We start from the raw sequence: 223,216 nt of genomic DNA, 5'->3' as shown, positions 1-223,216 counted from the left end.
AAGATGTCAGCAGAGACCACTGTTCTGTGTGAATCCTGGTGAAGTACAGAAAGTCTCCAGTCAGAGCATGCTGAGCTCTGTGGAGTTTGCAATAGCTGAGCTGTAAAGCTGCACCCACTGAGCAAACCAGCAGTGCTGAGGCAAAGGGGAGACTCTCCTGAGCATGGTTGTACTAATTCTAGGGAGGGTTTGACTCTCCAGTACAAAGCCAGAGCATTCACTCTGACCTTTTTGGTCTCATAGGCCAACTCCAGTTAACAGCTTCAGTCTACCTTGACAGAAAGTAGGAACAAATGTACTTCATGGCCACCAGAAAGCAACCTGAGACCAACCAGGTCTAAGGAGATGGGCAGGCACTGTGTGCCCTGCTGTGATCACCTCAGGGGTGGCTTCTGGGCAGATTCTGGCTTTGCTGACCAGGAAGGCATGGGCACAGCATGTCCTGTTCAGTCCCCAACCTGCCACACTTCGTGATTTAGAAGAAGATTATGAATTATTTGTGTAATGTAATTGTATGGGAACCTCTGAGTACCAGCCTGAAGCACTGATTGAGCTCCTGGGGGAAGGATGGAGTCAGCCCTGGGAGCACAGGTGAAGGCAATTCAGCTGTGTAACTAGAAGGGGTGGAACCTGGCTGCAGCTCTCTTAGACCCCATTTAAGGGCTGACTGCCATTAAGGAAGGTTCTTTTTCTGGAGCTCCCTCCTTGGCTGGAGCTTTTCCCTGTAAACCTGGAGTCTTCTGATGTGGGTGAGTAATATTCTTCCTTTATAGCACCTTTTTGTTGTGCTGGTCTTTCTGTCATTGCACTTTTGTTGTTATGCCTTTCCCATTATATTACCTGTCCAGTTGTTACAGTAATACATTGTCGGTTGGAACTGTAGGCTTTAGGTCAGTGATCAACAAATGGAGCTATTTGAACTGAAGCAAGTAGTTTCTCTTTGGAAGTCACGGAAGCAGGTACAGAGACATCCTAGATGCCCTGCAGCATCTGGCTCCAGAACATACCCAGGTTGTGGTTACATGCCTGTATTGATTTCACCAGCATCTTCTCTAAAGCTTCTGAATATGTGAAGTTTTCCTGTTTCCAAGGATTTCTGTCACTGTTCTGACACTGTCAATGTGTCCAATTACCTGTGAGTTTGCAGTACTGGAGCAGTCAGTCTCCTCATCTCAGTAATGAATTTGGGGAAAATAAGCAAAGCACTGTATCAAGCATTAATTTCATTGTAAGTAGAAACTTGATGAGATCACTTGTATTGAAATACACGCAGTCCTTTCCAAAATGCTTTATCTTCCCAGCATTGTTAATTTTGTTTAAGGCTTATTTGACTGTTCAAAACAATACTTTTATTTCTGTTCAGATGGGATTTCAGGGAAGTTCAGGAACTGAACAAATATTCAGGAGCAGAAAATACTCTTTATTGCCATTGTGCCAGATATTGCAGGAAGTCAGAATGAGGAATTTAGGAAAGCCATGGAAATGAGAATTGCTTTAATTCAATAATGGGTTCACTGGCTTTCTAATTAGGTTGAACTGTATATTGTAGCTCCATAAGTATCTTATAAATCTACCACATGCAACACAGGTACATCAGAAACATCTTGTAAACTATCAAATAGATCCACAGGAATTAAAAATTATTTCTTAATTCTTCTGTGTCTTTTTCAAATATTTCCCGGCTCAAAGATGTCATTTTATTTAGTCTTACACAATTCAAAAGCACTGCAAAACATCTGTAAAAACATTCACTAAGAACTCGGATGATAGGTTACTATTACAACTTCTGACTTACATTATATTAAGAGTCATATTACATTAAGTAACTTCACCAGCACCAAAACATTGAAGTATTACATTTTACGGAACTCACTTAAGCATGTGGAATTTTTACTTTAAAGGATTTTCCCTTAGTCTTCTTAGAGAGCTGATTTAGTCAGCTTTGACTGAGTAGCCTGAGCATCAGATAGATGTGGGCTGGCTGTGGTCTTTTGTTAAAACATTCAGAGAAGCAGCTGTAGCTTTCTCCTGCTGCCATGACACTGCCCTTAAGAGCTTCACAGCTGTAGTCACTGCTGTCTGGAGGATAACTGGTATGATGAAGTCATTCACAGTTTCTAGGCCTTCAATTTTTATTTTTTATTATTATTCTCTTTCACAGCACCAAAGCTCAGTTTTAGGAAATGATGAATTTCTTTGTTTTCAGCCTAAAAGTAGTGATTTTTGAATAGATAACGTGAAGCTGTGTTTTTCCTTTGTCAACACACAGAGCTGGCATAAAATAGGCTTCTGGGGTTTTCCAGTTCCTCAAGCTGTCACCTTTTTGTGTGTTGTCACGAAGAACTCACTATGATAGTAGAAGAGAGGGACTAGCAACCTCAGGGAGATACTAGGGAGGAGGAAGATTCTGTGTGGAAGGTGTACACAGATTGGATGTCCTCACCATGCCCTAACTCTGGAGATGAGTACTGAATTTCTCCATATACTCTGAAGTTCTTATTGTGGACTTTTACATTTGATTTTACTCTGAACTACAAAGCCACATTAAATCTGCAGTGTTAATTGTGTACATGTAGCACCCACACTTGGTACCTGGTATGTAAGCATCACATATAATGTGTGGTAGAGGCTGCTAATGCGACTGGAATCCTAGCATATGTATCAGGAGTCTCTGAAGGGAAATAAAGAGCAAAGTGGACCATGCAGGCTGTCCTACATTGTGTTTAGGGATAGCAGAAAGAAGAGAAAGTAAAAAAATTGTCTTTCTAAATAATGTATATTGATGCTGCATGAGCTGCCAGCTGGAATTGTTTCAGAAACATTGATAGTGCAGCATGTGTACTTCTAAAGTCATAAAGGTTTCCTTATTGATGATACTAGTAATGTGTAACTGATTTATCAGAATCTTTGTATTTTGTAGACAATACTGAGGAGAAGAGTTTATGGCAGCTGGCAAGTTAGTCAATCAGTCTTGCCACTTTTATTCCCCCTAGTGACCACACTGACCAAGGAATCCACACTTCAGAGTTTTCTGTTGTTGCAATGATACCTGCTGTTCATAACTCCTGTTCACGCTGCCGTTTCAGGCCAACAACTCTTGCTGCCAGGAGAAACACAGCCCCAGTGATCACTTCTGCGACAAAAGAGATCCAGACCAGTGCCAGAGACCAGCCAAACCTGATGTCGATTTCTACCAGGACATCCTTACTCCTCAGGAGGCAGACAGCTTCTTCAAAGGCAGCAGCTGAATATGCAATGTAGACACCAATCCCGGTAAGTGTAACCAGAGCTGAGTAAGAAAAACATGTTCAGACAATCACAATTCACTACAGAAAGTAAAAATCCTTATGTAACTCTCTGGGCATCCTTGCCATACCTTCTTATCTGCTCAGGGCAGATTAAGTTAGATCGAGTTAAAATTGTTCTTTGGGGAGGGGTGAGAGGAAAATGAACTGTCAGGTCCTGACAGAATAAATACAAAATGGTTGAACAGCAGTGTGTTATTCTGAAAGCAAAGGCTTGCTCAACATTTTTCTCCAGAAGGTAAAGTGATGTTTTCCAGATATAATCTCTTATTATTTAAATCCATTAAGCCAAGAGTTTGATATACTACCTCCAAAAAGGAAAAGCAGACCCGTCATTAGAAGCAGTAGATATGCCCTGGCAAGAATACTGATAAATCCAGTCATAGCTCCAAAAATCATCAGTATCAGGCTGAGAGGCATCAGGATGACAAATGTCCCATGCATGTCTGAAGAAGAAATGAAGAGTGTTAGAATTGTAATGTTTTACTATCGTGTCTCTTGATGCATTAATAATTACTGAGTGCAGATCCCCCACTCAGCATCCAAGCCTTGTTCTGTGCATTCAAAACAAGAAGCTGAACCATTTCTGTGGCTTTCAGTTTAAACAGGCAGGGCACAGTATGGAGAAGAAGGTATCATAGGATGAGCCCTCCATGGTATGTGATTCTGAGACCATGATGATAAAGAGTATGTCAATGCAGGTGTGTTTAAGCAGTAAGACTCTACTGAGACACTAAGCCCAGCTGGAAAGCAGGTGGTGTGCTGAGTATCTGTTAGTCACTTGCGACCTTAAGAAGTCATGCTGGCTATCTGAATTATAAGTATCACAGTGAGTGGTATTGTTCTGTTTGGGTGATGGAGCCTAACCAACACTTTGGTTAAATGCCTTCTGTCTATCATATACCCTCTGCCAAACTGATCTACCAAATTGTTGACCTTTTCCATTGTTGTAGCTGAACAACAAGTACAGGTACATTTTCCCATCCAGCTTTGATTCTACAACTGTCATTGTTTTCTACAGCAGCTTCACTAAGTACATTAACCTATGCTGGTTGCTTCCTCTTGTTAATTTTTTTACATTAGTCCTTATTGATCCCTGTAATATCTTAATAGCTGTGTAAACAGAGGGTTGTTGTGTATTTTTTCATATCGTGCTGTTTTCTCCACCATAGACCATCTTTGTCTCACCATTCTTTCTCACACAATCTGTCTATATTATTCAATCCAATGTTTTCTGGAATAACAAAAACAAGTGCTCAGCTTCTGGTCTTATTTCTTAGTAGAGTTTGAGCACAGTAAAGACCAAAGTTACTCAGAGTGGAAAACTTGCATTAGCCTGTGCTTCATCATTTCCCATCTGTCCCTCACCAATCACAGCTGCTGCTATCAAACCTGAGGGCAGTAGCACTAATGGCATTCCTTCGCCTTCCTGTCTGCAGTGGGATTTTTGACTACTGCAGCTAGAACTGTAACCTTGGATAGGACAAGTGCAGTGAAGAAGACTATTCAGAGCACTTACTTTTGAGCCAAAAGGAGAACGAATCCATACCAGAGTATTATCCTGGGGAGAGTCATAAAGTACATTAATGATCTGTGACGCTGCATAGAGTGGCAGAGTAACTGATTTTTTTTTTATTTTGCCATCTGAAGCAAAAATATCTTTTAGGGGTATCTCGGTTGAAACCCACAAACCCCATGAATCACCTGCAGCTCATTAAAAATCAAATATTTAACGGGCTGCATTTGGTTAAACAGGACTTGTGTCACCTTCCAGTGTTCCAGTTCAGTACCTAATACTCATTTGTGCTGCTTCTATGCAATCTGCAACTGCCTGTGAAACTTATTCTAAAATGCTGCCATGGAAACCACTCAGGAATTTGAATTCATGCTGTCTGGCATATGATATTATACTATTATATTCCTTGATTAGAGGGAGGGAATTAGTTTATAGGAGGACATGACTTAAAATATCTTTACTGTATTTCTGCTTTCAGTAATCATGTGTGGAAGAAGATCAAACATAAATTTTGAGGTCAAACATGTTGTTGTGTTTTTAGGTTGCCTTGGAATACGCGGGTTGGTTTTGTATTACGTGCAAAGCTTCATTCTGATAAAATTGGTTGTCAGGGGGGAAAAAAACCCCAAGCATTTTGCACAGGAAAAGGCCTGCACGCTTTCTGTAGAGCAACATTCACTTTTTCCACTTCCATTTCTCAGTAGTGCCTGAGTTCCCTGTTGGTAGAGACCAAAAGATCCAATGCTGTAAAGTAGGCAAACGTTTAAAAACCATTCCACTTCTATGGACTGAAAATACTTTAATTGCTCGATCCTTCTTGTAGTTTTACTCTTGCTAGCTGAAGCTGTGACCAAATGTCTGCAAGAGTGACATCTGCAGAGTGTATCCATATCTGTGAGTTGGGCAGATGCTTCTAAATTACAATCCAGTGCAGTTGTTGATGAGTAGTGTCATGGTTTTGTAATAACGGGTCTCTGGAATGAACTACAGAAACTGACTGGTATCAAAGCTGACCAGTTGCAGGTCCAGCAGTGTTGTTACCATCTCCTGTTAATATGCTGGAGCTCCACTGCTTCAAACTAACTTTGGATTTGTTTGCACAGCTTGTGATAGAAAGCAATAGTCATTACATTACATCAGAAATATCCCAAATGACAGCAGCTCAGAAGACCTTAATTAAAGACCTGTTTATCTTCCTCAGCAGTAACTAAATAGCCAGTCAGAAAGCACTGCATGGAAAGCTACAGTTCAACAGAGTGCTGGCAGTAGCACAGCCAGCAGGGCTGCTCTGGAAAGGTTTGGCAGGGCTCAGATTGAACAGCATGCTTAGAAGGCCTAACAACTATCTCTGTGAATAGGGAGAAGAGTGGGTGCAGCTGGTTGGTGACTGCAGGTCCATGCGCTGTGAGGAAATCCAGTCTTGTTTTACTATTTTCTTAAATTAATTTTGTTGAGGAAGAAACTGAGGCAGCTGTTACACCAGGGGTACTCAGTGACTGCCTCTACAGCAGGGATTGCTTTCCTGCCAGCTTCCCTGCCAGAAGCACTAACTTATCTGCAGCCTCATGGGTCTGAGTAAGTTAATGACTATAAAAAATACACTGGGGACAATATTTCAGCAGCTGTGGACAGGCAGCTGTATGCTCCAGAATTGATTTTTACAAGAAGAGCATTTCCTTTCAGTGGAGTGTAAGTGGAAACTTCAGCCCATGTTTGTGAAGAGGTGCCCGGAAGCACAATAGGCTTTTTGGTTTCTGCCCAAAATGGACAGGCTTCCATTACATTGAATTTGCAGAGCAGAAAAAGGAAATGAAAGTTACATTATGAAAGCTTAGTAGCATTTCCCTCAAATATATCTTTTCACAATACTTCATGAGACTGTACAGAGCTGTATGAAAATACACACCTGTGGTAGAAAAGCATTTTATAAATGCAGAAAAGCGAGTGGTAGGTAGTCTGTCATATCTTCTTTAAACAGTGGCTGGTGTTCCAAACAAATACATAATCATCCTATAAAGTAAACAGTAGTTCAAAAGCATTTTTATACACTGTGGGTGAGAGGGTGTATGTCATGTGTTCAGCTGAAGGGAGTGGTGAGGAAAGAACTGGAAGTTTAATGTACAGGAGAAGAAATGCTTGTGTCTGGACTATGAAAGAAACAGCTCAGAGGTGCTCCAGTGATGTGAAAGTACATTGCACCCTCAGGGTTAACAAGACCTGGGCTGATTGCCTCAGTAATGCTGCTGGTAGCACGGAACTTTAATTTGAATGCCCAATTTTTCTATTTTGTCTGGAGTTCTATTTGAAGCACGCAATAAGGCTACTAGGAAACTGCTGGAGATGAATAGGAGAGATTGGAAATGTGGAGGGAGAGAACACGAAGGCTTTTCATTCTCTAACGAGGGGTTTGTCCTCTGTCAGCGACCAGCACTTCTATTTCACTTAGACCCAGCTCTCTGCACGCAGGTACAGACTCTCTCCCATCTTTTTGGCACTCGTGTCTATTAAAGTCATGCCAGAAAGAGTATAGGAACACTGAAAAAAGCAGAGCAAGATTACTGATGAGAGACTTAAGTGCCTGCACTAGGAGACAGTGCTTTAAAGCTTTTTGGGAATAACAGGCAAGGTTAGCAGAGCTGCTAAAATTCAGTCTGCCAATCAAGCAGTGAGAAAAGTGAGTGTACATCTGGGCAGAATGAGATTAATTGAAACACGTAAGCATTGTTCACACTGACATCCACAAATGAGCATAGAAAATAATACAAGTTTTTAAACTAATTGATGAAGGCAGCGCAGTTAGCTGGATTGTCTTACATAGCAACACATGAAGAAACTGCCTGAATTACCCTTATTACACTGGGTGCTGGAATTGTCCTATGAAAGTCTAATTAAAAATTTGTTGTCAATTGTGGTTTGCTCAGATCTGCCTAAATACAATTCAGGGACCACAGTCAGAAAACACTTCAAGAAAGAAATGCAAGGCTGAAGTGGAACATAAATACCAAACCAGATGGCACCTTCAGAAATGTGTGTGTTTCCTAGAAGTACAGCTGCTGTTGCTGTGCAGCTGTGGTCTCATCACACTGGAGCTGCATTGAAGCTCTGCACCTAAAATATCAGAGTTCACTTTGTTGGGTATTCTAATCAAACCTAATAGGTTTGTTTAGTTAAAGTGTCCTATTTACTCATTTTTAGACAGACTATGCCTGTTTATAATAAAGCATGTGAGTATCTTTGCAGGCTTGCAGGCTCTGCGTATAAACAGCGTTTGATGTGAGAGACAAAATCTCTCTGAGGCTCTGAAGAGTCTGTACATGCACTTATGGATCCAATTTTTTCACATATCCCCTATTTTCTTACCCTGCCTGACTACCAAAGAGGTGTCCTTTGTTTCCAAGCTGATGTCATTTTTAGAATAAAAGCTCTGGAATAGTTTTGATTCTGTTTTAGCAGAATTCAGTTTTTGCTGAAGAGCTGTAATCTAAAACCTCTTTATGTGAGAGGAATACAGATGCAGCATTTACAAACATAAACATAATGTTGTCTTAACGTTTTAGGCAACTTCTGACTTCACTGGTTGAGGTGCCCGTACGTAAATGTGATTGGTGTGGTTAGGTTTAATCAATTCATTGTTAGCTTTGAACTCCTCAAAGGATTCAGTAGTGCAGGAGACAATCAGTGTCAGTTATCTTCATGGTTTTTATCATCATCATGCAGCTAAGGCCCTCTGCTTTAAGGAAGGAAGGTGAAAGAAATGGCAGCTTTCTATTTTCAAGTATAGAGATGGTCTGTGCTGATAGGCTCCAACCTGTCACTGTGTTGGTGATGATGCTGCTTATTCCTACTTGAACTTCCCAGCAACACAACTGCATTGCATCAGTACCCCTGGGCTCGCTTTGCCATTGTTGCTGCATCAGTACATTCTGGTACTGACAAACCTAAAGATAAAGAGCATCAGGTGTGCAGATATAAATTTTAATTAACTTTTTGAGCACGATGTTCTTCACAGAGCTGTAATGCTTCTTTTAGTTATTGTTTCCTTAAATTCCTGTACCATAATACTTTTTCAGAGGGAGGGATCCCAATGACAAGGTAGAGAAGTGGCTGAATTAAATGTTAAATGTCTTACGTGGGAATCTTCAACATTCCTGCCTTTTGCTTATAACAACCCTGAGCTCTCCCAGGCAGGAAGTTGCTCTCATGGCAGAAACTGGCTGACCCTGACATCAAGCAGAGGGTTCTGCCAACAGCAATCCCTCTTAAAGTCCACATGCAGTGACAGTACAGTGCAGATCTCAGAGCCCCTCTGAAGCAGTGCTGGGAGCATGTGTGTGGACCAGAGAGGTGGGCAGGGTGTGGGGAAGAAGAGGAATAACACAGCAGTTACTCACATAAGAGCTGTCGGTGTGAGTCGGTGATGTTTGAGTTCTCATGCCAGAAGGGGTTGATCAAAGGGTAGCACTTGCTCCTAACTGATATAGAAGGGGGGGGGAAATAGGAAGAATGTTAAGCTAAAGATTATTATTGTTATACATAAACAATAATGCAATAAACACATAATAATATCTGTTCCTGTGATTTAGGGATACAAAGTGAGCACTGTGTGGTGTTGCGGATACTCTTTCCATCATCAGCAATCACTTGAACGGCTCTAACCCCACCGGACTTCCGCCCCTTAATTTCCCCTGTGCCAGATGAAATCTGATCTCTTCCCTTCTAACTGTTTAACGCTTATTCAATTGGTCTGAATTAAAAGTTAATGCCGAAGTACTTTGCGAGAGCAGAAAACTCGCTCTGCTCGTACCCAGTAGCAGGAGTCAGGCACTGAGCATCCTCCATGGATGGAGGGAGAGCCGGGTGGGGTGGGCAGCCCCTGGCTACGGACAGCAGAGAGGACAGCAACAGCACGGTAAGGGACCCGCTCCCACCGCCCCCCGCCACCCCACTCACGCCGGCAGGTTCGCCAGAGCCCTGAGTGCGAGCTGAGCGCGGCAGTGCCATTGGCGGCCGTCTCCAGGCGGGAGGCATCGATGATGTACCAGAAGTCCGTCGCGATGGCCACCACGAGGAAAACAAAGCTGGAGGCTCCCACCAGAGCCACGAGCAGCGACAAGACGCTCAGGCTCACCCTCATGCTGGACCGCGGTAGGAGATGCACGCTGATGGGAAGGGCGGTGCGGGATGAAGCGATGCCCGCAGGCAGCAGCGCAGCTCCCGGGCGGTTCGCATGGGCGCTCCATAGGGAGTCTCATTCTGTTTGCTTGCTCAGATCTCATCCCAGGCTCCCCAGGGGAACGCTAAGTAACGCCCAGTCATTACACAGTCATTGTCTGTTCTCTTCTGGAGAAGAAAAATGCTACAATCAGAATGTGAATGTTTCCGATAAACAAGCACAAAATAGTTAATGAAAAAGCAGTCAGTGTGGGTTCAGCTCTGCATTGCTGTCGGTGCCTTTAATTCGGTTTTCTTGCTGGTGAGACAAGCTTCCCCTGGGAAAAAAGTGGATATTCAGTAAGTATAGAGACACAGAAGCCAACAGCTGCACTTGCCCTTTTAAGTTATAGTTCATTTACTCCTCTCGTGAACTTTTCAACCTCAGTGCTTTAGGAATTTTCAACCTGCTGGCCAGGTGTCGTGTGCTTGGATAGCAAAACAAAGTTCTCCACTGATGATTCATCTACATCAACAGCCTTTTTATTCATCCCAAGTTCAAAGCACTTTGCATAGCAGCGGATGCTAATCATAGTTTCCATTATTGCAGAAACACACGGTGCATTCAGAGCATTGCAATCAGATTTCACCTCAGCTTATTGCTCTCACTTTTCATTCTGATTTAATGTGTCTGTAATAAAAAGAGCAGAATAACCTGAGCATCCAAGGGCACTGCGCTTAGGGCATTAGGCTCGAAACAATTAGTTCTAATTTAGTTCCCTGCTGTATGCAAAGAATACTAAGTCGCTTTGGTAAAGCAGTTTAAACAGAGGCACTTGGTGCTGCCTGGACATGTGATTCCTAAAGGCTGTAACACTTTTGAGTGGAAGGGTAATCACTATCAGCCAGATCACAAATGGATTGGGAGGATAAATGGATGCCCCGTCCTTGGAAGTGTTCAAGACCAGGTTGGATGGGGCCCTGGGCAACCTGATCTAGTAAATGTGTATGTTTGGTGGCCCTGCCAGGCAGGGGGGTTGGAACTACATGATCCTTGAGGTCCCTTCCAACCCGGGTCATTCTGTGATTCTGTGATAAATATCTGTCGGTGTTGTAAGATATTAATTCAGTATGGTAATGTATGGCGATAGATATCAAAGTATTAAAAGAATGCATACATGTGTGCCCATAGCAGCACCTGCTCTGCGCTCAACAAGAGCAGCAATCTGCCTGCACACACATAAAATATGTGAAAAACAAGATATTAAGCTGCTTTTTATTGTTACACTTAGTTCCTTGATGATCTCCTGTGGCCTTTCTGATAGCTGCTCTTTTAATCTGAAACCAAGAAAGATCTTTTTTCCTTTGTCTATATCATTATAATGTGACCCAGAGCTATTGTTTTAAACCCCCGTCTTTATTACTGTTACAAAATAGATTGCTGTCGTGAGATTTTGGGCATAGGGAAAGGGTCAGTAAACACATTAGAGCAGCCACCGCAGGCTCTTCAGCTTCCATGCTACCTGTTCCAAAGCATCGGATCAGAACGTACTTTGAATTGAATATAATCAGCAACCAGAGTTTGGAGTATCTTTCAACAAAATGCAGTTATTTTAAGGTCTGATTGCAAAGCCAAGACTGTGAATGGGGAAATTAATCCTAAAGCTTATGAGTGTGCACTGTACTGTGGGCAGTTTACAGGGGGCGTTATTCACACAGGCGGCCCTTGAGGCCGGGGCCGCTCTGAGGGACGGATGGGCGGGACGGGCGCGTCAGCCGCGCGCCGGAAGGGGCTGCGGGCTCCAAGATGGCGGCTGTGTGTGTGTGAGGGGCCGCTCCGAGCTGTGCCTCTGGGTCAGTGCGTGTGAGGCGTAGCGTTGTCCTCACGGCTGCGGTGCCCTCGTGTTTAAAACGCCTTTCTCAGGATGTTCGGGGGAATAAATGTGGCTTTTTTTGTGTGTGTGTGTGTGTGTCTGTAGGGGAAATTTTTGTCTGCGCCTTGGAGCCGCGGGCACGGGGCAGCGAGGAAGGTTGTTTGTTTTTGGGGAGAAAAATAGAGAACTCCTGGTGGGTGTGTGAGAGGAGCCAATTTATCTTCGGGAGGAGCCAGTATTAATACAAAATATATGGAACTAAGCTGCATTCATGGCGTTGGTTTCTGAGGGAGCCTGTGCCCAGGCTGTGCTCTGCCCTCACCCACTGCAGGGCTGTGTCTGGGTGTTCTCTGCTTTGTCACGGGATGGTTGGTTGCTTTTAACACAAATTAATGAGCAGTGTGCCTTCCTGGAGCATGTACTGTCCGGGTTGAACTGTAACTGTAGGAGCATTGTAAAAGGGAGCTCTGAAGCACTGTAGCTTAGTTGGTGTAACCTGGTTCCTCACCACAGGGTAGTGTTACCAAGCTGAAAGCTGTCTGTGTTTGCTTGTAGGTTGGAGACCCCTACACACAACCCGGTATCTCATCAGGGCACGGTGGAGCTTATGTGACTGAGGCCTCGGTCTCTGCACCCTGAGGTCGTGCTGAGCAGTCTCCATGGTGGCTGTGCTTCACAACGGGCTGCCTGGTGACGGCAGCTGTCCCCATAGGTGTCCCTCTCACTGACGTACCATGGGAGACATCACGGAGAAGGAAATGGATAGTGGCACGTTCAAAAGCAACGCCGTCCTTTCTGATGTGCACTTGCACTGTCCCAACAAAAGTCATCTCATGGTACGACTGAATGCAGTTGGACAGCCAGGTAATGCATGTTTAGACCGATGGAGCTGTGTTTTAATTGCACTCTAATGTATTTGTATCGTCTTAACCCTCCTTTGTGGTCTGGGAAGGGGTGGATCTAATTATGACCTCAATCAGGCCAAAATCAGGTAATTAATGCTGTGGTACATTGTCATACTGCTTAGCATTCATTTGCTGTGACTCGACACAACCTTTCAACACAATAATATAACGATGTGTTTTATATAATCTGAATGTCCATAGTCTTAAAAAATAAACAAATTTCCCATACCAGGGCTGGATTGTAGTATGACAGCTTTTACTCTAAAAAATCCAGCAGTGGTCTGCCACCATACACTTCGGTATGTGAAATGCATATCAAATGTCATGCAAGTGATGTTTGCATATAGATTCTGTTCTTCCCTAGCATTGATCTTTAACTTTACCCTCCTCCCATTCCTTGTTCTTGCAGTGTTCCTGTCATGTTTCAAACTCCTTTGGAACACAGATGATCAGGCCTCTGAGAAATACAGGAGAGAAACTACAACTGAAAGAGAACACCAGTACGGACGTGGAGATGAACTACCTAACGAGGACGGGATGAATCTGAAATGTGAAAAAGAATTGAATACTGAAGGAATAGAAGCTCTGCTGGATGAGGATGGAGACTTGGAAGTGGTCAGGAGGCCTCAAAGTGCCAGTGACTCAGAGGCAGAGGATCTTATGAGGGATAGAGTATATCCTGTAATTCTGATGAAAGGAAAAGAAAATGCTTTTGAAGATGAAGAACAAGAATGTACTTACAGCAGTGTTATTAAAATAGGTAAATATTAGGCTTACGTTCAAGGAGAAATTGAATAAATAGGTGCTCAAGTAAAACAAAAGAAAACTGAGTTGGTCTTTTAATTGAAAGAGAACTTGGTAAGTTAAAGTAGATAATAAACCATAATAATACTGTGATATTGTTAAGTGCTTTAAAAGCAGTTTTTCTTCAAAAGTGGACATTTGGATATCGTGGAGAAATGGTTTTCCTTAATTAGAATTGGGTTTTCACCATTATCCAGCATTACTGTGTAGAATTAATAGTGCTCAGTTCTAGATTTAAAAGGGAAGCATTAGGTGACTTTTCAAATTTACTATTATGGAACTTGATTTGAACCATGTTTGAAATAGTACTCTCTTCCATTTTCACAGAGCATACTATGGCAACCCCCTTAGAAGATGCTGGCAAACAAGTATGTATTGTGCCTTCTGTTGTCTTGCTGTTTGTGTGTTTTGCTTTGGAATTTGTCTGGTTTAACTGCTACTCTTCTCCAAAGGTCTGGCGTGCAGCCTTTCTTCTTGCTGATTATATTCTGTTTAAACGGGACGTGTTCAGGAATTGCACAGTGCTTGAGCTTGGAGGCGGTACTGGAATTGCAAGCATCATCATGGGAATGGTTGCCAAAAGAGTTTATTGCACAGGTAAGGCAGTTATTTTTAATGAAAAATCTTCATGAAGTTTTACAAAGCAGTATTTCAACCTGGGATTTTCATCATCATCTGCTCTTTTTTTTTAGTTGTTACTTTGTTATCAGTGCATATGGAATCTTGTTGTTCATTGAAAAATGGCAAGCGCTTTCGTGACATTGAAAAAGCAGTAATAATTTCAGGTGCAAGAGTTTTAAAAACCAAATACTTTTCTAGATTAAAACTGGTAGAATGGCAATCTAACTCCTTTTATCGAGGATAACATGGAGCTTAGGAATGAAAGAAAGAAGCAAGATGGGTGCGATGGAAGCAGTCATGAGGGAAGGGAATTGCTCTGAATTTTACTTCAGTTTGGGAGAAGTTGAGATCAATGGTCTGAGAGGTCAGAGGAATGTACAGCACATGTGAAATATTCTCATATTGAATGTTGTCATTATTTTCTTCCAGACGTTGGTGAAGATCTTTTGGCCATGTGTGAACAAAATGTTGCATTAAACAAACACCTGATGGAGCCAGGGGGTAAGTGCTGTACAGGCTGTGTTTGTACAATTGCTTGTCTATGGATTTCTGTAGAACTAAACAGCATAAGTCATCGTCGATCTGGCTGGCATGTTTACTGGTAAGTTAAACTTCTGTTTTGGTTAAGTGACTCATTTAGAAAGATGCTAAAAGTGTGTACTTGTTTCAAAATGGGACTTGCAGGTGACATGTAGAAGAGAAGATATTTCTGATGATGAGGTTCGTCTTATTCTCCTTTTGGCAGTGGATGACTGGTTTTGTAAATGATGTCCAGTCTTATTTGTTTCGTGTATCCTCTTAGTATATTTCATCACATGTTTCAGTACTGGCTGAAAGATCATTTGTGACTGTTGGGATCTTTCTACACCCACAGGAGGAGAAATTAAAGTAAAAGAACTGGACTGGCTGAAAGATGAGTTCTGCACTGGTACGTAGTTGTTTTTGTAGTTGGGTTTAAGAATCCTGCTTTGTTTTTTAGGTTTTCTTATCAGTTGAATGGTAGTAGTGCGACGTAATCATTCAAAAAGTAGAACAACTATTTGAGAAAGTAAAATCATCATTACACTTTCAAAGCCTTTCTTGGGACTTAGAGGTTTATTGAAAATACTTGATACTGCCAGATGAACAGGTGTGATGGTTTTCAGATATCAAAGAAAGCTTCTAAATTTTAGAAAGCATCAAAATTTGTGTGAAAATGCATTTGCCTTCTAACTGAATCTGTACTCTTGCTGCAGGATAATAATTGGTAGTAAATTCTTATGTCAAGGAAAACTTCCTCGTGCCATCAGCTGTGAACAAACTGCATGAGAGAGAAAGCAAAAGCAAAGGACTGAAGGGAACTTCAGAGAGCAAATAGGGGGAATTTCCCTTCACTGAGTTGCTCTGCTTACTGAGTAGCTGATTGCTGTGGGAATTAAAATACTTGTTTTAATCAAACATTTGAGTCAGTTAAAGGTGTACACCAAAGCCATCTTCTTTTGTTACAGATCCAGAAACTCCCTATAGCTGGTCTGAAGAAGAGATTGCAGATTTGCATGACAACTGTACTGTGATAATGGCAGCTGATGGTAGGAAAATATAACCAGCAAGCAGATCTTTAAGATTTCTTTTTGTAAAGAGCAGCAGTGGATACTGTCACTGGGTCGGTTGTAGCCATTATATATGTAATACCATGGGGGTTTAGGTAAAATAATGATTTGTTTGATTATAATTATTGAATTAAGGCTACTTGTTGTTTAAAGCCTGGGATTTAAGTAAATGCTACGCTTACCTGTAAACATACCATATGCTCTTAATGTTCTTCCCACAGTGTTCTATGATGATGACCTGACAGATGCCTTATTCAGAACGCTGTATAGAATCACACATAACTTGAAACATTCTTGCACAGTTTTCCTAGCCATAGAAAAAAGGCAAGTATTACTAACACCCTAACATAAGAAAGACTAGAATCTTATGTTCTTTCCTTTCCTTGAAAGAAAGCCCTGATGTGCCTGAAGGCCCAGTTCTGATTATCATTGGTTGATGAAAGGCTGCTGTGAATGCCCAGTACAAGCATTTGTTAAACTTGTTTCATTTTTATTAGCTCAGAATTAGACCTCCAGAAAAGTGTGGCTTTTGTAATCTTATTTTAATGATGCATTAGGTAACCTTTGAGCAAATCAAGATTAATGGGTGGCCATTGTAATGTTTTGTCAGAGATTACAGAATACTTGCTGTGTTTTTGAGGTCCTGTGCTTATGGAGCAGAGTGAAAGAGCTTAGAATGAGAAAATACATTTCCTAGCTTGCATCCCCCATCGTAATTGCTTTGTGTTTTCTTTCAAGGAGTTCAGTATGTCAGCAGTAGCTATTCATGTCATTTGGTGCAAAGTGTTTGTCCCAGAAACAAAGCCAGTGATTTTGTTGAGGCAAAATGTACTAAAATCAATGGAAAGGCTCATCCAAGTCTTACTGGCTTTTTGATAGGACGAGACCTCGGGTAGGACAAGCTTTCTGGGGGCAACATGGGTTATTTTTTTTTAACTATGGAAGTGAATTACTCTAAAAAGACTTAAGTTTCCCATTAGCTGAGGAGAGTTACAGAGCTGTTCAACATGCAGGTGTAGAAAAAAAGGTTTTAACTTAAATAATGTCTTTGCCAGACTGAATTTCACTTTAAGACACATGGATGTTACGTGTGAAGCCTACAGTCATTTTAGAAGTACTCTAAATGATTTGGAGAACCTTCATGATGGAAAAATGAAATACAGCGTGGAACCCATTAAGGCTGATTTCTGCCAGTTTCTCATTTATGAACGGATTGAGCAGTTGGTAAGTGGCATTCATTAAAATAAATGGAATATGTTGGGCCAGCGGTGTGAAATTAGTTTTCAGCTGTGTACTTAACATGAAGTAGGAACAGAAGAACAAATGTTACGCTCTTATTTATTTCCATTTAGCTTTTCTTTGTATTAAAATGATTCCTGGCAGTGCTCGTATAGCCCACAATAGGCATAACGTGCCCTTTTCTATCACAGAGCAATTCAGTGGCTTAAATTGTTTCTTAACCTTTGAGGAAATGAGTGCGATCTCCGGTACTTTGTAAAATGACAATTTTTGATTGACTGGAAAATGGACCAATATCATCTTTTCTTTGAACATAAAAAAGCTTCCATTTTATTGTTTTCATGTTACCTTAACCCTGATGCAGGAATTAATGTTCTAGTATCTATGGAGAAGTCAACGAGTAGTAAATTTCTGGTATTTAGAGATGTATCAGATACATTATTGCAATTACATTCCAAGCACTCATAGTTTCCTCTGTTTTTTTTCCAGCTGTCTGCTCTTACGAGTATGATGCAGGGCAGCTAATGGCTTGTTGGCTTCTGTAGCAATACAGATAAAGGGACCTTTGGGGAGAACTTGCAAGTCTTGTACCAGCTTCTGAGTCTGTATCACGTAGCCAACATACTGCCTTGTGTAGTGCAGTCTGTGTGCATGGTGTGGTTATGGGGTCTGCAGCAGTTTCATGGGATTAATTTGCTTTTCTTAGTGCTGACACCTTCAGGAATAAGTGTGTGTGCAAGTTGAGCTTTATTGTAATAAAAACCTATTGATCTGAGATAATAACTATATGAATTTTTCCTCTCCTATAGGAATTGTGGAAGATTGTTGCTGGTCAGCTAACGTGACAGGGACATAGGAAAATAGAAGATGTTAATCTAAGAATAATGTTTTTGTGGGGATGCTTTATTGAAGAATTTCCTTTTAGAACTGAGTTCTCAGAAAGTGATTCCCTGCAGGTTTGTTTCACCTCTGCAAGTCTCGATTTTTTTTGGCTCTTAGAATGTGGTTTCTTTGCTTCTGTTACGAAACTGGTTAATGTTGATGTTCAGAGGATGTGCTGCCTGAGCAGCTGTGGCAGTGATGCAATACTGCATGCTCTCTGGGACTGCTGACTTAAGCTTTAGTTTCTATCAAGGAGCTATTTCACTTTGATCCATATGGCCAATTTGCAGGTGTCACACATGTTCCTTTTTAGTTTTTGAACTTGGAATAGTTTTCTCTGTCTTATCAAAGTTGCACATTATTTGTATTTATGGACAACTGTGAAACAATCTATGGGACAAGACCTGTTTGTCATTCATGGGCTTCCATTTAAGCAATCTGTTTATGAAACTTAGCTCTTCATTTTGGGTTTGTCTTCCCTGAATCATTTTAGCTTAGTGCAACTAATTCTAAGCTGTTCAGTGCTTGCCAGGTTGAGGATGGGAGGGGAAGCGACATACTTAAAATATTGAAGTTCTCAGTGTGTACATGTGAGGCTGGGAAGGTGACCCAGAATGTCTTGCCCCTGCAAATAGGGCTTTCAGTGCCTTAGCTTTTACATTAAAGTATGATGTATTTATCAATTCTCTTCTGTTCTATTAATGAAACCAAAAATCGTGGTTTTTATACTCATTACAAAGTCTGTGTGTACTATAGTGTTGATGTTTCTATCACCATATGTGCGCTGCCACTGATGTTCTTGTTCCTGCTGGATTCCTCAGCATTGTGAGAATGTCATGGTGAAATGTCCCAGCCTGGGACTCGTGGGAGTGTGTTCGTCACATTAGAAGCATCTGGTTGTCTTTATGAAAGTCTGTTTTTTTGTTTGAGTTTGGTCCTTTTAGGTCACTTATTTCATAATGCAGGAGCATGAAGGTATATTTTGCATGAAGATACATTTTTCTCTGTTTTTCACGTTGCTTAATGAGATGAAAGGTCAGTAGAGAAAGGTGACGGCTTTTCCCTGTGAGTATAACCAAAGTAAAAATCCCATTATACCGTCTTTTTTGCAGTGCTGGGCCTGTTGCCCCTCTGTTATTGTACCAAACCACGAGCGGTATCGCAGTTGTGCTATGTGCTGTGCGGGTGCTGCCCGCAGTGTTGATGCGGTGACGCTCCGTCCCGGCGCGTTGCCCAGCCCGTCACCGAGCTCCGCCCGCAGCCACGAGGCCGCGCCTCCCCGTGCCGCGGGGCCGAGTCGGAGCCGCGCTCCTCCGTTGTCGGAGCGGAGCGGCGGCGGCGGAGGGAGGAGAGAGCGGGGCCCGGTGCGCTGCGGGAGGAGGAAGAGCGGCCCCGAGGGTGGCGGTGAGCGGCGGGGCCGGGGCGGGCACTATGCGGGCACTATGCGGGCACTGCGCACCTGAGCGCGGCGGATGCGGCTGCGGGAGGGAACGTGCCCTCGGCCTTTGCGGCAGTGATCGTCCTCTGTGCGTAGCGTTGTGAATGATGTGCAAAGACACCGGGCTGCGGTGGGGGACTGGGGGGAAGGATGGTTCTGAGTAATTCTGTAATAAGTAATGGACGTTTCGGGCTCACCGCGGCTGACCTGTGCCCCGCGGTCCAAAGGCAATGGCCGAGAGCACCCAGCTGGGTTCGGGCAGTGCGGGATGGAGGTGGGAGAGGGTGAGCGCCTGGGAGCCCTGCGATAAGGAAATTGTCTTCTGAATCCGTTACGGTCGGGTTATCGTCTTGTAAATTGCATCTAAGGCACTTTTTGCAGCCTTAGCTGCATCTCATCTCGCTGCAAGTCAGCTGCTCCTCGGAGCTGAGCTGCGGGATGTGCTGCAGGCGCCGGCTCCTTCCAGCTGTGTGAGGTGCTCCAGCAGCTCTACGTTGTGCTCTGATATGGGCCCTGAGCTCAGCTCTTCGTAACTGCCGGGCAGCCCCAAGGGGAGGATGGAGGGAACTGGCTGGGCAGGTGAAGAGTTGTGGGCCTTACAGCAGCACCTGTGATTTCAGGTACAGATTGAGATTGCCTTCCTGTCTTGACCAAATGGAAACAGCTTGTGGATTTGTTCTTACACACTGCATGTTGTCACTCTGCACCCTTTTGCTCCAACCAGCTTTAGGAGCAGTACCTGAGCTTTGTGAGAGTTTCCTACCAAAACCAACTGAATTACGTCTGTCCCCTGTTTCTGTATTTCATGATCTGTTGTATCTAATCACAGTCCTGTTTCCTGAAGTGACGGCTGTGGGCCAGGAAAACAGGGATGATCTTTTCTTTGCCAGATGGCATTTGTGCCAAAATAACAGGGTTATGGGAGGTTTTCCAAAGCATTTAAAGTGTGTAAAATGGAATTGTCTTAAGTGGGCCCTGGAAATTCAGCAGAAGGGTCAGGTGAGAACCTACCAAGGATGTATTGCCTTGGCAGGTGGCAGAGGAGGTTGCCTCTTGTTGTCCAGTGGGTATGCTGCTGTTGTAGCTGTCCAGCTGTAATTGTGAGATCAAATCAGCTTCTAATTGATGTCCTCAATGTGCCTCAACTCCAGAGTCTGGCACATTTTTGGGTAGGTTACATCCCTAAAAAGATCTGGGCTAACAAAGACTGAGCTGGCATTCCTGGAGCAGTTCTTACCTGGCACCTGCTCAGATACATCAGCAGAATGGGATGTAGTCAGGAGAGTATCGCTGGGACACGGCCTTCAGAGCAGGGGATTCCTTAGCTGCCGTTAGTTGCTGTTGCAGAAATAGGCTGCTCAAGCTTCCCTGGTTCATAGAGCTCCTGCTCTGCCCTGACTCCCTAATGAGGTTTTTCTCTGAGTCAGCAGAGAGGGTTGGATTCAGGTTCCTGGCTCCAAACCCATTCTCCACTCTCTGCTGCCAGTGCAGATTTAGAGCTGCATCTGCTGTGTGAGTGTGGGTGCTGGGGTCACGGTGAGCATCTCCATTTCATTTCATTTCATTTCATCTCTGCAGCTGTTGGGTAGAAGATCTGCTCTTGTGGAAAGGTGATGGAAGGGGCCATGGGGCGCTGTGCTCCTGGCTGGTATCTCAGGTGGGATGCTGGTGTTGCCAGCATGGATTCTCACCAGGTTTTCTTTTCTAGTTGCTTTTTTTTGTTTGTTCAGAGAGTTTCTCTTATTTTTCTCTTCCTTCCCCCTGTGACCTTGGATTCACTACTCGTTTCTCACAGAACAAAACAACGGGTGTCAGGAGAAGAAATAAATTAGTCATGATGTTTTCATAACTTTCCATTTCTTATGCTTGGCTTTTTTCGATATCCAGCTTCCACCTGTGAGCCTCCTGGCAGGCAGAGCACAAGGCAGCACGTTTCTTGAGGAAGTCTGTACCCGGTGCTGGAGGCTCTCACGCTGTTTGTGCCTTTAATTTTGGTATGAATTAATCTCTTTTCACCTCCCCTTCCTACCCAACCACTGAACAGCCCTGCAGGTGTTCTCAGACAAGCTGCACCTCCTGCCCTTCCAGCTCTGCTCTTTCTGAATGAAGCAATGTGAGCACAGAGGCCTGCAAAGACCCTAATGGGAGCAGAGGGAGCAAGAAAAAATAAGTTCGTGAGGAAAGGGAACAAAACCAGCCCTCATTTGCATAGCATCAAGTTCAGTGTTGATTAATCACTTGGAACATCACAGCTGAGTGCCAATTCTGAGTTCTGTTTTAGCAAAGGAGAGTGGATGTGGAGATTCTTGGCAGCACCCCCTGATGGCAAACACAACTGCAATCAGCTCCTGTGTTTTGAATTGGTCTGAAAATAATACAAGGATGTGAATAAGTGATGCAAATAACAGTAGTTAACTATTTTAAACAAGTTTGGTGTCATTCATTAGCAGCAATATTTTTTGTCTTAATAATGCATCCTCTGAACCCAGTCTGCCAGGCTCTATTCATGTCGGATGCCAGTAATGGGAACCAGCCATCCTGCTCTTTGTCATCTCTCTGTCTGCTGCTCGTGTGGATGGCACGTGTTCCCCAGGTGCTCAGCTGGCACCAGTCGCGTGATGTGCACCAGAAATATAAAATGAGAGGGAATTAATTTGTACTGAAGCATCTCGAGCAGCTCGCTGTGTAAATGTAATGATGAGAACGGTGCCTCGCTGGGAATTAGAGAATACTGCAGGTTAAAAAGCTACTTAGAAATCTAGCTGCTCTTGCGTGACTGGTCAGTGCTATGGACAGACTGGAGGCCATGACTTCTGAGTGGCTGCTGATCTCCTGGCTGCACTGACTGCAGTGCTCCCAGGCAGCAGGCACAGGGATGCATTTACCTCCGTGCTTAGTGTTACTTTCCACCCGTGTGTGTGTTCATCCCAGCACTGGTGTAAAGCAAACCTTGTTGGTTTCACTCCGTGGCTGTTGCTGCAATGCAGCTTCTTGAGAAGGGAGATAGGATTATACAAGCAGGGTGTGCTGGTGGAGGTAAGAAAGTGGAGGATAAGCAAGTTTCTATCTCAGAAAAGGTGGTTTCCCAAATCCATAGAAGTTGCCTTCTTTTCACACTGTTGGCATATCTGCAATTCCAGTATGCTCCATTTAGTCAGGTTGGATGCATTACATTGCAGAAATCCAAACAGCAACCCACTGAGGTGCAGGACAGCAACCCACCAATCACACCTGGTGCTGGTTGTCCTGTCGTGCCGTGCCCTCTGCATTGTGAGGCTGATAACTGCTATTTCTGGATACTGAGTTTTTCTCAGGTGTTGGAGCCGTGTGTGCTGCTTTAAGTGCTTTGTTTTTCCTTAACAGTTGTAGCAGATCTTTCTCAAGTGTGAGGCAGTGACGGAGGAAGGTTGTGGAGTTGCTTTGGGGGGAATTTGCCATCATTTGCATCATTCAGCAGCTCATCCTGCGTGCTAACTCTGTGCTTTTACTTTGTCTGGTGGACCAGTTCAGCCTGAGTCTGATTCCCACTTTGCCTCGCATCATCATTTTACTTCTCCGAAATTGTGCATGGCATTCATGCATATAAATCTGTATCACAGTGGAAAAGCAGTTTTGAGCAACATTTCTGCTAAAGCAGAAGATTCTTTTCTAACAATAGAAAACTGTAATGATTCTTCCTTGGAAAAGTGCGTATCAGTGCACATTGCACAGTTACGGTGGGTGGTTGGCAGTGTCCTTTCCAATGAGGAACAGTTTGAATAGATCTTGTAACCAACATTCTCTTGATTAAATCAGATGGAAGTCAGTGGCTTTCTTGTAGCAATCCACAATTCTGTGCACTGTGCAGGTTTTAGACATCTCAAGTAATGGTTCGTGGTTGCAATTGCTGGAAACCACTGACCTAGGAGTGCTGGGGGCTCCAGCCTTCACTGTGCAGCAGGACCAGCATGAGTGGCTGCCACCCCATCTGTGCACCCGGCCTCTCAGGGATGGGCTGTGCTGTGAATCATGGGCTGCAAGCAGCCATGGAGCACTTGGCTGTGAGCTCTGTCTGTTGAGCACAGCCCAGAGAGGCACCCTGAGGAGCTGTGGTGCTGATCATTCACCACGTAAGTGCTAATAAACTGCAGATGTGGTGAATTTCCTTTGAGTACTACCTATTGTATGTGGGCTGTAGTACCTGTCACTTTCCTCAGCCACCTCCCCTCGGCTTTGCAGCGTGTCCCTGTGCTCCCATCTGTCTGAGTGGACTTGCTGTGCTGGCTGTGACAGATGAGCTGGTTAGCAGGTTCGCTTTAGAAGCAGTTTGTTTTGCTGTTTGGCACTCAGCAAGGGCTGGTTTCAGTATGTCAGTGTTAGGTATGGTGGCAGAGCATGGGGTAACTGGTAAGCTTAAAAAAGCAGCCTGTATAGGTAAGTGGTAACAGGTTTTAAGTAATGAAGTAGGGGAGGGCTCAGCTTCAGTCTTTTAGTTCACACCCACAGCTTTTTACTTGTGTTGTCTGTCTTATAAAAGGCTCCATGTAGCCGAGGAGGGGAGCAGCAGCACGGCCATCCTGTCTGCCCCCACATGAGTGCAGTGCAGACCCGCATTGCTAGTAGGCTCTGTGAATGGCTGGGATCACGGCTGCTCCCAGTGCACATCCCAGTTTTCACTCACATGCCCAGGCCTCATCCCTGCAGTGTGCTGTGCATCTGCTGAGCCAAGGCCTGGACTGTGGCCTTGTTTTGTTCCATGCATCACTGTCAGCTGTGGGCAGATCCAGCCCAGCAGAGCCCTGTGCTGAGACACGGAATCGCCTGACAGCTGTGGGGTCCGGAGCCCCCATGATGAGCAGTGCAGCATGGCATGGGCCAGGGACACGGCTGAGCTGCTTTAATACCCTGATTACTGAAGTGCAATAGTCACCATCTCGCTCACAACAATTACAGATTTCTGCTGTGATTTTCACCCATCGGTTGCCACAGCAACAGTGCAGCAGCTCGGCTGTCACATAGATTTAAAACCGAAGCGGCTCAGCCTTTCCTTGTGCTCTGGCACATCTCCTCTGTGCCCCCAGTGCCATGGCAACCCGGCAGGGTGCCCCATATCTCCCCTTTCCTCCCTCTCCCCCCACCCTCGCACCACAGCCACCCAGCGGGGCCCCAGCCTGCAGGGATGCTGCGGCACTGGGGCTGCTTTTGTTCCCTGTTAATGTCAGCATGGCTTGTACTTTCCATCTCAAGGAGGTGGTGTGGCAGTGCCCGCTGGCTTTTGTGCTCCCTGCGTCTGAGGGAAACAAGCGGAGGTTATTTAGTGGTAGTTGTGTTGCCTGGCGTTATCCTGGGGATGTTTGCAAACTGGAGCAAAACGAAGGGTTTTAAAGAGCAAATCTGTTTTTCAGCTTCCGCGGTTCTGGAAATGTGAGGGGCCGTTTCAAGCTGTGCTGCAGTCTGGCTCCATCTCGGGAAGCTGTTTGCAGAATCCCGTGGAGAAGCATTCAGACAGAGTCAGGCGGGCGCAGCTGCGCGGCAGAGCTGTGGGGGTGCAGCAGCAGCGAGGTGGGCCGAGTGCTCTCTGGAACTTACAGCATCCCCTGGTGCACTCAGGGCCCCTCGGGTGATGCCTGTCCCTGCTGCCCACCTTAAAGCAAAGGGAAGAGCTGCTTCCTGAGCTGGCAAGCTGGCTGCTGTGAGTTGGTAAGCGAGTATCTAAGTGCCTTTGGTGTGTGCTGTGCGGCAGGGCTTAATGCGGGATGAGGTTGGTGCCCCGCACACAGCGCTGGTTTGTCTGCATGCAGGCGTGTGTTATGTTCTAAGTGTTGTGCTGCCTTGTGCTTGTTTTGCTGGGTCCCTTGTGAAGGAACCTTCCCGTGTCTGTCTCTTGCTCTGTGTTCATCTGAAGCTGCGGTCACCTTGAGGAGCCGGAGCGCTGGCTCCCGGTTTGGGCATCCTGCTCACTGTGCTGCAGGCTTCCTCCCAGTCAGCAACTGTACGGCCTCAGAGAGCAGAATAAATGGTGCTTTGCAAGTGCTGTCCATTGGATGCTGTTGTTGTGACCTTGAGGAGGCTGAGGTGGGATGCTGAACAGTAAAACCTCAGAAGGGATATTGCCAGGTTTCCTTGGGGGAAGCTGCACCTTGGGGTAATTTGTGGATTTTTCCACAGCTACAGAATGCTTGTGGAACAACTTACCTGCAGAGCTCAGCTGGATCATAATGGACTTGGTTAACCCTGTGAGAACCAGGCTGTGTTTTGGTTGAGGAGATGTCAGGAGGTTAACGTGGGTTTGTTTGTCTTGTTGTCGCCTTCATTTAGAATGATGCATTCAGAGTACTGAGCTTGAATAGAGCTCCTATGGGCAGCTCACAGGTGAAGATACCCTGAAATAAAGCGTGTGTTTTACTGTGGGAAGTGATAAAGGATGAAAAACTGAAAGTGAAGCTAACATTAACAATTGGGCTCATGTTAACTTATTCATGCTCAGTTTTACACTTGCACACCAACTTCTAACGCTGAGTTTGTGGCAGTTCTGTAGGTGTGTTCAGCTGTGGCTCTGCCGAGTGCTTTCAAGATCCAGTTTCTGCTTTTCCTGGGTCAATGTTATGGGTGCTGTAGGTGCAGTCCCTCAGGTGCTGCAGTAGCACCTACAGCAAAGATGAGCTGCTGGAAGCTTTGGTGGGTCACCTGTGTCCTCATGTGTCACAGTGGCAGCTTTTCCACCTAGTTTCATTCATTGGAGTACAGACTCAGGGTTCTTCTGTTGGTCCAGTGTTTGTTGGAGAGAAAACAAGGCGAGACAAGGGCAGAAAGGTTTTAAGAAGCGTGTCAACATCCGACCACCACACTTAGAAGCCATCTGAGGAGGAGAACCCGAGTACATAAGGACAGAACTTAATGTGGGTGAGTTTGCTGGAGGATCTTCAGGCTCCCATTGTAGCTTCTGTGCTGAGTCAGCTGTGACCAAGTGCTGGTCTGATTACATCTGTATTGCAGTGTCACAACATTAAGGCACTGTACCTTCAGTCTGTAGGCACAGCATTATTGCCTCTTGTGTTGCATTTTGCTCTGGGCTCTCGCTGCTGTTTTCAGAACAGGCTGCTGTCAGTGTCAGTGCTGGCCGAGTGCGATGAGAAAAAGTAGCCGTGCTACCTTATAAGCCTGTAATAAGCCTATTTGTTAGGGAGGACTTGTTCTGCCCTGTGCAATATTTACTGCTTTGTCAAAAGGTGAAAGACAAAACCAGCCTTCACGTTTCAGATCCCAGCAGCAGTGGGAGTGTTTGATCCTGTTGGTGTCAATAAATAAATAAGCAACCATGAATAACAGACACTTGAGTTTTACTTGTAACTATGACAACTGTGTCCTTGACGACTTAAGTACAATCACGGGGTTTCCAATTACATCCTGTTCTACACAAAAGCTGCCGACGTTATTAAAGGAATAAATGGCAAAGGCAACTGTGTCAGCTCGTGGGCTGACGTTCACCCGTTTTGGTGGTCGATGCACACATCCACTGCCTGGTTTAGTTGGCGGTGCTGCTCAGTGGAAGATGCCTTGGCAGGCTGTGCTCTGCAAGGCCACAACTACCAGCCATTGGAAGGAGGCATCTTGGTGGTGGCATCCTGGGCTGCTGTAGGTCAATGTGGGCCAGGCTTTGGAGGACAGGGCTGTGGGCCCATTGAATGGACATAAAGAATGGTGGGATGAGCACAGCGCTGTGTGCTGCGCTTCCAGAAGTTGGGGGTTTCAGCTCGGTTCTGTGCTTAGCCTATATAGGCACTGCACAGAAGGTTAATGCTGGCCTTGTATGGGCACTAGATGTGAGTTTTCATGTAATTACTTCTGAAGAGGACTTTCCGTGAGGATTTTGGGTAGCCTTAGCTCTAGTTATGAGGAATGCCTGGTGACAGTCTAACAAACCTCTCTTGTAAATGCTGTTGGAAGCTAGTGCAAAAAAATTCAATGAAATATGTCCCAAGAAAAACCTCTTAAAATTAAAGGACCTGTTGTACTCACTGCATGAACTTTGGCTTCCATTACTCCGAAGGAGTTGTTGAACTCAGCTCTGCTTCTGGGACCAAATGAATCACAGTTCAATAGAACAACATGCTGGCAGGCTTCTTCATTTGTTTTACTTTTTACCTTACTGGTTACTGCATTAAAATGACTAAAGCAGTATGTCAGGATTTGTCACATCACCCCATACTGTCAGTAATACAGATAACGTGAAATCCTTCAGCTTGTTCCTGCTTTGATCCGTGAGAAGAAGCAGACCTTCCCTTGAAGGACGGCAGTGATTGCAGTGCAGTTTTCAAGCAGCAAATGCTGCACACATGAAATCTTTGTACGTAGCTATGCACTGTCAGTCAAATGCAGACCTAAGGAAAGACTTTATTACATTTAAAGGGTGGCAAACCAAACTGTGCTGCTTCCACCTCAGCCGTACTCTGTGAAACTGCAGATTTGTACCTTCAGATCCTCTGGGATGTCCTGAAGGGGAGTATATGAGTAAGGTACTTATCCCATCTCTGACTTGGCATACAGCAGTTCCAGCTTGTGTGATGGGGCCCATGATTCTTTCTTATTAGTTCCCTTGTCCTGACCCTGTTATCTGAGCTTTCCAGCTTGCCTCTATTACACTGGAGTCTGATTCTTTTCCAGAAAAGCTGCCTGAAGAGCCGTGATATGCAGATGGGGAGTGTTATGGATGTTAGGAAGTAGAAATGAGTTCACAGGAGATCAATAGCACAGAAGACTGGATGCTAATGCTCTATCCTGTCATGGGTCTTTGTAGCAGCAGCTGGACTTGCTGTCCTGCAAAGCCAAGGGAATTCCCTTTTAATTCAAAGGAAAGCAAACCTTGCTTGATTTTTCACAGAAATGGTGAATCCAAGCAAACAGGACAAGCAAATAGTTTGAGATGGCTCAATTTCCCAACAATTAATACATAACACGATGATTCCTTCAGCACTGTATGTATTAGAAAAGTCAAGTGAAGGGAAGCAAAGAAGGAATCAGTTTGTCTTTGCCTTCCTGTTCCTCCTCAGCTACATATTGAGAAGACTTTGTGGGGTAATTGCAGTGTGCAGCTCATGCTGCTGTTTCTAAACCACCTAATTGTTCCTGGTTAAATGGGTTTGGAGCAGCTGAGAGACAGCTGAAGGTGCCCCTATGAATTTAAAACAGGCTTCTGTGTCTGTGGCATGAACTGGAAGACGGAGAAACAAACGTGCAGTGCTGACTTGTAATCCCTGCCTCGAAATGTCCGTCTTTCCCCTCTTGCTTTTGCATTTATGCTGAGGATGTTTCAGGGACAGGTTTTGCAAGCTGCAGTCTGAAGCACAGCTGTCATGCTGCATTAGCTGCCCTGCTAGCAAGTGAGTGTTGTACAGCGTCCTGCTTTCTATATTCTGGTGCCTGAATCGAGCTCTCTGAGCTTATTAATTTCTTGGATTTCTTGGTTCCTCATTAATTTCTTGGATTTTTCCTGAGGTTCCCCCTACTGCTTGTTAACCCACGGAGGTGCTTTGTCTTCATATGCCTGCAATAAGCTGCTGCCAAGCAACTGTTGTCACTCCTGGTAACTCCTTTTGTCTGTCAGAAATAATCACTCAGTACAGAACTTTAGGAGCTGCTATTTAAAAACAAAACAAAATGCATCCAATTAGCATTAAATAAATCAGTTTATCCTTGTTTCATGTGCTCAGAGCTTCCTCTGTAAGCATGTTTCTTACTGAAAGAATGCAACTTTGTGTCTTAATCTGTATTTGCCACTGCCTGTGTATGTTCTGCACAGGGTATGTGCAGGAGGGATGTCTGTAACATGCATTCCAAGCAGCTTTTGTGCACAGCCATCACTAACCCGGTGCTAAAACACACTGATTTCTTTTAGCTCCCGAACTCTGCATCTGCTGCTGGCAGTGCTGGAGCGAGCAAACCCGGTAGGAATTGATCAAGAGATGGATTATGAAGGCAAAAATCAATTGCTTGTTATGATAACCAAATAAGGTGCGATTAGACACATGTACCGGTCATATCAGCTGATCTTCTGTGAGAATTTGTGTGTTTAATGGAGATGGAAAAGAAGTTGAATTTAGTTGTGCTCAGATGTGGTGTTACGTGATTCATTCTGACTCCGGTCTGGGAAATGGTGAAACTTTTTATGTAACAGCTGCCACTGGAAATTAGGGCTGAGCTGCTTTTTTTTCAAACCTCCTGCAATAACCTTTTCTTATGAGTGCTGCAGAAGGACAAGACCAAAATGCTGGTTTGAGCCTGTGTTGGTATTGCAGCTCAAGCACTAAAGGTCCTTAGATAAAAGGTAAATAAGAAACGGTGGTTTTGGAGCAGACATGAAGGAGATGATCATCATTATGGAGAAAGCAGGGAGTCATTTGTGGCAGTGACCCATGGCACATGGCCATGAAGGGGGCTGGAACGATGTGGTGCTTTCTGTGGTTGAGCCTTCTGCCTGGGTACGTTCACGCTGCTCTGGGTGCTGGCTCAGGTTGGCTTTTATCAGTGTCCTGAGGACAATTACATCTCACAGAGCAAAGTTACAGAGGGAATAGTCGCTTTGCAGAGTGTAAAGCAGGCAGATAGCACTGAGCAGAGGACGTCGGGGTGGTTAATCATTGTGAGAGTTGTGGAGTTGATGGGCCCTTCAGTGGCTTTTTCTGCTGTGGTGATTTCACTGACTCAGGCTTACCTTTGGTTTGCATTGGAGAATGACAAGGAGATAAGAAACGTGAGGTCTGGGGCTCATTCTTTGATCGTTGATAATGCACAGATTAGCACAACTGAAGAAAGAAGCTCGGCACCAAAACACTAAGGAAGCCATTAACACATCCTGCTTTATGGAGAAGTTCCTGTTGTCTGCCCAAATATCCCATTCCTTCTACATCTCTGACCAAACGCCTTACAGAGCTGACTCAGCTTTTTCTCTGCTGTGCACCAACATTGTGCAAGTGTTTGTTCACCTTGGTGGATTTCAAAATATATTGAAATGGAAATTGAACTCAGAGCAAGCTGCAGGGATCCAGGTGCTGTGTCACCTTTTTACTCCTTGGCTCAGTTGAAGTTGGGAGGTACAGATTTGCTCTAGGAGTCCTTGGCTTGAACAGGACATAGCATTGGGCTCAGCTCAGCATCCTGACACCAAAAGAAGCTGAGGTGAGCAACGCTGTGGCTACATCAGTAGGGACGTGAATAAAGGTTTTTCATTCTTTTGTTCTTTTATTTTTTTCCAGAACATCGGCATCAAGATTGAGCCTTTTTGAGTAAAGAACATCCAAAATGGCGGCAATGCTGCTCAGTCGACAGCTGAGCTGTTGTCTGCAACAGAACTCCAGGCTGCTCGTGTTTGGTAAGTGATCATTGTGGTTGTTGGTTTGTATTTGGTTTTGCTAGTGGAGAAAATCCCATTGAACGTCGCTGAGGTTTGTCCAGTGGTGCATCTTTAAACCTCGAATGCTGTTCTGCATCTTGGATAACGATGCCGTTGTACAGCAGCGGCCTGCAGGGATGCTGGGTTGTTTTCTGTGGTTTTTAAGTTTGCAAACTGAAGAACTCATTGACTTAGCATGTTTACAATGCAAATTATTAACTGAAACAAAGTTCTCCAGCCCCCACAGGGGCTGCTTTTTGGTACCCTGTGTGGTACTGGGATGCAAATATCAAAATCACTCTTATTCCAGTTCATGTTACATAGTGTGACTGTGGCTGATTTCTCTTATGGGGAGGTTCTGCATGGTGGGCACAAAGAGGCGGCCCTCACTGGGCTGTGTGCTTCTGCCTGCACTCAGCTGCACTGTGAAATGAGCACTGAGCCCGTAACATCAGGCACTTTTCTCTTAGGGATGTGATGATGTGTTCTTGCCTGGCCCATGCTTGTAGTTCAGCGTGTGTATATCAAGCCCCTGTGATCTCTGTGAAACAGGTGTTCAGAGTTCTGGCTCATGCTGTAAAAGTGCAGATTTCTGTTGGTCTTTTTGGAGAAAGCATAGAGCTTTAATTCAGTTTATGCTCTGCTATGCTGAGTGCAGTATGGCTGAATGGCTTTTTGTATGACCGAGTTTCTTCGCTCATCCCACCCTCCTGCTGTGCCTGCGAGCTCCTTTTGCCACTGCCAAACACAAAACCCTTCACTTGCTCAGAAACCCTAGATTTAGTTAGTTTTCTTCTAAATAAAACACTTGGAGGAGCAGCTGACCTTTGGTTGGGAGCACCAAGTTTGGTCTTTCAACTATTGGAAAGGTCCCAGGTCAGTGTTTCAGGACTGGATGCCCTTTTATTTCTGGGAGTGACGCACTGAGCTGTGCAAGAGCAGTGATCGTTTGGTCAATAGTGCAAACGGAAAGTGCTTGCAGCAAGCAGGCCTCTATGAGCCACCTTTGAGCTAATCTGTCACCTCACTGTGCGTGCTGCACATTGCTGTGTTCCTCCCAGTGTCTTGCATGCTGCCATGGTGCTTCCCAACCCAGATCCAGGTTCAGTTTCCTACTGATTAGCCAAAGGGATTGAATTCATCTTTGAAGAGTGAACTGCACAGCACACCAGAGGTCAGTCATCTGCCCTAAGGTGCATCAGTTTGCATTAGTGCATGCCCATGTTCCCTGACCTGTTCTTAAAGGCACCCAGCAGCACAGCTTCTGCAGCTTCCAGTTTAGTCAGTTTGGGGTTCAGCTGTGTTGAGGGGAGGCAGCTGTTCCTACTCTTTCTTATGGGAGCTTCCACTTCTGCACAGCCTGTTAGATACCAGTTTTTGGTCTTCAGAGAACCCTTTTCCCCTTAAAAATTCCCAGAGTGCATGTGGGAGTACCGAAATGCAGTGGAACAGCTTCTGATCTTACAGCGTAAGCAGTCTGTAAATAGCAGTCTCAGTTTTCACAATATTATGCAACAGTTATGTTCACTTCCCAAACACCTCCAGCTACCCTGGGCTTTTGCCATTCCATTTCAAGACCTGGTAGTAACAGATTCTACTTGCAGCACCTAAAATAGGATTTGGAGGAAATCACAGTCCTCCTACTTTTGGCTGTCAGGGCCTCCATGCTTCAAATTTCTGTCTGGAAGATGGTTTGGTAGACACTGCGGGGTAGAAATTAAAGACACATGGGATATTTCTGTGCTCACAGAGGGCTGTGTGCTGGGGCACATGCAGTGCCCGTCATCGGGGCTGGGGGACATTTGCTCTGTGCTTTAGCACAGATGAGAGCTGCGGTCACATCATTTGGTCCCATTCTTACACTGAGTTGATAGAACAGGAGGAACCTTTCTTCCATTGCACTTTTATCACAGAGCTCAGCAGGAGGTCGGTGGGTTGAGCTGGTCCATTGGTTCAACAGCATAATTAATAAAATAAATGCTGGTTAATACAGGAGAAGTAGAAGCATTCAGTGTTGATACGCTGCTGTCTCCCATAGCGGATGGAGCCTGGAGCACGTGGGTCACTTGGGTCTCTTTTCCCCTTGGAGCCTCTGCAGGCTGTTTGCTCTTTCTGTATCTTCATTGGCTGTATCTGCAGCAGCTCTCTTTTCTGGCGGAACAGTTGCCATGCAGTCTCCAATTTACATGAAAGCTAAACAGAGTGACACAAAAATGAAGTGGTGTTGCTGTAATGAAACCTATTAATAGCTTGCAGAGAAGCAGTGACGCATCTCGGATACAGCACATGGAATTAAAGCTGAGGAGATTTTTCTTTGCAGACCAAGTTTTCCCCAGATGAGCAGCTTTCCAAGGGCTGGGACTTCTCAGATTAACTTTCTCCAAACCAGGTTTGCATAGTGCACCTCTCTGCTGGTGGAACGGAGCTGAGGGCCGCACGTGGCCTTCACAAATTGCTCCGGGTTAACCTGTCTGTCATGGACTGAAGGCTGTGCATCATCCTTCAGGTGATGATCTGGCGTGTAGGTGATCCCCCTAAGTGAAGCTTATTAAGATTAATTTGTCTTTGGTGCTGCACTGGCTAAAGGCTTGCAGGTGCTTTGTGGGCACCTGGCTGAAGGTCCTGAGTCTATACCTCCTCAGTTGCAGATGCACAGTGATCCTCCAACCCCCTTAAAGCAATGTCTCTGTATTCAGTAGGGATCCACCAGAACCCAAGAGTTGCTCCTTGACACTTAATAACTGCCTCTGCTTGGTGCCATGGGTATCCCCAGCTCTGTTTGCTTGGTGTTGTAATGAAGGCACGTGGGCTCTGTCCCTTGCAGTAGGATTTGCCTCTGTTTCTCTGCCCTGTCGTCTCACTTCATTGTTGTGGGGGTTTTTTAAAGCTACCTCACTGGCATTAGTTTTATTTCACGCTTGTCAAGGAGATGAGATATTTGGTTCCCTTCAGACAGCAGGATGTAATTGGTCTCATCCGTCAAGTGTTTGCATTCAGGTAAGGTTTGGATATTTATTCTGAAGGAGAACACAGAAATTATGGTCTGCACTCAGGTTTTCATTATCTCCTACAGGACACAGATATATCAGTCAAGCTGCAGCTAAAATTGATGTGGATTTTGATTATGATGGACCTCTAATGAAGACAGAAGTTCCCGGACCACGATCTCGGGTGAGTTCTCAAAGCATGGCAGCTTATATGTTTCTTTAGCTGTGTTTAACTTACAGATTGTATTCCAAACTTTAATTCTGCTATGGATAAAAATCACATTACAACAGTCTGTGCCTCTTTTATCAAAATGCTGCCAGTGAGAAACCAGGAAGGGGGAAACCGTGTTGTGCATTGCCCCTCTCTGAGTGAGAGCTGTATTTCTCTGGAACTCAGCTGCCGGCTTCTCATCTGAAGTAACTGAGAGCCAAAGAGCATTTGCTGAAGGGTCTCTGCTTGGTGTGCACCTTTGGCTCCCTGCGAGCATGACCCAGCTGACTTGTGATGTAAAATAAAAAGTTTCAGTTTGTGGGGCGGTTCTTCCCTGTCAGAGTCAGTATTTGAGCAGGAGTTGTTAAATCAGCAGAAGAAAAGCAAACAAGCATGAGAGTTAAGGGCACTTAGAGATGCCTCCTTGCATCTCTTGCCTGGTAAGTAGATGAGATTGCAAGCTTTGCTCATAGTTTATGTGGTCATATAAAAGAAAGATGTTCTTCCAGGCTGGTTGTGGCTCTGGGCAGCCTGTTTTAGTGGTAGGCGACCCTGCACACTTATGTGTCAGTAATGACATTCCTGAGGCTGATCTATTTTGTTTTGTTTTCTACAGGAATTAATGAAGCAGCTGAATGGAATTCAGGTAATTGGTCACATTCTGTGAGTTCAGTACAGCTGTTAATACTGTGATTTCACAACTTGGTTCAAAATCGGTTTTGTATGTTGAGTTCTATGCAAAAAAAGAAAAAACCCAAACCAAAAGCAGTGTTGGCTTGGAATGCCAAATATATTATGTGTGCTGCATGTGTATGAGTGCATAAAATCTGTTTTGTGTTTTGAGTGCTGTAGTGTTGTTTTGCTAATATCACAATATCTCTTTAACAATTCCTCTTTATAAAAATGGCTTTGCCATTAATCCCCATGGAACAGGTATAATCTGTCCTTCTATTTATTATCATTATCAGATTTTGCTATTGCTTCCTCCACGCTGCTGCTGCTTCAAGCTTTCGTTGTTTATTGCTTTTTTTTTCTTTAAGAATGCCGAAGCTGTGCACTTCTTCTGCAATTACGAAGAGAGCCGAGGGAACTACCTCGTGGATGTGGATGGCAATCGCATGCTGGATCTCTACTCTCAGATTTCATCCATCCCAATAGGTAGGAAACAGCTCTGCCAAAAGTTTTGCTTTGTCCTTACGCTTTTGTTCTCTCAGCTGCTACCAAACAAGCTGGTTAATTAACAGCAACCCAACAAAAGGCTGACATAATTTATGCTTCATTGTACTCGGTATGTCACACCGCTGTGCATTGTGCAGTGCTTTTTGAACAGCTGGGGAAGCGGGGTTAAAAACGCAGCCCTTGTGGCTCAATTGAAGCACAGGGCGGTATCTGGAAGAAGCTCTAATCCTAATTTGTATGTGCCATTCCATGGTTAAGGATTTGTCTGCTTGGGTTTGGATACCTTGTGATTCTGTAATAGTATGTTACATTTTTAAACACTAATATAACAAAGAAATTAACACATGTTCTGCACTTGAGATGCACATGTTCTGCACATTTCTTTCATGAGAGATCTGAAAAGAGGAGTGGGCCGTGTGGACTCCAGTGGGGTGGAACAAAACCAGTCACTGAACCTGGGGTGCTGAGTTAAAGCAAAGCAGGTAGTTTGCGGCCCCAGCTGAAGGGCTGCAGCGTCAGCAGCTGTTCGGTCGGCTCGTTGCTGGTCTGTGCTTCCTCTCGGTTGCTTAAAAATCTATTTCTGCAGAAGCAAAAAGAGCAGAACTGCTGTGGTCATGTACAAAGTAGATGTTGTGCTGAGTGTAGAAACAGCAATGACTCGAAACCATCCTTGCAGGCCTCCCTGTTGGGAAACAGTATTCAGTGATGTTCAGGTCATTACCACATTTTTTACATTAGACATTGAAACTGCAGCATGTTTTCAGTCATTCCAATCTTCTCTGCTTTCATGTAGCACCCCAAGAAGAGTTCTGGGTTAATCTCACATTTAAATGCTCAAAGCTTATTTTTATCAACGCAGTTTCTACGTATTTTTCCCCATTAGTGACTGCACTGAGATAATTTTGTCAGCACTGATGTGGAAACAGGGATGTAATGAAGAGGCACTATGTTTGTATGGCTGTCCTCATCTAACTTAAATGGAGTTGGAATTTAGGTGGCTAGGAAAGGAACTGCAAGTCCTGACTCGGACCCCAGAAGAAAATCTTGCTGAGGATTGTGGGTGAGCTGATGTTCTCAGATGAAGGTGCTTGTAGTCATCAGCGCTTATCTCTGCACGTACACTCAGTAGGATCTTTCATGAATCAGTCAGAGCTCCCCGAGATTTAATAACGATCTGCTGCAGCAGGATGTAATTACCAGCAGAAGGTGAGAGGTAATAAGCGCCTGTGCGGAGAGATAAGAGGTATAAAAAATCTGCAGGCAGAGATGTTCTGGACTGTTTGTGTTTTAAAACACTTCTGTTTTTCTTAAACCACACAGTTTTGAGGAGATTGAGACACGTTTTCCTTTTAAACCTGTGTGTTATGTGTGTGTAACAGAGTTAGAAACACCCTGAAGCCAAATGCCTGGAGGGATTCTATTGACATGTTTACTTGCACGCCCCCTGCAATACTAAATGAAGTAATCCATTTTTTATTGATGGTGAGGCCTGTTCTTGTTCTTGGACATTCTCAGAGGTGCAGTTTGGTGTTGCTGGCAGCAGCCTGGGTTCATTTCTTAGGCTTTCTCCATCTCTTTCTTTCAGCAGTTTTTATCCCGTTGCAAACAGACGCATTTGTGAGCCTGGAGGACGTGTTCTTTTCTGCCACGCTGATGGAGACAGGCAGAGTGATGGAGCAGGTGCCCTTCTCTTAGAGCCAGCTCTGTCACTGCTGATAGGAAAGTGCTGGATAGTGGATTCATAAAGCTATAAACCATTGTGCTGCTCTTGGCAATGAAACAAGCTCCTGTCTGCCGTCTTAGCCCGGGAGCTGTCTGACTTTGTCTGCAATAGTTACATAATAATTACTTAACCATTCCGATTTTCCAGCATTAGATTTATTAATATAAACCCACGCAGCAGTTCAGCACCTTTCTATGCATTCCTGCTCCTTCAGAAAGGCAGGGTTTAAGGATTCTTTCTTGCTGTGCCTTGGCACAGGGAATGCTGGAGGAGGCAGACAGAGCTGCAGGGCACAAAGTGAGGGGAAAGGAAGGCGTCATCTTGTGTGGATGGAAGAAGATGGGTTACGGGTGACGGAAGATTTGTGTTACATAACAAAAGATACAAAGGTCTTTGCATTCTTCATGCTAACTTAGCACCTTTTCAAGCAGTATCAGAGTTAATGGTTAAGCTTGCAAGGCACTGGTGGTTGATTCATAACAGGGGTCATTGAGATTTCCTAAGCTGCTCTCCAAGGTGCCCAGGGCTGCAGCCACAGCTTCAGCTCAGCCCTGTCTGTCTCTCAACCTCAGTTCTTCCCACAGCAGCTGATGCAATGCAGGTTTAGTTGCCTGTGTCCAAATAGCCACTTGTATCATCTTCATAATAATTTTAACAGATACCTCACAGGACGATGTGCAGCTGAAAAACAGTCTGGATATTCCTTGTTTTGAACTAAAATATTCAAGATGGAATTTATAATTGATTTGTTAATGCAGTAGCCGAAGGCTCCACTGCACAGGCGGGATTATAAGGGCTGTTGTCATTCAATTAGAATGGGGAAATTGGGGGCATGATTTGCTTTTGTAATAACATCAGAGCAGGCTGACTTCTTGAGCAGTAGGGAAGATGAGGTTTCCAGCTGTTTCTGCAGGAGAATATAAAAGATGATGGTAAGTCTGTGGTGTTGACATTTCAGACATAAAAATTGGGTTTAAAACACAGTTTTCTGTGCTGAATACTTCTACACCTGGTCCATTGGTTTACCTGTGAGCAAGCAAATGAACCCATGTAGCATCAGGGGGTATAAATTAAGCACTTTTGTCTTGTTAACTCTGAAGCCTCCTTAATACTTTAATTTTTTTAGGTAAAAAGGACAAGCTGTTGCATCTTTGTCCAGCAAAAAGTGTGTTAAAGGAGACAGGGAGATGAGAAAACTGGTCAGGAGAGAGCATGCAGTGCAGCACTTCTCAGCAAGATTGACAGCATCTGGCATAGAAAGGCCATGTGGTAGCAACTGTGATGTTCAACTGTCTCTTCGTCTCTTCTTGTGTTGGGTTTATGTGCTAAAATACACTGTGCTGTTGCTTGACACCAAGTTTGTAAAAGAGGAGAACTGTCCTACTTAAAAGAAGTTGGATCGTCGATAGTTGAAGCACGCACACAATGAACAGAATTTAAGTCTGAATAAGGTTATTCTCTGGGTCACTCCACATTAGTTTACATCAACCAGATACAACTTTTCTTTCTCTTTTTCGTTAGGTTACAGCCATCCATCTCTGATAAAGCTTCTCCAGCAGCCACAGAACCTGGTAAGTGAATTCCAGTCTACGTGAGGGCATCCTCTCCCTCCTTGTGTCCGTCTTCTCCAGTTCCTCTTAGGCTGATATGATAATTTGTGTGGGTTTGTTTGGTTTAATTTTACCTCTTTACTTAACGACAGGGTTGGTGTTTTTGTGGAGAGATGTTGCTTTTGTTTGTCTGTAATGCTCCATCTACCCTCTTTATAGCCGGCTATAAAGAACTAAATATGCATCCATTCATTTGAGACCACAGCAGCTTGATATCAGTGTTATGTTTCTCTTGGTACTGAGCATCTCATTAATAACAAAAGAGAAATAGACTTTTCTGCTTAATGGCTAATGTTGTCAATGGACTGTGACAACCCGTAATCAAATTCATGACAGATTTATGGTCTCATATCTCTTAATTTTATATGAGAATTGCCTTCTAAGTTGAGACAAAAAGTCAAGTGAGAGTTCTCATATGTACCAAACAAAAACTTGGTGGTTGTCTGCCACTAAAGGCATTACTTGGATTTTTTAAGCCCGAGTCTGTTGAAGCAAATACTGGTTTGGAAGTGGTGCACTTGTATGAATTACCGAGTCCTGGCTCACACTTTGTTGTACCTGATGTGACTTTTGGTTATCTCAGAGTTCTGTTGAAGTGTTCTATGTGTACTGGGGCTGTTCAGCTCAGGGGGATCTCATCCATGTCTATAAACACCTGAAGGGAGGTGCTGGGGCAGAGGGAACCTGAGGTGCCTCCAGCCTTGCTGTGATTTTACAGTGTGACCATTCACACCTCTTACTGTAGCCCACAAGTACCTGTAGTGAGAAAAGACAGAAGGCAGAAAACTGTACAAGCTTAGGATGTAGCCTGTTCCCTCTTGGAAACCCATAAAGACTTGAGTCACCAAAGCTCAGCTGTGTGAGCGCTCTGTTAGGTGAGGTCACACTGCAACCATTGGGACTATTTCAGCAGCCGTGGCAACTGATTTAGGTCAGAACTTAATCAGGAAACAAAAAGGAGAAAAAATGTGAGAAAACTGATGCTGACAAGCTAGAAATCTTCTATTGCAGTGCACAGTGAAGAAGGTACCTAAAATTCAGAGTAAGGCAGTGGGAAAGGTGACTGTGCAAACAAAAGGCACCAGAACAAGAAATATTTAACTGGAATGTTTCCAGCGCAAATCAGCAGGCTTCATAGAGCATAATGTGGTTAAAAAGCATCTTCACCAGATGTTTGGATATATCACAGTCGATGTTCTAGAGTTTAATTTAACGCATTCCTCTGATGATTGATGCAAAGCAGCTTCTCACCGATCTCCTTGTTGCATTGCCCACCACTGCCCAGTAAGAATAAAAGCACAAATTTCTGGCTGTTATTTGTGATAAGAATTAAATGTAACTGCCTACATATCAACATGATATTTTTCACGTAATAGCAAAAGCTAACAGTTTCTCTTCCTTTGTTTTTTAGAGCACTTTTATCAACAGACCTGCCCTTGGGATTTTACCTCCAGAGAACTTTTCAGAAAGGCTGAAGGAATCTTTGTTATCAGTAAGTCTGAGATGGCTGCGATGAGTTCCTCCAGTCTGTGTTTAAGGGAGCTGTGGGGTTTTCCTATTGAGCTCTATGGGTGAGCGGTTTGTCTGCCTGCTGGAGGGAAGCTCTTTCAAGAGACCAGAACCAGCAAGTGACAAAATGGAACCTTTTTCCCCAGGCTTCAGGGCGACGTGCTGCTCTCTGCACAGATAGTGCCTCTTTCAATGTGGATTCAAGAACTGATGACTGATTTTCATTTACTTCACTGTGCTTTCATAAGAGGCATAAGTGGAGTGTGTTGAGCCTCTTCAGCAGCACTAAGAGTCGGCTTTCCTCATCCCAGGCATGGCTGGTTTCCCCTTACACTGAAACTAATGGTATTACATTCAATTTCCACTATAGCTGTGCTCAGTATTTTGAAGTGATTCTCCCTTTATATTGACAGGTGGCTCCCAAGGGTCTGTCACAGGTGATGACCATGGCTTGTGGATCCTGCTCGAATGAGAATGCATTTAAGTTAATATTTATGTGGTACAGAGTGAGTAAAATATTAATACTGTTTCTGTTATGCAGTTTTGGATGTAGAAATCTGTATTTATTCATCAACATAACTGCTGTTACAAAGCAAAGTAAGGGTCAGAGGCTCTCCAGGTGTGATGTTGTTTATATTCTCCTTAATGTAGCTTCTTTCGTTATTGAAAAGCCTTTATCTGAGCTTTCAGTTTCTATTGATATAATTTCAGTGAGCGGACAGACTGGCTTTGCCTATCATCTGTACATTATTAGAACCAACATCTTAAACTGACATTCACCTAAGATAGTTGGTCTTACAAAGTGCACACTGCAGTCATAGGAACCAAAGTCTTCCCTGCCTCTAGTTTGAAATAACAGAATTGGTAACTTCTAACTGGGCTACAGATTCACTGATTACAACTAAAGGAAAACTGCTGGTGGTTGTTTTTGTTTATTTGCAGAACAAGGAGAGGGGCCGTAATAATGTCACGAAAGAGGAACTGGAATCATGCATGATTAACCAGGTAACATTGTAAGGTTTTTTATCATTTTTATCATTTAACCATACATGGGCACATGGTGCACAAGTAGTTGCCATTTGTACCAGAATAAGCTGATTGCATTGAATGCTCTGCCAATGTGCCAATGTAACTATGTTTGGCTACTGCCTGGGGTGAAGGCTGTGGGCTGGCTGTGGGGCAGCAGCTCAGCTCTGGCACCACTCTGACCTCTATGCTTTGCTTCCAGCCCCCCGGCTGTCCTGACTACGCCATGCTCTCCTTCATGGGTGGCTTCCACGGAAGGACCTTTGGTAAGAAATGCCCTGCCCTGTCCTGTGCCTCCTCCCTGACCCTGCAGTGAGCTGAGAGACTGCAGAGAGGCTGCTCTGAGACAGGCAGTGCCAGCAGAGCAGAAGCAGGCCTCTGTGGGCCTTACAAGTCCCACCAGTACTGAAACTATCCTCAAGTGACAGTGGGATTTAATCTCAAGTCTTCTGAATATGAAGATCCCTTATTTTAGAATCCAGGGTTTCCTACATGTCGCAGCAATCTAGCTCCTTGAGTGAAATTGCCACAATACAAATGTGATGACACTCATGGTTAACGTTTTACATTGGCTCAGTCCCAGCCACAAACTCATTAACTACCAGGGCCGTAATTCAGAGCTCCATGGCTGGTTTTCTTGCACTGGGTGGAACCCATCTGCTCGGCACTGCTGTTCAGTGACAGAGGTCCTCCTGTCCTTCTGGAACAGTGCATATGGAAACAAATGCTTAGAGGCACTCTGCCTTGGGTAAATCCTATTACTCAGTATTTCAGGAAAGGAAAACATGGAGCAATTTAGAAAGTCCTGACGTCAGGCAATTTTTCACCTCTTGTAGCTTTTTTCCTGTACGGTTCCTTGTCAGATATCACTAATTCTTGGTTTTTTGGGCTTAGGTTGCTTAGCTACAACTCACACTAAAGCAATTCACAAACTGGACATCCCCTCACTGGACTGGCCTATTGCTCCATTTCCAAGACTAAAGTATCCTCTGGAAGACTTTGTGAAAGAGAATCAACAGGAAGAAGCCCGTTGTTTAGAAGAGGTAACCAATTCACTGGCAGCTTTCTGTTAATTTTGTTTGGAAATGATGGTGTCAGCAGGTTCAGTTGCTTTTCATTAAAGGAATGTTTTTGGGGATTGGAACAGCATGTGATTAAAACAGCATTCACTATTGTTTACAGTTAGCAGTTTGGCCCTGCTTTGCAGAAGAGCAGCCAGTCTGCAAAACGCCTGCAGGTACCCAACGATGGGATTCCTTATTGGGCTTCCTGGGATCCGGGCTCTGTTTTCAAGGCACTGTTTTTAAGAGACTGCTGTGATGTGCCATGTGGAATAGAAACAGACTGGGACATTGACTAGAAGTGACTGTCAAGGAGTGTGCTGAGTGCTGCATGGAGCACAGCAGTGTGGCATGGATGGCTGTGAAGAGCTGGGCTGAAGGGGCTGCTCGTTTAAACCTGCAGAACTTCAGGGGAAACTGAAAGCATAGCAAGAAATTGAAAGCATAGCAAATTGCTGCCCTGCAACAATAGCTCATTCAGGGGGGAAGTGGGATGTGAAAAACCAGTCCACAAACTTCAGCCATTATTTAAAAGAAAAAAAGCTGAATGCTCTCTTGAAAGTCTTTGAAGTTGCTTACTGGCACTCTTGGGAAAGAACTGCTTTGTACAGCCTACATAGGTTGTGGGCCCTGGAAGCTGTGAAGGGATATTTCAAGTACAACTGACACTAGTAATCCCAACGACTGGCACTGTGAGGTTAATTAAAACTCCTCCATAAGCCCCTTATCAGCAACAGGATTTCTGTAGTGCTTCATCAGATGAACTTAAAAGCATATGAAGTGAATAGAAAATGCAAATGTAAAAGATTGCTTTCATTCGTACATCAGGTGAGATTTGTTCTGTGCTGTTTCTTTTAAATCTGAGGTGGAATGACAGCAACAGCACAGCAAACTATAGTGGTTTCAGTGATACTTTCAGCTGAAATTTGCTGTACTTACACTGTGCAGAATTACACAACTTGGATACAGTTTGGTTCAGGTTGTGGTTTGAACTTCACCAACATGGACAAACAAGGAGGCAGTGTTAAATCGCAGGTACTTACAGATTTCATGTAGTTCCTGCCACCTTTATAGCCAGGAATGGCTATGAGAAGTTGAAGTGCTGGTGCTGAGCCTTAATCTTTCTGGGAATAAATATGAGGCGGCCACGAGAAGGAAATGTAACATGAATTGATTTGCAGGTGGAAGATCTGATTGTCAAGTACAGGAAAAAGAAGAAGATTGTGGCTGGAATCATTATAGAACCAATACAGTCGGAGGGTGGGGACAACCACGCCTCAGATGACTTCTTTAGAAAGCTACGAGATATTGCCAGAAAGGTAATCACATGTTTCACTGCTCACACATTGGTAGGTAAACGTGTATTATTTGTTCCCATCTCCAGGGGCCTTCCTCTCCCTGCAATGTCACAAGCCTCTTTATTAGCAGCTGAGCTACTTACATACATGTATCAATACAAACAACTCCCATTGTCAGCACAGTGTTGTCTCTTACACTGCACACACAGTTGGTGGACTCCTCAGTCCAATTTGTTGAGGAGTTCAAACAACTTTAGAACAGGCGGTTTGGGTAATTTTTGGCTGGCACACTTGTGTTTCTGCTCTTGTTGAAGTTAAAAACAAATCAAATCCAGGGGTAAATGCAGATGTTCCATGAAAACAAGGACAAAGATGGATGCCTTCATCACTGGAACACAGCAGCTGGGTATTTAGTAGCACTGGCCTTCAGTAAGACCTACTTGATGCTTTTTGTTCCCCTCAGACATCTATTGGACAAACTTTAACATGTGCTTACAGAGAATAGCTGAATAACCCAGTACACAGTGAGTTGAAAGTCTGATTAGGAAATATGACAACATTGGTCTTGGGTTGAAGACAAGAGATTTGGAGCAGTGAAGGTAGAGGAAGGACATAATGTAATTGGCTCGTATTTACTTGTTCATCAAGGGAGGTACTTTTATTCTGGAAATGCTGACTCCTGTTCTGTGCTCTTCTCTCACATCTCCAGCACGGCTGTGCCTTCCTGGTGGATGAGGTGCAGACGGGAGGTGGCTGCACAGGAAAATTCTGGGCACACGAGCACTGGGGCCTGGATGATCCAGCTGATGTGGTGACATTCAGTAAGAAGATGATGACAGGAGGATTTTTCCACAAAGAGGAGTTCAGGCCAAATGCTGTAAGACTTCCAGTGAAACTTTGTGCTAATCGACAAGAGCCTTTACGAGCACCTGTGATATCTGTGGAAGAGGCGAGCTTCCCTTGGTGCTGCAGGTTCCAGATGGAGCTGCTGTCCCACAGACACTTGCTTTGTGCTTATAGGAGACATCTTTACTTTCACTCTATTTCTCTGATTGCTGTCGGTCACTCACACTGCTGGTGGGAGGGAGTGGAGAACTGGGTTCAGCCTAATGACCTGCCCTTCTTACAAAAGGTGCCACAAACCCACACCTTTTTCTGCAGGGCTTGGCATTTTCTGAGCCTGTATGCTCTTACCAAGACTTACTCTTCGCAGTAATGCCACTTTTAATAAATGAACAAACTAAATTAACAGAAGGTAAAGTTTGAACACCAAACCCATACAGACAATGCAGATTTCAGCATAATCTGCAGCCTTGTTTCTTTGACATGACAAAGCAGCAAAAAAAAATGTGCTAAAATGGCGTAAAGTAGTAGCTCCTTGTTTATGCCAAGCAGGGCAGCTTAGTGCAGACAGATGAGATTAGTGCATGCTTTTTCACATACCACATGTGATCAATGTGCTGGTTTTCTTTATTATAGTGACTTGCCTGTTAACTTATTGCACAACTCTCTTTCCACCCTTTCCGAAAGCCCTATCGGATTTTTAACACCTGGCTTGGAGATCCATCCAAGAACCTTCTGCTTGCTGAAGTCATTAGGGTTATTAAAAGAGAAGATCTTCTCAACAACGCAGCCCATGCAGGAAAAACACTATTGACTGGGCTACTGGATTTACAGGTAAGCATTTCTAAGGCTTATTACAAATAAGGAGAAATTTGCTGATCAGTTTCAAATACTTGGACTGAGGAACTCCAGCTGGGCAGCAGACTGTGATGGTAGTTTAGCGGTTCATTGACTTCAGTGTAAGTCTGAATAAACATGTCCTGTTTTGAACTCAAGTAAACTTTCCTTTAATGACTTACTTAAGAATATAGTTTTTATATAGCTAAATCCAAAATGGTGAACTCCGAATTATGTGAAGCTGTGATGCTGTGTTTTTGGTTCTCAGAGAAATACAAGGTTGGTAAGACAGTGATATTTACAGTTGCTGCTAAGCAGCGTGGTACAGAGCTGGAGGAGCTGGGAGGGAACAGAATGAGGGGGGATATTCCATTATTCCATACCACAAGACATTGTGTGGATGAGTTTTGAAGGGAGCGGGAGTTCATCTCTCTCTTCTGCTGCTTGTGGGGCATCGGTCAGGGGTTGGTTGTGTGAGATACCCGGCTTGTTTGCAAGCTCCAGTCCACCAGAACAGGAGGCAGCAGGTTTTCCATGCTGCACAGTGCTTGGCAGAACCTGCCTCCTGGTGTCCTTAGTGACAGCAGCTGCCGTGCATAAATCCTTCCTGCTCTTTGCAGGCTCGCTACCCCCATCTTATCAGCAGAGTGAGAGGAAGAGGAACGTTCTGTTCGTTTGACACTCCAAATGATGCAACCAGGAACAAGTTAATCACAATAGCGAGAAACAAAGGTAAGAAAGTTTATGCGTGGATTAAGTTTTAAATGACAAGCAACGGGATATGTGTCATGCTCTGATTTTTTTCTTTACCTGGTGCACCAGGGCTGTGATTAGAGGCGAGGTACATTCAGCTCAATGGTTCAGATTTTCATGGTCCACAACCTTTTCAAAAAGTGATGGATTTAAAGATTAACAAAAAACATTTGGAGTGATGCAGCACTGCCAGCACTGAGATAGTTAACATTTTTGTCATTGTAAACAAAGTTGTTTAAAAACAAAAGTGTACAGAAGCCTGTTAGTTCTGTGATGGAGGCACTTAACCCAGAGTACTGCAGCTTTCCAGTAGTGGTTTTGTGCTCTGTACTGGAGTACACGTGTTTCACACAATGGATCTCCGAGTGTTGTTTTGAGCTGCTGTGAAGCCTGAGGCCTCTGCACCACTGATGACGTGCTGTGTGGCTGCAGGACTAGCAGTGATCGGAGGGGGGAAGCTCTTACTGACCCTCCTGCATTTACTGGGCAGTGATGACTGAAGGGGCTGTTCTCCTCGCAGGTGTTGTGCTGGGAGGCTGTGGTGACAGATCGATCCGTTTCCGTCCAACGCTGATCTTCAAGGACCACCACGCACACCTCTTTCTGAACATTTTCAGCGATATCTTGGCAAACTTCAAGTAAAAAGCAGTTCTCTCACATGGAACAACTAACTGATTATGAAAGTAGTTTGCATTAATTCATGTCTTCTCCACTTACAAGATAAGTGTAAAGTCATAAACTGAGGTTTGTGTTCTGTCTGTAATCCTGCCCATGGCAAGCAGCTCCATGCAAAATGGCACAGGCAGAGCACTGGTACTGCTCACCAGCAGGTACACGCAGCGCTCCTACGCTGCGCCTATAGAGGCTGTGGCCCTCCATCTTTGGGCCATGTGAACTGCAGAGCCCTCCCTATACCTATGGCCCTGACTGCCTGACTTGTCTAAATAGGCCCTGGTACATCTTCACTGGTAATCCCAGCAGTTTTACTTGTGTCCAGAAGCAGCAACAAGTATGGCCTAACACTTAAATGCACAAACAAATGCCTGACATGCAGAAAGAGCCATTCTCTGATGGCAGATAGAATAAAAGGCATTTCAAGGAAAGTTTTGCTTTCCACCACTGCCAAGTCCAGTATTTTACAGAATAATTGCCAGCTTTATTCCCCTAAGCACTGGTCTGCCACAGCACGTGGCTCACAGCACTGCTCTGCTCAGCCATTAGCCTGTATGTCCTGCTGCAGAGGCACAATGCACAGCTGAGCAGAACTGAAGAACTTCTGTCCTTGCCCTGGAGGTTTAAACTTTCGCCTTCTCTTACGATCAGATCTGCACAGAGAAAGCCATACTGAAATGGTTCTGAATTGACAAAGCTTAGAGAATCGTGCAAAGCACATTATTTCCACCTCCATCAGTGACCTTATATTTAGGATTATTTTGCCCCAAACTCACTGTAACAGCCATTAGTTTCAGGTATTATAAGTTCTACATTACAGCTTGACTGTTTAGTGAAACTACAGCAGAATTGCTTGATCTCAGCCACTGTGTGACATGAGAGACGCTGCTGTGTGCACTCACAGTAGCAGTGCATAGTCCCAATTGCACACTGCATAGTCCCAGCTGCACACTGCAATGCAACGTATTTCTGTTGTAAGAGTTTACAGAGGTCTTCTGGAAAGCCACAGAATCAGAACAAATGTCCACACTCGGCTGTGTTGTAGTTGTTCTGGACATCTCTTTACTGTGAACTCTTTGCTATTTGCTTCAGGCTGACTTGAATTCATTCCGGTGCCTCTTTCCATTTGTTTTCATGGCCAGCAGGCACCTGGTTTTTCCTTACTGAGCTGAAGTTGTTTATGTTAAGCACCAAAAAGGAGGGACCACATCTGACACTACAGTCACACTATTAGCAAGTTTTTAATTATACAGTACAGACAGAGCAGTTTAAGGACTTATACATGCTTAAAAGAGCTACCAAACTGTGAAAGGTTTCTTACCTTCTTGGTAAGTTTTAATCATGGTTTTCCCATTTTATTTATTGAGTTTATTGGACTCAAGAAAACACACTTCTATTAGCTTAAAAATAACGGGATTTCTATAAACCTCTCTGCAGAACCCAGAATTTCGGTACCAGCTGGTCAGAACCTGAGCAGGTTTTTGAACGGAGGTTGTTGGTGTTCAACAAAGCCTCGTTGTCATCACTGTCCTATTATCACCAAGAGGAAAGTCAGACTGAGAACTGCATTTGACTGCATTCTGGGAAGTAGGTAGTTCAACATATCAGTGCAGTAGTTTTAGTGTCCTAGCAAGTCAAGTCTTGTACTTTTCCAGAGGCAAAGGTCCAGTACTTTGAAGTCTTACCACACCTTCACTTTTATGATGAATACTCTAGATGTTTTTATAATTTTTACTGACACTCAGTAACTGTATAATTGTGTACAACATGCTGATGAGATCATGTTAGAGAATACATAGGAAGCACTGCAGCTGAAGCGTATGAAGTTAATATTGTTTACAACATACTGTGGACAGTGCCAAATAAATGTTTAAGCCAATACTTAACTACACTTCATGGTGTAACCAGTAACTGTACACAGATCATAAAACAAACAATGACATCTCGTGTAATCAGTATTCTTAAATAAAATATTTATAATTCAACTGCCCCAAGGCTCTTTATTTTACCCCTAGCACGTGCCTAGGCTGAATCATTAGTGCATATATTAACTACATTCCCATGAAGAGATGCCTCCACAACCCATACCAGACCACTTCAGTCAGCTGGGATTCTGCTCCCACAGCATTTAAGCCAAGGAACATTTTTATTTTCTTTTTGATATTGCTGCACAACTCGCTATCAGCCAAAACTGAGATGAAGACCCCAATCAGGAGACATTCAACATGAGTGGGCAGTACATCGGGGTTATTGTTTGCATTGTAACAGCAATTGTACCTACCTGATCTGCTGATCCACTGAGATGGATTTTAGTAGGCTGGAGTGTAGTAGTGCTGTCATTCAGGCTGGAAACGATCTCAGAAGTCATCAAATCCAACTGTTTAGCACTGCATGTGTTGAGTCTTTTCAGTACCTCAGCTTTGCCCGGGACAGCCTGCCATAGTGCTTCAAAAAGACTTATTATAATACCCTTAAAATTACCCTTAAACAGCTTAAACTTGAGGCTTTTTCCTCATCCTATCAATCACTATTACCTGGGAGAAGAGACTGAGCCCTGCCTTGTTAAAGCCTCCTTTGAGGTAACTAACTGTAGAGAGTAATGAAGTCCCCAGGCCTCCTTTCCCCTGTGCCAAACAATCCCGGTTCTCTCATCTGCTGCTCCCAAAGGTTTGTACTGCCCCTCACAGCCCTGCTCCCCCTCTATAGACACACAGATGTGATCAAGCTGCATTTGTTCCTAGATTTAAATCCTGATTTCTGCTGAGGTTTTGGCTTTGGCAAAGGAGGAATCAATAATACAGCAGAGCACCTCCTCTGCCCTTTACAGACACAGGGGGTGAGGTGATGAGCTCCACACACACAGGGGTGGCTGTGATCAGCTCTACCAGTTCAACACAACACAAGCTACACCTGTTACACTTCTCAGCTGTAATTCAACACAGCTTTTATCTGTTTTACCTTTTCTCCCCTTGTTTTAGGGTCAGGGCAGTGGGTGGGTATTTGCCAAGGGTGCTGTAGATGTTAGAGAGCCCAAATCAACACACAGATCAAGCAGGACAGAGCAGCTGGACCACAGCTACATGGTGATCTATGGTGGTAAACAGAAGGTTGGTGACTTCAGTCTCAGATTATTTTTTAGCGATATTTACTGTTTTTGCAACTCAAGTGTTACAGCAGTGATTAAATGTCATTCACACATACATACAAACAACCCCCCCCCCCCAGCATGAACATACGCGGAGAAGAACAAATAGTTCCAAATTTCAACATAATGACTGTTAAAATCCGAACTGAGAAAGGGCTCCCTGTCATTCATAGCACCACAAATGAGGAATGCTACGTTCTACCTTTATTTCAATGGGAAATGATTTAACACTGAAGGCTCCTGGAGGGGCTTTAACCACCCAGACATCAGCTGTGCAGCAGCACTTGGGTTCTGTTTGCACCCACACAGCCACCAGCCCTGTGTACTCAGAGCTATCGTTTCTTTAACACTGATTTTATGATTGTCAGGAAGCCTTTTCACCATTATAACTACTAATTACTGCTCATAAATCCATGGGCCAGTGCTCTGACTGTATGGGAGCACTTGAATTTCACTAAGTTTCCCAGCTAACCTAAACCTTGCTGAAGGTGAACCTGAAATGAGGATGCTCTGACACTCACTTTGAAAGCTTGGGTTTTTTTTTTACCCAAAGCCTCCAAAGCTGAAACATTGCAGGGCAGCACCTCGCTGCCTCTATGGCTGTGTGACACTGCACACACTGACTGCATCCAAAAGGAGCACTCCTGCTCACCCCAGAACTGCAACACTTACTTACTTACCCAGAGGACTGTTGGATACTGTTACACTGAACACACAGCCCAGCAGACGTGGCAAAAATGACAGAAGTGTATCAGTTCGATAAACGAATTGCACGTTGTGCAAGAATCCACACAAGGAACAATACAACAAGAGGCATCAGCTGCCGCTGAATCACTGCAGCTCTCCAAATATCTGCATAAACTTCTGTCTGTCCACGATCTGTCCGTATTTAATAGTGAAATACAAGATCTCTGTGCTGTTGTACCTTCTGAACCGGAGCAGCAGCTCTCCCCTGGCATCCCCGACCTCATCCAAAGTCATCACCGTCTCCAGGGGGCAGCAGATGTCGTTGCGCCTCCCCCAGAACGTCATGTGGGACACTTTGACGGTTCTTCCGCTTTCACTTAAGTAAATCAACCCGATAATCCGTCTGAAAAAGTAACTCATCCCGTACAGCATCACAGCGGCAAAGACAGCGATGCCGGCCGTGTACAGCAGCACGGCCTGGGGCAGCTGCTGCTGTAGGTGCAGGTAACACACGGGCGGCAGCACCAGCAGCGTCGTTGCGGTCTGAAGCAGCTTCAGCCTCGACAGCAGCCGGCAGTATTTAATACCCGGGAACCTGTACACCACGCGGAACTCTTCGCTTTTACCTCCTCCAACCTGCGGGATGGCAGCGACAGGAGCGGCCCTGCCAGGCAGGGGGGTTGGAACTACATGATCCTTGAGGTCCCTTCCAACCCGGCTCATTGTGTGATTCTGTGTGATTCTGTGAGACCAACGGCGCAGGAACCGAGACGGCAAACGGTCACCGAGAAAGCCGTGGATTCTCCCGTTGTGTGCCCAGGGCGGCCCGGCGGCCTCCTCCTTCCACACCGTCCTGCAGGGCTCCCCATGCAGCCACCTCCCCATGGCCGACAACGCGCGGCCGCTCCTCACGCAGCACAGCCGGACCTGCGGGCACACTGAGGTGAACAACGAGGCCTAAAGCCGCGGGCCGGGCCCTGAGCAAGCCGAGCAATCCCCGCACCACCACAACTCACCATCGCCATGAGGCCGCCGATCCGGGAGCGCTGCCACGCCGCCGTCTCACAGCACCGCCCCCTTCCCGGCTGGCCCCGCTGCTCACAGCCGCGATGGCGCCGGCGGAGCGAGCCGTGCTGTGTCTGTTCGATGTGGACGGGACCCTCACTGCGCCGCGGCAGGTGAGTGGAGAACGGCGGGGGGAGATCAGGGCTGAGGCGGGGCGGGATGAGGGGCCTGGAGCGGTCAATGGGGCAGCGCCTGAGCACGGGGCTGTATGGGCTGCACACACGGCTGGGCACGGGTCTGTATGGGCTGAACACGGAGCTGTATGGGCTGGGCACGGGGATGTCACGGCTCTGGGTAATGCTGACCCCGATTGCACTGTTTGATTTTCGACCGTAGAAAATCACGGCGGAGATGGCGGAGTTTCTGCAGAGGTTGCGTCAGAAGGTGAAGGTGGGCGTTGTCGGGGGTTCAGACTTTGAGAAGATCAAGGAGCAGCTCGGTGATGACGGTACGGGATGGGGTTGTGCCCGGGGTTACCGAGTCCTTCTTCCCGTTGGGATCTCACTCGTTCTAACCCGTGTAACTCACGTTTGAACACACGGGCGGTTCCTGTCACCACCTTCCTCCTGTTTGTTTGCAGTGGTTGAGAAGTTTGACTACGTGTTTCCAGAGAACGGGCTCGTGGCTTACAAAGATGGGAAGTTCTTCAGCAAGCAGGTAGGGGCAAAAAGGTGGGAACCTCTAGTTACATCAATGCAGAGTTCCTTATTGAAAGGCCACTGCTCTGTGCCAGCAACCACAGCTGATTATCCAACAGCTGTGTTCTCCTGTTAAACTGTTTCAAGGATCTCCAGTTGTGGAGCTTGGGTTAATTAATGGTATTGATCTTGTTTAGAACATTCAGGGTCACCTGGGTGAGGAGGTGCTCCAAGACCTCATCAACTACTGCCTGAGTTACATTGCAAAGATTAAACTGCCAAAGAAAAGGTATGTGCATAGGATGCATCTCAAGTCAGCATCTAAGAGTGCTGGGCTTCAATGTGCAAAGCAGACACCTCAGGTAAAGGGGTCCCACTGTCTTTAAACAAAGCCTCATTGCTACATTCAGTATCTTAAACGTTGTTTCATCTGTTTTCTGCCTTGTTAATTAATTCTCTTTCAGGGGCACTTTTATTGAATTCCGCAATGGGATGTTAAACGTGTCCCCCATTGGAAGAAGCTGTAGCCAGGAAGAACGAATTGAGTTCTATGAACTTGATAAGGTGAGTGGGTGTTTTTAGTTATTATGTTTCTATTGCTGGATTAACACAGTGCAGCTGATCCCTTTTGTTTCTTTGTTTTTCTTACACAGAAGGAGCATATAAGAGAAAAATTTGTAGCTGATTTACGAAGAGAATTTGCAGGAAAAGGCCTCACATTTTCTATAGGTATCACATCTGAAATAATCTCATTTGAAACACCATTTCATTTAAATCAGATCCTCCCCCTGCAAAACAACCTAACACAAAAAACCTAACACAAAACACTGTAACACGAAAGTACAGCAGCAATAGCACAGCATCAAGGTCCTAAACATGCTCAAACACAACAGCCATGGGCACAGAAACAAAGGAACGCAGCTGCTTACCTTCAGAAGGCCTCAGCTGCACAGGGATCTCCAGCAAGATGCTCTCACCTCCACTATTGACCCTTAAATGAGGTCTGGGAAGGGGTGGATCCTGGCTCCAGCCCTTCCATCACTCATTGCCTGCACCTGAGTGCCCCTGGGCACTTCTTACCAGGTGTTCAATCAATGCTTCAGGCCACAACTCAGCATTCGCTCTACTAAAAGTCATACTCCATTTTGTTCTTCCTCACTTCTGACAAATGTGTTCTATTTAACAAAGCTTTCTTGGTTCGTGTCTCTTGTAGGAGGCCAGATAAGCTTTGACGTATTCCCAGATGGCTGGGACAAGAGGTACTGCTTAGGAATCATTGCAGAAGATGGATACAAGACTGTTTATTTCTTTGGAGATAAGACTATGCCAGTGAGTATATTGTTTTGGGAACGTGTTTCAGGGCTGCTATTTTGAACTGCAAGTACTGTCAGTTCCTGTCAGCTACATTATGCCTGACAAGAACTGAATTTAGAATAGACACACACACATATATATATATAGCTATATATATATGAGTTACTATCTCTTAGAAATTAAGAAAAACAAAAATAGGGTGTCTGAAACTTCAAACAGATTTTGCCTGCAAATTCTGCTCGGTTATGCTGTTTGTTTTTACATTTACAAAAAGGATGCCAGGCTACTGCATTAGTTAATGCTAATGCATTTAACTGAGTTAAATAACATTAAAGAAACTTTCCTCTGCTTTTTACCTTTTCAGGGTGGGAATGATTATGAAATTTTCACAGACTCCAGAACCGAAGGCCACAGCGTTACGTCCCCGCAGGATACAAGAAGAATCTGTGAAGAGCTGTTTTTTTAATTAAAAGACTTTCTTTTAGACTTCTCACTTACAAAATGGTTAAAACAGCTTAATAGTTCAAACCATCCTCATTCTGTATCGTTTTTATAATTGGTGATAAATACTATGTGCTTTGAGGGTGAAAAGTGAAGGGTTTTAAATGAAGAGAACCCTGGTGACTAACCAGGTTAGGTTATTAACAGGTTAATAGAGCAGAGCTCATTTAGGACCATCCTTTCACGGTTTCTATTAACAGAAGTACTTTTTGGTTAGTTGTGGTTTTGTTCTTTTTGTTTGTTTGTTTAAAGTCATCAGCCCAAACAACTTTATTATGTCTCCTGTGTTTCCCTGTGGATCATTACTTTGAGGACGGTAATTAATTTCAATTAGAAAAGCAGGCATTTCTGGCCAGGTTAACCCACAGAACTTGATTCCTCAAGTCTTTGTGTTTTAAGTCACAGGAGCTACTGGAAAATAAAGGGGTGATACTGTTACACTGATGCACTCTTTTAGATACACCTGAGAATATGTTTTGTAAATCTGTGCAGGGAAAAATGACCTTGTTTTTCCTCTTGTTTTTCCTTCTTTCCCTCTCTTTAAACTAACCAGTAAAATTTCATCGCTAATTAATTCCATTGCACTCCCTCCTCATCCCTCCCCATTAATCTGCCTGTTGTTGATTTATGGCCTTAATGTTGGCCTGCAAGGCATTTATGCCTTGTTTCGGTTTTGAAGCTGCTATTTAAAATGGAAATTTTGAAGGCTTTTTAAAAACATACATAAACAACCTTATTTGCTGTGAAGAATTTTAAGACTCCGGAGTAAAAGATACATTTTACTATTTATTTTTTGTAATGACCTTGCTCATGTTCGTGCACAAGCAGCAGGTGTGGAGCCTGCCATTATTGGGAGGGCTGGGCCACCTGATGCTGATTACCTCCTCAGCACAGCCTGCACTGCCAATACATGGCACAGTTAATGGGCCCTATACTTTCTGCAGACTATTTTAAATCCACAGTGAAAAGAAAATGAAACCCAATATTAAAATAACTTGAGTGCAGCAACAAAATTCAATCTTGTCACTTACTACACAATTCCTGGTAAGAATAAGAATATGGGTGGGATTTTTTAGCGCTATAATAAATGATATATGTTTATATATATTTATATTATGTAATTGAAGCATGCCAATCAGAGTAACTGCTAATCCTACTTCTCCTATCTGGCATTTGGAAATGATTCTCTTCTGGGAATGGTTTAGTTTGGAAAAAGAGAATAAAAATCTCATCATGAAAAAATTCTCGTCGGTTATTTTGGCAAATAAATTATTTTAAGCAGACCTGCTGTGTGCTTCCTGTGTGTACAACAAAGTTCCTTAATTTAATTCTTCCCATTTCAGGTTTGCATGATTTTTAACAGGTTCAAAAGGGGAAAAAAGAGAAACATTTAGCTCAAAAGAGGTGGTGGATGCTGTGATGCTCTCATCCAAAAGTTCTAGCCTAACCCACTTCACACATGCGTATTTCCATAATATAATTCAGCCTCAACCATTTTAATGAAAGAAGATGCTGGACCAGACCCATTACTATTATGACAAACATCTCTAAAGAGATGGTATTGTATACTCTGGTATTGTATATCATCTTAACAGTATGCATATGCAGACACCTGCACTCTCTGTTTAACACTAAAGAACTTCAACACAGATCATGTAGAGATCAGACTGAAGACATATTACAGCGTTATAATGGCTGTATTTATTGTAAAGAAAGCAATATGCAATACTCCACAAACCAGATAGTGTTAAACCCACCATTACTTAGTCATGGTTAAAAACAGAAAGCCGCTGCAGGCAGGTCATTACAGCACTCTACAGTGTAATACAGCTTAAAAGTAAAACAAGCCATCACGGCAGTTACTGACCTTCATACAGCTGAGCTCTCCCCAGGTCAGACCTTGGAACAGATCTCTGCTGTGAAAGAGTCCTGAGACATTTCGTGACAACGAGTGCCTCTCTTGGAAAAACTGCAAACAGGCAACTGAAGTTACACCACGTCACGTAGCTAACAGAAGAGTATCATGCAATCTTTTTCTATTTTTATTCTTTTTTTTTTTATGTGCAAAGTCAATAAAAATCCACTGTTAGGAAAGAAAAGAGAAAAAAAATGCTTCATTTGAAAAAAGGTATGGAAGGCAAACGGGAAAATCATAGTCACATTATTTCAACTATAAGCAATCTTGAAGGCAGAGCCAGGGTGGCCAGAGCACATCCCGTCAAGAAAGTCTTCTAAAAAACACAGCTGTAGAATCTACTTCACCCAGAGGTGAGTCTAGTAAGTAACTCACAGTACTTCAGTATTCAGTGAGCTCAGCAGCACCTAACTTGCTTTTCAGAAGTTATTTCGCCTGCCTGCCAGTGAAACACCACAGCAGACATTTATCAGCTCTATGCAGTCAAGAAGGCAGTCTCAATTCAGACACAGCCAGAGGTTCTGAAGCTACTTTACAGCTTTTCTACCACTTACCTTGAAGCGATTTTTAATTTTTGTTGATTTTTTTAAAGTAATACTGGCCTATAAAATCTGTTGCTAATCAACCATCAAGGCACAAAAGTAAATACATGAACAATCCAGGTTTTTTTTGTTTGTTTTAGAAAAAACATACAATATTCCACACATATGCAGACATGGTTGCAAATGCTGCACCTGAAGCCCATCAGAGCATAACCACCAGATGGAGATTTTCCACCGTGCAGCAGCTGCTCTGCTTGCAAGCTTTCTTCCGCAAGGAAAACAAACTGCAGCACGAAGCAGCTTGTTCGCTCTCATGTCAAGGCAGTGAGGCACCGCTGCCAGCACTAAGTGTACACTGACACCTGCAGAAGCACAGCTCAAGGGACCACAGTGATCAAGCACCCACGGGGCCTTACACCTGTGTATCTGCCATAGCTGGCTGTGCTGCAAGGGCTCTCCTTCAAGGCTCCCCGAGTCCCCTGAGGGACTGGAATTGGTTCAAAATAAAGGAAAAAAAAAAAAAGAAAAGAAAAGAAATCCAACCTCTCAAAGCACACAAACTACATCTCTTTAAAACACATTCCTGTAAACACGTTAATAAAGACATTTTTCATTTCATTAGCATCTGGATTGCTTTTTTTTTTTTTTTTTTCCTCCTTTGTTAAATCAGGCCTACTGTAAATATGATAATTTTGGCCTACTTCTGCTTTTATTGACAATGCAGTGTTTCCTCCCGCACCATTTGCAGACTATTCTTAGGTCAGGTTCCCTGATGGCAGGCGCTGAGCAGTGACCCACGCAGACAGCATCCCCCAGGCAACTTCAGGAGCTGATGACGTGCCCCGACCAGGTTTCATGCTTGGTTCCTGGGGCCAGGTGGGTAATGACCACCTCCACGGCCTGCAGCTTCTCGTTCTTTGGTGGGATGGTGCACACCTTGTAGGTGACCTCGTCCCCTGACACAGGAACGTACTCGCCTTCGATGCTGTGGAATGAAAGATTCAGATCATCATAAATCACATTCTTCCTTTAGTCTCATTTTCTATCATAACAAATATCTCAATACGTGTAAGGAAATTTTGGGTGGTCTTTTGTTTTGTTTCAAATAAACAAAAACACCACCACAACAGCAGCCAAAGCTGAGGCTGATTTCAGGTGTCTCACAGCAAAATCCAGTGAGATCACTACAAACAATACCAGCCTAAAGAACAGAAAAGCCATTACCTACAACCCCTAAAACGACTTAAAGTCAGCTGAGCCCCACATAGGACAGCTCTGTTGTGATCCCTGCACCTTTCCCCACATTCCTAAAGCCTCTTCCCTGCTGGTGCACTAGAGGGCAGAGCTGGCACTGCTTGCTACTTTGCTTTGGAACTCTATTTGAATTGCACAACTGGATTCACTACGACTCCACCATAACACTCAAGTTTGCCTGTGGTATTTAAAATATTACTTGAAGGGTTTTTAAAAATATATACGGAGCCAGAAGCTTTAAAATCACTTGCTATGGGGGGAAAAGGTGGAGGAGAAAAAAGTCAGTGGTTCTGATGTGTTACAACAACGCATCTCTCCTCCAGCACCTGACTCCCACAGGTCACACACTCGCTCCTACCTGCCCACTACCAGCGATGCTGAGCGATGCTGGAGGATTCCCACCCTGCAGCTGTTACTGTGATATGACTGTGAGTCTTATCTGGGAACAGTGGGAAAGCAATAAGGGCTGGCACCCTTTGTCCAGAGCAATGTGCTGATGAGACAGAGCTGCAAAGAGTAACAGCCTTCCTCACTTTGTGTACAAGGTCAGAGCTTTTTAATAAAAAATCCCAGCATGTGCCAGTGAAGATGTGCAGAGATGCCTTCTGAGCCACGTTTTCATAATTCTTTGACAGGACGTTACTTCACAAGCCCACACTGAGGTCTCCCTCCCCTTCTTTGACAATTCAGGCTTTAGATTTAATTTTGTTCAGATATTTATCAGCAGATACAATTTGCAGTGAGAGCAGGACAGGAGAACAGATACACAATTCTAAAGTCTACCAGTGCCCTGATTTGCATCACTGGCTCATGTACTTTTTTGGAGGGTTCAGAAGGAGGGGAAATAAACTCCTTTCTGGACAGTTGTGCTTGTTTTGCCTTCCCTGACAGCATGCTCACACCAGCCAGGAATTTTACCTTACAAATGCACTGCATGAACCCCAGACTTCAGCGGTGCCTACTGTGTCCTCTCTCTTTATCTTTAATATTTTTCTTCCTCAGCTTCTGCTCCCTTGACTCATGCATCAGAACCAATGCTGGAGAGCTGGTGCTGGCAGGCAGCAGCTTAGCAGAAGCAGTCTGTGATACAGGGCAGGCAGGCAGGCATGTACAGTAGAAGCAAAAACTGACCCAGCAATCATATCTTCTCCCATGGGAAGTTAAGGAAAAAAAAACAAGCTATTGTTCACTGTCTGATCCTATCAATGCAATATTGAAAATGCTCCCATATCTAAATACACATCTATAGTCTGTTACAAGGAGTTAAAGGCATTCCTGTTGCTTGAAACATATTCTTTAAACCCTATCACCCATACACCAGAACCAAGAGGGAATGTCCTAAGATGAACTCTTCAGGGTGGTGCTTGGGAAAGTGGCAGTAAATTGCAAGCAGAAAAAAAAAAAATATTTACAGAAAAGCCAAGCTAAATCCTTCTTGATCAGTCCTGACAGCCTTCCCTGCCCATACACGCTGATCCTACTGACCTTGACTTACTTCAGAAGTCCCCAGATGACCTGTTGTCAGCCCAGCCCTGTATCATACTGAGAGTACTGCTCTGGAGCTCCCACCTCTAGACTCTTGCTCTTATTTATAGCCTTCAACGAGTTTGAGGTTTCATGGATTTGAGGTTTCTTTGGGTGTGAAAAATTTGCACATCCAGTATTTACAATCCTCTTGGGAGCAGAGATTCACTCACCTGATCCTGATAAAGCAACACCCTTGTTGCCACATGGCCCTTGTGTATGTTTTCTCAAATACTGACCACCACAAATGAGGAAAAGACCAGTAAAGCACAGTTTGCACAGTAGAGCAAGATATATCTTCATTCCCATTGCAGCTTGCTTGAAGTCCTGGCAGGGCCTTCTGAGAGAGCTTCAGCCATACACGAAGTCAAGGACTATCCACCCCCCCACTGCTCATTAGTGCAGCTTAAGTACACATCAAGTGTTAGAAGACAAGCTTGATGGGAAGCAAGCTTACACCACGTTGTACTAATTGGTACCTGAAAAGCTAGTGTTGAGGTCAGCAACCTGAAGACAGGCTTGCAAGAACTACAGAAACACTCAAGGGATGAGGAGCCAACACAAAGCAGACAAGCCTCCCCAGCCCTCCCTGCTGCAGTGTGCACGCAAACAGATGAGCAAGCCATCAGTCTCAAAAGATCAAGGACTTGTTATCTGAGCTAAGAAACACATAGCTACAACACAACCTGTGCAGCACAGCAGTCCAACCTGAGCAAGATATTAGCTTTCAGTGGAATACATCACCACACAGCCATCACCCATATGAAGAAATACCAGCCTATGAAAAACACAGCGAGTGGAAGCGTTTTCCAACTCAGATGGAATGAGCACTGACAATACAAGCCAAAGCAGAAAGTCTACATTTACTCAAGTACAGCTGAGCCACTGGAACAAATTCTAATGAAAAGTGTTTCTTCATTTGGCCTCAAGCACCAGGAGCAGCCACAGGCAGGGTTTCAGCAAGGTGAGGCACAACAGCTACTTGAAGCTGGAAATAAAGAGGCACCTCCTCTTAGCACTGTGGCCGCCCACTCCACAACACCAAGCGTCACCTTTGATTCCAGCACAGAGGATGAACGTGCACAGCAAGCAGCAAGCTCAGAAGTCACCACTTTACAGGAAGCAAACAATAGGGATGCCCTGCCCAGGAAAGGATCTTAAGTTGGGCTAAAAGGATTTTTTAATGAACAGGAACATGCTCTTGGAGAGCTCCTGTAAAACAGGAAGAGACTCAGCAACAAAAACACTTGAATCTATGAAGAGCATTTAGGACGTGTGGTTGAAGTAAAAGGACAGCAGGCTTCTGCTACCTCCTGAAGCAAAGACAAGCTCACACACAAAGGCAGATGCTGTTTCAGGAACTTAAAAGCAATTATGCATTATTTGAATCTGAAGTGAGGAATGAGTAAAGCTCAAATGCTAAAAATGATGTGGAATTTGTTGGGATGAGTTTGGCTTAAAATTGAAATATGAATATACATATCAGAATGGGTTCTGGTAAAAAGGCAGTAACCAGTGCACCTGCAACACAAGTGGTGCTGGCTTTTTCTCCCTGAGAATAAGAAAAAGGACCCATAAGAACTTTTCTCAACTAGGAAGCACTTCTTACAGGACCAAACATCACCATGACAGCATCAGTTCCTTTCTTGGTTTCTTAGCTTATTTGAACTGACATAAAGCCTCATTCATTCCCAACAGTACTTTCCCTCATCTTCCTGTTTGTCATACTCTTTTTTGGCTGGACCTGATGAAGACTAATATCGTCCTTCCTGAAGTTATGTGAGAAGGCTGTGACCACACAAACCACTCACATTTCACCCTCTGCTTTCAGCCACTAAACCTGTCTCCCACAGATCAGATATTCTTTTCACCCCTGCAGCTTTCTGACTGTCAGTCATTCTTGGTGCCTACCTAATACGAGATTATGAACCCACTGTCCTCTGGATTTTCATATAAACTGGGGACAAAGGTCTTACTTCACAGCCCAATCACATCCACTTGAGAATGGCATAGCAGCTTTTTGCCTACCAAATGCTGCTTCTGGAGACAGTAGTACTGGATATATGCATATTTGCTCCATTATCAGCATCACTAAGCAAGGCTTATAAACAAACAGCATCCAGCTTGTGCAATATTTTTTGGTGGTGTCAAGAAAGAACAGTATAATGGCACCTGAAAGGTGATGAGATGGCTGAGCTGCAGGCTGATCCCCCATCAGGAAGCAATTGCCTTAAGTGCTGCAAGGTAAATGAGCTGGAGGAGATCAGAGAAAGTAAACAGATCTTGGAAGACAGTCTGTCTGCAGCAGCCACTCTATACAAAATTTACCTGGATAATTTGCTACAGGAAGTTAAATATAGACTTTTAAAAACTATTTTTACTCTAGCTATACATTAAATGTTGATCTAAAGTAGAGGTGGAGACCTTCACTGTTTTTAAAGAGATCTGTATGCACATTCCTATTCAAGCGAATGGATATACATATATATAAATATATAAAATCTCCATCCAGAAACTTTAACACTCTTTGATATACTAAGCTAAAAATAGGAAATGTTTTCTTGGTGTCAGTGTCAGAATGAGACAATAGAGTGAGTTCTAGCTTATCCAGCAACTCCCATTTCCCAGCCCAGTCTCAGCCTGATATGGTGGAACATTTTATTTGCACTATTTTTAGGGAGCTGGGAGGTTATAAGGAAATTACCTAAATAAGGGCTGTTCTAGCTCTTCCTCCTCGCAGCTGCTATTCATATTCCAGGGCTCTAGTTAAACCTCTGGGGACAAAGACTAAGCCAAATGGAAATATTCCTGAACCAGAGTTTTCAGTTAATTCTGAGCTTTGTTAGTCAACAATCCTGATAGTTCCTACAGACCGATGGGCTGTGTTACCTTGAGAGCTCCTTAAAGCTCATTTAACTCTTGAGTATACCTCCCTGTAAACTCGCACCTTCACTAAACAACAGGACTCAGCACAGTAATGAACTATCCTGAGTTTCTAATCTTGAATGCGTTCCGATGCAGTGTCAGCTGAGATCAGCAATGCTAGCAGTGTCTTTATGGAGATGGTTGGCAGGCAAACCAGTAGCAAGAGTCACCCACCAGTCACAGTCCTAGCTGGAAAAGACAAGTTTGAATGAGGCCCAAGCACAGAAGAAATCGCAGCTGTAAACAGCCAAGATCTCTGCTATGAGACTGCCCTAGTCTCTGGGGGCTGTGGCCTGGTCCTCCCACAGCGAGGAAGGAAGCTGTTCTTTTCTTCAAGTGCACCAGATGCATCACGCTCTTGCTCAGGTATCCAGAGATCTCCTGTCATAGTTCTGAAATCCACACTTGAGAACCATTATTCCTCCATACCTGCTCTGGTCAGTTCAACACTATGCAGCTCACTAAGAGGAAGAAAGTGATGATCACAAGAGGCAGAGCTTTCCAAAGACTTCCACCCGGGCAAGATAAAGTGCCTCAAATATTTTGAAGGGAATCAGAAAGTACAGATTTTGGCTTCCCAACAGCCCCAGAAACTGCACAAGTGCAAGATCTCTTCTGGGACACAAAGGTGCTATGAGTCAAAGCCCTGGGAGAAGTGTAGCATCATCTCTACAAGGCCATCATCAAGCATGGGGTCAGGAAACCAGTCTGATGGACACCCCATAGGCCTGTCTGCATTGCAGCATTTTCCTTTTCAGAGCCAAATAAGAAAATAAGAAATGCGGTTGCGTGTGAACTTTTACAACCACAATGACTTGTTCAGTACTGTTTTTAGGATGGATTGACTGGCTGGAAGAAAGGATAAAAGTGGCACATCACATCTAGGGTATACTCACTTAACTAGAGCATATAGTCAGCGCAGAGTCAAAGCACTCTGGAAGTGTACAGGATCAATACAGAAAGTAGCACAGCCCACAAGAAGGGACTCCTGTGAAACGGGGCCTCTTGCACAAACCACTAAAATCACAACAGCCAAAAAAAGACCTTTGTAGTGTCATATAGGACTTGAGCATAGGAGATACTTTGGCTAAACAGCCAAACAGTAAAACATCACTGGAGTTTGAATTACAGCTGTTCAGAGGGCAACTGAGGGCAGAAGCAGTTTGTGTACCCTGAACAGACCATCATGGAAGAATGCCAGCATGCTCATTCTCAAAGGAGATGCGCTAAATGCATGGGCAGAAAAGATAGCTGAGGGCACCTGAGTTAATTTGGTAAGGCTTTTATTGACTTACCACTGGGCAACCACTCCAAAGAAAAATGAGGGTTACGTAGCTTCAACACTGTAAGCAACAGCTAGACTAAACACTGATAACTAAACAGATAAGTAATAGATGGAGAACAGTAATCCTAACACAGGCCAGTTTCAACCCCCATGCTGGTCAACAACCCCCATCTAGAAACAAATATAAATTTGTCTATTAAAACTTGGAGATCACTCAAACAATAAATAAAGAAGACAGCCAGAGTGATCTGGATCCCTTGGCAAGCAGAGCCTATTCAAATCAAAAGTGCTGCAGTGCAACAAAATATGAAGTCATGTATCTGGGAGCCAGGAATGCAAGCCCTGCTGCCAGAAGATGACAGACTGCATCTGGGATTGCACCAAACTCTGATGCTGCAGAGGATGCAGAGGTCAGAGCAGATAAGCAACTCAGCAAGAGACTAGAGACAAGAAGGGCTAATGCGATTATGGGACGTATAGGAAGAGAAGCAGCAGGAGTATGGAAGGAGATTCTTATCCCTCCATAGTGAAAATATCCACACAGATGTATTTTCTCCCAACCCCCCCCCCCCCCTTTTTTTAAGTAATATTTAAAGGCTGCAGCACACTTAGAAAAGAAACTGGAAAGACTGTTTTAGACTGGAGGAAAAAAAAAAAAATTACAGACTTGAAAAGCTCGATTCATTTGATTTATCAAAAGGTATATTCAGATGTGACAGATCTTCATGAGTTCAAGGGAAAAACACATAGTTACTAATGAACCCCCTAACAGAGAAAACTTTAACCATGAACTGATTGAGACTGAAGCTACACAGATGACTTTTCTAAACAGTAAAGGTAATTAACCTTTATTAAAATAACGATTTAAGCAGCGCAAGGAAAAAAGAATGAGTTTTCAGTGGTGGAAAACTTTAATTTAAAGCCTGATATTGCCTAGATGATTTGTTTCACATAAAATGCAAGCTCCTGGGTTGAAGAAAAACAGCTTATTCTAATAGACTTGACAGAATGATCTACTAGTTCTCAACAGATTTATAGTAATACTGGCAGAGGTAAATTATTGTCTTCTTTTTCTGTAACATGTGCATAACTGCTTTGCACTAAGGGTGACAGGCCATAAGCTGTTCTTAGAACGTGATATATCAAAAGCATTAAGTCACCAAGAAAAACTGAGACTCCAGCTTCCTCAGCAGCAACTTACTCAGAAATGTGTACGAAGATGTCAGGCCCTCCATCTGCAGGGGAAATGAAGCCATGGCCTTTAGAGCGGCAGAAACACTTACAGACGCCTTTGTAGATGGGACCCTCTGATGCTCTCACAGTTCTGGGAAATAAAAGCACAAAAAGCAGTTCACTGCTGAGCACGGATGCAGAAGGTTCAGCTGCAGCACTTCATGCATATGAGCACAATGGTCCAAATAACCCATTCACTACACAGCGAGTATATTCCTCAGCAGCAACTACTTAATAGCACCAATCTGGTCTTAAAGAGAGGGAAATACTTCCAACTTTCTTTATCCAAACAGAGTGCAGAAAACTACAAGCAATTTAGACTAATAAAATTCTAATCCCATGAGATTTTAGGGGATAAAGATAACAAGATAACAGTAAAAGACCAAAGCGCTTTCCAGATACAACAAACCCAACCTCCCATCACCTAAGAGAGGGTCTGATCAATCTGCCCAAACACAATCACTTGGCTGTCCCTACTAAGTGCAGTTTTCTCAGTACTCACGCTGAATACGTCCTGGTGCGCCGTGTGGGCAGTGGGCTGGGGATGAGGTACCCCCTCATGGGAGATGGGGAGCGATCTCTTGTCCTGCGGTTTTCAGGCAGATGAAGAGAACTGGATGAGTGCAGAGAGGAGGGGGACTGCTCCGAAGTAGATGCAGCAGGCTCAGAAGACATTCCTGATGCCAGAGAAAAACCTAGAGAGAGAGAAGGAGATCTGACTAAACCACAAATGGAAATTTTCATACAAAAGTCACGAATTCTTCAGCTTATGATTTTGTAAGAATATGACTCATTTCCTGTCGACGTACATATGGACACAGTTTAACCAAAATCTCCTGCTGTTTCATAGAATTGCTTGAGTCTGAAGGGACCTTTAAAGGTCATTTAGTCCAACTCTCCTGCAAGGAACAGGGACACCTACAGTTCAATTAGGCTGCCCACAGCCTGGTCCAGCCTGGCCTTGAATGTTTCTGGGGATGGGGCACACATCACCCCTTTGGGCAGCCTGTGCCAGTGCTTCACCACCTGATCACAAAGAACTTTTTTCTTATACCCCACTGAAATCTCCCCTCCTTTAGTTTGAAACCATTTCCCCTTGCCCTATCACAGCAGATCCTGCTGAAGAAAACCTTTTCCCTTCCTTCATACGCCCCCATTCAGCTACTGAAAGGCTACACTCAGGTCTCCCTGGAGCCTTCTCTTCACCAGCACTCACATGCCCTGTTATGCAATGCTGTGCTCAATCCTTTTGTTCTCCAGCTTGCATTGACAGCGGGGTTGCCGCAACCCAGGTGCAAGGCCTTATATTTGGCTCTGTTGCACCTCATGGTGCACCTCTCTTGGACACACTGCTTGAGCCTGTCTAGGTCTCTCTGCATAGCATCCCATTCCTTGGGTGTATCAAACACACAACACAGGTTGGTGTCTCTTAGCTTGCTGATGGTGTATTCAGTCCCTCTTCATGTAGCTGATGAGGATATTGAAGAGTACTGGTCTCACTACTCTGAATATGAATTTGCAACCAGTTCCTTGTCTGTCAAACAGTTCACCCATCAAATCTATATCTTTCCAGTCTGGAGAGCAGAGTATTGTAGGAAACCACGTCAAAGGCCTTATTACTAAAGTCTAGACAGATGACATCAGTGGATCTTCCCTTGTCCATTGATGCAGTTATACCATCACAGAAGGTCACTAGGCTGGTCTGGCAGGACTTGCTTTTGATAAAGTCATGCTGGTTATCCCATATCACTTTCCTCTCTTCCATAAGACTTTAGAGAGATTGCAGGAGAATCTGTCCCATGATTCTCCCCAGTATAGTCAGTAGTCCCCTGAGTCATCCTTTCTACCCTTCTAAGAAACTCAGTGAGTTCAATCTCTTTTGTACAAAGTTGACATCCTTTGAACTGCACAAGGCAGATTCATCGAAAGCAAATCAGCTCGGCTATTAGCACCTCTGCTAGAACTTACAATATCTTCAACTAAAACAGAAGATGAAAATCACGAGTGCTCCTTAATTCACTTCAGGCAGAGTCATACAGTTTACTCTGTCAAGGAAGGGAACATGTGGCTGACTCTGGCCTGCAGACACCACAGTGTGCTTCAGTGGATCCAAACCTGCTGCAAAACTCCTGCAACAATTCTGTGTTTGCATTCAGACTCACTGCAGCCAGAGTCAGATCTGCTCTCGTTCACATCCTACAGCAGAGGAGCCCACCTCAGCAAACCAACAGTGACACATGGCTCATCAAACAACAAGAAAAATCCTCAAGGAATCTATAAGAGAGGGAATGATGAGAAACTGCAGCACTCCTGCACAGCTTGCAGGTACACAAAGGGACAGATGGAAGAGAAATAAATCAGCACAGCTCTGGTGTGCAAACTCCCTTCTATCAGAAAGGACAGAACAAGTAATACAAAAATAACCAATAATTTGGTATGTTCTTAAATAAGAAAATCTAAAAATATCTGGATGAGTTAGCAAAATGTGTGGTGATATAGGGCAAGAAAATATCACAAATAGAAATGCTGTCTTTAGGTCCAAGACTCATCTGAAATCTCATCTTCCTTTTGCACTGTCCTTTCTACAGCCAAGCTCTCCAGCCCATGAATTATGGAGATCCCTCACACATCTGAGATGCAGCCTTCCTGTCAATGACAAACTTTCATTATTCCTTCCTGAAACTAATGACTAAAATTAAAAAGGTCTTTTAAGAATGAAGTCACAGGGGAACAAAGGCATTTGTGTTTAATTGTTCAGGGTACCGAGAAAGTAAAAGTGGATAGTCGTGTTTGTGCACCAGCTTAAGCTTTTCACCCTCCTCTTAAGTAGAACAGAGATGGAAACAAAAACACGGCTTTAAATTGTCCAAATATGGATGGCAGTTGCAATCCACCAGCTAATGCCCTGCCCAGCATTATAGACAACACTCAGCTAAGACACAAATAACAACAAAGGAATGTGATTTTCCAAACCTTCTTCAAAGAAGCCTGCTGCAGTGACCCCTATGAGGAAGCCTCAGATTTGGGAAGGCCTCTGCTTTGGGTAACCTGCTTTCAAGGAGTGCATGTTTTAAACTGGCAGGGCTACAACTCTAATAGGTCACAGAGGGGAAAAAAAAAAGAAGCGCTACATGATTAAAATTTAAACGATTTTAAATGATTAAAACCTCATTCTGATAACTCAGCATTTGACTCCGGCTTTTGCACAATTGAAAATGCAGCTTTCACAGAAACACACGCTTTTTCTCCTCTAAATATAAACCACCAGGTGACAAGCGAAGCGCAGAGCTCTGCACTCATCTGCAGCAGCAAAACCAAGCACAAAGCACTGCCCATCCCCATCCTGACATGAGGGCAGAGAGGTGGAATTTTCTCTCTTTTTCTTTAACACGCAGACAAGCCACAGAAATATTTACAACAAAACAGTGCTAAATGGATTTAGAAAAGTGCTAATTTAGGTTATTGTTCCCATTTAGATTATTTTTGTGTCTCCAGATAGAGAGTAAAACGTGGTGTGGAACACACAGTACCACTGAACTGCACAAATGCCCTTTTTGTTCACTGTCCACAAGCAAACAGCCTGGTACCTTCTGTCACACCAGCCCAGAAATGACAGGAACTCTGCAGGGGCAGATGCACGGAGACCATCCGCCCAATAGAGAGCAGAGCTCAGAGCGGGGCAGAGGCCTGAGCACCCACAGGAAGCCTGCAGCCTTACCAACGCGACCGGCTATATAATGGTGATGCTGCTCATACATAGATTCACTTGACAGCACTCTTCCTGGAGGAGCACAAGTGCCAGCCCCACTTCTTTGCTCCACTTAACACAAGGGAGCATCAGGATGACTTTATCCAGTCTGACACCAGTAGCCACAACTATCTGCCTAGGTCAGAGTGAAATACAAGGTGAGCACATGGGGTTACTTACCTCAACATCTTTCCAACATCCCATAACAGAAAGCATAAACAAATGCCAAATGTGGCACAGTGATATTTAATAACACACTAGGGCCTTTGCTAAACCCTTCCCAAGCCCTTTAGCACCATAGTATCCTATGGCAAAAAGTCCCAAAGCTTAACTGACACTGAAAAAAAAGTCTCCATTTTAATTGACAGTGACTATAAAGACATTAAGAAAGGACACAGTTCAGAACACAGAGAACAGCAAATAAGATAAGAAAAGGAAAGGGAAGGGCATAATATACAACAGACAAAGGAAGGGCAGCATTAGCTCACAGGAGCACACAGAGAAGAGGACAGGCTTATTCATAAATCAAGCCTTAAATTTTCCACTAGAGGTGACACAAATGGGAGAGAGACAGAAGGGGGGGGTTGGGGGAGGGAGGGCAACAAGCTTCTTTCTGTTCTTTTCTCTGCTTTTACATTTCTGACTACAAAAGAAAAACCTCGTGTCTTTTTAAAACACACCTTAGGATTCCTAAATTACTCCTCTGACTTCACACTTGAATGGCTGCAATTACTTTTCCTTAGACAATAAACTCTAACAGAATCAAATAGTAGTAAAAATTCAGCTTGTTGATGAGTTGGGTGGTTTTGTGCGGACCAAGAGCCAGATTCATCTATTCAGCACTTTATGTTTTGCAGCAAAGAATCACTACTGCTCACACACCAGAACCCTACTCCCATCATCGCACCATTAGCCAGGACTGGGAACTTTGTTCTTGGATAACAGAGGCAACATTCAACATGTATCAACTTATTCTTGCTAAATAGGCTTAAATCATACCCAGCTAATATTATTCCCCAGACGAAGCACAATATGTGAATGAACAGGGAACAAACTGTCCCTTCCAGCGCTTGCTCTCGAGCTCCACAATCTTCCTCTAGTGCATTTGCAAGCCTGAAGCTTTGTTCCTGCCATTACTTCCATGCCAGAGCATCCGATGAGAGTTTGTTCCAGCAATTACGTCATTTTGGCAGAAAATATTTATGCTAAAATATGTGTAACCTCTCTTAAAGTCTCCAAGTCATTTAGCATTCACCTACAAGGCAAACAGACTTACACAACGTCACGCAATTGCAAGGAACATAAACCCTAAGGTACTTTGGGGAAGTACAGAACCCCAACCACAGTCATGGGTATGTTTGTTCGTGTGCACTTGTGAGATCTCCAGGCTACTAAAATCCCCTGAAATATTTATGTGGCTCAAGTGTTTCTCAGAACAATTAGTTCACTGTGTTTTTTTCCTGATCAACATTCTAGTAGAGGACAGATCACATTAGAAAGGCCTACAATCGTGGAAGTTTGAGTCTCACTGCTCTGCAACACATCATTATAATGTGATTTATTGGAATTTCTTAGGGAAAAAAAAAAAGCAAGTCCTGTGTATGAGACACAAGGGTGAAAGAAATCTTAGTTTCTGCTGACCAGAAATGAAATGTTCTCAATTTCCATTAAATTCCTTCCCTATGCTGACCCACATATTCCTACGTGTGTCCTATTTCCAAGGCTCATGCTATATATGTATAAGCTTATAGATCACTGGCCCACTTCACAGTTGCATTTCTATTTTTCTTCCCTCTGCTGGATTTCTCAACCCAACTTACAGTATAGCTCCCCACACCAGATACAAGCTTCTCCTCATCCAAAAGCCCTGGCCAGCAAGGCTTGCAGCAGCAGGGGATGCTCAGCCCTTGTACCCAGCACAACTCTGACAGAAACAAGAGAACAGGAATTTATGCCAAAAAGAATTAATTCCAAGTGCAGGACTCTATTTCAGCATCTACACAAGAAGTAAAATAATCTCAAAAGTGTCCAGCATAGAGCCCTGCCTCAGGGAATTCGGGTGCCACGTGATTTAACTGCTGTCAGCTCCTTTCCTATAGAGTTGAACAGAAGTGCTCTCTCAAACCACGAGAAGGAAGACAGGGATTTGTATTTCTCAGGAAAAGCTTCTGCAATCTCAACAGTTCCCATCTCTGCAGCCTTCCTTTGGATGCTCTCTTTCATAGTTTTATGTCCTTCTTACATTGTGGTGCCCAAGCTGCATGCAGTGTGTGCCAAACAGAGGAGGATCCTTTGCACACCTGGCTGCAGTGCTGGGGCACCCCAGGGTAGAGCTGTACCTTTCACTATCAGGGAACAACGGTGACTCACACAACTTGCCACCAACCATATGTGGTCCACAGTGTTGACAAACAGGTTGTCTCTATATGGTGTAAACAGATCAGTGTTAGCAGGAGCAGTCATACAGCTGAGGCACACACCCACCGCACACAACTTCCCAAACTGCTTCAGGAACAACAGCCACTTCAACAACCCTTCAGAAACCAGACATCAAACAAATTCTGTCACATTCCTTCCACCAGCAGTTTGGGAAACAGATTCCTAGAGGGAAAGAAAATAGAAAAATCTCTTTCGTCTCAAATCCATCTTACAATACCAGCAGCCCAGTAGGTCTACTGCAGGTAATGTATCATTCTTATCTGAGTGATGAGAAAATGGACCTACATAAGTTTGATTGCTTTCAGTCCAATTACCACACATGCAAGAACTAGTTTTTCTTGCTCAGCACATTCGCTCTCTGTGCTCAGTTAAATGGCAACAGGAATGGCATTGTTTTACTGCCCAGGAAATCGCAGAGCCAGCAGAGCCACATGTGTGAGGCTGGATTTCATGTCTACTTACACATCAACAAAACTATTTACCGTGCCCTGATTTCGAGAGCCCCAGCTCAAGCAATGCACTGGAAACGTACAGAACAGGCCAGAGCTGTCCAGAACCAGAGATGCCACAAGTGTTATTTATGCCTGCTGAGTTAATGCTAAACAAAATAAAGCAAGGAAGCAATCGAGAGATACTTTCCAGGGAAGGTAAAAATAATAATCAATAAAATAATCAACTGATAGAGGGGAAATAAACAAATCTTGAGGCATGTAGGTTCCATTCAGGTTTGAAACTGGTGTAAACTAATGATTTTACTATTTATATCAGTTTTATTTTCTGATAACACTGATATATAAAACTTACAGAAAGTACACATTTAATAGGAAATCGTACTAGACACTGTACTACAGCAGTTACAGCCAGGACAGCTGTGCAATCCCTTTGGTTCTTGTTTTACTCCTTTGGGAAGACTTCCAGGAGAAGAGTCAGAGGGGCGGAAGGGTGGGAGAGTCAACATGTGAAAGCACAGGATGCCGTACAGCAGCCCCACAACCCTGGGGTGCGGCCGGCAGCATCTGTGCCACGGCTCTGCCAGATGCAGCTCCGGGTCCTGCAGCCAGTTTCCTTCCTAGAAGCAAAAGGAAACTGCTGCTGTGGGTTAAAGACAATGCATCTTATCTTGTGAACCTTATAGAAATCTTTGTCTTGTGGTAAGAAAAAATTAAATTAAGGGAGAAAAAGAAATAATCAGAAGAGAAGGGAGCCGCATGGATTCACATGGAGATAAAAATTACCCAAAATCTTTGCACTTCACATACAAGAGACCAGCTTTTTGGAGCTCCCCAAAGTCCCTGAAGCAGGGAGAAGCAGCCCCTCTGCACAGAAACAAAGTGTATGCCCATACAAGTAATGACACTGCTTTAAAAACAAAAAAAAACCCACATCTATTAAAATAAAGTAATAGGTATAAATTCTGTAAACAGGAAATGCTTTTTCTCTCCCCCCCCCCCCCCCCTCTCCCCCCTTTTTTTTTTCCTTTAAGTAGTTCCATTTCCTCTTTCAAGTAATTGTGAAGAAGTTACAATCATGGCTGTGGTTTATTCTAATCAAGTAGGTGACATGACTGAAAACAAGCAAACGCCTTTGACCAGCTTTCTCCAGTTGTATCATGAAGAGAAAGTCATCAAACCACCACCAAAAAGCAGGAGCTCATAAAACATTATCTTCCCTAACACTCGAGTGCCTTGGTCAACATAAACAAACCAAACGTGAGTACTAACATAAAACCAAAATTCCTCCCAAACCAGAAGGCAAGATTTAATGATTATTTCCCAGACAATGTCTAGACAGCCCGTAAAATGGCAAGGGGCAAATAAACCTGAGAAAAGCGATGCTCCTTGGGAAGGTTTTAAGAGCCAGAGGATTCAAGGGTAAAACCACCACTCAGAACACAGACATCCCAGCTCCTTGCCCCAGGCAGCGCTGTGAGGACAAAGAGAGCATCAGAGATGCTGGGTCTGCTGTGAGCCTCCCTGCTCCTTACTTTGGTTGTCAATGGAGTGAACAGTGTTTAGAGAGCAAAGGCTCACAGTGAGCCCTGCTGCCACCACCCAGCAAGGAAGCACCCACCATACAATCCTTGTGTTTCACAGCTGTGAAACACCCAATCCAGTTTTGCTTCCTACCTCAGTTTTATGGCAGCCCCCAGTGCTTGTAAGCCTGCAAGTTCCCACTGTGAGCCATACCAGTGGACTTTGCTCTTCTTGTTGGGATCAGCTTTAGCTCTTAATACTCTGCCACTTCCAAAGTCATATGCTGCCCATGAGGCATAGCAAAAGATCAGCACTGTTTAATATTCAAGTGAAACTGCTGGGTCAAGGTTCTCTGTTTTCCTCTATCTTACATGCAGTGATCTGATCAGATCAGGCACAGAGCCATGGGGGAAGGACAATGGCCATGCAGCACGCACAGCCTTGCATGCTTTTTCCAGAGCACTGTAATAGAGCCCTTCTCCATCGCACTGTTCTCAGTGGAAAGCCACTCCTGGGTGTAACCGCTGGTTAATTTGTTCTCTCAGTGCCTTTACCCCTCCATTATCCCATCACCTTTCAAGGCAGGATGCAGTTCAGAGCCATCTTCTAGGTGAAATGCTCCATCACAGGGCACCAAGCAGAATTACTGCCCCAGCAACCCCACAGGGACTCAAAGGCCACACTTAAATGTCCTGTCCTTGAAACATGGTAGTATTTAAACATCATTCAAGGCCACACCTCCAGCTCCTCCCTGGAGAAACACAGAGTTCAAGACAAGTGTCAGATAGGACCAAGGAACCCAACACACTGCGGATAATGGATCAAAAACTTCAATAGACATAAGGAAATGAACTTATTCATCCACTAAATTGCATTAATAAATGCAGCAACCTCACAGTGCAAGGGTCATTAGCCCCCAGAAACTCAATCACTGGTTACAAAGGATACATCAGATTATCCTGTTATTTATCTTCATCTTAAACTGACCCAATGAGAAAAGCAGCTGCATAACTGCCTCAAGCCAGCAGCAACCAACCAGCCAGCAAACCTCTGAGATCAGACAGCAGGACTGCAGCCAGACAGTAAAAATGTACCATCAGAGGAACCGCTCAAATGAAAACTGATAGAGCGGAAGCCGGGCTTTCCAGGCTGTTAAAGCCCCCTCCACCAGCATGAAGTCAGGGCAGAACCCACCCCCCACTTACCCATAAGCTCTATGGTCAAACCAAAGAAGCTGCAGCTTGACTTGCATGGTGTTTTACAGCTTCCCTGGGGCACAACAAACAAGCATCGTTTTAATGCATTCCACGTGGCCCACAAATACCAGAAATGGAAGTAAGTGCCTTTATGCACCACAAGGAGAAAGAACACATCATCTCAGTCCCTCTCCCAGATGCACCTTGCAGCTGACACCCAAGCTCAGACAGTGCTTTGAGACGTGACAGAGCAGCTCCACCTCTTCATCTTCTGTTCCTTATATTTCCCCCCCTCTCCTCTTGCTACCCAACTGCTTGGGGGGATAAAGCCAAGTTTTCCAAGTGACCACGCTCACACTTGTTTACAAAAAGCTCTGCTCCACGTTAAGAGGCAGATGTGTGTTCTGAGGAAGAGGTGACTGCAAGAAGCAGTGCTGCAGCAGGGAGAGTTGCACACCGCTGTGTGCAGCACTGTCTCCGTAACCTGGGTTGTACCACATCCTATAGCCACACATCTGTTGTGATTAATGAAAACAGGCACAGCAAAGACCTGAACTCAGTGCCTACCTAGCAAAGGTTGGCTCAAAGGAACAGAATTATAGAAGTGAAAGAGCAGAAAGCAGCACGAGGCTACGGCTGCTTCACTTGGCTCTGAACCCCCCCCCACAGCCCCCAGAGACAGCGCAGCCAAACAGCGAGAGCGGAAACAAGCAGCTCAGAGCAGAGGAAATTGAGATAGCTGATCTGTGGAGGGGGCTGCCTTGGATATGAGGAAGAGACAATATTAGACCAAGACAGAAGGAAGAAAAACAACTGTCTCTACCTGCCCTGGGAGAAAACAGAAAGCAGTTCGGCAGATTAATGCTTCCTATTTTTCATTTTAGCTGAGCTACGCCAAGGAACAACACATCACACAGACCTAAATCACCACTCTGCATCTCTCGTTTCTCTCCAGTGTTTCAGCAGTTCCGTTTTGTTTAGTTTCCACCACAACCTGTTGCAAAAAGCAGGATTTGAAAGTGACTAACAGCGTTCACTCCTTCATGTTTTCAGAATTTACCATCACTCCCTGCTCAGTCTATCCCATAGGCAATTACCCAGTAGAAACTTCAGCAGAAGGAAATAAAACCAGTGACAGCCCCCACCTTGGAGCCCCCAGCCATAGCCAGCCTGATTGTTGGTCAGTTTCTCATTGTTCACTTACATTCCCAAGCACAAACGCTGCTGCACTCTCATACCAGTTGTTACACTTCAGTGCTAACTTGCCCAGTGTTGTTTTGTCCCTTTAATCCCCTCTCAAAGATTACATCTGCCAGGTCCTCCAACAACAAGCACCTCTGCCCCCACAACTCCCCCCTTCATCTCTCCAGCACTCACAGCTCAGTGACACGTGCCCCAGGACCGTATTTAGCACCAAGAGCAACCTCAGCCTACAAATAACCCAACACCACCATTCATTCAGACAGCCCCATGTCACACAGTGTAACACAACGACACCAGTGGTTTGCTATAATGCTGCCTAACTAGCATTAGATGTATTCATATTTATGATGCGTGCAATCCCTCTAGCACACAAAGATTGGCTTTGCTAGGCATGCACCTCTACCCAAACAGCAACAGCCAAAAAAAAGACAACAGAATTCTGCATAACCCAGCTTCATCGGGTTGCTTTCAAGTTATTTGCATGCAGATACTTCTGTGTATACAAATAAAGGAGGATGTTGCTGTTGGAAATAACTATAGCCATGGGAAAGCTACAGCAGCAGATGCTCAGGGCAGTGCAGAGGGTACAGGTGGCCAGAAGCTGGTGCACAGATCACACTTCCCAGAAGTAGTTCTTGCAGCTCCAGCCAAAGCAGCATCACAAACAAACTCCAAATCCCCTCCCTTAGAAGCCGAATTCAGAAGCACGGATCCAAAACTTCAACCTGGAGACTTCTCACGAAGAGCAAACAGTAACACGCACGTACACCCCGCGTGCAAACACCACGAAATAAGGGCTGTATCCAGCCTCAGCGAGAGGAGGAGCTGCAGCTCAACTCAGTGCCTGCAGCACAGCCGGGCCGGGAGAAGTTCGGCAGGGCCCTCATTGCACCCAGCGCTGCTGGAGCTCGTTCCTCCCAGCGGAAAAAAGCCCTCACTTTTGCACGCTTTGCCTTCCTTGAGACCTATAAAATAACACCTCTGACTGTAACAACGGCACATCCCCAGTTGTTAAACGTAAAAAAAAAAAACCAAAAACAAACAAAACCACAACGAATCGCACGCATATAAAGAAAGAAGTAAGGAACGAGCTTTAAGTAAAGCCAACCCATCTGCACGGGGAAGGCGAGGCTGAGCCGGGCCCCTCTCCGGCTCTACCGCAGAGCCCCGCAGGAACCCGAGCAGCAGCAACACGAGCAGCAGCAACATGAGCACCAAACCCCCGGCCCGCAGCGCCCACCCGATGCCGAAGCCCCCTCGGATCGCCCAACTCTCACCTCGCACTGAACACTCAGCTCAGCTCGGCCAGCAGACAGGCGGCGCTGGCTCAGCCCGGCGGCAGAGCGCTATAAGGCGGTGGGAGGGTCCAGCCGCTCCGCCCCGAGCTTTGATCCGAGTGGGATGTGGCGTGCACTGCTCTGTTCGGAGCGGTGTGAGCAGCTGCGTGCTCTTCTTCTCGCTTTCTTTGCTCTTTCCAGCGTATCTTTCCAAGAGGATACGTGCAAAGCACCTGGTAGCACGGGTGAAGTTTCCTCGTGGGAATAGCCAAAGAGGAGAACGTGCTCGGCCTTCAGCTTGTTCATCAAACTATAAAATGGCAGTAGTAAGCTGGAAGAAGAAGAAAAGCTGAATGAGCTGTGTTAAATCTAAAGGCGGCTCTAGAGAGACCTGGGATCTTTCAGAGTAAAGGTGGTTTGCGACAAGGTTGGTGATGGATTTTTTTACCAGTGCTTGTGACAGGACAAGAAGCAAGAGTTCTAAACTGAAAAAGAATTGATTCAGATTGGATATAAGGAAGAATATTTCACTGTGGATGGTGAGATCCTGGCACTGCTGCCCAGAGCTGTGTGCACCATCCTGGAGATGTAAGATAAACAGTTAAGGGACTGATAACCTCTCTTGTTTAAAATATTAATTATAAAGCTCGTAAAATGTCAAAAATTGAAGACTTTACTGTTTTCCCTGTGTCACCAAAATGACTTCTTTATAAGTGGAAGAGTATGAAGGGAAAACACTACATAAGTGAGCACGGCTCAGAGCAATTCCTCCAGTCGCACAGGCTGGGATTACACCTGTGCTTTCCTCAAAGGTCATGAGTTGCCTCTCTTCCTCAGTCTCTCTTCTTCCCAATCACATGTGCACAACGTATGGAAAACATGCAATAATACATGTCCACAGTCACAAGGTTGGTTTTCAATACTCCGTATGAGTATGTGTGCACGTATTGTGGTCAGGAAATGAGATTTTGCCTGCTGCTTTTTTCACCAACTGCTGGAGACAAGAGGTTCCAGCATCTCTAGATTCAGACTGTCTCCCTCCCCCTTCCCACAGGACAATTAATAATGACCAGTTAATCATTTTCAGCACATGTACCTACCTTGTTCTCTCTGTCCTTGGCTGTGGTGTGGTTGGCTCCTTCTCCAGGACATGGGCAGGGCTGGGAATCCTCTCTGAGGCACCACTGTCAGTGTGGTTTTGCAAGGCACAGCTGGTAGGACAGGAGGTGGCAGAGACACAGGGTTCTTCTGCCTCTCCCCCTTCCTGCCAACTGATCCTCTGCTTACTGAGACATGGCTCCGGGCTGTTGCACAGACAAGAGCAGTCTCATCAGCAATCCTAATGGGAAAAAAAAGAAAAAACAGAAGGATTTCTGGATAGAATAGCAACACTGTACCACTTTTCATTCATTTGATGTATTCAGACTGCAATTACTTATGAAATTTAAGACAAGGAAATGAGTGTGTAGGGGGGAAATGTATCAGATAATGTGATTCATTAAGTACAGGTGGGTGAAATACATTCATGTACAGCAGCAAGGATGATGTAGCTTGAAGAGGTCTTCAGCAATTAGATGGGTGCAGGTACTTGACATAGGGTGAATACTGGACACTGCTATTAGAAAAGCATGGGTTAATTTACAACAGCTTCCTGCACCACTGAGGATTCCCAGTTCCTGCTTCTGGACCAATTTTTGGAACTATTTCATCTACAAGAGCAAAAAGCAGAATAGGCTGAACATGAATGAACCATGCCTGGAAATAAGAAGCAGGTCCTTAATGATAAGAGCAATCAAATTGCAGAGAATAGGAGGAAAAATACCCTTAAGATGTGGCACACAAAATACGCCTCAGTTCAGCGTGCTCTGTTGTGCTTTACATTCTCACATCCAGCTGCAATGCTGACTGGAAACTGCAACACCAATATGCCAAACTGAAGTATGTGATTCACCTTTCACTGGAAGTTGTTTACTATACAACTGGATAGAGTCATCCTGTTTCATAAGATCAATTTTTTCATAGCCAGTCTCTGACAAGTTATTGTGCGCTCTCACTGTCTTAATCATCTGTAACTTTGAATCGTGCTTGAGATGACTTCTATTCAGATTGCAAAGTGTAGGAAATGAGGACATCATTGTTATTCTCAGATAAATCATTGCACCAGGGACAGAGAAACAAAATGTTCTCAAAACATAAATCTCCTTAGGATCCAGAATTCAGGTAACACTAATTACAACACAAATAACCCTCAAATAATGAAAACAAAGGCCTCAACTGCCATAACTTTACAGTTAGAGAAGCATTAGCATGACTTCCTCAATGAGAACTCAGCCAAACATCTTTCTAGCTTTCCTTCAGGAGGAGGATTTAGTCCTCAGACTTAGTTATTATAATATCCAGAGCATTTTTAATAGTAGGATGAGAAATGAGTCCCATACCCTCACAGCCACATGTGGGACACTGTGTCACGGACAAGGAGTAAGTTAGCTGGCAAGTAAGTTAGTTCTGAGCTGTAGTCAGGTATCACTTAATTGGCCAGAGGAAGAGCTGGCCACTGGCAGGCTTATCTTCTTATGGTTATCATTCCTTTCCTTGTACTAAATTATTGTCAGTCTCTTCCACCCATGATTTGCATGCAGGTGAAATTCTGTCAACCTTATTAAAAAGGAAGAGACTCCATGCCAATGCAGGAGTTGTTAGTGAACAGGTCCATCTAGTCTCTGTACATTGATATTTTCCTCTTGCTTAGCTTCTTTTCAGGTTCTGCTCCTTCTAAATACAGATTATGTTTGCCATATGCAGCAGAATCCTATAATTAATGAAATGAGACAGAAATTCCTCAGCTGCCCAGTATTTTAGGGTCAGGCAGGTCATCTCTTCGTTGGTCCAGTGGCAGTCACCTAATATTCATGTCTCATATCTGTTCTTTCAGATCTCTTATCTTCATAGAATGTCACTATAGACACTAAAATACCACACATTTCTGGTATATAGCACTGAATTAGGAACTTTTTACACTACAAAACATAAAAGTGTCTGCTGTTCAACAGATTTCCAACTTTAAGTTGGAACAGGATCAAATAGACTCATATTTTACTAGTGCTGAAAGATGTGATGAACAAAAGATGACTGTTTTTTAACTTCGACTAATATAACACATGTATCATATTGCATTATCTGCAGCTATTTAAATACATTTATTTTACCACACATTGGATGACAATATTCATCATTCATAGTGATGAATAACGACGATAATGAAAATGCAATACAAAATGATGCCATACTGATACCTAATTACAGAAGGAAAGAAAAAGGAGGAAAAAAAGATGGAAGCTGGGCTCTGTCCAAATTAATGCATAGCAAAATGTAGTGAAAAAACTTTCCATTGGAAGATCAGAAAATGTGTTACAGGCAGATCACCTCACGTGACAGTTGTGTTATCTATGAGGTGGCTAAATCACAGTGAGTTCAGTGGTGAGTTCAGGCAACCAGGTGCAGAGGGAGGAAGAAGTCTGCAGCAACACGCAGGTGATTGAGATTTGGTTACAAATTCAGAACAGGTGAAGTTTTAGAGAAATGTGACAATGAAAAGTTCTACACGAAAGAGTTTAAATGATAATAGTTCTGTTATTAGCGAGAGACAGTCATTACTTTGAGTGTTGTCTCTTATATGAAGTGTCTTGATCTTTCCATCATCCATTGCAGAGGTATTTCAATCTTTGTGTTGTAAATAAAGGGTAAAAGAAACCATTTGGCTCTTACTCTGACATGAAAAGAGATTCGTCAGTGATGTAAATCCCACTTGCTTTGTCCCTCTTGACAGACTAGTAAAGAACAATATCATGTATTAAAATGCAATAGTACATAATTAATATAAATAATAGAATAGGGAAGAAATATAAGTAATGCTTGGCCAGGTGATGGCCTTTCAGAAAATCTCATTTCAGCTCTCGGTCCTATGATCTGCCACATAAACCCTACAAATATTGCTCTCCTGGGCCATAGGAAGTAGCATTTTCTGGGACTTGAGCACTAGTTCAAATATGTCACTAGGTAACAAAATGATGATTGTTGTCTAAAGATCACCCTCTCAATAAAGTGACTGTCCAGAAGGTGACCTTTGAAATCCATTTTGCAAAATCACCTTGAGATCTTCTCTCTAACCTGAATGCCATCTTCAGAACGTTCTCTTTTCCCAGTCCATCTGTTCTATGTAGAACCCAAACTGCAGAGAGGTCACATCTATGTTTAAACTTCACATCCTACAAAGAGCTCTGTTCAGCATCATCGGATTCTGTCATAGCTAACATTAAACTGGTATAAATAACTTTACATCCCTAGGGCTGAGGTTACTACTTCTTTCAGAAAACAACTAGCTCTTATGAGCTGTGTGACTTGACTGGGCAGCAAGATTCTTCCAAAACACTATTGCAGCAAATTCAACAATCTGTCCAGCAAGAAAAAACTACAACAGTTGGAATTATTTTCTTGGGGGGTGGGGGGGAAGCAACAAGGTAAAATTCCCATAGTATGAGAACTTTTAAGTGAAAGAAAACAGACAGAAAAACATGTGATGGAGAAATCAGCACAGAACTCCAATATCCTGGTGTCTATAGAGAGTTCTCTGTACTCATGTACCCAGAAGTTTGTAGCAGAAACTGCATTTATCATCCAAGTAACAAGAAATGATTTCCTGTATTTATGACCATTATGATATATGGCTTAGAATATCTGTGTTTATTTTGGGCATCAATCCCATTAGCATTCTCTCTCCCACACCAGGGAAAGACAAATGCATTCTTCCAACTACATTTCTTAATGTATGATTACTTGTTCTAGTCTACAAGATATAAGCAACAAAACATTCCTTGCTTGCATCTTTATCTTAATTCTCTCTTAAAATACACTAGATATAGAATCTCATGTACACATTATCTCAAGTCCTTTGAAAACTAACAAGTCATCTCTGGCCAAACAAGGGTGTTTTCACAAGCAAGCAGACCTGCCACTCTTGAAAGCCTGCCAGGTTTCAATAGTTGATCATCAGACATGGCCTTCATCCACCACATCAATTCTTTTTTTAGACACAACTCAGAACAGCCTCAGAAAGTGCAGTCAGACAGTGCTGCAAACCTGCAGATGCTTCTCACACCAAACAGCAATTAACTATACTTGCTAGGAAATAAATGGGCAAAACTCTCCAGCCTGTTCCATTAAAAGAATGCTGAAGCCACAGGAAGCGTAGATTGCTTTGAGATAAACTGACTTTCATAACGAGTTCTCTTTACACCTTCCATGGTGGTGGCATCTTACTCTTTCTTGGTAAGTAGCGGACTGGTGTTAAGTTCTACATATGAAGAACAACATCTATTTAAAAGGCAACTTCTTACAGACCTGGCATGTACAAACCATGCAGTGGATACACATAAAAGTACACACAGGTTTTGAGTTTGGCCACAGGTTTTGGAATCGGTCACATTACAGAGACTGCATGGGCTGATGTAATATAAAAAGTAAGTGACAGTCTTAAGTCACCTCTTGAACTTAGGTACTTTCAGCCAAATGTTCCTCCTCTGATTAGGATTCCTGACCCTCCCTCTTTTCAAGAGCTAAATATCTATCCCATTTCTTTCTGCAAAACAATAACCCAAGGAGGGTGGTGCTTTTCCCCTGAAAGCACAGGATACTGATGCTGAATGTGAGAACTTTCAAGTGAGGGGATTCCCAGGGGAGATGAGGCTGTTTATTTTTCAGTGCTTCCCTCTCCGCTGGTCTCTGTTGACTCAAACAGGCTGCACAAGTCACCCAAAGAGTGTCTCGAGTGCAGGATTCTATTCATCTGGGAAATTCCCTTCATCAACAGATGATATTCTAATTCTTTTCACACGGTATTAATAAAATTACTTCACTTTTGGCAAGGGGAACTGCAACGGCAGAGGGCTTTATGACAGAAGACCACTCAGATCCAGAAGAGTGGTACATGCAAGACATAGGCTCAAATCCATTCAAGTAGGAGAACAGAACAAAGCCCACTTCTCCCATATCCCTGGCAAAGTGTCGAGTTCTATGACATCTTTCAATGCAGAGAATAGACCCCCAGAAATTATTTTGCTCTCACTGAAGACAACTATAAAATTTCTGTAGTCTCCCACTGGGATCCCAGCAATGCTCATAATACGTTCAACAGCTAGAGGAAAAAAAAAGTGAGGATGGCAAAGTTAACAGATAACAGTGCTCTCCTCCCTTGCATTTCTCCTGTGGGCCCCATGGATACAAGTTTAACCATGATAGCACATTAGCACAGCTTTCCTTTGGGCTCAGAGTTTTATACTCTACATTTGACACTTAGATCATGATGCAAATATGCATATCTGAACAACAAAAGGGATTTATTATGTGGTGACGCAAAAGGCATCAAAAATACAGTTTGAGAGTAAGGAAGAACTTTGGTTTGCAGAAATAGGAGAATGTTCTATACAAGGATTAAAAAACCCTCTCTTACAACAAGAGTAACAGGATTGATCTGGCTTGTCACCCCACTCAATAAACAGTGGTGCTGCAGGTTTTGTAAATCCAGCTTGCTCTTACAAAAGAAGATTGTTTATACTTTCCACAACCTCTGCAGGCTGTTTTTATGGCATTTTGTACTTTTCAACTGCAGAACAGAACAGAGATTGGGAAAAAATGTAGCTGTGTTTTATTTTAAAATGCTCTGCAATAAAGAGTATTGTGCTGCCCTTTTGGTTAAGTCCAGGACAGCAACAACTATACACACACACACAGAGTCATAACTATTATCCTTTTCCTTTTTTGTGTCCTAGTAAAGTTTTATCTCAACCCACAAATTTTCAGCCTGTTCCAAGTCTATTAGATGAATATACACTGAGAGTGCCCCACAGTCATTACTGGAGAAAGGATCTAGAACAGTGAAGGTGCTACAGCTCTTCCAGGAAACTAATCTGTTTCTTTAATTAGTGCTGGCTAATGTCAGTACTTACTATGTTGCTCTGTGTGACCTTCTTTCTGCAGAAGCTACTGTAGCACCAATGCAATACCAATGCAATGTTTTGCAGCAGGGTGGGCTGGTTAGTTATTCTCAGCACTGATGAAACAGAAAAGCCCTTGTGATGACATTAAACATACTACACTTCCCAGCAATGACTACAAACTCCATCATCAACAAAAGGAAATACTTTCCAACCCTTTTGTTTCAAACAGATAAAGCAAACAGGAAATAGCTACCTTGCAGCCAATCTTTTTCTATCCATTTCACTACTTCCTGCCTATATCTATTTCAGGAGAGAACTGCTCAAGAAAAGTGCTTCTTTAAAGGTTCAGCTTCTGCTTACAAAGGCAGCTGGAGCCCTCAGGATCTCACCAGCCTCTGTCCTGGCTTCTCCCACCTCCTATCCCCATGGTGGGAGAAGGAGCAGAAGCAGCAGGAAGATTAAAAAAGGAGTGTTTGTAACATCATGGCAGCTGACAAGGAAAAGGCAAGATAAGGATGCCTTCTTTCATCAGAGTTTTCTACACTTAATTCTCCTTCTACCAGTCAGAATTCTGTTCTATTCTTATACTTTCCCACTGAATATATATATATATATATATATATATATATATATATATATATATATATATATATATATATATATATATATATAAAAAAGTATATATGTGTGTGTGTGTATATATATTTTTTCAGTGGGAAAGTATAAGAATACATTGTTTGAATTATTTTTTTTAACATAAATCTCATCCATTTCTCACTCTTACAGCCACATAGCTTTCCTCATGCTTTTAACTCCTTTAATCTAGAAATACCTTATGAGAATCTGGAAAGGATTTCACAATTTCACAAGGATTTCACCTTGCGTTCCATGGCACAGATTGATGCAGATTTTCCATCCTCTTAAACTAAAGGTGTACTTTACCCAGGGAAGTTACTATTACAGTTCTGCTGTTATTCTGTCATTATTTTGAGGCCTTCTGTAGTCAACATCCCTGTAACAACTGAACATTCACCCTGCCACTGCTGCACACCATGTTCCTGCCTTCTGGAAGATTGAAAACCTCACTAGCAGAGCATGAATTTTTGGTTTTAAAACCATACCTATCCCATGGCTCCACACTTCACTGAGAAACTGCTCATGTGAGCTCTCCCTCAAGGGCTCCATTTACAGTAAAAACAATTAAGGCTAAACACATTATCTATTGTACAACCATCATCAGAAATTGCCTTTTGCTTTTAGCTTTCTCTTTGTGTATACTGTGTTCTGGACACAAGCCATCCCTCACTGATCAGATGCTGCACATCTGCCCCTTAAAACCCTTTTAAAGTGGCAGACAGTATTAGGTGCTGCAGGCTCAAAACGACAGTACAATGTCAATACTCAAAAAAATCTCCAAAAATGTTTAAATCCTGTTGCAAACTTAAGCCAGAAGATCTGTACCACTACTGCTGCAGCTGGCTGGCTCAGAAGGAGCACATGACAGTGGTATGGGGTTCTGTAGCAATCAGAAAGATCACTGTGATAGAATGGTGATACAGGAGGTGTAACAACAGAAGAACTTGTGGGATGGAAAGGCATTAAAAAAGAAAAGGGCTCACCCTTCTCTGAAGATGGAGGCTCACAGGAAAACTCCACAAGGGAGAGATCTCCAACCAGAGGTCCTTCCCCAGCAGCATCCAGCCCTTAAATGAGGCCTAAGGGAGGTGCAGCCAGGCTCCACCCCTTCTGGTCACTCAGGTGAGTTGCCTTCACCTGTGCTCCCAGGTCTGACTGGGTCCTTTCACAAGGTGCTCAATCAGTGCTTCAGGCTGGGACTCAACAGTTCCCATACAGGTTCCCAACAATGAAGAAAACAATCTTTGTGTTTTCTTATTTTCTTCTGTATCGGAACAGTTTTTATAATCATTGTGTGACTTTGTCAGGAATGCATGTGAAAGGCCAATGACAACATTCCCTGGCTTCAGGGTATCCAAATCTCAACTCTCCAGCCACAGATCTCCTGATCACCTGTGTGATCACCTACATTATTACTGAAATACCAAGAAATTCATTTCTAAACAATAAAAAGGGAAATCTTGCAGTAGGTTGGTTGGATGTACTCACTTTCTTTCTGCCCTCCACACACTGCTTTACCCTGAGACAAAGCCCCATGCTGCACCCCAATGCAGGAACACCATTTGTTTAGAGCGAAACAGTGAGCTGATGAGACTGAGCAGAACGTGGCTGATCACCCCATGCAGAAGTGTTGATGAAGTAACATCTGGGTCTTTCTCTGTTGTCATTCATGCCATTTGGGCTTTGTTAATTCTGCTGATGAATGATGTTGCAACAATCCAGAGACAGGCTGCAATGGCAGATGGGAAAGTATCAATCAGCTGAAACTGAGGAGAAAAAAGATGAAAACTAGTAGTATTTCTGAGGTTCTCAATGCATTGGCCTATCTTACTGCTAGTCAGAAATATCTGAAAAGCAACAGGACATCATGGACAGCAATGAAATCCTCGTACAAAGAATGCACAGCAGACGTATGTCAGCAGCATGTCACCTTTGATGGAGCACAGACAAATAACAGATCTCTTCTAGTAGGAACAGATTTTGCCACTTCTGCTAACAACCCTTATTTGCACACAGATGCAAAGTAGAGAGCAGAGAGATTCTTGATATATCTCTATGTAAAAATATATTGACTATTTAGTACCTAGTTCCCAAGTAAAATACGAGCTGTCTGTATACACACTGGGGCTATGACGCAGGCATTTCCTTCCTGCCTGAATCACAAAAGGACCGCAGACAGGTGGTGGCAGTGGGACTGGGCTGCTCAGCAGTGACTCAAAGCCAAGGAGCCCATCTCAGGGCTCTGTTTCATCTCAAACAAATCCTAACCAACTGCACAGCACAACTCACTCCAGCTGACTCCTGTCACAGCTGTTCTCTATATCTTCTTTTTTCGTCCAAACATAACAGAAAATGACATTTCAGCACTTCAGAGGCTGCAAAACTTTGGCGTAACTGCAGAACTGAAATACTCCATCTCTCAGTGGCACAAAGATGCCTTTCTCTAATGCTGCCTCTTACCAATGCTCACGCAACCCAATTAGTTTTGGTTCTGCAATGCAGGCGATATCTCCATCTGCTGGGGCTAACATCTTAGAGGACCTTCAACAGAAGAGCACAGCTAAGAGCACAATGACTCTTTCTTCAGTTTACTTCTTGCCTTCTCTTTCAGTTTCTACACATTTATACACACACATTCACACACACAGCCAGCCAGCACCATCCCCAGTCTCCAGGCTTATTGGACTACCTGGCCTAGTTGACTTTTAAGGATGCCTGAATTCTTGGCCTGGGGTGGTGGCTTTCAATTACTTCATTGTCACCAAACAAAAGGAAGGTTGAACAGCTTTCTCAGCCAGTCAGAACAATTTCCTGTATTTAAGAGAACACCCAGGCAGCTATAAGCTATGCACAGGTAGAATTCCTTTCTTTCCATACCATTTCACTTGACCACGGTGATGACATTTAGCAACCTCTCCAGAGTATGTGCCTGCTTTTTCATGTCACACTACCTACAGAATAACGACTGCATTACAGAGGGTAGGATTTCAGCAGTTAAGCAGGACTGAAACTAGAAATAGCAGGAAATTGCTTTAAACTACTCCACCAAGCACAAATGACTTTTAAATTCAGTCACACACCAGTATAAGGATGTGTTTTCCCAGCCTGACAGGAGAACATTAAGAAAGTTCTACAGTACAATAAGTACCTTAACAACCATCCTACTTACAGCTCATTTCGGGATAATTCACTCTCTGATCTCCTGTACTGCTTCTGCAGACCTTTAACTCCCTGCAAGTCATTCTTGGCACAGCTCTGTATTTCTCACAGCCTGAGAAATACCTGGACATTACTGGACAGTGGCTTTGGGAAACTGTTTCAGGCAGAGGAGTAATTTCCTCTAAGGTGAGCTATCATGTCTCTTGTTTCCATCAAGGAAAGCACTGCATGTAAAGTAAGACAGGATCATTTTAATTAGTTAGGACTTGATAGCCCAAGCTGCTGCACAAGGCTGAAGAATAGGGTCATCCCAATGTGAGAGGGCTCTGGGATCAAATCCAAAAATAACTTTAAAGGTGCCTAAATAATAAAGGATCATGAGAGACCATCGATTCTGACCTCAACTTGAGCTAAAGAAGAACAAAACAACAAAACCCCTACACAGAGCTTTGAACGGGCTATTTTGAATTCAGTGATGGAAAGGATTCATAGCTTTCAAATGGTAGTTATTATGTAGCATGCAATAGGACATACAAGATTAAGGACTTTGTAACTGACCACTGCTTTCTATCCTTATATTAATGATGGAATTGTTGATAAAAGATCTAAGTAGATATCTCTGGCTTTTTTTTCTTTTATTTTTAAATTTAGTCCTCACGAATTATTCTGTAAAATCACTAAGGTGGCATTTCAGCATAGCACATAAGAACATAATTAAACCTGAGGCTTCTGAAAGTGAGAAGACAATACGTACATTGTTCTGTCACTCAGCGAATCAGAGAGCTCTGGACCAACACTGACTACAGGTGGCAGCACCCAGTAAACCAGCTGCAGGGCGAGCTGAACCCACACGAGTGGCACCATAGAAACATCAGGGTTCTGAAGCCTCTTCCTACACCGACAGTGCTTTGATATCTGTACAATTTCAGCCTGAATTTCCATTTTGATACAATACTGATTTCAATAATTAATGTATTACTAATCTGTACTTTAGCTTTCAACTGTTGCAGCTTTGCTTTTTACATATTACTGTCATATTCTCTTTTACTTGTGCGTGGAGCTGTGGCACTGAGAGACATAGATCAGTGGGTATGGAAGGGATGATTTGACACATGGACATGATGATCTTAGAGGTCTTTTCCAACGTTAATGATCCTGGTCTATAATTCTAAACGCTTTCAGTGCTTCTCAGTCAAATCTCCTAAACAAGAGAAGCTCCTTCAGCTGTCTGAGTCAAATACAACAAATAGGTGGGTAATTTATTCAGTTCTCTTCAGTTTATATTTTCCCTACTCAGTTCAGGAGAATCTGGCTTCACTGTCCCCAGTCTCTGGTCTTGATCAGAAAGAAACTGCCTGCTTCCATTTCTCTTAACACAAAATCTCATAATAGCTATCTATGCTATGGCCATTAGGTGCTCCAGCTGCAAGTATGTTCCCAGGAAGTGCCTTACTCCACTCTGGGACCAACGTTAATTACTTACCCAGCTAATTAGGTGACTCAAGATCCCCTGGAAGAACCCCCATCAATGTGGGCATGAGTCCTGGCAGCACCCACCTGACTCCTCCTTGATATGAGGACATGAGCGCCCTCTTCTGAGAGGCAGCAGACAATGGGACTCCATGTATTTGTGCCTTCGATGTTCTTTTAATCTGTGGTACCCAATACATTTGCAGTGACCTTCTCTTGTATGGCAGGATCCTTTGCTGGAGCCATAGGAAGCCACCTGTAAAATACTTTCATTGCACTCAACTAGTCTGCAGCCTTGACTCAGCAGTCTTTGCAAAAAGAACAGGTATTTTTGGCCTATTTAAAGCATGCTCAATCACCTTTTAAACTTCAATATTTAAAATAAGGAGTTCTAAGGACAACTTAGTTATTCACTCCTCTGACCGTGCCAAAGTCTGTAATTAGACAATTATTCAGTCATTCAACCACATACTCTTTCTTACAGCAGAAACATCCCTGGCCTGCGACACAGCTCTATCATTCATCTCCTTCCAGCACCTCACTGCTGACATTGATCACTTGGTTATGGATTCTTATAACTAACTTTCAAAAATGCCCCTAAGGGCAAATAGTCCAGCCTCATTCCTTCTGGGATCAGTATGATGGTCCACAAGGCAGCTTCACTGCATGCAGCACACAGACAGAAATTCTGCAGACTCCCGTCCATCTTACTGAAAAGAAAGAAAGTGAATAAACTCAAGCAGAGAATTTTACAACTCTTGGACATGCCAAGCATATCCCAATTGTATAACCACTAATGTGAGCACTGCAGTCATGTCAGCAAAATAAGTTCCGTCTTCTCTGCAGGAAATTTCTCTATTCTGTGCTTTTTCCATTTTAGGAGTCTATTTCTTTGCTGTCCGGGGTCTAGCAGTGATTAAGGTGTAATAATCACCAGGAGAAGCAATTTAATTCTTACAGAAGGATTTCTCTGCTGCAGCTCTTCCTGCCTTGGCCCATTACTCCCAGGCATGACGTGGTAAATTCACAGTTCCCAACCAACTTCCAGAAATCCTGTCCAGGTTGGAAGCAGAAATATTACTGTTGGTAGCAGGGGTGAATGAGTTTTTGGATGGGATTTATTTACAAAGCACATGTGGATTTTTCAGGTTCCTGTATGGTATGTGGCTGTTTCCATTTTATACATCTTATTTTAACAGGAAAATTACTGGAAAAAACCCACATATAATTTGTCACCTTGCACATAACTTCATCTGGAAATGACTGCATATATGTGGTTTCTGCTTTGTTTTGAGCTATGTGCAGCGTGTCACTCAAACATTTACTTCACATATTATAGCAACACATCTCTAGATCCTATCTGAAAAGAACGATGTTTCATATCTGAGTCACCATTATCCATCTTGTGTAATGAATGTTCTAAGAGATATGCTGGATTCAGGCACCAAACAGGACAGGTAGGTTCCTAGTAATTAGGCTGTATGCTCACCAATAGTAAATCGGCATTTTAATCGGGAAAGGAATATTTTTCTATCTGTGCTATGGTTACAAAATGTAATAGCAGCAATGTTCACAGGCACTGAGGTTTCTTGAATCACAAAATACTGTCAGCTCCACAATCCATTGACTGCAAATATATATTTCCTGCCATATACAGGTCTTCGTTTGTGTAACTGGTTCAGCCTTTTCTCCAAGCCAATAGCCAGCTGCTTTGTTAGGAAAAGACCTTCATTCATTATTAATTCTCTGGTGTTAGAGAAACTATATAAAGTATGTGTTGTCTTTGGGAAGTCCTAGATTGAACCATGTTTTTGTCACATCCTAAGAGACATTTCTGCCCACAGGGGTAGATCCTGAACACAAACACAGCAAGAGAAAAAACAATTGTGAATCAAAGAACACACAAACTATCGAGAAGGGAACAAAAGGAAGAACACAACTCACAGCTTCATCCACCTGCAACATGGGGAGCACAGTATAAGCACTGTACAGTATATGATACACTGCACAGTATAAGCAGTTGGTTGAGGCCCTTCTAAAGTCAGTGGATACAGAAAATGCCACTGTGTCTCACTCTGCTCTCATGCACGACCTGAGCAAGGCCTGAACAAAACAAGACAGCTGCCCTACCCTAGCAAAGGTTCAGTGCAACCGGTGTGTGCTCTATCCTGCATGTGCCCCTGGGATGCTCTCAGCCCTGGGTGAGATGTTCCACTGGGGCAACTTCCCTATTGCAATGCCTTACACACCTGAGATGGGCTCAGTACCAGAAGTGCTCTGGCTCCACCAGCAGCTCTGCAGGGTGAGGTTTCGCAGCAGTACAGTGATCCCTCTGATCTTAACTGCATGCTAACAAGCTCTACAGTCAGATCTAGGGTAATCGACTGCACACATTAAAAACAATCTTGAATTCAATTGTCCCATCACATGAAAGACTGCGAGCAAAAATGAGGGTGGGGGAGAAATCCAAATGAATGTCAGTGTAGCTCCTACACACAACAACATGGAACAATCCTTTGTGATGATAGGGAAAGCAATCAGTTCTGATGGACTCACTTATAATGACTATTACATCCTTGTTTTCCCCTGATAGCATACAGGATATTCAGGCGATTGACATACTTATTCAGGAGACTGATACAATCTTTCTCTTCGCTAAGTATTACACTCTTAGAATAAACAGTGCAATTAAGATTGCAAAATAAATCCAACAACACGCAGGTAAACAAAGGTTCGATATCACTCACTTCCCCCACAGACTGAAGAACCATCAGGAGATCATTGGGTGCCCACAGCAGCCAGGGAGGCAGACATGGCATGAAGAAAACAGCATCTCTGTGTCCTCCCATCCCACCTGCAATAAAGGCTGGAAATCTGAGAACACAGAAGCCAAGAGTTACTTGGAAGAGGAGAAATGGATCCATCTTTAGAGTGAGTGCCTGGCTCCCTAGGAGCTGAAACAGCATCAGGTTCTTTCATAAGCATCAGCTCAACAGCATGTTAAGCATTAAAGTTGTCTTAAATATTTCAGCACTTCAGCCATCCTACACGGTTGTAAGAATTTCTTGTGCATGAGCATTTCTGGAAGCACTCAGGGTTTCATTACCTTTTTTCCCCTCTAGTCTTCAGGGGTGAAAAAAAGGGCAAGGAAAGACACCCCACCCCAGAGAAATGAGCCCCTTCTCCACACAGCGTGTCCTTCTTAGAGGTGGAGTCTCCCACTGCAATGTGCAGACACTGAGAAGCAAGGAGTGAAAGATTTCAGGGCCAGCGATTACCATCTTCACAACAAACATGAAGAATGTATGTAATTACTAAGCTAACATTTGTATATGCAAACAAGAGTGGAACTGTAGCTGAATCTAAACTCTGTGCCCTCCAAAACACAATACGTTCAGAGAAAAAGCATCTTATTTAAAATATGTGGTTTCCCAATATCCTGCCACACAAGTTTGAATTTGATAACCGACTACAGCCACCCTAAAACCAAGTCTTTTGACTGTATCTGAAGTAACTGGTGACTGAAAACTTTATGCCAGTGTCTGTATCTTACACGAACAGTGAGTTGTTAATGGCTGCATCTGCATGGCACAGAAAGCACAGAGACATGTAAGGGGAGAGTCTGCACCAGGTCAGCCCTGGCTAAGAGCCCAGGTCCTGCCCTCCCGTACAATAAGGGAAGAAATACATCAGTGTTCTCAGATCCTACCTGTCATATTGGGACAACACTCACTTGGCAGTGATCAGCAGCTGTGGTGAGAAGTACAGGATGGCGGGCAGCAGTGTGCACAGACATGTGGTCACCTGAGTGTCTGCAGACAGGGTGCTCTGACCTTGGCAAATGACCTTCTGAGTGGAAGTAAAGCAGCTATGGCTCCCCAAGTATGAACATCTCAGTAATTCTTCCATCCAGGTGCACTACAGGACTGCTGAGTGCAATGGCTTCTCCTCAACAGGAGCCCGTTTGCAGCACTCCCAGCAGCCAGAGCACAACATACCACTTTACTCTGGAGATTTGTACTACCACTTCAAGTCAGGCTGTTTGCTTGACCTCTGGACAAAACCTCCTCAAAGAAAGGGCTGCAGCAGGGCAGGAAACCCTGACCTCTAATGGTCAGGAATGCACAATGATCAGCAAAACTGTTTTGCAACTAAGATACAATTGAGAAACTGGCAACAGGTGAACGAAGAACAGAGTGGAGCACTGAGCACTCCAGGTTTTCATGCTCCTTGACTCACTGGGTCTTGGAAAGTCTTGGAAACTGAGATTTTGTTGGTAATGGACAATTTGCTGTTAATGGCCAATGTTCGTGTGGAAGCACATCACCTGCCTCTCTCAGCTGGACCCAAAGGACTACGTACAGCACTCTTGCTCTTCACTGTCAAGAACAATTTTCAGCTCTACCTGTGAGCTGTGATCTACATTTAACCACCACCAGAACAATGGCAGATTCCCCCGATGAGCTTTGTCTCTAGGCTAATTCAAAACACAAAGGGATGGCAGACATTAACCTTGGCTAATCCTATTATATTTGCATTTCAAGTCTTTGCTCTTTCACAGGTTCCCTGTGCAACGTCAAGCACGTTATCCATTCCTTCATTCTCTTCATGTAAAAGGAATAACAGGTCAGCAATAGTATTATTGCACAATTTAATTTGAATGCAGGCATTAAAATGCTGCTTTATTGAAATGGAAATGCTCAGAGGAGATGTATTATTTTGACATCTTCTTAAGGAAGGGTTCTCTGGTCTTTGTCACTGAAGAAGAAAGATCAATTCCATGGGCATGACTAAAAATTGCAAAAATGGAGATGTCTGTACTTAACAGGAAGACATACATGAGGTTAAATGTCAAAGGATATAGCTGTAGTGGATGCCTGCAATAGCTACTGAAAGGATGCTGAAGAAGCTGAAATCCGGCAATATATTAAATTAATTTTCCCCAGGTTGAGTCTGTTTTACTTATGACTTCATGTCTTTACCTCAGCCCTCAAGCATTTCCATATTACTTCTTCCCATTGACACACTGAGAAGGGAAAGGTGGCTGGGTGGGGGTCTGGTGGCCAGTCAGGGTCACCCCACCACTGAGATAAAGCGCTGCTTTCACAAAAAGCCAAGTTCAGCCACAAACCCAGTCACCAAGACCACAGCTGCAGCATCAATGGCTATTACCCTGCACATACACATTTGCTGATCTAAGCATCAAGACTTTATCAGTCAGAAACTGAAAATAATCTCTGACACCAAGAACACAACGTCAGAGTCCCAGATTCAACAGCACCAATGGCTTTTTAAGTCCCTGTGATGGTTAGGGATATAAATGCGATGGGTTAGGTCATACACTTCGCTCCATCGCCCCCAAGTTATTCCCAAGCTTCTTCTAGTTGTCTGCATCTAGGTTTCAGGATAGCATGAAGTAAAATTTATGTGATATTAGAAAACTACCTGGGAAATACTCCAGTGCAAGCCTGTCACACCACATTCCTGTGGCACAGCAGGTGTGAGCTGTAGGCTGTGATAATTATACACCAGCTACTAACCTGACTTGCTGGCTTCTTCAGCCAGATACATTATTGAGGCACATTGGCAAGTCATGTCACTGGTCGTGTGTGCTGCTTCCTTTCCTAGACACAGCTGCATTGGAAAGACGTGGATGAACTGATCAACTTTTAAAGCATTTCTGCTCCCAGAACTTGCCAGAGTTACCTAAAGGTAAGAGCTTTCTGATTACTCTGAATCAATACTATTCCTTATGAAATACCGACAGGGATATGGCGAGGACTGAGACAGACAGGGAGCTCAGGGAGTGTGACAGCTGTGGCTCTTGGCTGAAAAGTTAACTCTGTGATTGAATTGTCAGGCTTTCCCAATCTGGAAATCTGGAGGCAAAGATTGTTTTTAGGGTACTTTGCTTATTTCCTAGAACAGACCAAAGATGGAAAACAGGAAAACAATCTTATAAGGTAAAGATGAGAACAATAATAAGAACAGAAAGTCAAATGGATGCACCATCAGAAAGGGCTTATGTCACACACAGCAGGGCACACACCTGCTTTCCTCAAATTAACGTTATCCATAATAACTTTGGAAGAGTTGTCAGACCAGGTCCAGATGCTACATGACACGTTATTTATGCTGTCTTATCAGTTTTCGGTGGAAGGACAAGCTATGGCCATCATTTTTTTTGGTTATAAATGAAATGCCAGCTACCCGTGCTTTAGTGCTGTCAGTATTGAATGTAAATCCATAAAAGAATCTAATGAAAAGATGCAATATAATCAAATGTTAAGGTAACAATGAAGTGCTGAAAGCAATTGTGTAAGCTGCCCTCAGCTCAGACATCTAGAAGGAAATATGAAAAACGGTGTCAATGGAGGACAAAGAAAGAATCTAAACGTGGCATATACTCTATACTCTGTTGCTTGCTCAAATTTTAAGACAAGCCACAGCCAAATTTGGACGACGTCACTGCAGAATGGTCACAGCGCCTTCTTGATACAACGTCTCTGTATGTAAAACAAAGAGTAATTAATTTGCTCATCGTCACTGTTGTGGAACAGGATCTGAAACCGTCCTTTATTTCACCTCAGCCCAGGTTAATGCATGGAACACCGGACAGCACTTCCTTTTCGTGGTTAACACTCTATTTTTGAAACAGTAATTAGGGAGGGAGAAGTTTTAATGCAATCTCGTGGCCCAATTCTCCTCGTCCTTCAGAACAGAGGCCCTTTAAATGTGAGTGAAGCTGACCTGTGAAGGCAAGGCATTATGCTTCAAACAGCAAATTAAGGAGCAGGTATTAAGGGATATATCTGGTTTACATCAAAGGTTCAGACAGAAATCAGTGACAGAGCTTATTTAGTATTTTAATTAGTAGTTTGGACAGAAATGTGGGAGTGGCAAAAAAACGTATGAATGAAGACATGTCGGGAAGCAGAAAATCTGTTGCACAGAGTGAGAAAACTGAGAGAACTGCTGTGACAATTCCTACCCACTGCACTGCTCAGCAGTACGCTCAGAGAATAATACTGGGAAATGCAGCTACAGCTGGGAGCTCCTCAGTACAAAGTGACATCAGAGGACAAAGAAACACAGCGTAGTGCTGTGAGCAACAGGAACAGAAGGTGTACTAGATTACAGAGTACAACTCCCTTGATGAAGGAACAACCCAACTAAGTCTGACTGGGATAGGACTAGAAAATGCCAGCAGCTGTGTGGGTCCATGTAGGCCAGGCCGAGCTGCTATTTGCACACCCAAGTATGCAGCTGCCTGCTCAGGGCCAGCAGCAGAAGGTGCCAAGCACCCTTCATTGAGTTCACAGGCAAGATGCCTACTTCAGGCACTGAATACTTCTCTATGTCCAACTTTTAATCTGCTGCCTGCTGTCCTGTTTTGAGTTTCTATTTTAGAAACACGAATAAACATACCTGGATGCTGCTCCGCAGTTCTTTGTTTATCTGTGCTATTCCTTCCTGAACATCTGAACAGCCTCAGCACACTGCAAATGTTCCCATAAGCAACAAACTGGGGGCTGATGAGAAAAGACCTCTCCACTGAGGAATTCAGCATTTCATCGCTGACTGAAAATGAGAAATAACTGCTTCAGAAAAAAAAACCGATGCACTCAATGTTATACAAGCCACAGATGTAACTGCAAGCCAGAAATGGGATTTTATGGTCACTCCTTACAATAGTAGGAATCAAAACTGTTTCATAAAAGCGGGTGGAAGGGCTGAATGCCCACAGAACACATTGAACTAATGATGGCAGGACAACAAGAGCACATTACATTGTAACCATCATCACAGACCATCAGATCACTGCTACACCTCCAAACATCCATGAAATCTGCAGAGCCATTCCTGAAGTATTTTAATATTCCAGAACAGAAAACTTCTGAAGGAATTACACTGCAAATACCGGAATCACAGAATGATCCCTTACAAATTCTGCATCCCATTTAGTTCTGGCCCTGAACTGGCTCTTACTGAAGTCAATGTCAAATCACACTCTGGCATAAGCTGAAGCTGGAAGAGACATCCAGTATTTTCCTCATGCAACCACTGCTTCCTGTCCTGCCTAAGATTCTGGATGCCATCACATCCACAACCACCTCCCAGGAGCAGCACCACTACAGCTGGAATAGAGGCAGGCCAGCATCACTAATGGCTCCTGGAAGCATTTTGGAAACCTCATTTGGAGGCTGCAGCTCCAACAATGAACCTTCTTGCTAAAAAAGCCTCCCTTAAATACAAAAGGGATTAGAAAATCTTGACCAGTCTTCACCAAAGCGCCACATCATGTTTTTTATCAGGCCAATCCACTGCTGACAAAGAACTGCAACAGAACAGACACAGGAAGAGCTACCTGGGCTCCAATACAGGCACATCTGCTGAATCCCATCTGCCTCCTCTCATAGAATCATAGAATCTCAATGGAGAGGAATTTGTACTGCAGTGAACTACAGCTCCTCAAGTCAAACTGTAAACACATCATCAGCACAGGCTGATACTTACAAAGCAAACATGTACAGCACTCACACAGTGATATTTCTGAATCAGTCTGCAGTACTTCCCAGTTCTGCTGAGCTGCACCCAGACTGAAGCAGACACGAATCCCATGGGGCTCTCCAGTCTCACAGATGCTTCCATCTCACTGCCACGCTGTCACTTTAGAAGAAGTGCTTGTAGGAAAAGCATATTCCTCTCAAAATTGAAATCAAACTGCAAAGAACACTTTAGAAAGACGAAACGATGACTGGCTTGTGACATGTTGGTGAGTGCTGGGGAGCAAAGCCCTGCCGTGGAATTCTGCAGTTCAGCAGCTTTGCTTGGCTCAATGAATGCCACTCTGCACACCTGAACTGAGAGCTGGAGTGAACGCAGAGGAGGAGGATGGTAACTGCTGTTGCCTGTCCTCCCCTAGGACACGTCCTTCCTAAAACAGAAAGACCTTGCACCTTCATTCTCTGAATGGGTTCTTTATGTACACACCTCAAGGTGTGATTTTTTTTTCCTCTATTTTATAGTTTTAAAATACACTGAACTTAAAGCATGTTTTATTTCCCAGTGCAAACTGATCCCGCCCATATGCAGAAGAGACTGAGACAACAGAGAAAGCACAGACTTGTTTCTGCATCCCTGTAACTGTTCCTGCCTGCAAGTCAAGTAGTTTGTAATTGCTTGAGACGACCTTGAAAGCTATAGATAAACCCAGCCCCCATGTCAGGAGTGCACAGGGCTCTGCTCTGCCCTGGATGAGAGCCGTCTTCGCTCACTGTGACTGCAGACAGGACAACTTGCATCACCTCCTTTGGCATCTAGTGTGGGCCAACTGCACGCTGCTGGTTTCTGGAAGGGAGCTCATAGGACACTTTCCACTCTTCAGGAACCGCTGCCTGACAGTTCTTGCCTTGTTCTCCCTCAGCGCTCCTAACACTGTAACACTCTCCTACATCTCCAGCAGATTATCCCCTCTGAGAAAGGTTCTAGCTCTAAGCCATGGCAATAACACCAGATGTAGGTGTTCACAGTCCCAGAGTGCTCTCAGACATCACAGGTACAGCAGCAACTGAGCTGAGAGCACTCGCTAAACAAAAGGGCCTACTGAGCTGTGGAAAACCCTCCAGGAAACCCTATTCCTGGAACTCCAGACGCACAGCACTCAGGCCCAGAGGCTGCCCAAGCCCTGTGCCTTCTGGCAGGAGGGGAGAAGCAGCTCCTGCAACAGCTGGGGATCACAGAATGCCTCGAGCTGGAAAGGACTTGCAAGGATCAAATCCCGCTCCTGGCTCACATCCTCTGGGGCAGCTGCTCAATCCCAACATGCAGCACTGTTAGAACAGCAAATAAAAGGCTGAAAGCAACCCAAATCCAGGGCAGCAGCCTATGGTCCACAGCTTCAGTGCTCCACGGCTCAAGCAAGACCCAGCACAAATGAGGACTCCCACACCATTCCTGGCTCATGCTGCTGATTCACTGAAGTCACTGGCTTTTCTTCTGCACCTCCTGCCCTGTACACTTACCTGGTGCTATTACATTAACACCTCACTGGGTGGAGCAGGGATTAGTCAGTGTTTGCTTGCATTCAGCTGTTAACTTGCAATGAGCTCGCTATGTTAACCATTATTATTATTATTCCCTCCTTTTGCCTGGGCTTACAGTCACTGGATGAAATTCAAAATCCCTTTCCTCTTGTTCCTGTTTTACAATGAGTGAGATTAATTCAGCAGAAACGTCACCAGAAATGACAACACCCAGTATTTAGCATGTACTGTGTAAGTACCAGGTTAACAATAAGCTAAAAAACCTGAAGACACTCTTAATACATTTGTCCACTGATGCTCGTCCCAAAGAAACAGACCACGGTCATCAACACTGTCTAACACCCATTTGTCTATTATCATAGTTACTATTGAGATATTCTTCTCTACAGTTCATTACCCTTCCTTGGCTCTCATTGCTCTGGTTTGCTATGAAGAGACAGGCACAATTAACACTTGAGGTAAAAACCTCTCCTGCAAAACCCATTTAGAAGGAAGCCTTCTAAGTGACCTGAACTTCAATGCCTTACCCAGGATGTCTTTACTCGCAGCTTTCCTTGTGTCTTCTCACTGGGATTCTCATAAAGCTTCACCAACGCCCTATTAACACATCCAACATTTCCAGCCTTTTAGTTTCTTTACACCGAGCACGCTGAAATACACATTTCACCACTGCCTAAATAATCCATATCTTAGCCATCTTCTCCAACTTCTTCAGTCATAACAAGGCCTATGCTTCATCTCTGTTTTTTTTTTCCCTCTATGCCATCCCCCTTACTACCTTTGCTATTAATTCTGCTACTAGAGGGACATTTAACCAGGTTTGGATGACAAGAGAGGAGAAATAGCTTTAAACTAAGAGAATGATGAAGCTGGTGAAGCACTGGAACAGGCTGCTCAGAGTGGTGGATGCCCCAGCACTGGATGTGTTTGAGGTTATGTAGGACAGGGCTCTGGGCAATCTGATGTCGCTGCCCATGGCAGGGGTTGGTCTCAATGGGCTTTAAGGTCCTTTTGAACCCAAACTGTGATTCTATCTTTGGTTCCTTTCCTCCCCCAAATCACCCTTCCTTGCTGACCTGCATGTAAAGCCATAACTTTCTTCTGCAAAGCGATTCCTACTGTTAACATTAATTTATCAAATCATTAATCAGCCAGTTAATAGTGGATCAAAGGATAGCTAAGAGTAATTAACACCATTCTATTCACAGTAATACAACACGTATCTCCAGCTGTATCCTCTTCCTCCCACTCTCCTGGACTGTGAAGAACAGTGTCTACTAACACCTGCAACACACACATACTTTGCAGCCTGGTCCTCAAGCCTCAGGTAGCACAGTCATAGATAATAATGATATTGACCAACAAACGCCCGTCATGCCAATGATGAGACAATAGTTTCACAGTACAAGACTGGTCATGGTGATGATGATGATGAAGTTGCACAATAACCTGCTGAAAGATCCAAATTGCCACGGGTTGCACAGTTGCATGCTGTGATTTAATGACACACGAAGGGTTTTTTGGCAGGTGGTTGCATGTGCAACCTTCCCCCTCTTGATTATTCTGACAGTCCACAGAAAAGAAAACCACATTAACTTTTCTGTAAGGGTAACACTCGCAGACACAAATGTGAGCGCTCCAAACACCATGCTTGCTGGTAAATGCTGTCAGCTTTCCAATGCAAAGAAAGATTCTATTTTCTGCTTCTCCTCATCTGCCTCACCTGGAACTGTAACAGTAACTGACTGTACTGCGGTTCATAAAACAGCCGGAATAAGAGAACTGCCAGCTTTCCTCTAAGTGGAATCTGAGTGTAAGAACTAGGAGTTATAGGAGGCATTGACAGGTACAGGGGACTGAGAGCCACTGACTGTAGATGTTATTTTGTGCTACTTTTGGCAGGTGAACTCCAGAGATGGCTAGTGAGAAGGGACGCACAGAAATCCCCATGGTTATGTATGAAGCACGTCAAGAACCCTCTGCGCCTGAGTACTGCAGCCAAGGGGGTAAGCAGCCTTTGCTGAGTGTGGATGGAAAGAGCTTCTGGGTGGCTGTGTGGCAAACAATGGTCATTTTCTGGAGCATAACTCAAGCAGCTCATAAAAGGCCCAACTTGGCCTTAACACCAGGGGCTCAGAATGTGCCTGTGCCAGCATATAAAACCCAGGGCTGGGACCTGCCATCTGCTTTTCCAGAGGACTGGCCCTTTCCCTCGTACTCCTGCCCAGAGCTGCCCTCCCTCCTTAGCTGAGTAAATGTAGCACCTGGGCCCTTCCCCATTCACCCCGTGGGGGCTGGCACAGCTGAAGGGCTGGCAGCTCCACTCAGTGACTGCTGTGCAGCTGGGTCGGCTTTTGCTTTGACACCAGGCATTGCTCCCACACCTACACAAGTATCTCACAATGCTCCTTTGTCTTCTGCCTGCTGGAGCTCACACTCATTGAAAGACATGAGATGTCAGCCTTCCTGCTATTGAGGAAACTGACAGGGCTGGAGAAGCAACCAGAATGGAGGTCAGAAGGTGCAGTACAGAGTAGCTAAACTTCACATGTCACAGAGCGCTTTACCCTGACCAGATCTTTCCACACACATTTTTCTTTACAAAGACCTCCCAGGCCTCATTCTAAGCTCCTCAAGGAACTCACGCAAGGCTGGGGACAGAACACCTCACTTGTGAGCTATTGGACACCTGACACATCTAACACTGAGGTGTGCAGATGGCCACAAGGAAGCAGCTCCTTTCCAGGAACACACCAAGCCATAACACACCAATCACAGGAAACCTATTACTGCTGGCTGCCTGAATGGTTTTAAATGCTCATTCATTTCATTTAACACTCAGTCTGAGCATCCTTAGCAACAGAACTGAAAATGCTTGAGGTGACTCAGTCACCAGCTCCCCAGCTCCTTACCCTCAACAGGAGGAAAAAAATTCTTTGTCTGCAGACCAGAAGGTACCATGAAATAAATTCCTTGGCTTGAAGCTGGGGGGAAAAAAAGAAAAATCAGACTAGAAAAAAAATGTTCCAAACATTATTAGTAAGGGTGGTAACCACTGGAAGGACCCAGTTAGAGGTACTGCAGACCTTCAGCCCAACCTTCTGGAAAGTGAGCTGACCACTGTTATATCTTACTGTCCTTCTTCCCTTAGGGGGCTACGAATATCCTGCTCCCCCACCTTACTCCTACCGAGAAACAGCCACCGTCGAGCCGCCCGGTAAGTGCCAGGGAACTACATTTCTGACAACGTTCATAATTCTACTGCTAAGAGCAACAGAACGCTGCTGGTTCTAAAGTCAACAAATGTGGAGTTTTCTTTAAGACGCTCTCAGTGCTACCACCAGGCAGCAGACACTGCCTGACTGTGGAGTTCCCCAGTGGCAGCTCCCAGTGCATGTCCTTATGAGTAGATATCATGAGTTCAGTCAATAACAGTATCACAGGTTGGTCATTTCAGGAACCTACATTATATAACTAAAAATTGATGGCTTGTAAAAGGTTTCTCATCTTTTTTGCTCGTTTCCTCTTAAACTCAACTCAGTCTACCTGGTGTCTCAGCCTCCGATCATCGTAGCTGGAATCTTCTCAAGCAGACCAACATCCACAATATGTCCTAACTGCCGCCAGCACATCACCACACAGGTCACCTACAGGTTGGGCAAACTGTCCTACCTCCTGTGCACCAGCCTGTGCATGGTTGGGTAAGTTTTTCCATATACAGCGCAGATTCCTCACAGCAGAAGGTTACAAATGTAGGTCCAATACAATTTAAACTATAGTTAATGCATGTGTAGACAGGTTGCCCTTCTTCCCTGCTTCCTAAGAAGTCAGTCTGTGATCATGGCTGCCAGACATTTAACCAACTATGTTATTACTCCTTGTAAGACAAGTAAAAATCAGTACAACATTACCATAGTACCATAATTTAGAATTGGGTTCTGAATCACAGAATTGTAGGGGTTGGAAGGGACCTCAAGAGATCATTGAGTCCAACCTGCAAATAAATAAAGAATAAGACGACCACGCAAGATGTTAGTAATGAAGACAAATACCTGGGAGGAAAATTTAAATATTAAAGAATCTCAGAAAGAAGTGGATTCATGAAGAGATATGGCAGATGGAATAAAAACAGATGGAGCCAACAGAAAGAAAAGTTAGTAACTCATTCAACACACACCCATCTCCTCTTTATCTACAGGTGCTGCTTTGGATGTTGCTTTGTACCTCTCTTTGTGAGGATCTTCAAGGACGCAGACCATTACTGCCCGTACTGCCAATTTCATATTTACAGATATAAAAGACTATAGGGACAGTCAACACAGCCAGATGCTGTCAAGTCTGTTTCCAAATGGCGTAAGATTCCACGTGAAGAACTACTGACGGGAAACACTGGAGCAGGCTTTGGTTCTGCTTTGATTCTGCAGCTCCCTCACCTCATCCACCTGGAATTTGCCCTCACAGCCAGTGAGAGCTCCAGCACTACCTGCCATTGCCCAGGCAGACACAGCATTACCTGCCATTGCACTGCAGCCCACCACAGCAGCTGTTGGAGCAGCACTGCCTTCTCTGCACTAAACCCCGTCAGGGTTTTGCTTCTCTCTGCTCTTCCTTGAACGTGACCTGCCCCTGCAGGGCTGTGGGTGGCACAGGGCAAGCTGATTATTTATTGATGAAATGCTAAGTTATGAAACCCTCGTTACTGTGTTACATATGAGATAAGAAAATAAACGCGTTCTCGTTAACAATGCAGACAAAGCAGTGTTGTGTCCGTGACGCCCTGCATCCCCAGGGGAAGATGCATGCCAGGACAGCAGCCTACGTTATCAAACCAGCAGAATGAGCACAAAAGCCACCTGATATTATCAGATGGACTTGTTTTATTCAGTTTTTTGGGCGATTTAAGCTGCCATAAGCACATGGTGGGCAGGGGACCCTGCAGCCCGTCTGGAGGAGCAGGGCCGTGCCCAGCGCACCTGTGGAAAGAGGCCGAGCTCAGCTGCTCACAAGCCAAGCTTCCGACTTGTGTCTTTTGCGAAGTAATATACGACTTACCCCTGCAGCTTTCATATAAAATCATCACAAACTCCAACTTTCAACACTAAAACAGCCGATTTTCCCCGTCTGGTGTCCTCTCTCCCGATTACTGACCTGAAGGGATCCGCAGCCCGCCCTGCACACAGCGCCCCATGGCGGCACAGGGCGGGCCGGGCAGGACGCCATGAGGAGCCGCGGAGCCGCCCGGCTGGGATCCGGCTCCAGCGGGGCTTTAAGTGCCCTAAGAAAACAAAGAAACCCAATGGCCATTACCAAAAAAAAAAACCCCAAGCCCACACTTGCTGCCTCTATTTGCCTTAACGCCTACAGCGCAGAAATGTGGATACCATCCCTGCCAACTGCCAGCGGGTGGCACTGGTACCCGCGATGTGGACGATCTGCAGAGCTACTCTGCCATTAGGAAAGCTTAAGTTTGTAGAATACAGAAGAAATCAGTGCCAGGGTTGGTATTCCTCACCGGGCAGACATCGTTACTTGCCTGGAGCTCGGGTGGCCATAGCTGAAGTAACCTGTGCAGTGTTCAGACACAGCTGTTTTCTGGGCTGCCCAGCATCAATGGTTCTGTCCTCAGGTGACCCAGCCCGCTTAATCACTTTGATCTAATGAGAATTAACACCCCGATGATAAAATCCACCAGCTCATTTAAAGGCAGGGAACAAACACCACCAGCTGCTCACACTGAACCAGGACACTGCCTGCCTCAACATTGCAGTCACCGAATTAGTTCCTCTAAGAAAAACAGGAAAAGTGAAAAACCTACAAACTCACCCAACTGCTCCACATTTACCTTCTGGCCAGCTCTACTTATGGCAACGAATGTCACTCTCGACACAATTTAGCTGAACTTTGCAAAATCCATCTTCATTTACTCCAAACCATCCTGATTTCTGAACAAACCATTTGCTTTTGCTTCGAAAAGCTTTTCCAAAATGAACCAACAAAGACACAAACAAGGGGTTTACCCTGATCTATTTTATTTACAATACATACAGATCCTACAAAGGAGAAAATAAAATAATAAGGATTTCTCACAAAGGATATTAAATAGCAAAACCACAGCGCAGCTCAGACCTACGTGCTGATGGCATAAAGGCCATAAAGGAGGTCCAAGCATCAGGCCTGGGATGAGATACCGCACCTGAGAGAGCCTCTGTTCTTCTCTTCACAGCTGTGTTTCCCTATTTGAATAATAAGGTACATGTGCTCCAAGAAACATTAAAAAAAACCTTCAGTTATTGAAAACAGAACACGGGGAATTGCCTTAATGTATCATCCCGAAACTGACGTGGGAACAGCATCAATACTGAAGCTTGTTGAAACCTGTCATTGAAAAACTAGAAGACATCCAAAATTCACTTTCCTAGCAGTATTTTCTTCTGAAATTGCAGTTTCTGAAGATATTTCCTATAAGCTGCCAGCATCCCAGAAATTTAACCTAGAACGCAGTAACATTCCGATAGAAGCTCCGTTTTATCGCTGTCTGCTTAGGGCTCACTACTGTTGATCTGAATATTTCATTCTACAGAAAAATTTGGAATTGATGCATTTTACAACAGAAAAAAATACGTATGTACCAAAACCACACCTTGAAATGTAACTTAAAAATACTTGCTGTTGTTTTCAGTGATCAGCAGCACCCATAAACGCACAAGAGCCATCACATACACACAGCCCCATGCACAAGTTTAATGTCAGGTTGGAGCAAGGAAATCCTAGAAGTTGGCTCTGGTTATGAAGACGGGGAATGCTTTACAGTGGAAACCTATCATTCTATTAAGAGACCTTACCTTTAGAGGCTGCAGATTTAACTTCACACCATTTATGCTGTTAGATTTGAGGATCTGGATGACAGACGTTTGTACAGGCAGAGTCAAACTACCACAAAGACTACTACAAGCTTTACAAATGAACTAGTAAAATATTTTCTTCCCTTTATCTTATTTATCCGTGGCTCCTTCTTGGCAAACCCTTCCATTCATTAAGCTCAGACGTAACTAACCTGAGAGGTAAAAGAAAAACCCACAGATTTCCCCCCCAACCTCCAAAATAATCAATATGAGGGTTCTACAACTGTCAACACCAAAGAGAGAAAACACACCTTTTGGAAAAGTGCATCAAAGGAGCCATTTCCCAGAGCTCTACGGGCAGACAAATCTTCTTCAACGTCCACGTCATCACTCACCGAAGAAAAATTTTATAGAAAATTTTATTCAACATACAACATTTTCCAGCAAAAAAAGGCAATATACAGGAAGAGTTGTTGTACACTGCAGCTACAGAAACAAAATAAAATACTGGAAAAGAATGTAAAGGTAAGTGTGAATTGCTGATTCTATCTTTACTGCACTCAAAACTAGACACGCGGCTGGCATTAGCTCCGAAATAAAAGGAAGCGGTCTGGGGACTGAAAGAAAACTACACACAATGAATATCAACATCAGTGAAATTCACTTGCAGACTCACCCAACAAAATTATCCTCCAAGTGTTAAATTGTACATGTTCATTCATTAAATATACAATTTCATTTTTTCTTTTTTTTTTTTCCTCCTTTTTTATACAAAGTCAACAGCTTACTAAACACTAGTGAGCATGCCCCTCTGTGCTAAAAGGCTAGTTCTTGTGTTTTCCCCATCTCTTCCCACGTTAACTAAATCAATGATATTTATAATCCTTTCCCTTCCTTTTGCCAACACTGAGTGTCATCCCATCTGCCAGAAGATGGCGTAATAAATCGCAACTTGTATTCAACAATGGTTGAAATTTTCATAAAAAGACCCAAATATCTCATTATAGGAGTCAGGGCATCCACTTGGCAAAACGGGATGCGAAGTAGTGACTAAATTAAAAGAAAACTAGTTTATTAAAAAAGATCCTATGCAGCTGGAGGAGACAAAAATCCCAAATAAGTGCCAACAATGTACACAATGAAGTAGAGATTGCTATTTATTGATGATGTGAGTTTTTTGCATTTACAAATGCACAAAAATGTCATTTAAAGTATAACTGAAGGAAATAAATCTGATGTGAGTCTAAACATAAGACTTACTAGCTGCAGTGATGGTGAACACCATACCAGGAAAGGCAGCCAGCCAGCTTATGCCATCTATAAACGTACTACAGACAAATATTTTGCCAATGTCAATTGTTCTACTAAACTCTTCCCTCATTATGCTGACAATTGCCTTGCATTACGTTTACCATAAAATAACTCTCATTGGCATCCAAGCTTTATAAAAACACCTTCATTTTGCTCAAAAAGGGCAGTCAATAGATACAGAGAAGCCAAACTGAACAGCCTCAACAAAATAAAATTAACATCAGCAGCAAATCCTCTTGCTGAAGACTTCAGATATAGTGCACGTGTACCAAAGTTCTACAGTTGTTAAAAAGGTGCACACACACACTTATTTTGTCCCTTGCCTCGACAATCTGGTTTATTAAGTCAGTTATGGATTTTAATAGCTTTTTCAAGGTAAGTGTAGCGACTTCTCTTTGGGGCTTTATTGAAATGGTCAAGCCCTAGCCACGGCCTTGGATGAGACATGTTGCCTAGAAAAAAAAGAGAAAAAAAATGAAGTTGTAAGACTAAGTTTCAAAGTTTCATTTACACAAACTACTCATATGTGCCCTGTTCAGTTTGCTAGCAGCTGTACAGCACAATTGAGGACTGAAATAACAGTCCTTAGTCTACAGACAACAGGGCTGCTCTCCTGACCACTGCTTTCATTCCATTATTATGCTCTACAACTGTTTCTGCTCCAGATAGCTGGTTTCCCTCTTCAGTCACAGGAGTTAACGGCAGTGTAACTAAAGCTGATGTAAAAGCTTGCTGTTGTAACTTATGGCCAATCACAGTACCAACTTTCACAGAATTGCTGGGGCTGTTTGAAACAGAAAGGCATCATCCAAATGTCATTCAATACAGCAAATACTGGTGGTTAAGTGGTTGATGCTTTAAGTTATCCTTATCACCTGGCTTAAGCAGGACTATTCTTCAAATGCATGCAAAACGTGAATCAGTAGTTAATTATCCACTGTCCCACTGCACAGATATTCCAAGTTTTGGCAAGTCCCCTCATACTCACACAGCCATGAGCCCTAAGCCTGGCTGCTTACATACCATCATGAGATGGCTTTTTGTTGGGTTCATACAAACTACTCACTAGGGATAGGTCTCTGTGCATATTGAAATAAATGGGACAGTTACTGGATTTCTTCACAACTGTTAATATACCCAGAACACAATGTGAGAAAAATGAGAGCAAACCTGGCCCCAACACAACCTGCCAACAAAAACCAGAGCCCACCATTGTTAGAAAAATAGAATTCTGGAGAACAAATTGTCCTCAACCTCACTGCTACCAGACAGAGCAGCTCACAAAGAGAGTCAGCTAAGCTAAGAGGAAAAGGCTTTAACGAATTCAAGGCCTTCAACAGAGCCCTGACTGCAAGCTCAAAAATGCCATTTCCAAATAAAACTCCCAAAACTACAGTGGAACTCCTGACCAATTAACCTGGTATCTGCTACATGTAAATTCCTTAGATAACAGAGCTTTAAATATCTGTCAAGTAAATAAGACGGTAGACCACCTCCACATACAAGTTCAGAACACAGCTGCTTTTGTAGCTTGGTGAGTCATGTCTAAAGGATCTAAAAAGCATCCTATTCACATATGTAACATTTTTGTTGGATTCTTCAGACTCATTATAGGAATTAAGAAAAAAGAAATGTCTTTGAGGAATATCTCTTTGTAGTGCACTTAAAATAAGGAGCTTATGAGGAGGCACTTTAGTATCTTTCAAGAATACTATGAGCACCTACTTCACTAACAATGTGAGAATGAAATGTAGGATCAGGTGGGCAATACAGACATGGTGCAAGTGACATAACTCTCTCCTGTAAAGTATGTCATGTGGAAACAGACCCATTTGGTCACTCAAATGCAAACTTTTAACATGCAAGCAAACAGACTATGCAGTAGTTTCTATGTCTATAGAGTATGTATTCTTAAGACTAAGAGTTAAGTGTACAAGTATACACAAATACCTGCTTAGTTACTATATAATATGCATGAAGTAAAAATAACTACTGTGTTCCTTCATTCTGATGAGGTTCATGGTAACTGCACTATAGTGACTGGCAATTTCTGCAGGTCAAAACAACAGGTTGTTAAAGAACTCACCAGGTTGGGGCTCAAAATCTTTCAAGTTCACTTCATACTCATCTTCATTGAGATACTGGTGTCGTCCCATCATTACAATTGCAAATTTAAACTATGAAAAGGAAGAAAACTGTTAAAGTACTGTATTAAAATAAAGCCTCCAAGTCTAGTTTCACAGTCTAACACACAGTTGGTCACAAACTGCATTCTACTGAGGTCAATCCTGTGTAAGACCTTCATCCACTACTAGGACAGCAGGATAAAATCAACAGCTGGGAAATCATGAGAATGCATCTGGAATACTGTGTCCAGGTTCAGGTTCCCCAATCAAACTGGCAACTATAACTGCAGATAGTCCAGCCAAAGGCCCAATAAGACACACAGCAGGCTGGAGTGCAAGGTATACAAGCAGCTGTGGAAAATGTGTTTATTTAGCCCAAAAAAAGGCTACTGGACACCTGGTTGTCAGTTAATGGACAGGTGACACAGTGAAGACCAAAGCACTTACCCCCACAAAGCACAGCTAAAGGACATGGGGTAATTATCACGTGCTGCAAAAATGATGAATTCTGATCTCATGTAAGAAAAGAAATCTTTTCTTGACAGCAGTAAAGCTCTAAAATAAGCTGCCCAGAATGTGGTAGAATTCCTTTTCTTGGCAGTTTTAAAACTACAGCTAGTTAAAATCCTTAGCAACCTGATTTAAACCAAGTTACCTCTGGTTTAAGCAGGAAACTGAAGTTGTGACCTGTTGAGCTTTGGTACCACCTGAACTCTTCTAGGTTACTCTGCTGTTTTGCAGAGTATCTCTTCCATACAGAAGTACCACTCCTACACATTGCACTTAATTATTCTCAGAATGGACATTAAAGTTAATAACTGTTTTACTGATCAACATCCACACTTCAATCTACTGCTTTCCAGTTTCTTAAAACAATACGATGGACTCAGCAGTCAGCAATAAAACTCACTGCTAAATCGTGCTAAAACTCACGTGCTAAATCCACTGCTAAATTACCTTTTCAAATTCTTTTTCCTGTATGTCCAGCATTGTCTGAATCCGCTTCATGACCTCTCTGAAGTGCTCGCCCTGATGATTACAACAAGATTTTTAATACACACAAATAGGAAACAAAAGGGCTGTTAGTATTTCCTAATCTGGGCTACATCAGAACGCTCTGTCCATGGCTTAGACGCCTTTGTCAGCAAGCATACATTGGAATTCCTAATACAGTATTAGCAGTAGGATTTTAAGTTGTTGGGGTTGTGTTTTGTTTTGTTGATTCACTTTTAAAACAAAACAAAACAAAAAATCAAATCTTACATTTACAACATTTCAAGTCTGATGTGGAAGAGCTACAAAGCTTCACTGAAAAACTAAACAATTTTTATATGCAATGAACTAAAACAAGTGATTTAACCCCAAAAGTGCACAAACACAGAACTTTTATACAGGATTTTGGCTACAGATTTTTACGTTAATCAATTTTACCATAAGAAATCATTAAAGGTACTATATTATAGGGAGGGAGAAAAGGGAGGCTTATGTACCTGGTGTATCCTCAGCAAGAACGGAATTCCGAATGTCCCAAAAACCTCCTTGTGGAAATGTGCCACTGTGATTAGCATCTCATTTTCTTTATCTATATCTACCTGGTCCAGAGGAATTTCCTATATCCAGACACATAATTATGACTGCAATTAGCTAAAGCTAACTGCATTGTTAACGATGCAAAACAAGTCAATTTAAAAGAATTAAAATAAGCAACGTCTCAGCCTCCCCACCCCCAGTAAGGCATCCCCCTGTCACAACAGCACTGCAGCTTCCCATACTCAGTACAACACTCTTGGTTTGCCAAGAAAAGAAGAAAAGGAAACAGTCTTCCAGAATATAATGCTGCATATGAAAGTGGGTTCTCAGCTTAAAAATTTAAACCATGAGCCCCCAAACATCCCTTGGAATCACTGCTGAGAAGGCAGATGCCCCATGGCCAGGCCACTGCCATCTGTTCAGATATCATTATAAACACACATCAAAACGTAACTAATGGGACTATGCCAGGGTGCCAGAAGAAACAAAGGAAAAACTTTGTGAATATCACCTTTACAAACACACCTGCATCATGTATTCTAGCTTGCTGCGAGTGCCGTGGTGTTAGAAAAACCAGCACCCAGGAAAAGATAATAACTACTTGAAAGACTTTCCTCATTCAAAGGCAAATTTTAAAGCAGCGTTTACCTCTATTCGAAACGTTCGACTTGTTGCGGGTGACAAACACTCTAGGAGCTCATCTTCCTGATGGACGCCGATTATTTTGTAGCTTACAATTTCTAGCAGCCTTAAAAACAAATTAAAAGAAAAAAAGGCTTAAAAAAGAAGAAAAAGGAGGAGGAATCCTTCTTCAATTTTACTGGTCCAAGAGTTTTCAATCGTTTATAAAGTCATTTTAAAGAAAACGACCTCACTTTTCGCTCCTGAGAAGCGAACACTTGAATTGGAAACATCATTAAATTCTGAGGTAATTGATGAATCTTCGTCATCTCAACAACACAACTTAATGAAATACAAGATGAATAATGACATAAGGTTCATACTTTTATTTAATATGAACTCTCTTAGAGTGAATCTTGAAACCTGTTAACACAGCATCAGCCTCCATTTGGTAACAGCTTCCATAACATTTTGAATTCTAAGGATAACTTCCTGCACAGAATCCACATTATCACAAAAGAAATCCAAGCTCCTACCTTAATTTCCCTGAACCTTTTTCAGAGAGCTCTACAACTTTTTTACATTCGTCTAGCAGGTCCCGCACACACCCGTGCTTATCCGGATATACTGTTATTTCCTGTGGGATATTTAGAACAGAAAAGTGATCAGTAAAACCTGAAACTGTTGTCAAAGCACAGAATACAGTAGACTCTTCATCAAAATCCATCTTCAAAAAATGAAAATTACTGAAGTGAACACCGACTTCGTCTTCTAAATGTGTTAAGAACCGGCACAGGTTTTGTATAAGGCACGGCTCTGTTTTACTGTGCTGCTCTTTCAGCACGTGAACAGCACCACAATCACAGCATTATCAACTTAGACTAAAGAAGTAAGAACGAATAAGAGTAACAGGCAGCCTCACTCACCTCTTCCCTAAATTGGCTATTTAGCCATATGCATTTAAAACTTCTTCTGTTTTCAAAATCGGTTATTTTCATTTTGAGCTTAAAGAAGAAAAGAGAAACACTTTAGGCATACTTTGTATAGGGCAGATGGCATTTTATTTTTTTTACCCACACCAACAAAAACAAAAGACTCTTACCTGTTGATAGTAAAGCTTTTTAGGTTGCCTAGGCTTGAAGAACTGCAGAAGATCTCTTAAAGTACCTTCATAATTGTGCCTAAGGGGATTACCAGGGCCGTCCCTATAACTACGAAAGAAAAATGAAAGCCCTAAATATCTCTCCAGAAACAACAAACTGAAGTACCAAGAAAGCTTTTATTCCTGGCTACCAGTTCCACATAATTGCTAACACAGCTAAGCAGCATTATATTTGGTGCATTAATGATATTTTAAAGAACAGGTATGGGCTGGGAACAGAAATACCAGTCACTGAGTGCCTCAGCTCTCTTCGATATTGAGAAGTTCACCTTTAATCCTGCAGTAGCAGACCTACATTCCTCTGAAACAACCACAGCAGCACTGGAGTCACATGCTTTTGATTGTGAAAGCTTAATTTGTGGAATCAAAGGACACAGCACAGTTCCAGAGTGACCACAGCATTGTAAACTATACAGAGCTGTCCAGATCAGGACAGGCACGGTGAAGAAGGCAGGTACCTGCAGGTTAATAAAGAGCCCTCTGCAATCTGTGTGCATATAACTATAGTGACAAATTCTGTTTTCTATGGATTGAAATCCAGTTTTACACAACTGTGCCAGAACAGCACTTGAACAGAAACATTCCGTTTAGAAGCCACGTGAGACCACAGTAGTTCTATTTTGTTGGGCCAGGATGGAATTAACTTTCTTCATCTGCAGACTTCCAACAAATAAACAGTAAAAATAAAAGTCAGAGTAAACTCCAGCACATAATGTTATAACAGCAGCAAAAATCCTGCTTTTATCTACACCTAGTCTCTTCCATTCCAGAAATCTACATTCACTGAAGTGGCATCTCCATTAGTTTAATAATTCAAGCCATACAGTAAGGCACTGAAACAATTAATGGCTTCAAAAATTCTGTTATATCAGGGATCCTTCAACATGCTTCTGTCTCTTAATTTTACTTACTCTTATAGAATGTGTGATTCACGGAGTCTCCAGTGTCAGCCACTGTAGCGGTCACTAAACTGTCTTGGCAACTTGCTGCACTAACACTTTATTGGTAAATAAATGGTTTACAACCTGAAAGAAGCTACAAATTAACTGCAGCCTACCTATTTAATTGGGCAAAGTATTTTAAAGGGTACTTTAGACACAGAAAAACCACACACAGAAGAAAAACTGTCTTACCCTTGAGACTTGAAAAATTGTAATAGCATTGGATCTGTGTTAAGTCTTTGTGCAACTGTCTTTGCAACCTGCAAATAAAACCGTGGGTAAGTTCTGCATTCTTTTCAATTATGGCATCACACTACAATCATACAAGAGAGTTAACACACACAGTGGTTAAAAGTTAAGGCTGAAAGGGACCTCTGGAGGTCATCTGGTCCAATTCCAATCATTCACTGTAGTACTTCAGGAATATTATGCTATAAAAATTCTGTGAGATACAAGCTCTGTGTTCACTTCTAAAAGGCTGAAGAAACTCCACATATGTAACTTCTGAAGCAAGATTTTCAAGAAAATAAGAAGAAATTTCTCTCTTATTACAATAAACTACAGTCACCAAAAGGCCAAAAAATCCACAACAATAGCTTAACTCTTACTTTATAGTTATAGTATTACTCAAGAAATAAGCAAAAAACTCCCAAGGTTCTTCAATTCGCTCAAAGCACATCAGTTTTCTGGGTGGTATCACCACATTATCCCTATCAGTATTTAAAGCTGCAGCTTCACAGGAAGAATGGGAATCATCTGCCTGCTTTCCCTTGTCAAAAGGAGTTTTAAAGAACTTACACTTTAACATAAAAATGAAACAAGTGAGGCACCCAGAAGCAGACACTGAGGAAGGATGGAATTGATCTCTGTTCTTCTCTATACATTCAGGTGCTCAAAGATCCTGCTTTTCGTGACAGTAAAATTTGATCTGTTTTCACATACAACACACGTAAAACTCTGACAAAAGCAGGTGCAGGAGAATTGGAGGGAGCCAGACCTAATAATCGGGCTCCAGACAGACCAGTCCAACTTTGCTTATTTTAAAAGCTATTAGAACTGCTCCACTGTCCAATTTTCTTCTTTTAAAAAGCCTTGCAATCACAATTATGAACACAACAAATTTGGTCTGTTATTGCTATTGAGTCTTAGACAGACTGTGCAGCAAAAGCAGTAGTTTGGTCCACAACATTAATATTGTTGATAAACCACGAGGAAAACAGGTATCATCAGCATCCCAAGGTATTTTTCTATTGACAGCTAAATAAATTGGTCAAGTTTTACACGTCGTTTAGAAAGCAAACCCATCATTTCATTAGAACATCAATTTCTAGAGCAGAATGGTATGTAAAGAATTCTGCTGTCAAATAACTTGTAATTAATAACAACTAATAGTTTTAAGCAATGGTGACTTTCCTAGTTTTTTCCCATTACCACAATGGAAGTAACAAATAAAAACCTATCTGCTCTCTTATAAAAAACATTTATTACCCCTTTGTGAACTAATGCAGAAGTCACTTTCAGCACAAAGAAATAAACGTAGGGAAAAAAATAGGATACATGCCTGAAAGTAATTCATCCTATTGGATAAAGTAACAACAAAACCAGGGTCGTTGGGGATGGTTTTATCACAGAAAATGACATCCACACGATGATAGAGGTCTCTGAAGTATTCCTTAGCTGTTGGCAGCTCACTGTTATCGTTTTCTGGGTCATCCCTACAAGAGTAGACAAACGACAGTGCCATTACATATTATGCTGTTACACATACACGTAGCTAGGGCTCTTAAAAACAGGTTCTACAATAAGTCAGTGACAGTTGAGAAACACAAAAAGAAAGTTAAGAAACCTTTTTAAAGAGCCGCCACTTGTACACAGTGGAACTAGCACAGTCAGTAGTGACTCACACCCTTGAATACTCCTGTGCAGTTCAAGAGCAAATGCACTTGCACACTGTGCTTGACCATTTGGTAATCTGGCAACAGGCTGACTCCACTTGTTTCACTGCAGCATTCCAGCAGTGCTCTTCCCTCCCTCTCCACCCTGGCACATCAGTGCATGTCTTCACTAACGCTGCCAAACTTTCCTTACACCGCTGTGTTAATCGCTTTGCACAGAGGCCAGCACTCCTTGAACCACAGAAGCAAAACCACCTGCACAGATGCTGGTTTGGGTCACTACTGACTGGTACCCCTATCTTCTCAGCAGAGAAATAGCACCAGGGTACAAGCTGTGCACTTACCCAGAAGTCAGCAGCCAGCCAAAGGTGCATAACACCAACTGGGTCAACAGGGAATGCGAGTTCCAAGGCATGACATGAGAAATACATTCATCTCACATAATCTGGGGTAAGAGTGCTGAAGATAGACTAGCTGGCTTCCACCCACTGTCAAGCCCATGGAGAGAAACAGAGCAACACAGTTGGGTGTGACCATCAGGAGTGAGAGCATAGAAATGCTGATTTATAGCCCTGACAAGCTTACAAAAGATCCCTTTAATGGATATAAGGAGCAGGAGTTCTCCTTTCGTCTTGGAGAAAACTCTGGTTGAAGCACCAGTACACCTATGAGTTGCATACGCTCAGACAAACTGGGAGAATCACCACAGACCAATGTGGAGCGTAATGTGAGCACACATAAAAGGAAAAAGGGAAAGCAGTTTAGTTCTAAGGTGAAAGGAGCTCCAAGTCAAGAGCTCATATGGTAGTAATGGTACAGAGCCCAAGCCCTGAATTGCTGGTAAGCTCTTCTCTGTCTGAGTTATGGTAGCTTCAAGTAAAAAGCTGCAGAACTCAGATGTGTTGCTGAACCAGACTCTTCAGTAAAAGCAAGACGTCTTTTAATATTTATGAGTGTTAGTTTTCTAAACTAGGATGAATTTCCTTAAATGATGTGATGTGGTAATTAAAAAACAACTACCTATCTTCCTGGAATGATCAAATGAGAACTGCTGAGAATATGTTTACTGCTGGAAAACTATACCTTGCCCCTGTTAAAGCATTAAATTAAAGGAAGTTCTGCTTTCAAAGTGAACTATGTGATTTAATTGTAGCAATAAATTGGCCCTTTAAAATACATACTTCTGAAACACTATGATGTCACCATCCATGAGTTCATCAAGAGCTTTATCGAGAGACACATCATAGTCTTGAATCCTTTCTGTTAAATTGGGTTTAACTTCCTGCAAAAAAGAACAAGAATCACATGGAATAAACAAGAGACAACAGAGAAAGTCACAATATTGAACTTAATCAAATAAGGTAACTTGTATCTTCTATCTACAGAAAGAATTCTGTATGTACAAACACATATTTTAGATAAATATAACCTTAGCTAACATTCAAATGCACTTCATTGTTACTGGTAAAACTGATTTTACCAATACTTCACCTTAAAAACTAACTTCTGTTAAAATCCTGAAGTATTTTATCATTTTGCATTATCCAATTCTTACAAGAATTCAGAGATTAACTTTCTACTGATGCAGCTTCCAGAAAGATGGGAGAATACCAATTAAGGTTACTAATTTTAGCAGCACAGTATCTCCCATATTGAGCTTTACATCTCAACCTTGGTTATTATTTCTTTTTACATCTCAAACTTAGTTATTTTTTCTTGTAATTATGACATATTGGAATGTTATCACACAATAATTCATCCTTAAAGGAAACTCACTACTGGCATGGTAATTACAGTTTTTACAATAAACAAGTCTATCAATCCAAACCTCATAGAGGATAAGGTTAGTTTCTTGTGGAAATCCTGCTCTCTCACACATAACTGGAAGCAAGTCACCTATTGGAAAAGAAAAGGAGTGTGAAACATGTTGTACTGCTTGCAAGACCCATCCGCAAAAGAACGGTAAATCTATTTCTTCTACTTTCTACTTTTAAAATGCCTTCCTAAGGAATGAAGCCTTCAATGTTAAAGCTTCCCATATTGAGAACCCGGAGAGAGCCTTTAAGGTTTCCTTCCACTTCATCTGAACAAACATGTAAGGCCATCCAATATCAAAGAGGTTAAATAACACTGTTCTTTCTCTAGAACAGCATTTTCACCTCTTTCTGAAAAATTCACATGGCTAAAATGGAAACACAGCAAGTATGTACGAATCAAGAGAATGAAATATCTTAAATGAAAAGGTATTATATCTCAGTGGCCACGTGCTGAATTCCTTCAGTGGACTCATAAAAACTAAAGCCCACAGCCAAATCAAACCAAGCAAGTTCTCCTCAGGCTACCACCATGAAAAGTCGTACAAGAGTGTTTTAAATGCAACAGCAGAAGTTCGTTCTGCAAAACAATCCAAAATACAAGGGAAAAAACAGGGAGCGATACCACGTCACAAAACTGCACAGCAAGTTTGAAATAGCTGTTCATAGAATCACAAGGTTGGAAAGGACCTACAAGATCACCCAGTCCAACCACCCTCCCATCACCACTGCTACCACAGTGTTCATGTTCAGAACCATCTGGTGAATGCTGTAAATCTGTAACAAAAAGTTAACTGGCAGCCAGCGCTGTGTTAAGGAGATGCCTTGTAGAAAGTTTCTCTGACTATTTAATCAGGAAAAAAATAACCTACCAGAGGGCCTGTGCAGGCATTAGGAGAAATCAGTTTCATTCTGTGGCCTACCTTGATTTCAATAAAATATCTAATATTAAAAGTAAAGCAGATATATAATCTAATAGTCTCTATGTGTTATAACTTACGTATTTTACAGGATATAGGTGTGTAGATATGTCCACAATAATTCAAACTCCGAGTTTTCGGATCATACATCTTCAGAAACAACATTACATCATCTAGAAATCAAGACACAACATTTAGTTTTAAATAAGGCTTATTTGACCATGTCTGGAGAAAAATCACTTAGATACTTTTCCTTAAGCTGTAAAAATAATTTCTTCCTTTATTCATTTGATTAATATCATTAAAACATCCTTAAATACTGATTTTATATAAGCCTGCATATATTCATAGAAAATAAATTATTCAGTTATTCCAGTAACATTTCAAACATGCCTTCCACTTCAGGAGAAATGAGGGCAAAAAGTGCATAAGAAAAACTAATCCCAGCGCTGTAGCTTGATGAGTACATCACTGATATCATTGAATAACAGGAGCGTACAGTATTTCTTGAGATATATCCAAAGAATTTTGCATTTACTCAAGATTTAGCACATAAGCTTACGATCTTTATCAAACTTGGGTAACGTTGCTCCAGTAGCAGCCATCTCTGGATCTACTGTTTCCAAAAATATTGTCCATGGGTTTTCATTGTCACTGAGCTCAATCATCTAAATGGAAGACGTGGAAGAAGAAAACAAGTCTCAGGGGAATATAGAATGAAATGGCTATAGATATTATTGAACTTTTTGTCAGATACAAAACTTTTTGACATGCTCTCTGTGTGGGAGAGAGGTTTTTTTTCTTTTAGCTGGGCTGATGACAGCAAGTTTGTGAAGTTTATTAAGAGAAATAATGCCAGATAAGGAATATAAAATTTTAATGAAGCAAAAGAATTGCATTTTTCTTAAAGCTGACCTCTCCCTTTTTCATTTGAAAATACACCTACAGTTATCACTATTAATTCATGGAAATTAACTCTGGAAAAACACAGGACTACTTGTACTATTTAGGCACAATATTTTACATTGCAAGCGATACATTTCATTAAATCCATCGTTTCTGCCCAAATAGAACAAGACTCAAGAAGATATTTATACCCAAAACCTAACATAAGAATTATGATGATGAAATTATAGAAATTATGACTCTCTTTCATGGAAAGAATTACACACTTCAGCTCTCCTTCCCTCCAAATCAGTCCACTACATTTCAAAGATTAGAATCCACAGAATAGCTCGGGATGGTAAGGACCTTAAGGATCACCTAGTTTTAGTCCTCTGCAATATAAAACTTTACCAGACGGAGGACAAATTGAAACCCTTAAAAAACTGATGTCACAAAGTTAGATTCTGAAATCCAACTGAGAATCACAGATGACATACAGAAGTAATGTTCTTTATCAGTGAATACTTACTGTTTTATTGCCATCTGCTTCATTATCTAACATTGCAGGTCTTTTTGTTCCATTACTTCTAGCTTGCATTGGCCATAATCTGATCTGATCCTGGGGAAATCCCTAAAATTAAAGTTGTGACAGGAAACAAAAAAGATTAAGATGCTTTCTGAACCCAAACAGAACTTGCATTTTAAAAGGAATGAAAGAAGATAATGACTAAGCTGAACACATTACACTAAAACAAACACATACGGTCAGCTACAGAAAGCTTACCATTGTTTGAGAGAGGTTTTGAACAAATTCTGTCAGCGTGGAGTTTTTTAATACTTTGAAAACGGTGTATTTCACTTTCTCTTCATCATACATGTCATTGCCTTGGTGGCCGCAGAACTGATCCTCTGCTACTATCTGAAAATTTACATTTAAAGGTTACTGCTTACATTAACTCAGCTCCACAATACAGAACCATCTTATGACCGTTTCCTATGCGGTGTCATTGGCTCTCTGGATGGTATCACACTGCTCGCTGTTTTCACAAGGAAAATTGCTAACTATATAGACTACAATGAGATCTAGTGAGTCAAGTCAATAATAAACATAAAGCAAATCCTACAAATGAACAAGACACCAGCAGCACTTCGATCCCAATCTTGGAAAAGTACTCCAACAACACTGGCACTTTTAAAAAGCCTGAAAAAAGCAGCATACTCTGTGTATGCAAGGACGACACTTCCTGCACCTGCTGCAGCTGTTAACTGACAGACACAAGGTACAACTCTGCCAATGGTTCCACTGCAAATAGCCCTCGTGTAAACACAGTATTGAGTGAGCTTAACTTCACCAGCATCGCCACTTATGAACTCCAGCAAGAAAATGCAAAGAAATATGGAAGCAAACAGAAAATGGATTTTATTTTCTTTTGCCAGATGGGCTCTGGAAAGAGCCATAAACAGGGTTCCTTAAGGCAATTCATAACAATTTAGTCCATCTGGCTTTTCCAAAAAGATAATTGCAAATATAAGCACTCTCTCCTTCTGCTTCTACTCGATGAGCTCAGTCTGGCAGATGTCCAGCCTTGCTGCCTATGGCTAGATGCATTCTAATTTTAGACAATAATTCCTGAAGGAGATAGAAGTGCAGTGGCAGGGCAGTCCTTTCAAATAACCTCGTCCTTCTCCTTTCACTTGAACTTACTATTTTTCAATGCAAGCAACTTCCTTGGCTTCTAGAGAAAGCAGAAATGCCCATAACATGCTTTGATTTCCCAGCACAGCAGTGTTTCATTAATACTCAGTGCATACATAAACATACTTAGAAGCACTGAAATTATCATCTCCGTGAAAACATTACTTCCAAGCTTATTCAAAAGCTGAAAATTAAGGCTTGTCTTGGGTGCTCAATATTCTGCATTTCAATGGGAAGGCAGCTGCTTGATCAGTTTCAAAAGCTGACCTGCACTTGCATGTAGAGGTGAGCTTCCTGCCTCTCCTTCCTCTTCTGAGCCTCTATTCTTTTCTCTTCTTGTAGCCTTTCCACAAGTTGTTGGGGAATATCATGGTCCGTGACAGGCTGCAAGACTTCACCTACAAAGGTTTTATGATATCATTTCAAAATTCACATCAAACGGGGTTTTCATACACACTTGACTTCATCTGACTTGAAGTCAAAACCAGACTTTTTCATCTTTTAATTAAAACATGATTTGATATCGTTGTGTTTTGGCAAAAGTAGTGTTTTCTATCTTGAGCCAAAATATACTACTTCCATGAAATAAATAATATAGATTTCAGAATTAAATATTCATTTCAGGCTTAAAAAATATATATATTTACCACTATTCGGCTGTTTTTAATACACACAGATCTACATATTTATAATAGATTAGATATAGTCTTTGTTTTTTAAGACACTAATTTTCCACCCTACAAAACAATTAAGGCTAAAACACTCTGCTGACACAGCCTTGCCTTACTGTGCTAATACAAGACAGCAGAGGATTAGAACACCCTTCCTATAAGCAAGGGAAATGATGGAAATGATAGAATATATAAAGTTCAATTATAACTCATGGAACCTCTTGCCACCAATTCCTAAGTAAAGCACAGCCCTAGGTGGCAGTACACCTATCTAACTTGGAACAACGCAGAGTATACATACTTAATTTTGATTCCCTGATGTAAACCAACATGTAGGCATTAGTGCAGTGCCGTACAGACAAGTCGTCGTCATGGCCTCCATAGTTGTGTTCAATTGCTTCTTCCTTTGTACATCTTGATACGACGTCGTCATCAAATTTACACCACTGGAGAAAATTTTATATGAATGTAATTTTACACACAAAAAACACTTTCTTGGGTGACAAATAAATCCTATTCACAGTATATCTACGGCTCTTTCAAGTAACCTGAATTTGTCTTCAAGCAGCAGGAGGTAAGAAAAAATCTAGTTCAGTCTAATTGGTGCTACCTGCTACAGCTACAGCATTATGGAGACCAGATGAAGCAAACCTTAAGTGATGCATGTGAACAATTTGCACTGGATACTGAACGTTTTTAGTCTGATAATTATACAAATAATTCACCTTATGACTCTTCCTCGAGTATTTAACGTTGCTGCATGAAGCCCAGATAACTGACCTTATTTTTACAAACAATACAGAGCAATGGTTCAATGTGCAAATAATGGTAATCTCTTGTAATTTTAAAGTAGATTACAGGAAATTCTAAATAAAACAAATAAAAGCAATTCAGAGTGAAAGACACATAGCAAGAAATTCACAGTAAAACCTGACTATTCCTTTTCCTGTGAACATTTATGCAGAAATCCATTGAGCTCAAGGGAAGAGGCACCTGACCCATAAACATCTCATCTGATCAAGTCACCTGAACCTGCAGCAGTCCGACATGCAAAAATGCTGAATTTTTGAGTCACAGAAAGATTCAGTTTTGCTTCAGCATAAAGTCAGTCTAAAGAAATGTGGGATGAAATTTGCTGCTACAGAAATTCAACACACATACACAAGACTGAAGGGATCAAACATCAACTGCAAAGAATTGTCCATCACGAAAACATCAAGCATTTATTCACAAAACACAAATAGCTTTAGCTGCTTTTCAATACTTACTTTTCCATCACCCTTTGGATTTAAGTAAACAACATAATGTCCACCATGGTTATCTCCACTGTGTACTAAAACAGCATGAAGAATGTAATTTGCAGGATCTTTAGGATCTGTTTTTTGCAAAAATTCATCTAGTGGCAACTGTTCAGGAAACTCAAACCTAATTTTCAAAGAGAATTAAGACAGGTTTAGTTGTACTTAAAAAGATGCATGCTATCAAGAATAGCACCAGTATTTAAGCCAAAGGAGATTTACAAATATATCAACAGGTCCAAATTCTACATCAAGAAAAATTTCCCCAAAAACTTACCTATCGTTTATCTTGATGTTTTGATCAGTCTGAGGATCATACATAAATCTCATGAGCTGTAGATGTAGTACTGGTGGCAGCGTTAGGAACTTCACACCCTTCTCTGCCTCCTACATATTGTAAAGGAAACAGAGGGTTGGAATTGCAAGATTTAAAATACTTGTCTGCTGCAGACACTTTCCTATGGACTTCTGTTTTATAAGCTTGACACAATGATTTGCAAAGAAGCTTTTGCTCCAGTTCTGAACCACCTTAATGCTGCACCTTCTTCCCTGAGTTACTCCAGCAGCATCACTAACCAAGAAATCGCTTCATTAAAATTGAAAGCACATGTGAATATCTCAGAACAAGCAAATCATGTATAAATGAAATTCAAAAAAATACTGAGGCAAAAACTAATTTCTGATCAGTCAGGAATTTCATGTCCACTGTACCCTGCCAAGAGATACTTGGCTACCAAACGCTACTTCCTGAACACCTAAGAATATACAGAACATTACTGACAAGATCTGCTATATGGAGGCTGCAAAAATAAGACCTGGGTGGGAGGGAAGAACTTCTCCTTCCTACAGTGGAAGCAACGAAGTACAACTGAAAAGCTTAGGAACGTGCACATAGATAAATGGTTAAAATTGCATAGGTTCATACGATGTTCTTAATGGTGACAGAAAAATGACCTCTTGACGTAACTTTTAGAACTATGCCGCTTTTTCAGCAGGCAAATAGGATGGTCTTAAATGAATTCTCAGAAGAGAAGAGGCTTATCATGAAAATCATCCTTGCCACTACAACAGTTCTAAATACAAAAGCAACATTAACTGCTGATTGGACTGTTTTTAAATCTAAAAGCAATTAAGAAGAACTACATAAATGCTTGCTTAAAGAGAAAAATGAACAAGATCAGTTGATACAATCTCAAGTCATTGCATCAGTAGCAAAAAAAAATTCACTTATATTTTATCAAGGACACAGAAATAAATTTTAAAATCAAAGAATAAAAATACCTGCAAGCCATGCTCTCCTGCATCGTACTTGTTATCACCATCCAACTGCTCCACTGCAACATAGTCAATGAAGGACTCAAAAACTAAATGAAAAAGATTGGCAAATAGTAGGGAAAGAGGAAGAAAAATATAAGTTTACTTGAGCCTGAAGGCTTAAAGTATCCATCAAATAACATTAAGACATCAGAGATTGTATTTGAATATTTGTCTTTATTGCTATATTGTTTAAGAACATCAAGAAACACACCAAAATTGTAGAGGCAAAAATAGGAATTCCAACAGATTTTAAAACCAGAGTTACAACTGTCTGCCAAATCTCCTGTTCTCACTCTGCAGCTGCTAAGAATCAAGCCAGACGATTTTGTCTGCTAGAGTCTTACACATTCTTTTCTATGCTTTGTATGCCAAACACTTGGTAAAGTGATGACAAGGGACCACTCCTAGGATGCTCTGGTTAGTTTGTTCTTGTTATCTGCTTGTTGCTATGGTCAAGCCTGAATAAAAATCTATTTCCCACAACTTAATCTCCATATATAGATTATAACCTATTGTGAAAACACTACTGATACAAAGATAGCACTGTAAACAATTTTATTACAACACTAAAACTCCTACAATTCAGTGTTTTAACAAAATTTCTCAGAGAATTAATTAGGTGGGAAGGAGCAAGGAGGGGAAATGGGAGAAGGGATGAAGGGCTGAAAATAAAAAACATTTCCTCTGAAATTCAATCAAGTGCTGAGGAACAACAAAAGAATTTGAAATCTGCAGGTATCAAACTCAATGGTAAAAAACAGCCCAACATGTTGAGGTATTTCATTGCTGCATATTTCAATGTATTACTTACTATTTTTCTTTCCCTTTATACTTAGCTGGATATCATAATAATCTTCTATTCGTTCGGATCGATAGTCTACATGTTTGCATTGGATATAAGACTGTAAACAAAAATAAACAAGAGAGAGTTTCAATGTATGTAAAACAACAGAGTTAATATTTAAAAATCTCAACAGATTAAAGACATACCACCATCTTTCCTCTGAACAATTTGGGAATAGTGCCTTCTACACACGTGCCTTTCATTTTATTTTCCACGTTATCGAGCAGCTGAAAGAAAAATCAAGTTTCTTTTACACAAGATAAACATGCACAGTGTCTGATTCACTCATCACATACGAATGACTGTTTCACTAATCAAAACATTAAGCTACTTCCATTAAAGTTTTAGCCTATTCTCACCAGCACCTCCTTTAATCCTCTAAATCCTCCTCTTTCCTCTGGAAAATACTCTGAGGACCATCCTTTGAGTCTGAAAAACCTCACAGGTGTAATGATGCACCTGTATCTTCTAAACTACATTCCTCTCTATAGCAATTTATAGACCACACATACACTCCATTTATTTTCAGCCTTCCCCATCCTTTACAAAATCCTCACCCTCAAAAGGCCGCAATGAATCAAATTCTTAAAAAATAATAAATAAATCAAGGCAAAAATCTCTGAAGTCTTATTGACTTGATTTAAACTAATTAGTGTCAGTATTACTAGGAACGTTACTAATTTGTATTACGTTGGCTGCTCCAAAATGTATTTTATGATGTTGGCCCACAACATCAGAGGCAGATGTTGGGACGTCAGTAGTGGTTGAACCTTCCCACCAATATCCTGTTACATCTTATTGCTGTGTGACAGATGGCAACAGAGAGGCACTGTGACAGTGGTGTCTGACACTGAAGAACGTCTGAAGCAAAGGTGCACCACACAGAAAAAAATTACAGCCAGTGATATTCACTGACACCTGTTGAATGTTTATGGAGACCAAACAGAGGATGTGAGCACAGGGCATCAGTGGGTGCTGCATTACAGCAGCAGCAACAGTGGGTCACCTCCAGTGGGGCAGATTTTTATGAGCGTGGCATGTAGGCTCTCGTTCATTGCTGACAGAAATGCACAGCTAACAGTGGTGACTACATTGAAAAATTATGTTTTGTAGCTGAGGATGTACTCTATCAAAAGTGTTATACTTTTTGAACTGATTGTAATGTCCATGGAAATAAATAGGAGGCATTACTTTTGGAGCAACATACATATACACACAGTATCAAGACACGTCAGCAAGAAACAGCAAAATCTTACCACTCGACATAACTCCTGGACATCGTGTTGCATGAAGCTGTCTAAAGTTTCCCACCTTTGCAAGAGAAATCAATACAAAATTACTATATCATCAAGAAAATGTACAGCTCAGAAGACACTTCCATGATTTTTCTTCAGAAATCAATGATGTGACACATAGCAAAACACGTGGACTCTAAGATACTGCCCTGCACCCACCTCCTTTCTGCAGTCCTGGGGACAGGCAGTGGTAAAGCAGCCTAAGCCATGGGAAGAGCCCAGGGTCAGGCTCGTGCTAGCAGAACGCTTCCAGTTTAAAACCTATTCTCAGTTCATGTCAAAAAACGCTTAAGAAAAGGCCTGGGAGCAATTTAGTGCTGTCAGAATAGTTTCCTCAACATACTTCTCGCTGCCTCCGCACTGAGTGCCCTTCATGTGTAGTTAAGTCGTGTTCAAGGCAAATTTATGCACACCAAAAGCAAATGGATTTATAAGAAATAGTGACTCCTTTGTGCTCATCTGAGCAGTTAATCTTGGATGCACAGTAACTCCAAGGACACATCCACGTTATTGAACGTGTCCACACCACCTGTGCTGTACATCTGCAAACAGTTGTGTGAATGGTGCAGGTACAACATGGGCTTCAATGGCCTCCTCAGTGGCCAAGGTGCACACTGCAGCAAGGCTGCTAGGGCTCCTGCCTTAAGTAAAAGGGAAGAAATATAAAGGGAAGAAATATAAAGGAGCTGTTTTCAGTTTCACCACAACGTGCTCTCTCACAGAAACTCTTAAGAAGGATTCTTGAGTTTTGGACTCCAATAACTCTTCTTCCAACAGTCATCGTTTCCATTATACCAAGTAAACTATATTTACTATGAATTTCCATGTGAGCCAATGGTTCAACCCCACGCTCTTCAAGCCAGAAGCAGAGGGGCAGTCAGGAGCAATACTAACCTTACTTTCCCCTCCCACTCTCAGTGATTCATCAGCACCCTTACACTGAAATATGCTACTCCCAAAAGCAGGATGAAATAGCTGTGTGGGGGTCCCCACTTGAACAAGATCACTGAACTAATCCACTGGATAATTAGGAATAGAAAATAACTTCCTGAATCTGTAAGGCTTTAAGCACTTGACAACTTAAAGGACAAAAAAAATTGAAGAGACGGTTACATCCTAATACAAGGATTTTAAAAGAAGACTTTCTGAGAACAGCATCAGTTCCTTCTAAAGAAGCCAAGCTTATTTACATTATTCCTCAGAAAGTCACAGGACCCAATAAAAAACTAAGCTCTACACAGCACACAGCAAGGCCTCACCATGGTACAACCTTCCCTTTGATTTAAAGGAAGGAGAAAAAGAAAAGCAGATCTTCAACCACATTCAAAATATCCTCCCCAAGAACCAAACCAGGCAGGAGCACATTTTCCAAAGGTTGCTCTCAGCTACAAAATTAAGCTCATAAAACAGCCCCAGGAAAGATCTCTTTGTGCTACTGAAGATGACACAGTTAAGATGTTAATTCAAGGTGAAGTATTTACAATATCAGCAAATCCTTTTAGTGTAACAGGATAGCGGGAGTGCTGATAAACTAAATGTACCAGTAGGAAGAGGATGCCCTCAGACAGAGCACTGAGGTTACCAACTTCATTTTAAAACTACCCCAAAAAAGTGCAAAGAAAAGAAGGACAGAAAGGCACAAAGAATTTGATTTAAATAAAACCTTTTCAAAGAAATACTACATGAAACCTACAATAGCCCCAAAATAGCTGAAATTTCCAAAACTTACCCAAAAGATTTTGTTAATTTTTTAGTTCCAACTGGTTTGTCACTATGTTGCAGCTCATAAAACACTCTTTGCAATGCTAAAGGAACACTTTTGGATGAATCATCTCCTTCAGTGGGCATCATGTACACAGCCTGAAAAAGTATTGAGTTCAATTAGTATCAAAGGAAAAAATTCATTCCTCAAATCATTTAATGCACATTTTCCTCTTCAGTGACTTCATACAACTCATTTAATCATCACTCCAAAAGAACGTGAAATAAAATCGTTTAAAAACACGAATTGTCTAAAATCATCTTATTAGAGCACAGCGGTTACAAAGATCTGAACAACTGATTCTGTTCATGGTAATGTTACCTAAATAGTTCCACCTATGAAAGTAAATACACTCCAGCATTCAGAGCACATGGACAATGTCTCATGCCTATGTCTACACAATCATCACAGTAGAATCTGATGTACTGGATGGCACTAAAGGATTTTGGAAATAAGATGAGTTTTGTGCTTTAGCTCAGCTCTGTGTGACTGTCATCACTGGGGGGAAAGAACAGCAGCATGTGAAAGCATAAGGGGCATCAGGAAAGTGAAAGCAGGGGGTCTAGGAGGAGCAGGAGGATGCCAAAGGCAGCCCTGAGATTCTCTGATATATTAATTCCTACTCAACAGCATCACTGCCTGGCAAACAGAGTCAACAGCTTCATCAAATCAATCCACTAATTAAACCACAAATGGCAGGCGTTAGGAGAGCTCAAGCAGGTAGGAAAATGAGATTTGTTTATGCAATCTTATGTCAATATGTCTATGGAGAAGTAACAGCAAAGAAAAGGTATTTACAGGGAAATGCTCACTTAAAAATTCTGAATGTAAAAAGAAAGCAGAGACAACTTTGAAAGGGGATAATAGGTGAAAAATAAAGATATTAAGTATTATAGGAGAAAACATCCTGTTAAACAGAATATATATATATAAACACACGCATATATGCTATCAGCTGATCCTCTATTTTCATTATCCTAATGCAGAGTTACAGTTAACTATGCTGATCTGGGCAAATTCCAATTTAAACATCAATAACTAAAATTATCCCTTTGATTTTACAAGAGTTCTTTTTTGCTTGCAAACACTAACATCAAGATGAGTCAGCAACTTGCAGAAGCAACTTAACCTCTCCCTAGCCCCTGGTTTATGAGCCCTTTTATGAGCTGGTCTTCAGTGGCCAGTTTGGGAATGAGTAGTATTTGAACAACCACGTTTCGAGTCTTCTGAATCTGATCAGCCTCTGCTCATTGTTTTCAGTATCTTGTAAATGCTCCTTAAGAAGCAAATATTGAGCAGGCTGCTAAGCTCTAGTAAATGGGATATGAAAGTCACATAAAGAAAAAAACATTCCAATATAACCTGTGCTGATACATTTTCCAAAGATATTTTTGTATTTACTTGTGAATAATACACATTCAAATGCTAAACATCCTTCATGACAGACCCAGTTTATATTACAGAAGGCTAAAATTCAGTCTAGTGGATCTCAATGTAGCCATCTCCTTTTAACATATATAAATACGAGATCAGAATATAACAACAATTAAACCAAATCAGGTCCTTTGCATTTAGTTCTTACTTGGTTTCCTCATGTGTCATCCCGATGACTAAACCCATTCCTGCATCTCTCAAATAATAATCAAATAATTGCTTAAAATTTGTTTTTAATGACTACATTCCAGACACTGTTGAAGAAAACACCCATTTTATTTCTTCTGAAGTTCCAATGAATTATTAACATCCAGCATGTAGTCTTTCTTTGGTTGCGTAGGTGAGTACGACCAAAACACTCTCAAAATGCAACGTGTTTCTCCATCCTAAAACAAATCACCCTTCAAACAATCCTTCACAAACCTCCCTTCTCATGCTGTGCCCTCCCAAACTCTGCAAACTCCTTCTCAAGATCAAGGAGTTTTGATCACTTGAAAAAAGCAGGATCTTTAGCACTTGGGAAACTCCTCCAGGAAACAAACACAGAAGAATGACAGGGACACAGACAGGCAATGACTAAAAGCACCAGACAGAAATAAGAGAAAATAGTTATGGGCAGAAGAATGAAGCCTGAAGACACTTCTCAAAGTCAAGACAATTACTTAAGAAAGAAGAGACTGTGCATTAAATATGAGGGTAAGGCAAAATATATTAGCTAAATTAAGGAGAGTCAGATCAGGAAGGAATGTATTGCATCAACACATTGGTGATTTTAGCATAGCTATAAACACTCTACAGCGTGCTCACAAAACAGAGGGAATTGTTCAAGACAACCAGCAAAGAACTGTACAACTGCCCGGATGAAGCAACAGAGACTGACAGGCTGCAGGCACCAATGATGGACATAGGAAGTAACAGAGCAAACTCTGAGAGCAGCCCTGGACTCTCCACCCAGGAAGCCAACTGTCCTTTGCCAGCAGCATTCATTTGCCAGTCACAAATATATGCTCTGAAGAGCAGCTTCCTTTGCTTTATTCCCTAGCACCAAAGCCACCTAGTTGCTAATGAAGAGATGTTTCATTTCAGGTAGCTGAGAACCCTCCACCTGCTGTTTGGAAACAAAGCACAGAAAAGATCTCTGCATTAATCCTCTCCCACGCTTCAGAGGTTTGACTTCCCATAGGTATATGCTTCCCCCTGCTATTGGGTGTGCTTTCCCAGCTGCATTCCTTACAGCAACTGCTCTGTTAACAAAGCAACGAATAACAGGAGAAATAAAATTGTTATTGCTAAGTAGGGAGCTGCAGTTCCTGGCTAGTAAATTAAGTTCTTTCCTTTGGTCACTATCCAGATATTAACGATCCCTAAGAGCTGGTCTGAATTTGGGGCCTGGGGAAGGAGTGCAGGAGAATGCCTGAAAAGATCAGTTCAGTTGAAACAAATCTGTATCACAAAAAGAATTTCTTCTTCACAGCAGATTACGTCATGGTACATATTGATTTACTGACTACCAGACATTCTTGAAAGGAACTACTCAATTGGATTAGATGTAGCAATTATAGAAACACATCTTTCTTTCAAAAGCAATGTGAAGATGTCCAAAAACATAAAAGTCACAAATATTATCAGCGCTGAGCAAAAGCCAGGCATTAAAACAAATAATAAACTGAATGTGAAAGCTACACCTCTTGCTAAAAAGGAGCAGAGGCACCAGGTAAAGCAAATCAAGTATATTTTTGTTGTGTGTGGCACTGGTAAGATCTCGGTTACAGGCTGCTGGAGCTCAACATGATTTTTTTACAACACTTCAGAGTAAACAGCACAATGCAAGGGAAAAAACTCAACAGGAACACTCGCAGGTCACTGTGATACTAATAATAATGACAAGGGAAAATGATATAACAAAAGGAAAGCTTTGGAGAAGATTAAACTCAATGGAATAACCTTGTACACATGAATAAAGCAGAAGTCGAAAGACTTAACTGTCACTAAGGGAGATATAATAACCACAAATAGCAAGAACACTGACATTAAAAACTCAGGGAGAGGTTGTAAACTACTAAAAGCAAAGACAGCAGATCAAGAATTAAGAATGACAAAAGAGCCTTCACAAAATTAAGGAATGCTAATCACCATGAGTGGTGTAAATGAATGAAGCAGGCAGGATCAACAGGAGACACCAACAAGACAAGCAGTGTCAATGTGTACTCATAACCTCCCATATACTTATTTTCCCATTTTCCACATTCCAATATGAAGACATCATTTATGTTTTTAACCCATTAAGGCTACTGTGCACTATTTAAAGTTCTCATGCGATCTATCACCTTTCATCCTGCTTTTCACTGATATTAAGCCCACACGTCAAAATTCTATTCTTTCCAGCACAGAAATACCATCTGTAGTAAATTAAAAACCATACGAACAAAGCAAATATAGAAGTTGTTTGAACTACTGAAGTTATGATATTTCCATTGCTACAAATACACAAGGCACAATATCAAATAATTCAACCACATAACATGAATTAAAAACCAAAACAAATGGCCATACTTAATTTTCACTATGTTTATGGGTTGAGAAGTCACAACTCATTTTTCCATTTTTGTTGCAGGAAAATTCCCTCAGACCTATGAGAAGTGACATCAGTCCTTTTTTCCTTTCCCACTACAGTCAGTGGATATTTTATGCTTAGTGTTGCTAAAAAACATCCCTCAACACAGGTTTTTCACCAGGTATCCTATCTATTTTCACAAACCCAAAAGCCTACACTCATCAAAGTGGAAATGGAACCTTCCTTTCCTTTTCCTCAAGTATGATGTGCATTGCCACATAAATTACAACTTCCGTAAGAGGATGAAGGAGGCCAAAGGACAGACAGGTCTGTTTTCAAGCACTTCTACATACAGCAATCTCTTTTCTTTTCCCCCACATGCTAATTACCTTTCGCAGTTGATTTGTGAAAAATAAAGTCTGTAACAAACTGTTCATGTAACAAGTTGCTCCCTGGTTCTTTAAGCCAACGTATCCCGTGTGCTTCTTTGAATCCCACCTACAAAAGATTAAAATCAATCAATTAAGGTTGAAATTAAGACAGAAGCGCTAGATTTGCAGAGCTATTAAATCACAAACCAATTGGACAAAAGTAAAAGGTTCACAAACACTGTGCTGAATAACGCTCACTGAAGTATAACCTTGAGGCAAATCTCTATGTGAATAACAAAAAGTTTTCACTGGGAAAATTCATTAATTAAAGGTGACTAAATAAGAACATCTACTGAGCTACAACTATTACTAACAAAATACCTGAACTATTTTAAGTAATGTAAAAACAGTAGAATCAAGAATCAATTATTTTGGATCAAAGGTACTTACGCCACTCCATGGGGAGCATCTGCTTGAACATAGACTTCAAAAGTAACTTTGTCTTCTTCTATAAAGCCCTTTTCAGGATCAGTAACTTCCTATAGAAAACAAATGACACAGGAACATGAAAACTGCGAAACTTCTGTATCTTACAACACCACAGCGAAGCAACCAGTTAGACATCACTTAACTTCCAAGTGAAATGAAATAATATGAAATAATAAACCATCTCTTGCCTGCCTTTCCTGACATCCTTCACCTGGGGATGGAGAGCTCTTGTACACTAAGAAAAGCTTCCTTAAAAATCCTCCAGCTCTGTTCCCTCATCCTTGTGGACAGTTTCCCAGGGGCTTTTTAACTGCCTCCCTGAAGAAATGGAATTTTGCTTTCCTAACATTTAGTGCTCTCTGACCCACAGCCCTGAGTGTGTGAGCTACCCCATTACATGGTCACTACAGCCCAGGCAGCCTCCATCACTGATGTCAAACAAGTCACTCACTCTGGTGAGCACCAGGTCCAGTACTGCATTCCCCCTGTGGGGCTGTCTATTACTTGGCTCAAGAAGTTACCCTCGGTGCACACCAGGAGCCTCCTGGATTGCCTACAGCTCACTGTGCCACTTTTCCTGCAGATGTCAGGGTGATCAAAGTCCTCCAGACAAACAAAAGCCTGCAATTGCAACACCTTCTGAGGCCTGAGGAGGAAGGTTTAATCAACAGGCTCCCCTTCATCAAGTGGAATATTTAAGTCAAAATAAAACCAATCTACAATAAGGACAAGAATTTGCAGGAAACTGAAAATAAATCTTCAGCAATGATAGGAAAAAAAAAAAAAAAAGCAGCTTAACACACATTTCCACAGGTATTTCAGGTACCAGAAGGATAAGTTCAAAACTGCTCCTATCCAGTTATCGATTAATAGAAGTCCAATTACTTACACTCCAGGCCATAAAGTTGGAAAAGCCCCAGTCATTTTCCTTATGAAAGAACAAGTGACTAATACGACGACTGAATGATTTTTCATCATCTTTGTAGTTTATTATCTTGAGAACTGCTTGTGCATGACAAGACCATGACCTACAAATACAGAAGAAGCACATGAAATCATTCAAATAGCAGCTTTTTATAGTCACTAGAAACACTCTTGATAGGGCTTTTTGGTACCTTACTTTTACACATAGGTTTCTCTTTTTCTTATTCGATGTTAAGGTTTGATTAATCATTTGAGGGTATGAAACACTGAGGCCTTCTGAAGTCACATTATAAATCTGAATTCAGCTGGAATAGAGGTTCTCCTTGGGCAGTGTTATTAAGAAAGGACTGCTGGTGAATCGCAGATGACAACAGTTTATGGTTCTACTTCTAATCTACTTTGGTGCCAACATATATGCCAGATGAAGGGGTCTTGGTGTCTCTAGACTGGGATAACTCAGTCTCTAACTAAGGAAAGGAGGAGGTTGTTCTGCCTTCCCCAATTCTCCAGATTATCTGCTTTCTTAGCATCTGGTTCAATACTTTTGAAGATCACATTACACTTTTTCCTGTGACTATGTGGGAACCACTTCTCACAGGAACTGGTGACACATCTTTCTTCCTCACCTTTTGCACCGAGCATTCACATTTTAGGTTACAAAAACCACAGGAAAGAACAACTGTTTTTCAGAATGAATTGCAAACAGTCAGATTTGATGCAAGAATGAAGCTACCATGCTGGAAGGGATACCAGTGAGGCACCTGCTCCTTAACTGGATAAAGTACATTAACTCTCCAGAAGTTTGAATTTATCCTTTTAATTTATAGTATTATTTACTGAGGGTCAAATGTGGTCAAATTTGTTTTGCATACAGGAATCTGAGAACACATCTGAGTCCTTATTACAGCTGCTGAGCAATGAACTCAGTCTAAGGACTATATCAATACAGTTCCCTGCCTCAGCTGCAGAGAATGACCCACTCCTGGCTCCTCGCAGGACAGGATCTATGGCTCAGCAGGGCTGTTAAAGCTCCAGTAGCTCTTCTGCTTGAAATGAACTCAGAACTCCTCATATGCTAAGACAGCTGTCAAAGATTCCCTTCAGTACTCAGACTGGAACATATCTAAATTCTATCACCACCTTGCTGAAAGAATTACTCCTATGTTTTACAACTTGGAAGGGTCAGGATGAAAAGAAGACTAAACACCTTGCAAGAATTCCTTCCTCTCAAAGAAAACTGGATAAAGTAGGTGCTTTCAGATGCCTACACTTTTTACAATACAGTTCCAATAGTATCAAACAAAGACTCCAATAATAATTAAAGGGGTCTTACGTGGAATCAGATTCTGCATTGCATTGGAGGAAGAATCCTACGCTTTTTTGGTGAGGTCTGTCCGGGTAGAGTCGTGGCATGACCATGATCTTCCATGGCAAATTCCGTACAAAGCAGGGAGGGCTGAGAACTGACTCACTCAATCTGTTGAAGCGTTCGACTGTGAACTGAAAGGTAGCCTCTGATCGCCAACTTGTATCTGTAAAATATAGATGTACATGCAGAGAGCGTCTGATAAATCTGACGTATTGTCCCCCAAAACAATTCCTGCAACATCAACTTGTTTGATACAGTGAGGTGCTGGAAGCAACCAAAACAAAGCAAAACAAGATCCACAGCGTCATTTACCTCCCACACAACTGAAGTTTCATTTTTTTTGTTTTGAAGAGCACACTAATAGCATTCGGGAAGACAGAGCACTGGAATCCACTCCTTTTGGACAACTTCTTAATAATTTAAGGATTTTCGCAATCTGTCCAACTGACTCAATACCAAGTCACTGCCTAGTTACTGTTTTCTACTTGCGAAGTGTCTTTTCAGAACAAATCAACCTCCTTTCATCTTCTATCAGACAGCTGAAGAATTACTGTAGAGTCCTGTGTTCTTGTATGCAAAAGCTTTAGAGATTTTTAGCGGTCTAAAACAAAGCTAAATGAGCCAGTCTTCAACACTGCTTATGTTGACACACTGAAACTAATTCTGCCTTCTTTCCACATCTTCAGTTCTTTGCATGACACAGTCTGCTCCACTGCTACTGTATGGAGCTGTAACAGCACGCTGGGAGCTGCTGCAGCTTCAGGAAGGCACAAGTCCAGACTCTCCTTCCTGCAATACACCTTATGTTGTACATAGGGATTAATAGCTCACAGCTCATCTGAACAATGGCATGGGGCAAGATGTAACAGAGGTGCCCAACACACTCTCCTACATTTGTTTTTTTTCTATTTCTCTCCCTCCATGTCTCCATCTGAAGACCTGCATAGCACAGCCAGGTTTGTTCCTGGGTACTGAGAAGTCCAAGCAGTGCAGGGCATGCAGCCCTGGGCACATCATTTGTTGTGATGCTGAACACAAGAGCACTGGGGTGCAGGGACAAGGCAGGAGCTGGGCCACAAAGTGATGCAGCAAAGCACATACAGCAAGTGCTGCATTTCTGTACATGCAGAGCAAACTTTCACTGTACGCTCTCCATGGCCCAAAGATGATGTTGAATTATTAGTTTGTTTTTTAAACCAGGCAAGTCTTGGTTGCTACCTTATTTAAGAAACCAAATTATTTTAATTACAATGTGCAACAGTGCCAAGATTATACACTCCACACAGCAAACTAGAATTTTTGTCAACAACCAGAGGAGCTTTAACAGAATTCCTTCTTTACCCCTGCAAAGCAGCTTTCTTTTCAGCAGCTATCCTGCTGCTGATTTTGACTTTGGCAACACAATTGGCCATATTTGTGTAGGGCAGGACAGACATAAGCTTTCCTAATCAGCTCTTAAAAGTAACTACTACAACAGAAGCTGGCCAGCCCCTCTGCTTGATCCCTCCTTCACAGCTGTAATAATTATCACAATGCTCATTGCTGCCAGCTTCCCTTGGTCTTTCCCATTGCTGAGGTTTATTTTCTCCTGTTCCCTCACTGCAAGTGCAGCTAAACCAGCAGTTTCTCACCTACTCATCGCTCGCTTCCCACCCACCTCAGCCTGCTGACAGAACCGAGGCAGCTGCACTTCTGAGAGCAAAGGAGTGCCACACTTTCAAGCTTATTTGCAGACAAGGACAATCTTTATCAGTTACCAATTTAACTGTCTTACATCACATGCATCTCAAAACAGCTGGAAAACACTTCCCTGTTCACAGCCCAGTAACTCAGGGCTTACCTTAAGCATCCAAAAGCAAGCAGACCAAGTTTGCTTTCTGTCTCCTTTAATGCAGCGTTCAGAGCACTCCAGCACACGGACACTGCCCCACTACCAGCTCAGGCAGCATCTGCAGATACTTCTGAGCAAGCTGGCCTGTAATTCATCTTCTTTTCAGGAAAGCCTGTGCCTGAGACCTTGGCAGGGAAGGGCTCTTCTCAGCACAGAACTTCAGTAATAACTAGAAACTATTTCACAAAAATGCAGCCTCACAGCAAAGGTCAGCCCTGAAATAGAAGTTTCTCTAAAAATACAAACACAGTCCCTAGAAACAACAACCTTCCCTTCCTTCCAGAAAGCCCATGCTTTAAACAAGTGCAATTGATTAAAACAAGAATGGTATTTAAATAAAACCAAGTTTAAATAGTAAAGTCTGATGAATACTCCAAGCACATAAATTAAGTAAAACCTTCCTTTGCCATCGTACTGACAACTTCTAATACAAGGCTACAATTGGCAGCAGGATAAATTTGCAGTGACTGGCAAGGTAGGTTTCCATAAATCACTGACATACACAGTGCTAAACATAAGGCTGGAAGAGCAGATCCAGTTAACCCTGCCTGCTGAAGTTCCATGCTATGGATCCTATCTCCTAGATGGAAAAGATTTTCTCACTGATGACACTGATGTCACACTTAACACCAGGACACAACAAAGACTCTCCAAATTTCAGATCCAAATGCAGCACACGATCCATCTTAAAAATCAGATTTCTTTTTTCCCTTAGTAGATGTTGCTAACTTTAAAGTACACTGAAGTTATTAAAATATTTTGAACCTGAACTATTAATAGCAGAACTGGCTGAATATTCTATGGGTATTTTTAAACTGATCCAAAAACAGCATATGCAACACTAGCACGTGGCTTGCACTGGCACTGCTGAAGCCCTGCTAGCCACTAATTCTTAATGGAAACAAGGCAGCAGTGGGAAACTGCAAAGCAGTGAGTTGCTTTTGTAAGGGACCTCCTGTTTGACCTATAACTTTAGAGGGAATTTACCTTAGGTGCTGCTTGGAATACTGAGCAAATCTGATCACAGCCTTGTTTTTATTGTTTTTAATTATATTTGCAAAACTGCTATTTCATTTCACAAACTTTAGTTCATTGAGCCCTATTCTGCACAAATCACAGCACGTTCCCTCTGCTGGTTCTTTTTAATTGCCAGCACATCACATAGACCAACAGCAGCCCCTGAAGAACACAGCCCCATCTCAAGTCCCGCCAGTGGAGTACTATAGTTCCATGCTGTTACTCAATGCATCTGTCAGCTGCCAGTACAATGGGATGAGAGCTGTACTTTCCCTTCCATCTCAGTCATTTCTTCTCATGCGAAGCAGAAAAAACAAAAACATCTCAAAAACGTCTGGAATTCAAACAGTTTCTGTGATCTGGCAGGAAGGAAGCACCAACATTTTATCCTACTTTTCATCTCTCCTACAGAATCTTTTAAAACTCATGTTAGTTTTCTTATTGAAGTAAATAAAGTCTCCTGTTGCATTTTCTTTCTGTTCAGCTTGTTCTCACTTGCTACAAATAACAGCAGAGGAACAGAGGATGCTCACAGAGGCCGGTGTCTTCCTGCTTTCTCCCCTACCCTGTGAACCTCCCAGCTGCCCATCATACATGTACACTGCGTTGCAGTTCAGGATAGCAAATGAACCAACAGCAAGCCAGTCATTGCACCGTAACACAATAACAAACACCTCAACTGATTTACAAGGCCCGGAAACAGCATCATGCACTTACGTGATGCAAGTATTAAGGAATGTTTTTGCAATAACAACACTTTCTACTGGTGTATGTAAAGATGCATCATAGCACCAAGACGCATCCAGCCACCCCTTAATCAAATGTGGTAATGAGGAACTACCAGAGTATTTCTTAACAATCACATTCTAGCCCTGAATGTCGTCCAACAGCACAGTGCACCAATATTCCTGACCTAACCGAAAATACACAAGCACAATAATTAATACCACCACAAACATAAAAGGAACTCACGATCTTTTATAACAGGCAACTTGGTCTTGATCAAAACAAAAATTCTTGTTTCGGTCTCAATTAATTTCTTTGAATTTAAGTCACCTGAATGAGATCAGTAACAAAAATCACAGGCTAAACAGACCCGGTTTTTACTCTCTTGCTATAATCTGATTTTAGGGAACTTAATCTTTGCCAATGTTACAGCACGTCCTGACTTTAAACCATATTCTCTTCACAGAATGTAATTATTTTCTATCAGTATTCTATCAAATATTAGGTTCCATGAATACATGTAAGGAAGCACTTTTTTGCCCTTTATACTCAACCTGTGATTTTTCTAAAACTAAACCACTGAACATTTTCCACAAACTAAAGCAAATCTTCAAGTGCTTCAGATTTCTTATCTCTCACAACAAGACAACATGAGACAAAGAATCAGAGGGGAAGAAATCCCACTCCCAATTCCATTTTATCTAGTTCTTCAAAATAAAGGGAGTTTCTCTCTCACCTCCTCTCTTAAGAAAAGAAATACAACTGGGCACTTCCTTCACGGAATATAACAGCAAACTTAAGTGAACTATAGATCACCTTTCTTTAAGTCTATGAATATTTACTTTAAAATTATTTTATTTTCTGTATCAAAAAAAGAAGAAAAAGAAAACAAATTACACATGAACTTTTATTTAAAAGGTCAACAAAAATATTTCAAAACTTCAATCACTTTTTCCACTCCCTAAAGGGGACACCAGTGAACATAATTTCCCTTGGACTCACAAATGCAATGGTGGAATATATTTGTCAAAGGAATAGTTACAGTGACTTCTTATTGAAGGAAAAACTGATCATAGGTGCCACTTATCTGAGCAGAACAGATAAGGACTCTTTAACTATCCTGAAGGAATTGCGTAACCAACATACATTGCTATTTGGTAATGCACCAGCTGCAGTATGCACAGACACAGCAGAGACACAGCAGAGAATTTAACAATGAACAGCATAACTTTCAGCAATGTTTAAAGGAATACTTAAAAGAGAAAATAACCTGTCAGGTCCCTGATGCTACTGGATAGCTATGTGAGAACATACACAGAGAACAAGGAGTTAACTACTGAGGTTTGGATTATTTAATGAGATGCAGTCCAAAGGACATAAAAGACACAGGCCATTTTGTTCTCAAAGTCAAAAAGACAAACATCTAGTTTGCTGGCTTTGTTATATTTCCTTACCATCTTCCATGTCTTCTTCAGTGTTGTTGTGTCCATCAGCCATTGCTACATTCCCATTAATGACAGGGTTTTGAGTAATTCTTGGAGGATCATCTGCATCTCCAGCTAACACAGAAAAAGAAAAACAGAAATTACTCAACTGTATTGACATCTCTATCTCAGGTAATGCTTAAGAGACAGACAACTTTTTGAAGATACAAAAGGCACACTTTGTCCTGCTGAACAGCATCCACCAAAGCAGCAGAACAACTATTGTACTGGTGGATGTGCAACTGTAGAACTCTGCAAACCAATGAACACTAATGACTTGACAAAAAGCCTGTATTAACAGAGAACGCAAACCCAAAGCTTCCACTGGCCTTACACCCAGCATCTCATAACCAAGACTCAAAGTAAAAATGGCCTCTTAAATGATTTTGTCCTTCTGTCCCACCTTTACTGATACATTTCTAGCAACAGACTGGTAATCAACAACCTGCTTTATGATTTCTGTTTCACTGCTTTTAAGAGAAAAACAAAAGTATTAAACCAAATGTGAATGTGCATTTTTAAATCTCACTTGGAAAAAAAAAAATGCAAAGCAATTTTACCATCCTTAACCATCTTGGGAACAGCTCAGAAGTAATGTTCTCCAGTATTCAGTCACTACTGACACTAAGTTCTGCTACAACTACCTAAAACATACATTAAATGCCACTAAAACTGTAAGTACAAAGCAATGCCATGAACTAAAACCTAGTATTTTCAAGGTTCATCGCTTTGATGATCACAGCATCTTCCTGGTTAATCCAAGAGCCACTGCGGGCACGCAGCACAAGCAGAGCTGGGCTGCTGACTGCGGGTCCGGCGGCGGCAGCACCTCGGACAGCGGCCAGCCCTGATACTGAATGAGCAGCTCCCCGAGTAACCTTCCAGAACTAACCAACAGAAACAGATGAGACCTGAGATTTCTGCCTGGATTAGAGCTCTGACACCGATACCTGCTGGGTCGGGGGGGTCGTGCACTGCACACAGCCCAGTGGGCACCCGCTGCATCTCATCACAGCGAGATCCCAACACTGACGACCACTCCAAGTGCCGGCCGCACAGGGATGCGAGCTGAAGGCAGCTGCGGAGCGAGGCAGACAGACACCAGCAGCAATCAGCACTGCAGCACTGGGCAAGCCTGGGTTCAAATTATAGCAATCTAATTATGCCAGAACTAAGTGGGGAGGAAAAGGTTTAAACTGCTGCAACTCAAGAGCAGGAAGGAACAAAAAAAAAAGATCACCGTGTTTATCCCCACAGCTCACATTTCTTTCTTTTTCAACAACACGGAAAGTCTGAGAGTGCAGGGGCAGAGCCCTGAACAACTCTCAGGGCACAAAGCACACAGCCTGTGGCAGCACATCAACTGCACAAACACTGACACAGGCTGCTTTATTCCCAGTCACCATCGGGGCAACTTAATGCCTATAAACAGGTTAGAGCAAACAGCCAAGGTGCAAACAGTCCCTTACCAACAGCTGGGAGCACTTAGATGTCCATGAGCTAGGACCTGGCTTTAACAAAGTGAGACGCTGCTTTGCACTGCCCCAAAGCAGGGCCAGCAGAAAGCATGGAGAAAACACAGAAGCAATCAGAGCAAAAGCAATCACCTTAGGAGATACAGCAGAGGCACATCTGAGATACTATGAGGCGATAAGACAAACCACAGCACAGTGCGTGTCCCCATTGCCTGTCCCAACACACACAGCAGAGTGAGTGCAACACCACAGCCCCTGGGCACGGGACCAATAACAGCACACAAACTGTATCATTTCATTAGGAAAAAATAAAAAATAAAGAATGCAGAATATGATGGACAGCAATAAGAAGTTTATAGTTTTCCATCTGCTCTTTGCCATTGCACTGCAAGCAAACTCCCTGGCAGGTTATGAAGAAGGTTAAGCAGACCACAGTGCCACTAAATTTACACCTTACCACATACAACCGCCTCATGATGGAAAGCCACCAGCACTGAGAACTGTGAGGTGTCCCCACAGTTTGTACAGACCTCTGCAATGATGGTACCATGGTGTCTGCGGCAGCCAAAGGCTGGACACTGGGTGGTGGGGTCCTGCCTTCAGGGTGGGGCGGCCAACAGAACAGCCCTCCTCCCCCTCTGTGAACCGGGCATTCCAGAACCAAAAAGCCTTTGTAATTTCATAGAAGATGCTACGATGTCTTTTAGTATCTTTCTTAAAAATACATAGAAATAAAATAGCACATAGACGGACTAAGTAAATTGCACTGAAAAACGGACAAAACCAGTGTTGTAGCAGTCAAACTGCACTCGAGGAGTTGTTAAAATACAGGTTACTTCATAGCTCCCTGTAGCAAACATTCCCCAAACCACCAAAGCAGCCCACAAATGGCTTCATCAGAAGTACTGGGTTTTATGCAACTTAAAGGCCTTTGAGCTTCTATGAGTTTGGGACCCATGGCATGAAAACCAGAGCAACAGGCAGAGCACCCATGGAGCCAGGGTTACATACACAACAGAAACAACCAAACAAGCCCTATGACCAGAGTAACCCAACAACAACAGCCAGTCTTGGAGCAACTAGAATTGTTTTAAGACAAAATAAACTGAAAATTGTTCACCTGATGGGGAAAAAAAGCGACCAGATTTGCTTGCTCTGGAAAAACTCAGCCTTTTAGAATAAGAGAAAGTACCCGTGCTGTAATCCCTATGTACAGTCAGAATACAAACACCACTTCCTACCTGCATGAAGGGACTCAGGTGAAAGGGAACCACGCAATAGTGTTCTATCATTTCCTTCTCAAGGCACTCCTACCCAGGCTGCTGTAACAAAAAGCTGTAGAAGCACTGACCAATTTCTGTAGTACTCCTATTATTTTTCCATCAGTTCACCCAGGAAGCTACAAAGGACACCAAGACCTAAGGGGAAAAAGCCTATGGAGAAGTACAAGAGGACAAGAGACAAATGAGCAGAGTAAGGGACAACAGCAGACACAGGAAGAGAGGTGACTGCAAAAGGGAGATGAGGTTTGAGGGTTGTTGGTGTTCTCAAAGGCTGCCTTAGGAAATTTAGAAGAAAGAAAATACAAATGACTTTTCTTTAAAGAGAGTAAAAAAAAAGGAAAAAAAAAAGAGCAAGCAGCCAATGCTTGTTTAGAAAAAAAAAGAGGGAGGGAGGGCTTAAAGAATTATACAGAAGCCTCCTGCCCTCTGAAACCATCCAGAATGAATTATTATTGCACTACTGACTACGAATTGCAAATGCTCTGCAGTAGGAGATGATGCTACACAAGACAGTAATCAGAGTGAAGTATCACCGGGGTGGGGAAGCTACCTGGAACAGGCTGAGCCCTGCCATGCCTACAGCACATGGAGCGGGCAGCCAGCAACGCAGCCACCGCCTGTATTACACTGATCAGTCATTACACTGCTGCAGCCCTGTACTCCTGCCATTATGTTTGCCCGTCAAAGGGAACATTGTGACAAAAGACAAAATGTCTTGAGTGCTTATATGTTGTGTCAGTGTACCTCTTGAATCCAAATAGGTAGGGATCATCTTCAGTTACAAGACTATTACATTCCCAGATAAGCCAAAGTTACTCCCCTAAGCAGCTCCTGAACACCAGACATCATCCATGAGAGGCATATGCCAAGGTAAACAGCATCTGAAACATCGCCCTACAAAGAAAGCTATCTTTACTTGAAGATAAAAGGGAGGTACAATGTAACTTCGTGAGCAGAAAGATAGCTAAGAACAAACAGCCAACCCAGAAGCTATTCTCTAAATTAAGCAGCCTGCCGCAGCGCCTCATTTATCTGCCTGCCTTTATAGAGATGAGCATGTTGATGGCATTTACTAAACAACATCTTCAGCCTTAAAAATGTAATTTCTTATAGACACGTATAAATCATTTAAGGCATTATCAGCACCATTATTCAGTGAACCAAAAGCTGCCATTTAAGAAGTCACCCTCCACACCAAATCCACTACAACAAGCAGTGACTAAATTACTGCCAGCTCTCAGCACCTTAACTCAGTGCTTTATGAATAATGCAGTGTTAAATGAAAGACTGCATGAACCAGAGATCAATTTGGACACTAACAATACACCTGTAATTATCCCACATATTTACAACTTTATACTCTTGCAGAAGCAGTTTCTTTCTGTAGACTGCTTTCTCATTTTAAGATTTCCATCATACACTTGAAGTGTTTAATGTAACTTGGGGCAGACAACACTACCAGCACACATTTTTCTTCAACACAGTGCTCTGAAAGATGCCAACCCCCCATTCCCTGACCCATGTTTACCCATTCTGCAGTGCCATGAGCTCCTCAGCAGCCAGCAGGGCAAGGGAAAGGCTGCTGGGAGCCACCCCCATTTCTCTTCCCAGTCTGATGGGCTTTGTTGGCTGAGGTTATGCTTCCAGAAATCTATCAGACCCAGAAGAAAAATGAAAGACAACTGCATCTGGTTCCCATGTAATACTCAAAGCAGTAAACTGAACAGTTGACAAGACAAATCACGTTCTTCTGTGATAAGAGAAAGGCTGAAGCATCAGAAGTGTCATGATCCATTATAACAACAGCTACTGGACTTGTGCTACCCTCCATTGCACCTAGAGGAGCAAGGCCAGAGAAGCAACCATCCAAACTCGTTATGTCTTGTCTGCACATTCCAGAGATGGTAGCATGATTACACTGCAGACAAGGCGCTTGGTCCCAGCCTAACAAACACACCCTAAACAACGTGTCTTTCCAACATCACACCCCTCTTTATGTTTGACTGCTTTACTGAGTAATCAACTTGTCTCTTGCAACAACAAACAGAGCTCTTCGGAAAGCGCCACAGGAAAGGCTGAAGAAGTACTGGGAGAAAACCAAACCTTTGGAAAAGAGAGAAAGCGATGCACTGCCAAATGGGGCCAGGAACCAACCTGAATGTGACACAACTGTAGTGCTCTGACCATGTCCTTTGAGCTTTACAAGGAGACAAACAGCTTTACAAGGAGACTCAGCTTCACAGGAAGTAGCTGGGAACCCAAATACATCTCCAGAACTAAAATCTGTTCTATTTCAGCTAAGAATACTTCAGTGTTTCAGAAAGCTGTAGACCACATCCATCACAGTAAATAGTACAACTGAATGATTGCTACATAGTTCAGCAACAAAGAAGTTTTACGTTTGAAACAATAAAATAAAATGCTGTATTACCCTTTGTTAAGCTGCCTCTGAAGGCAGGATGATTCTGTACGGTTACTTTCACAACAAGATCAAAACGTTATTAGCAAGACACTGAAATTCTGTTTGAGACTGCAGGCATGCAGCAAACGCTGATGGCACTGCTCTCACCTCAGCTCAGCCCTGAAATCTGCTGAGCTCTGCTACACTGCTGGCAGCAGGACACATAGCAGGGCAGGATGCAGCTTCTTTTGTTCTAATATCAACATCATTTTCTGAAGCTGGAAATGCAGTTCACCTGCCCGTGATAGAGCTTAAACACAAAATTCAATTTCCAGCAGAGAACATCAGTTGATAATAATACAGATTTCACATTGCAACAACACTGGTGTACTGGAAGGGAATATCACTTTTAGCCTCACTTGAAGTAGGCCTAACAGTGCTTTGCTGCTAAAGAGTCTGTTAAGAAAAAAACCAACAGATCCATCTGAGTTAGAGGAAATGTGGCATTAGCACACAGGAGACCTCACACCTAAGATCCAACACCATCAGCATTTCTACTTGTGACTTCTGGCAGGGCTTTTAATGGCCTTTCTCTATCATTACCTTACAGATCCACTAGCACTGGTCCTATTCTCTCCCTTCTTCTTTATTCATTACAATGTGTGGGAAAATGGATGGATGTACACAAATCTGACATGGCTGCAAGGTGAACTTCTACAAAGCACGTAACATCCCCATTGTCTTCCAGAAACAAAGAAAAGAACAGATGATGACTGCGCGAGGAGCTGCTGGGATGTGGGGAGGCAATATTCACGTGTATGAGGCAAGCAAACATAGGGTATACTATGATTTTAAGTAATTCCTACCATGAAAAGTCTACATTTCAGGTTAATGTCATCATTCACGTTCAGTGTAATTAACAGTAGCAATTATGCACTTGTCTTAAACTAACACCCACAGAAAGCAAACCAAGAACCGTTCCTCTCTCACAAGGGATGCCTTCCAATGAGCTGGACAAGGAACTGCTGCTTTGTTCCAAGGCACAGATTTCAGACTCTCTCTTTCTCACCAGTTTCCAAGCTCCTGAACAACATGGTTCTCAGGAGTTTCTCAGGCTATTATTTAATAAGTTACATTTTCCAGCCCGCTTGTTGCACTGTTTCACATCCTACAACATCCATGATCCAATGACTGTGCAAGAGGACAAATACTGGGATCTGGATGTTCCCAAGGACCCACAGTCACTGAACTCCCAGGCAGCATTAATTCAGAGGCCCATCCATCTGCCCCACCATGCTCCATACTGCAAACACCAGCAACCACCAAAAGCATTCAAAAGGCCTTAGCAAAGGACTGACCCATGGATCACCATCAGGGCCCAGAGCAGCAGGGGCTCTGGTAAAGTAAAGTAAGGTTTAACTTGATTTTTCCTTTCCCTCCTGACAGTAACCCATTTTTTCCATCGCAGTGCTAATGTGGGCAATTAAATCCATGGGCTCCAAGAAAGAGCAGACTGTTGCTGTGAGCGTTCTGCAGAACAGCTTCTCTCTACTGCTCGGAAAGTGCAACTTACTATATGGGAAGCACCCAAATGTTAGCAGGTACCAAAATTAGGACCGAGCTGTGTTCATTATTTAATCCTGCCTACACGAAGAATGTCTTTCTTCTAACAAACAAACACGCTGTGGCTGAAAAGGTGTTTTATACAGAACACATAAGGAATGCTGGGCATCAGCTTCCACTACTTACAAAGGAATTCTTACAAGCATGCAGAACAGGAATTTAATAATTCTCTGTTAAACACTCCACTGACAATTTTATCGCTTTTTGGTCAGCAGTTTTAAGTCAGTTGGCTCTTTTCCTTTTGAATGAAAACAAAAGAAATCTTAAGAAGTGACCAGAAAGTTTTTCCTGTTTAACTACTCAACCATAACACACCCACCCCATTATCCTGGTGCCAAGAAGGCAGCCATGGGACCCAAGGCCTCAGAGCATTCAAGCAAACACCACCAGAAAAGACGTACCCCTTCTATTTTAAAGAAAATAGTATACATACATAACAGGTACAATGTCCTGAGGCCCTCTTTTTTCAAACCTAGTGTAAGTGCACCCAAATCAATGAGGTAGAAAAACAATTGAGGATTCCTCCACATCTGCATTAGCATAGAACAACTAAATCTAAAAACCAAGCTGCTGGGAAAAGAAGTAAGAATAAAAGATGCCGACTGCCAACCACTGCAACACCCATAAAGCAGCAACCACTCTCAAAACAATTCTTTATCACAGTCTCAGACACGAACCAAATGCATTGTGCAGTACCATCTGCAGCTGCGAGACTCGAGAATACACAGCTTATGAAAATCATGTAAGCAACTGTTTTAGAAACAGGAATTGAAGAGAGAACCTTCACAAACTCGGGCCTCCCACCTCCGTAATTCAGTTTCAGTCTCATTTTGCAGTGCAGCCACGTGGATGAAGGATGGAGATACTTCAGGTGAGTTTTATTTGATATGCCAGGTCATACTGCAGCTCTCTCAATGCCCTGATGTGTCACCACCCCAAGTAACTATTTCCCCTAAGACTCTCTCTCTATCCAGCCCACCCCAAGGCAGGAGCACTTGGTATCCCCCAATGCAGTACTGGGTGTCCTCCCTACAAACCAACCCCTCCTCTTGCTGCTCCTTCCACTCCAGCAAGATGCTCCCACCACTATAAGAGCAGCATTTAGCCCTTCACATCATCAAGCTTTAGCTTAGCTTTGTCTAACCAGGGAGGAAAAAAACAGGTTGGTCACAAACATTACCTGTTTCCTTGAAAACCTCGTGGCCTCACATGAAACAACGAGCAGAACCGGCACATTTCTGAGCAAAAACACATCCAGAACAGAAGTTGTACTTCACTGCTTATGCATTTGTTGTGTATTTGCCTTTTTACTACATATTTCATTTTATTTATTGTTTGATAGGTCAAATCTTCAGCCTGTATTTCAATGGCGTCCTGGGCTCCATTCTCAGATCACAAAGGCAACAACCCAGACTTGAGAATGTGTTTTAGAGCAGCTGACTACTGCATGTCAGCCACTGAATTAAATCTTTCTTATGCTCTGCAAAACACCCTAATTCCACAAATACACTCCCAACCTCAATACTCTATTCTCTCTGGCAAATCTTCCTAACTACTGCTATTTTTGCTCCATTGCTTGCACCACTCATCTGAAGCAAATTTTGAGGACTTCCAAAATTAATTACCGTCTTCCTGCATTGCCTCTGGCGAGGAGCTGGTACAAACATCACCACCAAATTAAGCAGCATCTCAAATTCCTTATTCTACTGATGAATGATTCTTCCTTTGTCTCAGGAAAGCCACGAATCCCAGAAGCCCTCTCCCCACCCTTTATTTTTCTCCCAAATAATGCATCACTTGTGGCCTGGGCCATCATCAGAGTTACAACTAGGTGACTACACTCACAGCTGGCACAAACCCTTCCCAGTCGCGCTCTGCTTTTGATCTATCTAGGCCATTTACATTACCAGCTATACCTTTTATCCCACAAATGCTGTCAGTAATTTAAGTATACCCCTGGAGCATGCAAAAGTAGATTTTTCCCCCCCTAGTCCCTCCCACTGCTGGCTCCTTGGGTCATTTCCTCCCCATCTCCTGGTCTACTTTCCATGACTTGAAAGCTGAGGTTGTTCTCAGAGGAGGGGTACACACAGGACAGCGCAAGGAAGATCCAAAGTCGGAGTGAGATACAGATTTAAGAATGATCAGAGGGAGTCAACCTGCAGAAACAGCAGCCGTTTAGCTGCAACTTTTATCCCTACCTGAATACTCCTGAATTTCTGCAAGGAAAAGATGTGTCGTGCTTTTCCAATAGAGAAGGAGATATAAAAGACAACAAAAACTAAGCCAAGATAGACTTGAAGCTGAAAAGAGTAGAATGTTTTTGCTGAAGCTGCACTCAGACCTGCAGAAGCACCACCCCAAGCCTCTGATGCAGCATCCAGTTATTTCACCTATTTGCAGGCACCAGGTTTTTGCCAGTGGCAATATGTTGTGTTTATCAGGGTGGTAACACAACACTGGCATACTTATAACAGCTAAGCTACACAAAAGGAAATTTATCTGTGCCCATGTAACAGGAGAGTCTTTCTTCGCCTGTTTCAGCTCGTCTCAAACCCCATCACACACAATACAGTGTCTGTACTTTTATCTAGCAGATACACTTTTATCCTAATGCATCCTTCAACCATAAAATAAGTTACAGAAATAAACACGCATGTGTGATTTAATTTGCTCTAGTTCACATGACCAAGTTGGGGTATTTTAATGTTCCCACGGACGTCAGCTCCCAACGCAGCCTCAGTACCCCACAGATCAAAGACATCCCATAAAAACAAGGAGGCACTCAGAGGATGAGGGGAAGTCCTGGTAAACAAGAAACTGCTCCGACATCCAGACAGTCACCTGTGGGGTGCTGGGGATCTCTGGGAGTTATGAGACTGTCCATCAGGCCCTGGGATCTGTCTGTACTGCTCACTCAAGGTCCTTGGACTCGGCCCATACACCGCTGTGCACCGGTTTGCCATCCATCACAAGGACCACAATGAAGTACCGCACCCACTGCTACCGGGCTGCACGTTCCAAGACAGAAGCAGAGTTCCTTCGTTATACAAACCACTGCAGGCACTGATATCAAAATATCTGCTTTGGAGTGCTAACACAGAATACACGACTCCAGAAGACAAAGGGTACCGCTTTGTTTTTAGCTTTTATTATTGCTTCTGCCATTATCCCTACCTGACAAATGCAGCGTTGACAGCAAATCTTTGTTGAAGTTTTTTATTTGAATTGTCTTCTCTTCTGCAAACATTATTAGAAACAAGCTTCTCATCTGCTTCACAGGCAAAGATACACTACAAATGTATTAAGTGCCGGGAAATAGGCACTCCTGCAACTCAGCATTCTCGGAGTCCAAGCAAACCTGCAACCAGTGCAGCCTTCCTTATCAGACACAGCGGTGCCCAGCTCCCCTAGTGCTCCAGCCACACAGGGAACAGCCACTTGGAACGTGGAGCTCTAGCTGCAGTGGGACAGGAGAAGTTATTGCCTGCTAACTGCCTACCTTCCTGCCCCTCCATGCGCATACAGGTGAACTCATGACAGCAGTCCAAAGCACTCCAGCAAAATTCTGGGTCCCCTTCACATCCAAAGTTATGAACCTGTATTAAGTGACAAACTCCTGTTACAAGATAGCATTGCATGCACTGTATTAATTGCATGATGCAGCTACTGTTCTAGGGATAGCTTTGAAAGTTCTTTTCAAATTAAATTTTTTTAATGTGCTAATACAAAATATTCTGAGAAATGTCGCTTCAAGCATCACTGTCAGGCAAAGTTTTCACCTGATTTATGTTATTGATATTGATTTTAACAAATTCACTAATAATTGGAAAACAAGATGAAGCTTCAGTTCTGCAAGTGAAGAGTAAAATCAGAGACAACAGGACTGTCTTTGTTAATAACATTATTACTGCATTGGTTCATTTCACATGAATGCTTATCCAGGATGAAACAAATGGCCACTGCATTCAATTCATACCTGGTGCACTTGGTTGGATGGATGTCAGAGACCCACGTGCAGCAGCCCAAGTGCCAGCCATGCAGATGCCCAGCATCAGAGCCCGCTTTATGACCCCTGTAATGTATTACCTTAAGGTGAAAATGGGGTTGAGGAAGGGAGGAAATCATTAGACAAAAGCAGTTGTTCCTAAGTCATTAAGTGCTTTCAGGACTAGACTGTGCTTTTGAGCTTTAGAACTAAAAGGAGAATCAACAGAGATCATGGTGTGTGTGCAATATTGCCAGCCACACAGCTGCTTCGTCAACACTGCAAAAGCAATGTATACACCTCTGTTTAGCTTTAGGAACTTAACTCCAACCCTCTTATTTGATTGCAGCTTGAAAAAAATGCATCTGAAAGAACTGTCAGAGCTCTGAAGGAAGAAGGCAGCATTTCACACCACAAGCAGCACTTCTACAGCAGCTGGTATTTCCTCTTCATTCTCACTGGACAGTTGGACAGCCCAGCTAGACCAAAAAATGGAATTCTTCAGGTACATCCTGGTATTGACCTGCAATACCATCTCAGAAGCACCTCTGCTGCCATGAGCAGGGCAGGCACAGCTCCTGCACAGAGCCAGGCAGCCCCATGCACCCTGCAGCACTGACAGACCACAGTGAGTGAATGTCAGTGGTAGACAACCATGGCAGGGCGAGGCAGGCTTTCCAGCTCCCAGAAAATTCATGCCCTAGTCAATATGATCAGACATACAGCCATATATTAAATAGAAAGCCAGCACACAGCAGTGGAAGCCGTGTGTTATCCATCAGAGCAGCAGTGCCCCTCCTCACTGGGCAGGCGGCCATACCACCACTATCGCAGTGCCAGCAGAGATGGGAGCAGATACCCCACCAGCCTGCGCACATCTGAAGAGCATGGAGACACAGCTGCACTCAGAACCAACACAGTACAACAGCCATGTGCGGTTCCAGGCTGCAGGCACTCCTCCGACTGCAACCAGCACAGAGGCCAGAGTCACTCTTTGACAAGTAGTGACCCATTTCCAGAGCCTGTTTTCCCAGTGCACACCCCTAGGAAACATGGGGGCACACAGCACTCTTGTGCCAGCCCCGAGCTGCTCCTCCAGCTCCCAGACAGCAGCCGGGGAAACAAACAGCTCAGCTGCAGACACTGCACAAGGCCAAGGAGCAAGCAGGGCATCCCCCCCGGAGCCTCAGGCGACCAGACTGCACACACTGAATTCCTGAGCATGACGTAGGAACCAGAAGCAAAGCATTACCACCAAGAAGGGGTTTTGCAACACTCAAGATGTTAACTAGCCTTGCACAATGCAAAACATCCCAACGCTTAGAGTGGGAATGACCCATAAATTACTCAACAATTCTAATAACATCAAAAAATTTCCTACTTCAGAAAACTCATCTCTATTAACAGAACTGTATCCTGCCAAAACGTCAAGTACTTTTACTGCACACCCATCCTTTGACTTAATTAACTGTGGATCTGAGATGGTGAACACACATTTCAAGGTGTACTAAAACAAGAGATCAAAAATTAACACTATCTTAGTTAATCTTGGCCAATACTTTACTCAGGATACACTAACTAAGCCCTGTCAACAACATAAAAGTGGTTTAATGCTGAAGTCTTGCTATTAACACCTAGTTCACAGGCTAAAGATGCACCATAAGTTCTATTTAACAGGGCTTAAATCAGTCTTCTCCTCCAACCTGTCTCTATCTGGAAAGTTTATTACCTCCAACATCTTCTAAGCATCCTGCTGCATCGGACCCAGTGCATCTCAGAGACCAGTGCAGGACATGGGGAAGGCTGTAGGAAGTGCCAGCTCCATGTCTCAGTGCCTGAACGCAGCCTTGAGACTATTTTATCCACTGTGCTGAAAGTATGATAAGAAAAGTTACTTGGGCAGGAACTTCCCTTCCCCCTTCAGTGGTTGCATGATGATTGTTGGAGATTTTACATTTACTTTAACCTGAAAATAGTAACCCACTTAAAACAGGTGAGAACACTGAGGATGCCTCAGAGTTGGAGAGCTGAGAGTATTTTTAGCTACAAGGAATACCCTTGTTCAAAGTAATAACAGAACTGAAGATACTCAGAAGCAGATCTGCAATGGGAACAACTTCATCCCCAGAGCAGTTTGCACCTGAACAATACTTGGATTCTGAAATGGTAAAACCAGGTGTCAGCAGCAAGAGCTCTAAGTGGCAGTTTGTCATTCATGCTTCCAACCCTGATACAGCCCTGTCGCCTATTGCCCTCCTTGGGGGAGGATGGACTCACTGTCAAACTAAGGTTCTTAGAAAAGTTAACAAAATAAAGTTAAGGAAGTTCTGAACAGCTCAAGAGTTAAACCGCCTCCTGCCCCAGCCAAACCGCCCACCCATCTGAGAGACCAGCCAACATCAGTGAACGCACCTGGGCTAAAATTAACTCAAAAACCAGGAAGACTAATTCAATCTATTCTTTCACCTTATTTACCTTCCACCAACAGCTGTGAGTGCAATGAGGAGGCAAAGCGGAGGTGCTGGGTGAAAGCCTGCTCCAGCAGATAGCTGCTCTCTATGGCAGCCTCAGAGTGAACTACACACAAACCTCTGGCTCCCAGTAGCACAGAAATAGTCATCATGTGGTGCCCAGCTCAAAATCCAACATTTAGGATTTAACAGTACCAGGATTTAACATCAGTTTTGTTATTCAAAGGTGCCACAAAGAATCTCAGTGTTGGCTCACTACCATCAGTAGTTTGCAATGGGATTAATCCAAACACTTCCACTACATACACAACAAGAGCTTAACTAACACAATTTGCAGATGCATCAGAGTTACCTGTGTTCAAATTGTCAATAGTACCTGCTCTCCTCCAGAAATCAGCTTTGACCCTCAGTACCATTAAGCAGGAAGCACGTAACCAGGTGAAACATTGTCCATAAGCTGTTAGTTCTATAGCTCCAGTGAGGAAGGAAATCCAGCTACCCACAGCCTGACTCAACAAACAGTGAAGCTGCATTCATTCCACCTGTGCTTATGCATATCCAGAACTGAAAGTCTCCTTTCCTGAACAAAACAAATAAATATAAGGCGATGCCCCAAACTGCCTCATCTCAGCACAGCTGAGCCCTGACTGCCCAAAGCAAAGTGCCATTTTTTCCCCCTTGCTGACTTTCAGCAGACCTCTGCACCCACCTGCTTGTAGCCAACCTCCATCAATGTTCTGCTGAACATCAGCAATGACAGAAAATGAACCCCTGAAAAATAATGCAAGTAAAATGTCTACTGTGGAAACACACCATCACTTCAGAACAGAGCTCCAAAGAAATCCATCCGACCGTTACATCAGTGCAACACGGCAGCCAGAGCTCTGAACCAAAGTCTGCCCCAGATCTTTATACAATTGCACATGCACAGCAGGAGATGCTGTGTTTATTAAGAACCGCCTTTCAGCTGCACCTTGTGAAATCACTGGAGGATCAGACTTAGAGCTATGGTAAACACTATTACCAGTGTTACTCCTACACAGCCCTTCAGATTTACACAAAGAAAAGGAAACTCAGCAAAAATGGCTTTAAGAATTTTCAGACTTCTATGTATGTTGCTCCAAAAGTAATGCCTTCTGTTCATTTCCACACAAACGACAACCAACACAAAGAATAAGGTAACTTGGGTAGAGCATCATCAGCTAAAGTCACCACCATTAGCTGTGCATTTACACCAGTGATGAACAAGAACCTCCGTGCTGTGATTGTAAGAATCCATGTGGTTGTCCAGAACATGGCTGGTCTTTCACACCACCATCACCACTACTGAAATGCACCATCATAGCCTCACTGTGCTCACATCCACCGCTGGGCCTCCATCGATGTTCAACAAGCATCAATGAACACCATGGGTGCCATTTTTTCTTCACGGAGAAGAACCCCTTTGCTTCATAATCACTTCCATGTCAGACTCCATTCTGTCAGACTGCCCCTCTGCTGCCATCTGTCACACAGCAACAACATGTGATGGCATATTGGTGGGAAGGTTCAAGCTCTACTGCCATCCCAACACAACCACTGCTGGTACTGCAGGCCAATATAACAAAACAGGAGGCACTACTTTTGGAGCGCCCTTGCACATTTAAATCCAGTTCTATAGGACTGCATTCAACCCCCTAACATCCCAAATCCAAAGCTCCAAGTTCTGTTTTCCAGCACTTACGTGATGTTCCATATCAAAGAGCTGTGGGTGTTAAATAAACAAATCTCGCCGTGCCTCTGGGCTGCAAACTGCTGCAGTACTGCTGAAACCCTGCTCAGAGCTTTCCTCTCACAGGACATCTCAGCTCATTATTCACATTGCCTTCCACTGGCCAACACGCTGTTATTCCTGGTGCATATCAAGTCCAACGTGAGCCCGTCCTCAAGCACGTTTCTGAATTCTGAAGGACATACACTGAAGACCACTCAGGTTCTACTCTAAAACATGGTGAAAGACTGGAACTGTCTGCTCCAAACTGCAAGTATTCAGCACAGCTGAACTGCTTTGAAACCCATCCACTGCTTCCAGCAGAACTGCCTCTACTTGACAAAACCTCCCAAAGAAAGCAGGCAGACACAAACCAGAAGGACGTTATTTCCAAGCTGACCATTCTTCATTTTGCTGCAGTCATTCCAAATCCACCCTGCTCTCTGTGTCTCTAAACCCTGTTTTGTACAGCCAAAGAACAAAGGTAGAATAAAAGGGTTAGCAAAAGTATTACAAAGCATTAAGTTTAAACCTGCAACAATACGCAGACCCATTCCACTACTGCTGGTGCCACTGATGCACACACTTTTGCACTTGAATCATCTGAGAAAAATGCATTAATATCTTAAATGGCCAATTAAAGAAGGCGTTTTTGAACTACCTACATATCCAATAACTGGATAAGTAACATCACCAGCCCCCAGCCCCCAATCTACCCACCAACATATTCTGTATTAAATGTTAACCTGCTGGTTACACCAAAATAGCAGATATTACATCTTCTGTATCTATTGATATATGTATGTGTTTGAAAGTAAAACCAAACACACTTGTAGTGGATTACTGTGCTTTCCTCCTTCACAATCAGCCCCAGCATACAAAGCTGAACCAGAACTCACCCGAGACCCCTCACAGCATAGTGGGAAGCACACGATGCTCCCTGTAAATGCATGGCCACTGAAGAAAAGCGGGTGCTTCTCAAGCTCTGAACCAGCTCCTTTTCACCCTTACCCCAAATATTGAGTGATGTCACACGTGATGTACTGGCTGAACTGGTTTGGCTGCTGCGGGTTGGATGCATCCTGTAGATACTTTGAGATAAGTTTCTCAGCAGCTGGAAACTGCTCTGCTGCCTTAAACCCCACCTCTGGCTGCATCTTAAATTTGGGGCTGCACTACTTACACAGAGCTCACTCGATTACAAGTGCGGCAATCTGGTGCAGAGGGTAGTAATGGCACCTTTGTTCTTGAGCCCAGCCAGCAAAAGTGGAAAGGAGGGAAGACAGATACACACCGATATGCAGCTGGTCTGTAACAGTGCATAGCACACTGCCTGCTTCCCTCCAAACTGCACGCACATTTGCCACTATTTGGCTTGGTACAGCTCTCATTCACAGAACACTTACCGATGCAACAGGCTATTTGGCACTGAGCTCATGAAGAACGCATGGCAGAACACTGAGAGAGTCAATTCCACCCTCCCAAAGTGCCAGTTCCTCAGCAGGCACAGAGCAGCACCACAGGAGGGATGCAATGCATGCAGCTCCCAGGCCACTGCTTCCATCAGCAACAGAGCAGGCCCAACCCTCTGCTCTACCTGTTACTGCAAAGATACCTGAATCCCACTCACTGCCTGCAACACCACTGCCTCCTTACCTCTCCTGAGAGCAGCACCCATCAGAGAGCAGCACCCATCACAGAGAGCAGCACCCATCACAGAGAGCGTCTGGGCTGCTAAGGGGAAAGGGCAAGGAGGGCAGATGAGCAGACAGTCATGTTCCTGCCATGGATGCACAGCCTCCATTCAGATGCACAGCCACCCCCTCACCTGGAAGGCAGAAGCTGCCCAGCAAAGGGCACAGGCACACACAGCTTCAGGAGCCGAGCACACAGGAGTGGGCACAACTGGCATCAAACTGACAGCAACGTGAACGCCAGCAAGGACATTCAGAATACAGGCACAAAAAGTATGTTACATATTTGAGACCAATGTGGTAGAGTGGGACACAATCCAGTGACCACTATCAGTAGTGAACAACCCATGAGCAGCAAGCAGCACACACCTGCTATTGCACAGACAGCGCAGGAAAGCACCATTTCCAACTTTTCTCCCACTCACTTCAAGTTCTTTCTGAGCCTCACCTGGAAGCTCTCAGCTCTAAACTGCCCCAACTGGGAAAGCTGTGGCCAGCAGTGCCACAATATCGGGGCTGATACGGAGCCCCAGTGGCAGCACCAGGCACTGGCTGCAGCGCTCCTGAACGCCTGGGCTCACTGCAATGAAAGGAACCCTCCTAATGCGAAACACACGTCTGTAACTGCAGGCAGGGGCTGAAACTACAAAGGGGCAAACTCCAACTATAAATGGGGAAACCTCCAGTTATTAAGCTGCAAATGAGACTTTCCATGGAGGCACTGAAAGAACTTTATGAAAGACGTAACTGTAGATGTGTATTAAGCCGAGTTCTTTGAAGCTCAACTAGACACATTTGTGCAAAGAAGTTACAGAGGAAGCATATATAATGTATGGGGATTTGGATTCAATTACACACCACAGAGCAACTCACCAGCAACTAAACAGCTGTAATTCTTTGCATGATAAAGCAACCTACATACCCTACTTACAGCATAGAAAAACTAGTACTTATTTTTTTCCCCACTCAACTTAGTATATAAACAAACAAACGAACTCCAGAATCTCCATGCAGTCACTAATTACCATCATGAGCCGTTAACTTCGGGCACTGAAGGTGAGGAACAGCCCTGCTGGACCAGAGCTCCACGCAGCAGCAATACACACCAACCCCATTCCAAGGGATGCCATGTGGCAACAGTAACTGCTGCCTTCCTCCTTCCCTCCGGCCCCAACGCCACACCTTCACCCCATTAACACAGCCCTACAGAGGACTGCAAGGGGGACCAAATTAAAGAGTAAAGAACCAAACAGAATAAACGTTTTTAATTGTGATCACTTCGTGGTGATGGCTAATTGTGCCAGTCCAAACGCTGGGCTCAGAACAAAGTCACCAGCAGCAATGGCTGTATTTTCCAGCTGCATTCTCAGTGAGGGAAGCTGCTGCCTCCAGCTGAAGGGACACAACTCTTGTTACAGTTCTCTTCAAGTTTCTCTGTGCAGGTATCACTGCAGCCATCACTGCAGATAAAGCCGATTTCAAACAACATCCACAGGAAGGCTGAAAAACCAAGCGCTGATTCATAACATCACCCTACCCTGCATGAAGCTCCACCAGCAGGTGAGTCTGCATCACACAGAGGTGTCTCATAGGGACACAGGGCAGCACAGCTGTCAGGGCTCCTTTAGCTCAGGATGCACAGACCCGGTGGGCTCCTTCCCAGCTCTGCTACCACTCACATCACTATGAGCACCCAGGAGTGCGGTCACAGCAGACAGGGCAAGGACACAAACACTGCAGACACTCAGAACATCAGACTCAATTCAGTCCACAGGAGTTCAACCACCACTGCTTCCAAGAAAGCTACTTTACTCATTAAACACATCTACATATGGAGAACGTGTAAGCGCTCACCAAATTCAGACCCAAGATGTGCGATTTTCCACTGTGCATTCTTCACATACCTCCTAAATCTAGTGTGATCGCTCAGGGAAGAATGGCATCTACACTGCTGCACACATGTTGGAATTAAGCTAACTATGTGTTGTTAAATGTTCACCTCAATGCTTCTAAACACCTCTCCCAAGAAAACACCAACACCCATGTTTTAAGAGAAGGAACGCTGTTTTATGGGACAAATGAATACATATACCCGTGATATCTGCTTTTATTAAAAGTTATTGATAATCCGATCTCAACAATTTGGTGAACCTAAGGCATTGTAAGAAAATATGCATTTTAAACAAACCTCCTAAGGCTAAAGAAACCCTTTGGGTTTGGCACAGATCTGTCAGCAAGCTCTCACAAGCCGACAAATCCACAGCATCACCCTGAACCAGCTGCACGAGGCCCAGATCTCACAGCGACTCCTGAGATAACGCTGTACTTTGGCTGTTGATACACACAGACTCTTCTCTCACCCCTCCAGAGGAGGTGGCAGCCAGCTCCTACCACTGCCAATGGGGCACCCTGGGCTTCCCATGTAGCAGAGGGGACGTGACCCAAAGCAATGCAGGGCACCTGAACTGAATGAAAGCGTTCAGCACCTCACAGTGCACCCAGCATAGCAGGGCAAACAAACAAGAAGGAACACTGAATAGTCAATATTTTAAAGGATGTTGAGAAAAAGCAGATTGCTAAAGGCTATCAAAGTCAGCTGGAAATTATATGCTGCAAAACATCAGCTCGCATGTGCGTACCCAAACAAATACAAAGTATTTTTAAATGATCTCCTGACATATTTGTCACATAGTATATAAAGGCCAACTCGGAGATTCTCCTGAAGCAGCTCAGCAGAAAGTAAGCTCAAGTTGTAACGTTACCATACAGCTCTACCCTCAGAGAAAGGAGCTTTTGGCAAAGACCTTTCTGTCTTCAAATGGCATCACACAGTTATAGTGTGCAACTTCTGATGTGCCATGAACTCACCCCTGTGTCAGCTGCCATGTGCCACAAACGAGGTGGCTACACGGCCGCGTTCACAAGGAGCTTTCTGTCCCCATAGGCACACGCGGAGCACACCGACAGCTCGGCGCTCCCGACCTCCCGAGTCACACGGCGCAGCTCAGCGCTCTGCCTTCCCAGCACCGCGCCCGCCCCGCACCGCCGCGTGCAGCCGAGCTGACGGGGGGAACGGAGCGGGCACAAAGCGGAGCGAAGCTCCGGAGCCGCCGGGAGCGGAACAGCGGGCGGCACGCGCGGCGCCTCGAGACGGCATGACGGTGCAGGATCGGTGCGGAGCGGGCGCGACACATGGGCAGCGCGCAGCCCGCGACCCCGCGCTAGGCCCGGCCGGCGGCTCTGGCTGTAAATAACCCTCCGAGGAGGGTTAATTAAAAATGGCGAGCGGCGTGTGGCGGCGGCCGTACAATGAGCGGCCCCGGCCCAGCCGCCGCGCGGCCCCTCCGGCCCCAGTCCCCCCCCAGGACTCGCTATAGGGCCGGCGGAACGGGCCCAGCCCCGGCGCCCCACCGGAAAGCGGAGCCCGGGCTCTTCCCGCGGCGGCAGCCCCGCTCCGGGGTCACAGCCGCTCCGAGGCCCTTCCACCGCCCGGCACGGCCCGAGCCCCGCACACACCGGGCCGGCCCCGGAGCAGCGCACGGCGCTCCCGCTTCCCCCGCAGCCGCCCCCCGCCCCGCTCCCGGCGGTGGCCGCGCACCTTGCCCCGGGGCCGCGGATCCCCTTTTGTACGGCGCTTCCCCCGCGCCCTCCCCCTCCTCCCGCGGCTCAAATTCCTGCGGGCCCCCCGGCCCCGAGCACGCTGCCACAGCCCCAACTTTCCCCGCCCCGGCCATAGCAGCCCCCGCTCGCACGGCACGGCCGGGGCCCGGAGCTCCCGAGGGGACGAACGAGGGTCGGGAGGGAACTCCGCACCGAGTTAAGGGCCCGGGGGGCGCCGCGCGGGGCCTCACCTTCCATCTCCATGTCCTCGGGCTCGCTCAGCTGCTGCTCCCCGGGCTTCTGGTGCTGTTGCTGCTGATGGTGGTTCATGTCGGGCTGGGACTCGGGCTCGGCGGCGGCCCGGGCCTTTCCTGCGGGGGACTGCGGGGCCGCGTCGGGAGGGGACGGGGCGGAGGAGCGGCGGGGCACAAGCAGCTGCCGGGGTTGGGCGCCCGCCTCGGGGGGCTGCGGCTGGGCTCCGGCGGGCAGGGAGCGGGCAGCCGGGGGAGGCAGCGAGACGCGCACGTATTTGCTCGCTATTCGCCCAATCTCGGCGGCGGCACCCGGTCTGGGGAAGGGGGTGGGGAGGAGGGACCGGCCGGGGGCGGCGGCTGCCCCGGGGGCCGGAGGGGAGGGGAGCGGGAGGAGGGGAAGGGGAAAAGGGGAGGGGGGGAGGGGGGGGGGACGGGAGATCAGGAGTCAGGGCCCGGCGGCTGCGCCCGGCGCTTCCCCCCTCCCCCGGCGAGGTGTCCCCTGCGCTGCGAAGTCGGGGAGGCGCCGCGGGGCCCCTCCTCTGCCCTCCCGCCCCCCCAGCTCCCCGGCACAGCCGCTGGCCGACGCCCGGCTCGCTGCTCCCGGCCCGCGGGCCGCCCCGGCTGCCTGTGACCCGCCGCTCTGCTGCCGCTCCGCCGCCGCCAGCGTTCAGTGTCTCAAAATGGCGGCTGCGGTAAACGCCGTGAAATGTCACATCCGCATGAGGGGCAGCCCAGCGAGCCGGGGATGGGGGAGCGGCGCCGCGGCCGCGCCGGGAACAGCAGCCGCTGCCGCCGCTACAGGAGGGGCCCGAGGGGCGGAGCCGCAGCGCCGGGCCCGGCAGCGGCTTCACCGCGGCCTCCGACACCTGCGCGCGGCCCCGCGCGTGGAGCGTTCCCACCGCTCCTTCCCACCGCTCCTGCCCGGCCGCCCCGCTCTCGTTCGAGTTCTCCGCTCCGAACCGGGGCCCGGCCGAGGCAGCTCCGTCCCGCGGGGGGAGACGCCGGGCAGGGCCGGAGTCGGGCCTCGCGTTGGAAGGAGGCGGCCGGGAGGGAGAAGGGTGTTTGTGTGGGATGAAGTCTGTAAACAAGGCCGTGCCCTGCCCGGATACCATTGTTTTGCAAGAGCCTCGTGCACAGGATGGAGTTCCTACTGTGGCAGAGACCGAACTGCGTTAATGTGCTTAAAGGAGAAGGGAAGGTGCGGGTGAAGAAGTAACGCCCGGCCGGTCCCGCGATGGGCGGCACTGAGCAGCACAGTGCTCGATTCATGGCAGGGGGAAACCTGGGCAGGAGGGGGACCCGGAGGGAGCTGCTTTAAGAGCTGCAAACTGGGCCTCCTGAGGGGCCTGGCAGTGCAACCCAGCAGACAGTGCTGCTCTGAGTGCGGGTGGATAGTGATCGCAAAGTTTGTTTGTTTTTCCTGTGTATAAAACGAACGAATCACACCCAGTCTGAGGGACAGGCCTGGCCTGTCTGGGCTCTGGTTGGCGCTGCTTCAGCAGCATGGGAGTGCTTAAAAAAGTTAAAAGAGGGAAGATTTAGGTTGGATGTTAGGGGGAAGTTCTTTACTAGGAGAGTGGTTAGGCCCTGGAACAGGCTGCCCAGGGAGGTTGTTGATGCCCCGTCCTTGGAGGTGTTCAAGGCCAGGTTGGATGGGGCCATGGGCAACCTGATCTAGTAAAGGTGTATGTTTGGTGGCCCTGCCAGGCAGGGGGGTTGGAACTACATGATCCTTGAGGTCCCTTCCAACCCGGGTCATTCTGTGATTCTGTGTGATTCTGAGTCTTCAGGGTGGGCAGGACAGGAAAACAACAGCCCCATTAGGTAGTAAAAATCCTGGGCTGCAAGGAGGAAAAATAACAGAGGTTGGGGATGTCAATGGGAAGATCAGCCTTTACAAAGTCAGTGCGATGGTTTGCTTTTCAAGTATTGCTTTCTGACTTTCCACATTGTTCGTCTCAGTTCTCAAAAGCTGTTCAAAGAAAAAGTAATTTACAAACCTTTTCCTGCTATTGACCTCGACAAAAATGTGATAAATCTTTGGAACCCGAGCTTCTAGTGAAGGGGAGGGGATTAGGATCGGGATTAGGACAGAGATTTATGCCGAGATCTTTGGTTTCTTAATGTCCTGAACTTCCAATTCCCCACTGCCAGTCTTTCCCTACCATTACCTCCCTGAACAACTGCTCTTTCCTAACGACTTCCATTCCAGCCTCCTAAATCATACACAGGTTTGAACTCATCTCTCCGTCCATCCTACACAAGCGATTCCCAACACAGGGCGGATGGGTATGTCACAATGAACAGGGAGCTCCAGATCACTGCTGATTCTTCAGCCACGGGCAGCGCGGCTGTAGGAAAACAATTTCACTATTGCAAAGAAGAACAAGTCCCTAAAGACAGCCACGAGCCAATGTTCTCATAAGCACTAAAGCACTCTACTTAGATATGAAAGTTTATCTGTTTCAGTTTGTTTTAAGGCAGCTGAGTTTTCCAAAATGATCGCGTTCTCCTGTTGTGAAGGAGCAGAGATGGGGCAAAAGACAGCCCTGCAAATCCTCTGCTGTGCAGAGAGCAGAAATGGGGCAGGGATCTTCCTGTAAAGATGGAGCACCACAACCAAGCGCTGCCCCTTCTGCATAGCCCCACTGTAAGTGAACCCTGTCAGCATCCACACGGAATGCAGAATAGCTATGAGCAAAGCAATCTCAATTTGATTCAGCTACATATATTTAAGAGGGAATAAATGTAATGTGTTTAATTATCCCGTATACACGTGTGAAGTAATTAACTGTGAGCATGTTATGCAGCCCGCTGGTGGTCATAGCATTGCGATTCAGTTGTTCCTGGACAGGAAATAACAAATCTTACCAATTGCCAAGCTGAAGGTGAAGTCCAGATCTGAACATATGCTAACATTTTAGCCCAGCTTTATGAAAAATACTTCTGCAAAGTATTTCTGGCCTGTTGCCACTCCCTGCTCTTCACCTCTCTCTGGTGCAGGATACAAACTCTCTGTGCTCTGTGGGAAGGGCTGGCTGCCTTCTGCATAGCGCACTGGCCATGTCCTTGCTGCCAGCACGCAGCTCAGCCTCTGCTCCAGCAGTGGCATCCGTCACCCACCCAGCTGATCCACAAACAGATAGAAGGTTATTTATAAGGAAAAACTCACCAATATGAACACCTTCACTGGGAAATGCTGAGGCAATCTCCACCAGGGAGCAATCTCCAAGATTAATCAGAGGTTCAGGCTGTGATAACCGATTTCCCATACACAAGTGGGAATGTGATGAATACAGTCTATGTATCCATTGCTATCAGCTTTATTTCTGTCCCTTCCTTTTTCACTTCTTCATTTCCTGCGCCCACTTATTGAGTCTTGTCTAAATTTAGCCCTCTGACATGTGAACTAATCCGGTCCCTCCTTGTCTTTATGCCCACACAGAGAACCAGGAATTTGGTGAAGCTGCACCTGAGCAAAGGATTCTGTCCTCCAGGTCCCAGCGAAGCTCAGCAGACAGAGCAGTTCTTCTCCTTGTGCTCCAGGGTCAACAGGGCCACCTCCCGGCATTCCCTCCACATTAGTCACCGTAAAGAGAGATGAAGAGGTGCCTATCATCTATAAAATGCCATTGAAGAAATGGGCTTCCTTTTGTGAAGCAGTTTTTCTGCTCTTCTGCTCCTTTCCTCCTTCCATATCTCACTTAATCTTTCCTCCCGTTTGGCTCCATGTGCTGCCCTGGCTCCAGTGTAGATGTCCTCTCTTAGGCCAAGCTCTGCACCTCCAGCCCCACTTCTGATGCTCCGTAATGAGTGCAGGTGGCCATGTCTATAATTAAGGAAATTTATAGCCGTGTAATCACAGAATGGCAATTACACCAGCGCACACCCTTAATTTAGGTGCACTAAACCAGCAAAACTGGGGTTACCGCTTGTGCAGCGTATTCCACCATGTTTCTGGGTGAACATATGTTAATGCAAACGTACCTCTGTGCCAGCAACGTGCTTCCCCAAGACATTCAGCATGCACTCATGGGCCCATGGTTACACCACAGCCCTGACTCCTAAACATGCACAGTATGGCTGTCTGAGGCTGCTGTCCCATCAGGCCAGATGGCCCTTCCATGGCCAGAGACATTGGGTGCAATAGTGTAGAAGTAGGGTAAAACATGCTCGCTGTTGCCAGAAGCTCTTCATCTCCCTGGTCCATCTCCTTGGTCCGTCTGCTTGGTCCACCTCCTTGGTCAGTCCCCTTCCGATGCTTTGCCTGCACTGTACCCAGGCGGATCTCAGGACACCGTATCTAGACAACATTTCATGCCCTATGAATGTATTTTCCACATTTTCTAACCCTCAAAATCTTGCAGTAACCCCTGATTTCTATGGTTTTTGTTTCCATCAAGTGATAAATAGCTCCAAATGGATCCAGTATTTCTCTGGGCTGGATCCAGTGGTTGTTGGGAGCTGTTCCAAACTGAATTTATTCCGTGATTAATGAATTAGCCAGTAGTTTCCACAAAGTTTGCAGCTATTTAATATTTCAGTCATCTACCCCCTCATTAATTACTTTATGTTGGTGTCTGACAGACAGGCAGGCTGTGCCATAACGTCAGCTCTGTTTTCACAGGAAAATGGGAAAAATACAGAATTACAGTATTCTTTTTCGGATAACTTTACCATTCAGAGCTCTTTGGTTTAATGATTTCTCTTTAATTGAACAACCATTAGCTTTTAAGGAGACACATAAATCATTATTCCTTAATAATAAAAGGTGGGAAATCCATTACACCTGAATGCATCCCGTAGTTTCAAGCTTTACAATGTGATTTAAAGTATATTTTTTGAGAAGACTCCTAAAGCCACATCTTTCATAGAAAGGATTTCTTTCTGTGCTGTCTCCCCAGGAGGTTCTTGAAGACACCAAGAACAGAAACTTTACTCTTAAAGCATCAGCATGAGTGATGCTACAGCTATGTTGAATAGTTGTCATGTTAGAATTATCCATCATACATTAAGGCTGGTATGTCCAACCCACAGGCTGCCCTCTGCCCCACACTATAGAAGTGGCTCTGCCCCACTCAGTGGCCCCAGGCACACAGCCATTGCTCTCAACAGCCAAACTGCTACTAATACTGAAACCAGGGCACATGGAGGGCAGTGCTGCACAGCACTGACTCAAGTGATGGCAGAGAATTGTATGTTGTTTGATACATGGGCTACACACAGTGCTCTGTACAGCAAAGAACATGCAGCTGTGCCTTCCGGTTTGATAAAGGGGGTTGAGAATAGCTTTCAAGATTGCCCAAAATATCATCAGTTTATGTCTGTGGCACCATTTCCAGTTGATACAAATACATCACCTGCATGTATAGATCTGCAGTCAGGCATTCAATGCTACAATCTGATCATGTCTCTTTACCAGACTTTCACAACACCTCTCTTACCAGAGAGAAATAACCTTCGCTTCACAGCCACACCTTATTCAATAGGTGTTATTTTGACAGCACACACATTTGAGAACAATTGTCAAGGATGAAGTTCAGGAGGAGAAAAAGCAATGACAGTGGGTCACGTTCACTGGTGCAGATTTCTATAAGCACGGCATGCAGGCTGCTGTTCATCAGTGGCAAAGATGTGCAGCTAACAGTGCTGACTGTGTTGAAAAGCAGCGTTTTGTAGCTGAGGATTTGTTTGATCAAATAGTGTTATTGTGCTCTTTGCGCCGGTTGTAGTTTCCCTGGAATTAAATAGGAGGCATTACTTTCAGAGCAACTTATGTTTATGTGGCCCAAGACAATTCCTCTTTACTCGGTGCGGCCCAGGCACTCCAGAAGGTTGGACAGCCGTGCATTAAGAAGTGGATCTGATTTCTTTTCAATCTCGTATTTACAGTCTGGCAGAGCTCAGAACAAATGTAGGAACTGATCCTGCAATTTGATCAGCCCGTGTAAACCCAATGAAGTCAGCGGAGTCTGCACGGATGGATCGGATTCCAGTATTGAAGATTATTTTTGTAGCCTGTTTAACAAGCAAACCTCACTAAATCTCGCAGTGATTAAATAGAACAAGGCAACTGAGATGTCTGCAGTTGGCATTTTTACTCTAGATGAATGTCCCAGCATAGGGTGAATTCATCTTTTTGTTGTAAGCAGCAGAGAACAGATCCTAGAAAGGGAACAAATTAGAACGAGTGAATCTAATAACAGAAAAACAGTTTAAAGATAAACTTGGGAAAATAGATTTTGCTTTGCAATGAATGAAACCAGGTTCTCGAGGACATGATTGTTTTTATAACTTTCAGATGTGAGCTCTGATCCTGCAGGGAGCTCCAAGCAGGCAGATCTTGGAGGCAGTGCAGTGTCCTTCAGTGTCCTGAGATGTGATTTCAGGTCGGAAATTCGCAGCACAACAGACAAAAAAGTCTCAGTTTTGGTGTGTAAAAGGAACAACGGAATGATGAAGCTTTGCTGTTCCTGTTCCAAAGGGCTGAAGTTGAAGCCGTCTGGTTGTTGGTAGGGATGTGACCATTGATTTTTTCCATGAGAAGGTTGTCTCCTAAGTATTGTTAGGAATCGGAGGTCAATAGGATGCAGAAGAAGTTGGATTAGGAACTCTTGCCCCCTGATTGTTCGGATGTCAGCTCTTATTGTCACTGCCACCCCCCTGGTTTCTCTATGCTCTGTGCCAGCCAGCAAAGCCAAAGAGGTCAAAGCACAAGCAAGCCAAAACTCCGGGGCAGAATAAAAAAGGTATCTTCTCTCTTGCTTCATAAAAGCCATTGAAAACAAATGAGATGTGAGCTTGTCCTCCTCTTTGCCGTGACTTTCAGAGGAATATTTAAATAGGAATGCTGCAGATATCAGTACACGTATTTGAGCAAAGACTGAGAGTTAATTGCTGGAAAACTGCTGCTATATGTGGGGTCTGTGGAGGAGTTCCTCACACCAGCAATGCCAGGATTGTGCTGTGCCGCAGAAAGGAGGAAGATACCAATTAGACTAATAGAAAGAGCAGGGCTGGGAGCACAGAGATAAACATCTGGAAGGCTCCCTGGGGCAATTCCATTTGAAGACTTAAAAATAGGAAGGATGAATTTAGCTGCAGTCCTGAAATGGAACTGAAACTGGTAGAGTTGTTTGCAGGTGGAATCACATCATTGCGCTCCTTCCTATTATCAGCAGTAGTTTACATTTAGGGGAGTTTGGTAAGCTGAGCTTTTAAGAAATATAGATGTAGAACTGGCAACAGACTGTGGGAGGCAAGATGAGAGTGAGGATTAACACTTCCACAGCGGTGAAGTCAAAGCCAAATGTGGCATCTGACTACCTTTATTCAATCTCAACGTGTAGCAATGAATATTAATTATATTTAGTACAAGCTGGTTTGTATTTTGAATGCGAGCAGCAAGCATTCAGGTGGTGCTGACACTGCAGCACAAAGCTGGCTACCATCATTCAGAGTGCCTTGATTTGCAGGTAACGCATCCTATCCAGTGGAGTGGAGTGTTGTTTCACACTGGAGGCATTTAATTATCTTGATAAGACTGGAAGAAAAATACATCTTTGGGGTAGTTTGGGCTGTATATGGTCAGCATTGACTTCTTGGTTTGGGGTATAAGACAATGTAATGGATGTCTGCAGTTACTGCATTAAGCAAAAAGCAGGATTCCTATCTTCATTTCCCTTTCCCACCAAACATACTCATATTTGTATTTAATATCCTCCAACATTTCTTCCTAATTGTACCTGGCAAAAGAAGTCCTTGCAGAATCATCGGTGCTTTGCCAGGGTTGAAGGCTGCTGCCTTCAGTGATGTGAGCATGTAGGAACCTGCTCTGACACTTGAATTTTCCTGCCTTCTCTGGAGGCTACTTCAGTGTTTTAGCAGACTGCAGTTATCAGTCCTCTTTTTACCTCCTGCCTCAATGCTCAAGGTAACGTCTTGATAAATGGAAGGAGTTTTTCTCATATATGCAGCATCTTCTGCAAAAAAACATCTGCAAACAGGGCAAATACAGGCCAGTAACTTCTTTTTAGCTCACAGAGCGTGAGTCGTGAGAGCCCTAAGACTCATGTCCACCTTTTCAATGCATACATTTACACATACACATTTGCAGACCTGCAAACCCAATGCAATCGATGCCTTCCTCTCCACAGACTACAATTTGAGAGCTGAAAACAAAAGGAGTGTAATTTAATCCTGAAGGTGTCCTGATGTTTCAACATTTTGAGGATACTTCCAACCTGTGGCTCATTCCTCAGTGCAGCAGCCAGGAGCTACATTCAAGGAAGTAGGAAACTTTTTCCAGTCCAATGTTCTCATTTCCTACATCTCTAAACAATTGTATGGGATATCCCTCTGGGTCAGCAACTGCAGTCACAGAAATGCTACATTGCAAGGGTCAGTATATGCCTAAAGATGTCACTGCTGTTAGTCACCTTTCCCATCCTCTTGCCGGATGTCGCTGCCCTCCAAGTAAGCACAGCTCAGGCAGTTGTGAATCAGCCCTTTGGCTGCTGCAGTCCAGACTCATTAGCAAAGTGAGCTGATGGCAGCAGTAGTGTGTGACCTGGTGCTCCAGATGTCTGTGCCTTGGAAAGGAGTAAAGCCACCAGCTGGAGGCACTGCTGAATTTATCTACTTGTCCCAGTGTGTTGGAGCTTTGTTAAACATCAGATGGTGGAAGTGATGGAGAAGTACTAAAGGCAGAGTGTTGGTCTGATTTGGAATAACATTATCTTACACTCTAGGGATGGGTTTTTGGGAGCTGGGGGGTGCTTAGATATATGGACAGGCTATTTTTGAGATATGACGATCAAAAGCTTGAGGATTGGCTATCTAGAAATTTGTGGGACATCCTAAATTATCTTCTTCCATGTGAGATGTAGAAGTAAAAGTCTTATCCCATACATACAACAAAAAGACAGCAGAGGAACACATGGAGGAACTGCAGGCGGGGAGACACAGCTGGTTTTTAAGGGACTGCACAAACAATGTGGAAAAAGCCAAGGAGTCAGAGTTCAGAGTCAGTGGCTGAAGGGAAGCAGCTCCATGTGGGTGTGGGGGTGGGAGGAGGTGGGAGAGGGAGCACCATTGCCGTACCCATTGCCAGAGGGGAAGGGATTTTCCATGTGTAGGTGGAAGCCCTGGGGGGGAGGGATGAAACAGCACAGATGGGGGTTCCTGGGAGTGAGCAAACTCATGCAGGGACCCAGATCTTGTGACAGGAGAGAAGCACAGTTGTTTAATGTGTACTGTAAGTCACTTTGCAGGACAAGTGCCTGGCTCAGAGTTTTCTGCCTGAGAGCTGGAGCAACCTGAAGTGCTGCAAGGGAACTGCTGTCACAGGCACACAGACACGTGCACCTCGTGCAAAGCTTGTGCTCACACTCACCCTCTCTTCTTTCTCCCAGGTTCATTGCCTTTTCTTTCCTTTTACTTGGGAAATAAAATCACTGCTTTTGCAAAAAAAAGATTTTCACACCGTGTTAATAATCAGGAAGCCAGAACTCTTCAAAGGTTAATTCTTGAAGAGCAGTTTGGAAACTCCCACCAGAAAGCATTATGTCAAGAAACTGAAGAGAGCAAGGGCTGACGGGGGAGTTCCTGGGTATATGAGACCTCAAGGAAGACAAATAGCAATAACGTGCATGAACGAGAAAGGCCTATTGGTCCTCATTTTGTTGTTCTTCCTGTTCTGCTGGCTCCATCAGTGCCGGTCCCTGCCTGGAGGAGCTTCCTCATTCTTTCCCTGTTATTTTTGAATCTACCTCTTTCAGTTTCCCAAAGACAGAACATAAAACAGATTGATCAGTAAAATAATGAATTCCATGTCTTGTAGCACTGAGCAAATACTCCTACAGCAAAATCAAGGATGATTGTAGAAACACCAGCCTGGACCAAAGGCAAGAAAGAAAAGGGCCGGCTCAGCAGCAGCAGCAGCATCAAGGCTTATGGAGTGTGTCCTCTTCTCTTGAGAATTAAGACTTTCACAGAGTCTTTCTGTAGGAATTCTTATACTCATGTTTTCCTTGACTGATGGTGTATGATTCTTCCTGCTTTACTTATGGAGAGATTATTTAGCCACATGATTAGCGAACACAACAAGCAATTACACACATATTGTACTAATTGAACGCTTGTGTACAGAAAAATTAACATAGACATTATACTAAATAGGCTCATCTCAGTGAAACAGAGGGAGACAGAAGAAAACTTGCTATTAGAGCAGGAAGAGCATAGACCACATCTTTCCATCAGGTCACTCCAAAAGTAATGCCTCCTATTTATTTCTATGGAAACTACAACAGATTCAAAGAGCACAGTAACGCTGTTTGATAGAGCAGATTTGTTCACACTGCTATTGCCACTGCTGAAACACACCACTCACCCCCTCGCTGTGTTGCATCTGCTCTTTGTTCTCCATAACCATTCATCAAACATCAATTAATGTCAATGGGTGCCGTATTTTTCCCCATGAAGGAATTCAATGACACACCTTTGCTCCACCCACACTTCCATGTCAGACTCCACGCTGTCAGAGTGCCCCTCTGCTGCCATCTGTCACACAGCACCAACACGTAATGGGATTTGACTGGGAAGGTTCAACCTCTACTGCTGTCCCACCAACATCCACCTCCAACGCTGTGTACCAACATCATAAAATAGGAGGCATTCCATTTGGACGAGCCTTTGTAGATCTGTCATCTTGTTTTGACTTAGCAGACATGATTCTTTTCCAAAACAGTACATTTGGTGGCATTTAAAGAAATCTGTCCTTCTCTAGATGCTCACGTATGGCATTTCTTCATTGAACAATGACATGAATAAACTCCCGGTGGCCCGTATGTGTTGCAAAATGCTTTTACTATGCAAGAGACACTTGAATGAGGATGGTACAAATGGAACGCATTTCCGTGATGTTTTGCAGTCAGCAGCCTGGTGTTGGCTCTGCTGCTTGGGACAATTCTTTAATCCTTATGCTAGAAACAAAAATGTTTAACTATTGCAGATGTCCTGCAGGAACGGTTCCCAAGAAATGAGGCATGTCAAGGAACTCTGGCTTTTCTTTGGGGAAATTTGAATTTGAAGGACTGGAGAGCTTTAATGTTTTAATCTGCAAAGTAGAAAAAAACAAAAAGGCAAATAGGCAAAAAAGACACAAAAAGAGAAAAGTAACCTGCAGGTCATCTCACTTTGTTCCAGAGGAATCTTGTGTCAGGAAGGCAAAATGGTTCTGCATCTGGAGTCCAAAATACACAAATTCAGACCAGCACTCCTAAGATAGTTTGCTGCCAGGGTTATCGCTCTCTTAGAACATTGCTGATGTGCAGGAAGAAATGCCAGCTACTTTGAGAACAGAGGGATATGGCAGGGAGGTAAGAGGAAAAAAAGAGTCGCGTGATCTGTACCCTTCTCTAATAGAAGAGGTCAGCACCACAGTGACAATCTCAATTTCTATTTTCTCTCTAAGCTTTTAAAACCAGCTCCTCAAGCTTCGGTGCATCCCAAACAGGACAATACATCACTGTATGTACACTGTTACAGTCAATGACGTTGAGAGAGTGAAGGAAAGGCAGTAATTGTGATCACCAAACATATACACACATAACTGAGGATAGAGGAAGGTAGTGGAAAATGCTAAAGGGAAGCAAAAGACTCCTTGGGACTATCGCCTTAATGTCCTGGTCTTCCATAGAGAGTGCTCTCTGGAGAGGTCCCAGATGTGGGCACACAGCTGCTCATCTGCCAACAGCATCTCATCCAGCATGGAGAGCATGGGGCAGCAAATGGGTGAGTGCACATCTCCCTCCCATACAATGACATGCAGCATCATCTCATAGTGACATTATAAAAGTAGCACTGCTAACATGCTGTGGGCTTTGAAAGGTAAATCCTCGATTGCTGTAAAACTGAGCAGTGCAATGAAGGCAGTACATGTATGTCAGTGCAGCCTACTGCAGTCTGTTCATGCAGCATACTGTGTGCGTTTGCAGATCTCAGGTGACACTGTGTTCCTGGAAGGGCACAAAGAAGTGGAAAACAATATGCCATAAAGCCCATCTGTAGTAATCCAGCAGTCAGGTGACCTTTAGTGTAGCTTTATGGTGGCCATAAACCCGGCCTACACCACCAGTGAGTGCTGAGCACGTCAATGAAATGCAGGGATGCTCATTGCAGAGCGGCTCCTGGTCACTCGTATTGTTTGGATGAGCCCCAGGTTGCACACACAGTGTTACCTGTGATCGTCCATGGCACATAGTGCTGCACAGGAGAGGCACCCACATTGCAGCAGATGGAGACTGGTGTGCAGAGCAGTGTGAACACAAACAACTCACTCACAGTCCCAGTGCCACTTTTTGCCTCCCTTCTGAAAGCAAACTGTCCAGCTGGCTGGCAGCAGTCATGCAGGCAGTGAGCTGTTGTGTGGCTGGGTTCCGATGTAAAGCCTTGGGGACTATCCCTTCAGGATGCCCCCGAGAGCTGTGTTACTGTGCTGGCACAGTGGAACTCTTGTATGCATTAACACTAATTTTGACCCATGTGAAGGAGGGTGAACTTCTGAAAAACCGAATGCCTTAACTTCATGATATTCTTTCCCCCCCCAACAGTTCTACAGGCTGCAACACAGTGAGTTGAAGATAAAATGGTTGTGGATTATACTTTTTTGCAACGTTCAATGGTTTGGATCAGTCGGACAATCAAAGGGCACGGCAGAGGCATGCCTTTCATTGCTGCTATAAACCATCAAACTCAGACTTTGCACCATGTAGAAGTCTGTGTTATAAACAAGCTGGGCTGCTATCATATTACCATCCTGAGGCTAATTTATATAAACTGCCTTCAGAGCCATGATTAGGTTCAAAAAAAAACCCCACATGCTGCTTAGGCAGACCAAATTCCTGGAGTTAAATTTTCAATAACACCGCTAATTATTCAGCCATCCACTGCGGGGAAATTTCTGGTTCAGGAAGGTTGCATGCTCTTTCTAGACGAGTTTAAGAAGATGGTTAAGTAAATAAAGACGGGCTGTTTTTTGTCTTAGGAGATGTTATGTCTGTGTTCTGTACATGCTGTATACTCGGGAGCAGTAAGTTCAGTTCAGCGAATCGATGCAGGCACAAATAAATCTATTGCAGTGTTAAGGCAGCATACAAGCAGAGACATCGGGATGTATCAACTTATTTCCTACAGAAGAAATATTTACAGCCGGGGAAATACTGACATTTTTCAGGAACACTTGCAGAGGTCGTGACCAGGTCTGCTCCGGGTGAACCTACATGGTTCATCCTCAAAGATAGAAAGAGTTTCTATCACAGCACAGAATAAAAAGAGCACTGTTTCTTCCACTTGGTGTGATATATATGCTCCCATGATATAATGACCTCCTCCCCAAAGATTTTTGAGGCAAACACTCCCTCCTTATTTATGTGGAGATCCAGATGTATCTGTGGCTGGGAATACATTAACTCACGCTTGTTCAAATGGCAGCATGGTTACACAAAAATTAAAAATCATTGTGCAGACTTAACTGCTTAAAAATGCTGATAACAGCCCAAAAACTAATTCCAAAAAGGTGCTATTTAGTGCGTTGGTTCCAGCCCTGCCTTACTAGAAAATAGTACAAATGTGCTAACCTTTATCAGTCAAAGTCTCTGCTGCCCTGGATTCCCATGCAATTGAAAGCAAAATCATCTGCAACAATGGGAGCTTTATTTATCCTGCACAATTGCTGCCAAAGCAGTCCTGGGACTTCCATGAGACTGCTATGAATATGTTTGGAGTGGGATAAATCTGGCAAAGCGCTGCTAAACTGCTGTCTCACCAGTCTCAGGTCTGCCGGCTGGCTGCACTGATGGGCAGTTTTTGTGCAGGGTTGCTAAGGAAATTTTAAAGCTTTTAGGAGACTGAAATAGCAGCGTTCAGTCTGCCTCCCTGCTAGAGACTCACGATTGCTGTTCCCTCTAGAGGCAGTGGAGAGGATGTAATTGCTGCTGTGATGACAGCTGATGAAGATTTAGGGTAAGGACTGCAGTCAGTGCCCAGCCCTGCGTCCCGCACGTACAGCTCCCACTGGGGACGCTGGGGGCTTCGAGAAGTAAAGAATGAAGAGAAGAGGAAAGGGGGAAATGTGAATCATTTGGTTCAGTCTTTCTGTTGACTCCCTGGACCCCGTTATGAGATTGTCTGTTCTTTACATTATTCACGGTGACAGCAGGTTTGTACCCGAGGAACAACAGCTTAAGTCTTGCCTTTGAATTAGGAACATTCAGCACTTTCAAACATGCTGCGGGGCATTTGCTGCAGCATGGGAGAAATCTGTGGCCTTCTGGGTGTCCTACTGAACTGGTCATAATCTTGTTAGCCTCTCTAATACGACCTACTTCTTCTCTGGCCGGAGTCACCCTCTTTCATAGGAGACGATAATGAAGTTAAATCTGATTTCCAACATGTAGGGCTCTCAAAAGAAGAGTGGTTTGCTGATAAATCGGGGCTTGGTGCAGGAGCACAAGTACTGATGGGTTCCCACAGGAGAACAGGCTGTGCAGTCTAGAAGCCTTCTTGTTGGGTATTATCACACTTAGGTAGCAGTGAGAATTTAGGGGCATCAAAGTGATAACGTACCTAGAAAGCTCCCTGATTGCATCCCAGGAGATGAGCCATTAAAACAGAAGGAGTCAAGTATTCTGCATCCTAAGATATCTTGGCATCTATATCATACTATATTTCACTGCTTCACAGTTAGGAAAAGCTCCGGGTCTCTCTTGTAAGGGGAATTTTCAAGTCATCCATGAAAATAAAGCATCAATGTGAATTTTAAAGTGAATAATCTTTCCTCTTTCATGAAGGTGACTTTTAATTTATGAGCTCTCCCTTGCTGCTCAGTAAATGGACCTGAGGCTGAACCAAAGTTCAGACCAAGTCCAAACTACTTTTGGTAGCCACAACTTAAAGCAATTGAGGACAACAAAACCGTAAGGAAGGTATTCTCTGTGGTGATGCCGACTTTACTTCTTAAAGAGTTGAAAAGGGAGAGGCAAGAAGCAAATAAAAGATGAAAAGAAATTTCATAGTGACTATAAATGTAGCTACTTGAACTCTTGCCAGAGCGGAGGTGAGAACCTCATGAATGGCAAACATCCAGGCATCAGCGCTTCTACTTGTGGAAGAACATAAATTGGAAAAGCCACCCAATTCTACAGCTTGAGTTTGGATGATTAAGGATTCTGGGGATATATTTCTTAACATATAACCCTTCGTGTGAGAAAAACACACTCAGAAACCTTGGTTTGCCAGAGCAAATGTGTATTCCAGGTACGCATCAAGCCTGAGAACGAGATTCTTGAAAGTGTTACCTTGTTCCTTGGGAAAAAGGCATCTGTTCTGCTGCCAATATTCAATGAGTAGTTATTTTTAAAGATACATACTGAAGCGGTGGATGTTCCCCATCAGGAGTCATTTTAAGCTACTGCTGGGAGGAACTTGCGGATGCCACACAGAGCAGTGAGGGTGAGCTTACACCAAGGGCTTCTCATTTTGATTTTGAAGATTTTGACTTGTCTTTGAAGATTGTCTTGATGTGTGGTTGCAGTAAGCTGCCCCTCATGAGCTCTGCCATGTAAAACAACTGCTGTGGGTTTCCCCAGGTGGCTGGTCACCATCACTAAATGGACTGCACTCCAAATGCAGAGTTGATCCCAAAGGTAACATGATAGATATTAGGGAAAACTGAGATGAACTGCCTGGGCAAAAGCAACATGTAATAGACCCAGAATTAGAGCTTGGTGTAAAGCCCAGAGTTTCACCGTGACAACCCCCAAACATGATAAATGTGACAAACTTTTAAGCAGTGCACATAGATGTAGCCAAAGTTTCTATGCAACATTTGGTTGTTATTTCTATCTTGAGATCTACTGCAGTTATTCAGTAAGGATAGTAACACAGCTTACAAGACCGCGTATGTAAGGTATGCAGTGCATGCAAGGTCATGTGCACAGAGATGGATTCTCCCTAGTTATCAGATGCCTGGGAGAATCTGTGTCATCCTGATGCCAAGAGCAATAAACCCCAGTGTCATAAGTCAATGGAAAGCAAAGCCTGTAGCTTGACAGCAGCTCAGAAATATTTAGCAGTTCCCAAAACATACATTTCTCCCTACCATCATCACCTTGCGTTGCCTAAGGTTGTTTGCTTTTCATTTTGGTTCAGACCTCCATTAATTGTGGCACAGTGTCAAAATATGAGGTCCTTAGACAACAGCTCGTTCACCTTCTGCTTCTATTCCTAAAGTCCAAAGCCTGATACATTTTTCAGAGAGAAAAGAGTACTGCCCTGCTTTATGAAGAGGCTCAGGTGAAAAAGTATGATGCAAACCTCAGCAGTGAATGAGGATTGGGCACACAGATATGCTGTGCAATGGTGAACTCGTCAGGTTGCACAGGTTACAAGCAGATAGTGGACCACAAGCTGTCATGGGGAGGGTAAGCAGTCACAGGAGTGAGGGCTCTTTAAGGCAATATGAATGAGTGAAGAAGTTCTGACCCAGTGTGTGCACTGCTAAGAGCTGAATGCTCTGCAGGCGAGTTCCTCCTGACTGTGAGCTCCCTGGAAGCTGAGATGTGGCCCCGAGGTGACCACTGGGAATGAAAGTGGAGGTCTCAAATTAGACTTCAGTCAAACATTAACAGCTAGGAGACAATGGAGATCTTTTTTTCCTACCAGCAATACTGCATTCAGGCCAGATCACAGCACTGGACTGAAATTCCTGTGGGATTTTCTGGAGAGCCTCAGCCTCCCAACCTCTTTTGCTGTTATGCTTAAAACAAAGAACATTTTTATTTGTGGAACGTATCAACTTGCTTAGAACAATACCAGCAAATAAGAACATAGCCCTGTCTCCTTTTTTTAGTAAGTTTTCAAACCAGCATGATCTAATCATTCATCCAACAAAATCCAAAGGAATCTGACACTCACTCCCTTGGCAGCAGGATGGAAGGCTGAATTAAATGGGAAAGCCAGCTCTTGGCAACAGAAAATTTCCTTTTGTGAGCAGTATCAAACATAGGCTTGCACCCTCAGCTGGTACCAAGGAGGTTTAGACTACACCAGGAACCATTTCTTCTTCAGGTTGACTCCAATAGGGAAGATGAAAGGAGAAAATGTTGAAGAAGGACCAAGATGCTAAGAAAGTTTTGAATTTATAGCACTGACAGAGATCAGCTCTACAGATTCGGTCAGATAAACTCCTGCCATCGAATGCCTTGTTTATCTGCAGGGGTTGTAGGCCAGCAGAAGGCCACTGGCATCAGACATGGGAACTGTTTGCGGGCAGGAAGCACAGGGCTGGGAGCCAAGCACAGCAGGGCACTCACAGCCTGCAGCCCCGTGACTCCTCAGAGCAAAGGTACAGCTCTACTCCTCATTTGCACAAATAAAGCTAATTGCATGTGGTCTATCAGGAAGGGTACGGTTAGAAGCGCTGGTGATAACAGCACTGGGAGCACTATGTGGGAGCCTCCGGGCACTGAGTTTGCGCCAGGGATCCTGGTGTACTGCCAGCTCCAACTGCCACATTGTGCAGGTGGACCTGTCTGAACAGTGATGCATCACTCTGTTAATCTCCTCTCCATCCAAAATCTCACTGATGGATGAAGCAGGCTGTGATAGACTTCAGGCCAGGAATCTTTAATCTTATTCACCTCTTACTAAGTAAATAACTGATTTCCATCTGATGACTGAGGAAGTAGTTAATACATAGATTGCCTAGGATGATATATTTTGTCTACTGATATCCTCACAGAAGAGAATACAAGTAGACGGCATAGGAAAGGGCCTTGAACCAAGCACAGAGCTTTAGTGATAGAAGTTTTATCGCACCTATTCCAGGAGATGCTTTAATATTGGAGAAAACGGTAGAACAGACATGAAAATGTTTTGTAGCTTTGTGGATCAACTGCAAACCACAGCACCAGGGCTAAAGAAAACATAGTGCCCCAGTTGGTTTCTATTACACACAATAGTTAAAAATGGATGATGGTGGCTAAATTTTACCCCTGGACAGAATACAGCATGCCCCAGCTGCACTGCATGTTTTATTTTCCTGTCTATGGGTGCACAGCATGCACTCTACGTAATGAAGGATAATTATGTCAGTGCATAATTAGAGATAAAAAGCAGCAAGTGAGATGCCAGTGATGAGATCAGTATGATAATCCTGAAGGCATTCCCACCTGGCACGTGGCTTGGGGCCATGTCTGGGGTGAAGGTCAAGAAGCCACCTCTCTCACTGGAGTTCTACATGGCTCCGATGAGGGCATTCAACATTTCTTTGCCCCCAGTTCCCATGTGGTGCAAATTAAAGATGATCTTTCAAACGAACATCACCACTCTGCAGAGGACCTATGAAAAACTCAGGCGATGTCTGAATCATTTCAGTGTTCTTTCCTAAGTGCTCTGTAGCAAAGTTTACAGACCTGAGCTTGGAGAGTACAGGAGTGTTGTTAAAAACCATTCCTTTGTAAGCAGTGCCTTTGTGTTTACCTCTCCAAAACTCTTCCTAAAGGCTGTTCATGTGATGCTGGAACACAAGTGGGAAATGCCTCATCTCAGACTTCCTGTTGTCAAAGTGATAAATAACACCATCTCCTCCTGCACGGGAGCTGGCTTGGGCCCAACCCACACCATGCAGTGGCACAGGGCCTTCAGATGGCTCACAGGCAGCAGGGTGGCACTGGTGTGGCACTGCTGGGAATGCAGCCTCCATGCTCTTCCAGGTCATGCTCTATTTGTAACTCCAATAGCACAGGAATGGCGAGAGGAGAAAGCAGGTGCTACACTGGGTTGAAGTCCAAAGAGCACCATGTTCTCATTATGAGTATTGTGTTGCCATCACAGATAATTATAATCTGACATCTCAATTCCTTTTCTTTTTTAAACCACACTGAAGCCAGAGACTCTGTGGTGACAGCACAGGAGATGTCTGTTGTTCTTCCTGACTGAGTATTTTATCTTATGGGGATTCCAGGATATTGCTGTGGAAATGCCAGATACTAGAACTTCATTATACTTCTGTTTGCAAAACAAATCTTATCTCTCCCCATATAGACAGTTACCCTGGCAGGCACATTCTGGAAAAATAACAGCCAAAAAGAATGAAACTCTTTTCAATTGCTTTGTTGAAAAAGCAGAATCTGATACAAGTTCTCTCCGCCAGCCTAAACACAGCGCTCATGCACTGCTCCAGCTTTATAACATTGAGCTGCTTGTGCTTCCTAAACCTTTTTCCAGCTGTAGCTCCATTATGAAGTTGGATGTTTTTCCTGAAACTTACAGCAGCACATCGGTCCTGAAACATGAGGTAGGGGAGTAAATTCTGCTGGTGAGAGGTGAGGAGCATCGCTGAGCCCACTGTGAACCAAGGACTTGGAGGGTGAGCACTCAGGGTTCAGTGCAAAAATCATAGAATCACAGAATGGCCTGTGTGGAAAAGGACCACAATGACCATCTGCTTTCAACCCCCTGCTGTGTGCAGGGTCACCAACCAGCAGACCAGGCTGCCCAGAGCCACATCCAGCCTGGCTTTGAATGCCTGCAGGGATGGGAAATCCACAGCCTCCTTGGGCAACCTGTTCCAGTGCGTCACCACCCTCTGAGTGAAAAACTTCCTCCTAACATCTAACCTAAACCTCCCCTGTCTCAGTTCAAACCCAACCCCCACTGTCCTGTCCTCTTAAGAGTTAAAAATGCAAAACTGATGATTTCTGATACCTTCTAGTCCCACCAAAACCAAACCCCGCACTCATGCAATTTATCCAGAGCTATGGACTGATCCACATTCACAAGAATTTCTGTGGTAGGACAGCATGAATTTTACTGCCAAAAACCCAGCGATGTCAAACATCACCATCTCAGTTTTGTGGGCAGCAGTTTTGTTTTCTGGTACCTCTGTCACGGCAAGAGTGAATTCTTTGTGCTATCAGTGTTTGCTGGGCTCCCCGTTCCCAAATGTCACTAAGAAGAGGTTCTGCACACCAGCAGGTTCTGAACACGGAGGGCAGAACCCCCGTAGGGCCATGGGCTATGGCAAGTGATTTACGTGCTTCAGTTTGGGTTTGCTGGCATTTAATGCATTTTATTTTAAGACTGATGACTGGATGACACAAGAGACAGTGATGTAACCCTCCGATGTAAGCTGGCTCCTCGCCTTTGCCGGCCTCACAGCTCACCATGGCACTGACTTCAACAAACTGGGAAATTTATGAGAGATCTCTGCTCCAAATCTGTACTTTTCCCAAAGCTCCAAAAGATAAATCCACGTTACAAAAGGCTTCATATCCCATCTTTCGCATCTTAAATGTCAGTGGCCGAGGCGGGATGCAGGTAGCAGCAGCACAGTACGGCCCCTGCTCCGGGCTGGGGTTGGTGACGGACATAGTCTCACCTTTGTTCTGCTAATCACCGGTGCCCGGAGCGGTTGGGGGAAGAGATCCTCTTCACTGGGGCAGGTAATCAGGGTGGGTTTTATGTGAAATATCTGTGAAAACGATCTGTTCCCGATGGCATAACTTGTCCACTGGGTATCCCAAGGACATCTGCTATATAAGAATTCTGATGGTGGGATTGTATTTTGGTTTAGTTGATTCATCAGAAAGACAGTTGTCAAGATGCACAATGAAGATCAGTTTAAAAATGTGAGTTTCTCTGTTTTAATTCTGAGTATTATTCTAGATGTACTGTACGTGTACCAGAAACCTTAGATCCCCAGCCAAGGGCAGCAGAGCACCCACAAGAAAACACTGGTGAGAAATGTTTCTGGTGAGAAGGAGACCCCACTGTTTCAACCTTTCACACTTCTTTAAAGCCAGAGGGTGGCTGTAACAAACCAGTCCTGCCCTCAGCTCTCATCAGACGGTTCTCACCTCTTTTCCTGCTGTTCATTTTGGCCTTCAATGCACACATCTCTCTGTTGTGTGACAGCAAAATATCCCAGCGCTCCACACAGCCTGGCCTTGGGCACCTCCAGGGATGGGGCACCCGCAGCTTCCTGCACATTCTTTTCCCAATCTCTCCGGCTTCTTTTTTTCCCCAGTTTTCTGTCTCAGAGGAGGTGAGGGGGCTCTTAGAAGATCCGTGAACAGCGACACAGAGTCACAGCATCACAGCGTCACAGCATGGCTCAGGCTGGAGGCACTCTGTGGTCCCCCTGCCTCAGCACTGCCCCAGTACAGCCATCCGGAGCAGGGCCCAGCCCCACAGCAAGACCCTGCAGGGTGCATCCTGCATCAAGCAGTGGCCATGCACTGAGCCGGGGGAGCTGAGGGTGGTTTGGGACTGTACCTTAAATCCTTCTTTAGGGATGCTGCCACCAGGGGCAGCTTCAGAGATCCATGCGGGCTCTGCGGGCAGCAGGGGGCGGCAGAGCCGTGCGGGCGGCGGCACCGGAGACATGGGTTCGAGCCCCGAGACCGTCACGCCTCCTGGAGGGTTTTTATCCAAAAAGGAAAAGCCCCCTAAACGAGCACAAAATACATTGCCTAGAGGATGCTGTGAGCAGGGAGCTTAACGGGTCCTGCCTGTGAGAGCAGTGGGCACACAGCCCTATACGGCATATAAAGGCACTGCCATGTGCAGCTGGAGCAACGTGGAAGAATGGCTTTGTTATAAACCCCATTGCTAGTAAATATCCCCAGCCTGGGGTTGTGAGCATTTTGGAAAATAGTGAATTGAAACAATTGGCTCTAAGTAAGAGAATAAGTCTGATGTAGGTTGTATGATTGTAAACTTGTGGCTTTGGAGGAGAATGCAGCAGCTATTGCTTTGTCACAGTAACAGTATTTCATTGCCCCACTGAAATGTCTTTGGAGGAGCAGTGCATGCTTAGATTTACTGTGTGGACTTTCTTCCCAAAGGATCTGCTCGTCTGAGGAACTGGAAGCCATTGCTCCATGCTATACCTGCACCACTGCAGCAGGTCAGGGCTGTGCAGCGCTGTCTGAGTGCTGCAGCACTTCTTACTTCTTACTGCAACCAAGGGAGGCTCGAGCAACATCTGCCAGCTAATGCTTGGGAACCAACGCACTGCTCCTGGAAACGTGCCTGCAGCTCTTCCTACAGAAGACAATGATCTTATCTATTCCTTATATCTGCAGCTTAAAGAAGGATTTAAGGTACAGTCCCTCAAGAAAACATAGGACTTCTTAACATCTACAAATTTGATTGAATGCTCCAGGACCCACAGCAAGCTCGGCCCTGTCATGTTTTTATCCACCCAGCATATCTCCTCAATGCATTTAAAACTACTGGGCAATTTTTAAGTTGGTGGAATAATTGCTTCTTGATTGCACTAACAGTATGAGCCAACAGTGAATCCCAGCTGTTCTATTGCCTGTTGGATTGGACACACACCCACAGACCCCACAGCCTCTGACACCAGGCTCAGAGGTGGCTTTTAAATAGGTCAAGTGATCTCTGAACATCGTGTCTGAGATCACACCCTCCTGTGCAGAGGTTTTATTTATAGCTACATCTGTGTCTGTACAGATACAGATATGGGTGCAGAGGAAGGGATGCATCCTACAGCATCCACGAGGGAGTGGTTGCTTCTCTTTAGACCCTTGGACCTTGTTCCTTTGGGATTTCTCATCCCAAAGTGCTGCCAGAGATGCTGTATTGTATCCAGATGGAAGGTGACAAGCACTATATAACCAAATTGTTAAATGAATCAAGTTGTTTGATATTTGAAAGAAAAAATGCTTCTCCCAGAGCTCATAATTTATTAAAACCCGAAATCAAGAGCTGAATATTTATAGTTTACTTTTGTTCCTCTTTCTTGAGCTCTCTAGACACAGACTTTGTTCAGTTGGCCTAAAAAAATGAGCTCCACATGTCGAAAGAACAAATCTGCAATGCTTCTCCAGATTTACAGCCCCGTGGAAGAAACAAAGTTTCAGTGCCTGTTTCATTGAGGCAAGTGGGCTGAAGTGCCTGCCTTCCCACCAGCTTCCTGGCTCTCCTCCCTTCAGGCTTTAGCCATGCACTATTTGCTGAGCCCATGAAGGGGATGCTTGGTGCAGTCTGGTCTCAGGGCTACTGCACAGTGCTGTAGGAGTTCTCAGCAATATGCATACCTGCATGCACTACTCCTGTACCTTCCCAGTGCTTTCAGTTACATTCTAAAGCTCAGATATTGTTAGTTGCTGTGTATTCGTGTATGTAGTGAAGTTTTTGAAATGCAAGAGCTTTGCATACACTTAGGAGAAAACCCAGCACTGAAAGGGACAACTGAACCACTGCTTGGCTTCTCTGCACTGCTGCAGTTCATGGGTTCCAGTGCAAGTACCCCGAAGTATGGTTTTATTTCTAGGCTCTTTAGAAACATGTATTACTACTTCAGACACATTAACACCTTGTTTTCCCTTCCTCCCTCCCTCCTTCCCTCCCTCCCTCCCTCCCTCCCTCCCTCCCTCCCTCCCTCCCTCCCTCCCTCCCTTCTTTCCTTCCCTTCTTCCTTCGTTCCTTCATGAGCCAAGGCACTAAACCTGCTCTAGACAAGGAAATCTGGGCATTTCCTTGTCCACGTGTATTTTTACATCGCACTTCCTACTGCTTCCCAGCTCCAGACCTGGCACAGTGGTCTTCAGACAAAAGAAATGAATACAAATGCACCTTTTTAGATGCATTATGCTACTTTTCACCAAAATGAAGAAAAACATGGTGTAGAAAACACGATGCGTCATATGGATGAGAACTGTGTAATTAAAACAAACAAAAGCACAAACAGAAAAGCTTGAGAAAAAGACTAGGAAAAATTCACAGCAGGCAGAGAAACATATTAAACATGTGATCACGTCACAGCCTCTGTGATGAGCCTCTGTGATGATTTGGCCTCAGAAAGCCCCAAGTGAAATCACAAAGTATCTAACAAGACCAAATGAGCACTGCTGAAAGCACGGCACAGGTCACAGGTAGCTGGAGCCAGGTTTTACACCTGATAAGCACTAAGCTACCAAACTTGTCCTGCTAGGAGTGGTCAGGTTCAGGCTCTTCAAAACTTTGACAGAGCAAAGCCAGCAAACAAAGCCACACAAACCCCCCAAATATGACAAAGTCCCGACATTCTCAGTGAGTGCAGCCACTCCAGGTCCTGCAGGCTGCCACACCCTGGGCTTCCAGCACCCATCCACAGACACAAGTGCATTTTAATGAAGGTTGGGAGCTTCCTGGCCTGCAAGGATGTGAATCCACAGGCTGGCAGCACAGCCTGATGCAGCTGCACTCCTAATGGGGACACAAAGAATTAACAATAGATTTGAACAGAGCTGTTCAAGCATGCTTTATTCATTCTGCATGTTGTGCTGGAATTATTTATGATTTTTCCCATCATCTGAGTAGATACTTTCTCTGTAGAGAAGGCCAATGTCTAATGTTTCCTCTCCAAAAGCCAATTTAAAGGAGAAGGGGTTAGACAGCTAATATTTTATCTACAGAAGAAAATAATTATTAAAACCAATCTTTAGCTGTCATTATTCAATGACGTTACATTGATCGGAGCCTGCTCTGACACAGGATGTGTCTCACCCTCTCCTCATCAGATGTGAAATAGCTTGGGGAACCAATTCCACTGAAAACCACTCTTTTTTGAACTCAATAAGATAAAGCAATTAGTTTTCAAGCTGATCTAATTTGCTATGGGGTACACAGCTGTAAATGTTGACATAAAAGAAACAGAGGGAAAATGTGTATGAGGGCACTTCCAGTGACTGCGCCTTTGGTTGAACGTGGGTTTGGTTTTCACACTGTTCTCACCTCCCAGGAGTGAAATAGGGGTAAGCCAGCAGAAAGCTAAGAGAAAGCAGAGGCAACCCAAGCTACCTAAGGTCAGAGCCACAACTTCAAATCTGGAGTAAAAGGCAAAGAAAATACAAAAGAAAAGAAAATTAAAGAAAGGAAACTCATCCCATTTCCATGTTTATTGGATCCAAGGGCCTGATTCTGTTCTATTCCCAGGAGTAAAATACAGGAAGAGTTACAGAATGCTTGTTGACAACAAGTGACTATAGCTATGGGGGAGAAGAACATGCTCTGAAGTAAGTGCTCCAAAACTCTCATAAATCGACACTGGAATGGACTATAACCATTGTATTTCCATGTCTGTTACAACAGAGCACAGCAGGACATACTCTCACCATAGCAACCCAGAAGCTGCCCCATCCAAGTGTTTCCACTCTGCAACACCAATCCTTCCCTGTCCTTGCTTCTCAAAGAAAATTGATGTATTTGGGCTTTTAAATAGCACTTGAAGCCTGGGTCCCAGCTCCAGTGCCACTTGAAGTCCTCTGCACTCTATCAAACAGCAGCAACAGGAAGCATGAGTCACATCACTCTTGTGCTGCAGAGAGGTATTGAAAAATGGGGTCACAGCTAGGAAAGGATCTCTCAAATCCCTTCAATACATATCAGTCTCTTGGGGCCCGCTCCTTATAGCACATGGTGCAGAGATTTAATGATCTGTTAGGGCTCCATAAGATGAAGTTTTGTCCATACTCCTCACATGCTCCCTCTTCTGCTGTACAGTCAGCCTTCACCAGGACAAAAGTTCACAGTGAGACCCCAACAGAGGTGATTTGGGACAGCTGATGGTCAGGCTCCTGCAGCCCTGCTGTCCCTGCCAGCACGACAGTGGCTTCTGGCAGATGCCAAATAGGCAGCTGGAGGTGAGAACATCACGTTATATCCATTACTGCAGACCTTGTTTGTTAAACCCCTTGTTTGTTAGTATTTCCATTGTGTTTCATTCTAAACATCTCATTAAAACTTCATGACAAAAATCTGTCCTTGGACAATTTTCCTGGAGAGAGAAGACATTTCACAAAGCACTTCTAGATTCAATAGGACAACACGTTTATTTTCCTTGAACTAGGAAAAAATAAAATCACATTCTGGAAGAGAAACTGCATACATTATCCATACCAATGGTGCACCAGTCCTTGGCTCCTACAAACTTGATTAACTTCCCCAGCTTGCTAGCACAACATGCTTACTTAGGAGATACTAATAAGAAGATCTTAAAGAACTGACATGACTGTGATCCCTGGAAGGGTGGTTGTAATTCCATACTTGGTTAGGAATAGATTGTCTCCTTTATACAGGTGGAAAATGAAGGAGAAATCTAGAAGAGCCATTTCTGGGAGTGCTATGCATCCTGCTCCCACACAAACTAAATGAAGTCTTCCCTGGCCAGCATCCCAAGAGATTAGCTGTATTCAAACAGCTATTGAATCTGCCAATAGCTGAGATGCAGAACTGCAAATATTATATTTAGCACTTGAAATTCTTTAAACGTGAACAGTCAGTTCTTACAACACAGGAGTTGGTGGTTTTATTAGTTTTTTTCTACTCTACTAAGGAGAACAGGGAGTGAGATGAATCTTTTGAGACTGTTTGGACAACAATGAAAGGACACCAACTGTACACAGGTAAGCTGACAACAGAAAAGTAAAGTATTTTGTACCCCAATGCTTTGTTGAGAAACCAACAGCCTTCTCTAAGCACAGGGTTAACTCAAGAAACACTTCTGCTGCCTGTGATTCCCAGCCGCTCTGCAAAGTGGCTTTTGCAGTCTGTGATGCTCTAAAAAAAGAGAGGAGCTAAACGCTGCAGTGATTCATAACTGCCTTTGGGAGCACGCAGGCAACCTGCTGCAGACCTTTGGCATTCTGCAGCTCCTTCAGCTAATGAGTGACAGTAAGCAGTGAAGTGCCTGCCAGCAGCAGAAATATAGGTACTGCCAAACATCCCAGCATCACACCACAAGATCTCATGGAGAACTCCTGCTTTCATTTATATCCTATTAGGGATTTTTAAAAGCCTTGGCTTCCTGTCTCATGAAGTCAGTGGAGCAAGACATGTACTCTACGAGCAAAGGAAACTCCACTCAGATGGCCCACAATGGCTTTATCCAATTCTTCATTTATTCCATAGTCTTTTAGTTTTATAAGCCGGTCATATATCTGCACTGAGCTTTACAGTCAGACTTTGACCTGCAGTAATCAGAGAATATTGGATATTGTTTCTCCCCAGGGGCTGAATCCGCAACCTTGGGCCTAGATTTGGGATTGAATTTGGGGTAAAAATATCCAGGCTGGGCCACATTTATGGCAATTATAATAAATGGTCCAATACTAAATTTAGCTTTGAAATCAGTCTTTCTTCCTACTGACAACAGAAACACTAGCTTATGCATAGATTAATAAAGCTGTGCTATTATCTGCTCATTTATCCCGCATCATGAAAATACTTTTTGTTTTCTTCCTTTGTGCTTTAATTGCTAGTCCTTCAGAGCAAAGATCATCTCTTTCACTTGTGTACAGCATACAATAGGATCTCGTTCTTGGATATTAATTAATTTGCTATGTAGCAGTTATTTTCATTTCTGATGATGCATCTGAATTTTTAACATGCAGAACACCCCTCAGGTAGCCTTTAAGCAGTTCTCATCCGTGTCAGTGTTTGGATTATGTATGTTGAAGACGTTCCTTTACCCCAAACTAGAAAAGAAATACTTCCATTCTATTTCCTTTCTTTCCTGCTTCCCAGGTTTTCTACTTTTCCAGCGAGGAATAGTAGTATCAAGTCAATATATACAAAGCTCAGCTGACTGCATCAATAACGGGTTAAGCTGTCTAGATTATCTGGTACCAATAGTCAGTGTGTGCCATGGTCTCTGTAAGCCAGGCTTCCCAGAAACACCTGCCCCTTGTTTGCTCACGCTTACTTCAGGTTTGCTTGCACTGAAAACTTTTGCCTGAGAAACATTACAATTTCCAGCTGAGCAATTCCATTCCCTGATGACTTTTTATTTATGGAGGATGGCACACCTACAGCCTGAGCCCAAAGGACAAATAGTGAACAGAAATAAAAATACTCAGAGCTATTTTTTTTATGCTTTGCTGAAATGAATATATATATCTCTCTTCAGTTCCCCCTGCATCTAAAACCATGAGAGTTCTCTTGTACAGGAGGAATTTTCACTGACGTAGCCACAGCCCTGAGAAAACATTGTCATGTCTATAGTCAGCCATCTAAATACTCAAACAATAACAAATGCTGCATGTTTTGAGTATTTAGTATTCAAAAAAGCCTCCTTCTCCCCCAGTTCCATATTTTCATATTTAAAAAGATGTTTTCCATTATTTATCATTAAATTCAACTCCCAGTAAGAGTCTGCTAAGGGAATAAAACAAGTCTTCAGAGCCTTCTACAATTAGCATACCCTCATCATGCTCCAGTAATTATCTCCCCAGAGACTTCAGTTGGGATGCCATGCTGCTCTCATCACTGCAGCATTCCCATGGGGGAAATTAAGAGGCAAAACACCAAGATTACTCAGATGCCACATTTGTTGTGCATCAGCCATTGATCTTCTAGTCTTTTTGCATTTGACTCTAGCCAACAAATGACCTAGCAGCACCCAATACCAGCACAGCTGCATTTGTTCCAGGCTACTTATGGTAGGTCATGATGGATCAGAGTGGAATTTGTGTTTAATTTACAGGGAGGAACAATTCTTTAGTAACTCAGTATTGCCCAGAAGATATAGGCACTGTTTCTCAGGAGGCATCAGGGAGAAGTGCTTGGGTGTGACAGTGTACTTTTGCACACTGTGCCATTCCTTTCTCTTCTTTCCTTTGCTGCCTCCTCCACAATTTACCTGATAAAAGTCAATTGATTTTGCCTTATTCTCCAGTTCTTCTTTGCTGCATTATTAGTCCCAGAAAATGCTTGGCTTCTTCCCAAGTCCCCGACTCCCATTTTATATTCATATGGTATAAAAACATTAGTAGACCATGTTAAAATTATTCAATCAATCCTATTAAAAAATGGCAATTTCTAATTTTATGGACAACGTGTAATTAAAAACTATCTGATCACATGCAGGAAAAAATCAACATCCCAGTTCCAAAGCCTCTTCACACTGCAGCCCCAGAGATCATTTCAGTACTACTCCACTGTTATTCAGTAGCAGTTGGTGTTCTATGAGTAGAAAGGAAAACAGCCCTCTTAAAATCAATTTCTATCAGGAATTTCTATCAGCTGTAAGTATTTCTGAGAAATGCACGTAACCAGGTTTCTCTGAATTAAACCAGGAAATTTGATTGCTGTATTTTTACCCAGGATTACGTAACGTATCTCCCTGCTTGATTTATACTGAATGGGCATCAGTCATAGCCAAATGTCAGGACTGCATGCTTGATAAATCATGACTAACGCTACATTGTATTGCAGTAACCAACTGTTTATTTCACAGTCGCCAACATTATGCAAGTCTTTAGAAATATTCAGAACAACAGTTGTGTAGTACACAAAATCCAGGAGAGCCATGTGCCCTCCTACATCATGTTACGTGTGCTGACTTCTGATCTCACATCTTACAGAGGGCACCTGCAAAGCCCTCAGGAGTTGACAGAAGTGTTTCTGGTCACTTTTTGAGCAAGGTCTCATAAGGGAGATGGATTTAAGGACCTATTTATAGGAGTAGTGCATGAACGCAATCTCATCAGCCATTCCTATTTGATGTCTTTCAATATTTAAATCATTTAAGAATGTATAGAATGAGCATTTCCAAGTTATAGGGAGCTTATAAGAAATCCTATTCAATAGAGAGCATAGTTTCACTTTTTGTTTTCCTTAAAGCAGTTTCACAGGAGAAAAATCTGTCCCAGCATAGTATATACTTAACAGCCTACTGGTAATGCATGATTTACAAACCAATTTCATAGATTGCCAATATTTAATCTGTTTGTTTATTAATTATTCCCTTCCTTTAAATGCTACCTTTGTACATTCACAAAGACCCCATAACTCACACTTAGGACTATTCCTAAACCTGATGAAGTTCTTAATCCTAACCAAGGACTCGACAGAGCCATACCTAGAATGGAAGACAACATCCATGCTTCTGTATGTGTGCGTTTGCTTGGCATGTGAAGACTGGCCATAAAGCAATACGAGGATGTTTGTTTTTTATCACAATTCAGCCTGACCCATAAATTAAATTGCATGTCTTAGGAACAAAATGATATAAACCTACATTAATTCCACTTCAAGCATCTCTAGAAACATAAAGGACCTTGATATTGGCCAATACTCTCAGAGTGCATTGTCCTGCTCACAAGACGAGTACAGAAGAAACTGAGGAAAGATTCTTGTAACTGGTGGAGCTGACAGCAACGCCATTAGAAATTCCAGTTACAGAGAATTGCAGAGCTAACTTACATTGTAGCTGTCAAATAACACTGACTCAGTGGACTCCTAATTCAGGGCTGCTTTAGAACAAAACCAAACCCAAACAGTTAAATAATCAAGCTACAGCTAGCAGGACAGTAAATTATGTATCTATTGATATCTAGCTTATATCAGCATCTTCAGCTCTAGAATAGAGAATTACATACTTGAACTGGTATCATGCTTGTGCTAAAATTACGATACAGCAACAAGCTCAGTTTCCCTCTTGGCCTAAGAGTTTATTTGAGGTACAAATTGAGGTGTAAATCTCTTCTCTCTTTGGGGTGAAAGGAGAGGATGGGAGCTCTGTAGGAACTGAATCGCTACAGTCATTTTCTCTTACCCGTCACTCGAATCCACTGTCACCCTCATCTCAGACACACGTGAGACTCGAGGAGACTCCCAGGATGCCAGCAGTCACCACTTATTGACAGGCCTTCTGCTGCAGAACACTCTGCAGTGCTGCCTCACTGCTCGTTCCTCAACAGGCTGCCTGCTGAAGTCATCGTCCTTCCTTGCTCTGACACACACACAGTCATCTTCCCCCAGCTCTCCTCGCTGGGCTGAGAAAATTTCCTCACCAACTGCTCCTCATACATTGCAGCACAGCCTGCGGTTCCCTTGTAGCCCTGAGAAACTACAGCTCCCACAGTGCTGCGCTGTGCTGCAGCCAGAGCCCGGCCGTGCCCTCAGAGCTATGTGCTGGCTCATGACCATGGACAGGAGGTTCCCTGCTCTCAGCACACAAGGGCATTGACTGCATCAGATGCTCTGTGCTTGGAGCCAGTTATTTGTGGAGCCGCAGGTATTTCACAGGGGGGGCACGGACAGCGGGAAACACCACGTCTGCTCACACAGCAACATCTGTTACGAGCCACGGCTTGTCCTGAACATTTGCTTTGACTTAAAGTAACACGGCTGGAGCAGTTAGACACAAGCATGTGTTCTGAAGAGATTATAACGCGCTCTGAATTCGTGTTTAAAGCAGGCACAAAGGAATTCTGTCACGTCCATCTGTCAGAATGCCTTCTGATACAAAGTAAACGACAAGTAAGAATATAAAAACCGCAGGAAAAGAGTCAGAATGGTACGAGTGCTCCACACATCCCTGTCGGCCCACACGGGCCTGCTGGGCCTTGATGCACGTCGACCCGCTCGGCTGGCGGCCATCTTCACACCGGGCCTCTCCAGCGGGACGGGACGCGGCCTGCTGACGCTTACGGTCTTCAGCTAAAGAGGGGGGAAACCCGAGGCGGGGCAGCACCTTACTCCGCCCCAAAGTCGATATAGGAGAGCAGCAAACCCCCACACCGCCCGCGCAGCCGCGTCTCCGCCTCAGGCTCAAGGCACCGCGGCGGGCGGGACCTTCCCGGGCCGGGCCTCACATCAAGGGGAGGGGAGAGGGCGCGACGAGGCGGCGGGGGAGGGCAGTGCGCATGCGCCGCGCGGCCGGCAACGTCTGCGCACGAGTCGATGACGACACAAGCCATCTGCCGCTCAGCCCCGCCCCTTTAGTGACGTTGAGTTTGATTGACATGAGTATGAACCAGTAACGTGCAGAGCCGTCGTTCAAACCGGCGGTGCCGGGGTCGGGGCGTCCAATGGCGCTACGGGGTGGAGTTGGGCGGCTGCGCGTTCCCGGGCGGCTCCGCCGGGCTTTTATTGCGCTCGGGGCGGCGCCGTCGCTCAGTGTGTTTGGAGCTGGGGCACGAGCCGGCTGGGCCCGGCAGCATGGGGGTAAGGTAGGGCTGGGCCGGAGGAGGAGGAAGAAGAAAAAGAGATCGGTGCGGCTGTTCGGCGGGGCCGGACCTTCGAGGAGGCGGAAGGGTCGCGGAGCCGGTCGGAGGATGGAGGACAAGAAGGAGGAAGGGGAGGCAGAAATCCAGGAACACGGGCCCGAGCACTGGTTCAGCAAGTGGGAGCGGCAGTGTCTCGCCGAGGCCGAGCAGGAGGAGGCGCTGGCGCCGGAGCTGCAGGACGAGGCGGCGGCGCAGCCCGAACACAAACAGCAGAAACTGTGGCATCTCTTCCAGAACTCGGCCACCGCCGTGGCCCAGCTGTACAAGGGTGAGCGGCTGGAATCGGGGGGGGACGGTTAGGGTGGGGGTGGACGATGGGGCTCGACTTGGGGGCTGCGGTGCGGGGTGGGAGCGGGGCCGCGGCCCCACAAAGGGGATGTGGCGGTGAGACGGCCCGGAGACAAGGGGAGGAGCGGCCCTTCCGGCCCGGGGGCTCCGCGCCCGTCCATGGAGGCGGACGGGAAAACAAAATGGCGTGAGGGCGGCTGCGGCCAAGGAACGTCGCCCTTCGCGGCCGCCTGCGGAGCGCTCGGCCCGGGATGGTGGCGCGGGGCCTTTCCGGGCGCTCCGGCGGAACAGCCGCCTTGGGGGGGGACAGGGCGGCGGGGTGAGCCCCGCGGAGGTGAAGCTTGAAGCTCGGGCTCCGGGGGCGGGCGGGGCGGGGAGGGACGGGCGGCTCTGCCGGCGGCGGCTGCCGCCCAGCCCGGGGAAGAAGCGCCGACAAAATGGCGAAGTGCGGAGCCGGCCCCATTGTGCGACGGGGGCTGCGGGCGGGGGGCAGAGCTCGGCGCTTCCATGTGCGGCCGCGGGAGAAGCAGCCGGGCCCGGCCCTACAGCCGGCCGCCCTTCCCGGTCCCGCTGCCGAGCCGCCCTCGGAAGGTGGAACAAAATGGCGAAACCTAACATGGCCGTTCGGAGTTAGAGACTCCAAAATAAACAGCGTGTGTCCTTCCCTCCCTGCAGACCGGGTGTGCCAGCAGCCGGGGCTCTCCCTTTGGGTCCCTTTCCAGAACGCGGCCACTGCGGTCACCAACCTCTACAAAGGTAAGGGGCTGCTGCCCGCGGCCCTCCCGCTGAGCCGGGCCCGCTCGGCCTCCTGCCCCCGGCTTACTCATAAGCAGGGCCTGTTAATGTCTCTTATTCACCGTGATAAAATCTAACCCGAGACTGCTTCCTGAATCTTGAGAGTTTTCCCTGTGCCATTTTAGCTGACAGCAGTTGAATCTTTTCTGTTTCCTCATGTCAGTGACTAACAAGTTAAAAGCTGTTTTGGTTTGAGACCCTCGACAGGGGTTGTTCTTATGATTCAGGGGAAGAGTGCAAGAGCTTCTGAGGGACTCAAAGTGTCCTATGTAGCTTTTATTTTATGGCGTGTTAAAGACTATGGTGTGGGTATAATGTGTGTGCTTTTCACTGAAGTGTAAGTTGGGTTTAGTGCTTGCAAAAAAAAACTGCACATAAATGTTATTTTTAAAGAGCAAAACTTTGTTCTTGTGGCAGTGAGGCTTTTGAGTAAGCCTTGCAAGTCTCCCACTTTATTTTAAGCATCTGAGTGTTGTTCCCTCTCATTAGGGTGATGGTAAGAGAATGGTCTTAGCCAAAGCTTTGGTGAGTGCCCCTTGTGCTTATGGCTGTGCTGTTTGACTTGGTCTATCAAGATCTGTTTCTGAAGGTTGCTGTTCTTTCCTTTGGTACAAGAATTCTTTGCTTCAGAAGGATTGTCCATTGGTTTTGTATGAGCAGTGGATGAATTTGGCAAGTGAGAATCCTGTTATTAGTGCCTTCCCTTACTAGGAAGAAAGATGCACTCTTGAGTTTCAAATTGTTGTTTTTCTTATAGTTCTGAGAGTGTTTTCCTTGTTCTGTACAGCATGGCTTGTACTACACCTTGCAGGTTTTTCTTTGTCTTTATTTTCCTGGCTTTTGGGATTTGCTTGAACTTAGCATGTTTTTGGCTTATCGGGTTTTTGAGGGGTGTGGAGGACGCAAAAAGGAACTGTAGATAAATAATTTTCACTAGCAAAGATCTATCTTGCAAGAGGTGTGTATGAATACTCTGTATGTGCTGTTAGTTGTGTAAAGGGGCAACCCATTATGTTATGGGGTAGATGCTCTTCATGACGGAGAGGGCTGCTCAAACATGGACTGGCTCCATAGTGTCTTGAGCATGGTGCTAGAGGAGCAGTGGGTAGTAAATTGTCTAGAATTATTAGTTAGTTGCAAATGATGATGTCCTTTCCAGTGTCCTTGCTACAGAGTCAAAGGCTGCTTAATTTTTGCTTAAATGATTTGTGTTAAAGGTAATGAAGTTAAATGAGTCCTATTTTTTTCTGCTATAATACGCTTAAGGGAAGAATATGTAGTTTCTCATTGCTTAGGGAAACTAGAATTCAAGTAGGAAGCATTTTCAGGCAGGTATCGTGTAATACTTCAGTAAGGAGCATCTGAAACCTCTCTTAAACAGACTGAAGTGCTTGGTTACTCAAAACTACAGTCTTTTTTCCAGTCCTCACTTGATTCCATGTGAATCCCCTTAGAAGGTGGAAGAACATGCCTAGGGTCATCTAGACCATTGCAAGTAAAGAGTCCATTAATGTGAGTTTGCCTTGAGTATTAAACAAAATTACTCTTTAAAAACCTCCTCTGGCTTCCTCACACATTCAGTAATAGTTATGTCAAAGGAATTTTGACAAAACATTGAAATGCTGGGTGCTGTGAGCCAAATGTTGCCAACTTCCCCTTACCCCATCTGGTTTCTGCTTTGGTGACTTCAATATATCGAAGCCTTTAATGGGAGCAATGTAGGAAGCAGCGTGTAGGGCCAAGTTCATGTATATTAGCATTTTCTTCAAAATAAAGTTCATTATTATACCACAGCTAGAAGATCTGGGATGTGGATTTCTACTTAAATAACTGAATATTTGGTTTGTAAGGTAGGATTTTAGTCTGATTTTTTCTGAGCCCATAATTTACCTTATTTATCGAATAATGTTTGTAATTGTGAAATGGAGGTAACTGTACTGCGTGTACATCTTGTCAGTCTTTGTAAACAAAACAGTTGTAGGTTTTAATGCCTGATCTTTCCTAAGGTAATGATGCTTTAAATATGCCTGGAGTATGTTGACAGTGGTTGTCCTCATAATCGACCTCAGTTAGCCCTTTGTCAAGTGTTCTTGGATCCAAGGAGCACAGGCCTGTTGATGTAGAGCTGGGTTCTTCATCTCTCAGGACTTTCTCAAGATATTTCAGGAAGGGATTAAAGGGCTGTGATCAGCCTCCAGACTAGATTTGAGGTGTTTGGGTAGTTGTTGCCCTACTGCATTGAAGTCAGAGATAGTACAGAGTTAAAATGGCTGGAGGAATCTGTTGAGTTGCCATTGCTTTGACAGGAGTTAGCTGTTGTAGATCTTTCAGTCTTTTGATTGCAAAGCAGCTTAGGAAAGTATTCTAGAGAGTGCATGAAGGTAATGTTATTGTACTGAATATACTTTGTGTGGTTTCCAATGAAATGATCTGATATTTCCTTGGTAAGTTGTGCTGCATTTGAAATATAGCTACTTGGTAGTTTTCTAGCACTCCTTTATGGGCCATCCAGTGGTGCCTTAAAATAATGTCCAAGATTAATAAGTGGTTATTCTTGTTCTTCTGTGTAAGAAATAGATTAGATGGTATATCACTGTTTACCTGTAAACCAATATCTGAGACAGCTGTTCATAAATCTCAATACTGTTTTGAGGAAATGGCTTTTATGTTGGACTTCATTAGTAAGGGAAGAGTTCCAAAGCAGTTTCTTCTGTCTTTAAGTTTAAAAACAAATCTGGAAGTCAAATGAATTGAGTTGTAGTGGGTGCTATTTTAGCATTGAATGTAGTGAGAGCTAACATGGCAGTGGTTTTCATGGTAAACAAGATGAGCATACTTGAGTAAAGAATATCTCTAAAATGGGAGATATTCTTCTGAAAATTGCCCATCTGTTAGCATCAAGAAAATCAGTTGATTCTTTTCTGTGCAATTTCCTAACTCTGCTGATATGTTTTAGGAGTGCGCAGAAAGTTTGTTAAGCAGATGCATGCCTGCTGATTGAAGTCTCAGACTGACCAGCCCAAAGGATGGTTTCTAATGTTAATACAGTGTGGTTTCATTGTGCTCTAGTGTTAACCTCGGGTATAGCAAATAAATGCTATTGCTGAGGAGTCTAACATTCTGACTTGTAAAGATGGAGAGGGGGAGGAAGGGGAACTAATTAACTTGTTTTAATTAATATTTCTTAGTTTTAATAACTCATTTTCACTGCTAGCAAACTTGCTACTGTATTACAGTAACCCGTAGAAGACATGCTTATTTCTCTTGACTGAAAGTCATGTCAATGGTGTATCATACTGTATGTTTTGTTCCATCTGCATTATTTACTAAGAATACTTTTCTGTCTTCTTGCAGAAAGTGTGGATGCCCATCAGCGAAGCTTTGATGTAGGAATTCAGATTGGCTATCAGCGTCGGAATAAGGATGTGTTAGCTTGGGTTAAAAAACGCAGAAGAACTATTCGTAGAGAAGACTTGATCAGCTTCCTATGTGGAAAAGTTCCTCCTCCAAGAAATTCTAGAGCTCCTCCAAGACTGACTGTAGTATCCCCTAATCGAGCTACTTCAACAGAAACTAGCTCATCTGTAGAGACTGATTTGCAACCCTTCCGTGAAGCCATAGCTCTGCATGGTAACAGTAATTTTTCAATACTACTTGGTTAAAACTGGGTGGGAGTTTATAAAGCATGTCTTATGCTTTGGAGTTTGGTCACTTATATCTGTATGTGATGTACTTGATGTTCCAGTTGAAGGTGTCTACCTAATTCCCTAAGAGCTTTCTGTATGTGGAAGACTTGGTAGCTACTAAAAGTTGCATGGTCAAGTATTATGAATGAGGTGTATTGTGAAAAGAGTTCACAGCTGCAGAATATTTGTATCAATGCTTAAATAGAATTCTTGGGAAATGATATTACTATGCTTGCAACTAGTGAAATGTTAAGTTTTGACTAGTAGTGTAGTAATACAGATTTATATGGGGTACAGGAAGAAGGAATTAACAATGTATCTTTGGGGATCCTCTTAGTGCCCTTGTTTTTTGGTGCAAGGATAATAAAGAGGTATTGTGCTCCAGCAAGTGCCATGGAGAGGGATGTTGTAGGTTCCCCTCACTGCAGGAGTCCTGCTCAGCTCTCATTCCTGGTTCACTTCTTAAAAATATACTCCGAGTTGATTCATAATGAACTTCCTTGCTGTTGTCAGCAGTGGTGGTATAGCTTTTAAAAAGTTATGAATGATCAGGAGCTAATTCTGCTTTGAACTTCAGTCCAGCAAGTGATAAAATGGTCCTGAGGTGCAAATAATCAGTTCACCTTTAGATTTTATTATGCTTTATAACATTTCCAAAGGGTAGCAGATACTTTGAGCTCATAATGGACTGATTGTGAAGACGTAAAGATAAAACTGTCTAGGAATATCTGTGGAAAAAAATTAATTTTATCATATTACTTCTGATGGGGAGTAGGATTTAGGTAGTTAAGTACATTCCTTAAAATGTGGTCTTTGCTATGGCAGTTTTTCAAGGTAAGCCCTACATTGTTACCAGAATTAGGCTATTGCTTAGACAGTGTTATTGGCTGCTCTGTTGCCATTTCAATGAACCATGCTTACACCTGACCATGGTTTTTTGGCAGTTTTCCTTGTCGTATTGGAAGGTGATTAGAGAACTCTGTGTACCAGTATTGTTTATTCAGTAGGTTAAGCGGATTGCATGAGGAGGACAGCTGCAAAAGCTAACTCTCATGTAATACAGAATGATAAGCAGACTTTAGTATCAGAAGGGAAGTTTTGTTGGTTTTTTTATAGTTAAACCCTGTGCAGTTTGCTTTAAGTAAAAGCTTACCAAGTCACTTAAACATGGAGCACTTTTGAGGAGAGTTGTTGTTGGGTATTCACTGAAGTTATTTTTGTGTCCTTGTTTTTCAACCTCTGTATAATATCGTGGTGGTTCATGGAAGTCATTTTGCAGTGTGTGAAGTGGAACTTCTGGGTATAAAGTTTGGAATATGAGAGGAATAAGGTTCATGAGCAGGGTAGGAGGTTTGCTCTGATAGTACTGTGGGAGGGGCTAGAAATGTGCTCTTCCCCTTAATCAGCTGGTGGACAGGGTTATGTGTCAGTCACCTTCTGGATTAGTTTCTTGTGATATCAGTTTCAGTCTGATATGGCACATGCTTTTTGTATTCCTCCTTCAGTCACTAGACTTGTGTAGGGCCCCGTGACTGTTTTTAGGCTAGTACCTACAATTTGTTGCCTTCCATGTCCTTCTTGCCCTTTAACACTGAGGAAGTGATGATAAAATCTCCCAGTGTTTGTTCCTGTTTATTGTTGGTCACTTTAGGACTGCTTTTTTTTTTTTTTAAACCTGCAAATGACTTTTGTACATTAATTTAGGGCTGTGTATTTGCATCCTTGGCAGGCTGTTGAAGTGGTGCGCTATGTCTAGATGTTGTGAGCAAACGTAGTGAGTAGCAGCTTCAGCAAGTGTTCAGGAATAGGGCTGTAAGTGGAATTTTTGACTGGGGTGTAAAAGCAGCATTTTGTGCTAGAAGGCTTTCTATGGAAGAGGATTCCTCTATTAGTGACATGGACGGGCTGGGTCAGAGTTAGGGGCAATACTGAAACTTGCTGCTTAATGTGCTGTGGTTAGTGAAATGGATATGAGTTTAAAGTATAGAATAAAGCTCTGAAGCTCCTTAATGTGGCTTATTGCTGCTGCTCAGAAAGGGATAGTGACATGACTGAAGGCCAAGATCCTTCAGTTTGCTGATCTTACTACTTAGAGAGGAAGTATTGTACTTTAATCTCAATATTTGGTTTTAAATCTGAAAACTTAGAGAAGAAGCTGTATAGTGATGTAGTTAATTTATACTTCCTGGCAAGTTGTGTGCAGCTCTAGGTGTATTCCTTAAAATAAAACTCTAGAGTATCTGTAATTGAATCTTGAAAACCATTTGCTGCATCCGCATACCTTCCTAAAACTGCAATTTTAAACTTCTCTTGCATTCTTTGGCATGTATTATAACTCAGCAAGGTGATTAAACTGCTTTCTTGATGGAAGCTAGTCATTTTGAACCCCAAACTTAGTTTTGTGGTATTATTTATATAAAGGTAAACTTTACTCTCCTGTTTTTAAAAGCAGAATGATCAAGAAGAGCTGTATGAACTTGGTGGGGGGATCTACAGCGAGCTTCCTTTTGTTTCTGTTACAGCACTTCTACTGTGTGCATCTGTTACTGAACTCCTTTAGTGTAACTTCTGGGTACCAAAGAATGAATTTTGTAAACTGGAAAGTAAAACTGTTTGCCCTTGATGGCAGCTTTGCATTATTGGTGTGCTGGAGGGCACTCTTTGAAATATAATCTCACTTGAAACTCACTGTTAGAAGCTTTACTCAGCACTTAAAATTTGGGAAGTAGTTAAAGTATGCTGTCGTACCCTGAAGCTCAAGTGGATTTTTCTTAGAGATACAAGTGATGTGCATTCCTGGAAGTGAGAAAGATAAAATACTACTATTGTTCGACTCCTCAAACATGAGTTTGCAGTTCTCATCCAACCCCAGAAAGAAAAGCAGTCAGTGTAGACATAAATGCATCTTCCTCAATGTGCATCTGTGAGAGAAGAGTTTTCAAACAAAGGTTACATCAAATTGATCTGGTACGTGTCAACTTCTAGACATTATGACTGTCAGATCACTTTCTGCCTTACTAATAGGTAGGATGCTGTCTGCCTCCAAGGCTGCATGAAGGTGCTGGTTGTCCTGCAGACTAAATGATACTTTGATCTTCCAGTGTGGGATTGAGACTCTGTCAGATGTATATGCAGTGTGGGACCTATACTCTAAAAACCACTTTTCCAGAACTGTGGGAGAAAATGCCCTGTATTTGTGGGGAGCAGCATCTCAGGAAGGCAATACTGAGAAGCCTTGTACTTCAGTATACCTACTTAAAGGGATGCATTGGTAGACAAGAGCTCAGTGTAGAAACACAAGAGTTTTAGCTTGGTAGGTTGAGTGTTGACATGGCATTGATTCAGTCCCCTTACTTTGCCATATGGAAGTATGTGGCTTGACTCATAGAGATTCTAAATCTCCATGAGGTTTTGTCTTGTCTTACCATCTGTTTTATATTACAAATCAGTATTAAAAAGTGGAGAAGGAAACAACTGACAGAGACCATGGGAGAGCAGAGCTTAGATGAGTTGGATAGGATTAAATTTGACATGAAGATTGTGTGTATACATATCATGGGGTTGTTATTGTATTGCTGGAACTTGTGTAACAGTAATTTGACAGAATGTGGTAGTGAGAAGGATTTTGGTGAAGTTAACTAATTCTTGCTTTGGTCATACTTTAAGTGTGAATGAATATTCCTTTTAATCCTTGCTGGTCAAAACATCTGGAAACAGTTGTTCATGCTATGACTATACTAAAGTCATTGTGGACATGGCTACAGTGCAGAAGAAACAGGTTGTGGTTTATGAAGCTTCAGTTAGGTTAGTGTAAATAAAACTGCCAACTCTAAAACACATTTATTTATCCTGAACATTTCATTCTCCATGAAACATGCGTGTTTAGCCAAGCATTCTAGTGATTTGATAAGCTTGGAGAGTAAGTACTTAATTGTAACCAATGTTACCTAACTAATATCCTTTCTGTACTGTAACTTTTGCTATTAGTGTTACAGTAAGTGCTCTAAAACACCCTTCAGATATCAGTAATTTCACACAAATCATCCACGTGGTATTTCATAAGAACTTTGACTGAAAAAATAGTGGTACTGAGAAAGTAATGAATACTATAAAACCTTTCAGACAATGCCCTCCTATTTAAGTCCCAAAAAAGGACAGCTATGCATCCTTTCTTAAAGGCTTTTTAAAGATTTCTCCTGCAAAAAGCCATGGGAGATTTCAGCAGTGATCATGGGGTAATGAGATAAGTAAAAACAACTTAGTAGCTATTGAAGTGGTACTGTTTTGTAGGCAAAACTGAAGTGCATGTGATTAGGTCCTGTTAATCACAGTGAAGTTGTTAAATGATGTTGCTCATCATGCCATCTTACTGTGTAATATCTATTACTGCTAACCTAACTGCTTAACTTAAATGCTCTCAGAATACACCAAGAACTTGAAATAATTCTCAATAAATGGGTTTTCTGAGATTTTCCTCTTGCATGATGACAGAAATGAACTGTGGATCATTCATCCTGGAATAAGCTCTGTCAACAAAAACCAGATCTCTTTGATTACATTGCTGATTGCCTTCAGTGCCATTGCTTATGTGAAATGACAATTCAGTGTTTCAGTATGTTTTGTTTTTTCTCTTCTGTGTTAGTTTGCCTAGTCTTAAATTGATGTAAATGTCTCATTTGACATTAGATTGATGTATAGTGCTATGTAATATGGCAACTGCTAGTAACTAATACGAAACTGTCACTCCATGGTGAGGCTGTTTGCATACTAATGATGACCTACAGATATTTAACTGATCTAGTATGAAATGGGAAAATTAAACTGTAACTAGAAGTACTTGTTATGTTACAGTATCATTGTATTCTCATCTTTGTAGCAGCTGATTTGAAGGTACCTCACTGCCTTTGACACCAAGCTTGATTGAAGTTTATAAGCTTCAGAGTAGTCTCCGAGAGAGATGCTGGTTCTGAGTCTAAGTTTGTAGTGATTTGGTATTAGCTAAATACTGAGAAGTAAATATCTGCCTGTGGCATTGCTTGCAATGCTCAGTCTGTTAGAATGCTGCAGTGTAGTGGATACAAGTCAGAATTAAGTGTATCTACAGCTTTAAACAATGTATGGTATTTGGAAGTCTCTTCTTAAGAACAGTTAAGAATGTAGTTCTCGAGTGATGACTGAAAAATGGGTTTCTCACCTCACAGATCAGTTTTGGCTTTAGAATAGTTTCTGTAAAAAAATAGAGGTCTCTTGATCATGAGCTGTACAGAATAGTCAGTGACTGATAGAGTGATGTGAACTGTCAGTTGTGGAAGTAACAGTTCTGAACCTGTGTGTTTACAGCAATTCTGTTAGGGATTAGTGCTGTGGAGAACCATTGGTAAATATGTTTGGGTTTGAAAGCATCAGGAACATCTACCCTCTGTGCACTGTTTTGTTTTTCCAATTGAGTTGTACAGGATGGAATGTTCTTCCTAATGCTGTGTCAGTTGAAATTAAACTTTCTGCTGTCTTTGAATTGTGCAGTGATTTCTTACCTGCTTAACTATCGCACATCTTTTTGTTTGGGCATTTGTGTCATTGTTTGGGTGCCTTGCTTTATTTTGCAGTTACATAGGAGTCTCATTTTAATGGCTTCAAATTTAAGCTCAGCCTGAATTCTGAGAGTACCAGAACTAACTTTTGGTTTTGGCCTGTTTTTTCATTGAAGGGGCTTCTGTTTTTTAAATACTTTGTTATTTTGGATGAAAGAATTTTAATGTTGTTAAAACCCTGCAGGATTCTCATTAGACTTTAAACCATGCTTCTAAGTCATTGGAACATTCACTGTGATTATGAGCAGAAGCTCTAAGGGAGCACAAGCTATTAGCTTTTAGTGCACATTGCATAAAATACTCCACATAAAATACTCTACATAAAGTAGATCTTGTAGTCCAGTGTTATTTTCACAGTGATGTAGAGTGAATCTGGCTAACCTGTCCTGTCACGACTTGTGTATCAACCTGCCATTGCTGCAGATGGCTTTAGAATCTGATAATTAGTGAGAAGTTTTCACTTCTGTTCAGGTTATTATTGAAGTGTTACAAAGCATGGTGATAGCAGGCAGCCTGTGACGCTGTTTCGGAGCAGATCTGCCAGTAGTTAATTTTGGTCAATTGACATGTGGTCTTGCTTTCCTGCTTTAAGTGCTCTGAATACTAATGTGTTGGCTAATAATGGCAGCCCTGCAATTGTTTTTACTTAAATTATTTAAATCAGTTGCTTTACAAACCTGACTGTGTTGTTCTGTCATCCTGTAGTTTCCTTTAGGACTTCAGGGGATTAGGAAGCAAGACTAAGTCAACTTCATAATTAACTCCAGCAGTAGGGAAAGTTTCTTTTGGTGTCAGAAATGGCTTAGGTTGAAGCTGTCACATGGAGTAGACTACCCTTCCTTTGAGTATTTTCACACTGACTAGCATGTCATCTGCTTACAGAGCTGGTGCTTACTGTTGTGTGCTGCTACAATCTGGTGTATAAACTCAGTTTGAATTCTGTAAGAAGGAGCTTTTCTAGCTTCTCTATTCTCTTGTACCAAAAGCTAAGAAGGCATGGCAGAAAGATGGGAGGGTGAGTCCTGGCCTTCAAGTAAGTGTGTGGGGCACAAATAATAGGATGAAGTGCTTGTAATGTATCAGTAAGTCAGATAAATGTTGTCCCTGTATACATAGGAAGTTACTTTCTTGGCCGCATGTCCTAAATGTTCTTTCTTTTCTTCCCTTAGGTCTTAGTGGTGCAATGGCTAGTATAAGTGTCCGCTCGAGTACCCCAGGCTCTCCTACTCACGTGAGCAGTGGTTCCAATGCTAGTCGAAGGAGAAACGGACTTCATGATGTTGATTTGAACACTTTCATATCAGAAGAAATGGCACTCCACTTGGACAATGGTGGAACTAGAAAGCGTACCTCAGCCCAGTGTGGCGATGTCATTACAGACTCACCAACTCATAAACGCAACAGAATGATCTAAACTGCATAAATTTCAAACCCACCATGCTGCTTGAAAGCCACTTGATCCTCAGAGTACTATTGAAAAGGAAACATGAGGCCATCTTCCCATATTCACTGTTTAAGACAGATTCAATATTTGCCATAAAAAAAAAAAGATTTTAGGTATTACATTAGACGCCTCTTGTATCTGCGGCTTTCTTAAACTATATTCTTAGCAGAGGACATCAGATATTGTGTAGTAGTTAGCAAGATCATCATAGGCGAACATGTATCTGTTCCAAGGCTAAAAGTGACCTTACTTGTATTCTTAAAGGGAAAGGAAATTTCAGACGTTTATTTGGTTATAGAATGCTTTTTTTGTCCTTTATTTCCTGCTGTGTTGAGTATTTGCTTAAACAGTATTGCCAGTTTGACTGAAATTGTCTACAACATGACTTGGCATCTTTGTCAAAACTGCAGGCTTCCATTTTTGCAGCACTGTACCATGCACCTAGTTTCTCTATAGTAACAGTGTGCAAGTTATAAATATTGGACTGTACCCTTTTTAGTTTTAAAAGCAGTTGATAATTCTGGTGATTGTGTGATAATGTAAAGAGGTGCTATGATGGTCATGCAATTAATACTTAATATTGAATCAATACAAGGATCTTTATTGGGTTCACTTTGTGTGTTTAGTGCTCTGAAGTAGCAATATAAAACTTCCCCAGTTAACTTCATAGACTTTAAATCTTCAGTTTGAGGAAATATATGTACTTATTGGTATTATCCTTGTGGTAACCATACACAGTGCAGACTGCACCAGTGCTGACCTAAATTTAGAGGAAGATGTCCTGTAATTGGAAAGTAGGCTTTTCTGTTCAGTATTAGTGAAGGGTAGGCTTTGTGTACACCCATATCCCATTTGACATTTCTTGTGAAGTAATTGCCCATTGCTGGGGAGGGGTGGGAGGAGAGGGAGTGAGGGGGAGTAGTTGGAGGAAGGGTATGGTCTAACAAGTAAGACTTCTGGTCACAAGTGGGAACTTGGACTAACTTTAGATTCTCTGTGATGCCATCTCCTTCATGGGGGGTGACATGCAGGTGCTGTCGAGTGCTAAGAAAATAATTTAAAACTGGAAGTTGATTTTTAAAAAAAGAATTTCTGGATAAACATGCTGTAAGGATGAATTAAAAAAAGGATAAATGGCTTTCTTTTTGTGTTGAGCTTACGTTCATAGGATCAAACTCTGCCATAAAGTAAGTGTTGTCAAAAACTGAAATAGGCATCAAGATTGATGGGCTGCAAATCAGTTTCTGAATGGGGATGGATACATCAGTCTCAAAGAACTTCTGTTTTTACATGTAGATAGGAGTCTTTTTTTTTTTTTTTTTTTTTTTCTGGTGGAGATGGCTTTTAGGGCTCTGAATCTCTGCCTAAGAAATGAATCTTACAGGAGGAGGAAGAAAACAAGGAGCTCCAGACTTGCAAGCTGGGAAAGGGTGTTTAGTGAGGTGGTATATATGGTGAACTGGAAGCATAGACTCCTCTTGGATGAAATGCAGCCGTTTGGGATCCACAGTGCTTAATTCAGGTGTCCTACTTAATAGTTACGGCACCTTGAGCTCCATAACATACAGCTCTTCAAGACTTCTGCTTACATGCTTATAGAGTCTGATCTTTGTATTCCTTGTTACTTGAGGCAGGCTTGACTGTAGTCTTGCTCCTTTTTGCCCTGATGTTCTTTCATTGGTGGTTGGTAGATGAGGCAAGACAGTAACGATATATTTAAAAACTCTCAGAATTCAAGACTCTTAAGAGTGTAACTTCCTTGCTCTGTGGTGCTTCCATCCTATTTCTTGACACTGAAGAGCTCTTAAGGATGTCAACATTTGCACAGCACTGTAGCTAGAGGTTCTGTAGATTATGGGGCAAGTTCAAGAACTGTGCAAAGCAAGATGGTAAGACCTGTTCTAAACTCCCTACCTGTGCTATGTAGCTTAACTTGCACATCACCTGAAGGACTTGGAATACGTTAGTTTCAGTTACTGCTATTAACTATGATTCATAAGACTTATTTTATGTAAAATATTAAAGCTGCATAAAGCTAGTATTCATTTGACTGCATTTGCAACTGAAACTTTTAAGTATCTAAGCATTAGTATTTATTTGGCTGTCGATAGAGGAGTTTCTCTGTCCTAAATGGAGATTCACAAAATGAAAAGTCACAGGTTGGAATCCTGACCAGAAAAGACAAATGTGGAAAGCATTCATCTGTTTTGTTTATTCATTAACTGTCTTGTACAACTGAGATGTTTATGCTCTGCAATTTCTAACACTTCATGTGTAGTAAGGGTAACAACATGCTGATACCAGAGTTCTGCATGCAGGGGTTGAACCATTAACGCTGTTTCTGATCTAGCCCAAATACACAGAGCCTGTTGCAAACTGTCTCCCCTTCCTTGCAGTTATATCCCGTTAATGCTCTGAAGCATTACTTCAGTCTACTACCACTGAAAACTGCATTTATTTGGCTTTCTTTGATTTGTGCCATTTTTTTTCTTTGAGAAGAAAACAGTCTTAAACTAATTGCAGGGATATTTTTTTTTGCCCGTACCTTAAATACTTGGCAACTTGTTTTTCTGTTCAGCCCTGATTGTTTTTTGCTCTGTTAACCATGCTGGAATAATCCAAAATGCACATATTGACCTGGTAAGTGGGAGAGCAGGTTGTCTCGAGAAAACAGAAGTTAAAGCTCAGTACCTTTTGCTTTGAAGATTATTTCTTGTGTCAGTGTAGAAGTGTAATTCTGGAGAGCAGAATTCTGCTGGTATCAAAACTTGCTCCTGGAGCCTGAAGTAAGTTGATGTTTAAGAAACACTGAAGACTGTTTAGTTTGATTTTTAAGGAAGTGCTTATTTTTGCTTTCTCTTATGAATCATATAGTTGACCAGTCTTTTCTCCATGTACATCCAATCTAACATGAATGTGCGGCAAGTTACATACAGTACATCCTGCACTGAAGCTACTGAGCTTGGCTTGCTTATTAATGAAATACGTTTTAAATGTTAAATTTAAAGTTATATTACAATAAAGTAATGCAAAAATGATTTTGGCTGAAACTGAAGTCCTGCAGTTAAACTTATTCTCAAATGTGGTTTACCCAACTGGAGTAATAGAAACTCTAAGTCATAATAAACCTAATAAAAAAGAATAAAGAAAAACGTTAAGGCTGCTTTGTAATTCTTTTAAATGAATAATACAGTCCATCAGTAAGCCCCCAACAGAAGAGAAGTGTGAGCTACAGGCTTATATGATTCTGCAGAATAGAATTTGATGGTGGCTGTTCAAATCTAGCTGTATTTAGGCTTTCCTCTGTCTTGTGCATCACAAGCTGCTGTGCTACGGGCTGCTGGAGGTCTCGGGGTGTACTGCATGCATTTGTGCAAGATGTTGTATGGAATTCAACATCACTGAGATCTAGGAAAAGCATCTTAAAATATGCAGCATACCCTGTTTCTGGGTAGAATTGGTATTGACTTCAGTTCTGTGGTGGTGGTTTATCTCTCTAGCCAAAATACATTGAGCTTGTGTGAAACAAGGTGCTGTAATAACAGGATTCCCTGCTGTGTGTGGGTGTCACCAAACCTGCAAATGTTGGTTTGTCTTACCAGCAGGCTTTGGAGTTTAGCTGCCTTTTCCAATTTCTAACCAGTTAAATAATATAGTGATGATTTGAAAGTATTCTTGTATGACTCCTAATGTAAGTCTTTCAAATGCTGGCCTAGAGCTAGTAAGTAACCCTTTGGCAGAAGTGAGGAATGTACACCTGGCTTCTTCCACTGGCTTCAGTGCACCATCTGGGGTATCCACCAAGCAATGTGCCTTTCTTGTTACTTTAAATGAGGACAGGTTCTAGAACAAGGAAGGTGCTAACACCTGTTCACTGTTTCAGTGCTGGTTTCTGAAGTTTTAACAGTGTGCATAAGCTCATTGCTATAGAGGTTCTACAGTGAATTGCTGGAGGTTAAAATGGATGGTTAATTGATTGCATCCAGGACTGCTTTTTAATCATGTTTCATAATAGTTCATCTTACGTTAAGGTTGAGATATGTATTTGTGTAATCGTGTTGTATCATCGCCTTACCTGTCAGCAGCTCATGATCTTCCTTCAGCTCTGAAACTTCTAAGCCATGAGGATTCCTCCTCCTGTATCTTGCACATCTGTTGTCCTTTCACAAAGCATTGCAACAGAAGATCCAGAATATTTAAACTAGGTACTTTATTTACCTGTGCATTTACAATTAAGATGCTACTGTTAACTTAAAGTTTTGTCCATGTTTTGCAGCTATCTTGCCACAGCTGTTCTGAATAAAGATGCCAGAAAGTTAAAATCAGACTCCCCCAACCTACACAGACATAAACCTGCCTGATGCAATGCCATGGGCCAGCCTTGTGGCAGTGGCATCAATGGAGTCTCCAAGATGGTACAAACAACAGGGGTCTTGAGGAATGTAAGAAATGTGATGAGAAGGAGGAGGTAAAGGGTCTTGGGCAGGTAAAATGAAGTTGCCCACTTGCTTTTATAAACCTCAACTGCAATAACTCCTTGGCTTGGATCAATATTGGCTGTAATGGCCAGCTAATGATTTGGACAACTTGAAAAACTGATTTTTATAACAACTTACCTGCTGAACAACTTAATGCTAAACAAAATAAATTACATTTCTCAGTGCAGGCATGCTGCACTGTTAAGGAGAAGAACATTTTAAGCCAAAGATTGGGAAGTTATTTGGGTTCAGTGGGGAAGTCTTTTAAAGCACTGCAGAGAGATTTCACAGTGATGATGCTGATGCTTTAGATGGTCTCAGTTTCTCAAAGCTTTAAAAGCATTATGAAGAGCCATTGGGATTACTTAACCACCATGCCCAGTCCCTTTACCCAATTTGAAACCCAGTCACTCAGCAAGCAAAAACAATCCCTCCAGTCACTGTTGCCAGTGATTGTGAAATGGTTCTTTGTAACACAAAATGTCTGAGGTTACTCCAGTTAGCTGGGAGGCAGGAAGATGACATTGGAACACGGCTCTAAAAACTGATGATATGCTCTTGCTGCACTGAGCATCTCGTTGCTTGCAGGAGAAAAAAACCACAACATGTAGTGACTAGGAAAATGAAGTTTAGGCCTGAGGAATAAGAATCTGTGTTGCAGATTGAGCGTCTGTAGTTCACTGGCTGTGATGCAGGGCAAAGAGGCAGCAGTGCTTTGCTGCAGGCTTCTGGGAACACTGGGAAACATGTCAGATGTCTGGAGAAGAAAGTCCAGCTCCAAGTGCTTCCTGGGGAGCAATTGCAAGTGAAGTCTACAATGGTTTTGTGCAAAGCCTGATGTTTGGTAATGGATGGAGTCTGGGTATGGAAGGAATTACAAGGTGTAATTCATCAGAAACAGAGGAAAACAAGAAGTAATGTTACACAACAAGATCTTGTGCCATTTCACCCTGGCTTGCATGGCTGTAACTGACTGTATTTATTAACATGATAACTGACCAGAACTGGGGAGAGAGATGGCATAGCCAAACCCTTATACTTTAATTCCATTACCGGCTCTTCAACGTATCTGACATACACTTGGGTAGGTATGAATAAAGATCTCTTGAAGGAACACAAAAAGGGCAACCAGAGGCCACCACCTTCAAGCATTATCTGTAAACACAGTTTGTCAGAGCATTCCAGCTGGCAACCTCTAGGTAAGCTCACAGTGATCTCAGATAAAACTACTGCTGAACAGAGCCGGATCTTTGGCGGTTTTATGGCACTGGGCCCATTTGCTCTGCTAGGGAGTATGAATCAGAGGAGCTTCTTCATGGGGTGAAGGCTTATAGCAAGTTGGCAGCACAAAAGAAGAAGGGTGAGTCTCCCACTGATGGGCAGACTACATTCATGGTGTTAAAGAAGAGAGGAGGAGGAGAAAATCCACAATGTGCCATGTAATTCCCCTGTAATGGTTGAGCCCCTGATGTTTCAGGAGCCACACACTGGTGCACTCCCCATTAACTCTGCAGTGATCTGGCTGCTGCCTTTCTTAGGAGCAATGCTCCAGCTGTTAACTGTTAGATGTACAGACTGACTACCAGGGAGTCCAAGCTGCTCATTTTGCACCTTTCAGCCCCAGTTTCTGAAGAGAATGCATAAAAATGCATAAAAACTTAAAAAGCTTATGAGTTTGCTTCTTAATGATGCTCTTGCTTTCTACTGCCTCAGTTTTCTCCTCCATACAACTGCTGTGGGATTGATGCTACTTTAACTGATGAACTTAAAGGACATTAGTAGAAAGAACTATGGGCAGAAAAGCTCTCTTGAATTTGATAGCTGTAGTTACATCCCTAGAAGAGAGCTGTGTTGTCATCTGTCCTTTGTGAAGATCAAAATGTATCTTGACAGACAGCTTTCCTACTTTCTCAGTGGCTGATGGCAACTTTGCAGGCCCTCGGTACTGAAACTGTCACTTTTTATTAATCCTGCATGTTTGATACATCTAATCTTTCAAACGAATCAGTAGCGTTGTTGTAATCTCTGTAATCAGAGCACTATTATACAAAAATAACTCCTGCATATTCAGCTCAAAGTTAACTCTCCTAAGAGAGCAAATACAGGAGGATATGGCCAAGATAGCACTTTTTGTCTGTTGGTTTTCCTAGAGAAACGTTATCCCCATCATCACGGCTGTGCCATGATGCACGTGTTGGTTTACACCTCTTAACTCAGAGCTTCATTCTCCAACCTTATGTATATGTCCCAGTACTGATGATGTACATCCAGCACTGGGCACTGCCCATCTGGGTAAGGGCTTTGGCTCATGTCTTTGTCTCAGCAGGGTGATGCCATTTCTTTTCCTGCTTTTACAACTTTCTCCTTCTCAGTTTTACTTTTGTGGATGTGATATCTGCTAAGAGTGATGCTTCATCCCTGTAGTACGGGGATCTAATAACCACACTTCCCATTTCACACAATGAAACTTCACAAACATATCGCAAATTACACGGTGTTCTTTGCATTCCCAGGGACGAAGCACGGCTGTGACCCCCCTCATGGCAGCACAGGATCTGCAGGTGAGGCGGAATGAAATGCAAGGAAGGAGACGTGCTCAGTGTGAGCGAGCGGACAACACCGCCTTGCTCCATTGCAGAGGGCTGTTTGCAAACACGGACAGCCACGTACCCCGCCTGCTTTATAGGTTCCAGGTTTTAGTTGCTGAAGGTCGAGGCGTTCAGGCAGGATTTGCAGGGTCAGACGGATGGAGGCACAGCACGAGCCGCGCTCACGAGGCGGGAGGGGTCGGGATGGGCGCTGAGGAGCATTCTTTGCATTGTGCTGCCATCTAGGGTGCGAGCCTGCAATGACTGCAGCTCAGACACGGCCGTCCTCATTCTCATGCTTTCCATAGGGTTTTACAGAGCGTTTAACCCCCTGTGCAGGGTGGAGGTATTGCCCTGGGCACAGCGGGGCCGGGGGTCACGCACCCACCCACTGAGGGGGGCGTGCAAGATGGCGGCAAGTTGTGGGCCGGGGGTTAACGTGGCGTTGGGGGGCGAGGAATTGGTTCTGGGCTGTGCTGGTGGCCCTGCTGTGAGCACAGTGCTCGAGTCGTTATCACCTGTGCTGCTGAGTCCTGTAGGTGGCTCCAGGGACGTGTCTGTGCACCTTACAAAGTTCTTCAGTTTGCTTTTGTGTGAAGCAAACCCCCACCCCCACACCCCCCCTACCCCCAAAGCTTTTGTTTTCTTTGGATCCAGAAAGTTTTTACATATGCTTAGGGAAAACCCGAGCCAAAACCTGGCTGCAGGCCGGTATCTGCCTGGTTTGGGAACGTGGTTTGGGAACAGATGTTCAGTTCAGCCTGAAATCCTCTGCTTGGAATCTGCACTATAATGGCTCCGGCCCCACATCAAGGACATCAAAGGAAAGGAATTTATTTTGTTCAGTTCCAGTTCAGGTGTGACTGAAATTGTTTTCCAGCACACTTTCCACAGACTTTTATGTTCATAAAACCCAACAAAAGAGCCCCTCAATTTTTTTGCTTTAAACTTGAGACTGCTGACTTCTACTAAAGCTGTGTGAGTTTGCCCTCAGCTTACCTTGGTGTTTGAGTTAAAGACCTCAGTAAATCCAGCTGGTGTTTTACCCTAAGTTTGAATTCCTGGTTAAATGAATTTACATATAAATTCTTCCTAGCTGACTTTCTTAATCAGATTCAGATGAAGAGTGGCTTCCAGGGCTGTTTTGTGACCCACTGATATAGGTGAAATCAGCACCTAATAGCTGCAGTTCCTATTGTAACTCTTCTACAGTTATATTACTGCGATCTTCCTGATTGAAGTAATGGCTTCTGCATAGCATATGAACTTTGGAATGGGAGTTAGTTCTGTCCTAGAGAAGCAAGTATGTATTTTTAAACTGCCTTTTATTTTTAAGCATCCATGGCAGTAATAAAGCAAAGGATGTGCTGCACATTTGCTGTCAATCTACTTTCTGTTCCTGTACATCCCTTTCCCCTTGTATCCTCCTGTTAGTGCTTCCATACCTTGCTGGGAGTGGTTTGGACTTGAGTGTTATGGTCAGCCCTGTCTTTGCTCTTCTCTGTGCCATCCATTAACCTCTCCAAAGGTTTAAGCAACTTCTTCATGTAGAAGCCCCTGTCTCAGTGTGGCACCAAGAAGCCAGTTTTACCCAGGTGAGGGGATAGTAATGAGGAGGATCCTGTAATCCTGGATCTCCTGGTGCTTGCAGGACTCCTGCCTGGGGGGGTGACTTGGGCTGCTCTACGTATTTTTTCCCCTGAAAATTTACTTGAAAAATCACTTTTGAATTGATTTCGAGCAGTGTTTAGAATGATAAGAAGTTGAAAGAAAATATTTCCTCTGGAAGAAAGAAGAAGAATCTGTTCTCCAAAAAGTTCTTCTGTTCATCATTTCCTCAATTTTTAGTCCAACATTTTTCCTTGCCCTCAAAAGTATGTGGCAGATTTTATGCTTTGCAGCCCTGAAGTTTCTCACTGGAGAGTCATCTTTACCCTCTGCAACACTTGTTGGAGACCTGCAGTACTCGTAGGTGGGTGACTCTGTTATTAGAGGAATGTCAAGCTGGCACTTCTTATTATATGCTTTTTCTTCAGAATTATCTCAGAGGAATACTGTTAATGTGGTATTGATTTCAGCATGCTTTGAACTTAATCTTTTTGTCTGTATTTGTTAATGTAGATGTAGTTATCTGAGATGATTATTAAGTATTACAGACTGAAATCTGCTGGTGAGCAATTAAATACTTCCTGCTTTCAGTTACTTTAAACGCCAAGGCTGGCAAGTCTGTTATGAATACATTTTGATTTCATAAATAAATGTACATTGTGTTTTTATTTATACAGACTTTAGAGATGTACCTCGAAGTGATGCTCTCTGGCTGTTAATGTGAGAAAAAGCGAGTGTTTTGCTGAAGAGTCTCTCTGAAGACGCAGCCCGGAGGATGGAGTTGTCCCTGTGGTGGTGATGCCATAGACCCAGCCACATCCCTCAGCTGAGCTGAATGCAGATGTTTCACTGGGGCAACCATTGCCTAAAGCTGCACTGAGCATGTGGACCTGAGAAGTGGCTGAAAGCTTCCGAGGCAGGTGGAAGGGAAATCAGCAGTGATTTCACTGGGAGAAGCAGCTTGTTAGGCACAGACATTAGCCGTAAGTGGAAATTTCAGGAGAGGCCTTTTGAGCTATAAATGATTCTAAAGACCATTGGTTAAATAACGTTTATGTACTACAGAAAATGACATTGTCATCAGCCTCCCCTGGTTCTAAGGAGAGCTGTGGGGAAGAATTGCAAGAAAAAGGAGTTTTTTGGAGACTTTGTCAGCAGTGCTCTGAATTTGCTTTGTGCTGGCTGATGTGGAGCTGCAGCATGTCTCAGCTGCAGGGGACGTGCTCACTTTTAATGCCTGTTTTCAGTCCTCATTACATCCTGAGAGGGTGGCTCCATCCATGCCCTGGGTTATGCCCTGGCTGCTACCCTATAGATGATGCCTGCTCTTACAGCACATGAACCAGCTCCAAAGAAGCTCCAAGTTCAGCTCCTGCCATTTCAGTCTAGAAGATCCCAGTCTTTGTGTTTTCAATAGAAGATACAGTTTGCTCCGCCTTCAGTGCATCAGAACAGGTAGGCTCCTTGACATACAACTTTCCCTTAATGTTTTACTTTAGTATTAATTTTTGTCAGAATCCTGTGGCATTCTTTCCCACTTGTATATATTTCTAGCATCCATAGACTGAATATGGAAGGCTATTGATGATCTTTTCTGAAGAGAAATATTGCAGGTTCTTCAGGCCTGCCAGCACACTTCCCTTTGCTGTAATTGAAATTACAGACACAGAAAGTATAACCAAATGTCACTGAAGATGAGCTTTGGAAAGAAGATCCAAGCCAGCTCAGTGGAATTATATAGTTTGAGAATTATTTCTTCTGAAACAGCCCAATGCAAATGTTAATTTTTCAGGGCTGTGATGGAAAGGACGCAATGCCCTGGTAAGTTCTGCTGCATTCTGGTGTTTCCTTTAGCTGCTTCTTATTACTCTGTAGCAGGATCTCAGGCTACGTTTGGGAATATTTTCCACCAGCCTCTGAACATACGCAAACGTGCTGTGAAATGAGCAGGGAGAGCTGGTGCACACTGAACAGGAGAGGGCACTGGCACTCCAGCAGTCGTGCAAGGCTCAGCACGATGCTGCAGCCACACTCTGCAGTCGCATCGCTCATCCAGAGCAAGACCCCAAGGTTTGATTTATTGCATCTCAGCGCATACCGTCTCCATCTCACATTCTTAATATAAGGAAAGAGCCTAAAATAAGGGAGTGAATGAACTGCATTTCTTGTCTTTCCCTCTCTGGCAGTAAGGAAAGCAAAGGGTTGGGGCAAACCTGCACCAGCTGAGAATCTGCCCTTTTACATTTTACGTTTGCAAATTCATCTGTGGATGTCTATTGGTATGGCTCCTGTTTCTGCTCTTTTTTAAACTTTGTCCTAGAGCATCTCTAGTTAGCACCTCCATTAAGCATTTAATACAGAAGCTAAGGTGACATTCATGTTTTCCAAGAGAACTTCATGCTATCACTGTTTCTCCTCAGGTTGTAAAGGTATGCAATCCTTCACCCTGCAAGGCTACATATTCTGCTGCTTCTCCACCCTTCAACTACCAGAAACTAAAAAACACTGAGTTTCCTTCCTGCTTCACAGCATTAACAATCAATGTACTGCAGAGCAATTAGTACATGGCCCCTAACCAACGGGCAGGGAGTGCTTGGCCAGGCTGTGTCCCTCTGGCTGCTGTCCCACTGTCTGACAGTTCCACTGGCGATGCTGGTGAAGGGTTCCCTGCCCTGAGTCAAAACATTGGGCACAATCCTCTTTTCCCATAATTTCCATAATTTTTAAATTTTCAGCTCTTGGTCTTCTGCTCTGCACAAGTAAAGGGCCTGTAGTGTAAGAAAACAACAAGTTCTATTTGGTTTCCACTCTAATGAATCTTAATCAGACCAAAAGTGAAGCTCTAGTGAGGCTGTCAGTGTAATTATGGACTGGGATAGCCCTCTAACCCAGCCTAAAGCTTCCAAGGAGGTCTGACACTGAACTAATGCCAGTCCATTCCTTCAGGTTTTCATCAATCAAGGGAGGGAGTGTTTTGAACCTAGATCCTGCCACTTAGCTTGTTGGTCCCATCAGAGCGTGGCAGGAGGATGGGAAACAAGGCTTAGGTGTCAGAAGCTGGTTCATTTCTCTTCCAGGTTGCTTTGAAATTTGCACCTGAACTACATGAAGGTATGCAGACAGAAAAGAAGAAAGGCTGTACCCTCATTAGGGTTCAATTGTGCCAATCTATGTGCCTCTTTTAATGAAGGTCTGCCTGGAATTGGGATGGTCCCAATTCAGTGCTTGACTGAAACAGGTGAACCCTTGAAGACTTAGAAAAAAATAAGGACGTAAAATATTTCTCTTTGTGGATGCATAAATATTCAAATGCTAAACTAAAAGGGTTCTCGTTTCATCGTGCAAGCTGTTTGGGAGCATTGTTCATTCAGCCACAGGAGTATTTTAGTACTGAAAAAAACCCCAAACCCTGCCACAAAACATCTGCAGTCTGCAAAGATCAGTTCTGAAAAGCATCTTGGAGGCATTCTGCGATGCACCCTCAAAGGATTTATTACCTTCAGTTGGCTGAATGTCAGCAAATCCTCCTTCTGTCATCTAGGTGGCACTCTGCAGTCTGAAAAGGCCTTTTAGATTAGCGTGGAGAGCAAAGTTTCTGCAATCACAGCAGAGAGCCTGGATCTTTACTTAAAATTTTATCGAACTCTAGTTACATGAATGGGCAGGAAAGGAAGGGGAGGGGAGAGAAGGGGAAAGAAGTGACATCAATGGAATTTTTTTTTTAGGGTTTATGAGCTCTGCAAACATAAGAAAAAAACCCAAGTTTCTTCTGTATCAGGAGCCTTGTCCCTTATCATTCCCCTGATACACACTATAGATTTCAGCCAACTGCCTCACAGTGGACCTGCTTATCTCTTCCTTAAAGAACCATTTCCACTGCTCACACACCTATTTCTTATCCTTGCAGGCTGTTCTCCTGAACCTTTCTTATAGAGAACATTGGGCTCAGCCAAGCTTGTTCACTGTCCTCTCCAGATCATGCCATACAGCCTTCAAAGGCTTGTGAGCAAGGACAGGGGCTTAGAAAAACAGCCAGAAAAACTCTGTACATAATAGTTCTAGCTGAAATGCTAAGTCATGGCTTGGAGCAGTGATTGAGCACCTGGTGGGAAGGCAGGGCCAACCCAGGGGAGCTCAGGTGCAGGAAATATACCTGAGTGACCAGCAGGGCTGGAGCCAGGATACACCCCTTCCCAGACCTCATGTAAGGGCTGGCAGTGGTGGTGAGGGTATCTCAATGAAGTTTCCTATGTACCTGAGGCCTTCTGAAGGTAAGCAGCTGCTTTCCTTTGTTTCTGTGCCTATGGCTGTTGCATTTGAGCATGTTCTCACTTTTTGCAGCTTAGGACCTTGCTACTCTGCTGTCATTGCTGTTTTTTCCATTGCATTATGGTGTTTTATCCAAGCTGCTGTCCAGGAGCCACTTGGTGTACGTATGCCACATTTATATGAGGTTCCTCCTTCAGCTTGCAACATAATGGTGGAATTTGTCTAAACAGAATGGAAGGTGAATATATTGCATAACTTCCCAGTGGTCTCTTTCGTATTGATGAAGGGAGTTTTTGACTATCCGTATGGCTCTTGTCTGAAAGGGAAACTGGCTGAGGAGAGACTGAGCACTGAAATGAGCATTTGCTGAATGTGATGCAACTCTGTCACTAACCTTTGCTTGGAGAAAGACTACTTCTAATTGAAGGTATCATCAGTACTGGAAATGGCGTCCAGGGATATTTAGTTGAGATATTTCACTGCCTGCTCTAACCGAGCTCTCTGTGACCACTGGTGACTCATGTTGTTTTCATCAGGCACTGAGATCTTCCCAAAGCACAGCAGGAGCTGCCTTTCTGAGGACCTCATCTCACAATAAATCCCCATTATACTTAGATATTTTCAGTAGGCATTTCTTTGCAGGATAGAAACTACCAGGGGAACAATGAGTTTGTCAGTCCAGTGCCCATCTTCACCTGCTTGTGATTCTGCCCCTGGGTGGCTGCACGTGCTGCCTGGGGGATGTGACGTGAGTGCAGCTCACCCGGTCCTCCTCCAGCTTGTACCAGCTCCCTTCTGCCTTACTCACCCCTGACATGACTGTCAGTGTGCCTGTCTGTGTTTCCTGAAGTTCTCCTTGACTCTAATTTCTGTGCCTCTAGTTGAGGGTGTTATTGTGTCCAGCTGCTTCATGCTAATTTGCACTGGTTTAGCTTGCAAAACCCATGTTGACATTGTTTTGTGTTTGCATCGATGTTCATCACCTGTTAGGAGCTAATGAGAGCTCTGGTATAGGATTTTGTACAGTTATTGTACAGCTTTGTTGCTCCAGAATTAGCAGAGGCCCAGAAAACCGCAGCTGGTGTTGAGCTCTTGTGGACATGCTCTTTCTTCAGAGTTGCTTGATGCTGATGTGGATCTTTAAGTCTCATCTTCATTTGCTGCCCCCCATTTCCCTGGACTGTCTGCCTTGCAGGGATGTTGGCAGAAGAGCGATGGTGTGGTCTGAGCAGGTTGTCACCTGTCACAAGGACTGGGAGGTGTGTGACTGGATGGAGCACAAGGTTGCTCACGCAGGATGTGAGTAACTTGAAGGTGCCATCGTGGTGCAGAGCAATTGGGGAGTGAGTAAGAGGTGACCTGGGTGTGCTGTCACGTCGTACCAGAAATAACCAGGCACTGCAGAGATGCAGCTGACGTGGCAAGAGGAAGAATTTCAAGCTTTTGGCAGCAAGCAAGGGGGTGGCAGAGCTCCAGATGAGGTTCACAGTGTTATGAGCCGGAGCAGACTGAACCTGTACTGCTTCTGCAGCAGAAGTAGATGTCCCACGTCTCATCAAAAGCCCTGCTACATGGAGGGAGCATCTGACTGTGATCGGCCATAGAGAACCCCATCTGTGGCCTAGCAGCCAGGTCTGTGCTCACCAATTTTCTGGTGAGACTTTTGTAGTGTCTACCAGAAGTGCTTTAAAGACAGAAATTATATCATTAAGGGATTAGGTATCTTTAATTATAAATATATATATATATTGTTCTCCCTCTCTCCCCACATTCCTTCTGGCAGGCTGTCTTTGTGTTGCTGAAAGGATCTTTCTGTCTTTTCTCCATCCAGGAGAACAAGTTTATTCAAATCTGTTCTATGAGTTTGCCACCCTCAGGTAAGAAACAAGCTTGAGAAAATTACAGGCAACCAAGTGGAATCATTATTGCTTTCCACACAGTTTCTTCCCTCTGTTCTGGTGAAAACAAGGGAAGAAAAACATTGCAATGATATAACAGTGGTCATCAGCTTCAGAATCTCCAGGTCACATGTGAAATAGCACAGTGCTACTGATGGGACTTGGAGCTGTGCTGCAGGGTAATGCCCACTGCAAATGGTTGTATGAAAAGACAGGAAAACACCTCTATAGTCTCTGTTGAGGTGAGAACAATTTCATATATAACTACATTAATTCCAAGCACCATTTTGTGTGACTTTTGAAAGAGGTTCTTGCAGCTACCTAGGAACTTTGCATCATTTTTCAGTGCCCTGTTGTGTTCTTGACAGTTCTGAGGTCAAAAATACATTTTTCCCCACTGAAATGAGAAAATATGTCACGTAAGAACCAGATTAATTGACTACATAGCAGATGCTGCCACTGGTGTTTACTGAAGCATTTGGATCCACCAACAAGGTCAGGGTTATTCCTACCCTTGCTGCAGTTGGGTGGCAGACATCCCTGGGTGGTTTGCTAAAGCCCTTCCTCTTCCTTTGGGGTCAGCTCAGGGCTGCTCTTGCTCTGCTGTGCTGTGTTCATTTCTGTCCCTGTGACCTTTCTTATGTGCTTCGTCTATACAAGATGGACTTTGTACTATTATGTGCAAACCATGTCTTAATTGGTGCTAATTATTCTTGATCGTCAGGACTGTGGTCATTTGGCAAGTTTTCCTTTGCAAAAATGTTCCTTACGTTTTCTTTTAAATAGAGCAAATGGCACAGGGTTATAGCAGGGGGAGGCAGCAGATCCTCCTGAGGATTTTTCATGATGCGATAAGTGCATGGATGGTGGAGGATGCAGCAGCTGCAGAAATATCAGCTTTTAGCTTCCCTTTTTAATGGAAGTTCTATTTTAGAAAGTTTTAGTTAACGTCACCATAAAGTTTATTTCCATTTTATTTATTTTTGAAATAAAGAGGCTCTAAAGCTCCTGGCTGGGTTTTCATTTTTGCTGGCTGAGGAAGGGAGGTGAGTTGGCTGCTTATCTCCTGCGGGAACGCTGTTGGCATTGCTCAGCCTGTTTCTGCCAGCACTGCTTGACCTACCTACAGCCATGACTCTTCTGCTGCCTCTTTGGGGCAGGTGAGGATGCAAAGTGCATTTTTATAGCCTCATGAGTTGTGTCTACAGCATGCAACACAGCATGCAAATGCTTGTTTTGTGTGGGTTCCATGCCAGTGTTTCCTGGGCTGTTTGGGTTCCTTTTGCTTCCTGAGCTGCTGATGTGCAAACCTGGGTATGATTGAATCTTGCCAAAATCACTGTTAATAAAGAAATGATGAATCTGTGTTTTGGTTGTAGGACAACATCAGATGCTACAGCCGTCATGACTACTACTCTCACTGGTAGCTGAGAGTGTCCATGGGGCTGGAGCAGCAGTCAGGGATATGGGGCTATATTTGGGAAGTGCTGGGGTGAAGGAACTTGAATGGGACCCTGGTCCTAAACGTAGCACCAGTGAATATCTGTGACACTGGCAGGTTGAAGGCATGTCTGAGCTACAGGAGTGACTTGGAGAGGCCAAGATAAAGCACCAGTGTTTGGATTCTAATCCATTATGCGGATTGGAGTTAGGCTTACAGATTCAGTTATTTCTCAATTTCTTTAACCTGGAATGAGAGGAACATTTAGAATTTTGAGCATATGGATAAAGCTAAATCAAAATGATAAAGTATTTCATTCCAGACTGAGAGCATCCGCACAAGAATAACTGTTCCAGAATAATTTATCACATAGATGATCTATTTTAACCAGAAAAACGAAGGAGGTATAGAGCTTTAGGAGTCAAACTCCTGAAAGCATATGAATCACAGATTACAATAGGCTTGTTAAGAGCTATAGAAATGATAGTGCTGTTTTAGTAATGGCACAGCATGATCCCATCTATACATGCGTGTAATATATTTATACTTCATACACGTATATTCCAATTTAAATATATATAACAAATTTCCAATTTCTGGTGTGGGCTTCAATTAGGAACCAGGACTTGTAATTCTTAGTAAAGGAAGGATGTGATAGGGAAGAACGTAACTGATCAAAAAAGACTGCTGAATTTATGACAAGAAGAGGGAAGATAATAGGATTTCTGAGATTGTATGGATGCTCTTTGCGTGATTTAAGAGGGCAAGATATAGAGGAACTTCATTGAAAATGAGTTCTCTTTTCCCCGAGATTGTTTTAAACCTCATCTGTTTGCACTTCTCTCCTATTTCTTAGATGTACACAGATTCTTAGACAAACACTGATTTTTTTTTTTAATATCTTTTTTTTCTTTTTATTTTTGTAACAAATCTTATCTGCCTGGAAAAGGAAATATCTCCTGCTGCAAACACCCATTAGTGCTAACAATCTAACAATGTATTCTTTTGCAGTGTGAAAGCAGTTGGTTTTTTTCTTAATTTAAAGTTTTCTGTTGAATTCCAAACTTGAATTAAAACTGCTGTTCTGACATCTCCCCCTTTGTAACCTTACCTCATTGCACTGCAGCTTTGTCACAGCTTTTTTTTCCTTCCTTATAATCAGACCAAGTGTTGTGCCCCACTATAGCTAATGAATGCACAGGTTTTAAGTACTCGTGATAGTTCAGAAGCACAACAGACGTGACTGGAGGTGGTGATTCGTTTCTGTATAATTAGGCATAAAGGTTTGATGGGTCCTTGTGTGTTCAGCTTGTGCGCAATAACCTGACTGCAGTGGACTTGCTAATAAACAGAAAGGAATATTTCTGCTTGCAGCATGGATATTCATTATGTTACCTTTGCCTTGTAACTGGGTTTCTCTAAAGCAATCTGCTGTGACCCCAGCATCCTCTATGCAGATGGCTCAGGAAGGCAAAGCAGCTGCCTCCTCAAGTACTTCTGATTCACAGGTTGGGGCTTGGGTGGCTGTTTGACTAATGGTGGATGGGATGAGGTTAGTGGAATGGGGATGCTTTGATGCAAGCAGCCAGCAGTGCTGCGGTACCTTCCTCTGATAAGCCCAGCACTTGCAGATGTTCCTGTTGTGTTTATTAGAGGAAAACCCTGCTGTGTCTTGCTCATCTTAAAACAGTGCTCCGTAAGCAGTGACGTACATTAATAAGCAGTGATGTTATGCATATGGGCACAGACGAAAATTGCCTTTTACGTATATTTTTCTTTCTCTCTCCCTCTATTTAGAAAGCCATTTATTTTATTGTTCAATAAGATCACTTCCCTCACATGGGTGTCCAGATAGAAGGAGGGCTCAGAACTTCCTGCCTGAGTGCAGCATTTTCTCTGCACATCTTCGTACTTTTCCCTAAGCCTCTTAGAGTTGACCATAGTCCAACACAGTGCTCCCAATGACTACTTGCCCTCTGCTTTTTAAATATTAATTTCATTTACCATTTCAGGGATGTATCCATTCTGACTAAACTAAGAGCTGTGTGATATCAGAGTTTCCTCCTCCTGGAAGTAATTGCAGACTATGACTGAATTATCCCTACCACCATTGGGGAGCACCGCATAGACTGAGCTTTGGAAGCCTCTTAGTACAGCAAGCTTTTCAGAGTCCATATAATTTCAGAATCTGGTCTGAATCCTTCATATATTTTCAAGTCTATCCTTGAAATATGGTCACCAGAGCTGCTCATAGCATTTAGTTATGGTATCTTGGATACTGGATATCGAAATAACACCACATTGCTGCATTTACTGCTTAATCTCCTATTTATATCCCTGAATTGCTTCTACCCTCTTAATATCAGCACTGCATTAGGAGTTTGTGTGGCTGGTTCTGTGCAAACCTTCTCATTTCCTTTTCTTAATTGCTGGTGACAAAATACTGTCTTCCATGTTACTGGGGAGACCTGTGTACTTGGTTCTTACATAAGTGGTGTGTCATTACAGCTATCGAGAGTGCTTTGTTCAAGTAAATTAGTATCACTGAAATTTCCAGATCTGTTATTGTCATTAATGCTGTTCCTGGCATGTGATGCACAAATTGCATCAGTAATGGTTCTGTGTATTTTCCAGATAATGCAATAATGTGCTGAATAAGGCTGGATCAAGGACAAAGGCTATCTGGCTAATGCTGTGTTTATCATGTTGTGTCATTTGGTAAACTTGCTTTTAAATACTTTGGATACCTGTTT

General features: G+C 43.4%; 9 protein-coding genes and 1 long non-coding RNA gene across 27 annotated transcripts; 5 read left to right on the top strand and 5 right to left on the bottom strand.

Annotated features, from left to right (window-relative positions):
• Window positions 1-1,399: 1,399 nt before the first annotated feature.
• TMEM114 (transmembrane protein 114) lies at window positions 1,400-9,955 on the bottom strand. 2 transcript variants are annotated; one of them, XM_032447565.2, is made up of 4 exons: window positions 9,772-9,955; window positions 9,213-9,293; window positions 3,614-3,751; window positions 1,400-3,289 (listed from the first exon to the last, which is right to left on the bottom strand). In XM_032447565.2, exons 1-4 carry the CDS (start codon window positions 9,953-9,955, stop codon window positions 3,057-3,059), a joined length of 636 nt encoding a protein of 211 aa, XP_032303456.1. In that variant the 3' UTR covers window positions 1,400-3,056. The 2 variants fall into 2 exon arrangements, with proteins under 2 accessions (XP_032303456.1, XP_085370890.1); XM_085514764.1 differs by lacking the exon at window positions 9,772-9,955 and adding an exon at window positions 4,825-4,866.
• METTL22 (methyltransferase 22, Kin17 lysine) lies at window positions 9,533-30,671 on the top strand. Of its 3 annotated transcripts, none has more exons than XM_085514761.1 (12): window positions 9,533-9,730; window positions 12,402-12,710; window positions 13,161-13,511; window positions 13,883-13,923; window positions 14,008-14,152; window positions 14,606-14,677; window positions 15,051-15,104; window positions 15,664-15,744; window positions 15,987-16,089; window positions 16,821-16,989; window positions 17,814-17,960; window positions 30,556-30,671. In XM_085514761.1, the coding sequence occupies exons 2-11, from the start codon at window positions 12,581-12,583 to the stop codon at window positions 17,847-17,849; spliced, it is 1,182 nt and encodes a 393-aa protein (XP_085370887.1). In that variant the 5' UTR covers window positions 9,533-9,730; window positions 12,402-12,580; the 3' UTR covers window positions 17,850-17,960; window positions 30,556-30,671. The 3 variants fall into 3 exon arrangements, with proteins under 3 accessions (XP_085370887.1, XP_085370888.1, XP_015732550.2); XM_085514762.1 differs by lacking the exon at window positions 9,533-9,730 and adding an exon at window positions 9,829-9,966; XM_015877064.3 differs by lacking the exon at window positions 9,533-9,730 and adding an exon at window positions 11,762-11,826.
• On the top strand, window positions 19,181-48,386 carry ABAT (4-aminobutyrate aminotransferase). The gene is made up of 16 exons (XM_015877061.3): window positions 19,181-19,290; window positions 30,556-30,671; window positions 33,766-33,863; window positions 34,507-34,536; window positions 34,931-35,048; window positions 38,314-38,363; window positions 39,814-39,894; window positions 40,325-40,417; window positions 40,854-40,916; window positions 41,140-41,203; window positions 41,832-41,980; window positions 43,180-43,317; window positions 44,006-44,173; window positions 44,827-44,973; window positions 45,597-45,708; window positions 46,250-48,386. The coding sequence occupies exons 2-16, from the start codon at window positions 30,602-30,604 to the stop codon at window positions 46,369-46,371; spliced, it is 1,503 nt and encodes a 500-aa protein (XP_015732547.1). The 5' UTR covers window positions 19,181-19,290; window positions 30,556-30,601; the 3' UTR covers window positions 46,372-48,386.
• A 1,143-nt stretch (window positions 48,387-49,529) lies between these two features.
• TMEM186 (transmembrane protein 186) lies at window positions 49,530-51,302 on the bottom strand. The gene is made up of 2 exons (XM_015877067.3): window positions 51,250-51,302; window positions 49,530-51,160 (listed from the first exon to the last, which is right to left on the bottom strand). The coding sequence occupies exons 1-2, from the start codon at window positions 51,256-51,258 to the stop codon at window positions 50,378-50,380; spliced, it is 792 nt and encodes a 263-aa protein (XP_015732553.2). The 5' UTR covers window positions 51,259-51,302; the 3' UTR covers window positions 49,530-50,377.
• Window positions 51,303-51,326: 24 nt separating this feature from the next.
• On the top strand, window positions 51,327-55,034 carry PMM2 (phosphomannomutase 2). Its single transcript, XM_015877066.3, has 8 exons — window positions 51,327-51,411; window positions 51,635-51,746; window positions 51,879-51,955; window positions 52,134-52,225; window positions 52,401-52,500; window positions 52,590-52,665; window positions 53,150-53,265; window positions 53,615-55,034. Exons 1-8 carry the CDS (start codon window positions 51,343-51,345, stop codon window positions 53,714-53,716), a joined length of 744 nt encoding a protein of 247 aa, XP_015732552.2. The 5' UTR covers window positions 51,327-51,342; the 3' UTR covers window positions 53,717-55,034.
• Window positions 55,035-55,429: 395 nt separating this feature from the next.
• CARHSP1 (calcium regulated heat stable protein 1) lies at window positions 55,430-76,312 on the bottom strand. Of its 9 annotated transcripts, XM_085514765.1 has the most exons (6): window positions 76,266-76,312; window positions 75,756-75,953; window positions 74,705-74,779; window positions 64,932-65,124; window positions 64,398-64,520; window positions 55,430-57,193 (listed from the first exon to the last, which is right to left on the bottom strand). In XM_085514765.1, the coding sequence occupies exons 3-6, from the start codon at window positions 74,721-74,723 to the stop codon at window positions 57,031-57,033; spliced, it is 498 nt and encodes a 165-aa protein (XP_085370891.1). In that variant the 5' UTR covers window positions 74,724-74,779; window positions 75,756-75,953; window positions 76,266-76,312; the 3' UTR covers window positions 55,430-57,030. The 9 variants fall into 9 exon arrangements, with proteins under 9 accessions (XP_085370891.1, XP_085370892.1, XP_085370894.1 ...); XM_085514766.1 differs by lacking the exon at window positions 75,756-75,953 and having other exon boundaries at window positions 76,229-76,312; XM_085514768.1 differs by lacking the exon at window positions 74,705-74,779 and having other exon boundaries at window positions 75,714-75,953.
• Window positions 76,313-77,519: 1,207 nt separating this feature from the next.
• LOC146758704 (uncharacterized) lies at window positions 77,520-101,742 on the bottom strand. The gene is made up of 3 exons (XR_014934100.1): window positions 101,655-101,742; window positions 101,481-101,552; window positions 77,520-77,604 (listed from the first exon to the last, which is right to left on the bottom strand). It is a non-coding gene; the product is annotated as an uncharacterized LOC146758704 (long non-coding RNA).
• On the top strand, window positions 94,086-103,316 carry LITAFD (LITAF domain containing). Of its 2 annotated transcripts, XM_085514773.1 has the most exons (5): window positions 94,086-94,234; window positions 100,471-100,574; window positions 101,720-101,785; window positions 102,110-102,269; window positions 102,767-103,316. In XM_085514773.1, the coding sequence occupies exons 2-5, from the start codon at window positions 100,484-100,486 to the stop codon at window positions 102,873-102,875; spliced, it is 426 nt and encodes a 141-aa protein (XP_085370899.1). In that variant the 5' UTR covers window positions 94,086-94,234; window positions 100,471-100,483; the 3' UTR covers window positions 102,876-103,316. The 2 variants fall into 2 exon arrangements, with proteins under 2 accessions (XP_085370899.1, XP_032303584.1); XM_032447693.2 differs by lacking the exons at window positions 94,086-94,234; window positions 100,471-100,574; window positions 101,720-101,785 and adding an exon at window positions 101,929-102,011.
• A 2,494-nt stretch (window positions 103,317-105,810) lies between these two features.
• Window positions 105,811-160,603, bottom strand: USP7 (ubiquitin specific peptidase 7). 5 transcript variants are annotated; one of them, XM_085514759.1, is made up of 32 exons: window positions 150,519-150,614; window positions 150,042-150,138; window positions 139,728-139,832; window positions 134,604-134,802; window positions 133,236-133,374; window positions 132,308-132,396; window positions 131,876-131,984; window positions 127,466-127,596; window positions 125,698-125,752; window positions 124,588-124,668; window positions 124,409-124,499; window positions 123,562-123,644; window positions 122,558-122,667; window positions 122,251-122,407; window positions 121,284-121,428; window positions 120,579-120,709; window positions 119,400-119,534; window positions 119,145-119,246; window positions 118,293-118,398; window positions 117,811-117,903; window positions 116,825-116,892; window positions 116,178-116,278; window positions 114,663-114,816; window positions 113,294-113,361; window positions 112,101-112,209; window positions 111,925-112,002; window positions 111,535-111,635; window positions 111,026-111,125; window positions 110,338-110,457; window positions 109,805-109,876; window positions 108,808-108,898; window positions 105,811-107,173 (listed from the first exon to the last, which is right to left on the bottom strand). In XM_085514759.1, exons 2-32 carry the CDS (start codon window positions 150,061-150,063, stop codon window positions 107,067-107,069), a joined length of 3,252 nt encoding a protein of 1,083 aa, XP_085370885.1. In that variant the 5' UTR covers window positions 150,064-150,138; window positions 150,519-150,614; the 3' UTR covers window positions 105,811-107,066. The 5 variants fall into 5 exon arrangements, 3 of the variants coding, with proteins under 3 accessions (XP_085370885.1, XP_015732544.1, XP_085370886.1); XM_015877058.3 differs by lacking the exons at window positions 150,042-150,138; window positions 150,519-150,614 and adding an exon at window positions 160,294-160,603; XR_014934097.1 differs by lacking the exons at window positions 150,042-150,138; window positions 150,519-150,614 and adding an exon at window positions 160,294-160,603 and having other exon boundaries at window positions 106,550-107,173; window positions 111,925-112,024.
• Window positions 160,604-192,266: 31,663 nt separating this feature from the next.
• Window positions 192,267-207,333, top strand: HAPSTR1 (HUWE1 associated protein modifying stress responses). Of its 2 annotated transcripts, XM_015877135.3 has the most exons (4): window positions 192,267-192,645; window positions 193,341-193,421; window positions 196,815-197,090; window positions 203,907-207,333. In XM_015877135.3, the coding sequence occupies exons 1-4, from the start codon at window positions 192,426-192,428 to the stop codon at window positions 204,149-204,151; spliced, it is 822 nt and encodes a 273-aa protein (XP_015732621.1). In that variant the 5' UTR covers window positions 192,267-192,425; the 3' UTR covers window positions 204,152-207,333. The 2 variants fall into 2 exon arrangements, with proteins under 2 accessions (XP_015732621.1, XP_085370889.1); XM_085514763.1 differs by lacking the exon at window positions 193,341-193,421.
• Window positions 207,334-223,216: the final 15,883 nt, after the last annotated feature.

The sequence above is a fragment of the Coturnix japonica genome, chromosome 13 (genome assembly GCF_054131305.1).
Source record: "Coturnix japonica strain WE chromosome 13, WE-NBRP24, whole genome shotgun sequence".
Lineage (NCBI taxonomy): Eukaryota > Metazoa > Chordata > Aves > Galliformes > Phasianidae > Coturnix > Coturnix japonica.
The sequence above is the reverse complement of the archived record's forward strand: the minus strand, read 5'-3'. Positions and strand labels throughout refer to the sequence as shown.

What these genes read in the sequence shown, in the direction of transcription:
- LITAFD (XM_085514773.1), top strand. Translation starts at nt 100,484, where the DNA reads ATGGCTAGTGAGAAGGGACGCACAGAAATCCCCATGGTTATGTATGAA. An exon ending in TGAGTACTGCAGCCAAGGGG is followed by an intron (nt 100,575 to 101,719) that starts GTAAGCAGCCTT and finishes TTCTTCCCTTAG; the next exon opens with GGGGCTACGAATATCCTGCT. An exon ending in ACCAGCCTGTGCATGGTTGG is followed by an intron (nt 102,270 to 102,766) that starts GTAAGTTTTTCC and finishes CTTTATCTACAG; the next exon opens with GTGCTGCTTTGGATGTTGCT.
- CARHSP1 (XM_085514766.1), bottom strand. An exon ending in CGCACCAGGACGTATTCAGC is followed by an intron (nt 64,521 to 64,931) that starts GTGAGTACTGAG and finishes TTTATTTCCCAG; the next exon opens with AACTGTGAGAGCATCAGAGG. An exon ending in ATCTTCGTACACATTTCTGA is followed by an intron (nt 57,194 to 64,397) that starts GTAAGTTGCTGC and finishes TTCATTCCACAG; the next exon opens with CATCGAAGGCGAGTACGTTC.
- ABAT (XM_015877061.3), top strand. Translation starts at nt 30,602, where the DNA reads ATGGCGGCAATGCTGCTCAGTCGACAGCTGAGCTGTTGTCTGCAACAG. An exon ending in TGAAGGAATCTTTGTTATCA is followed by an intron (nt 39,895 to 40,324) that starts GTAAGTCTGAGA and finishes TTATATTGACAG; the next exon opens with GTGGCTCCCAAGGGTCTGTC. An exon ending in TACGAGATATTGCCAGAAAG is followed by an intron (nt 43,318 to 44,005) that starts GTAATCACATGT and finishes TCACATCTCCAG; the next exon opens with CACGGCTGTGCCTTCCTGGT.
- METTL22 (XM_085514761.1), top strand. Translation starts at nt 12,581, where the DNA reads ATGGGAGACATCACGGAGAAGGAAATGGATAGTGGCACGTTCAAAAGC. An exon ending in TGTGATAATGGCAGCTGATG is followed by an intron (nt 15,745 to 15,986) that starts GTAGGAAAATAT and finishes TTCTTCCCACAG; the next exon opens with TGTTCTATGATGATGACCTG. An exon ending in TTCCTAGCCATAGAAAAAAG is followed by an intron (nt 16,090 to 16,820) that starts GCAAGTATTACT and finishes TGTCTTTGCCAG; the next exon opens with ACTGAATTTCACTTTAAGAC.
- HAPSTR1 (XM_015877135.3), top strand. Translation starts at nt 192,426, where the DNA reads ATGGAGGACAAGAAGGAGGAAGGGGAGGCAGAAATCCAGGAACACGGG. An exon ending in GGTCACCAACCTCTACAAAG is followed by an intron (nt 193,422 to 196,814) that starts GTAAGGGGCTGC and finishes GTCTTCTTGCAG; the next exon opens with AAAGTGTGGATGCCCATCAG. An exon ending in TGAAGCCATAGCTCTGCATG is followed by an intron (nt 197,091 to 203,906) that starts GTAACAGTAATT and finishes TTCTTCCCTTAG; the next exon opens with GTCTTAGTGGTGCAATGGCT.
- PMM2 (XM_015877066.3), top strand. Translation starts at nt 51,343, where the DNA reads ATGGCGCCGGCGGAGCGAGCCGTGCTGTGTCTGTTCGATGTGGACGGG. An exon ending in GGAAGTTCTTCAGCAAGCAG is followed by an intron (nt 51,956 to 52,133) that starts GTAGGGGCAAAA and finishes GATCTTGTTTAG; the next exon opens with AACATTCAGGGTCACCTGGG. An exon ending in ATTAAACTGCCAAAGAAAAG is followed by an intron (nt 52,226 to 52,400) that starts GTATGTGCATAG and finishes ATTCTCTTTCAG; the next exon opens with GGGCACTTTTATTGAATTCC.
- USP7 (XM_015877058.3), bottom strand. Translation starts at nt 160,372, where the DNA reads ATGAACCACCATCAGCAGCAACAGCACCAGAAGCCCGGGGAGCAGCAG. An exon ending in TCACAAATCAACTGCGAAAG is followed by an intron (nt 127,597 to 131,875) that starts GTAATTAGCATG and finishes ATACTTTTTCAG; the next exon opens with GCTGTGTACATGATGCCCAC. An exon ending in AGGAAAAAGAATTTGAAAAG is followed by an intron (nt 108,899 to 109,804) that starts GTAATTTAGCAG and finishes TCCTTTTCATAG; the next exon opens with TTTAAATTTGCAATTGTAAT.
- TMEM114 (XM_032447565.2), bottom strand. Translation starts at nt 9,955, where the DNA reads ATGAGGGTGAGCCTGAGCGTCTTGTCGCTGCTCGTGGCTCTGGTGGGA. An exon ending in GCTCTGGCGAACCTGCCGGC is followed by an intron (nt 9,294 to 9,771) that starts GTGAGTGGGGTG and finishes CTTCTATATCAG; the next exon opens with TTAGGAGCAAGTGCTACCCT. An exon ending in TCTGCTTTTCCTTTTTGGAG is followed by an intron (nt 3,290 to 3,613) that starts GTAGTATATCAA and finishes TTTCTTACTCAG; the next exon opens with CTCTGGTTACACTTACCGGG.